This window comes from Canis aureus, chromosome 24 (genome assembly GCF_053574225.1).
Source record: "Canis aureus isolate CA01 chromosome 24, VMU_Caureus_v.1.0, whole genome shotgun sequence".
In the NCBI taxonomy this organism is placed as follows: domain Eukaryota; kingdom Metazoa; phylum Chordata; class Mammalia; order Carnivora; family Canidae; genus Canis; species Canis aureus.
Window position 1 is genome coordinate 48222379 of NC_135634.1, and position 278754 is coordinate 48501132.

Here is a 278754-nt window from a genome sequence, read left to right on the forward strand (position 1 = left end):
TTAGTAGGTCTGGGGTGGAGCCCAAGATGATGTATTTATAGTAATGTTTTCGGGGACCAGCTGCATCAGTATCGTCTGAGAGCTTGTCATAAATGCAGAATCTTAGGCCTCAGTCCTGACCTGCTGATAAAGAATCTGCATATTAACAAGATTCTTAGGAGATTCAAGTGCACATCTGGCATGAAGAGGCACTGCTCAAGGACACAGCAGTGCAGGCCACTGCAGGGGGCTCAGGTTGCAGGTGACCATATCACACAGCAACTGCACTGGGTTCTGCTGGGAGCCCTCTCATGCACCTGTGCTGTGCAAGTCCCTTAAGACCAAGCTGGATCATTCATCCTTTACCTTTCAGGTGACTTTAATGAGCCACCACCTCTTCCTTCCCCTTCCCTCCCTGGCAGTCTGTTTCCTATTGATAAACACTTTCCAATCTGCTATGGTTCACTATGAACTCTTCTTACTTAATAGCCATCTGTTTTGTGCAGTGGGCCTTCTCTGCCACTTACGTCTGTGTTCCTTAAGTCCCAGGGACCCCAGGCAGAGATGGGGTCTGGTGGGCAGGGTCTGAGGACATTTTGTTAACCTCTAGCAATATTTTGTTGACCCTTAGACACCCTGGGGGGGGCACATGACACTGGCATCTAATTTCACCTGCCAGCACCTCCAGGTCACCCTCACAGAAGTCTTAGGAGAGTTTATTGACCTAACAATGCCAGCAAGATACCTAGATGAAATCACTATGAGGTCCCCTACGTGTCTCCAGGTAGCCAGCTTTCAAGATTTTATTGGCCCCAATATACTAATAACTCCTCCACCCTCCTGATTTGGCTTCCTTTTTATCACCAAGACAACCTCCATTTCATAGGGATTCATCAAGGCAACCAAGAGGATGGCTTTGAAAAAATGCATCCTATTGCAGGGGCTTTAGCTCTTCCATCCACACTTGATGGAAGTCATTAGGATTCAGCACTTCCAAATCATGTATGTCAGCTGAGATGTGTGAGAGTGCACACACTTGTGCACATGCATCTGTATATGGCAGTGATGGTGGTGTGATAAGGTAAATGCAGCGGTCATAGTCCAATATAATGGCCAAGACAAAAAGAAAATCATGGACAAATACACTTAATTTGGCTCTGGAGAAGTCCCAGCCAAGCCAATCCTAGTTCTGATAAGGACAGAAGGAGAAGGAACAGTTTTCTGTTCTGCATCTCTGCTAAATCTGTTTGATCTTAAGCCTGTCTGGTTAATATTCATCTCTTAAAAAATCCGGTCTTTGCAACCTTAACTTGCTACTATTACTCTGTGTGTAAATTTTCATAGATGTTAAAATAGGTAACACCCCTTTCCTTACTGCATAACCCCCTTCTCTCCTACACCCCTTCTCTCCACCATTACGACACATGCCCCTGTAATAAAGTGGAGCATCTTAATGAGGATGGGAGGACTGAGCTTGCAATGGAATCTTCACGTGAAGTGTTTGTTTTCAGAGATAGTCTTGTCCTCCTCCCGCCTTGTGCACGCAGTACTGCCTACACGAAACGTCTGGTCCCTTAGGGTGTTCAGGACTCAAGAGGAGATGTTAAGATGGATTCATCTATTCCTGGGTTCTTGGTGCTAAGGATTTGCCTCTTCAGCATCTCGCACAAGAAGAGCCCTATGGAGCACCCATCTCCAGCAGCCCCTCTTTGTCCTATGCTGCAGCAGTCATAACCACACGTGGGAAGATAGATCGCAATCCACGGAAGGGGGAGGGGTAAAGGCTGAAGTTGGTTAGTGCCGGCCCCTGCCCCTTGAGCTAGAGCAGTGCTTACAAATCTCCACTTGAGGGCACTGTGATCCCAGTATTATTTTGGCGTCCCCTTCAACTGGCCCTTGGGCTGGTGACCAAATGGTACACCTCTTGATCAAACTCTCCAAGTCCTGGTTGAGAAATGAGAGAATTTTCCATTTTCTTCAAGGACGGAGGCCTTGCGGCAGGTGACTGGCATGCCTGCTGTCTCTGCAGAGAGACAACATTGGATGTCTTTGGCCACTGAGGAGCCATGTGAGTGAGAAGAATTTGTCTAATCTCTGCAGGGGTCGTCGGCTCTCTGGTACTGCTGGTGAGGGGTGGCTACCCCAGGTTGATCTGTGATTGGCTGGGTCAGACAGGCTGGGTCTGCCTGAGGGCCTGGGTGGAGTGTCCAACCTAGGAAGCCAGGCCCGAAGTAGCAGCAGAATCCTGTCATTCTGGGGTCATCTCAGTATCAGTTGAGCTCAGGAAGACCTATCATTCCTTCCTTTCCTGGAAAGAGGAGAAAAACTAGAAATAGGCCTCACCAAGCCCAAATGTACTCTTAAATCCAGATTTTGAGCTTTTGGGAGATGGCACAGGCCAGCCTCTGTAGGAGCAAAGTGCGCCTCGGCAGTCCTGAAATTCCCCGCCCACTGGACGTGGCACCACCACGCTCCAGGGACAAACACAAAACCTCAGTCATTCCACTTTCCATCAGCTCATTACCATAAGCATTATTTAATCCGATGGCACAATAATCCTTCCCTGGTGTATGTTATTATGCAAGATCCAAAGTCGCTTGATGCCATGAGGAAAATAAAAACTCTGCATAGGGCAGAAATAATTTGCAAGGCCAACTTGGGTAAGAGTGTTCTCAAATGAACTCCAGTGGATCTATAGCTTTCAGAGGTCCATGCAGGCCCCCCCTTTGAAGAGCTGCGTAACAAAAGGCCCTGGCTGGGTGCATTATAATTTGTTCCAACTAGTTCCAAAGTACTCATATTTTCAATGATGCGAAGAGAAATACTAATGTCACAGGACGTGGGCATTGTGCTTAGAATAAATACACACACAAAAGCCAAACGTGGGTATTTTGGATGTCTTGTTGGGGAAGATGTAATTGCATTTACCTTAGAGAACCCTTTGAAGTGGCAGGCTAACTATTTTGTATAAAGGTAACGTTCCCCGTCAGCTGATCTGCCAGTTGCAGAATTCATGCAGGATCAATTAATTTCCATGTGGAGTAAAATCTTTCAAGAGGGAGGATGCCATCCTTTCTCTGGCTGTTTGATCAAGCACCAACTCACCTGTGGGGATGACGTACTGTGTTCAGAGGGCCCTAGGAGCTCCCAGGACTCCTGTGGGTCTGGGCAGATGAGCACAGCCCTCCACCCTCCATGTGTACCATAGGGAGACCTAGGTGTTGGGCTGGTATCAGTTTCCGTGCAGGCCTACTGCTACTGGGGTGCAGCATAAGGAGAGCTCCCCACCCTCAGAGCCTCATAAACATTGGAGCCTGGCTGGTGGGGTGAAGTACCACATCCCACGGCAGATGGGTTGGAAGTGGGCCATGCTACTCCATACCTAGGGTGAAGTGTTACTGTTTGTCCTTGTCCCAGATCAGAAGGTTCAGGGTGGGTGCCTTGCACCTGCCTCCCGGCTGGTCCTCCCTCCCAGCCTTCTTGTCAAGGACGAGATTGTCCTCCATCTTCCCCACATCATTCACATTTCTCCAGACCAGAGCCGAACTGGCTCTGTTTTGATCCAACAGTCCCACTCTCCTAGGGGGTCCCTGAGGCCCCAGGGTTGCCGTGGCAGGTGACAGTGGTCACAGGTTAGCAGATATGAGACTACTAGGCTCAGAGTCAAGATAGCACAGAGAACAAAAGGAATGGGAAGGGCCAGCTGGACTGTGGGGTTGGCAGGTGAGTAGGGATGTGTGTGTCTAGAGGGGCTACTGGGGCTTCATGTTGGCTCCTGGGTCTCTTTTTGGAGGCCAGCTCACGCTTGGATGCCCAACCACAGGTCTTGGAGAACGACATAGTGCCAAGCCAGGCCTGGAGGGGACAGTGGCTGTTACCTGGGGATGCAGGTGGGGGTTACCAGGAAACTGTGTAGCCCTCCCATGTCTATTACCTTCTCCTCTAGAATTTCTACTCTGCAGAGACTGTAAGGTGCTTCTGCCCCCTTACTTCCTGGGCCTCTATTAGCATGCTTGTTTCCCATGAAATTTTTCATCATCAATCGATTCCTTAAAACTCACATTTTTCATTGTTCAATATAATCTGACTTTTATTTATTTTAAAATATTTATTTGGTTGAGAGAGAGAGAGAAAGAATCCCCCAACAGACTCTCCACTGAGCATGGAGCCCTATGTGGGGCTTGATCCCAACACTCTGAGATTAGACCTGAGCAGAAACCAAGAGTCCAACACCAAACCTACTATGCCACCCAGACACCCCTGTTATCTGCTTTTTTATTTTTTTTTTAATTTTTTGTATATTTTTTTATTGGAGTTCGATTTGCCAACATATAGTATAATACCCAGTGCTCATCCCATCAAGTGCCCTCAGTGCTTTTTAAAAACATACCTTCAACTCAGGGTGTGATCCTGGGGTCCTGAGATCAAGTCCTACATCAGGCTCCCTATGGGAGCCTGCTTAGTGCTCTACCTTAGCCCTTAGCCCTCTTAGAGACTACCTTAGTCTCTGCCTCTCTCTGTGTATCTCTCATGAATAAATAAATAAAATCTTTTTAAAAAATAAAATAAAAAGAAGAGAATAGGACACAGATACACACAAGGGAAAGTCCACGTGAAGACACAGGGAGAAGAGGGTCATCTAGAAGTCAAGGAGAGACCCCTCACCAGAAACCAACTACTTTGACACTTTAATCTCTGACGTCAGCCTCCAGAACCATGAGATAATAAATTTCTCTCACTTAGCCAGTCTATGGTGCTTTATTATGGCACCCCCAGCAAACTAACACAGTGAACACAGTTCACACACTGAACTGACATTTTGAGTTCTAACACTGCAAGAGCTAATAGCCCAAGAAGGTCCACTCAGAAGTAAAATGAATTACTTCATCAAAGATCTTTACAAACCACAAACAGCCTAAAGGCACATGCAGGTAGATAGCTCCGCTACTGTCCTGAGAATCTGACCACACATTAAGTCTTGCTTTTCACGCCGGGACACCTGCACCCCGATGTTTCTAGCAGCAATGTCCACAATAGCCAAACTGTGGAAGGAGCCTCGGTGTCCATCAAAAGATGAAAGGATAAAGAAGCTGCGGTCTATGTATACAATGGAATATTCCTCAGCCATTAGAAACAACAAATACCCACCATTTGCTTTGATGTGGATGGAACTGGAGTGTATGATGCTGAGTGAAATAAGTCAATCGAAGAAGGACAAACATTATATGGTCTCATTCATTTGGGGAATATAAAAAATAGTGAAAGGGAATAAAGGGGAAAGGAGAAAAAATGAGTGGGAAATATCAGAAAGAGAGACAGAACATGAGAGACTCCTAACTCGGAAACGAACTAGGGGTGGTGGAAGGGGAGGTGGGCAGGGGGTGGGGGTGACTGGGTGATGGGCACTGAGGGGGGCATTTGATGGGAGGAGCAGTGGGTGTTATTCTATATGTTGGCAAATTGAACACCAATAAAAAATAAATTTATTAAAAAAAATAAAAACATATCATATGATTCCAGATGAACTCCCTGAGGACATATACAGAGATAAGGTTTTTAGCACAAAAATTGTAATTAAAATTGACAACAGGGCAAAGAGTTATAGAATCTGCTTTAGTAAATCTTTTAAATTTATGGCATTTTATTTTATTTTATTTTATTTTTTGATATTGACATTTTAATTTTTTTTTTAATTTATTTTTTTATTGGTGTTCAATTTACTAACATACAGAATAACACCCAGTGCCCGTCACCCATTCACTCCCACCCCCCGCCCTCCTCCCCTTCTACCACCCCTAGTTCGTTTCCCAGAGTTAGCAGTCTTTACGTTCTGTCTCCCTTTCTGATATTTCCCACACATTTCTTCTCCCTTCCCTTATTTTCCCTTTCACTATTATTTATATTCCCCATATGAATGAGAACATATAATGTTTGTCCTTCTCCGACTGACTTACTTCACTCAGCATAATACCCTCCAGTTCCATCCACGTTGAAGCAAATGGTGGGTATTTGTCATTTCTAATAGCTGAGTAATATTCCATTGTATACATAAACCACATCTTCTTTATCCATTCATCTTTCGTTGGACACCGAGGCTCCTTCCACAGTTTGGCTATCGTGGCCATTGCTGCTAGAAACATCGGGGTGCAGGTGTCCCGGCGTTTCATTGCATTTGTATCTTTGGGGTAAATCCCCAACAGTGCAATTGCTGGGTCGTAGGGGTCGTAGGGCAGGTCTATTTTTAACTGTTTGAGGAACCTCCACACAGTTTTCCAGAGTGGCTGCACCAGTTCACATTCCCACCAACAGTGTAAGAGGGTTCCCTTTTCTCCGCATCCTCTCCAACATTTGTTGTTTCCTGCCTTGTTAATTTTCCCCATTCTCACTGGTGTGAGGTGGTATCTCATTGTAGTTTTGATTTGTATTTCCCTGATGGCAAGTGATGCAGAGCATTTTCTCATATGCATGTTGGCCATGTCTATGTCTTCCTCTGTGAGATTTCTGTTCATGTCTTTTGCCCATTTCATGATTGGATTGTTTGTTTCTTTGGTGTTGAGTTTAATAAGTTCTTTATAGATCTTGGAAACTAGCCCTTTATCTGATACGTCATTTGCAAATATCTTCTCCCATTCTGTAGGTTGTCTTTGAGTTTTGTTGACTGCATCCTTTGCTGTGCAAAAGCTTCTTATCTTGATGAAGTCCCAATAGTTCATTTTTGCTTTTGTTTCTTTTGCCTTCGTGGATGTATCTTGCAAGAAGTTACTATGGCCGAGTTCAAAAAGGGTGTTGCCTGTGTTCTTCTCTAGGATTTTGATGGAATCTTGTCTCACATTTAGATCTTTCATCCATTTTGAGTTTATCTTTGTGTATGGTGCAAGAGAGTGGTCTAGTTTCATTCTTCTGCATGTGGATGTCCAATTTTCCCAGCACCATTTATTGAAGAGACTGTCTTTCTTCCAATAGATAGTCTTTCCTCCTTTATCGAATATTAGTTGCCCATAAAGTTCAGGGTCCACTTCTGGATTCTCTATTCTGTTCCACTGATCTATGTGTCTGTTTTTGTGCCAGTACCACACTGTCTTGATGACCACAGCTTTGTAGTACAACCTGAAATCTGGCATTGTGATGCCCCCAGATATGGTTTTCTTTTTTAAAATTCCCCTGGCTATTCGGGGTCTCTTCTGATTCCACACAAATCTTAAAATAATTTGTTCTAACTCTCTGAAGAAAGTCCATGGTATTTTGATAGGGATTGCATTAAACGTGTATATTGCCCTGGGTAACATTGACATTTTCACAATATTAATTCTGCCAATCCATGAGCATGGAATATTTTTCCATCTCTTTGTGTCTTCCTCAATTTCTTTCAGAAGTGTTCTATAGTTTTGAGGGTATAGATCCTTTACATCTTTGGTGAGGTTTATTCCTAGGTATCTTATGCTTTTGGGTGCAATTGTAAATGGGATTGACTCCTTAATTTCTCTTTCTTCAGTCTCATTGTTAGTGTATAGAAATGCCACTGACTTCTGGGCATTGATTTTGTATCCTGCCACGCTACCGAATTGCTGTATGAGTTCTAGCAATCTTGGGGTGGAGACTTTTGGGTTTTCTATGTAGAGTATCATGTCATCGGCGAAGAGGGAGAGTTTGACTTCTTCTTTGCCAATTTGAATGCCTTTAATGTCTTTTTGTTGTCTGATTGCTGAGGCTAGGACTTCCAGTACTATGTTGAATAGCAGTGGTGAGAGTGGACATCCCTGTCTTGTTCCTGATCTTAGGGGAAAGGCTCCCAGTGCTTCCCCATTGAGAATGATATTTGCTGTGGGCTTTTCATAGATGGCTTTTAAGATGTCGAGGAATGTTCCCTCTATCCCTACACTCTGAAGAGTTTTGATCAGGAATGGATGCTGTATTTTGTCAAATGCTTTCTCTGCATCCAATGAGAGGATCATATGGTTCTTGGTTTTTCTCTTGCTGATATGATGAATCACATTGATTGTTTTACGGGTGTTGAACCAGCCTTGTGTCCCAGGGATAAATCCTACTTGGTCATGGTGAATAATTTTCTTAATGTACTGTTGGATCCTATTGGCCAGTATCTTGTTGAGAATTTTTGCATCCATGTTCATCAGGGATATTGGTCTGTAATTCTCCTTTTTGGCGGGGTCTTTGTCTGGCTTTGGAATTAAGGTGATGCTGGCTTCATAGAACGAATTTGGAAGTACTCCATCTCTTTCTATCTTTCCAAACAGCTTTAGGAGAATAGGTATGATTTCTTCTTTAAACGTTTGATAAAATTCTCCTGGGAAGCCATCTGGCCCTGGACTCTTGTGTCTTGGGAGGTTTTTGATGACTGCTTCAATTTCCTCCCTGGTTATTGGCCTGTTCAGGTTTTCTATTTCTTCCTGTTCCAGTTTTGGTAGTTTGTGGCTTTCCAGGAATGCGTCCATTTCTTCTAGATTGCCTAATTTATTGGCGTATAGCTGTTCATAATATGTTTTTAAAATCGTTTATTTCCTTGGTGTTGGTAGTGATCTCTCCTTTCTCATTCATGATTTTATTAATTTGAGTCTTCTCTCTCTTCTTTTTAATAAGGCTGGCTAATGGTTTATCTATCTTATTAATTCTTTCAAAGAACCAACTCCTGGTTCTGTTGATCTGTTCCACAGTTCTTCTGGTCTCGATTTCGTTGAGTTCTGCTCGAATCTTTATTAACTCCCTTCTTCTCTTGGGTGTAGGATCTATTTGCTGTTTTTTCTCTAGCTCCTTTATGTGTAAGGTTAGCTTTTGTATTTGAGTTCTTTCCAGTTTTTGAATGGATGCTTGTATTGCGATGTATTTCCCCCTTAGGACTGCTTTTGCTGCATCCCAAAGATTTTGAACGGTTGTATCTTCATTCTCATTAGTTTCCATGAATCTTTTTAATTCTTCCTTAATTTCCTGGTTGACCCTTTTATCTTTTAGCAGGATGGTCCTTAACCTCCATGTGTTTGAGGTCCTTCCAAACTTCTTGTTGTGATTTAGTTCTAATTTCAAGGCATTATGGTCCGAGAATATGCAGGGGACAATCCCAATCTTTTGGTATCGGTTCAGACCCGATTTGTGACCCAATATGTGGTCTATTCTGGAGAAAGTTCCATGTGCGCTTGAGAAGAATGTGTATTCGGTTGAGTTTGGATGTAAAGTTCTGTAGATATCTGTGAAATCCATCTGGTCCAGTGTATCATTTAAAGCTCTCGTTTCTTTGGAGATGTTTTGCTTAGAAGACCTATCGAGTATAGAAAGAGCTAGATTGAAGTCACCAAGTATAAGTGTATTATTATCTAAGTATTTCTTCACTTTGGTTAATAATTGATTTATATATTTGGCAGCTCCCACATTCGGAGCATATATATTGAGGATTGTTAAGTCCTCTTGTTGAATAGATCCTTTAAGTATGATATAGGTCCCTCTTCATCTCTCACTACAGTCTTTGGGGTAAATTTTAGTTTATCTGATATAAGGATGGCTACCCCTGCTTTCTTTTGAGGACCATTCGAATGGTAAATGGTTCTCCAACCTTTTATTTTCAGGCTGTAGGTGTCCTTCTGTCTAAAATGAGTCTCTTGTAGACAGCAAATAGATGGGTCCTGCTTTTTTATCCAGTCTGAAACCCTGCGCCTTTTGATGGGGTCATTAAGCCCGTTCACATTCAGAGTTACTATTGAGAGATATGAGTTTAGTGTCATCATGATATCTATTCAGTCTTTGTTTTTGTGGACTGTTCCACTGAACTTCTTCTTAAAGGGGAATTTTAAGAGGCCCCCTTAAAATTTCTTGCAGAGCTGGTTTGGAGGTCACATATTCTTTTAATTGCTGCCTGTCTTGGAAGCTCTTTATCTCTCCTTCCATTTTGAATGAGAGCCTTGCTGGATAAAGTATTCTTGGTTGCATGTTCTTCTCATTTAGGACCCTGAATATATCCTGCCAGCCCTTTCTGGCCTGCCAGGTCTCTGTGGAGAGGTCTGCTGTTACCCTAATACTCCTCCCCATAAAAGTCAGGGATTTCTTGTCTCTTGCTGCTTTAAGGATCTTCTCTTTATCTTTGGAATTTGCAAGCTTCACAATTAAATGTCGAGGTGTTGAACGGTTTTTATTGATTTTAGGGGGGGATCTCTCTATTTCCTGGATCTGAATGCCTGTTTCCCTTCCCAGATTAGGAAAGTTTTCAGCTAGAATTTGTTCAAATACATATTCTGGCCCTCTGTCCCTTTCGGCGCCCTCGGGAACCCCAATTAAACGTAGGTTTTTCTTCCTCAGGCTGTCGTTTATTTCCCTTAATCTATCTTCATGGTCTTTTAATTGTTTGTCTCTTTTTTCCTCAGTTTCCCTCTTTGCTATCAACTTGTCTTCTAGGTCACTCACTCGTTCTTCCACCTCGTTAACCCTCGTCGTTAGGACTTCTAGTTTGGATTGCATCTCATTCAATTGATTTTTAATTTCTGCCTGATTAGCTCTAAATTCTGCAGTCATGAAGTCTCTTGAGTCCTTTATACTTTTTTCTAGAGCCACCAGTAGCTGTATAATAGTGCTTCTGAATTGGCTTTCTGACATTGAATTGTAATCCAGATTTTGTAACTCTGTGGGAGAGAGGACTGTTTCTGATTCTTTCTTTTGAGGTGAGGTTTTCCTTCTAGTCATTTTGCTCAGTGCAGAGTGGCCAAAAGCAAGTTGTATTGGGAAAAAGAGAAAAAGAGAGGAGAGAAAGAAGGAAAGAAAAGAGAAAGAGAAAAAAAAAAGGGAAGAAAAAGAAAAAAAAAACGAAAAAAAAAAAAAAGAAGAAAAAGAAAGAAAAAGAAAGGAGAAAAAAAGGGGGTGAGGGAAGGAAACAAATCAAAAAGCAAAACAAAACAAAAACAAAAACAAAAACAAAAACAAACAAACAAAAAAAGAACCACCGGGGAGTATCTTCTGATTCTGTGTTAAGTCCCTTGGCTTCTCCTGGAAGTTGTCAGTCTAGCTGATCTTCTGGGGGAGGGGCCTGTTGTGCTGATTTTCAGGTGTTAGCAGTTGGGGGAGCTGCTGTGCCCCTGCCTGGTGCAGGGCTCAGTGGGGGTTGTTTACCCCGTGAGGCCGCAGGAGGAACAGCCCCAGTGGCGGGGCAGCTCTGGAAACCTGGATTCAGCTCCGGCAGGAACTCCGTCTGCAGGGCCTGGAGGCTCCGGGGCGGGGCCGCTGATCTGCTCAGCTGGGGCAGGAGCGTCCTCGCTGTCCTGGGCCCTCCCGGCCTCTGCCTGTCCCGGGGGAGGCGGGATCCTGGGCTGTGTCCCGGCGCCCTGTGCTCCGGGGCCTGCGCTGTTGGATTCGCGCTCCCGGGCCGCGCAGCCCCCTCCGCGGAGCTGCCGCCCAAGCCCCTCCGAGCTGCTCCTGGAACCGCGCAGGCCCCTCCGCACGGAGCCTCTTCCTCTGCTCGAGCCCCTCCGAGCTGCTCCTGGAACCGCGCAGCCCCCTCTGCACGGAGCCTCTTCCTCTGCCCGAGACCCTCCGAGCTGCTCCCGGGGCCGCGCAGCCCCCTCCGCGGAGCCGCCCCCGAGCCCCTTCAGCTGCTCCGGGTCCCGCCGGGTCCCGCCGTGCGCGCTGCAGCCCTTAGGGAGCTCGGCGCACTCCCCGGGGCGCAGGTGCCTGTTAGTGTCCCCGGGAGCCCGAGGGCATCCCCGCCCTCCTGGGTCCTGCTCTAACTCCCCGCGAGCCCCTTTCCGCCCGGGAAGGTCGGTGCAGCTCCTGCTCCTCCGGGACGGGGCTCTCCTGTCCTGGGGACACTCGCCCCGGCCTCAGCCCGGCTCCCCGCGGCCCCTCCCCCTTGGAGGCCTTTGTTCCTTTATTTCTTTTTCCCCCCGTCTTCCTACCTTGATAGATGCGTGAACTCTTCTCACTGTAGCATTCCAGCTGGTCTCTCTTTAAATCTCAGGCCGAATTCATAGATTTTCAGGATAATTTGAAGGTTTTCTAGGTAGTTTGGTGGAGACAGGTGATTTGGAGACCCTACTCTTCCGCCGTCTTGCTCCTCCCCCCTCTAACTTGCTTTCACATAGAGCAGTATAGATGCTCGAGCCTCCATTTTTAGATTTTGATCTCATTTATTTTAATTTACACTTGCTCATCCTAGTTTTTCAAAAAATATTTTATTCTAATTGCAAATGCATTAGTTAATTAACTGCAAATGCATTAGGTAATTAATTGTGGTATGCAGTAAATGAGAAAAGTCTGGGAAAAACTGCAAATGACAAGGAAAATAAACATTCTTATACCCTGCTTCCTGGGGGTGCGTACCCTTCTCATTCTACATGTACGTGCGTGTGCCCTAAAACGCATCACCTTGATCATACTTCATCCTTGGAGCTCTTTCTTTTAAACATGGTGCGTACCAAGGGAGATTTTCAGAGAGAAATTTTTAGCTCCAAAGAAAAAGGAAAAAAAAAAAAGAAAAGAAAGAAAAAGAAAAGAAAAAAGGCTAAACATCAATGAGATAGTGGTCCTCAAAAAGTTAGAAAAGAATAGCAAATTAACCCCTATGAAGTGTGCAAAGGAAGAAGTGGTGAAGATAAGCTCAGAAATGAATACAATAAAAATTTTACAAAAGCTGACTCTGAAAATGATGAAGTCCTGAAGAGACGAGCCAGGGAAAAGGAGAAAAGGCATAAATAACCAACATCAGGGAATCTATGTCAGGTCCTACAGATATTAAAGATTTTAAGAGGGTACTGGAAACAACTTTATGTCAATAAATGTGAAATTAAATGCACTCCTTAAAACATACAACTTACCAAAACTGACACAGGAAGAAATAGATTGTGAATTGCATTACAATACTTTAAGAGGTTAAATGGAAACTGAAATTGTTTCCACAAAGAAAACTCACTTTGCCTGTAATGCTACCAAAACTTTAAAGAAGTTGTAATGCTCATCTTGCACAAATTCTTGCTGACATAAAAAGAAAGAATTCTTTTCCTACTGATCGAATGAGCTCCTGAAACGAAAAGCCAAGAACACTGTGAGGGAAGAAAATTATAGAGCAGTTTTATTTAAGAACATAGCTGGAAATATTGCAAGCAAAATATTAACAAAGACAATACAATTATTATAAAAACCCACTTCAAATGCAACCTTTTTATTTGAAAATGCAAGGCTGGTTTGACACTCAAAACATCGATTACTAGACATGTCAGAACAAGTGAATTAGAACGTGGTGGCAATAGGACACAAATGGGACAGAGAGACTGTAGCAAAGGATGCAAAGACCCAACCAGCTATGACACAGGACATGAAAAGTTGTAACCACAAAGAAAAAATTGATAAGCTTAGTTACATTCACATCAAGAGCTGTTCATCCAGATGCCGTGAAGGCAGTGAAAGGGGAAGCTGGAGAGCGGGTGACAGTATTCGCAGCCCACACACCTGCAAACAGTGTGTCTCTAGAGCATAGAAGCTCTAAAGCTGGTGAAGGAAAAGATAGACAAAGATAGGGCATGAGACTTACCAGGTTTTCTACAAGAATCGATCCAAATGGTCCCTGAGCATATAAAAAAGCGAGCACCCTCGGCACTCAGCAGGGAGAGGGAAGTTAAAGTCACTGTTTGGTGCCACAACACCCACTCCGGAGTGGTGACCACCCAAAGGACTGGCTACATCATGTGTGGGAAGGTTGTGAGGTGGCATGGGGAAATTGGGACTGCCTCCTACACATGAGGATGCCCTGGGGTGAGCAGCTCTGAGCTCCAGCTGTTTGCCTTTTTCTTGCATCTTCTTAGGTTAAAAATCTTGGCACTCTGGTGCCATTTGCTGCGTATACGCTGACCACTTGGTGGCACACCAATGACATAGAGCTGTGATATTTTGGGTGCCTTCTCAAGGATGCATCTGGAGCCCAGTTGTTTGGAAGACGTGGTGAAGCTGGCCATGGTCCTTTTATCATAAGTGACCCCGATGACTGTCACAGGTCAAGGGTTTACAAATCCCTATCTCTGGGCAGTAGGAACTTAGAGCTAGAAGGATCTTTATTTTTATGGAGTTCCCCCGAGGTCTTCTATGCATGAGGAAACACACGTGGCTTCCCGGGGCCCCACAGGATGGGCCCCAGATCACCCCGTGTTCAGTCTCCATCCTACTTCTCTAAGTCACACGCGTGATCTTGTGGTGTTGGGGAGCAGCTCTGTGGCTTTGGGAAGTCCTATAACCTCTCCGAGCCCTGCGTCTAAGGTGGGGATAATGGTTTTGGTTTTCAGCGGAGATGCACTTCCGGCAGGTGACCATCCACGGTGTCCTCCTGGCCCTTCCTGCGCTACGCACCCCCAGCAGGTGCAGCTGAACGGGAGCCATAGGGGGTTCTGCTCAGCCTTTCCTGTTGTGAGGAGCAGGAAGCGGATGTTTTCATGGCAGACTCACTGGTGTAAGCTCCCCGCCCCCGCCCTCTGGGGCCAGGAGCACCTGCCTGGGGATCTCATTTGCTGCTTCCGGTCCCTGCTGTAGCCTTGGGTGCCATCAGCGGGCTTGTGGGAGGTGTGTGTGCTGTATGTACGTGCATGAGTGTGTGTTCGTGTGGGGTAAGTGTGTGTGTGTGTGTGTGTGTATGTCTATGTGTTGACATGTGTGGGACGTATGTATACGTGTGTTTCTAAGTCTCTCTGTGTGTTTATGTTTATATGCCCACTGTGTGTCATGTGCATGGTGAGCTGTGTGTGTGTACACATGCTGTGTGCGTGTGTGTGTGCGTGTGTGTGTGTGTGTGGCCGGACTGGCCCAGAGTCACTCAGCTGCTTTGTGAATTAGGATGCGCCCCAAGGCCTGGCCTGCACTGCTTCTCAGAAGCCATGTCCCTCCCAGTGGGCTGGAGACTCTTCCAGCCTGGGGTGGGGGGCGGGCTGGAGATGGAGCCAGGGTATCCAAGGGGCAGGGCACGGAGGTCCACCGGCCCCCCAAACCGGCCCCAGCAAGGGAAACAGAGTTGAGTGAGGGCTGGAGATGGAGGGTGGGGGGGCGCTGCAGAGAGCCCCAGGCTTCTGGAGGGACCCTTTGTTTCACTGGCCCCCTGAGGTAGAGCTTCCCACCCCCCCTCCCCTAACTCACGCTGGGGGCCTCCCCTGCAGCACCTGCTCTGCTGGGCAGGGCCTACCTGGGGCCTCAGAAGCAATGGAACCTGGAGCGCGCAGGTGGTGCCGGCCCCGGCAGGTGCTCTGGCCACGGCCGGCCTTCCTCCTCTGGGCGGCCCAGCGGGCAGAGGCCAGAGCCTGCCATCGGGGCCAGAGCTGGGGAAACACTCGCCCCGGGTGCCCAGGGCTTTGCTCTAGGCCACGGGGGTTGACGGCAGGGATTTGGTGCCTAAGATCTGAGTCCCTGGGCCGGAAGGAAGAGTGAGGCGCGGGGGTGCCCCGTGCAGGGATGGGGCTCGTGGCCGCGGGCGAGAAGGCAGAGCCCCGCTACAGGTCGGAGTGTGGGGGAGAACCACCCAGGGCCTCCCTCCTCCTGGCACAAAGAGGGGGTCCCTGCGGGGACAAGGCCAGGTAGCGGCCAGCCTCACCCCGAGACTGGCTCGGGTTCTTGGCCAGGCACACCCATTGCACCCTCATTGCGCACCCATCATATTCATGCCGCAAAGCAGCTGCACCCTGTACCCTGGGGCCACATAGACGCGGCGCTCGGCTCAAGACTCAGAAAATGAGCAAAGAAACGCTGTTTTGTTGCGGCTGTGGATTCTAATGAGACGGCTTTGTTGCAGGACCGTGCATGCCTGGGTGGTGCCATGGTGCCAACCAAGGGGTTTCGGGGGCTGGAGACACTGCTCTGGGCCAAGGTCCTTCCAGTTTTCCGAATGTCACTTAGCTTAGATGTCAGCTTAGATGGCTCCTCGCTTGGTGCCAAGCCCACTGTCTTTTACTGTCCTTTGCTGTCGTCGGCATCACCCCATGCATCTCCTCAAGTGTGGACTTTCAAAGACATCGGAAGCCACTTCTCTCGGAGATTTGGGTCCCCTAGTGTCATTAGTGGCCGAAAATAGTGTCGCTCTTGTGTAAGAGCCCTGTGACGCCTACCACAATCACTGCCTTTGTGTTACGTGGGGATGTGGGCCTGGGAAGAGCCTCCAAGTAGCATTAGGGTGTTCTAAACTTGCTAGTTCTAGCCTGGGGTGTTCGTGTCAGCCCCGGTGGTCTCGGGGACACCTTTAAGGAAATGCCATGTTATCAGGCTTCTGACCCTGAAACCTGCTCCTTCCTCAGGGCAGGCTGAGTGCAGAGCCACCAAGAGCTTTAATTCCACTTTAATCAGATTCCATTCCATAGAAGCCTCCCTTAATGAGGGTTAATGACATTAATTACTGTCCCCTTCACTTAAGAACATGCTCAAGAGGAGCTAAATGTCACATAATGGCCCAGGAATAGCTCAGGCCCCAGCAGAACTCCCCAGAAGAGCCTATCGCTCTTCTTTCTGCCAGCCCCGCCACCCTCCACCCCACACACCTCGTATTTCTCCGTCCTCACATCATTTCCCCCATGTCTCTATCAGTTAGAAATGGGAGATTGCACGTTGCTGCATCATCTTTCCCAAGGACTTGGGATTTTATGCACCGACCGCTGAAAGGATCATAGTTTGGTAGCATGCCTGGTGCGTGACAACATAATGGGCACTCCCCTGCAGGACAGGTGTGCTGCACGCCACTTTCTTTTTTTTTTTTTTTTAAGATTTAATTAATTTATTTATTTGAGAGAGAGAGAGAGAGAGACAGAGAGAGAGAGAGAGAAAGAAAGCATGAGCAGGGTGGGGAGTGGAGGGAGGGACACGGAGGGGTGGGGGCAGAAGCAGACTCCCCGCTGGGCAGGGAGCCCCATGCGGGACTCGATCTCAGGACTCCAGGATCATGGCCTGAGCCAAAGGCAGAAACTTAACCAGCTGAGCCATCCAGATGCCCCTGGGCATCTCTTTCAAGGGCAACCTGGTGAGAGATACTCATTTAAGTGCACAGGTAATTTGATCCAGTAATGTCTCTTCTAAAAATTTATCCCACAGATTTTCCCCCCATAAATATTGAGAAAGAAGAGTATATAAATGTGGTCATTGTGGCACTGATGGAACAGTAAAAGGGTGGACATAATCTAAATGTCTATTGGAGACTGGTTATGCTGTATAAATAATTATGCTATATTCTATCTATCTATCTATCTATCTATCTATCTATCTATCTATCTCTCATCTATCCATCCATGTAAATTATGCTAGATCCATAAAGTGGGTCATTATGTAGCTGACATAAAATGAGGCTGATTTATATGTGTTAATATAAAATAATACCTAAGGTATATTATTAAGTCAAAAAAGAAAGGGGGTAAACCTATATATAATCATTTGTGTAAAAAAAAAAAAGTGGAGTAAATGTATATGTGAGCAAATATGCACGTATCTTCACATCTCCTGCCACCCATCCAAAGCAGGAGCTGTGGGGTGAATACCACCTGTGCTGGGTTACAGCATGTCAGGCTCCCGTGGAATTGGTCATGGTGTATGGGGGGAGTGGGCTGTCTGTGCAGAGCAGAGAGCATCTGTGAGCTCGCTGGGGTGGGAGGCAGCACCGTTGTTCTTGGGAACCAGGAGACGGAGCTGGCTGAGTCAAGCCATGGGGAACTCAAGAGAAAATCTAGTGCTGTGAGCGAGCACCGGGAGGAGATGGTGTGACCAGGGGAGGCCATGTCTCAATGTGAGGGCGCCATGAGGCAGGGGACATCGGGACCATAGGCAGGCTCTCCTTACCAATTACTCTGAAGCTGGACTATTCGATGTATTAGTCGCCCAAGCCACATGGAGCTATTTAAATTAGCATTATATAAAAATTCCAGTTCCCGTTTGGACCAGCCACATTTCAAGTGCTTAGCAGCCCATGTAGACTGTTGGCTACTGCCGTGGGCGAGCACCAACACGGACCATCATTTTGATCATTCTGGGAAATCCTCCTGGACGGCGGCTGCCGGAATGCACACGTATCTGTTACACTTTTATTTATTGTTTGGTAAGCTTCAGCAGCACAGGTTTGTATGAGTTCTTGACCAAGTGCGCTTGTCATTAAACCAAGACCAAGTTCCATGGTCCTCTCTGCTTGTAACATGTTAATACTGGTTATTTCTTTATGATTCTCATGATTTTCATTTTATTTATTTATTTATTATTTAAAAATATTTTATTTATCTATTCATGAGAGAGAGAGAGAAGCAGAGACATAGGCAGAGGGAGAAGCAGGCTCCATTCAGGGAGCCCGATGTGAGACTCAATCCCAGGACTCCAGGATTATGCCCTGAGCCGAAGGCAGATGCTTAACCACTGAGCCACCCGGGCGTCCCATGATTTTCATTTCTTTTTTTTTTTTTTTAAGATTTTATTTATTTATTCATGATAGACAGAGAGAGAGAGAGAGAGAGAGGCAGAGACACAGGCAGAGGGAGAAGCAGGCTCCATGCACCGGGAGCCCGATGTGGGATTCGATCCCGGGTCTCCAGGATCGTGCCCTGGGCCAAAGGCAGGCACCAAACCGCTGCACCACCCAGGGATCCCCATGATTTTCATTTCTTGACAATACAGGCCCTACTCTTTTGTAATGAGCATCAAATGCTAGAGCCTTCAAGTCTCTTCTTGGGCCATAACCAGTCTGGTTCCCTTGCTATGTGATAGGAAGGGTCTCGGTCCCACTGACCAGGACACACGGGGCAGGAAGTCTGCCCATCTCTCAAGCTACTTTGGGCCTTGATCAGATGCAGTCTGAAGTGAGTAAGTGGGCCGGGGTGCAGGCCCGCCGTCTGTAAAATCCTGGGTCCTTAGGGGAAGGGAGGCAAGTCTGAGGCAGGAAAGTCTGAAAACTGAGGTCATATACAAAGGCAGACTCAGGAGATTGCCTTCGGGTGTGTGCAGAGCACATCCCCATCATGTGGGCCTGAGTTTGTCTCTCTCCATCCTAATCTGTACCTGTCCCCCATGCAGACACAGGCTGAGGGGGATGTGCTGGCGGCCAGAAGACACCTGGAAAGCACACACGGTCTGGGGTACTGAAGAGCTAACCTACTGAAAATCCAAGAAAACCCGGAGAGCTAGCTCAGTCTACAGGAGATTCTACAACCTTCGGTGGTGTGACCCAAACTGTCAGTTAGGATATTCTTAAATTTCAGATGAAATTCAGTGTAAGTCTGGGGGCACCTGGGTGGTGTAGTTAGTTGAGCCTCTGACTCTTGGTTTCGGCTCAGGTCGTGATCTCAGGGTTGTGAGATCAAGCCCCGCATGGGGCTCTATGCTCAGTGGAGAGTCTGCTGGAGATAATCTCTTCCCCTCCCTCCCTCTGTTCGTGCTCTCTCTCTAAAATAAATAAGTAATCTTTAGAAAAATAAATATATTTAGTTTAAGTCTGCTTCCTCTGATGGCGTTCTCACCACAACGTGGACACAGGTTACTTATCATCTTCCACCAAACTTTCATATTCATACCAAATGTAAATTTATCTTTTTGACTCTTATTTTTCTATTCCTTAGTCTTGTTTTCATTTAGCATTTCTTCTTCATTCAGGCTTCCTCTTCTCCACATTGACCCTATGTTTATGTGATACTTTTCATCTGGCCATTAGCATGTCCATGTTCCCATGCTTCTCAAGAGCACCAAGCTGGGAGGGAGGATGACTTCAGTCCTGCTGTCCCAGGTGTCCACTGTGTGACCCTGGACCTATGTTCCCCCATCTTCAAAGTCAGAAGATTAATAAACTAGCTAATTTTTTAAAAATAGGCTGCACACCCAGTGTGGAGCCCAACATAGGGCTTGAACTCACAACCCTGAGATCAAGACCTGAGCTGAGATCAAGAGTCAAGTGCTCAATTGACAGAGCCCCTCAGGAGCCCCAAACTCATTAATTTTAAACATCTTTTTTTAGCTCCACAACCGAATTACTGAGTCAGTTCAAAGATAACAGTTTTTATTCCATTATATAAAATATATTAATAGAGCAAAGAATTAATGTATTAAAATATGTGCAAGAGAATATACAGTATATATGGATTAATGAAAAGCTGGAGTGCTGGTGACAGACTCGTTACTTACTAGTTGTCAAATTAGAGTAGTTTTTATCGCATCTGAAATTTGGCGACTAGCACTGATGAGATGGAAAGATTGTGTGTGGCGTGGATTTTGGTTACACACAAACTTTACACAATTTGAGCAACAATTACAAACTCTACAAACAATGGTGAGGGTCATCGAACTTGGTGTACAGCCCAGTAAAGGGCTGAGTGAATGCAGGGGCTGACGAGCTCCGGGCGTCGGCCTGAGTCTTCTTCAGACAGGCAATGGTGAGCCTTCTCCCCGGCGAGTCAGGACCACCTCCATCCCTGAGACACTCAAGGATGGTTCCTCAGAAAGGCATTACTTTTTCTTCTTCTCCTTTTTTCCTTTCTTTTCCTTCTTTTTCCCTTTTTCCTTTTCCTTTTCAATGTTCCCTTCTGTTAGCGCCAAGGCTCGCTTTTTACCCATAGGGGTTTTGGCATACCAGTCCTGAAATAAAACATATGTTTAGGAAAATATCAAAATGGCACAAATTCACTGGAATATTCTTTAAAACAAAGAAAAGCTTGATAAGAAGGAAGTGGCAAACAGCCATTAAACTTTGGGCGTTTAATGTATATTTAGTACACATTCTTTCTCAAGGCGTTTTCCAACCTGTATTTTGACACAACTTGAAATTTCCACCCCAAGAAGTGTACATCAGAGAATCACAGGCCAAATCTGATCAGCTCAACTAAGTCACCTATCTTTTTAGAGAATCTTCCTGAGGGCATGGGCTTTCTTGTGAATAACACTCCGTGGTTCACACATGGCCACCAGAAGCTGGACGGGTGGCCATGTGGGAGCCATGGAAGGCCACACAAACACTGAGAGGGGGACTGTCGAAAACATGCAGCCAATATACCAATAAAGCACTTTGTGGTTACAACTGGTCCTGTGAATGCATTTTTTTTCAACCTTCACTTTTCATTTGAAAGCTGAAAAACATTTTAGTGTACAAACTTCATAGTAGTAATCATATCTCACTGAATGACTACACTACAAGTTGTTTGTTGTTTGTCAATTCTCCTATTAATGGGCATATAGACCATTGCCAACTTTTCATTGGGAACAATGGTGAAATTCATAATTCGTACATATCTCTTTGCATACTTATGAGAAAACTTCTCTAGGGCATATATGTAGAATTCCTGGTAGGTAGGGCATGAGCATCTTCAATTTTACTGGATATTTCTGAATTGATCTGAGTGGGAGGCTAGCTTAGTCTTCATAAGTCTTAAAATGTCTTTATTGTCTCCTGTCTCTTGGGTGCTAGTTTAGTTGGGCATAAATGTTAGGTACACAGTTACTGTTCTTCAGCATTTTGCAGAAAAGATCCCACTGTCTTCTGGAAATAGATTGCAGTCAAAGAGCTGCCTGGCCTCCCACTGGTGTTTGGAAGTTGGCAACCCCCAAACAACATCCTTGTTTGTTGGCAATCTGGCATCTTTGAAGACTGGCTTGTTATCTTATTCTTAGGTTCACAATAATGCATGTGCATGTGGATTTATTTTTATTTGTTCTGCTGGCCACTTGGAGTTCATTTTTACTCTAAGAATTCATGTCTTTAATTCAAGAAAAGTTTCAGCAAATATTTCTTCAAATAATTGTTCCTCTGACATTTCTTTTTTTCTCTTCTAGAACTTCTTGTTTAAAAATTTTTTTATTTATGATAGTCAGAGAGAGAGAGAGAGAGGCAGAGACACAGGCAGAGGGAGAAGCAGGCTCCATGCACTGGGAGCCCGACGTGGGATTCAATCCTGGGTCTCCAGGATCGCGCCCTGGGCCAAAGGCAGGCGCCAAACCGCTGCGCCACCCAGGGATCCCTCTTCTAGAACTTCTAAAAGTTAGATGTCAATGTCTTCAAAGCTTCTTAATTGCAGTTTATAGATTTTGTCTTTTTGTTTTTCTGTGCTGCCTTGGGAGGGAGCATCCTCCAGTCCATGAATTTGCTCTTTGACCATGCTTGTCTAGTCTAGATATCTTACCTCTTTTATTTTTTGCCATTTTAAATTAACTACTGTATATTTAGTTTCTAAGCTTTCTTTTTGTGATTTTTTCCCCAGTAATTATGTCTTCTTATTCCATTTCTGCCTGTCTTTGTTTCAAAACTTTGTACATCTCTATTGGAAATGATGCCTTCTGACAATCATCATATGGTTTCACTCAGACGTGGACTATAAGAAAAAGTGAAAGGGATTATAAGGGAAAGGAGGGGAACTGAGTGGGGAAAATTAGAGAAGGAGACAAAACACGAGACTCTAACTCTGGGAAACACACAAAGGGTTGTGGAAGGGGAGGTGGGCAGGGGGATGGGGTCACTGGGTGACGGGCACTGAGGAGGGCATGTGATGGGATGAGCACTGGTGTTAGATTATATGTTGGCAAATTGAATTTAAATAAAAAAATTTTAAAAAGGAAATGATGCCTTCATTTATTTTTTTTGAACATCTGAATTATATTAATTTCAACAACTTTGCCAGGCTGTACTTAGCACTAGGTTTCCTAAAATGTCTTGGGATTTTTATTTTCAGGTTCCTTTTGAGTAGGAAGCTCTGTTGTGGTCTCGATCTCTCTCATTATTTCTCCCTCCCTCACAGTACTGCAGCTGCTTCTACACAATCCTCTAAAGCCAAATCCAGAAGCACCTCTTGTAATGATGTTTTGAAGTGAATGCTCCTTGGTGATGTCGACATACCACAGATCCGGTCACAGAAGCAGCAGGTATTGCCACTTTATCTTCCCTGGCCCCTAGTCTCTTTTTGTTTCCTAGCCCTGACTTTTCTCTGTGCTGCATGCCAGGCACATGGTTGTCCCTGTGTTTGAGATTTACCTTTGGTTCTGGTACTTGGGGATTTTTCTCATCTTTCCTTTCACTTTGGCTCTGTTTTCAATGTAAGGTGAGGTGGCCAAGGACTTAGGTGATGAACTTCTAATTTATTGAGACACAGTATAGAATACGGGTAATAAAATTGTCTTTGGACTATGGTTTGAATTTCAGTTCTGCTCCTTTTAGCTGTATGACTAGAAGCAAGTCACTTTGCCTCCCCCCACCTTTTTTTTTCTGCTGTAGCAAATTACCACGAACTTAGTGATATAAAAGAAAACATTTATTATCTCACAGTTCTGAAGATCAGAAGTCCAAAATGGATCTCACTGGCCTAAAATCTAGGTGTCTGCGGGCTGTCTTCCTTTCTGGAACTCCAGGGGAGATGCATTCCCTCATCCTTTGCACTTTCCTGAGGCCACCTGTTCTCTGGGCTTGTGGCCCCTTCTTCATCTTCAAGCTAGCAACATGGGGTTACTTGGAATACCAATGCATCCTTCCCATGCTGCTAACTTTCTGGTTCTCTCTCCTGAGTCCCTCTTTCACTTTTTATGATTATGTTAGACTCACCAGTATAAGTAAGGGTAATCTGTTTTAGGTTCAGTGGATTAACAACCCTACTCTATTTGCAACCTTAACTCCCCTTTGCCATGTAATGTAACATATTTACAGGTTCTAGGGACTGGGATGTAGACCCCGTTGGGAGGCCATTATTCTGCCTACCATATCTTTTTATGTCTCGATTTCCTCAACTGTAAAATAGGGGGATTATGAGGTTTAAATGAATTATAGCAGAGTGCCTGGCACATAAATAGTCAATAAGTATTAGCTAACATTATTATGATTATTACCATCATTACCCTTAAATATTTTCTCCATCATGTCTACGGAATAGGGTACAATGTGTTCAGAGAATCTCTAAGATCCCAGTGTGATACATTGTCAGAAGCACAGGTAGGTCAAATTTCTCAGGGCAGAAATGATTGGCCTGATCACAAGCAACTAGAGCCACAGAGTCACATTATTTCCTGGTGTGACAGTGCCAGTCCATCTCTCCATCTGCTCAATAAATTTGCCACTAAAAAAGGTTGTCGAACATCGAGTTGGGGCCAGGTGCTGTGCCAAGCTCTGGAGCTACAATAAGCAGAAATTGATGAGGGGAGAGGGCTAGTAGTGATGGTGGAAAAATGATTTAGTTTCCTTAAAAAAAAGAAAAATGATCAAATATGCCAAGAATGGAAGAGAGAAGCATATATGTTCTCATCTCAGGTTATCCAGGGTAGCATTTCCTTTGCTTGAATAGCGTGATCAGCTATAGTTACTGGACCACAAAGTACCCATGACAGAAAAACTTCTACAAATCACTTTGGAAAGTTAAAAATCCAGCTAAGAGAAAGCACAGGTTTTAAAACTCTAAACCTAGCTCCTCAGAATAGGGAGGAAAATGATAATTTTCCAAAGAAAAAAATTGGGAATTTCGGATAAGAATAGGATATGTTGCATGAAGAGGATAAATATTTGCAATGAATTTTAACAAGATTTCAACAGTTAACAAGAACGTTAATTCAAATCCTTGGCAGAAACTCCATCTAGATTTGGGAAATTTCTTTGCAGTTTTGCTAGAGCTCGGGTCAACAAAACTATAGCTGATGGGTCAAATCTGGCCCGCTGCCTATTTTTGCAAATAAAGTTTTATTAGGATGCAGCCACGTCCATTCATTGACATACTGTGCGTGAATGCTTTTGTGCTGTGATACAGGATTGAATAGTTGTGACAGAGACTGTGGAGCTCTCAAAGCCTAAAATATTTGGTATTTGGCTCTTTATGGAAAAGATCGCAAACCCCATGCTAGGTTATTATTTCAGGGATCAGCATGACTCTTTTCCACCTTGTACTGAAAAATTAGTGGCAAAGCAGGAGGGAAACATGGTTTTTAGAGTTGATGGAAAAGTAATACATTGCAGAGGGAAATTTTCCTAATCTCAAGCAGACTTCCAGGCACACGAGGTTTAGACAAGAATGTTGATTCTTTTTCTGATGATTGCATGGCCAATGTTGTGGTGGGTATAATTGCACGGATAGAATTTTCCTCCCTTGTTTTCCCAGTTGGCCAAGGAAACTGCCTCCAGGTCCAGAAAGTGAACACAACCATATTCATTTTGATTAGAAGGAGTGTGAGGCGTGCCCGCTGGCCTGGGCATCTAGGGCTCTAATGTAGATTTGCTTGGATAAGGCACATAGCTCTCTGCAACTTATTTTCCTCCTGTAAAAGAGGGATTTGGAAAAGCTGGTTCTTGATTTCCTCTAGATCTAAAAAATTCTACAAACGTTACAAAAATGTATTAAAAAATTAGAAAAACTTAAACTTTGATGAGTTCTCTTGTGATTTCCTACTGTAAGTACGCTGAAAAAAATGAAGCATGCCACAGCAAATATGGGACAAAACCAGCACGGGCTTGAAATACACTACTTAGGGAATGGTTTTCTTTTAAAGATATTATTTATTTATTCATGAGAGACACACAGGGATATTCAGAGACACAGGCAGAGGGAGAAGCAGGCTCCCTGCGGGGAGCCTGATGTGTGAGTCGATCCCAGGACCCTGGGAACATGACCTGAGCCAAAGGCAGATGCCCAACCACTGAGCCTTCCAGGCGTCCCTAGGGAATGGTTTTCTTTATGCAAAACTGGTTCTATTACATGAAATATGAGGTTAAAACCAGTGAGAACCAGGAAAAGGTGTACATACATGTATGTATGGCATCTGTGTGTGTATGCATGTGCACGCATGTGTGTGGATGTGTGTGTGTTTGAAGCCAGTGGTTTCAAACCTGCTATTTAAAATTCTGCAGTTTTTAGGGGTGGTAGAAGGGGAGGAGGGCGGGGGGTGGGAGTGAATGGGTGACGGGCACTGGGTGTTATTCTGTATGTTAGTAAATTGAACACCAATAAAAAAATAAATTAAAAAAAAAAAAACAAATGATGTTGGGAGGGGGTTGGGGGAGGGGGAAATAGGTGAAGGGGGTTAAGAGGACATTGATTAGGATGAGCACTGACTCAAGTGTAGAATTGTTAAATCACTGTATTGCACACCTGAAACTAATATGCTGCATGTTAATTATGCTGGAATTAAAAAAATTTTTAAAGAGTGCTTTATATTTTATAATTTGTAAATTACGTGCTATATATCCTTTATATCAGTAAAAACTTAAAAAAAATAAAATAAAATTCTGCAGTTTGGCTGTTAATGTATAAAGTCACAGACCACAGTTGTTCCTAAGTTTTGGAAGGCACATGTTTTACTGGCAAGGCTGGAAAGAATGTTTGATCAAAAATTTCAAGTTTCCACATTTCAATATATATGACAAATTCATGAAACTCAGGAACCAGAGGGAGGAGGTCATGTGACAAGTGGCCACCCAGGCCCTCCATTTACCTTAAAGCTCTCTTCTTCCTCCTGGTACACCGGACTCATGCTGGCTAGCATCGCAATAAACTCCACTGCCGTGAGCGGTTTATACGTTTGCTGCCGGATTCTGCGGTCTGTGAGCACACCTTTAACCACCTGGACTATGTGTCCTTGGGTGAAGCCATCGGTGACCTTTGCCAGGCAACTGATATTCAGGGCATTGGTAATGATGCCTCCATTGCGTTGGATGATCTGTTTCCACAAAACTGTTGTATCCAAGATGGTGAAAAAGACACAAAAAACAAGGGTCACCACAGGGAAAACCGTATGATCTAGTTCTTGGTACAAGGTTGCATCTCATCAAGAAAGGAACACACAGGAGGAACACTCCGTTTTATTTGTAATTCAAATGAGCAGGAAGCCACATAGCTAAATACTTTTTTTCCCCCCTTGGAGTGATTTTCAACCATGAGACAAACATATCAATGGTCCTGAGGTCCTAGGCCCACAAAAGCAGGAAAAATGAAAGCAGGTTCAGTACAGGTTTCATGTGATATCTTCAAAGTCGTTCAAAATCTTTCAAAATTGGAAATTCAGATAGGGTATACACGGGAGGGTATATACTCTGTGCATCAGAATATTGTATTTTTCCGAGTGTTTGTATGAGTAAGAGTTTGACTTTCTTTTTTAGTTACAAAGTTTTGGTGCATTATTTTTGCATGCGGAATAGGAATGCAGATTCCAATTTCCATTCATCACCAGGGGGCTCAGGTCCCTGTGGGTACAAATTGACCCTTATTCCCCCAACAACTGTAAACAGCAGTTCACTGAGCCCCCCCTGGGTGGGTACACCCGTTGTCCTCTGGGTGAATGGGACCTGGGGTAACAGAGTGATTTCTCCTTAGAACACTGGGATGTCGTGAAAGTGAATTATGGAATTATTGAACTTGAGAGAGAGAGTGGACTCCCACCCAGCATCTGAAATGATATGACACTCAGGCAGTTACCTCCATTCCAGAAAGGAGGGGAAGTACATGAGATTCACCGTGGCTTGTTTTGTCATACCCAGTGAGAAAGGTGAGGCATTGCCAAGGCCGCCTGTCTCAGAGCCATTCTGAGTGCTGGGAGGGTCTGGTCAAATGTCTCCTAAGCATTTTGACCTCCTTTGAGGAATATTTGAAATTTTTTTTAAAAAAAATGACCATTATTATATAATCTGAACACTGTCAGGTCTGTTAAATGCCTAGCTCACTCAAATACGTTGATCCAAAAAATATTTGATAAAACGAAACGGTCTGATTACGGTCCAGGGATAGCATGAGCTGCCATGTATCAATGAACCACACTGTCGAGTGGGATTTTTAGTCATGAGTCATTTTAACAATCCACCTCCACCATCCACTTTGGTGGTGATGGGAGGGGTGGTGGCCTTTGGCTTCATGGGGAGCTGAGCTGCTGGAAGGCGTGCACGTTCTCTGGGGGCCTCCTGTGTCTCCCAGCTGTGTGATGCTAGGTATCAAGGGCCACGTGGGCCACCCAACTGACCAAAGCACATATAACCCCCTGGATCTACTTTGCTGCTTTCTTGGTGAGTCTGTTTGAGCTTGAATCCATCTTAGGCTCACCTATAAAATGGGAATAGACAGATTCACTTCTCAGGCTGCGGTGAGAAATAAAGACGAGGGTGCACACGCAGGGCTTGGGACAGCCCTGTTCTAGCATATGGTGGGTGCGTTGTTTTCTGTAGCCGTGTTACTGTTGTTACTGTAATCATAATCAGTCATTCCACCTTGTACCAAGGTCTCCTAATGCTCATTAATACCTAAACACAGAATATGTCAAAGGATCGTTGTGTAAAACAGATTGTAGCAGGTGAGGAGCACCCCTACCCGGCTATAACTGAGGAAGGGTTAGGAACTACAATGTATGGGAAAAATAAGAACAACGACCAGGTGGCATCATTCCTTGGGGCTAGAGTGTCCCTGTCCAGATTTATAAGGTTGAAAAAAACTGTGCTAACAGTCTGAAAGGTGACTCTGGAAGTGGAGAAGGGAGCGTGCTTTATGCTGAAGCACAGGGCACTGCCCCTACAGCCGAGGACCCGGTCGATGTCCCCAGCTGGAGACTCGGACAGCGGCAGCCTTGTGTACCCCAGGCCAGCTTCTCACTGGTGACGTGGAGGGGACCCATCAGTAAGCAAATGGGGAAGGCAAGGCTCTCAGAGACCAACCCTCAGCTCCCATCCCTGCCTCCCTGCTAAACTACGGGAGCCCAGCCCTCCAGCTTCCCAGCACGAGGAGTGTCTCTACAAGTAAGGATTCTTTCAAAACAGAGCAAAAAACTACAGTTACTCTGGTCTAGCAAGTACACGTCAACACACTATTGACTCTTAAAATGTATGATATGATACTGATGAAGAGTTTTCGCCAAGGGTCCTCAAAATACACAAATCATTGATTCCCCCCCCAAAGTTCCCCATTTGTTAATGGAGGGAAGCTGTGGAGACAGTCAGGGCTATGGTGGGACTTGGCCTCTTGCCCACAGCTTTCTCAAGACCCAGAGAAGGGGAAAGAGAATCATTTTGACTTCTCGTATTTGATGAACTAGACTTGCCTTTTAAAGAATAGCTTTGGCTGCTTCTACAAAGCCACCAGCTGAGGGGCTGGGAGGGGAGTCAGGTGCTGAGTGAGTCACAGCCTGGGGGGCTCATTGAGCTCCGGAGCCACGGCTGCTGAGAGTCTTTGGCCCAGTGGTGCAGGTGGAGAGGACGAAAGCACCACCGACGAAGGGGTGGGGTGGGGAGGGCCGGATCAGCCAATGGAGCGTGCTGAAGGCAGCGGAGCGGCTCTCCTGATTGTGTTTTACCTTCCTTCTCTTGGATGCGAAGGCTCCTCACTTCTTCAGACGAATCTACATTCTCTTTTCCTTCTTTAGACTGAAGGGAATCTGGTCTTTGGATCCCCTTCTCTGCTTTTGACGTTCCAAACTGATTCTGTCCTGGCTCCCAGCTGTGTTTTTGAGATGACGTAGTATCTCAAAAGTCATTTTTTTTAATTCGTGATTTTATAAAAGCACAGGAAGTGATAATATGATTTAGATGAGCTTGTGGTCTCTGAGGACTAGAATTCCAGAAAAATCGGAAGACGTGGACTGGGCTCATCCGACCAGACACTGGGTCTGGGGTGGGGGCCTATGATGAATTGGGTTATTAGTGAAACAGACCCCTGGGAAGAAAGGCGAGAGCAGGAAGCATTAGGAATATGGCGAGAGGAGGCCCAGAGGGATTTCTGGGGACCAGAAGAGGCATTAATCAACTTTGCGGGTGGATTTTCTGAAGGAAACAGCTTGATTTGGGGAAAGAAGGTAGCTATGGCATTCTACTCGGTAAACCTTAAGGACTGTGCTTCCTCAGGCTGACCCATCCTTCCCTTCTTGGTGCTGGTACTCCCCCCGCTGCCTGCCTGGAGGGATTTGAGAAGCGGGATCGTGAATGTTCCCCGACACCTTCGGCACCCTGCTGCTGGTAGATAGATGGCCAAGCAGAGGCCCAAGTTATGGATTTGCAGCCCATGCTTTATGGGCTGGAAGAGACCATTTTTGATCACTGCGAAGACAGGAACAGTCTTTCTTTAAGATGGATGTCCCAGCCACTGTGGCTATGAAAACTTCAAGGTCACTGGAGGAAACGCTGGACAGCATTTATGATGTCAGCAAGAATGGCCACCTAAACAAATCACCCACCATGGAAGAAATATGTGAGAAGCGTGTGGTTTAGTGGACAGAGCCCCGGGCCCAAGAGAACTCCTGTGTGCAGGTTTATCATCTGCCCACAGGTGAGAGGCTGCTTTCTCCTTCCTCCCCTGTGATGCCGCCACGGGGAGATTCAGGTTGGAATTTGTAATGTGATCTGTGTCCTCACAGATGCCTCGCATTTTATAAAAAAAAAAACAAAAAAACAAAAAAACCCAAAACCCAACTGTCCTTGTTATATATATCAACAGCTTCATTTTTAAAAGGCCTATGGTTTTGTCAAACAATAGAAACTATTCAATCCAAAGTCAAGAATAATGATCTGGTCCCTTAAAACGAATAACACCCTATCTTATTCCATTAAGGTAGCTTAAAGTACAGATCGGCAATAAATCCAACCCAACCCAAACCAAACCCTGGGATCGAGAGAGGAAATCTGACCAACAGGAATGAGAGCGGGAAAGCCAAGAGTGTGGGATGCTCTGTGCAGACTCAGTGGGCAGAGACTGCTGGCGCCCACCTAGCAACATGTCGGACCCTTCCTTGGTGGGGCTGCACATCCCTGCTCCGTTGAACTTCAGTGAGGCTGTGGGAGTCCTTCTGGCTGATGCAACATGAATGAAACAACAGCTGGCCCTTCTGGGTCTTGTCCCTAAAATCTCCTGTGAGAGACTCTCTACTGTCTTCTCTCTTTTCCTTTAATGCTGGTTGAATGCAAAGGACCCAGCAGAGGGCCTGGAGGCTCTGGGAGATGGAGAAGCTGCTAGAATGATGGAAAAATAATGGAGATCAAAGTCCTCCTGTTCTTTGTGTATAGCATTGATTTGTGAAGCCAGGATCACGGTTTATCAAGACAGAAATGAGCTCCCACTGCACATGGAGTGGTTGGTAAGCTGGGAGCTTATGCCATGTGGGGGGTAGAGGGTTGTTCTTTAGCAGATAACATGGGACAGAAGCTTAAGACCAACCAGAAAGCGTCACAGAGTCTCTCTGTTTTGGGGGTGCTATTGTGACTAGAGAAGGATGAATAGAAACCAAGTCTGACCTGGTCATCTTCGCCACTCTTATTAATGTTGACCACCACCGTAGGCTGTCTCACCTCTACCACTACTCCATTCTGTCCACCATCCTGTCCATACCACCACCGAATCACTGCCACCACCACCACCACTGCCTCCCTAGTACCAGGCTGCCATCATCACCACCACTACCACCACCAGCACCACCACCACCCATGTGACCACTTTCCTCTTCCCTAGTACCAGGCTGTCACCATCATCACTGCCATTTGTAACACCGACACCACCATCACCATCTCTATACCAAATCTGCTACTACCACTACCATCATCACCACCCCCATGAGAGGTAAAGACGACCCCTCAATGAGCCACACTATAGTATTCTGATTCTTGTGTACTCCACTGCCCTTGAATCTGGGCTGGCCTGGGACTTGCTCTTGACCAGTAGAGTTTGGTGAAAGGGACTTTGTGTGACTTCTGAGACTGGGTCACAAGAATCTTTCCAGCTTCTGCCAGAACCTCTTGAAAGGTTTGCTCTCAGGATGCTCTCCCGTGGGACCCAGCCACTGTGCTGTGCAAGGCCATATGGAAAGGTCAGGTGTAGGCTATCTGGTTGGCTGAGAGCTGAGGTCTCAGCATCAACTCCAGCCACAGGAGTGAACGACCACATAGGTCCAGCTCCGTCGAGTCTTCAGGTGAAGCCCAAACTGACACCTGACTGCGACATCCTGTGGTACTTCAAGGAGACCTTGTCAGCTGAGCCCATGAACCCTCCAAACCATGAGATGGAATCATTTGTTGTTTCAAGCCACTGGGATGGTTGGTTACACAGCAGCGGATCATAGGAACCAGCACCGCACCACCACGGCCAGCTGCTGCCGGGTCACGTACTCCTTCTCCATCCCCATGGCCGCCATCTTGACTTCCTCCCTGCCCAGCACCACCCGGGCTCTTGTGGGAACCGGTCCGGTGCTGGGTGTTTGTGCTTTCCACTTCAGACAAGGGTCACAACAGCCCTGGGGACTTAACAGTCCTCTTCACAGAAGAAACAGTGCAGGCCAGCAGGTCAACTGAGCTGTCAAGGGCATCCAGTCATCCCGTGGCAGAGCCAGGATTCAGAAGCTCAGAGCTTGCATCTCATGGCTCTTTACGGTTTCACTGCACTGCTTCCAGGGTCATTTTTTTGGTATTATTCTCACTTAAAAATATGTTTCAAAAGAAGGAGATTTTGAATTCGTTCAAGAGGAAAAAAACTGAAAAAGGAGGTCTTATCTTTAATGGTTATTTTAAGTAAGTCAACATGCTCCTAGACTAATACTTCGAGAATGAAAAGCTAAAAAAAAAAAAAAAAAAAAAAAAAAGAGAGAGAAAAGAAGAAAGAAAAAAATCAACCAGTGGAAAGAATGATGCTCTCTGAGAAAGACACCGTCACCGTGGGTTCAAGACACCTCATCCTGATCCCCCTGTCGAAAGAAAAATTAGCACCTACAAAGACTTTTGTCATCTTCTGGGCCCCCAGTAATAATCCCTGTCCAGTCTCCTTTTGTTTTGGGTAAAAAGCAGGATGTTAACAACAGAATGGACAAGCACATTTCGCCCCTACGACCTGGTGGTTTGTGTTTACGGCCCAGGCTCTGCCAATGTCCAGGAGCTCCCTCCGGTGCATGGGCTCTCCACCTCCACCACCTTTGGTGATGGCTGCTTTACCAGGGCCCCCACCCACCTCTGGTGTCACACGCCTGCAAGCCAACGCCACCCGGCCCACCCTGAGTCACCGCGCACAGGAAGGGGCTTAGGGGTACTTGCCGAATCTAGAAGCATAGTCTGGTCTGGGAACCAAAATAATTTTTTGGTAAACTTTGCAAAAAGATTGAAGCTCGGCATCGAAGGGGCGCTGGGTTGTCCCTACAATCAGAATCCTGTCGTCCGGTTTCAGGAGTCTCAGGATTTTTGGAAGCTGTTTTTTGAGGCGTTTCGGGTCCATCTGGGAGAAAGAGAGAAAGGGGGGAAAATGAGCCCATCTCCAAGGAAAAGGATTAAGGATGGAAGGACACTTACTTGTAGAATGCATGGTGGCTGGCGTTTGTTAGCGCAACCTCAAAGCTCTGGGAATCATGATTCTCAGAGTTCATCCTGGTCGGGGTGGCTTGAATTATAGGCTCTTCCTTTCCTCCACCTCTGGCATTCAGATTTGGAAAGGAGGAAGGAAGGAAGGAAGGAAGGAAGGAAGGAAGGAAGGAAGGAAGGAAGGAAGGTAAGACCTGAGTGACCTTTCTAGTACCTCGACCCTAGGAAGGTGGAAGGGAGCTGGCCGGAGCGAGGCCTCTGAACTGTTCCAGGGTGAACCCAAGACAGCCTTTGCTGCTGGCCCTGCCAGTGAGCCTCCAAAGGTCTGGATCTCACGTCTCTGAAAAGCACTTGGTTACAAAAGAGTGTGACACTTCTCTCTGTGAAGCAGTTTGGAAAGAGTTTGAACCTGTATTATTTTAGCCAAGTCTCCGCGCGCTAATGATGGAGAGGAGCAAGATGCGAGGTACCCCAGGGAGGATGACTTCCAGCCCGCGGGGGTCAGATTTGGCCACGTTGCCATGGCAATGCACCAGCTTTCAATTAGCCTGCACTGGCACAGCCTTGTGAGGGGGAGGCGTGGGGAGGAGGAGGACGCTTGGGGTGATGATGGAGAGAGCCTCCGCAGAGGAGCCCCGAGCGCAGCCTTGGCTGCTTTTGCTCTCACTTGGCTCGGGGGCTATTGAGCCAATTAGAATCTGAACGTTGAGCAGGAGGGAAAGAAGCCAGCCCGGCTTTCCTGGAGCAGAGCAGGTCCGAGCTCACCGTGAGTGCCCCGCAGAGACCAGCCCCTGCTGCCCGGCCCGGTGCCTCTGTGTGGCCCTGCACAGCCCAGCTCAGGGATAGCCCTGGAGGCAGGGAGGGCTGGTGACACCAGGGGTCAGGGGTGGGGTGGGGAGCAGGTGTTTGATGAATCCCATGCTCGGGAATAACAGTGAGTGGCAGGGTGTCGGAGCCACCGCTGGCGGGAGGGGTGACGGTGCTGTGGGCGGTTTGCAGAGCCTCTGGGACAAGGATGCCCGTGTGCTACGGAACCGTGTCCCACAGGAGGCCCCTGGTGGACCCAGCAGAGCTGGGAGTCAGGGCTGGGCCCACCAACTGCTCTGCACAGCAGAGGGGGACTTAGATGTGCCCAAGCACCCTGGAGGGCAGGGGTGCCTGGGGGAGCTGCACATGGCTCTGAAGCCCAGGGGGGACCGTTCCGCGTCATGAGGCTGTTGGCCGTGTGTGCCCGCAGCAGTGCTTGGCATCCTTCTTTCTCTTTCCTGTTGACCAGTGAGAAGGCCCAGTTCCACGTCTACATTGACAAGGTGCAGGAGGGAGGCCGGGTGGGAGAGGGCAGGAGCCCCGGGGCCCAGGGGCCGGTAGGAGGAAAGCCCAATGGGAAGTTGCAGAAATGCGGTGACCTCTGGCCCCACCGAGGCAGGAGGCTGGGGGCTTCCGCTGATGTCCAAGGACAAGGCAGGATGTTGACGCTGCATTTCCCACTTCTTATGTCCAGGCTGGTTATGCATCTTCTAGCTGGATGATCCTAGTAGCAGCAGCTGCTGAGGGCTTGCTGTGTTCCAGGTACTTCTGTCTCCACGACAGGGACCTCCCCAGGAGGGGACAGCCCTCCCCTCACTCACAGACGAGAATCTGAGGCCGAGAGAGGCCAAGTGACATCCCGAGTCCCAGAGTTAATAAGCAGGACCCCGACTCCCAGACTCTTGCTCCACTCTGCTCGGCTGGGGTCCCCTCCCTCCCGGAGGATATGTGCAGGGGGCTTTTCCCGTCCTGGGAAAGGGCCTATCCCAGTTGAGAGCTGCAAAGGAGGCTTACAATACATATTGATTATTATGATTTTGTGTTATGTCATATTTTATTATTAGATTTATATGATTGTGATATATCCATATCAGTTTTATTGAAGGGGAGTTCACATACTATACAACTCATCTATTTAGACTGTACAATCGAGTGTTTTTTCTTTTTAAAGATTTTATTTATTTATTCATGAGAGACACACAGAGAGAGGCAGAGACACAGGCAGAGGGGGAAGCAGGCTCCACGCAGGGAGCCCAACATGGAACTCGATCCCGGGACCCCAGGATCAGGCCCTGGGCCGAAGGCAGGCGCTCAACCCCTGAGTCACCCAGGAATTCCAATCAAGTGGTTTTTAATATATTCACAGAATTGTGCAAACATTGCCTCACACTCAATCTTAGAACATTTTCATCACCCCCAGACGACTGTGCCCAGTAGCAGTCCCTGAATGGTACCCCCCAAACTCCTCCTCCAGACTTAGGCAACCAGTTGTCCAGTTTCCATCTCTACGGATTTGTATATTCTGGATATTCCATAGAAATGGGATCACCCAAAATGTGGTACACGTGTGTATGTGCGTGTCTGTGGCTTCTTTCATTTCACATAGTATTTTTGGGGGTTCACCTATGTTCATACTTCACTTTTCTTGCTGAACGATGGCCATTGTCCGGATAGGTCACATTTTATGCATCCAATCATCAGCTGATGGGCAGTTGGGTCGTCTCTACTTTTTGCCTGTTCTGAATAGTGCCACCGAACATTTCTCTTGGGCACATGCAGGGGAAATGAGTTGCTCAATCACATAGTTACTTTATGTTTAACCTTTTGGAGAAAAATGTCAGACTACCTTCCAAAGTGGCTGACGTTCATGTTTCCCTACATCTTGTGAATATTTGTTATTACGTGTGTTTCTTTTCTTTTAAAAAAAGATTTATTTATTTTTTCATGAGAGACAGAGAGAGAGAGAGAGAGGCAGAGACACAGGCAGAGGGAGAAGTAGGATCCTCACAGGGAGCCCGTTGTGGGACTCAATCCTGGATCCCAGGATCACACCCTGAGCCGAAGGCAGATGCTCAACCGCTGAGCCACTCAGGCGTCCCCGTGCTTTTCTTTTCTCTTTCTTAAAAATATTTAGCTTTTGGTGTCATATCTAAGACATATTCTTTTGCCTTAAAAAAATGTAGCTACCCTAGTGGATATGAAGGGGTTTGATTTGTGTCCCTCTGATGACCGATGAGGTTCAGTATCTTTTCACGTCTTTATCGGCCATTTGTGATCTTCTTTGGAAAAATGCATATTCAGATCCTTTGTCTATTTTTTTAACTGGGTCATTTGTCTTTTTATTATTGAGTTGTAGGAGTTCTTTATATGTTCTAGATACAAGTCCCTTATCGATCTATGATTTGCAAGTATTTTCTTCCATTCTATGGGTCATCTTTCCACTGTCTTGATGATGTCCTTTACAGCAAAGAAATTTTTAGTTTTTATATGGTGCAACTTATTTTTTCTTTGTGTCATATCTAAGACATTCTTGCTTTATTTAAGGCCACAAAGATTTATGCTTCTATTTTCTTCTAAGGGTTTTAGAGTTTTAGCTCTTGTAGGTCTTTGGTGCCTTAGGGGTTGATTTTTGAATACTGTGTGACGTAGGGGCCCAAGTTTATTCTTTTGGCTATCCAATTGTCCCAGCATCATTTTTTGAAAATATTATATTGTCAAAAAGTCAATTGACGGTAAACATAAGGGTTTATTTCTGGACTTTAATTCTATTCTGTTGATCTATATGTCTCTTCTTATGCCAGCACCACACTGTCCTGATTGCTGCAGCTTTGTGGTAAGTTTTGGGATTGGGAAGCTTAAGTACCTTGATTCTGTTCTTCTTTTTCAAGATTGTTTTGGCTCTTGAAGTTTCCTTGAATTTCTGTATGAATTTTAAGATGAGCTTGTCAATTTCTGCCAGTTAAGCCAGAGGGTAGTTCGATGAGAATTACACTGAATCTGTAGGTCAGTTTGGGAATTCTTGCCATTTTAACAATATTAAGATACTTTCAAGATACTTGATGTATCTTTCCATTTTTTTAGGTCTTTTTTCAACAATGTTTCTGTATTTTTCAGAGTAGAAATCCTGTACTTCCTTTGTTAAATTTATTCCTAACTATTTTTTTCGGTGTTATTATAAATGGTTGTTTAATTTTAATTTTTGATTTTTCATTGCAACTGTATAGAAATAAATTGCCTTTTGGTTATTGATTTTGTATTTTGCAACATTGCTGAACTTATTTATTAGTTCTAATGCTTTTTTAGTAGATTCCTTAGGATTTTCTGTATCTAAGATCATACCATCTGCAAATACAAATAGTTTTACTTCTTTTTTGCCAACATGGATACCTTTTATTTCATTTTTCCCCCTAATTATACCTCCAGTATAATGCTGGAGAGAAGAGGTGATGTTAAGGGAGAAGCATACTTTATCAATAAGTATGATGTTAGCAGTGGACTTTTTTGTATTTGTCCTTTATCAGGTGGAGGAAGTTCCCTTCTCTTCCTATGTTTTTGAGTCTTTTATTATGAGAGGGTGTTGGATTTTGTCAATGCTTTTTCTGCATGTATTGAGATGATTTGGTTTTTGTCTTTTCTTCCAATGATATAGTAGTATATCACATTAATTGATTTTTGGATGTTAAACCCGGGGTAAATCCACTTGGTCATGGTGTATAATCCTTTTTCTATATTGTTGGATTCGGTTTAGAGAAGACTTATTATAATGTAATTCACAGCAGAGGGAGAGATGGAATTTTTACAGCAAAATAAATCCCGGAGGCTGGGCCCGAGGCCAGACCACCAGGCATCTTCCTATCATTTCCGCCTGCACCCACAGGAATGTGGAGCCTGCTCCAGCTCCACCAGGAGGAAGCAATGGCCCTGCATGATTCCACCCAGGAGAACAGAGGAGCTTAAAAGAGGGGAAAGCACAGGAGAGGGATGATAGAATGAGAGTTCTTGGAATCCTAGAAACAGATAGCTCTGACAATGAGGATGAAGACCTGCTCATGAAAGGGCTGCTCCTTAATCCCCACCCTAAGTCTTTTTAGAAACCTGCCATCTCTCAGATGCAGACACTGGGCTGTCCTGGGACAGGGAGGGGCATTTGCTGGCACTTTATTTTTTATTTTTATTTTATTTAAAAATTATTAATTTATTTGTGAGAGACAGAGAGAGAGAGAGAGAGAGAGAGAAAGAGAGAGAGAGGGAGGTAGAGCCAGAGGAAGAAGCAAGCTTCTTGTGGAGAAAGGAGCCCACTGTGGGACTCGATCCCACGACCTTGGGATCAGGACCTGAGCCAAAGGCAGAGGCTTGACCGTCTGGGCCACCCAGGGGCCTGGGACTTTTCTTTAATACTGAACTTAACCTGGGGGTCAGCCTATGTGCAAACTCCCTCCCCTCCTCATCAAAGAAAAGAAAAGCCCAAGAAAAGAAAAGCCCTCCATAATAACAGGTAGATGATATGGCAAATGTTAAAATGCATAGATTTTGATACAGATATATTTTATCGCAGTCTTGGCTTTGCTCTTAACAGCTGTGTGACTTTGAATAGATTGCTCAATTTCTCTGAACCTGAGTCCCTACATCTGAGAAATGGGGATAATCACGGAGCCTAACTTACAGGGACGCTGTGAGGACTGCACGGCATAATGTGCATAATGTGCTTACTAATGAGCTTAGTAAGGGATAATTGGTGTTTTAGTCTGAAATACAAGTGCTGGTGGGAAACGATGTCAGTTTTGCCCTATTGAGGACACAGGTTTTTAAAAGGAAGAGACAGAAAAACTGGGGGCTTTGCAATTGAGAGGAAACTAGCAATTTGCCAACAGAGCTCAAAATGACTGTGTATAAAGCTCCCATGAGTTTCCATTGTATTAGATGATAGTTCTTCATCTGCTTAGCTCTGAGAAGATGCCTTCTAGGTGCCATGCCCCTTGAAGGAAGCCCTCTGCTGAGATCCTAGGAGAAGAGACCTCATAGGAATGTCTATACCTGTGCCAGGAAATAATCCACCGCACTTAGGTGAGGCTTGGAGAGTTTGGTGATATTTGGGGCTCTTTTTACCAGAGTGAATCCAAAGCCCTCTGATGAAGAGTGGTTATTTCAAATAAAACCAACCTTTTGAAAATGCAGGAGCAGCAGCAGTTTGGGTAGCGGGTAGTGAGGGAGAGGAGTCTGGGCAGGCTTTGCAGCAGGGTGCGGGAGGTTCCCACGGATGCTTGCATCTGAGCCTCTGGGAGAGCATTGGGCTGGGGATGGAGTGAGGCAGTCGTTGGTTTGGGTGTGATTTTTCTTGACATGAGATGGTGCCCAACGAGGGCAAGGAGATAGAAATGGGCCATGGGCCTGGGATGGAAACACAGAAGACACAGAATGAGACACCGAAGAAGACACGGAAGGAGGAGACTCAGAGAAAAGTGTTGGTGGGGGTACGAGGCGGCCAGGGCTACAGAAGCTAAGGGAAGAGGGTTTTACAGAATGGTGGAATGTATCCATCTTGAACACAGCATAAAGGAAGAGCAAGGGAACCAAAATGTTTGTTGGAAAAACGGATGTCAAAGAAAAACTTCTTGAGGGCAGTCTCCATGGCGTTGGAGGGCAGCAAACAGACGGTGGCGGGTTGCGGAGTGAGTGAGGGTGGTGAGAATAGACCGGTCTTTTTAGACGTTTGCTGGAGAACAAGGCAGGTGGTGGGTGACTGGGATGTGCAGGGTGCGCGTGGGAGCTGCCCAAAGGCTGGTGGAAGGAGGACTGATCCCAGGGCCACTCTGCCTGGTGAGAGACAAGCTTGCGCGGTCCGAGCCCATCCCCGCAGCCGAGTTGCCATGGTGACGGCGGCGTGGCCTGCTGGTTCAGAGGCAGATGGTGTTGCTACCTGCATGTCCCGAAGTGGCAGGGACACCTGGACTTAATTAGCCTGTTTGGATAACAAATGTTGATCCTGGGCCGCAGCCAGGGTGCCATCCTTGCTGCTGGTGAGGTGGAGTCCCAGGAGGAGGGGATGAAGAGAAGGCAGGTCCGTTCCATCAGCGCTCCCCTGCACTCGGGCGCCCCCGGCTCCAGCTCAGAGCCCCCCCCTCCCCCCGTTATGCACGAGACCCTGGCGCCCATCCGGCACGCCAGCCACAGTCACTTGGCCACCTCCACGGCCACCGCCCCTGCGGCTGGTCCCGCCAGGCCCCGCACAACAGTGTTATTGCGGGCAGTTTCCAATTAGCACTTAGCATCCACGCGGCCACTTCCAGCTGCCGTTCTGAGGTGGCCCCGCAAAACCCCGCTGCACCAGCACCAACAAAGCAAGAGCTTCCCGCGTGGGGGCCCCCCGCGATGTCGGGAAGGCTCCTGCTGGATGGAGGAACGAAGGGTAATGGTGCAGAAAATGCAGCCGCCGCCTGTCTGGTCTCATTCTTTGCTGTCTGCGCGTCGTCCCCAAACAGCTGACTGGCTGTTGGAGCCGCAGACGGTGGGGAGGGTGGCCCTGCTCCCAGGAGGACGAGAAGGGGAGGGGCCCGGGCCTGGATGGGGCCCGCGGGGGGCTTGGCGGTTCCCCAGAGTCTAGAGGTGAAGGGTTTCTCGGGGTGTTGAGGACGACCGGAGGGGAAGTGGGCAGCGGTGCAGGAATTCTGGAGCAGGGCGCCCGGGCTTTGCGATCGGAGGCCCCACGGGCAGTTCGCAGGACGTGGTTTGGAGCGGCCGGGAGCTGATGAGGTGCGGTGGCTGGAAGCCCGCGGGAGGGTGGACTGGCAATGCCTCCGCACGGGGGGGCTGGGCCTCTGCATTCAGACAAACCTGTTTCTGGGTCCCCGCACTTTCCCCGGCCTGCTGAGGCTCTCTTGCCGCCTTTGTGCTCTTGTGCAAAATGGGGGAAGAACTGGCTCCTTCCACCAGTTGCTGGGAGCTTCCCCGACATAGGAGTCGTGCCCCTGGGAACCTCTTCTTCTGTTCCCAGCCATCCTGGGTGTGGGGCCTGGGGTCCCTGCCCCCGGGAGCTCAGCTCCCCAAGATCCGTAGACATCACAGCCAGTCTGGACTTCTCTCTTGCTTTGCTGCTCAGGACGGGGTGATCCTCGTACATTTTACCACCTTGGGAGCCTTAACCTAAAGGATGAGGCATCGAGGGGGGAGTAAGTCACTGTGAGGGAGGCGTTTGTTTCAGGGGGAGATTCCGAGACCCCTCACATGCGGGGTGCTGCTTGTGTTGTAGCTCTGGGTGGTGGACATGGTAGCAGGTATGGACTTTCTTCTCTGTGCCTCAGTGCCTTTGGGGTCGTGGAGCCTTTGGGACAGAGGCTGGAGCACGGGAGGGGGAAGGCTGTTGGCTTTCCCTGGGGTGGCCAGTGCTCAAGGCAGCTCTGGCCCTGGCAGCTGAGGGACCTGGTAGGGGCATAAGTCAGAGGCTGAGAGTGGGGAGGGAGGGCAGAGCTGGGTCCGCCCTGGCCCCAGATTCCCAGGAAGGCAGGCCCAGGACATGGGGGGCGAGTGGGGACCACGTTCCCATGTACAGCTGGGGGATGTGCACAGCGATCCCCCCTCACCTCGGCACTCTCCTCCTACGGCCCTGTTTGTGCCTGGGATGGCTCGGGCCACCCAGCCGGCCCTGGGGACGTTAGGGGACCCGAGGACCCCTCTGCTTGTTGTCCCTCAGGACTTCTGGGACTCAGCTGAGGGTGTGATTCCTGCGCGTTAGCACAGTTAGGTCCCCCCGCAGACGACGGGCTCTTCGAATGCAGAGCTGGACAGGAGAGAGATCCGATTCGTCCACTGCAAAGTCTCTGCCACCAAAGGCCTTAATTTCTTGCTGGAGGAACATGCATCCGGGGCCCTGCAGGAACCGGAGCGTGGGCTGAGGCTCTTGGAATCAGCAGTAGTGGGGGGGTTCAGGCGGTGTGGGAGGTGGCTGCTGAGCCCGTGTGTCATTCAGGCCATCGGCCCTTCCCCCGGGACTCCTCTGGCTTCTCTTACACACCAGCTTTCCCATTCGCCTTGTTCCGCACGGATTCAGGTGTGCAGAGGACTGCTGAGAGCAAAGCCACAGCCCGCGGGGTGGGGGCGCGGGGTCACGGCCGAGAGCGCTAGGGCGCCCCGTAAACTGGAGGCTGCACTCTCTGGAGCCCTGTAACGACGTAGCCAAGGAAGTGGCTGCTCAGAGAGCTTAGGATACTTGCTCACAGACACACAGGATGAATGAACGAGCCCCAAGTCCCGGCTCCTAGCTCCCCAGGCTGATGCCCAGTGCGGGCGTGCGGAGCCCTTGCCCGTTATCTGATGACGTTGGGTGAGTGACACCTGGCACGACACTCGCCCTGCACGTCTCTGGAGGTCTCTGAGCCGGCTCATTGATAGGAACCCCTGCCTTCTGTGTTCACGGATGTGCGGCAGCGTGGCCAGCAGAGGGAGCGAACTCCCAGATTCCCGGATTTAATAATGAATGAGCCCTCTTAAGAGTTTCTGAAATGACAGGGCAATCAAGGCTCATTTGGGGGAAGAAAAGACGGAGCTTTCATTCTTTATCCAAATCATCTCTACCTGCTAAAAATGATGTATAATACATAAGCATCGAAAGTGATTAAAATCCTTATGAATTTAATCAGAAATTCACAGTTAACCACTATTTGCTTTGGTGCAAATTGATGTGGAATAACAATCATGTGTATCCGCAATTTTTTTTTTAACTTGTGGGAAATTTGCTGGTGATTTGTGGGGGGGGATGTTTGGGGGGAGGAGGGTTCTTCTAAAGGAGAGAAACGGAGGAAGGAAGGAAGGAAGGAGTTGAGAGTGGGCTCCCTGGGGGCCCCAAACGCAGGCACTTAGCAGTTCTGTCAAAGGTCTTTGTTCATAAATTTCAGGCCTTTGCTATTTATTATTATGAACAATAGGAAATCCTAATAATAACTCCTATGTGTGCCATTTGCTTCAACCAAGCCAAATTCTCTGAATTGTTTCTTACCTCTGAGTCACATGCATGGTCCAAAGCTTCTCTTCCCCCCACCGCTTCTTCCATACTTTCCTTCATTTTTTCCCCTAAATTATTCCTCGTAAAATCAGACCACTGACGGGTTTCAAATACAGACGTGTACACAGCACGAGACGGCTGCCCCTTCACTCCCTTCCTCCCTTCAAGAGGACGTTCTTGGAAAGTGGAGACAGTCCCTGGTAAGAGTCCCCACGGGGGAAAGAAAAGGTCGAGTGAAGAAAGATCTAGAAGCCTCACCGTCCTTTCTGCACTGGGGACTTTCTTGTAGAAGGTTTTCTCTGTGTCTCCGATCCAGACCACGGAGGGCTGGAGCTCGCGGGCCACCTGCCGGGAAGAGAGCCTTGGCTGTGAATGCATGTGTATGTGTCTCCGGTCCCCAACCAACAGCAGGGTGTGGTGGCCCCCCGCCCCCGACGCGGCTCCCCGGGGTGGCCGGGGGCTGGGGGGGCTCCGCTGCACCAGCAGGGCCGGGGCGCCACCTGCCTCCCCTCCCACCTCCCACGCGGGACACACGCCAGGGCCGCACATTCTGCTCTAGGACCCGGAGCCTCGAGTCAGGGTGGCTTGAAATAAACCGATGGTTCTCCGCTGCAAACACACGGGCACTGGGGCCTCGAGTTTTAATTACAGTCTACTTGCTGCTCCCAGGTTCATTCAGACTCGCTCATCAGGAGGGAGGCTGTGTCAGCTCAAGGGCCCCCGCGATGCCATTTGTTCACCTCCGTGGGGCTGTGCTTTGTGGCGGAGGTTTTGCCTGGGAGGTGGCTCTGAGCCTCCCCCCGCAGCAGCAGGCAGGGCTTCGCGACGGCGCTGGGACTTACCGTGGGCCCGTGAATAATTGCCACGCGCCGAACAATCTCTTCAAAGTGCCCGCAGGATAGCAAAGTTCGGGTATTTTTGCAACAATTTGTGCTTTGTGCAAAATTGTGATGGATCAAAGCCGTCTCCGGTCACAGCAAATATAGTGTTATGTACTCCTATTTTTATCTTTCTTAAAACATCATTAAGGCAGCAGGTGTGAGTCGTAACCAAGATAGGTGTTTAATAAATGGTGGAAAAATCGCCGGGGGCACTGTGGCCATGGCTGTTTCCCCAGCATCACGTACCAGGGGGAGCAGATTGCACACGCTTAAAGACAGGCGTGCATGGAACTCAATCCGGGTGCCTGGCTGTGTGCCTTCCCCGTCTCACACTCACCAGCATGTCCAGGAAGGAAGCAGGACGAGCCGACCACTGTTTGGTAGGCCTTTAGTTTTCATTTTTTAAAAAAGATTTTTAAAAAATTTTTATTTATTTGAGAGAGACGAAGCATGAGCAGGGGGGAGAGGGAGAGGGAGAAGGAGAGGGAGAGGGAGAGGGAGAGGAGAGGGAGAGGGAGAGGGAGAGGGAGGCTCCCCCCCTGAGCCAGGAGCCTGAGGTGGGACTTGATCCCAGGACCCCAGGATCGTGACCTGAGCCCACGGCAGATGCTTCACCGACTGAGCCCCTCAGGTGCCACAGGCCTCTAGTTTTTAGACACAGAGCCATAGAGTTTAAGAATCTAGAATCGCAAATTGTGATCTCAATTCCCAGGCGGCGTGGCCGGGTGTGAGTTGGGGAGCCGCCATGTGCCTGGCCAGGGCCTCATGGGTCGCACAAGGCCGACAGGGACGTGGCCCATTCTCCCCTTGCTGATGACTCAGTCACGCTACGGCCCCGGCAGCAGGTGCCACTCTGCTCAACCGGGACCACGGACGGCAAAACTTGGCAGAGGGACGCGAAGCGAGCTGTCCACCCGCACGCAGCTGGGGAGGGGCAGGAGCGGGAGGCGCCGTGGGGCTGCAGCTGCAGAGTCTGCGGGAAGCTCGGCCGACACCCGCAGGTGCCCCCTGTCCTGGAGCCACACCCTTGGGCGCCCCCCGGGGCAGCTGTCCCTTCTCTGGGCCCCGGGCTGTGGGCCCCTGACTCCGCTGCCTGGCAGGCCTGCTGCGTGGGGCCGGAGAGCGGGCTCCCGCGGCCACTGTTGAGCTCCTGGAAGCCCAAAGCGTCCCTACTTCCAGCCCCCGAGGAGAATAAGAAAACGAGATGCGGGCTTCTGAGTTCTTAGGAAAGAGACACTTGATCATGACAAAGGCACAGTCTTACTCTCCCCGCTCCCTCTTAAAACAGATCGCAGCTTCAGGGCAGGAGGGCGCCGCAGGACGGTCCTTACAGAGACCAGCGTCGTCTGCAGTCCTGGGCCAGTCGTGCTGCGGCGGGAGCAGCGGGTCTTGGTGTCCGCCCCCCCCCCCCCCCCCCCCCCCCCCCCCCCCCCCCCCCCCGGTCTGTGTCTTGTGTCCGCGCCGCTTGGCTCAATGGAAACGCGCAGGGGAGCATCGGGAGCCTCCCTGCGCCTCGCCTCCTTCGGCCTCTCAGCAACGTGAGCCTCGGTGACTGGCGTCCCCACAGCTCGGGGTGACTTAGCGTCCTTCTTACTTCCAGCACCTGATTTAGGATCATGCTGGTCATCGGCGTTGCATGGGCTGTGCGGGCGGACAGCTGTCCGTGAACTTGGCGGTGCCCCCCCGCCCCGAGGCCCCAGGCCAGTTCCGCATTTCCTGTGCTTGTCACCCGCACCTGTGCCCGCATGGCTCTGACGGGACCGGGCACCTGCGCTGGGGCCACACAGGGCTGTGTGGAGGACCCTGGTGGCGACGTGGTTTGGAAGGGCTCCGTTCTTACCAAAGGAAGCAGCAGAGGTTTCCCCAGTAAGTTCTTGGGCAAGAACAATCCAGGGAATAATCATTTGCCTCCATCTCCCACCGCCGCGCCTCTGCCCTTCCTCACCGCGTGCTGCACATGGTGCCAAGCGTGTCCCAGCGTGTCCCCCTTAACACAGGAGGTCGCTGAGGCAGACAACAGGGTAACACACCCACCAGCGTGAGACAAAGGTTGGACCCCAGGGTGGGACCTGTCTGCACGACACCCCTGGGCCTGGAAGGGCCTGTCGCCGTGGTAGACACGATGCCCATTCCCACCAGAATGTAGGATGAGAGCGGTCCTCGTGACTCTTCCTTCACTAGCGCTTCTAGAGGAGCTCTGATGTGCCCGGTGCTGTGCGTGGTGCTGGGGTCCCTGCCCTCAAGGACCTGCCCGTGGGAAGGGAGGGCGGCCCGAGGCAAATGGGATGTCAGCAAGGCCCACTCATGACAGAAAGAGGGACAAGTGGGTCAGGCAGGTGACCAAGAATGGAGATTGCAGATAAAGGTCCAAGCAGACTGAGCTTCTAGTGGCTTCTAGGAAATCACAGAGCCTGAAGAGGGGAACGCACTGGCCATGCTGGAGACCCGAGCCAGGGAGCAGGGCTAAGTGTGCCCTCGTGGGGCTGCCTGAGGTCACAAAGGCATCATAAAGGCCGTGGCCATCCTATGGAGTTTGCTTCTATCCTGGAGGCTATGGAGAGTCTGAGGGACTTGAATCAAGAACTTTGATCCCAGTTGTGTCATAGAGAAATCCCACCGGTGGGTGTGTGAAGCATGAGGTGCTGGGCAGCTGTTCCCGGGGAACTGGGAAATTGGTTGGTGGGCACGTGGGAACGGAAGGCAGGAGCTCACAGTGGAGGAGGTGGGTGGCTGGGCCCGGCGAGGGCTATGGAGTGGGCCCAGGGGGTGAGGACGCTGATGGAGCCGGAGGGCTCAGGGTAGAGGGGGGCCGCCCCAGAGCCCAGGGAGGTCCGAGGTGCAGGAGGGGAATGGGGAACGCAGCTAGTGCTGGCCCGAGGGGCTGGCAGTCTGGAGGTCACTGGGGGCCTTGGCAGGGCGTGGAGGGGACAGAAGCCAGGTGACGGCGGCTGAGGCGTGCACGGCAGGGACCCTACAGGGAGCGTTCTCACAAAAGGATGGGGAGCACGGAGATGGGAGGTGGCGTGGGATGGGAGGGGAGTCGGGAGAGGATGACCTCCGAGGGAGCGAGAGGGAGGATGGCCGCCGGCGCAGGCTGCACGTCTGTGAGACAAGGGAGGTTGGCAGATACAAAGGGCGGACAGACCAAGCTTTGAGAACATGGAAATTCGTGGAAATTCCGTCCTTTCTTATTGCTGTGCAAAAGCAGTATTCATCAGCAAAATTTTCAGAATGCCTATTGAGGCACACAGACTCTTTGCCTCCTCTGTTCAAGTGAATTGTCAGACGTTTCCTGTCTTTACAGACCGTCTTCGACGTGCATTATTTCCCAAAATCAGATTGTTTCCCAACACTGCTTTACGTTCTGGTTCACCCAACATGAAATTTAGTTCTCCAACATCATTTTAACACAAAGTCCCATAATATATTGATCGAAACTCCTGTTCTTGAACCTTTGGAAGGTTTCTGCCTTCTTACAAAATTAACCAGGGCTTCAAAGAGTTTGGGGGTGCAGGAAGGGTCATTCCCTTAGAATGAGGCCACATCCACAGCTGCTGGGTCTCAGGGCTTGTGTTTTTCACGTTTTCCCCCTTCATCGTCAACCTGCCCTCCTGGAGATTCTCTGCTTACAGTGTCTCCAGCCGTAGATAGGTGTACCTGTTTTTCTACACTTAACGAGTATTAACAATAAAAATAAAACAATAAAAAACTCTTTGCCAATTTGTTAATGAAAAATGGTATCCTTTGCTCTTTTAATTTTCATTTAGCAATGAAAAGCCTTCATTTAAACTATCCACAGATAGTTTGAGGTCATGGGCAATTAGATGTAATTAATTCATAATTGAACTTTCCGGAAGTTACACAGGACAGTTTATTTCAGCTGCCAGTAGAGGGCTCTTCAGTCCTATCAAATATAACCACAGGTTTTCAGTTTCATGTCAATTCTGGGAGGAAGATGAATTTCCACCAACATGTGCTTTTTCATATTCTGGGGAGCTCTATCAAACAATTAAAGACTTCTCCTTTCATGAGAGTTTTATGGCTTTGATTTTTTTTTGGCTTTAATTTTTTTTTTAATCTCTAAAGAAATGCTGTCAAACATTCACCATCAGGATTAGATTCTCTTGGGTTACAATATGATAGCCCCACAATGAAAATTGTTTGTGTGTGGCATGCTTGAATTACTAATATGATTTACCCAAGTGACTCCTGGAAGCTTTGGAAGTTCTCTCTGAAAATGTCCTATTTTGCTTGCCTTAGAGAACTTGACAAAAAAAACCAGCTATTTTTTTTCCCAATGGTTGAGTCTCAGTTTATCAAACTGAAAAGGGCCATTCACTCCACTCATCCACTCAACCATCCATCCCTCCATCCACCCACCCACACAGCCATCTGCCCATTCATCCACCCACCTACCCACCTACCATCTATCCATCCATCTATCCATCCACCCACCATCCATCTATGCACCCACCATCCATCTAACCAGCCACCTACCCCCACCCTTCCTTCTTTTCTTCTATCTATCCTCCCATCCATCCATCTACCCACCCATCCTTCCTTTCTTTCATTCATCCATCCACCCATCTATCCACCCACCCACTGATCCTTCCTTTCATCCATCCATCCATCCATCTATCCATCCACCTACCATCCATCTATGCATCCACCATCCATCTATCCATCCACCTACCATCCATCTATGCATCCACCATCCATCTATCCATCCACTTACACACCCACCCTTCCATCTTTCCTTCTGTCTATCTTCCTATCTATTCATCCATCCATCCACCATCCACCCATCCCTCTACCCACTCATCTTTCCATCTATTTATCCTTCCTTCCTTCCTTTCATCCATCCATCCATCCATCCATCCATCCATCCATCTGTCCACCCACCCACAAATCCTTCCTTTCTTTCATCCATCCATCCATCCATCCATCCATCCATCCATCCATCCAATCACTTGCTGTGGTGTGATCAAGCTGTGATGTATCAAGCTCAGTGGTGGGAGACAGGAGTGTCTGGGGATTGAGAGATATGGTCCCTATCTGCATAGAGTATGAAGTTTCTGTGTCTGAATAGGAATTGCTGGGGACAGGGAGGCAGCCACCAGTGAGCTGCTGCCATGTTGGGGAGGAGTTGGAGAGGTGTGCATTACTAGGGGAGGAGGGAGGCTCATGTTCCCAGACTAGAGTCACTTGGATTGTCTAAACACTTAACATCTAAAGGCATTTTGTTCTGTATTTCCACTATTTAAAAATAATTAAAATTTCAGTTTCCTTGCATTTCTTTTGAGATTGCAGAAATTACTTCAAGTCCTCACTGGATGTTAGCTGGGATAAACCATAAATGATACTCAAAAGAAGGACAGAGGTGTACTCAAGAATCAGAAGCCTGGCTGGGCTGACCCTGTATGGAAAAGAGGGTAAACTGAGGTAGAGGAGAGGACCAGGAAGGAGCAAAGATACAGGTCCAGTGGATAGCCTGTGGCAGGTGCTGTGGGGAGAATCAAGTGAGTGTTAGCCACAGGAACACATTGATGCTATTACTAATCATCAGGCTGTATTCAAGAGGAAGCTGTCTGAATGCTGGTAGGCCTTAGGCTTACAAACCACCTGGACTTCCCTTTGGGACCCCTTCTCCTCCCCAGCTCACTCCAGCCATACTAGGGCTAATGGTTTCACACCAAACTGCACTGACTGAGCCAACTTTGGGCAGCACGGGGTTAAAGCCTATGTGCATGGCCGTCCTCAACTTCCCATGGCACATTCTAGCCACATTCGAGACCTTCCCTGATTTTGGTGTTTCCAAATTGGTTAACAATTCTTTAATACCTGTGGATTGACCCTGGTCCTAGCCCATCCCCATTAGCCTTCCCTGGAACAAGAGCAGATGGACACCATATTTATGGTGATTTACAGCCCACAGAACGCCTGCACATCCCTTACTGACAGATGACGCTTGAGGCATCCACGGTCTGGGGCCCTCCCTCCCTGTGGAGTCCACTGTACTCTCTGTAGCTTCAGCTCACCTTTGCTGTGAACCTAAAACTGCTCTAAAATATAATGTCCATGCTAGGGAAAAAAAGGTTTTAGTGTCCATGTGCACTGCCTTCCTCAACCTGAAATTTCCTCATAATGCAGTGAAAGGTGACCTGGCCCTGTGACAGCAGACTCACTCAGGACTTAGCATCATTGGCCCCTCTCTTTTATTTTCATACCTGGTGCTGCATCAGAGCTCATAAATTCTGTTCTCCCTTCCTCTCACTCCCCCTCTCCTTCCTTCCTTTCTTTCATGGGAGCAGATCTGTGTTTTGCGGTCAGGTGTGATAGGTGTTTGCTTTATCCTTATTGAATTCTACTTTGTGAAGACGACTCCCATAGTTATCACATTTATTACATATGTGTGTTTTTTTTAAAAAAAATCATCCACACACAGCAAAATACCTTTGCTTGGGTTGTTAACCAGGAGTATAAGCTTCCATGAGCTATAGAAACATAATTGGCTGGGCTCTCCATCACCTGACTCCCGGACATCTGGGCAAGAACACTTGGCATGCGGCCATAGGCTGTTGGCTGTGAACCCAACCAGGAGCCCCTGGTGGGTGATGCCAAGGCTCGAACAACATCACGGCTTCCTTTTTGTCCAGATATGCAAGCCAGTATGGGCCTTGCGGCTTAGACCTGACGCCGGGTCTGAGGGGCGGCCTCCCTCTAAGTCTGGCCCACACTGGAAGAGAGGGAGGACTCAAGGACCACAGGGAGGAGAAGACATCTCTCCCAAGATCCAGAGCATGAGACAAGGCGTTCTCTGCCTGGATTGCCTTCCTGGCTCTGCTGGCCTCCCTTCTGCCTTCCCCTTCTCATGGGAAGGACAGAGGGTCAGGAGAAGGGGATGTTGGATGAGGGGGGAGTTGGAAGTCGTCAAAACCTGCCAGGGTGCCAACAGTATGCGGTAGCTTCTAGTTCTTCACCTTCTCATGTTGAAGTGTCCCCATCAGACACTTTGACCCAGGAATGCCATTGCCCTTGGGTTACCATGAGGGTCACAACAGCCACAGCCTGGGAAGGATGGAAGCTTCCCTCCCCTGGAGGCCAGTCGTGAGCCATGGGACAGCTCAGTGGGGTCAGAAGTGGACTTAAATTCAGATGCCAGCCTGAATTTGAATTTTGGGTCATAGCAAGTACTGTCAGCCTCACTTTTCTTGTCTGCAAAATGGAGACTTAAATTCCAGCCTCATCAGAGACTGGTGCAGTTAAAAAGGAAAGTGTGTGTAAAACCCCTTAGCATGTGCCAGACTTCAGGCCAGATGAAAGCCCTTCCTGCTTTTCCATCCTGATGTAATGTCATGAAGACCCGAGGAGGCTGGTGCCTCACCTTCTTGATTTCTTCTCCTCCTCCTCCTCCTCCTCCTCCTCCTCCTCCTTCTTCTTTTTAAAAATTTATTTATTTATTTTAGATTTATTTTAGAGAGGGAGCAAGAGTGCAGGGAGTGGGGCAGAGGGAGAGAGAGAGAGAGAACCTTAAGTAGACTCCACACTGATCATGGAGCCCAATGCGGAGCTCTATCCCACATCCCTGAGATCACGATCTGAGTTGAAACGAAGAGTTGGATGCTTAACCGACTGGACCACCCTGGTGCTCCTCCTTGATAACTTCTTTTGTCCACAAAATATGTATTAAATAGTAATCGTTTATCACATTTCTTGTTAGATATATTTCTAACATTTCCCTGCTAAGTAGGTGTGTATTCTTTTCCACATGTAGCTTTAGTCTGGGAGGGCGTTTTAGCCAATAGTGGTTTACTTGTACAGTAAACGCATTTCTTCAAGAAACTCCTTATTTAAGCTGTTAATCTATTAGAATTATTGTGTGTGAAACAAAGGAACCCACAAGAAATAATGATAAAAATGGATTGGAATTTGAGCCCATGAAAATAAATCGGAGGTGCATTTCTACATTTTCATGCATGTAGAGTTTGCTGGGTGAAGCCCTAAGTGCCACCAGCCAGAAGTGTGCAGTCATGATCGGTTTCCTAAGAATCACATTCTTGACTTCCCAGAGATTAATTCACGGATAAGAATTCTTTATAAGGAGACATGATGAGTAACAGGCCCTTCTGTTGTATTTCACTTCTCCGGCAAATGCTGAAGATCCATAGTCTGCCGCACACAAGCCACAGCCTATTCTCTGGCTCACATAACACAGGAATACACTATGGCTTCTTGCCCTTGATTTTTCAGCACAGGCATAATTTCCTGCTTTTCTTTGGTTAATTAAAAGCAAATATCTCTTTGCAATGCAGATAGCTGCTCTGTCAGTCATGCTAGGACACAGTGGCCTCACTGCACATGATTTTTAATTGAATGACTCCCACTCCTGAGACCTTTGTGTCTTTCATTAATCAGTTATATACATGGTAAAGGTGAGGCTTAATGAGGTATGTGTCAGGCATTCTGACATGGGGTGGCCTGGGTGGATAAACACACTGTTCCACATTTTCATAATTTCACAATTGGCATTTTGCGGCCTGCATGTCAGTATGCAATGATTCTAATAAATGCAAAGATAGCTTACTTGATATCAAGATGACCTCTCAGCAGCAGAAAAAAATTACTCCTTGAGAAGTTATTTTTGAGAAGAGAGAACCTCAGGATCATATCACTGGCTCTGTTTTAGAGTCGAGCCAGGAGCAAGTGAGCCATTTGGTAGGAGGGAGAAGAGGCTTACTTCAGCTCTACTTCAGCTAAAGGCAGAACAATGCAGTTATTACGCTTGGTGGCTCTGGACCCAGATGGTGTGGGCTCACACTGAAGCACTGCTAGCCAGGAAAATTACTTAAATGCTTTACGCCTCAGTTTCCTCATCAGTAAAGCAAGGGTAATGATAGTGCTTACTTCATAAGGTTGTTGTGAGGGTTGAATGAGCTAATACATAGAGAGGAGCTAGAACAGGCTCTGGTATATACGGATGCTTATGAAATGCCAATATTCTAATATTTATGTGCTTCTGTCTGTTATTTGACAATGTCAACAATCAGATGTTTAAGAATGAATGAATTTAGGGTTTTTTTCTCCCCAGGGTTGGGGCAAGAGGATAGGTTTCTTTTACTTTTCCTCTGAAGCACTTAGTGCTTAGAGCTCAGTGGGTAAGCATATGAGGCCACAAGCCAGGCTGCTGGGCTTTAAATTCCAACTTGTGTTCACATCTTTGGCTAGTCTCAGAAACATGCTTGCGTGCTAGAAGATTTTGAGAAGCTCAGTGGAGAGCAACAGTTGGGAAATTAAAAGCACACATCTGAGCCTTTGCCAAGTTAAAGGTGCTTGTTAAACGCTCCAGTCTTCCCACTTAAGGCTCATTAAAATAAAAATGATGTGTTAGGACTAAAAGATTCACTTTAGACTGAGGGCAAAATAAAAATAGACTTACAATAACAAAATGGAAAACAAAACCTTTGCAAGCTCAAGCTCATCAGCCAGTAATTTAGCTGCTTGTCAGGACAAAGCCCAGCATGCTTGGAGTACCAACAACATATCATCCACGATGTCTAATATACAGATAACAATTATTAATGATATGAAGAAACAGGAAAATGTGACACGGTTAAGGAAAAAAGTCAATAGAAACAAACTCCAAGATGACCCAATATTGGAATTTGCAGACAAGAACTATAAAGCACCTCTTAAGTTCAAGAACTTAAAGGAAAAGATAGTCATGTTGAATGAACAGATGGAGTATTGCAATAGAGAAATAAAAATCTATAAAAATAAGCAAAGTTAAATCCCATAACTGAAAAACAAAATGTTAGAATAAAAAAAGGAGCCACAAGATAGGCTTAAGAGCAGATGGGCAACATTAGAAGAAAAGGTAAGTAAACTTGAGGACAGACTAATAATAATTATCCAATGTGGAAGCTAGAGAGAATAAGACGTGAGTGACTCGTGGAACAGTATCAAGCAGTCAGATATACACGTGATTAGAGCATCCAAAGGAGAGAGAATGGGGCAGAAAAGATATTTGAGGATACAGTGGCCAAAATTTCTGAAATTGGGTATAAAACATATATTTATGGATTTAAAGATCACAGTGAGCCACAAGCAGTTTAAGTACAGAGGAAAAACAAGAGCATCCAGCACATCACAGTAAAACTGAGGGAGACCAAAATAAAGAGAAATACTTATAAGCATTCAGGGAATAATAACACATGACACACAGGAGATCAACGGTTTGAATTTCTGATAACTTTTTATCAGAAATAGGAGGTAAGAAGATGATGGAGTTACATCTTTAAAGCTTGGAAAGAAAACTATAACCCAGAATTTTATATCTAGCAAAACATGCCTTCAGAAATGGAGGTGTTATAAAGGCATTGAAAAATCAATCAATCAATCAATCAATCAATCAATCCAGTGAAAGCTAAAAACTACTTGTTGCCACCAGACCTGCACTGAGAAAAATGCTAAGTAAGTCCTTCAGCTAAAAGGGAAATGACACCAGGTGGGAACTTGGATTGGTAGAAAGGAATGGAGAGCATTGAAAAGAGTAAATACAAATGCTAAATCCACCCCCCCTTAATTTCTTTAAGAGACAAATGACTATTTGCATTTGTAATAGTCTTAAAAATAATGCAAAAATAATAGCACTCTATCATGGTGTTTATAACATTACTACATGTAAAATGTATGATAAAAACCTAAAGGTCACAGGATAACAAATGGATTATATTGTTCTCACATTTTTGTGTAAAACAGTACAATATGAACTTGGTGCACACTGTGCTAAGTTAAAAATGACTATTGTAATTTGTAGAGCAATTGCTACAAAATAAGAAAGAGGCTTTGCTAAAAAGACAATAAACGAATCCAAATTAAGTAATAAAAAGTATAGCATTACCCCAAAAGAAACAGGAAAGAACAAGCAGAAGAATAAAAGGAGAGATGGGGCAGTGGAGAACAAAATAGCAAATGGTGGACTCAACACGACCATATGAAGAACTGCATTTAGTGTAAATGGGCAAAGCCTCCAAATAAATGATGTATCTGGTCAGGGTGAATAAGAAAGCAAGACTCACCTATGTGCTGTCCACAGAAAACGCACCATAACCAGAAAGACACTGAAAATAAAAGAGTTATCAAGAAAGTTGATGTAGCTCTAATAGTATGAGGCCAGTAGCCTTCAGGACAAGGAGTATTGCCAGAGACAAAAAAGGGACATTTCATGATGATAAAATAACCAAACAGGAGGTCACCCCCATCCTAAATGTGGACACAGCTCCTAACGTCTGTGAACACAAACCAACAGAATGAAAGGAAGAAATACATGATCACGGTGGGAGCTTTCAACACCCTATGGCAGTAGGTGATAGGACAAATAAACAACAACAACAAAAAATTAGAAAATGAACAAGCAAGTCATAGAACAAGAGACAATATTTGCAATACGTGTGTCTGGCAAAGAACTCACATCCAGAGTATACAAAGAACTTTTGCAAATCACAAGACAAACCACACAGTGAAAAGTAGGTGAATGACCTGATAGATACTTCAAAAAAGAAGTTACATGAGGACCAACAACCCCGTGAAAATGGTGGCTACACGGTTGCGTACATTTTTCAAAGCTTGCACTTGAGATGTACACTTAAGATCTCTGCATTTCCCCATATATAATTTTTACCTTAATAAAAATGGTGCAGGAGGGCAAAGAAGAGCTGCACCTAGGTTTGAACCCCAGCTCAGCCACATGGCCTTGGGCAAGTTACTGGACCTCTTGGAGGCCCAGGGTCTTTATCTGTAAATGGGATGAGGATGGACTCTTCATGGGGCTGCAATGTAACAACACAAAGAGGCGACACGGCTGGTCCATACGAGGCGAGACACTCTCCTAAACAGCTTAGTGGTCTTTAACTCCCGACCCGCCTTCCTCCCCTCCCACCTCCCAGCTCTTCAAAATTCTCTCTCCATGGATTCCTGCAGGACAAGCAGGTGGGGAAAGGGGAGGGGGGCCATGTCAGGACTCGCCGCAGTGGTGGGGATCATGTGGCCAGGAGAACAAAATCCCATCGCCATCACGTCCTCACTGTGGCTGTCAGCATGACGTGGGGAAGGAAGCAGTCCTATGGGCAGCAGGCAAGCGCCCACGTTTATCCGTGCCTCCGGGCCCCCGAGCTGATGCGCAGCTGACACCTCGCCCCAGGTACGGGGCAGTCCTTGCTAGGTGGGCATCTTTGTGCAGTCAAAGCTGGCTTATCTGGCGTTCTAGCAACTACAATGGAATAGAACAGCATAAGGACAACCAACTCAAAGAAATAACAATGAAGTCCTGTGAGGTTTTAATATTAAAGATGAGTGTTCTGTATCCAAGTGCTTGACAACTTGCTAATCCTTATGTGTATATATGCATATTGTGTCCCGATGTGTCTGTCACCTACCTATTTAACACTTACCCATTACCATCATCACCCACATCTAAATAATATCAGAGAATCATTGCTTTTAGAGCTGACAGTATCATTGCTTCATTTTGGTGGTACGAGAGAGGCGCAGGGAGGGGAAGAGCTCGCCTAAGATCACGGGGCTGGGTTGTGCATGGATCTTTTAGGGTATCCTATCCTCCAGCCCCGAAATCATGGAGCATTTACCTCCCCCTGTGGTCAGTTTAGCTTCCTGCAGGCTCCCCCGTCTCACCTGTGTGGGGAGCGGATGTGCCCAATGGACCATACCCTGGCAGCTCACACCATGCGTGTAAGATCACCCCAAAATGCAAGTGGCTGGCGTCATTATGGAAGGAAGGAGGGAGCTGGAGAGAGAAATCGTGGCTTATGATTTCAGTGACAGGTAGGGGCATTTCAGGAAGGATTCCTGTGGCGGGAGGAGGCTGATCTGGACGGCGGAGCAGGGATGGTTAACACAAAGGAAGAAGCTGTTTCTCCCTGTGGGATGCTCGGCCAGACGAGGATGAAGTGACTCACAGCAGGATGCGATGGGGGAGTTCAGGAGAGATGGGTGCGTCAGCCTAAGGCAACCATCTGCCAGGGTCCCTGCTCCTTGGCTTAAGGACATTAACGGCGGGATTTGAACATGTGATTTGAACCAGGGAGGAGGACTGGAAACCAAGAAATGCAACAAGTACCTTGACGACCACATGCAGCATCATCTGCAGGCCGTTCTTGCCAGGGTACTTCCCAGCGATGTTCGCTGCCGACAGGTTGAAGAGGTTGGCGCCCGTTTCCGTGCAGAGGGCGTGGACCAGCATTTTCTTCCCTACCCCGGATGGCCCTGCCAGCAGCAGGGACTTCACCAGAGGAGCTTTCTCGTGCACCGTTGCAGAACCTACAAAATGCAGAGGCACAGGCTCTACAATCCCGCAGAGAAGCCAAGGGGCGCTGAGACCGGGATCCCTCACGGCTGTCCCTGCAGGGTGTGACCCCAGTTTCTGCAACAGTGATGAACGTGTCCAAAGCATTTCTACCCGGAGGCACACCTCACCGTCTTAGTTGGCCCGTGACACCTTTGATTTGTAGGTCAGGGCTCCAGGTGGGACCACAGGATCTCTTTGCTTATTCTGTACGTGGCTTTCCTGCTGCCCCTCACCCTAGAATTTCCTCCAACTCATAATTCTAAAGAACATTCCAGCCATAGCTTACCTCTGGCATTTTTTTGGGGGGGGGGGCCGCAGATTTCTCTGCTTGTCAGCAGTGGTGTGACATTCTCTGAAAGCTTAGGGAAAGGAATGTGGACATGCAGCCGGTCGGGGCGCGGGGCTGAGAATGTTCGTTATGATTCGCAGGAGGGGAAGGAGAGAACCCAGAGCTGGGTGCAGTTCGGCCCCGGGTCCCAGCCCGGCAGTGGGGACAGAGTCCACCTGACTCGGGGCTGCGGGGTGCCTCGAGTCACCACGCAGACACTCAGAGGCCGTCGCACTGTCCACGTCCTCCAGGGCTCGGGCTTGAGTGTCTTCTGTCATCCTGAACACAAGCAGAACGCGGGGCGGCACTAAGCAATTCTAAAATGAGATCCTGGGAAGTGCTGTGGTCACAACGTCTACTATCATGGGACTCGGCTTCGGTCAGCCACTGGGCATCTCTGACCGGCGGCAAATATACTCCTATTACTATTATTATTGTGCCTTTTTCTCCCCCTGGGGTAACTGAAAACGTATAGGGAATTTAGCAAAGGAGTGGAAACAATTTTTATGGTTCCCTAACATAAACTTGAGAACCGGTTTCGAGCGAGTTCTGTTGAAAATGCAATGGCATAGGCACGCTCTACTCGGGGCTGGCGAGGGCTACGATACCATCACACGGTGATGGAGATTCTCTGTCTCATGATGGGAGACAGACACCGTCCGTCGGGAGGCCGTGCAGCCCCTGGTCCCGGGGCCGGAGGGGGTTCCAGCGGGGAGGGGTCCAGACTTGCTGTGCAGGGCTTATGGCCGGGCCGGGAGCTGAACCCGAGCAGACGTGACCAGAAGGGAGGCTAAGAGTGCTGAGATCCAGCGAGCCACGGAAGGTTCAGAGAGGAACCTAACTCCAGGTCAGGTTGGCGGGGGCGGCGGGGTGCAGGGGGCTCAGGCCTGGCTTCCGGGCGAGGGTGGCACCTGAGCTGGCCTCTGAGGGGACAGCAGGGCAACGTGCAGAGACGAGGGCTGGGAAGTCAGGCAGGCAGTGGGGAGTGGCGGACAGTTGTTACCAGCGATGCAGCTGAGGCTGGGGAGGGACACTGATGCCGCCCGTAGGGGTCCCTGGGGGGCGGCTGGGGGTGCAGATCTGCCAAGAGTGCTGGCTGAAAGCAGGGAGCACGGAGAGGACCATGCGAGGACGGAATCCGGGGAGGGGCAGCAGGAGGGAAGCAGCAGGACGTGGTGGGGGGGATCCATTCACTCCCGGGAAGACGAGGTCACCGGGGTCACTCAGAGAGGGGGAGGCGGTGGTCCCGGCAGGCCTCCGCACTAGGGCCTCGCGGGCCCCTGCACAGCCGATCGGATGGGTGGGCACCCTCGCCACGCGGGCCTCGGCTTCTCCTGCTCACCCCACCTTTCAACAGCAGATTTAACAAATACGCAGGACTGCTAGGAGGCAGAGGGAATGTCGGGGCCTCTGCGCATTTACCCTTTCCGGCTCTCGGCTCCTGAGGATTGAAGAGTCACAAGGGGGCTGGTGATCCGCATCCTTCCTAAACCCTGCTCGGCCACCCCTCTGACCCCGGACTCTGAGGAGATTCCTCAGGATCCTGGAAAGGCTCACTCATCTGTAAGCGTGGGGATGTTCACCTCCACTGATTCTGTGGGGAACTGAAACGATGCGTGTAAAACTTGTCCGCACCCTGCTTCTGCTCCGTGAGTGCCCTCCTCCCTCCATGTTCTGTGGGACAGTGACATTTCTGGGAGGGTGACTGGGGGGATGCTGACCAGATGCGTCCTGGGTGCTCCCTCATGTGCCCAGGGGGCTTGGAAAGCTCATACCTCGTCCCGGGAGCCCTGGCTGAGGCTCCTGGGGGTCTGGAGGCCACCAGGTGCTTGCGTTGCCTGGCCCAGGGTGCACAATGGCCTCACGGTGTGTCCTCAGGGCCCTCTGCAGAGGGGCTGGGTGGGCTGGTCCTGGCAGTGGTGACCTGGACACCAGGGCCCACAAACACGTCCCTTGTAGTAACGGTACCCTTCTAGATCTATGAAGTTTAAAGGAAGCACTTGAAAGCAGACCTGTGAACGTACTTGGCCGTCTGGCCTCTTTGGGTCTTGCAAACACACATACAGGTCCTGAGAAGAGAGGCCCGGTGGCTCTGGGGGAGGTGGGCAGCCCATAGCGACTGCAGGATCGGCATTGACAACAGGAGGGCTCAAGTGGGATGCATCTCGACCATCCTTCTTCTGATGCTTTTAAGCCAGTTTGGAAGCCACATCCATCATTTTTTATCCTCAAGCCAAGGATCAAACACACCGCCCCCCTCATGTCCTAGGAGTTCCATGAAAAACACGCTGGGTCTTGGCGCTTTCTGCTCTACTGCTTTCCATCACGCTGTGATGAGGGCTGGTGGCTAATTACTTTATTGGCATGGGCCTCATAAATATTGCATATTTGTTTTGTTGACCCCCAAAGTATCATATACTTATTTATGATATATTTTATATATACCATATATATATATGAAATTTATGTTGACTCCCAATTCCACTTACTACTTCAGCATTAAATTAAAAAGAGGAATGAACTATTTCTTGCCCGTAGGTCTAGGTCAAATAGGAACAGTATTATAAGTGCCCAAACGATTCCCATACTGTTTTAAAGCCAGTCAAACAAATAAAACATGATTTCTATTTCAGAATTGCCATCAGAGCAAAGCCTGGCTGGGGTTCCTGCCCCTGCCCCAAATGACTCAGGTCATGCACATAAAAAAAAGTTATTAAAATGATAAGGGCGAAGGAAAGCAGCAGATAACTCTGTGACAAAGAGCCCCGCCCTTCCTGCACCTGTCGGCGCGCTGCAGAATTCTGGTCCGTTGGCCCGAACAATCACGGTCGAATTGTATTTAGCAGTTAGAGTGGATGTCGTTGAAAACCGGTGGAGCCCTGATCCTTCGGATGCATGAAATACACTTTCACTGATTCATGAAAGGCCGGCCTTGTTAAGGGCCGAGTAACAGAAGCCTGTGTGTAAAAGGCAAGCCTAACATTAGCCCTTTGTCTAATTTGATTAATTTTAATTGCAGGTGCTTGCTTGGGTTATTATCTCTCCGGATGATTGCCGACGGGACCTTCAGTCCAGAATGTTAAGCAGGCACGCCAAAGCGGTGCCGACGTGCCCCGCCCCGGGTAGCACCCTCCTGTGCTCTCGGGATGCAGGGTGGCCAGAGAACTACCCTCCCTCGAAACTGTCAGCACGAAGAGTTCCACCGGGACGAGGCTGCCAAAGGCGGCAAGCAAGGGCACCCCTGCTCCTTGGAAAAGCACGAGTGTGTGGAGTCTTTACCTAGTGGCAAGATCCCGTACAGGGCGATGAGCTGTCTGACATCCAGGAGCGAAGGCATGGGTTCTATGGACACCTGGCGAAGAGTGGTCCCCAAGTAACTGTACTCTCCTAGCGGAACAGAAACAGAGCATAAGTCAGTGGGAGCCTGGGCTGGTCTGAGCTGCATCATTCTGGCACTTGCAAGACTAACACAGAATGCACAGTCAACACTTCTGAGCAAACAGAATGGTGTTCCCAAGAGTCATGAAGAGCACATCTTCTCTCAGACAAAGGCCTGGAGGAAAACCCATCCCGTCACGATAGCACTGCTCTCCTGGCTACGGTCACGGGGAAGTCTGCTGAGGATGACACTAACCTCCCGGGATTTCTAAAAAAATAACCTGTGAAATATCGAACACGTGAAGTGGCACAAAGTTCTAAGATGAAGGACATGCAAAGTAGACTAAAACATGGTAGGCTTTATTTAATTCGCACTCGAAGCGATTATGTCTAACATTTGCACAGACTTTAAAAATAAATTATTTAAGATCCATGTGGAATTTGTACTGGAGCCGTGTAAATCTGAACCTAAAACGCAATCATTTGAAAGGAAGGCTATGAGTCTAATTTAGGATAAATAGAAACATCTCCTTTTGAGGGTAATATTCATTTACATTTTTATCATTTTCGAAGGATTACCAAAGGAATAATACAGAGATAAATCTTTACAGGTTTAATTAGAAGGCATCAAAGGTCTTAATTGTAACTAGTCATAAATCTGAAGTGTTATTTTCTAAGTAATTTAGATAAGGTCACCAAGAAAATTAGTTTGCCTGTCTCCATTTGTCATGAGGAGGGACCTTTATATGCTCATACGGTTCTCTCTTGATTTGTACCTGAATCTGAAGGAAAAATATTCAATGCAGGAGTCACAGTGTCTGGATCATTTTTTCTCTGACTTTTTCTTTCTATAAGAGGTATGGATCTTGCAGAGCTCTTGATGTTCTGTATGTATGTCAAATATAATGCACTACGTGTATGCGAAATAAAAGCTTTTAAAGCATTTTTGAATGCTAAGCCAATTAGAATTAAGGACCAGATAATGCTGGCTGTTTTGTTGTGGAGGGCAGGCTCTTACATGAAAAAAAAAAAAAAAGTCCTTGGCAAGGGACTTTGGAGAGAATGAGTGATAGTGAAAGCTTCCACTGTGGCTTCTGATCCCCGCGCTTTTTAATGAACAGGTAATAAATACGAGAGTGGTTAATTTTGCCTTTACTAGAGCTGGAAGAGATCCTGTAGCCACCATTAAATCCAGGGCTTATTGCTGTAAACATGACATTGGAGGTGATCTGAAAGTGACCCCAATTTTCCTGCTTAAATAAATCCATATTAATATCCAGATGCACCATATTTTCTAGAACCTAACAGATTTTATTTAGACACATCATATTAAGTTGAATTAGTGGGTGTTGGTTCTGATGGCACGAAGGACACGACCAGCCCCGGCCACTTGCCAAGGGCTGACTCTCATCCTGGAAGTGCGTGGCTGCGTTTGGCAGTCGCCGGACGTGGAAGCCATAAGGCTCTTCCCATCCACGCAGGCAGAGCTTAGAAACTTCAGGATTCCCTATATGGATACCAGGTCTTCCGCCAGAGAGGGAAGAGGGAAACGGTGGAGGAAAAGGTATTTTAAGTCCAAGGCATGATCAAAGGCCAGAAAGCCTCCAACAGTGGATGGAAAAGAAACAGGGGACGTGTTGCGGGTCGGACAGTGTTTCCTTACAATTCCTATGTTGAAATCCAGATCCCCGATATCTCAGAATGTGACCTCATTTGGAAATAGGGCCGCTGCAGATACAACCAGTGAAGGTGAGGTCATTAGGGTGGGTTCCAGTGCATGATGACTGGTGTCCTTTACCAAAAGGGGCAACCTGCACACAGGCGTGGGCACGGGGAGGGCGTGTGGAGTGGACGTGAGGACGGGGAGACGCAGCAGAGTGTCACAGGAGCTGGGGGACAGTGGGGCGGCCGGGCAGGAGGGCTGGCAGTCGGAGCAAGAGAGACCGGGGTTAGAGGGAGGGGGTATGGAGGCCTCAGCGAAGCAACAGCTTCTCCCTCAGGCCCTCAGAAGGAACCAGCCCTGCGGACACCCTGATCTTGGGCTTCTGGCCTGCAGGCTGTGACGGAATGTTTGCGACACCTGTTTCAGCAGCCCTAGCAAACTGGTACAGAAGGAGTGAAATAATGGGAGAGAACGGGGACATCAGAGCAGGGAAAAAAATAACGAGAAATCAAAAAGTAATTGAGAAATAAAGGTGCCAATCGGCCTCTAATACTCCATTCTGCGCCACGTAGAATAAAAAGGGTATGAAGAACCGAGCAATTTTAAACAAGTTGTAGCTTCCTAAATACGTTCCTGGCGGATGAGGGGCTGAGGCTCAAGAGTAGACGTGCTGGTGGACATCCAGCCACCTCCACTCCTCCAACGACAGGGACCGGGATGCGTGCTGCATGCTTAGGATTCAGGAACAAATTAACATCACAAAAAGACATGAAAATAATAATGATTTCCCGTTTCTAGACTGTTGGGTTGGACGCAGGCCACCCAGCTTCCAGGACAAGGTCAGCAGAGAGTCGGCTCCAGGCTGACTTCGTGTTGTGACAGCGCTGCTGAGACGGTGCACCTGCCCGGGCATCACCTACTCCGAAGCTTTGGGGGACGGGGTGGGGGGGTTCATGTGTACACGTGTAAGTCATGCCGTCTACGATGTTGAGTTTTCTCCTCTGTAGGGCAGGCTCTGAACACCCAGGAGAGGGTCTCAACACAGTGACTCCAGGTTCGGGAGAATGCTCCCCCAAAAGCCCAGTGGCTGAACCATGAGTGGGGCCAGCTAATCTAGGGGGATATTAATTTATGATTAATACTATCCTCCCTGTATTTTTGCCCTGAGCTCGCCAAAGGCTGGGCGAGAACGCCGCCACCAGCAAGAGCAGGACAATAGCTAGCTCTGCGCCAGGCCAAGCATATCCCGAAGGCCTCATCCCCTAACTCATTATTCACAGCGATTTAATGAGGCCGGAGCTGCTCTTGTTCCCCTAATTGTGGAAACTGAGGCACAGAAGGATTCCATAAAGGGCGAGGAGGTCCGGGAGGGGACATTCTGTCTTTCATTTTTTTTTTTTTTTAAGATTTTATTTATTTATGATAGTCACAGAGAGAGAGAGAGGGGCAGAGACACAGGCAGAGGGAGAAGCAGGCTCCATGCACCGGGAGCCTGACGTGGGATTCGATCCCGGGACTCCAGGATCGCGCCCTGGGCCAAAGGCAGGCGCCAAACCGCTGCGCCACCCAGGGATCCCACATTCTGTCTTTCATATTTTATTTCTCTCGAAGCATTACTTACTCATTCTTGCATGCATGGCAATTTATCTTCTGAAATTATTTTTTTCTCTTTATTTCTAATATTCCTTGAGTTTCGTCAGCTCATTTCTGAGTTTTTCTAATTCCATTTCGTGTATTCTTACATTTCTTCTGTAATTTTCTTATTGTGTTAGCTTGCTTGAAAGAGTGGGCTCCATTTACATGTCTTTTTGTGATGTTAATTTGTTCCTTCTTTCCTTTTGATAGAAACTTTGCATAGGCTTTGATCTTGGATGTTTCCAAGACGTTAATTTTATATGAGACAGCATTTCTATACTTTTAGAAGTAAGTTTGGCTCCGGGTAGCTTTTTAAAAGTCATGGAGCCCCCTCTTCTGTTGTTTCCAGATAAATTAAAAGCACGGTGGTGTGTTTTGAGGTGGCCGGACCCCTCCCGGTCACAGATGCTGTGGCTGCCTTAGCTTCCCGGTGAGTGCTTGCTGGTTGGTTCGGTGTTCCTCTGTTCTGCGTCCCTAGTGGCTTGTACTTTGAGGTTTGAGGGGAGACCTTGTCATTTAGTTTTGGTGTAAATGTTGTCTGCAGGTTTCCGTCTTTGCTGTCTGGATGCATTGTCTATTTTTATGTGGGGATTTGGCACGATCCACTGCTGTCTTTCAAGCTAAGGGATCTTACCAGGGGAAAAAAAAATAAGGAAAACATGGAAAAGCCCCTGTGGCAGAATGACTGATTTTGTTAGACTGGGTCATTTTCTTTTTCTTTCAGATTTTTAATTTAAATTGCAGTTAGTTAACATGCAGTGTGCAATGCCGGTTTCCGGTTCATTGATTCATCACTTACACACAACACCCAGTGCTCATCACAAGTGCCCTCCTTAATGCCCGTCACCCGTTTAGCCCATCTCCCACCATCTCCCCTCCATTGACCCTCAGTTTGTTCTCTAAGAGTCTCTTAGGGTTTGTTTCTCTCTCTCTTTTTTCCCCCCTTCCACTATGTTAGTCTGTTTTGTTTATTAAATTCCACATATGAGTGAAATCCTATAGTATGTGTCTTTCTCTGACTGACTTACTTCTTTTGGCATAATACTCTCTAACTCCATCCATGTCATTGCAAATGGCAAGATTTCATTCTTATTGATGGCTGAATAATATTCCATTGTATATATACCACATCTTTTTTATCCATTCATCTGTCGATGGACATCTGGGCTCTTTCCATAGTTTGGCTATTGTTGATAATGCTGCTATAAACATCAGGGTGCAGGTACCCCTTTGAATCTGTATTTTTGTACCCTTTGGGTAAATACCTAGTAGTGCAATTGCTGGATCATAGGGTAGTTCTATTTTTAACTTTTGGGGAAACTCCATACTGTTTTCCAGAGTGGCTGCACCAGTTGGCATCTCCACCAACAGTACAAGATGGTTCCCCTTTCTCCACATCCCCACTGACATCTGTTGTTTCTCGTGTTGTTAATTTTAGCCATTTTGACAGGTGTGAGGTGGTATCTCATCGCGGTTGTGAGGCTTTTCCCTGATGATGAGAGATGTTGAATATCTTTTCATGTGTCTGTTGGCCATCTGGATGTCCTCTTTGGAAAAATGGCTATCATTAGATTGGGTCATTTTCACTTGAATTCACTGTTAAGTGTCTGATTGTAGTCACTTTGGCCTTTGGTGTCATAAAGATGCTGCCTGGAAACTGACAGATCATTGCAAAGTCCAAGATGGGTAAGAAATCAAACAGAAGATGAGAAATAGGTTCATTATTTTTGGAGACTCCACCTTGTGCCATGTACTGTATAAACACTAGAAATTCAGCGATGAACAAAAAGACACAATGTCAAAAGAGACGGCAGTTGATGAGAAGTCAGAGATCTCAATCACAAGGAAAGGGTCAGGGTTCTGTGAAAGATGTCATTTTTTCACATGAACAGAATTAACAGAACAAAATCAATGGAATCCAGGAGAAAACCCTTTAGTAGTTGAACAAGAAACACATAAAAGAAATAGAAATCCAATATATAACCCAGTATATGTTGTGGCAAAATTCTTTTACTATTAGGAAAAATGAATGCTCCTTCAGACCCTCAAGAAGGAAATGTGGTTTTATTTCAAAGGGATTAATCATTTTTTTGATCAGAGGGAAATGTCAACCTTCTCGTTCCTACAGGCTAAAATTAAGTCAATGTACAATATAATACAATAAAAGATAGAGATTCCATGTTTCTACATGGATGCCACAACAATTTAAAAAGAGGGTGGGAAGGACATATCTTCTAGAAGAATGGCACCTACTAAACATAGTAAGGATGAAAAAAAATAGAAGACCCACATTTTATAACCCCCCTAGCAGTAATCAAAGCAGGCAAAAATCATCAGTGGATGATAAAAACTTTAAGCCAGTTGGGAACAGATTCTCCAGAGCTTTGAAGAATCCCCCCTCCCCCCAGGTTATTCATTAACTACAAAGGTTAAAGTGAAGCTTGACAGTGGAGAAATCTGGGGAACAGATCTTCGGCCAGTGATGGAACTTAATGTCCCCAGTGATGGGACACACATGCTCCCAGCGTGAAACACTGAGGACATAATATCACCTGTGGAGTCTGCCTCTCAGAAATGTTTAATCCAAATCCAGTCACGAGGAAACCATCAAACCACGTCTGTGGAAGGACAGTCTGTGAAACAGCTCGGACTCTGACACTGTCAATGGTGTGAAGGATGTTGGGTTGGAGGTTGTTCTAGATCAAAGGCAGGAAAGGCAACTAACCAGATAGGAGCACCGCAGCCACGGTCCTTGATTGGACTTTGGATTCAGAAAGACAAACATTTATAAAGAACAGTATTAGGACAATTGGGGGAGTAGATCGCTTCCTAGGTATTAAGTAATAGCATCGTAATAATGTCAAGTTGTCTGAGTGTGGTTATTCTTTTGCGGTTATGTGGGAGAATGTTCTGGTTCATATATGAGGGAAAGGGAACATTATACCTGCCTCAGGGTGCTGGGATTAGGAAGAAATTTTTATCTATTTTTTTAAAATTTATTTATTTATTTATTTATTTATTTATTTATTTATTTATTTATTTATTTATTTATGATTACTAAGAATTTTAAGTTTTAAGTGTGCTTTCAGGTCATCATGTTTTTTTTTTTTTTTTTTTTTTTTAATTAAGAGAAAACATTAGTTGGGGATGGTGATAGCAAATGTCCCCCCTCCTTCCTTTCAGCTACTTCTGTGGTGGCCCTTTCTGGTAGGAATTCCTCCTCTAAGAACTGTGCGTTGTGCAAATGCCAGGTGCTGTTCCCTGGGGCATTTTGTTTAAATCTGAAAGTGTGAACAATTCCTTTCCTCAGTTTGGCTTATGCCAGCCAGAATGCCTCAAGGAACTTTGCTAGTAGGCTCAAAGAGAGCCAGGAGCGAGCTGGACCTATGCGTTCACAGCACGGAATGAATTAAAATCAATTCGGGCCAACCAAAATCAACCACAAGCCACCACGGGGGCCAGGTTTTGGTTTGGACAGAAACGCAAAGGAATCCTATTTCCAGCTGTCGGGACCTCGCAACCCAAGGGGCGACATATGTGGTACATACATGTGTTATTCTTGGTGTATCTTACCGATGTAATCAGAGAGGTTAACTTTCAGAGCCTGGATCAGCAGCCCTTCTTCCACCAGTTCCTTATACAGAGACTCAATGGTCCTGGTGATAAAGCAGACCAGCTATTCCATGAGCAGACAATAAAATCAGCATTTCTGTTAATCACATACACAGAGAACTTTCACCAGATCTATTTCTAAGCACATTTGTATCTATGCAAATAAGTTGATTTTTGGAAGCGTTTCTCCAATTTGAGGGACACATTAGGCTTTAAAAACAATACTTTTGCTCATCCGTGTGTACATCTGACGTTTCCCATTAATAAGAATTATATCTGTGGGCATCTGAGACCAGCTATCGCTCCTCCAGTGTGCCCTTTCATTAGTCCTTGTGACGGCACAGATATGAATTAGAAATTGCCCAATAATAGTAGCGCAATGGGCCCACAATTATACATTCAGTTAGCATCTGCAAGCCGTAGTAGATCATTAATCCTTTGTGAAATTGATGTTTCCTTTTTAACCCAATAGCATAATAGTTTAGGAGAAATATCTATAAAGAACAAAGGCTTATAGGGGAACTAATTCTACTCCGAAAGACAAATGTCTAACACAGTGAGTGTGATGATTTTTTTTTTTTTTTGGAGGATGTTATACTTTTCCTTAGTGTTTACAGATGTCAAAACCACTTCCCTAAGAGGTCCTTGGGCATATAGCCAGCACACTGGTAATTTATACTAATTGAGGGAAAAAATCAAGACAGTATCCCACTTAATGATTGAAACTCCCAGTGAAATTAACTGGGGCTTGGTTTGTAGGAATTTAGATAGGTCAAGCTCAAATATTGAGTTTAATCCTTTGAGATGTTTTGTCTATTCCCTTTTCATTTCTAGGGGCCTTATGCTTTAGTTCTACCCGAGTCTTTCTTTAGAATGAAGGATTGTAAATATATTAACTATATTTCACTAGTTCTTTGTTGTATGATCCAGGTTAATGTGAGCAAGAATATCAGTTATATTTAAGCCAAATACCATTGGGATAAATATTAATTCAATGACCCCATTCTTCAATTGACCAGAATTTTATTCTTTCAAATATATTTAAAATAGTATTTAAATTAAAATAACATTTAAAACTCTGTGTTGAATTAAGAAGGTTTTAATTGTAATGGGATTTGGGATAATAATATCTGACCAGTATCAAGAAAGTACCAACTGTCCTTTTTTTTAAACTAGAATATTGATTTAATAATAAACATAGAATATATGCATAAAATGTTAACATAAAATTGAAGAAGATTCTCTAAAACAATCAAAACAAAATACATGAAGAAGGTTGGAACACAAGCCTGTATTTGGATCTTTCCAGTGAAATAAACTTCTGTTATGGAATAAAACATTTTCAACTTTAAAACTACCTTAAATATGATAAAAGTACTGGTTTCAGGTTGATATTAACTCGATGAGAAAAATGGAAGTTGTCTTAGAGTGTCTTGGTGGGATTGGCCTTAGTCCAGAGATGTAGGGTCTCCAAAATTGAAATGAAAAGTCTTCTAGGAATGAGACAGCCAGTTATTTCTATACTTTTGGGCACAAGAGTGAATAAAACAGTCCTGGTCTCTCTTTATTTCACTAGAGAACCACTTTTGGCCCATTTACGGTAGTTCAATTATACAGAAGCAAGTATAAGAACATATTCAATGTCTAATGGATATTGTTCATGAGCTACATATGTGTGATCTGTATTGTTATTTGGTAAACTCATCTTTATATGCATGAGAATGTGAATGAAAAGCTTTAATTTAGTGGTCAGGTCATATTGGTTGATTTGATTTTAGCTCTGGTTTGTGTCTGGATGAGGCACTTAGCATAATCTTCTTCGCCTGAAAGATGTACTTGGTTTTGGGGCTAATGTAAGAGCAAAGGAGAAAGATGGGTTTTAAAAGCTACTAAAAAACAGCTGTGTCCTGTGGCACTGTGTGCATTCATAGGTTGGACCCCTGTCTAGGGAAGGGAGCTCCCTGGGTCCCCAGGAGGCATTAGTGCTGGCACTTGGAGGGATTGGTGCCCTAGGAATAGGCACCTGACTCTCAGGATGCTGACTAGGCCCCTCTTAGGCATCAGTCAGCTCTAGCATCTTGACTTTGAACCTGTCCCCAGATGATGGAGCCTCAAGTGAGGAAACCTGCCTCTATGGGTACCCTGTGCGAGCCTTTTCTCTACAGAGCCAAAGCCCACACACCCTCTGGCTATCTTTCCAGGGGCTACCTGCCAGGCTCCAGGCATGTGCACTAGCTCTGGTGTACTCTGGCCTCCTCTCTCCTTCTGGATGCTTCTAAGCTGGCTTCCTTTCTCATGGATCCACTCTCAAGTAGTTTGGGAATGTATCCCTGGTAGGCAGGGGATGACTAGAAAACACTCCCAAACAAGGGAGCAATATGTGACACCCGTTAATAAAACCCATGGGAGAAAAAGTATTACCTTCAGAATGATTTCTGACATTTTCTTAGGGATTGTATTTTGTTTGACATTTATTTATTTATTTATTTATTTATTTATTTATTTATTTATTTGAAGTATAATCAACACACAGTATCCTATTAGTTTTAGATTATTAGTGATTCAGTATTTTTATACATTACAGAATGATCCCCACGATAAGTCTAGTCTCCATCTATCACCATACAAAGTTATTACTATATCGTTGACTATATTCCCTATGCTGTACATCACATCCTATTGACTTAATTATTTTATAACTGGAAGTTTGTGCCTCTTGATCCCCCTTTTCTACCTGTCCCCCAGCCCTGCCCCAGCTGGTGGCCACTAGCTTATTTCCTGCATCTGTTTTGTTTGTTTTGTTTTGTTTTGTTTTTTTTAGATTCCACTACATTCCTTGAAATTATCCGAAAACCCAGGTTCTATTTATTTCCAGTGTTAAAGCACTGAAGGGTCATTTCAGCATAAAAAATGAGCATTTAAAAATGATTCATGAGTATCAAAGCTCGGACAGCAGAGCTCAAGGAAATGGAAACATCCCTTGACATGGTAAAACTCTGTCCTTCCCTTCAACGAGCATCTGTGAAGTGCCTCAGTGGGCCGGGCCTGGGACAGGGCAGGAAACGGGAACAGTCTCTGCCCTCGTGGAGTGTCAGTGCTCCCTCAAAAGTTGGATCAGGATGCTATTTCTTAAACAATTTCTTAAGAACCCCATGAAATTTGGGATGCCTCTTGGTTGGTTAAGTGTCCGACTCTTGTTTCCAGCTCAGGTCACGATCTCAGGGTCATGGGACCGAGCCCTGCGTCAGGCTCTGCACTGGGTGGGAAGTCTGCTTGAGATTCTCTCTCACCCTCTATCTCTCCCTGTGCTCGTGTTCTCCTTCTCTCAAATAAATAAATAAAATCTTAAAAAAAAAAAGGATCCCCATGAACTTAAAAAATTCACATAATCTCAGAGGTGACCATGGCGTACATCCTTTGCCGTACATCTCTGCAGGCTAGGAGGCTGCATTTTTTTTTTAAGATTTTATTTATTAATTCATGAGATACACAGAGAGAGAGGAAGCAACGTATAGGCAAAGGGATAAGCAGGCTCCCCTCAGGAGCCTGCTTAGCCCCGATGTGGGACTCGATCCCGGTACCAGGATCACGCCCTGAGCCAAAGGCAGATGCTCAACTGCTGAGTCCCCCAGGTGTCCCTAGGAGGCTGCATTTCATGCAGGACTGCAGAGCGGCCCCAGCACTTCGAGGTGGGAGGAGGTGCGGTGGGCAGAGAGGGGTGCCTTTCCTAGGCTGGGGCCGTGGACTTCTGTGGTGACCTGCGCTCTGCTCTGGGGAGCTTTTCACGTGCAGTACAACAGCACTAGGGCACACCTCACCTGTCAGCTGTTAGATCTTTGTCCTTCTTCCCTCTTTTCCCTTTTTTGCCTTTCTTCCCTTTCTTTTTCTGGAAAAAAATGGAAACAGTCAACAATTTAGTAAAAACAAGTGAGCAAATTAGCTCTAGATACTAGGAAAAACAGCTGGTTTTGTTAGTGGTGGCAGGGAATGGGATGGGAACATCCACTGTGGCACACTGGACATGCGGTTGCCACATTTTCCTGGACGGAAGGCTTGGCCTGGGAAACTGCAGGTTGCTTATGTGGGCACATCCCTGGGTGGGTAGATGGTGAGGTCACCACTGCGAAGCCTGCACAAGGCCTGATTCCCAACAGGTTCTGAGCATTCTGGCTCTTCCTGTGGGCTCTCACCTACAAAGGATGAGAGCACCGCGTGCCCAGGCCATCAAGTTGTGCTGGTCTTTGACATCCAATCTCGTGCCCTGTTAGCCTCAGCCCCAGATCTGCATCCCAGGGGGCTCTGCATTCTGATCACTGGGATAGCCGGAGGGAAGTGCTTGGAATATGATTGTTCAAAACAGTGCTGGTTGCTTCACTACTCTGTTTAAAGCACCCATTGGTTCCTGCCCATCGCCCATGGGATGAAGTTAAAGTTCACCACCATGGTGGATGCAGTTCTTCCAGGGGCTCTCTTCCTTTATTGGCTCATATTCTTTCTCAGGCCTCCGCCCAAGCTCCCCCGTCATGCAGACTGACCGTCGGGCACTTTCTTACTATCCTAGCATCTTTCATTCCTCCACGTCCATGTCTACATTCATTCATTATTTTTATTGCAGTATAATTTATGCACCGTGAATATACTCGTGTGCAGGCTGACTGACTTTTGCATTTATTTTTTTACATATAACCATATAAACACTGCCTGAATCAACATCTAGAATGTCTTCTCTCCATCCCTGGAAAGGATCATGAGAGAGAGACTGTGGGTAGACTTCACTGTGGATTCAGACTGCTTGTTGCGGTCCACAGAATTGCACAATATAAACTGCCTATGGCTTCTTTTAGCCAATATCATGTTCTTAAGATTCACTTAATGTGGTTGCACATAGCTATACTTCATGATTTTCAGGTGTTTACACGTTAAATTTTTTATTTTGAGACTATGGTAGGTTCACACGCAGTCGTAAGAAATAATACAGAGATCCTGAGTACCATCTACCAGGTTTCTCTCAAAAGTAACATCTTACAGAACTATCTGAACCAAAAGTCACAACCAAGACACTGGTATTGACAATGTAATAGTCAAGATACAGAACATTTCTATTTCCACCAGGACCCCTCAAGGGGCCCTTTCCAGACCCACTCCCTTCCCTCTCATGAGCACCTCATCTTTAACCCCCAGAAACTATGAATCTCTCCTCCGTTTCCATAATTTTGTCTTTTTGAGAATGTTGTATCAACAAAACCAGAGTACATATCTTTTTGCTTTTCACTTGTTATAATTCTCAGGAAATCTGGCCAGGTCATTCTATATATCAACGGTTGTTCTTTTTTATTGCTGTTTTCAGTTTTGAATTATTGTGAATGAAGGGGTGTGTGTGTGTGCGTGTGTGTGTGTGTGTGTGTGTGTCTTTGTTTCTCTGGGATTAATGCCCATGAGTGCAATTGCTTGGTTGTATAGTACTTGCATATCTGGTTTGCAAAGAAAGTGCCAAACTGCTTTTCAGAGTGCCAATACCATTTCACATTCCCACCAGTAATGTATGAGTGATCTCGATTCTTCCCATCTTCTCCAGCAATTGGTGATGCCATCCTAATGGGAGTGTGGTGACCTCTCATTGTGATTTTAATTTGCATTTCCCTCATGGCTAATGGCATCTTTTCCCAAGCTCTCTTGCCCTCTCTACAGCCACACCAGTGCCATACCTCCTTGTGTATTTTGCCCATTTTCTAATCAATTGCATTTTAACTGTTGTGTTGTGAGAGTTCTTCATATGCCCTAGGTACTAGCTCTTCCTCAGATATGTGGTTTGCAAATATTTTCTCCTAGTCTTTAGTTTGTCTTCTCATGTTCTCCTTAGAATCTTACATGGAGGAAAAGTTTCTAATTTTGATCAAGTCTAAATTTGCCTTTTATGAATTCTGCTTTTGCTATTTATTCTAAGAACTCTGTCTAGCCTGAGATCCCAAGGATGTTCTCCTATATTTTAATAATACTTTTATAGTTGTAAATTTTCCATTCAAGTGCATTTGAGTTTGAGCTCATTTTTGTACAATGTATGAGACTTAGGTAAAGGTTCATTTTTTTCTGTCTGTGGTTATCTAATTGTTTCAGCATCATGTATTGTAAAGGTTATTCTTCCTTAAATTTTTGTACCTTTGTCAAAAATAAGTCAGGAATATTCATGTGGACTCACTTCTGGTTGTGCATTCTGTTCTGTCGATCTATGTATCTATCCCTCTACCAGTAATTAAGTTTAATTCTATCATCTTCATATTTATTTATTTTACTTTATTAAAAATTATTTATTTATTCCTGAGAGATGCACACACACACACACACACACACACACACACACACAGAGAGAGAGAGAGAGAGAGAGAGAGAGAACGAGAGAGAGAGAGGCAGAGACATAGGCAGAGAGAGAAGCAGGCTCCATGCAGGGAGCCCGATGTGTGACTTGATCCCGGTTCTCCAGGATTATGCCCTGGGCCAAAGGCAGGTGCTAAACTGTTAAGCCATCCAGGGATCCCTCCAATATTTGTTTTTTAATTGTACAATCTGTTCTTTTTCCTTTTCCTTTTCCTTTCCTGTAGTCTTCCTAATCAATCAGGTATTTTTTATTTTCCCATGTTATCTTCATTATTACTTCTTGTTATACATTTTAGTATCATTTAAAGAATTACAAAATATAACACTAACTTATTATAATTTACCTTGAACTAGCACTTTATGGTGCCTCAACAGCACAATAACCTTACAAGTCCATTTACCCCTACCTACCTTATCAGTTGCTGTTGTCATATATTTTATTTCTACATGTTATATAAATACCTAAGACTTTGTTATTATTCTTCCCTTAAAAAACAGAATATTCTAAAAGTAGTGTTTTATATTTTCAAAAGCTGATCATTCCTTCTTACACTTCATTGTTTCCATTTGGGATCAGTTTCCTTTAGCCTGAAAAATATTCTTTTAGTATTTTCATATTGTGGATCTGCTGCTGATAAGTTCTCTAAGATTTTGTTTATCCAGGAACATCTCTATTTCATTACATTTTTGAAGGATGTTTTCACTGGGTCCGGAGTTCTAGGTTGGCAGTTAATTCTTTCCAATCTCTAAAATGCCATTTGTTGCCTCCTGGCTCCATAGTTCCTGTTGAGAAAGTCAGCAGTCATTCTTATTCTTATTTTTGTTTCCTTGAAGGAAATGTGTCTTAAAAGAAGAAAACAAACCTATTAAGATTTTGCCTTTTATCTTCAACTTTTCAGCATTTTGACCATGATGTGCTGAGATGTAGTTTTCTTTGTGTTTGTTCTACTCAAACCTCATTGACCTCATTGAGGCTCCTGAATTTGTGGCTTCATGTCTTTCATCAGATTGGGAAAATTCATGGACATTTCTTTTTCATATATTGCTTCTTTCCCATTCTCCTGCTTTTTTTGGTGGTGGTGGGGGGATTCCAATTACACATACAGTACAACTACTGACTATGTCCCAAATTTCTTTATTCTCTGTTCTGTTCTTTACATTCTTGTTCTTTCAGCACTTCCATTTAGATTTCCTATTGGCTGGTCTTTAAGCTCAATCTGTCTTCTGCTATGCCCATGCTGTTGTTTAATCAGTTCAAGGAGTTCTTAATTTCTGCTTCTGCAATTTTCAGTTGTAGAATGTTCATTTGTTTCTTTTCAAAGTAGATTTTCAATTTATTTTTAAATAAGGCATTCCTCCCTCTCCCATTTATATATGCTAGCTCTCTGGCAAATGCAAAAAATAGCCAAAGATTTTACCCTCAAGGAGCTTCTTAGCTTCTCCAGGAACTCCTATATTCTTAAAACTTCCATGATTACAACAGGAGGAGAACTCAGGAAAGGAGGGCCTCTGAGAGGCAGGACCTCACCCAGTGATGTCATCATGAGGATGACAGCACATCCAGAGTTATCCAATCTTACAGATCTGGAAACTTGCTCTTGCCAGTACAGATGCTTTGTCTGTCTTGTTCTCTTATCTATTCTGAATGACTTGAAATATACCTGGCATATAGTACTCAATAAATGCTATTGAATGAAAAAAATTAATAAAGATAATCTGTTCCCCAAGCCTAATTTTGGATCTACAAATAACAGGAGAAAGTGGAAAGTGGAATAATCTAAGTTGGTGAATTTAGAATCAGATATACAATTGCCAAGAGAAACAGACCATGTAGACTCGTATCTTATAGAAAAATCATCAGGAAACTATAATAACTTATCAGAACGTTGCTTGGTGAACATGGATTCAGAAAGGAGGTGGCTGGATGCTGTGAACTGCTGGACGATTGATGCTATACTGTGACATCTTGAGGCACATATTTAGCTTACAGGGATCAATCTGCATGGGATCTCAATTTGACTAATTTATTTGATAATATGTACTGAGGACTTGTTTTGTGCCAGAAAGAGTTACAATGGTGAGCAAGCAAAAAAGACAGTAATACAGTTCCTGCAGTCATAGTCCTTCAGTAGATTCAGGAAGGCAGATACCAACAAAATGATCTCACTAATAAATATAACATTAAAACTGTGATAAAGCACCTGGAAGACCTAGTATACAGTGCTATATGTATGCAGAGAAAGCAGACCTACTATGGATGGCCCAGAAGGCTTCCCTGAGGAAGGAAGGCTTGGACTGAGATTTAAGGGATTAATAGGAGTTAGCTAGGTTAGGGACTGGGCGCATGGGAGCAAAGATAGTTCTTGAAAGAGAACAACATGTGCAAAGGCCCTGTGGTGGGAAGGAATACAGTGGGTTTGAGGGACAAAGAGGAAGTTCAGGGTGCTGAAGCACAGGTGAGAAGGGAGAGTGGGTAAAGAGCTTGGGGAAGTGGACATTGGCCAGGTTGGACAGAAAGCCTGGCTGAAGATTGTCATCTCTATTCTTAGAGGATTAAGATGCCATTGAAGGGTTTCAGCATGTAGTGATAAGAATAGGTTTGTATTTTGAAAGGAAGTTTCAGGTTGCGGATAGTCTCTGATCAAGTAATTTTATCTGGGTGCTGACAGATTAATACTGCCTGATTCTATTCCTCTGAATCCCTTTTCTTCTTCTTTCTATGTTCAGGGTTGACTATTTCCTTTATGCTAATGGTCTTCCTGAGGATGAGACTTGGTATAGTTAATTGTTTCAGCCTTGAAATTAAAACCACATCCAACATATGTGTCCAAAGTTTACACCTAAGTCATTGGATTGGAATTTGGGGCACTCCATAGTTACACAGTTACCATCAATTTATTGGGATACTCTGAGCACACCATTGAATGTTAAACCAGCTTAATTCCAAGAGGGAAATTCACAGCAACCCCTCCCTGTGACATATGATGAACCATGACATGGAAAGGGCAGATACCAGACTACAAGGAATGGAGGAGGCAGTCATGCAGGAGGGTGAGGAAGCCAATTCTTATCTTGGGCCTGGACAATGATACGTGTTGGGTAAAAGGAAAAAGCCTATTTTCAGCCAGAGAAAGTACAGCTACTTCCTCTCTGCATTTCCCATTTTGTTTGGCTTGAATTCCATGTTCAATTATCAAAACATCACTTCTTCATGCCGATAAGACCTATTGGTGAGAGAATAACCTACAGATGACCCTCATCAGTCTTCAGTGATGTGTCCTCAAAGAGGACTTTGAAGGACATTCAGGTGTCAAACTGGTAAGTCAGAGTTAAACTGTGAAACTGTAAATTGTAAAGTCAATACAAAACGGATCAGGATGGCGTCATGCTAAAGGGACTGGCTGAACTAGACACTCATGTAGCTGGATGTGTGAAAAACTCTAAGAGATTATGTGAACCACAAGAAGGTTTGATCAGCCATAGGACCTTGAGAAAACCATCAAAGAGGCAAAGGTTGCCTTATGCACCTGCTGACCCTGCCAGGGAAGGAAAGTCTGGCCTCTTCCTGGATGATTCTGGCCCCAATGGCAGGGCTAGCTCTGGAATGAAAGTGGAAGTAGGGGCCTAGGTTAGGAAAAAACCAGTTCTTTCCTCCTATGTGTGTCCTTTGCTCCCACGTGAATACCACATACACAACACTTCTGTCACCAGGTATGTGTGTGTGTGGGGGGTTCCCCCACCAAGAAATACCAGCTGAGAGTCCTACAATTTGACTCAATTCTGACACTATCTACTTAGAAATAGCATCGGATCCCATAGGTTGGGGGCTCAGTCCCACATGACTGCTCCCCTACCCCCACATCAGACACCAAACACAAGTCCCTGGTTAAAAATCTGGTTAAAACTCTTAGGTTCCCACAACCATTTCTTTGAGTTCAATTAGTTTCTTAAAGTGGTTCACAGAACTGAGGGAAACACTTCACACTTACCAGTTTATTAAAGGATGTGATAAAGGGTAACAACTGATGGCCAGACCTTAGGATAAGGTCTGGGAGGGTCCTCTGTTCCTGCGGAGTCAGGCTGTGCCACCTTCTTGAAACATCCAAGTGTTCACCCTCCTGACATTACTGGGATTTCATGGAGGCTTCCTCACACAGGCACGATCAATTATTAGCTGCCTTCCCAGCCCTTCTCCCCTCTCTGGAGGGTTGGGGGTGGGGTTGGAAATTCGAAGCTTTTGGGATCCCTGGGTGGTGCAGCGGTTTAGCGCCTGCCTTTGGCCCAGGGCGCGATCCTGGAGACCCGGGATCGAATCCCACGTCAGGCTCCCGGGATGGAACCTGCTTCTCCCTCTGCCTGTGTCTCTGCTTCTCTCTCTCTCTCTCTATCATAAATAAATTAAAAAAAAAAAAAAAAAAAGGAAATTCGAAGCTTTTAATCATGCCTTGGTCTACCTGGTGACCGGCCCCCAGACAGGAGCCATCTGGGAGCCCACCCAGAGTTGTCTCATTAGAACACATATGCTCCAACTACTCTCATGACTTAGTGATTTAAAAGGGTTTCAGGAGCTCTGTGCCAGGAACCGGAGCCAGGGACCTATATATATCTTCTATTATCTCACAGGGCCTTAGTAAATGAACTTTGAACATCAGGATTTACATGGTTACCCCAAAACACCCTGAGATGGATTGGTGGCAATCTAAAATTCAATTTGTCTGATTCCCCTACTCACAAAGAACTTGCTTATTGCCGCTGGCCTCCTCTACAGATCTACCTACAGGACGAGAGAGGAGGCATTCTGGGTACATTACTGGCTCCCCTCATTGTCCTCATCCTTCATGTGGGGTTTGGGTAATGCAAATCTGCAGTGAGCAGTTTACTCTGAGACTGGTGAATGTATTGCATTTATGAGGTCATGTCCCTGAAGGCTACATGGTGGAACAAGGCAAATCCACCTGGGTGTGCCAGGCAGCACCCAGGACTCAACTCTGGGGCTTGGGCAGCATTCCTGCTCATGATTCAAATCTGCATCTGCCTCATCCCTCCCATGCTGGCTTGCTACTCACCTTTTTACCTTTCTTCTTTCCCACTTTGACCGGATACTCCTTTTCTCTGTTCACAGCCAGTTTTAAGTTTTTGAGCTCCTGTCGCATTAGCTCATCCACCTAGGAGAGTACAAAACACACCACTTATGAGTGACTTTGTGTGCCTTGTGTTTTCTTTGTGAAGTTTAAAAATAGCTTAGAATCTAGGCCGATCATTGATGGGAAATGGTGAAGAAGCCCAATGGCTGCCACTGATGACTTGTCTTCGCGCAAATCTAAGTGCGGTGTTACCTGCACTCTGATCTCGGACTCTAGTTCCTTTCGCTTCTCCTGTTTGATCAGTTCCGGGTCATAGTCCTGCGGGAAATTCCACGACTCGTCTCTATTCTTCCACATGTCTGTGGTCCAGAAGGATTGAGAAAAAGAAAATGAATTTTTTTTTTCAACATGAAGATGAACGAAAATAGTTATTGCAATGTAAAGCATTGCATGGAATACAAGGTTGGATAAAATAATCAAGAGTTTATTGATGGCAGAGTGATGGGACTCATGTGTTCTGTTCCCTCAACTTCCCAAATGGGAAAAATGTGCTTGCATAATAACCTAAAAAATAAAGAAAACTGCTAATGTGAAAACATAAAATAAAAAGTATGACACGAGTAGTATTCTTCTAATGATTATAACCATGTAAAAATAATACATTAATTGTGGGATTATATAATTAGACAAATGTGGGATGACTATTTTTGTAATATGTTTTATATTACTTTCATTATTCAAACGATTCACTAAAATAGGAAAGATTTTACTGCTGGCTGAAGCCGCCAGTGATTAGCCCCAGCCCCTTGTTAAAAGACAGCACTGAACATACAAGTACCCTTGACGTTCCCCTGACAGCTATATTTTTGAATTACTTTTTGGATGGGTTTGAAATCATACATGTTTTCCATTTCCCTTTTTGCCTTGGCCTGGCAGTTAGGAGAATGGTTAGAGAAATGTGACCTTAGAGGAAATAAGGATAATTCTGTGTCGCTGGAATAAACGGAACTAAAGTTCATTTCTCAGAGGGGAATTCCAAATGCGTGCCAAGGTACAGATCAGCTGGATCCTGGCACTGGGACATGGGGTGGTGTCCTGTGCAAAATGAGACTTGTCCATCTGGGAAATGAGACGTTTTCCCAGAATCTGTGTTCACAACGGGAGGAACTTGCCAGAACTCAACGTGCAACCACCACCCGGCTTGGCCACTTCCCTGGGAGCTCATCCTTAGGATAGCAATGCCCTTCAACTAGGGGAGGCAACTGAGGGCCGTGGGGGCCGGGTAGCGGCTCCTCAACCTTCAACACCTGTCTGAGGCAGAGGCTAACACCTGGGAAGAAGGGTGCAGCTGGGGGCAGGTGAACACGTGAATGGGCAGAGCTTTCTCAACCATGGCCTCCCTTATGGGCTCAGCAGGGGGATCCTGAGACCAGCCAGGGATGAGTCCTCCTGATGCAGCTGCCTGAGAAGGGAGGGACAGTCACAGTCACCAACACATGTCTGGGAGCTGTGGAGAGCAAGGAGTGTCAACCGTGAAGACGGAGAGTGGAGAAGGTTCCTGGAGAGACTCCTTGGCAAACAGATGAGAAGGGAGGGCCAAATCAATCCCAGGGTCTGAGGTCAGCAAGAGGGACCAGAGATGAAGAAGGGACAAGATGTGCTGTGACCCAGGAAAAGCTGCAGATCCTGGACAGATGGACAGCACAGCAAGGAGATTCTGATGCACAACTCAAAGCTGGCCAATGGGCAGGTCTTTGGCCATCTGATGCCAGCCCATAGGATGCAGCCCGCGGTGGGGCCAGGGGGAAACCTCAATGTACCGCTTATGACTGTTGGTCTTATGGTCTTCATCCTCCTTACTGACAATCCCCACTTCCTCAGGGGAGAGGGACTCTGCAGGACAGTTGTGCCCAGAGCAGACAGGTGTCTGCTCTGGGCACAGCAAAAGTGGAAGCAAAGTGGAAGCGATGGATGCCTGAGGGCCAGTGGCTGTCGTCTCAAGGTGATCAGTCAGGATCCTGTGGACAGGAAAACTATAGGAAGATGGGATGTGGAAATGCAGCTCCAATTCTCCAAAAGTGTGGGAGCCCCAGGCTGAAGAGCCTACAATGCTCCTGGTGGTTGGCATGGAAATCTCCAGAGTTGGGAATGGTCACCACAAGGTGTTGCCACACAGTCAGGCAGGCCCACCTCACTCCCTATGGGATGGGATGTTGGCCAGAATAGAGTCTGTCTGGAATCCAGGTCCAGCGAGGGCTCTCAGCCTTCCCCGGCTTCACACTGGAGAACTGAGGGGGTGTGGCTGGGCAGGGCTGTGCCAGGGGCTGGCTAGCCAGGGTCTCTGCCATGGTCACAGCCTATGGTGACGCAAGTCTGGGGGAACAGATTTTGGAAAACGAGGATTATCAAAGGACGCCAGTTTCTCTTGGGGTGGCCACTGTAGACTTATAAGAAATAGACAGGAAACAAGTCACAAACATGGTACAATTTTCATAGAGCCAATTCACCCATGTGGCTTTCCCCATTGGGGTGGCCACGTGACAGGTGACCCTGCCCCTGGGGCAGAGATGATGGCGACGGATGATGGGGCTGGGAGTGGATGTGGCACCTCTGGTCTCTCTTGCTGACCTCTCCTGGGTGCCTGCCTGTCGGAGATGACCCTAGAGGTGAGGATGTCATCACCTGGGCGGGGCAGGTGATCAGACCGATGAAGGCCACTCGTGGCAGGAGTGGGCACACAGGTAATTGCCAGAAAGCTAGGACCTGAATTTTTATTATTTTAAACGATCACTCCCATGACTGAGTGCCAGCCAGAGAGGCCTATCCTGTGTTTTAGAGTCAGGGAATGAAAACTAGGCGTTGCACAAATTGTCTACACCAGCCCACTGACATAAAACACGTGTTAAGTCATTATTTGAAAGTTTATCTTGGCCCCGAACCACCCCGCCTTGGCAGGTGGATTTTGCGGTCGCTCTGTAAGGTGCGTGTACACCCAAGGAAGAGCGAATTTGCACTTCACTCATTTGAGGGTAATTGTTCTTTCTCAGTTCATTTGCTGAAAAGCACACGAGCTTAAATTGTGGAAAACTTTAACATGTATAAATAATGCTTTTCCGTATGTGTTTGAAGCTGTAAACTCTCTCCCTTGAAAATACTACGGAGTGTTTAAATGTCTCTAAAAGGTGCCATTTACTGATCACTCTTGTCTAGCAGGCTTCCCCCTTGCAACGATCATTCTATCTCCAACAGCAAAACTCATCTGTTTTTATTAAGATATTTTAAAGCAAAAAATATCCTTTGCTGTTGCAAGGGAGCTCCTTTGCTTTTTCACCAGACAGACTTACTAAAATCTGGAAACAGTGCATTTCCTAAAGAAAGGGACACAGAATATTTAACAGAAAGGAACACGAGGCGATTATTTATGTAAAAGCAATGGCACCTCGTAACACATTCTCATTCTGGAGTTGTAACTGTGTCCCGCGAATAAAGCAGTGCTTGGTGGCCTTTGCTGATTTCCCCACTCCCGCCATTTGAATGGTCTTGGTTTTGCGAGGAAACTTTGCTTTTCTCATGACACTTTTGCACAGGGCACCTCTCAATCCCTTCAAGAATTTCATGGACATTTACAAATGCAGGAAGCTTTTCAGGGCCCTCAAAGCACAACAACTGCCCCACAAGCTTTCATCCCGAGAATGTGAAAAGCAGGCTGGGGCAGTTTCTCACGTGGGGGTGGGGGGCAGTGATTAAAATGCTAATGTTTTATTTGAAAAGGAAAACCTTGGATTTTTGAGGAAAAAAAAAATGCTAAGATGAAGACATTTAATTTCTTTAAATTACCAGAAACCTGGCAAGATAACACAGGAAACGCTACAAATCCAGCTAGGGAAATGGCACTTCACGATTTCTGCTCCCAAATGACCACTGCTTGTTTTTTTTTTTTTTTTTTTTTTTTAGGCTTTATGGAAACAGATATTATACAAACAGCGTAATGGAAACATATTACACAGACGGTGTGGAAAGTCTCAAGAGCTTTCCTGAGTGGATCAGCAGGTTGCAAGACTCGGCTTCCCACGGGAACATTAGATTTCCCCCAAGTTAGTTTTTGTTTTTACCAAAATAATACATGCACATTGTTTTAGACAAAGTTGGAGAATATGGAAAGGATTATAGCATAACTGTCTAACTCTGCCTTGCAGTGAAATTGCCCAATGGCATTCATTCCTGTATTCATTCATTCATTTAAAATTGCATGGAGGGACGCCTGGGTGGCTCAGCGGTTGAGCGTCTGTCTTTGACTCAGGGCGTGATCCTGGGGTCCTGGGATCGAGTCCCGCATCAGGGTCCCTGCATGGAGCCTGCTTCTCCCTCTGCCTGTGTCTCTGCTTCTCTTCGTGTGTCTCTCATAAATAAATAAATAAAACTCTTAAAATAAAATTTCATGGAATGGTTTCAGAGTTATCTGCAAATCTGATTCATTCATAAGTTACTTAGTTCATGACTTGACTGAGCCTGATTATAGGGCAGGTGCTGCTATCAGATTGGGCAGACAGTGCGAGGCGCTGCCTTCTGGGACCTGGCAATCCCTGGCAATCCCTTGGGAACACTCACATCCCCTGCAGACCGAGGTAAGTAAAACAGGGTGGGCACAGAGTGAGGCTGGAGACTGTGAGCCCACAAGGGTCTCAGGGAAGGCCTGCAGGGACCAGTACTCCAGGCAGGGGGAACAGACAGCACCAGGTCCCTGAGGTGAGAGTGCCTGGCTCGCTGGTGGAACAGGACACCCATGGGAGGTGGGTGTGAAGCCGTCTAGCTTCCTGAGCGCTCCTCGAGCTGCTTGTCTCTTGTTCCATGCTCGTCATGCGGCCATACTGCTACTTCTTGATTTATGAGTTTGAGACGTGAGCATCTGACTCCCTGTTATGGCAGAGGAGGGCTTTTCCTGTCTTTCCCCTTATTCTCTCCTGATAGTAATTTCAGAGAAGAGAGCCAGGCCTTCCAAATGCCGAAGGAAACTATGACCTGAGTATAAGCCTGAGACCATATTTAAGTGTGTTGGCGTCTAGAGCTCCCCTGCGGTAGCTCTTTCTCAGGACACCTTGGGGGAGGACGGGCTCCACCAAAATGAAGGACTGACAATCAGGAAGGATGAAGGAAGGCCCAGGGATGACAGGTGATAGGGCTCCAGGAGGGAGGACTTCAGCAGAACATGAGCTGGCAAATGACCTGATGGGTTCGAAGGTGCAAACCTGGGAAGCTGGTGATAGACCAGTAGAATATGAAGCCATGCGGTGGCCGTAAAGACCAAAAGAAATGTGGCAGAAAGCAGGTCTGAATAAGGGGCCCTTCTTGTTGCAGACATACTTGAGTTCTAGTAGCATCCATGGCATGCCCATGACCCTACAGTGTGATGCATGTGGTTCCTAGCTGGACCTTGGATGTTGTTGCTGCCAGCCTACTTTGCAAAAGCACTCAACTTATGCCACTGTCCCCACGCCATCCACCTCCACCACGCCCAGTATGTTGTAAGCATGTTGATGGCACATGCCACCTTGGTATCCCCACAGTAGCCTTACGCCTGGTGTACTGGACACAATGGTGGTTGAATGAATACACCAGTGAGTGAGTGTGTCTGACAGTGATTGCTCCGCACTGTGGTTTGCAGTGATTCGAAGGGGCACCTGCACCCCAGTGTTTATAGCAGCAACGTCCACAAGAGCCAAACTATGGAAAGAGCCCCGATGTCCATCGACAGATGACTGGATAAAGAAGATGTGGTCTATCTATCTATCTATCTGTCTATCTATCTATCTATCATGGAATATAGATACTAGATAGTATTATGCTAAGTGGAATAGTCAGAGAAAGACAAATGCCATATGACTTCACATACGTGGAATTTAAGAAGCAAAACACATGAACACAGGGGAAGGGAAGGAAAAATAAAATAAGATAAAAGCAGAAAAGGAGACAAACTGTAAGAGCCTCTTAACCCTAGGGAACAAAGGGAGGGTCGCTGGAGGGGAGGTGGGTGGGGGGATGGAGTCACTGGGGGAACCGGCACCAAGGAGGGCTCGGGATGGGATGAGCACTGGGGGTCGTAAGCAACTGATGAATCACTGAACTCTACCCCTGAAATTAATAATACACAATATGTTAACTAACTTGGAATTTAAATAAAATGTTTAAAAAAAATACTCTACCAGCACCTGCCATAGGGGTATAGTTTTGTTACTCACCCCTCCCTCCCGCCCCCCGCCCCGCACAGTTGTCCTGAAGATCAAACGAGATGAGCATGAGAAATACAAAGGCTTGCGTGTCTTGGGCATCTAACAACAGGAGGTCACTGCTTTGACCTTTCCCCCAACTACAGCGGTTGCCAAATCCTGCTGGGTCACCTACCCCCTGGGCTTCCACCCGAGCTCAGCACTGCATGCAGGGTGGGACGCTTGCCACTAGTGTTTGGTGGAAGCATTTTCGGTGGCACGTGGACATTTTCATTTTATACAGCGAGCATCTCAAACCTGAAATGACGCTGATACTGCTGCTTAGGGTGAGGCTCAATTCATTAGGGTAAAAACCATGAGTCAATGAAAAAATATGCCTGCTGCCCAGATAAGACCAGAATTAGGAAGGAAGGATACGCAAGGCGGACTCCACGTCCTAATCGCATATTTTAGGGATTACCGAAGAGTACCGATAACCAGGGTCATCGTGGCAGGTCATTCTGTGTTGGGATGACGTGGACAATTGTTCCAGTAAATTGTAATAGAAATGCCCGAAAGACCAATGCCTACACCTGCAGCTCTACTCAGATGATAGCCACGGTGCTAATTATGCTGAACAATGGACAGAAGAATCATGTGTGGGTTTTCAGGCACCTGTCTTGGTCTGACAGGATTAAAACATTTCATTGTCCATAAGGCATTGATTTATTAATTTAAACAATCCGGGACAATCCCTTTCATTCCCAGCAAGAGAATGTTCAGCTGAGGTCCTAGGGGTTCAAAAACAGAATGGAGGTTTAGATCACGTCCTCGTACTATTCATATCTGGCTTTTTTTTTTACTGATTCTGTGCCTTTCGGCGACTCAAAGGAATTTTAAAATAGAGACGGACAGAAGGTGCTGGCGATGAGCTGCACGTTTGCAGCCTCTCCTGGCTGAGCACCTAATTCTTCCCCGCACAGGCCGGGTGCTCGGGCCAGGGGTCACCCTGGGCGGACGGGTAACCCATTGCCTTCCCATATTCTCCTGCACCAACCTTTGTACACGTTGTTTCCTTCCTCCATCATGGGAAGGAACACACTCGGTGACATTTTCCATCCCTCATCTTCTTCCTGTTGAGGAAAAATGATATTTTTGTTGATTACAGGCCTACTTTGACCCGGATGCGACAGTTACGAGGCGCACACATCCTCATGCCTGGGCTGTGCCAAGGCACACGTGCTCTTTCTGGCTTATGAGCAAAGGTCCAGCCCCTGGCCACCCACCCGGGCAGGTTCCCTGCTGGCCAGTCTGAGCAGGGAGCGTTGTGTCCACCATCCAGGGCATGGATGGTTCTAGAAATTCAGCCCTGCCTGCAGGTTCACTGTGGCACCCCCGTTTCAGTTGCCTCTCCGGGGGTACCCCACACGTTGGGCTTGTCTGACAATCGGGTTCCTTCTTAGCTCTGGAAGCTGATCCCAGCCTGAGTCCTTGTAGGGACGTCAAGCTGGCTGGAATGTCAGAAGAGGTTGGAGGAGAGGACGTGTCTACGATGATGGCCTCATTCCTGAGAACAGCCTCTGGAAATCCGCAACGCGTGCTTCTCCCTCTTTGTGAAGTGGTACAAAGTTTAGTTTGCAAACCCCCTAAGATGGTATGAGAACGTGGTTGGCTCAGTGGTCCAGCGTGGAGCAGCACCTCCGTGGGCCAGGCGGCGGGAGGGGAGGCGTGGGGGTCACGGAAAGGCTGGGTGGCGCTGCAGACAAACGGCACCTTTTACAGCTCGTGGTGCTGGATCTGGGTGCCAGGCTCTTGCCAGGATTTAGCACGACATTAGGTGGACGTAGAGAAGACTTTAGGATTCACATGATCACGAGTTCCGGACAGAGACAATCCACCTAAAATAGGCCCAAGTGGTTCAACACATGGCTTGAAAAACAACAAAGAGAAAAGAGGTGCAAGGATGGATCGCATGGGGCTCCTCTTCTGGCTCCTAAAGCGACTGTCAGACAAGGGCTGTGACTTTGATACCGAAAGCACATTTGCAGAGATGGCTCTTGGCTGGCAGAGAATGTCCTCCTGACGCTAGCTTTCTTCTCTAGCATATATATATATTTAAATGATTTTGTTTATTTGTTTGACGGGGAGAGAGAGAGAGAGAACAAACAGGGGGAAGAGGCAGGGAGAGGGAGAAGCAGGCTGATTTGGGGCTTGATCCCAGGACCCTGACTGAGATCATAACCTGAGCTGAAGGCAGACACTTAACTGAGCCACCCAGGCGCCCCTCTATCACATATTCTTTTTTAATTTAAATTCAATTTGCCAACATATAGTATAACACCCAGTGCTCATCCCATCAAGTGCCTTCCTCAGTGCCCGTCACCCAGTCACGCCATCCCCTCACCCACCTCCCCTTCTGCAACCCTTTGTGTGTTTCTCAGAATTAGGAGTCTCCCATGGTTTGTCTCCTTCTCTAATTTTTCCCACTCAGTTTCCTCCTTTCCCTTATGGTCCTTTTCACTATTTCTTATATTCCCTGTATGAGTGAAACCATATAATGTCCTTCTCCGATTGACTTACTTCACTCAGCATAATACCCTCCAGTTCCATCCATGTCGAAGCAAATGTGAGTATGCATCTCTTCTGAGGGCTGAGAAATATCCCTTTGTGTATACAGACCACATCTTCTTTGTCCAGTCATCTGTCGAAGGACATCGTGGCTCCTTCCAGTTTCGCTCTTGTGGACATTGTTGCTGTGAACATTGGGGTGCAGGTGTCCTGGTGTTTCACTACATCGGTATCTTTGGGGTAAATACCCAACAGTGCAATTGCTGGGTTGTAGGGTAACCATCACATATTCTTAACAGAGGATGTCCTTATCTTTTAGAGATGGTTTGCAAACCAAAGATCCAAAAGAAAGATGAATTTTTTTTTACTGTTAAATTTCGAGAATTCTTCATATATTCTAGATGCAAGTCGTTTGTCACATCTATAGCTTGCAAATATTTTCTTTCAGTTTGTATCTGGTCTTTTCATCCTCTTCCCAGAGTATAAGGTTTTTTTTTTTTTTAATTTTTATTGTGATGAAGTCCAATTTATCACTCTTTCCTTTTATGGATGCTTCTGGTGTCAAGTGTAAGAATTGTTTGCTGAGCCCTTGATCCTGAAGATGTTTTTCCCTAAAAGTTTTATAGTTTTACATGTAAGTCCATGATCCATGGTGAGATAATTTTTATATAAGGTACAGGTAGATGTTCATTTTCTTGTCTAGGGGATAAAATGATTAATTTTTGGAAGCTCATCTTTATTTTTTAAAAAAAGATTTTAATTATTTATTCATGAGAGACACAGAGAGAGGCAGAGACACAGGCAGACGGAGAAGCAGGCTCCACGCAGGGAGCCTGATGTGGGACTGAATCCCAAGACCCTGGGATCACAACCTGAGCTGAAGGCAGATGCTCAACCACTGAGCCACCCAGGTGTCCCTGGAAGCTCATCTTTGAAAGTGTTTAGGGTGTTTCTATGTTTTTCCTTTACTAGTTCTGGTGAGGTGAAAACACCTAGACCAATCTCTTTGCTTTTCTCCTTCAGCATCTCAGAATAGAGGTCTCCAGATGGATCCAGATACAAAATTGAAAACTTTCATGCTTTCAATGTTAAATTGTTTGCAAAATTTTTGATGAAATGGTCAAATGAATGTAAGATTACCAGCCACAGTTAATTAATTAGTTAATTAAGAGAGACAGCATGAGTGCATGTGAGTAGGGGTGGGGAGGGAGGGAGGGAAGGAGAGAGAGAGAGAGACAGAGAGACAGAGAGACAGAGAGAGAGAGAGAGAGAATCACCCCACTCAGTGCAGGGCCTGACATGAGGCTTGATCCCAAGACCCTGAGATCATGACCTGAGCTGAAATCAAGAGTCTGACGCTTAACCAACTGAGCCCCCAGGTGCCCCCACAATTATTTTATTTTAAAATGTTGTGCACGATTATGGAGACCCACCATAACAGCCCTTTCTTTTCTCGGGCTGCCAGCCCCACCGAAGATTGGAAATCCAAGCAGGGACTGCAAAACTTACAAGTTCTCACCCCTAAACTTCATCCCAGGCATCTCCAGGTTCAAACGTCTCAAGACACCCAGGGGTACTCACTGATTCTCATAATTCTGAATAACAGCGTGTCTAAGGGGGGCTCGTGCCCGCTGCACTAGAGAGGTGCTTTGGGCAGGTCACTCTGACACACATTTATGCTGATAGAGGTGACCCCAGGCAAGGGTCGAAGTGCGAGGAGAAGCAATCTTAAAAGAGTGACGGTGGGTCTTTGTGAGCCAGGGACGGGTGTTGGTGACTATGAGCCCAGATCTTCGCATCACCAGCTGGATGTACCTTTCCTTCTTCATTACTTTCAGAAAAAATTGAGGGAAACAGAACTCAGTTGCTTCGCTCTCCACCTTGTGAATGATGTTTGGTTTTCAATGCGTCCTCCCATGTGGAAGGATGCAGACTTCTGAGGTGCTCCGACCCCTGGCCCACACTTGTCCTTGTGTGGGCCCTGGGCTTGCACTGAGCCTGCCTCCTGTCTCATGGTGGTCACCACCTGGACCTGTCTCCCTGCCTCGGTCACTTCCTCACCCACGGGCCATCCCAACGTTGGCCACAAACCACAGGCCTTAGACTACAACTCACACAACTCAGGTCTGCTCAAGTCACTACCCCCAGGATGACTCTTGTCTTCTCTGGAAGGTTCTGCACAGCATCCAAAGGCCCCATCCATGGCTGCTCCAAGCTTTCTTTCCCAGCCCCACACCACACACCCTCCCTGGCCTCTGTTATCCCTGCCCTGACATGGCCCTATGGTTCTCTGGCTCACCCATTGCCTGGAATACTGCCTGGAGTCCCCGGTCCCCGTCCAGCCTTCTGATCCCCTCACTGCCTGACCCTTGTCGACGCCCTGTCTTTGGCCACTTATGCTCACTTGTAGCCATCTTGCAGATTGATGAAGCTTGTCCTTGGGTGATAGTTTAACAAGCGTCTATTTTCCATTTATGGAGGTGAGTGGAAATATCCAGAGAATCCTCAGTTTTTTGTTAATATGAGGTCTTTCCCAAGTTTTCTGACTATATATGCACTGGCAATTGAGAAATGACCAAGTTTATAAAAATACCTGAAGGATAACCTCCCAGCTGTGCCACCGTGGGAAACAGGGTTGGGGTTGGGTCAGTATCTATGCAAGCTAAACAAAACTAGTTTTCTGTCTCCCCTGCATTACTCTTTAACCAGGGTGAATAATAGATGACATTTTCTTCTGGTCAAATAGCAATTCTCATACAAGGATTTGAATAGCTCATCTCACGAATGCTTCTGGAGGCTTTGGGATTGCTTCTAGAGTAAGACTTTAAAAAGTCAACAGAAAAGATGATCTGACCTCTAAGTAATGAGTAGGAACATAATGTGATGATATCAATTTTCATTAGAGATTACCATTTATTCTTTCATTGATTATGTTATCACCGTGTAGACTTGTACTTTTCATGAATAAATTCAGTTCTAAGTAACTCTGAAGGATTTAATTCTTCATTTGCAACTACTTCATAAATGCTGATACACTCAAACTTTGCTTTTTGTCCCAAACTGTTCATCATTAAATGACTCTTTAATAGCTAGTTAATAAAATACCTTCACTCAACAAAGACCAGATTGTGTAGCTGATAATTTCAGATTTTTTATGGAACAAGCTTCATTAACAGTGAATTTTTAATTAGCAAGTGTCAAACTCCCTAATGCATATTTAGTGGAAGAGAATGCTTAGAATAAAATTGAAATTCTTCCAATTGTCCTTATTCTTAGGCACTGCTTCAAAATTATCTTGCAAAGTGAGAGGAGGGCTTTAAAAATTAACCGTATCAGGTAAGCTCCCGTCTTATTTTTTTCTGCAACAAGTTAGAAGCATTGGGGCCAGCAGTCGGGCAACAGGTGGCCTCATGGGCTGGATTCCCTGGAAATGCTCAGATGGAGGCTGTGCAGGTGGTTTACTGGGAACACCACCCACAGGGAAGAAGGGAGACAAGCAGCACCGGACAGAGAAGTTGATGCAACTGAGATGTGATGTGACTGGATGTGAGCTGTCAGCTGACCCCACGGGGAGCCCAGGACCTAGAAGAACCATTCAGAGATGTCCCATGAGGGGACTGGGTCTTTGTACCCAAACATGGCTATCCCTGGATGCAGTTCCCTGGGCAGGGTTCTGGGACTTTGCATGGAGCGGCTCCTTTAGACCCGGAACAATTCCTGGGGAGGAATTAGGTGAGGGGTCAGCATGACACACTGGGTAGCTGGGGACTACAGTGGAGTGGGTTGTGTCCAGAGCGAGCAGTAAGAGGTCTCTCTTCTTTTGTTCACAGCAATGGTACATGGTTAAGGAAAGGGACAAAGACAGGTGGGGGAAGTTGGAAGATTTCTGCTTATCATGGTGCAGGAGGTGAGCCTTGCAAAAGGGGCAGTTGCCTCCAGCTGGGTGCCTGCAATAGTGCAAGGGATTTTTTTTTAAAGATTTTATGTATTTATTTTAGAGGGGGTGGGGAGGAGCAGAGGGAGAGGGAGAAGCAGATTCCAGGCTGAGCACGGAGCCCGACTTGGGGCTCCATCCCAGGACCCTGAGATCATGACCTGGCCCATTATCAAGAGTCGGATGTTCAACCAACTGAGCCACCCAGGTGCCCTCATGCAAGAGATTTTTAGCAAAATGTTGGCTTTCATCACAAAATGTTGGCTTTCATAAAAGCAAAATGTTGCATTTCTGTGGAGTTTGGGTGTTGCCATTGTATATCCACCATCCTCCTTTCTCCCCTGCTCACAATTTCTGACTCCTTGGTCCAGTCGCTTGTCTTTGATGACACAGCCTGTCTCGTTTCTCTCCCGGACGCACCTCTTGGAACACGAGGAGTGTGACTGCCACGGCCTGAGCAAGAGATGGATCTCTGCCTCTGGACAGAGTCACACACGGACATACCCCTTAAGGATCCATTCTTCCGAGTCGATTCAGGTCAGAGTTCTGGTCAGCTGTGAAGGAGGATCCGTCTGTGCAGAAATGCCTCTTGAAACATGATCATGCTTTAGGGTGATGCGAGCTTCCAGCCATCTCCCATGGAGGAGTTTCTGCTGAGAGAACGCTGTCCAGGGAGCGCGCACCTGTCCACGAGCTTGGAGGAAGACTCCTCCAGTTCCTGCCCCGTGACAGCAGCACCTGGTAAACCCACCGCCTCATCCTCTCCAGACTGCAGGAGGGGAGGCCTGGCCCAAAGTGACACTCTTTGAAATCTGATATCCTTTTATCCTTTGGGTAGTAAGAAACAAAAACTTCCATTAAAATACATCCAATATGTCAACAAAAAGTGATAAACTTGAACAAACACATTTTGGTTAAAGTAGTTAAGATTATGTTGACTTTGTAGTGGTCACCTGGTTTGCGAGCATTTTTTCTGATCTCTACCCTTGAGGAAAGAAGAGGGGGATCATTTATTTTGAGGAATAAAAATTCAAAGCTATCCCATATGTGAATAAATGCATAAAGTATCGAAGTCACGAAAACCACCTTTATGCTAATAGGTATTTATTATAAGTCACAGAGAAGAGGATGACCAGTTATCGAGGAACATAAAAAAATATTGAATAACAGTTGGTAGAACGGTTTCCTAGGAAACAAATGACTGCAATCTCAGGAGATTTGAGGCGATGGCATTGATTGAAAGCAAGAAATCCACCTAAAAGAAAAAAAAATTTCTTTTAAAATTCCAAATCCCTTACCTTGTTTTTTTCCTTTGTCTCTTTCTTTTCCTTTTCTTTTTTAGGTTTCTTGGGTTTCTTTGCCTTCTTCTTTTTCTTTTTGTTTTTCTCCTCCTCTTCTTGGGTTGCAATAATATCTTCAGTGACCTGGCAAGAAATACAAAATCAACTTCTCACTTTCATGGACCCCTATCAAGATGAGGACCCCTTTTCTGTCTGGAGGATGTATTTGTGCTGACCTGTCCTTGCTCCCTCCCTGCCCTGCTCTGGGTCTGAGGCCGACCCTTCTGGGGACATCACCTCCTGCCACCTGCCTCTGGTTGGATTCAACAGTGAGGCCGCAGTCAGATCTCGGGGTGGGGGCAGATGATGGGGAGGCTGAGGGAGGTTGGACATTTCTGAACCCAGCCCCCTCTGCCCCCCAATTCAGAGCTGCTCTGGTCCCCAGGGCTCCTATGAATATAAACATGAGGGAGGTCATGGCTTCCTTGGTGTCTCTGCCGCAGCCTGTGTGCCAGGCCTGCCCACGCCTCTTCCCCAGAGGAGCTGAGGACACCTTGTGATTCCTGCCTGGACTCTGTGTGACAGTTGATCTTACAGTAACTTTGCTTTCCTGTAAATGATCATGCATCTCTTCTCAGGGTTGCTTCCTTTCACCTGTGATTAAATCTGTATGTCCTGCAGTGACAAAATCCCACTTATGCTCCCCAAATTTTAAATATTTCTTAAGAAGTACCTGGTTCATATCGGATCAGCATCACTGGAGAATTAGTAAAACCATATAATGAAAACCATATAATGAAAAACCATATGATCTGTTCTGTACAAGGATGTTTGCTGAGCTCCCATTTGCTGTGGTGGGGAGCCATGACTTCTGGGAGATATGAGGGTGACGGTGATGGGACCCATTTCTTGTTAGACCCCGGGGCTCTGCCCATCACCGGTCATGTGACCAAGACAAGTAGCATAACTTCTCTGGGTTCTAGTTTCCTAGTTTCATTTCCTAAAATCAAGTCAGTGCTTCCATCCATTGGACTTACGGTAAGCCCAGCACGGTACTAAAGATGAACTCATCTACTGCTAAATGCGGCCTACGGATGGGAGCTGATACCAGCCCGTTTTATCGATAAGAGAAGGGGGCACAGAGACGTCAGCCATGTGGCCCAGGACACACAACTGGCCAATGCTGAACTGGGATTCGAACAGGTGCTAGCCAGGATGACCTTCACAACGGAGAAAGAAAAGATGCAAGATGCGGAATGACACACGTAAATTTATCCTATCGTACAAGATACATACAGTTAAATAGAAAAATTACCCTCTACGGTTTCAGGATACATATGTAATCAAAGAACAAAGAAATATGAAGGAATGACAAACACCAAATTCAGTGGTAATCCCTGGAGAGCAGAGTATGCAATGAAACAAAAGGGCTAGTATCCTTTCACCTTTACTACGTCGAACTAACCACCCTCCTGGGGTCAAGTCTACTTGTTACGGCTTATTAGTGATTTACTACCGCGCAGACGTTTATTTTCTAGTATTACATTTTTTTATATTTATACCTATGTTGTTCTTAGGAGCTTAGTTCGCACTTTAAAAAATATAACAGATAGCTTTACTGTGAACAGGAGCAGGATATTCTGGTCCCATCTGGGCTTAAAAACAACACTCTAGTCATTAGTCATGTGTCTCCTTTCCACTGTCCAGAGGCCAACCCATCCCAAGGCTCCAGTGAAGCTCTCGGTGGGGTGAGGCACAGAGAGGGTGCTGGCGAGGGGAAGAGGTGACGTATGTGTTGCGCACATTATTTGGTAATAAAAAGCGTGTCTTTAGATGGAATTAAAAGTCCCTTGTTCAAGTGGCAGTGTTTTCCTTGGGGATCAAGCTCACTTCAACTCAGAACCAAACTGGGGCTACTCAGGACTTTTATGTTTGGAGCATGTAGGGAGCATGAACATTTTTTTTTTTTTTTTGGCCCTTCGGATGTTTGGAAGCTTTCAGAAAAATATACAGACAATTTTTAAAAAATGACCTGATGCATAAAATGTGAGCAGCTACACACAAAAAAAAGGAATCCTCATTTGTGGCACAATTCAGCATATCTTTTAAAGCCTTCTCCATTGTATTACTTATTTCCTCTATATCCTGACTTAGTTTACTAAGACTTTGATAAATATATTCACCTGATCCACAAATTCAAAACTTACAAAAGAGCGTGTCGTGAAATGTTCTGCTCCCATGCTGTGAGCCCACCAGCAAGATCTGCTTTCTAAAGGAGCTTCAATACCTTGGAGGTGCTTCCAGAGATATTTAATATAGTTATATGCAAATATACGTGTATGCACACGCACACACACACACTCTCCGATGTGTTATGCTTGCTATTCACACACTTGAAAATAGTGTGTGGAGTTTGTCTCTTTTTTTTTTAGGCCAGTGTTGAATTTGTTTTGCTCTTGATTTTCAACTCTAGCAAAATCTTCCAAAGCACACAAATATGTGCACATGCATGCATACAAATACATGATGTAACCATCGATTGGTCATTTTATACCCATGTCAGTGTATCGTACACATTGCCCTTATTGTGTATTTTCCTCTTAATAATGTCCCTGGCCACTTGTCATAGCAGTACCTAAAGGGCTTCCTTGTTCTGTTTTTACGGGTGTCCCGTAGATTATCTGGCCATTCTCCTACCGGTGGAATTAGGTTGTTTCCAATCGTCTGCTGTTACTAATCATGCTGCACAAAGAAATGCATGCAAAAATCACTTTGCAGGTATGTGAGCATATCTGCAGGATAAATTCCTAAGAGGAGAACTGCTGGACCGAGGGTATGTGCAGCTGTAATACTGTCAAACTGCCTCCACTGGGCTGTGCCAGTTTACACTTTCACCAGCCATGCGGGCGAGTGCTTGTTTCCCCATATGCTCTGACACAGGGTGACACAGTGTGTGATGTTTGCCAACGGAACGGCTGAAGAAATGGTATGTCACTGTGGTTGTTTTAGTTCTTTTTCTTTTTTTAGATGCCAGTGCTGAATTAACTTTGCTCATGCTCTTCAGCTATAGCAAAACCTCCCAAAGTGAGAAGTGCACTATATTGCCCTATTAAACCAGCCACCATATTTTCAATAAACTGTGGGGGCTGAAGGCCAAATCTGGCCCACCACCTCTCTTCTTTCATAATGATTTATTATAATTTTATTGTGGCATATTTTACATTTTATACATTCACCCATTCCAAGAGTACGATTCAATCATTTTTAGTACATTTTCTGCGTTGCGCAGCCATCACCATATATCAGTTTTAGAACATTCCCATCACCCCAGTGTGATCCCTCGTGTCCACTATCAGTCCCTTTCCTCGTCCTTCACGCCTGGCCAGGCCATGGCTAATCTCCTCCCTGCCTCTATTTGCTTTGTCTGGACGTTTCCTGTAAATGGAATCATATAATGTGTGGTCTCTCATGTTTGATTCCTTTCCCTTTGCATCATGGTTTTGAGTCTACCCACGTTGTAGCGTATCTCAATTGGTGTTTCCTTTTTTATTGCCAAATAATATTCCATTGTCTAGATGCACCATATCTGCCTATCTAGTGACTGGTTGATGGATGGATATTTATTCTGTTCCAATTTTTTGGCTATTACGAGTAATGCTCCTATATTCGTGTACAAACTCCTTTGGGTGGACATGTTCTCACTTCTCTTGGATAGAGTACTGACAGCAGGCTGCTGCCTCATTTGGTATGTTTATATTTAACTTTAAAGAAATGGACAAGCCTTTCCCAAAGTGGCTGCGCCATTTTGCATTCCTACCAGCACCACAGGAGAGTTCCCCTTCCTCTACACCCACAATATTTTTTACTGCCTATCTTCTTGATTATGGCCATCCTAGTGGGAATGAAATGGTCTCACAGTAGTTTTATCTCCCGAAAGACTAATGATGCCAAGCATCTTTTCATGTGCTAATTAGCTCTCCTTTGTGAATTGTCTATTTAAGTCTTTTGCCCATTTTTTGATTGAATTGACTTTTTATTCAGATGCAAGAGTTCTTTGTTTATCCTGGATACAAATCTCTTATCAGGTATTACCCCAGTCTGTTTTTGTCTTTGCATTTTCTGGATGGTATCTTTTGAAGTGCAAGTTTTGAATTTTGATGAGGTTCAATTTATCAATTTTGTCTGTCAGTATAGTTTTAATTTGCATTTCTATGTGTGGGGTTGATCATCTTTTTATATGTCGAACATCTCTTATTATGTTTCAAACCCATTTACATTTTCTTTTTTGAGAGATGTCTGTTCATATCCTTTGGCTTTTTAAAAATATTGGGTTATTGATCTTTTTTTTAATAGAGCTGTAGGAGCTCTTTATATATGAGAAAAATGATCTCATGTCTGTGGTGCTTATTACAAGTAATTATCCTACTGTGTCATCTGTCATTTGACTTCACTTGGGGTCGATTTGCCATGCAGGTTAGAAAATTTTTGTGTGTGCCATTTAAAATTTCATTTTGCGCCTCTTATGAGCCCTGGGTTGTGCAACAGACATAGAAATGTCTTCCCACTCTAAGGGTATAGCATTTCTTCCTTGGCTTCTTCTAGGTTTTTTTGTTTGTTTGTTTGTTTGTTTTGTTTTGTTTGGCATTTAAATCTTTGATCTATCCAGAATCATCCTGGGGTGAGGTATAAAGAAATAGAGATTTACTTTTCTTTTTTTTTCAGATGACAATGTGGTTATTCTACACATTCCCTTTACCAAGAAAGGTAAGATGCCATCTTTACTATGTACTAAATTGACATATGTATTTGGGTACATTTCTTGATTTTCTTTTCTTTTCCACTGATCTGTCTTTATAGTGATTTGTCTGTGCCAATGGGTTCTTAATAGCATGGTTCAATACTTGGCAGGGCTAGTTCTTCTTCATTACATGTGTTTTCAGAGTTTTACTGGTTGTTCTTGTGTATTTGCTTTCACCTGAAGTTTAGAATCAGGTTGGTCACCTTCCATGTGGCCTGCCTCCACCCCCAACATAATGCCTTTGGTATTTTTGTTTGGATCATATCACACGTGCATTTGATGTTTGGGAGATGTGATGTATTTATGAGATGTGTGTGGAGTATTCCTACCCAAGAATACAGTATGCTTTTCCTTCTTTCCATTTGCATCCCTCACATTTTTTAAAGCTTTTCCTCACAGAGAAGACACATTTATTATTATGTTTGTTCCTAGATGCTTTATCTTTGTATTGTTGTTGCTGTTTGTAAATGGACCATTTTGTTGTATTTTCTATCTAGCTGTTGTTTGCACACATAAAAGCTTTTGCTCTCTGTAACTTACTCCCCATCTTCCTTCTCACACTCTTTAGTTTTCAGTTTATTCTCTTTGCTTTTCTAGGTGTAGAGCGTACCTATAAAGAGTGATCATTTTGCTTCCTCTGTTCCAATTTCTGTATCTCTATGTTCTTGCTCGTGTCCAATAGTGTTCAGTGGATCCTAGGGGAGAGCAGTAACAATGGCCATCTTTGTATCTTTCATGACCTTGGTGGAATGGTTTCTAGCAAATTTCATTAAGCATAATATTGGACCTTGAACTAAGAAATACTTTGTCATGTTAAACAACTATCCCTATCTTCTAATTTTTTCGTTTTAGTTTTTAAAATCAAGAATGGATGCTGAATTCGTGAAATGCCCCACCAGCATCCACAGGGATGAACTTATGTTTTTCTTTTTTTGGATCATTTTACAGGAAGCAGTGTATTCACAGACATCCTCAACCCTAGACATTCTTGCATTCTGGAATAAATGCCATGTGACTGCAGTGTTTTGCTTATTTAGTGTGCTGCTGGTTTTGGTCTGCTAATATTTCAGTTTGAATTTTTGCATTAATACTTGTAAGGAAGACTAATCTGTGATTTTATTTGTATTTGGTCTTCTTTTGGAGCATTGATATCGACGTGATTATGCTCACTTTGTAAAAGGTGTTTGTATTGCTTGCTTTTTACAAACATAAAGTTGAGTATTTATGTACATGCCATAATGGTCATGCTTGGTCTGTCTCTTCATCCTCCTGCTCCCACTAGTAACAATTATCATGACTTCCTTTGGGATTTCCATGCCTATTGCTGCAGGTACAGTACACGAGTCAGCTCATCTAAATCACAGACCCAGCGTGTGGGGGGACTGGTTCATCCTGCTATGCTGTTCGTACTCTTCAATCACCTGTCTTTACAAGTCATGCTGCTTTGTGGCCTTCTTTGTTTTATTTTAAGTATTAGCCAGACATCTTCATCTTCTTTTGTTTTTAGTAGACTAACCTTACCTTTGAATGTTTCTTGTGCACAATTCAGAAATTGCACCAACACTCTCAATTCTGTAATCATTACCTTTTCTAAACTAACACGGAATGCATTCGGTTTCTGGTCCTGGGCTTTCAAGACACAACTTGTGTCTGACAATTTAGCTGCAGGGACAAGACCTAACCATGTAAAAAAGAGAAATAACATCGAGTTGAAATGACAGTCACTCAGGAGAGGGCTTGATGAACTACCAAATGGTAGGGTGGACAGTACATGGTCACTGAGTTCTGAGGAGGACAGCAGTCTGCCAGAGGGTGGAGTGGGGGCTGAGGAGCTGACATCAGCTTCTGACAGGGGGCTGGGGAAAGAGCACGTCCCTCTAATCCTGATGGCTCACTCAGGGGTGCATGGGGTTGTGGGGGGTCAGGAGGCTGACCGTGGGGTCAGCAGTGCTGAGATGGAAAGACCCTGACTTGCAGCAGAGCTTTTACTGCTGTGTAGTGCTTCATGCTCCTTAACTAGTTCCCTCCTCGTGAACAGTAGCCTGCTTTCTTTGTCAATGCGATGAACGGGGCAGCCACCAACAGCTGTTTCAATCATCTACGGCAGGGGGTCGGTGAGCAAGTCATATTGCATGGGCCAAATCTGGCCTGCTGCCCAGTTTGTACATAAAGTTTTATTGGAACACAGCCATGCTCATTCATTACCTACTGTCTGTGTCTACACTCATGCTAGAATGAGTAGTTCATGCAGAGCTGATAGTTATGGCAGAGAACGTATGTTTCACAGCCTCACAAATTTACTATTTGGCCCTTTATGGAAAAAGTTTGTCGTCTCTAGTCTATGGCCACATGTCTTATTTTCTTAGTATAAATTCCTTAAATAGCATTTATGGATAAAGTAATATACACATTTGATATTTACTTGGTTTATGTCCCTCAAAAAGGTCACACTAATTTATATATTTATGTATCCAGCCACAATGTAGGAGAATGACTTCTCTCCCCACGCTCAGCAACTCTAGTGATTACCAGGATTTAAAATTTTTACCAATCCTATAGATGAAAAGAGCTATAGGAACATTATTTTATATTTAAATTTTTTAAAAAGATTTATTTATTTATTTATTCAGAGAGAGAGAGAGAGAGAGAGAGAGACAGGCAGAGGGAGAAGCAGGCTCCATGCAGGAAGCCCAATGTGGGACTCAATCCCAGGACTCCAGGATCATACCGCGGGCTGCAGGCGGCACTAAACCGCTGCACACCAGGGCTGCCCTTTTTTTTTTTTTTAAAGATTTATTTATTTATTTATTTATTTATTTATTTATTTATTGAGAGAGAGAGAGATATTTAAGTTTTTTGCTAGTGAGTTTAAAGGTTTTAAAAATCAAGGTAACATTTTTTTTTTTGCCTCCTTTTCTACTGAGGTGTTCAGATTTTTCTTAATATTTCCTAAGAACCGGGGATCCCTGGGTGGCGCAGTGGTTTGGCGCCTGCCTTTGGCCCAGGGCGCGATCCTGGAGACCTGGGATCGAATCCCACGTCGGACTCCCGGTGCATGGAGCCTGCTTCTCCCTCTGCCTGTGTCTCTGCCTCTCTCTCTCTCTGTGTGACTATTATAAATAAAAAATAAATAAATAAATAAAAAACAAAAAATAAAAAATAAAAAATATTTCCTAAGAACCCTTTATATATGAAAGATAGCTATTATCCCATATGTTGCAAATATTTTCTCCAGTTCTCACATGATTTTAATTCCAATTATGATATTTTTTGTTTTTTGAGTTTTATGTAGTCCAGTATATCAGCTGGAGTATATTAGCATGAATTTCATGATAATTTTAATAGCAATGCTTCTAGTGCTCTGCTGTTGAGCACGATGCAAGTTTTCTCTTGGTTTCTGTGATAAATACTCTGTTGTCACATCTCTCTCAAAGGTAAGACAGGAGAAAGCATGAATTCATTTTGAAGTAAATTTAAAAATACATAATTGATGAGACATCAAAATATCTCCATGCAAATATTTGCAGGAGAATCACCCAAACCTACCAACACTAGGAGCCCATCAGGTGTACAGTTACAGAAACGGGATTACAGTATATTCGTGTTTTATGTCTCCAGCATCTCCGTACCTGTTGCGGAGTCTTGTTGGAAAAGATAATTGCTGACCCTCCTTCTTCCACGTTAGGGTACTCAGGAAACATGCCAGTTAAGTTCCTGAGGAAGAAAAAGAGGGAAATTAAGTAGGAATGGACTCTGTCCTCAGAGTCCCACTGGCTGGCTCTGCGCATGGTCACTGAGATGGGCGAGGGCGGTGACGGGGGAGGCTCCCTGCCCCATGCGGCCGGACACCCTGCCTCGAAGGAGTAGCAGGACCCGGTCACGTTCCTAGAGGTTTGCTTCCTCCAGGTCATTGTGACTCGGAGACAGACACCCCTCTCTCTAGAACAGATTGTTCCCTTTCCTCCCACCCCCTTTTCTTTTTAAATTATTGAGGTACTCTGTGCCTGAGTTAGGAATGAAGACAGAAGCACAAATCATTTCTTCCTGTTTAAAACTTAAGATAAACACAGGGTTTTGAAACTAAACAGAAGGATGGAGTTGTTGGTGAAGACAAATTTAGTAACAGTGTGTGAGACGCACGGGCCCGCTTGAGGTTTCCATAGGGCTGAGGCTCCATCGCCTGTGGGGTCCAGGTAGTAATTTGTGCGTGTGTGCCACCGTCTAATTTCTACATTTTAAAAAGCAGACTTTGCAATTTAATATTGAGGAATTTCAGGAGGGATGGGTAGTTAACGATTTCTAAATTCCACGAATCCACCGAAGCAGAGAATCTAAGGATTAAGATGAGACCACAGTAGTGGTTCTCAAACTTTCAGCCTTTGGAGCCCTTTATGCTCTTGAAAATTTCCAAATATCTCAAAGAGCTTTTGTTTATGTGATTTATAGCTATTGATGTTTACTGTAACAGATATTAAAACCAAGAAATTTCTAACGTACACATTTTAACTTCGCTTAAAGATAACAATAATAAGCTCATTATATGTTCACATAAATAGCATTTTTAGCATATTTTCCAAAACCAAAAAAAAAAAAGTAGTGAAAGAGCGTTCCTGTTCTGCATCTTTGAAGTCTTTTTAACGTCTGGCTTGATGGAAGTTAGCTGCATGCTCATATGTGCTTCTGTATTCATTCTGCTGCAATATGCTGTTTTGGTTGAAGTTTGGGAAGAAAATCTGTCCTCACATTTGGCACATTTCATCATATCAAAATCACATTCATTAATAACTCCCCTGCTCTCAAAACCGAAAGTCTAAGTGATGAGAAGCTCTCAGGCTCACAGAGGTGATTACAAGATTTCTAAAATTTTAATTTTTGCAATGTCGGAGCTTTTCTTTCAGGCTCATTTGGTTCATTCTTGCAAAAACATTTCTCAAAAACATTATTTTTTTTGTCAGTTATTTTCCCCACGGAAAGTGGCTAGGTCAGCCGAAAGCAGACGACCTCACAGGAGCGCTTCCTCACGGCCATCGGACTTCGGGGTGCAGCCCGAGGCTTTCAGGTGCACTTCCAGTTATGTCACATAGAATACTACAAAGCTGTGTGGTCAAGGGTCAAGTGTTAATACAATTATATTTCACAGTGTCCTCAAGGATATTGTTAAATGAAACTTTTTGCTAAAGGCAGATGATGGTGAAGACCACAAGGATTCTGAATTGGGGCCACTGCTTCGTGCCGAGGAGCCAGCAGGCCCCGTCTGTGGGGTTTCCTGTGGCTCGTTCGGTAGGAACATGACATAGGTCCCCAGTTTTGTCTTGAAGGGAACTGAACACAATGGGGCATGTGTGGACAAATGCAGGGACAAGGACGCTGGAGGCGACCTCACACTAAGTGTGCCCTTCTGTCGGTGAAGCGACCATCATTGTAGCTACTTTGGTGGCCACATGCACTCATTTACCTGTCCGTCTGTCCATCCATCCATCCATCCGTCCATCTGTCCGTCCATCTATCCATCCATCCATCCATCCATCCAATCAACAAACACCTGATTAGTACCAACTAGAGTCTGGATGCAGTGATGTGAGAGAGTGATCTGAAGACTAAAACGTCAGCCCTTGGCCCGATGCCTCACCTTCCACAGTCACACGGCTGGTACATATAGCTCACCTCAGACACTGCTTGTCCACAAGACTCAAATCTCAACTCTTATTAAATTGCCTGACCATAGTCAGTCTGGTTTTGTGCCTCACTTGGCCTTGACAGGTCTTGGATAAAAACTATGAACACATTGGGACTAAAAGCGCGAGCATTCTCTCTTCTGTGCACCCACCCATTCCCCTGACGGCCCCCTTTACAGGCAGCTCCACTGTCTAATTTTATTTCCACGCTTTGAAGCTTGAGTGTTTTTGAGGATGCAGAACAAACCTAGAAACTTACATAAACTAAAAACTGAAAGGATTTCCCTGTGCCATTTCTAAAGTAGAATTCTTAATTATATTACACATCAATCGTTATAGTAAGATTTAATATTACATGATTCGTAGTACTTTTTTTTTGCGAAAATAGCATTAACTATATTTATTTTTAACAGATAAAAGAACATGTTTAGTTTTTTTGGTCACATTAGGTTAAGTAATTCATGATAATCTGAAATTGGATGTCTTGACCCTGAAGAATGCAACAACTGTTGCATGTAAAAGATTAACTTTAAAATTTACATCTAGAAATGATAGTGTAGCCTGATAGGCTTGTCTCACCTTCATGTGCACATTGTATGTGTGTGTGCATATGTGTGTTTGCACGTCTCTGCATTGTGTGTGCATGTGTGTGCATGCGCATTGCACGTGTGCATTGCATGTACACACATAACCACATAATGCACATACATGCACACACGCAATATACTTGCACACACAAGTATACAATGCACACACATGCAAGTACACACACATATATGCACACACATGCACCATGCACGCGCGCGCACACACACACACACACACACACACTTCCTTGTGCTCACACCACCACATGTTCTCCCTCCCTTGGCAAGGAGTCCTCTGTCCCCATAGCGGTGGGTTCCCTGCTTTGGGATATTCCGGATGCGCCCTGGGTTTGCACTGATTGGGGTTCTCCTCTTATTCCTGTCCGTGACTTAGTCACCTAGCGTACACTGAGACAAAACACGTTTTGAATTTTATGTTATGTTTCCGTGGCTGCTGGGTTTCAGCCTCACATTTTCAGTTGTGTGCTATGGCACAGATGGGGCCAGGGCCTCCTTCTCCCAAGTCAGGGTGCCAGAGCCGGGACACAGCTGATCTCTCCTGCTGCACATCATAAGGAAGCTGTGAGGTGATGAGGGCTTTGGCGCTCTGAGCTCAGCACCCCGTGAGCTGTAAAACCTCAGACTTGGGGAGAGGGGAGAGGATGTTTTTTGGCCCCCATCGTGTTCCTGGCAGAAATAGCTGGGCGCTGACAGCATCGGCTGCAGGTGACAGTCCATCTGGGGACTTCCGAGGGAGTGACTGAGGACCTCCAATGACATGGTGTCAGGAAAGACTACAAGTGGAAACAACGTATCTGGTTTCTGTTGGATGCCGCTCCCCACATGGGCACTTCATTCCTATCTTTGCCTTCTCCGCAGTCCCCGGATCACCAGGGGCGGAGGCTGTCCTTTCACCTGGGCAGACGTGTATGTTCACCACCCACGGTATCTGAACACCAGTGGGGCCCATAGAGAAAACCCACTGCTGTGCTTAGGGCTGACTTGTGGTGTGAACATTGACATTATTCAAACAACTGGAATTGCAAAATGATGGGCTCTTGGCCTGGAAAGTTCTCCTACCCACCTCTCTCCAGGATCTGCAACCGGTTGTCTGAATGTGTCCTAGGGGAGGGGAGTGGGGCACTGCCATCAGGTAGAGATGGCTGGTCTCCTCTGTCACTGGTGGAAGGGACTCCCTGCTCTCCATGATGGGCTAGCTTGGTCCTAACTCTCTGGACCTTAGAATGTGGCCTTACTTGGAAACAGGGCCATTGCAGATAGCATTAGTTGAGAAGAGGTCATACTGGATGGAGAGAGTTGGCGTGAATCCAATATGACTGGTGTCCTTATAAAAGGGGGTAATTAGGACCCCAGGGTAGACATGCACAGAGAGAGGACTGTGTGAGGACAGAGGGAGGACCATGTGAGGAGAGAAGGAGGACTGTGTGAAGACACAGGGAGAAGACGGTCAACCACACCCAAGGAGAGAGGCCTGGAACAGCCTACCTCACAGTCGGCGCATGGAAGCAACTGGATCAACATCACAGCAGTGGTCTTGAACTTGGAGCCCCAGACTGTGAGGGAGTGAATTCTCGCTGTTTCTGCTGCCCCGGTCATGGTACTTGTTACAGTTGCCCTAGGAAGCTAATCCATGAGTTTGGCGATGAATTCGCTGCTGCTAACTTCCCCTGATGCTCTACCACTCCATTCTGCTCTCCGTGGATCTTTCAGATGGCCGAGTCCTCTTTTCTGGAAGGTTCTCTTCCTTGGCTTCCTTTCCTCTTGCCTCTCTCACTGACCTTCCATTTTTTAGGGCCCCTTCCTCTGCCTCACACAGAAGGAGCTCAGACTGCATGGTCTGTAATCGGTATTTGAGCTCTCCACTGTCCCTTCCTTCTGAAATGAAGGGCTAATTGGATTCCCTCTGTGCTCTCCTGTCCCTGCTGACCACCTGCTTAGCCTTCTGGGCCAGGTCCTCCTCGTCTCCCCTACCTGAAGGTGCCGGGGGACCCAGGCCTCCATTCTTAGGCTCTTTTCTGTGCACGGCCATCAGGGTCTCATCCAGTTTCATGATTTCAAACCTCACCGCATGCTTCACCTCTCCCAACACCTCGTCTCCTGCTCATCTGTCCCCTGGGACTGCAGGCCTCCATTCAACTGCCTGCCCAGGATCCCCCTGCAAAGTGCAGTGAGTTCTTCATGCTCAGAGGGCCCAAACTCAGCCCTCATTCTCACCTTGCCCCCCAAACCTCTTCCTGTTCTTGTATTTCCCCATTTCAGAAAATGTGAACTGTTCTTCTAGTGGTTCCAAGGGTGAAAACCTAGAATCCCGCTCTTGAACTCTCCTCTTTCATACCTCGTCCACCCGCCAACCCTGCTGGCTCTACCTTCTGACCACACCTGTGGTCTGACTGCCTGTCATTGCCTGTGCTGGTCTCAGCCACCACCATTTCCACTTGCCTTACTATGAGGAACTGGTCTCCCTGCAGCCCACTGCTCCTGTTCTGACTACGCTCCTCACAGCAGCCAGGGCGATCCTTTCAAAACTGAAGCCATAACATGCCAGTCTCCACTCAAAGTCAGCCATCTCCCTCAAAGTGAAATCAATGTCTATATGGTGTCTGGACAGGTTAACTTTATGTCCCTGCTTACAGGCTTGGTTCATAGGCAATTAATAACAGCACCCCCTTTCATTCTTAAGAGGCCTGGTTTGGACATTAAATTACATGCTTCTTCCACTTGCAGTGGCCTTAGAAACGCCCCTCTGCACCTCCCTGGCTCAGCCCCACCACCTTCCTTCTGCTCTCCTACTCCCAGCTGCTCCTTGGTCTGCCTGGATTGTCCTTCCTCAGAGACATGCTCATCCGAGGAGATAACACACACGCTCAAATGTCATTGTATCAGAGAGTTCTTCCCTGACTATCTTGTATAAAAGAGAATTTTTGGCTAAACAAAACCTGTTTCCTCCTATCTGACAGCCAAAGGCCTAGCTGAGGTAGGTGTATCTGGGGTGGAGAAGAACAAGGATGTTTTTGGATAATTACTTTAGTTTCTCTTTGCAGTTTGGAAAACCCTTAAATAGATGCCAGGATCTTCTCTACTTAAGTTTTAACACAACAATCTCTGCAAAATTGTTGTGTTAAATATGTGGTCTCTGTGCATAATTATTGAAGTCACAGCTTTCCCTCAATTACACTTCGAATCTTGAGTCCAGAGGCATCGGGTTATCTTTGCACTTTCATCATTTTGCTGATTGGCCAGGTGAATGCACAGCTTGTGCTACGATGCCTATTCTTGGATGCCCCCCCCCAACTGCTGCCACCCCAACTTCCATTTGTCCTCCAATCACTGCAACAGGCAAGGCCAGAGGAGGTGTTTCAGTGTGGCACCTAACGGAGCACAGGATGCAGATAATGGAACTCGTCACATGGCTGCATGAAAGATCACCTGAACCATGCAGGCGAGGCCTCTCTCCTCTCACCCAAGTCCACAGAACAAAACGGAAAAGTAGAGGCAAGAAAGGGGAAAACTGTCCGAGAACACAAAGCTTGAGAAGCAGGTAGGAGCTTGGGATGAATGGATTTGTCAGATATTTCTGAGTCTTAGCATTTAGTCACCCGCAAACAAATGCGGGCACATCCCATCGCGGTCACGTTTGCTTTAAAGCAAGAATTCAGCTTTGTGGAACAAAATTTCACTTGTCTTAAGTCCAAGTTCCAAAAGATAGGCTTTATTTGAGGTTATTCATGTAACCCTTTCTCTAAAAATATTTAGAAAGATGTAGGAACGCTGTGCGATATATATCAAACTCTAGAGGCTGTTCAATAGTTCTCAAAAATAAACGACACTTCCGTATCACTGAGACTGATCATTCCTGGAATATTACCAAAGAAGGAAGCCGAGGGCCACTGAGTCTGCATCCCTGCCAGAGAACTAATCTTCTAGGTGATGATATGTTCTAGCCGTGCCAGGGTTGGATAGCTGTGGTGGTCTGACATTCCTTCCAGTCTCTTCTAACAATCCTGTTGCACCATCAGTTATTTAGGGTGACAGTCTACAACCTTTTGGCCCCTAAGCGAGGTCTGCACCCATAACACCTGCTCTCCTCTAATTGAGCTTCCATTATGGGCTTCACATGAGTAAAGCGATCCCACTGGTCCTAATCCATGCTCACTTGATTGGCCCCCACCCGCATCCAAATCCTTGGTCCATGATCCCACTTCCAATCCCTGTCCCCGGCTGTCCAGGTACGGCAGGTGCTCTGAGCTTCTCTTAGCCTAAGAGAGGAGCTCCTGTCTGAAGCACAGGGGACCCGAGGCCCCATTCTGCCCCGAGGCCAGTGGCCACTCCTGCCCACTCTCCAGCTTCATGGGGCAAGTGGGAAGTATCCCAGCCCTGTATCCGGCAGGGTGACAAGGCCATTTCTTTATTGTGCCTAAGATTTGCTTCCACCAGGGCTCCATGGTCAGGAGGTGGAGGCCGGAACTGGGGGAGAGAAATTGCCTCCGCACTCAGGACCCTGTGGAGCCCACCTGGCCTGTCTGGAGCTGCCACGCACCCCGAGCCAGCCCAGGTCACACATCCCGGGTGTCTCCTGCTACCTGCAGCAGCGCGTTCTGGGAGGTCAGCTGCCCCACGCGGGCTGCCCATGTCGCCTTAGCTTCAGTGGGAGAGATTACAATTGGGCATACCCACCACCCGCCGCGGGCCACCGCCTCTGCTCTGGGGGACGCGGGGTGGTGGCAGCCCTGGTCCCTTTCCGAAAGAAGAGAATTCACACTCAAACATGCCACGCTGTTCCGATCTCCTTGTGCAGTCCGCTTCCTCCGCACCAGGAAGAGAAAAAGGATCTCTTGTCAGGCTGGAGCCCGGTTTGTTGAGAAAATATGATCACTGAGCCCTTGTCTCAGCTCCCGTTGCAGGACATTTGGGTGCTTTTTCCAGACGTGGAATAGCCGCAGGACGTGCACTGACAGATCTCACAAATACTCTTTTAGGTATTTCCTCATGCTAAATTTTATCAGAGAGGTTAGTCCAGGGCATGGGTGGTGCGGCCTTCCTGGACGCCTGCCGGGTCTCCGGAAGATCTCCCGGGGCTGCTGACGGGAGGCCCTGGCCGAGGGGCCGGGAAGGGAGATCCCAGCCCGACTCCGTGGGGCCCGGCGTCCCCGGTGAGCCGCTCACCTCATGCCCCGATGTGTTAGCTCTCTTCCTTCCTTGATGCTTTCACCATATTGCCTTTTGGGGTTTTGACCCGTTTGAGTATAAAAATGGAAGCCAGATGTGAGTTTGTATTTCTTGGGCCGCTAATGGGGTGGACACTCTGCGATGTGCCACGTGCATCTGTGTCTCCTCGTTTCTTGGATCCACTCGTGTCGCAGAAATTCTCATCGCTCACACGCCTGCTGCGTGAGTGCTTACAGAGCACCTTCACGCATGCCTTTCACAAAGTAATTTCTCATTTCATCCTTACAGACATGGTTCGAGATAAGCATTTCTTTCCATTTGGCAAAGAAGGGAATTTGGAAACGTGGGAGTTCAAGCGACTTATTCCCAAGACAAATGGTTCCTTAAGGGAAGAGCCCAGATCCTGACTTGGACTTGTGCCTGGATGCCCCGGGTGCCCCTGTTCACCACAACCGCTTACCGCGCTTGCACCAACCCTTACACAAAGGATTCCTAACACTTTCGCTGTCACGTGTGCCCTGAACACTTTCCACAATCACACACTGCCTGCCTCAGTGGTTCCACTGTTGGGACGCCTCCCAGAAATGAAAGCAGACGTACTCTGTGGTGCAGTTTGTACTGGCAAAAACTGTAAATAATAATAAAAAAAAAACTGCAATAAAACCCTGCAAATAATCACCCTCTGGGGAATGGTTATATAATCATGGTAAAGCCTCATGGTGGAACTCCGCTCCTGGACCTGACTCCATCTGTTCTTTGCTGCGGGCACTGCGTAGACGCGCGTATGCATGAGTAAATTCAGCAGTCACAGAGACTAATCTGCTCATAGGACATCAAGGGGAAAGACCAGGCTGGGAAGTGACATGCATTTTGGAGACAAGAGGGGATAGGAGAGCCTCCCGGGTGTGTTTCTGTCTGCAGGTGCGTGGAGACCGGGCAGCTGAGACCCAGCGAGGTGCAGCTGGGTTCGCTCACGGCGGTGGGAATGGACGGAGGAAGGCCATGAAGCTCTTCTCTGCACGTGTTAGTAGAGCTTTCTTGCCATGACATATGGGAATTACGTTGGCAGTTCAACAAAACAATCAAGTAAAATAAATTACAATAAAAACAAATGTCATATTTGGTTGATTTCCTTTTTTCTTTTTTCTTTGTTCTTTTGGTTTCCTTTTATGTCTTATTTCAGGGTTTGATTTTTATACAGACTTCGTAAATTCTACAACAGAATTAGTCCAATGTTCTTTGACAGTATTTTTGTTTCTTTAAGTTAGAACATTGTGACCTGTCTCTAGGAGGATTAAATTCTCCATTCTGTTTTCTACTCCTTGTTGGTCTTAATGATTAAATCAATCTAGTTATCGTAACTATGTTGTTTGTATTCCCATGACTTCTCTTTACTTAATTTATCATACGCTATGAATTTCCATCTGCTCGTCCAGGCCTGGGCCCTCTACTTGGCTCCACTGATCTTATGTTTATGCTTTCATTTGAGTATATTATATTTGCCTTCTTTTTTTTTTTTTAAGATTTCATTTATTTATTCATGAGAAACACAGAAAAAGAGAGGCAGAGACACAAGCAGAGGGAGAAGCAGGGTCCTCGCAGGAAGCCCAATGTGTGACTCGATTCAGAGACCCCGGGATCACACCCTGAGCTGAAGGCAGACACTCAACCACTGAGCCACCCAGGCGTCCCTATTTTTCTTTATAACATACTTGAAAACACACTGCCATTTGCCCTTCTCTGTCGTTTTTCTCTTGTTTTAATCCTAATGGCTTTAATAATTATGTTTTCAAGTTCAATAAATAAGCCTATTCGGATTCTAATTGGAATAAACCTCTCTCTATAAATTACCTAGAGCAGATGTGTCCTCTTTCCATTTAACCAGGAACGTGGCATATCTGGCCATTTATTCACGTCTCTTTTTATTCCATCCTGTTAACATTTATAGACTTCTTAAATTTTTGCATATTTTTCTTCCATCTTTAGTCTAACATTGATTTTTAAAACCTACATCTTGCCACTTTCTTTAAAATATTTATTCTTATTTCTTTCTCATGTCATCTTACTGAAAACAATTTTTATTAGGGCACAGATGACTATTAGGGGCGAAGGCCATCCATACCGCCCTTTCATTTCATGGGAACACCTTCAGTGTTTCTTCATTTTTTAAAAAATTTATTCATGACAGAGGCAGAAGCAGGCTCCCTGCGGGGAGCCCGATGCAGGACTTGATCCCAGGACCCATGATCACGCTCTGAGCCGACGGCAGACACTTAACTGCTGAGCCACCCAGGGGCCCCCAGTGTTTCTTCATTAAGTGCAGGGCTTTCTTTTGTTTTTTTAAAAAATACTGGATGTTATCACTCATTTGTTTACTCATTCATTCACTGATTTAGAGCTTATTTATTGAGTATCTACTATGTGCCAGACACTGTTCGAGGCACTTGGAAAAAAAGCAGTAAGTAGAAGCTGTAAAGGTTTTATTTCTATTCAGCTTGCACTATGTTATGCCAAGAATTAATCCTTGCCTTTCTGTTTTTAAGTTTTAAAATATGAAGTGGGTGATTTTATGAAATGATTTTCCTGCATGAGTTGAGATGATCATATCGCTTTTATTGGTACACATAACATTGAATTTTCCTACCACTTAACTATTTATGTTTCTGGGAATAAACATTTGTGGTCTGATTTCGAGCCAGTTGGAAATCTAAACATGCTCCCTGAAATAATGACTGAGCCAGAGACAAGAGTCCAAATGCAAACAGGTTAGAGATGGACAAGAAGAAAATCATGACATGTAATTTTATTTACACTTATTTATTTTTAAAGATTTTATTTATTTGTTTGAGGGACAGAAAGAGCATGCACAAGGCGGGAGAGGGAGAGGGAGAAGCAGACTCCCCACTGATCAGGGAGCCTGATACAGGGCTCAGTCCCAGGACCCTGAGTTCATGACCTGAGCTGAAGGCAGACACTTCACTGACTGAGCCATCCAGGTGCCCCACGATATGTAATTAAAAAAAAAAAATCGTCCAGAATAAAGATCCAGCTCCATAATCACATGCTTCTGACTTCCCTTTTCCCAGACCCTGGGGAAGCAGCAAGCAAGTAAGCACACACCTGGGACCGGTCTGGGAGCTAGAGTTCCTGGGCAGGGGGCTCCTGCAGTCCCTACAGCACCTGCTGTGAGGAGGGAGGGGTCCCTGGGCTGATCTGGGCCTCTGGGAGCGACAGGTCACAATCAATGCTGCAGGACTGTGAGGCCAGGAGTGAAAAGGAAGCCACTGCAAGGTCATGACCTGCCTTAGGGTTTTAAAGGCTGGTTCTTCTTCCTTGTGGTGGACAGATTGTCCGCAGTCCCTGTGTTCATGCCATTGTGTGTTTCCTTCCCCTTGAGTGTGGGTGGGACTGGTGGCTGGCTGGTAACCAACAGAATACAGCAAGCATGACGGCCGGATGTCACCTCTCTGATTGTTCTGTGTGGTTGTAATTCCCACCTTGCTCTCAGACTCTCTCCCTTGGTGGCTCTGATGCGGCACACTGCCAGACTGGGAGGCCCACGTGGCAAGGATCTGGGGTGACTCCGGCTAGCTCCGAGGTCCCACTAGTAACCGTGTGCTGCTGGCAGCCACAGAGCTTGAAAACCGACGAGCCTTGGGGGACCCTGAACAGAGGATACAGCTAAGCCCAGACTCCTGATCCACTGCAATGGTGAGACCTTCTATGGAGGTGGTTTGAGGCCTCTAAGTTTGTAAGCTGGAGTGATACTGTCAGCAGCCATAGATCGTGAATACGCTGAAACAGGTCTGGGGGGCAAGGGTGACTGCAAGAATGAGTGAGGAGGCCACGCAGTCTAGGTGGGGGCTGATGTAGCTCAGACCAGACCCAGTGGCAGCAAAGACGGAGGACTAAGCAGTGGGTGGGTTTGTGGCATATTCTGAAGGTAAAGCCAATGGTATTTTCTGACGAAATAGAAGTCGGGCTGAGAGGACAGAGTCAGGGTTGTGGCTAGGACACGGGCAGGGTGGGGTCTCCATCTGCTGGGATGGGAAAAGCTGTGTGGGGCAGCTCTGAGGGAACAAGGGTCTGGACGTGCAGAGCCTATGAGGTCCCCTGGACATCCGAGTGATACCGAGGGGACTGCCAATCTCCAGGTCTCTCGGGGCTGGGGACTCATATTTGGGAGTCAATGAAGCCTGGATGAGACAGAGAAGGCCCAGGAATGCAGGCCTGGGCCCTGGGCCTCTGGCTGTCAGGAGGTGGGATAGAATAGGAGGGACCAACAGCACATTTGGGGAGCTTCTATCAGCACTTCCCAGCCAGGATTTTCCCCCCACCCCTTTTCAGATGATTGCACTGCCTTCTATACAATGTAACCCAAGTCAGCCTCAAGATAGGGCATTTGTTGGACAAACTTGATGATTCCACAGAACCAGGGGAGACTACTACAAGTCAGATGGCCTTTCCAGCTGGAAAGGGCGATGTCCTTGGGTCCCAGGGACAGGTCCATTCCCTACATCGGCTGCTGCTTCTTGCCTGTATCCTGAACATCTTCGGTGTGATGACTCATGGTCATTGAAAATGCAGTGTAATCTTTCAATAACCTCATCTAGTACATGTATTGAAATGAGTTGCAAAGAACCTTCCATAATAGTATACTCATTATTAACACTTTTGTGCTCAGAACTTGATACCATCTTCCCGTGTAATGCTTCCAACAGTCCTACAAGGTAGGTACTAGTATTGTTGTCAGTGGATTTTGGAGAAAACTGAGGCTCGGCAAGTTTCAGTGACTTGCCCACGCAGAGCCTGGGCTGGAGCAGCTCCAGAACCTTCGGGACTCATGTGCAACTGAGCCGATAGTTGTCGGAAGCAACTGTCGGTTGAGGTTCCAGTGATAAAAATGTAAAATAAAGCTCAAGACGCAATAGAGAAGCATTGGGTGGCTAGATGTATCATGAGCATCGTATTTTCCTGGAAATGAAGAAAGCCAGGTCTCTGCCGCTGGTTAGCTGTGTGGTGCAAGCGAAGTGCTTGGTCACTGTGGGGACCTAGCTCACTTTCTTCTGCCAAACGGTGTATTCGAACTAGGTTTATTCCTTCAGTTGTTAAAAAATAAGTATGGCGTGGCTATTAGACCATTTCCAAAGTTCCTTTCAGCTCTAGACACTCTAAGATTTATATGTGGCGGAAGTTGGTGGGGAAAGGCAATGTTAGTTTCTTACAGAATCTACTCAGTGATTAATGTTACTTTCTTATAAAAATATATTTGACGTAGCCATCTGACTTTATAACGCTTTTATTGAGGAAGCTTGTGGAGAAAAACACCCGTGCCTTATTATATCGTTTGGTTAGCAAATGTGAGGTACCGAGCGTTTGGTAACGTTAGGGCCTATTAAAAATTTATGCGTATTGTCAAAAATTCTTGCATAAACGTGAAAATGACCAGCTCTAGAGTCTGAAGTGATTTAGAAAGCAGAACTATAAAATGATAAATATTTCCCTTGAGGTCTGACACTGTGCTTCAATGGGTCCCACCATTTCAGACTCCCAGGACAGAGATTTATCTGTGTTTCATCAAGTATGAAAAATATATGGGTGGAGGGGTTTCCGGCTGGTCCCCCCACCAAGTCATCCAGCTACCTCCATTAATGTCAGCAGACTCATAAATTTCTCCTGTGTTCTAAAGAAAGCAGCTTGTGCCACTGCACAGAAGCCCCCCAAAAGTGTCACTTGCTGCCTATAAATTCACTTACACTCCATAAAGGCAATTGGCTGCACATGGACTTAATTACCAAGGCCCTCCTTGGGAGACGGAGGGGCTCACCGTTTCTCAAAGGAGAGGAGGAAAAAGTAGTGTGCAAAAAGCAGGGCAGTTTCATGGTGGCACGTTACAAAATCTGATTTATTCACTGATGTTTCTACTTATTAGTGGGATATTATAAGCAGTTATCACTCAAGACGGAAGCTTCCTTCTTGATTGGAAAGCACTACCTTTGCTCATGCCTGAATCCTATGGGGACCTCCCCGCCCTACCTTCTGCCCATTCTTATTTTATTAAAAGAAGCAATATGCGAGTGATTGCACAATTTACTCTTTTGATTCTGGTTTACTCTTCAGTTGAGAAAATGACACATATAGCCTATATATGTCATATATTTCACCTTTCTGTCTTAAATAATTATTTCTGAAGAAAAATGTATACCTAGGCAAGAGCTGGTCACTCTAGGAAGGAATGTGGAGATTTCCCGTTCAAACAGACTGCCATCAGGTTCTGTTCACACACTCATACTTCAAAACCCCAGCGTCTTCCTCCACCAACCCTTCCTCACTTAAAGGAGTAAAGCGTTCCCTTGTCTATCTCAAGATTCTGGAAAGCCTAGGAGGGTAGGCCATAGGAGGAAAAGTGTAAGTTAGCCAAAACAGATGTGTATGTTTTAAACTCATTTCTTAGGTGCCATTTTAAAAAATCACTTATAAACAGCAACAGAAGAAATCACAGAAAAGGGCAGCTTTAGGGCATAAAGGTTAATTCTGAAGATTCTCTGAACTTCTTTGGTCAAGTAGCAAATACAGATTTTTAAAAAATGATCTTATTTATTTATTTATGAGAGACAGAGAGAGAGAGAGAGAAAGAGAGAGAGGGAGAGAGAGGCAGAGACACAGGCAGAGGGAGAAGCAGGCTCCCTGCAGGGAGCCCCATGCAGGACTCGATCTCAGGACCCTGGGATCATGAGCTGAGCCGAAGGCAGACACTCAATCACTGAGCCCCCCAGGTGCCCCCAGGCAAATGCAGATTTGTGAAGCACAAAGGCAGGATGATTTCTGTCCGAAGCAACACACACGTTGACATATGTCACCATATGACACGGAAGTTAAGAGCTAGCTAGAACAGAGAGGCTCTCGATCCAAAGAACACTCAGCTTGTCCTCTGTCACTGTGTATGAAAGCACTAGAAAGCATATGGTCCAATGTCATCTGCCTTTCTCAGTTAGTGACCTCAGTTAGTAGATTTGGGGGCTTTCACATTCCCAGGATAATACTGGTTTTTGTTTTACTGGTGCTCTGCTACTCCTTCACGTGATTCCCTACACGTTCCCCTTCTCTAGACGGTGTGCAAAGGGTGGCAGTAACTTTGGCCCAGGGCCACTCAAAGTACAGCCCTGGGAGTGGAGGCATCAGCATCACCCTGGGGCTTGCTAGAAACTCAAAGTCTACACCAAAAATGCAGGCAACAAGAGCAAAAATAGACAAGGGGGAGGATATTAAGCCAAAAAAAAAAAAAAAGCTTTTGTATGGCAAAGGGAAACAATCAACAAAATGAAAGCCAACCTATAAAATGGGAGAAAGTATCTGCAAGCCATGTATCTGACAAAGGGTTAACATCTAAAATATACGAGGAACTCCTGTACCTCAATATCAAAAAGAAAATCACCTGTTTAAGAAATGGGCCAAGGAGCCGAATAGACATTTCTCCAAGAAAGACACACAAAGGGCCAACAGGTATTATGAAAAGATGCCCAACATCACTCATCATCAGGGAAATGCAAATCAAAACCGCAGTGAGCTATCCCCTCACACCTGTCAGCATGCCTGGCACCGGAGGTGAAAAATAATGAGAAGAGGGAACCCTTGTGCACTGTTGGTGGGAGCGTAAATTGGTGCGGCCATTATAAAAACACGTTCTCACTTTTCGGTATATACCCAAAGGAGATGAAATGAGGACCTCAGAGTTGTATGCACGCTGAAATAATAGAACAAATATATATACACAGATTCCTAAAGCCCTTGTCATTTCCTAAGTGATCAGAGCGCTAGGAGCATCCTTTGTTCTAGTGTTTGTTCTTTGACCCCATTTCCTCACACAGGGGCTCGTAAATCCCTGGGTGAGAGGAGCGCCTTTTGTTCTACTGAAATGATGTCGGGTGGGCTGCTGACTGGGGCTCACCCCGAGGGAGACGGAGGCATGAGAAGCTTGGAATTTTCAATCCCACTCTGAAGGGATGGGAATTGAGTTAATGATCAATCAGGCCTATGCGATGAAGCCTCGGGAAAAATCCCCAAAGTACGGGGTCTGCAGGCAGTCGGGGTTGGTGAAGGAGCGCAGGTGCTGGGAGGGTGGCGCGCCTTCCCCCATACCTTGCCCCGCGCAGCTCTTCCATCTGGATGATCCTCTGTCTTCCTTTTGCTACAGACTGGTGAGCATGTTTCCTGAGTTCTGTGAGCTGTCTTAGCAAATTACTGAACCGAAGGGGGGAGTCCTGGGAACCCCAGTTGATAGCTGATGGGTCGGAAGTACAGGTGACACCCCGAGACTCGCGAATGGCATCTGCGGTGGGGGAAGCAGGCTTGTGTGACCCGGCCCTCAGTCTGCGGGGTCTGGTGCATCTCCGGGTCGTGTCAGAACCACGCTGAATTATGGGGCACCCAGCTGGTGGCGAGGATGACTGCGTGACGTGCGGAAAATGCACACACCTGGTGGCACAGGTGATGTGAACTTGTGAACTACTGTGAGTGTGGCAGGCAAGTGTGAGTCCAGGGAAGAAACATGGGAGGAAGTTTCTCGTAGCGCGCCCGTGCTCACTGCATTTCTCGCAGTAGGCAAGATCCGTAAACAGCCTAAACACCCGCTACTGGGTATGTGGATAAAGAAGAGCTGGTGTAAACACACAAGAGAGTATTATTCAGCCGTAAAGAAGAAGGAAATCGTGCCGTTTGCAATAACATGGATGAACCTAGGGGACATGATGCTAAGTGAAATGAGCCAGACACAGATGGAGAAATGCTACAAAATTCTACCTGCACAAGGAATCTCACATGGTCAAGGTCCTAGGAGCAGAGGGTAGCATGGTGCTTGTCAAGGATCGGGGGGCCGTGGGGAGAAACCAGGTGGTTTTCAGTCCAAGGATAGAAAGTTCGGTTGTATGGATGAGCAAGTCCTAGAGATCTACCGCGCGGCACTCGGCCTGCAGTTAACAACACTGCGCCGTATACTTAGACATTTGCGAAGACGGCAGATCCTATCTTAAGTGTCTTTATCACACACACAATAAATAAAAGTAAAAAGAGTGAGAGGTGTTGAAAATTGAAAAAAAAAAATGCAGACTCTCAGTTCCCATCCAAGACCTTCTGACGGGTGGGGCCCAGCAACCCATGTTTTAAGAAGCTTTCTCGCTGATTCGGATGCAGGCTCCAGTTTGAGAGGCACTACAGTCTGGCCCAATATTTTTTTTTTTTAAGATTTTATTTATTTATTCATGAGAGACACAGAGAGAGCGAGAGAGGCAGAGACACAGGCAGAGGGAGAAGCAGGCTCCACGCAGGGAGCCCAACGCGGGACTCGATCCCGGGACTCCAGGGTCACACCCGGAGCCCAAGGCAGGCGCTCAACTGCTGAGCCCCCCAGGGATCCCCAGTCTGGCCCAATATTAATTACGACCTTCAGCTGGACCTTCAGCCATTCCCTGCCCACTAGCTCAGCTCTGACTCGCGTATTCCCTCTGCTGAATCCCAGGCCTCGTGCTTGGTCGGGAAAGGACCAGATGAAGACATCACTGCCCTGTGCCCCAGAAAGCCTGTGGTCCCCCCGAAAAGCCTGTGGTCTAGTCGGACAGACAGAGCAGCACACAGAGCGGAGGGCCTGGGGGGCTGGGGGTCTAAGCTGGAGGGGTCCCCGGCCCACGGAAAGGGCGTCTCTTCACCGCACTCACCGGAGAGCCTCAAGGCCTGCATTTCAACCTGGCTGGGCACCAGATGGGCCACCAGATGGGCACTGGATGGGCCACCGGATAGGCCACCGGATAGCACCCTTGGATGCTGAGTGCTCTGAATCTGCTGTAGCGGGACGGCTGGTGCAACCCGTGTGACTTCACGCGGCGGGGCGGACGGTGCACCTGTCCGCGGGGCCTCAGTGGGTAACGCCGGGCCCTTATTTTCCCATCCCACCTCTTCTTACGTCCTGGGCTCCACCTGATGTGTTTCGCACCCAAAACAGATGCAGAAAAGTCACGCACCTCCCGGTATGAGTCACCTGCCCGTGTTCCCATCCCCTCTCCAGACCACAGCTGCTCTTGAGGATTTCCTCGAGGATGCAAACTCCCCTCCCTGCGTGACTGAGCCTCTCCCCGTCCCCCGGAGCCTTCTTTGTCCATTCTGAAAGTCATTCATGCTCCGTGTAGGAAACTTGGAGTATAAAGGAAAGAACAAGCCGAGATCCGCTGTTGCACCTTCTAGTGATTTCTGTTCTCTGTCTTTAAAAGTCCTCAGAGGCACCAGTTCTGAACCCTGCCCTGAAACCAGTTCTGGTTTTACAAGACATTCATGTTTCTGCAAGTCTTCATGCAGCCGGGTTTCAGTTCTGCCAGTAAATACCGAGGTTTTAGCCAACTTCTCGCTTCTCTGAGCCCACTCTGGAATCTATAAAATAACCGGGGCACCCCAGGTCTCTAGAATCCCACGGTTCCTCTCCCTCCTTCTCCCAGCACAGAACCATCAGCGTGCTCACTGTGCAGATGTGTAGGAGGAGGGGAGAGAGAAGGAACCAGAAATAAGGAAAGCCCTGGGTTTCCAGGTGGTGTCTGACGAGCCAGGCGGCCTTGGACAACCGTCATCCTTTCCTACAAAATGACGCTGCACAAAGGAGTCAAGACACATGGGACAAGCTTCCTGCTTCTGGAATGCTCGGAACCAGGAGACACGCTTGGTGTTGTGGGAGCATCATGGCCTTTGGAATCCGGAGACCTGAGTAGGAATTCCAGCCCTGCCTCTCTTGAGCCATGCGACAGAGCCACTGTTGCAGACTTTCTAAGCCCTGGGATCCCCGAAGGGCACCCATGGGGAGATCCTGGAGCAGTTTCTTGTGTGGGAGCAGTGGTGAGGGCACGTGGGCGGGGACCAATGGACCTGCTTCTGAAGGAGAGGGTCGTGGTGGAGGCTAGTATGGGCCCGAGACCGCTGGAGGCCAGAGTGGGGAGGGACCCGGACAGCTCTCCGCGTGTGGACAGGACATTGATTTTCCCACGCCAACAGGGAACCAGTGTTCTACCTCCATCCAAACCACTCACCCTCAGCGAATTTCTGCTCATGGCCCAGGGCTCTGCTGGGCAGTGGGTATGGCCACACAGGTTCTAGAGTCCCCTCCAATGTGAGCTCCCGGAGCCCAGATTGGCATTAACCGGGGGAGCGAGAGAAGGGTCCCTCTGGATCCCGATACCTTAAAGCGACAAAGCTTAACTTGCAGAATTGTGCCCCAAAGGGCGAATTTTACTGCATTTCAATTATATCTTAATTTTAAAAATGAAATGAGCAAAGAAACAACACCCCCACCCCACCCCCAGCCCCAAAACAAAGCATTCCAAGACCTCTTCCAGAGAGAATGCACATTTGCTGGTGATCTGTAGACGTGTCACTGCTCCGCCTGGGGATCTGAAGCACATTCCATGCTGTCTAATTTCTGTTTGCCTGCCCTGTTATTAACCCCTCGGCTCTGCCCTCACCCCCACCCCCGGCAGCCCCGCCTCTCCCCGCTCCCCCGCCAGCCAGTCTCTCTTTCTGGAGATCTGCAATGCAGCGTTTTGAAAAGATGCTTACAGCTGGGAATATGACGGCCCCGCTCCCCAGGAAGGAAAACTGCAAATTTTGTGTCTAGAAAATAAAGGCCTCCCTCTGTGCTTGAAATAATCACGGAGGGTGTGACATGCACCACACAAGGCTCCGAGGATTTTATATGAATTAGTCTCTGTCGTCCTACCTGTGAGTTAGGCGCTATTAATAATCCTCATTTTAAGGTGAGGAAATGGGAGGCCCAGAGAGGTTAAGTAACTGGCTCAAGCAAGGTCACGCAGCCTGTAAGTCCTAGAGCTGGGGTTTCAACCCATGTTGCCTGGCTGTACAACCTCTACCCCCATGTGTGTGATTTATAATGTGTATGTTCATCATTGGTAAGATCACATAATAACATTAAGACAGTGACTGTGTCTACTACATTCCCAGCCAGGCCCACCCTGCTGAGGACCAAGATCATCCCAAGCCCCCAGAGCCTTCCCTCTTAACCCTCCCTTCCAACTGACCGTGTGCTGGCCTGGAAAAGGGACTAAGGCTACCTAATTTACATCTCTTCCAGATCCCTTAGGAGTATGTGGACTGAAAGGAGTCTGCTTTAATCCGAGAAGTGGCACTGGGCTGATCCCAGAGCCATCGCTCTGTCTGGGGTGTTACTCTCTGTACTGAAGGATGAGCTGGACGTCAGGCATAGTTTCCTCACGCTGCGTAACAAAATTTAGGTGGAGAGGAAGTGGCAATGCTCCTTAACAGGACAATTTGCAAAGACCGGAAGGCTTGGGGTCAGCCCTAGTTTTCAGGTGTCCTGATGCCCCTGAGGCCGATGACACAGAGAGCTGCATCTCGGGTGATGGGAGCCCGTGGGCCCAAGGGCTCCATTCTCACTTGCAATCCTGAGGGGTTGCAGGAGGGCACTTCCAAGATCCCTTGATGATACTGTCAAATCAAGCTTATTGATGGATTTTGAAATGTAATGACAGCTTATGACAGGTCCCACGCCAAGAGAAATGCCAACAATAGCAAGGTATTTTCTGAAGGCCAGTGTCCCTATGATTGCACTGTCCAATGTGGTACCACTCATGACGTGTGGCTATCGAAACTTAAATCTGAATTAATTAGAATAAAATAAAATACAAAATGCAGATCCCCAGTCATCCTAATTACCTTGCATGTGCTCAATAGACATACGTGGCTTAGGGCTACTACCTGGACTATGAGGAGCCAGGCCGATTCCAGCACCGCAGAAAGACCGATGGGCCAGGACTGGTCTAGAGCAAACTTGTGTAGCTCCCTCCTTCATCACGAATGCTACCACAGTTGGTGAAAAGGACACTGCTTCTCTCATAGCTGTTGAGGGTTATGGTCAACTGAGTAACGGTTCCCAAAGATATGGGGTCGTCATCCCTGGGACCTGTAAAGGTACCTTACATGGAAAAACGGTCTTTGTAGATGTGGTTAAATTAAGGCTCATGAGACAGGGAGATTATCCTGGATTATCTGGGTGGGCCCTAAATGCAATCATCCCTCAGGGGACAGGAACACAGGACACTCAGAAGAGGAGGAGGCAGGGTGACCACACAGCAGAGCCTGGAGAGATGAAGCCACAAGCTTCATCTTGTGATGAACATTGGCCGCCTCCAGAAGCTATGAGAAGCAAGACACAGATTCTCCCTTAGAGCCTCTGGGGGGCAGGGTGGGGTGGGGAGTCCCAGCCCAGCCCACACCTTTGATTTCACATTTCCGACTTCCAGAAATGGGAGAAAATAAGTTTCTTTTGGTCTAAGCTACCAAGGTTGTGGTAATTTGTTACAGCAGCAACAGCAAATTCATGCAGGGGTTCAATTACCATGTGAAGCACCGGGAGCTCCTGGCACCGAATGCTCAATAAATGTTATCATTATTATTTGAGATTAATACACACTGAATGTATCCAGTCTGCAAATGGTTCTAGTTAAAAGGGAGGCCAGTGGTGAGCTAGGGCAGTGGGTGGCCACATCTGAGCAGGGGCTTGGAGGCTATGAAGAGGGATGGAAAGTTAGGTAGAAGGAGCTGGTGCTTCCTTGACAAGCAACTGAAGCACCCACCTACCGAAACCGTGTTCCCAAGATGGCAATATTTGACAAAAACAGCTATTTTGATTAGTTCAACCTGGACCAAAGGACCCAATAAACAAAACCTTCTGACTATCCGGAAGGTTCTCAGCTCCTGGAGCCTAAGTGTTGAACGAAGGGAAAAAGAGCACAGGAAGGAGCATCAAGGTGAATGCAGCAGGGAGCCTGGAGCCTCCCCGCCCCTTGTCCTCCACTCCCCTGGGTGGGAAGGAGCCAGAAGAGTAACTAGGGCGACAGGGAGAGAGAATCAGCCACATCTTTACCATGACTACATATCCAAGGAAATCCAAGAGAATCATGTAAAAAACTAACTAGAAATAACCTGAGAGTTCATGTAGCTGATGGTGCAAATTCTATACAACGTACAACTGACAACTTGGGGAGTACAGTGAAGAATATTGTAGTAACTCTGAGGGGCGGGGGATGAGGGGGATTGCACCTGTGGCGAGCGCCGCATGATGGACAGGTTTGTCCAGTCACTATGTTGCACACCTAGCATGATATTTTATGTCAACTACATTCCAGTAATAAAAAAATATGTATGTAAGTAAAATACATAATAACAGAATATAATAACAGAAAATGGTATCTGGAGAAAATCTCATTGAAAATAGGAATATACCTACAATATCATAACGTCAACAAGGAATTTCTGGGGCCCAGGTGTTCCATCTGCACTGCCTCATTAGCCACCCTCAGCCACCGCAGGTGGCAGGTGTGGTGACCGCCCGGTGCACGTGGCCAGGGTGGGGCTCGGAGGCACCCAGGGCACGCAAAGTGGGCGATGGCTTCTCAACTGCCGTGTGATTTCTCTCTTTCTGTGTCTCTCTTCCTCTTTTTTTCTGGCTTTCTTTCAGGCCGGTGAAAAAATCAAAGGCACACGATAACTGAGAAGTCAGTATCGTAATAATGTAACCGAAACAGCTTTAGTATCAGTAACACAGGTGACTTCCTTTTAGAAATTGCTTAAAAGGGTGACGTCACAGAGCGAACCATACAGGACAAGACGGTTCACAGAAGAGATGCTACGGACAAAACCCAAAAGAGTCCGTCCCCCTCCCCCCCATTAATAAGATGGATTCAAATGGAAAGATTACCAAGAGGATTTTTCTTTTATCAATTTGGCAAAAGATGAAAAAGACCGTCATCGATTCATCCACTAGTACACCTGTGCTCTAGAAGGCTAAGCAATCATTAAAAACATCTTCTGGAAAATATTTTAAGGGCATGAGAAGACCCAATGTTAATTTTCAAAAAATTAAAAAAAAGATTCATAGAAGTGAAATTAAGTACCTACGTGACACAAAAATGCGGAAGGAGATTCACCGAGAACTTTTACAGTAGCGACCTCGGCCTGCCGAGATCAGGAATGGTTTTAATTTTCCTCTCTAAACCCTTTCCTGTCTCATGCATTTTCTACTCAAGCATGTGCTGCTTTTAACATTGGCAAAACACGATTCCTTTAAAGTATTTCAAAAAATGACTTAAAAACCAAGTCCACTTTGGCAGCTCTAAGTATTGATTAAAGGAGCCCAGAATACGTATTCTAAATGGTGGGAGCCTAGATTAATTGTAACTTCTGGTAACCTTTCAAGCGGTCATTGTGTCCTCTCAGAATTTAGCCTGAGGACTGAGTTTTATGTTTCAAAAGATGGTTTTGGCTTTTTATTTGTCTTTGATTTGAAAAAGCAAGGAAAAGGATTTTATCAAAGTCCATCAGATGAATGTAATCCAATTACGAACATAAATTTGCAAAAAATAAAAATAAAAAATAAGAAAAAGAAAATAAATTTGCCTTTGACCCGATGTTACTTTATTTTTTAATTTTTAATTTTTTTTGTATTTTTTTATTGGAGTTCAATTTGCCAACATAGAGCATAACACCCAGTGCTCATGGGGTGACTGGGTGACGGGCACTGAGGGGGGCACTTGATGGGATGAGCACTGAGCGAAGTTACTTTAAAAAAGAGGAATCTTTATGTCTTTGCGAATGATACCCAGCACACCTGTGGAGCTGCTCTAACTTGGCCTCCAAACCCTCAGGTCAGTGACGTTGGGATGAAGTGTTCTCGAGGGACTGGCCAGCGAGGCCTGGGTCTCCAGGGGAGCCTGCAGCCCCTGGCACGATGGAAGGGGCCCCCCCAGCATACACCAGGGCCTGCCTGGGTCTCCCGTGAGCTTTCCAAAGACACCTCACATTTACTGTGAGCCTCATGTCTCCCTATTCTTTTATCAAGGATGATCTCCAAGAGTATAATGCAGGCATCGCATTAGCCTACTTTTTTGAAAATTAGGGTTTTAAAATTTTAAATATTTATTTTGGATTATCTCAAATGGATTGCTTTCTTTCTTTGCTTTCTAATATATTTGTAATGAGGCTTTTTTTATTATAAAAAAATACTTTTTTAAAGAAAAGACTCCCAATAGCACAGAATATAAAATAAAAAGTAATATCACCACACCAGTCCCCAGACGTAGCCATGCTAACAGTTTCCAGTGTATCCTTTCAGAAATTTCTCCATGCACATACAAACATGTTTAATAAGTTAAACATGTGTATGAATATGTGGGTGTGTGTGGGTATATTTTATAGATTTCAGCTTATTCGGGGTTATAACTTTACACGGTGCTTTCGACTTGGTTTTGTCACCTACCAGTAAATTGGACTTTAAAACGTAAAGCATCGTTTCGTTTACAGGAAATGTATTTGTGGAAACCTATTCTCTGCAGCCCTCAGAGAAGGGGAGGGACGTTCCTGATGACTGGGGTTCGTGAACACACGGTGTATCATTCTCACTATGTGATTTCATCAGAAGATTCATTTCTTTCGAAACTATGCCTTTCCGCCTAAATTTCCACGATCGCCCCCAAATCACCCCAAGTATATTTCCTCTGGACACAATTATGTAATTGGATAAGAGTGGAACGCTGCGAGACCGTGGCTTGGCGGTTCACTGCTTACACGTGGAGTTCATACACCACTCCCTTCTCGGCTCCAGGCTTGTCCTCACCGGGCTTGCCACTGACTGGGGGAGGGGCATGTGAGTGAGCACGTGGCTACAGCACCATAGAAACAGTAAAGGCCTAGTGTAGAGGTCTAAGCAACCTGTGTTTCTTCACAGCCCCTTGGGGGGTAGGTGTGAGTCTTGTCCTCAGGGTACAGATGGGAAACCGACCCACGGGGAAACTACATGACCTGCCCAAGGCTACCCACTGGTCTCCAGTCTGTGTTCTTAATCATTATGCAAACGTTCAGGGGCAGGAATGGTGGGTGCAGGGCTAGTCGGAACTCAAGCAGGAGACAGGGAGGAATTCTGGAGACTCTTCAGGGACGGTTTTCATAAAGAGTCTCAACTTGAAAATGAAGGTAGTGAGGCAGAAGAGGGGTAGGAGGAAGCAAGAGGAGATGGATGAGTGAGGACACTGCCTGAGTCCTTGAGCCTCAGCCTCTAGGGCTCTTGATGAGGGAGGAGGTGAATGCTGAGACCCTAGCAGAACTCCCAGAGTGGCTGAGTAGAATCTAGGAACATCTGGGCTGTGCTTCTCTTCCTGCTGTGGGCAGCATGGTGGATGGGGTTGGAGCTGGTCGGATGGCAGTGAGGAGGAGGGGACTCAGTCAGTGAGGGTCTGAAGGAGCCTGCCCATGCCCCAAGGCTTGGGCATGACACCACCTGTGCTCCTGGGGGACGTGGGGTTCCCAAAAGAACCAGCATCCCCGCAAAGGTGCACTCAGAAACAAGAGGCCAGGATTGCGGGTGCTCAGTACTGGGGGCCTGTGGCAGAAATCACAGAAGGAAGCCCTCAAGGACCAGGTGGGATGGCCACCCTGTGTTGGGCCAGATAACTCCACCGCAATCCTGTGGGACCTGGCCAGGGCATGGACAACAGCACGTGCCCAGACATTGTTCACTCATTATCCAGCCCCCAGTGGTTGGCGTGAGGGCTTAATTTCCCTTTGTCGTCAGATGCCATAAGGAGAAGAGTGGTACAGTACTCTTGAGAGGCATTTGCATTGACTCCAAATATACTCAAAACAGACAGTTAACCTGAAAGGGACTATTTCAAACCAGAAGACACTGAGTACCTATGATGGGCAAAGCTAAGTTTTTCTTAGTCTGTGAGCAGAAGAGGGGACAGTTCAAGGATGGGAAGTTAGTGATGGGAATACTGGGTTTTGATATTTGAATAACAGAAAAACAAGCTATTTAAGAACTAGAAAACACTGATATCTTTGCTGATATAACACCATTACATTTTAATGGGATTATATATAATTAATATATATATATATAGACACATAAAGTGTACAGTTTGATAAGTTCTGACTATACCCATGAAACTGTGACCAGAATGGAGGGCAGACAGAACAAGATGGAGAAAGGAGAGCCAATGTGCACATATATGCCTCCCTCTCTGTTAAGAGCTTTATTTACCTCGTTATGATCATTCTTGGCACAGAAATAATACGAGCATTTTAAATATCTTTTCATTGAAAATGTCCCATTTTGCTATAACATATCCTTGACAACAAAGATATAAAAAGAAAAGCTCACCAGTTTAATCAATTTTGAAGGTTTAAAAATCATCAGGATTTTAAAATTGTATTTGTATAATAAAGGACAGAACTCCCCAGCTGAAAGTGATTAATTGCTATATCAAACATTCATAAAGTTTGTGATAAAACTTAAGTGTGATTGAGGGAACAGGACATTTGAATCCCATACAAAGTTACCGCAAGAGGGTATATGATGGCTGAGATGTTTCTAAATTGTTCTAAAAGTAACTGATAGATAGTTGATATCTATTGCTGCATAACATGTTATATCAGAACACATTAGTGACAGAAACAATGCACGTTTATGTGGTCATTGTTTCTGTGGGGAGGGACCAGATGTGGATGCACTGGGTTCCCCTGCCTCTATGTCTCTCACCAGGCTGCAGACCAAGTGTCAGCTGGGGCTGTGGTCTCATCTGAAGGCTCACCTGGGGGGGGGGGCGGAATCCACAACCAAGGTCATCACGTGGCTGTGAACAAAAGTTAGTACTTCCCAGGCTGCTGGAGTGAGGCCCTTGGTTCCTTCCTTCATGGGTCTCTCTCCTGGCCAGCTCAATGCAGGGCAGCCGAATTTCTCAGAGTGGGAGGTGGGGGTGGGGCAAGAGAGGCAGGCCAGAAGGCAGTGACACTCCATTACTTTTGCCCCTGTTTTTCCTTCAGAAGGATGTTTTGGGTCTAGATCACACTCAAGGGGAGGACATTACAAGGAGCAAAAGGTGAGGTCACTGGAGGTCATCTCAGAGGCTGTTCACCATGGTTATGAATATTTTTAATGTAATATTTTGAGAAGAAGTTTCATTTTTTGTTGCAGATAGTTACATTCTCCAGTTCTGATAAGCTAACCAAAGTTGGTATCTGAGCATCTCTGAGCCCAACGGGATGTGGCACATTACCTGTTAAATGGAACAGATGGCCAGGTCTGGCCCCCACGGCTCCCGGGATTGATCACTACAATCCACCCTCTTGTCTCCCCCTCTTGAAATAAAATAGATTTAAAAAATTTCTCTAATTAAATTTTCTACAAAATGTTTGTCCCACTGTGTAGAAATTTCTGTGTTCCCTGAGTGTTTGTTCTACTATGTGTGCTTCTCTAAAAATGAATACTTTCCAAAAATGCTCTTTTGTAAGCAAGCTTTAAATCACTTAACATTTCACTTAGGAGCATTAAAAAAGATGCTTCATACAGGAAGGCTTGGGGGCCTTGTCCCCAGAACTACTATCCACCCAACATTTCAAGGAGGCTCAGGGCCTCTGTGACAGGTCACAGATTAAGCAGCTGTCTCAGAGAATTCTGACAGAGCAGAGCTGTGATTGAGAATCTCAAGGCTCATGCAAGTGGAGAGGCTGACCAGACCCCAGAGGGGAAGGCCACAGGACCAGCTTGTGCCTGGACCCCTTGGCTCCAGACAGACCCTGACCCATGAAATCCATCCATGACATTCAATTCCATGCAATAATAGGAGCATCCTATGGCCCTTATTTTTAAAAATACCAATACCAAACACCAGCCCAAAAAGCAATCTCATTAAAAAAAAATTAGTTCCTGAATGCTTAGCCTTGACATTTCACTCTATTAACACAAAGCCCAAAGCTCCATGAATCTATATGGACACGCTGCGGTGCTTGAAAATATATAAGAGCCTCAACCTCTATAGAGGAGACGGTCAGGATACAGCTCTGTGCTGCTGGCATTTACCTGCATTCGATGAACCAATGCCGGATCTGGTCTTGAAGGTTCTCCTTGATATCTGGACCTTCTAGTAATTTCAGGTCATCCTTGATTGTAACCAAGGCTTCTTTGTAGTTCGTCTCGTGCTTTATCTGCATCTCATTCCTCAGAGAGGCCACCTTTTCAGCCTGGATGACTGTAGCACTGACTTCATTAAACAGAGGAGGTGGATTCTGAAAACACAAGCAAAAAAGGTTTGAGATCATAAAGGTTATTGTGCTGGTAAAGGGCATCGGACACCAATGAAGTATGTCAACATCTTTGATGCTGCCTTATCAAGGCCTATGAGAAATACATACAAAACAAGAGAATCAGATCTAAATCCGAGGAAGCGATTCACCACCATGGGGAGGAAAGATGGAGATCCCTTATTACTGTTTCCCAGAACCTGGGGGGCGGAAGCTAGCTTGAAAAATGTATGGTCAATACATGATGAAAAAATACTGTTCAAATTCCAGAAAGTAAAGCTTTTGCAGATCTTCGAGGCTGATGGGAGAGCAAAGAATATAGAGGAAGAAAGTATTTGAAGTGAGACTGGTGAAAAGTTTGGGTGCTCTGATTTCAAGAAAAGCTACCTCCAACCCAACTCTGCAAACATCCTTTCTATTGTTAAAGTTCTCCCAAGTAGGAAATTCTCAGATGACCCCACACATTCAGCACATTCGGTGCTAACATCTTTTTGTTAGAATGTTTTCCTTCAAAATCTGTTGGTTAGCAAGTCAACAGAAGCTGGCTATTAAGCACCAATCAAATGCACAGCACTGGTCTATCACCAAACGTCTCTAGGCGTGTAGCAGGAGAAAACACAAAATCACTTTGAGGGGCGCCTGGCTGGCTCAGTCAGTCTAGCATGGGACTCCTGATCTGATCTCAGGGTCGTGAGTTCAAGCCCCACGTTGGGTATTTTCTACTTAAAAATAACAACAACAAAACAAAAACAACAAAAATACAATCCAAGTCATTTTGAGACATAATTCTCATTCTCTAGAATCTCCAAAGAAATGGAGTTGGCAAGAGAAGAGGAATGTACCACATAGTAGGGAACAAGGTCAGATAACCTAGACAACCACAACATGGGTTTGGATGGACATTGTGAACTGGAAGGGACTTGGAGAAGGCAAACAAGTATGAGGTGGTGGTGCCTCTGCAAGCTTAAGGACTGTTTCCTTCACAGATAAAGGATCTGGGCTCTAAGAAGAACAGAGTCAGCCCCGGCCCTTTAGCAAATGAAGGGCATATTGAGTGGTGTGCTGGAGCCAGCCCACGACAGCTCATGAGAGCCAACTGACACATTTTCTAGAATTTTGCAAGCCGGTAGTTAAATACAGCCATTTTAAAAATGCTAAGTTGCATAAACTTACAATCAAGCAAATTATATTACAAAGTTCTCCATACTCCAAACTCATTACTTCCTAATTAGTTTGCTGGGTCTTAGTATATCGTCAATGTTCTTGATGTTCTTTATGTTTGTTGTATCTCTACGGCGAAAATACTATATGATGGTGTGCCAGGATGCCTATCTTCCCAAAGGGGTTATTCCCGCTACTAGCTTGAATGGGCCATCATGGGAATATCTACACCATGGAAATTAGCAGATGCTATTTAAATTTAACCCTAAGTCATTCTGATTTCTCAGTTTACTCTTCATCTTTCTTGTTTTCATTTTGCTGAAATGTGCCCATGAGTGTAAGAGTCACAGTGGATGCACACTGCCGTGAACCTTCTCAGTGCTTGCCTTTCTGACGTGCTCCTTGGGCCCTTCCCACCTGAATGGCACCGTGGCAGCTTCCTTGGAGTGGACATCTAGCATGCAGAGCCCCCAGTGACTTGCTCCTGCTTTGTCCTCAGAGCTCTGAACGTTTATTGAAATGCGTCTAGGTGTGGGCAGGTCCTCACTCACCATATTCTCCCTTTGGTGGGTCCGTTCAACGTAAAAAATTATGTTTCCATCTGTGAAGATTTCCCTTCTGTTACTTCCTTTCCCCCTACTTCTCTCTCTGCAACAAATATTAGATAAAATGCCAGGCCACCAGAATAATCTCCTGCAACTCTGAACTTTTGTCTTATATGTCCCATCTCCCCTTTACCTACTTGCACTGTTATAGGTGGGTTCTTGAGCTTTATCTTCCAGAACTAATTTGGTTTTCAGGGATGTCTGGGAGGCTCAGTGGTTGAGCATCTGCTTTTGGCTCAGGGCCTGATCCCAGGGTCACCAGATAGAGTCCCTATCCTGGCTCCCCACAGGGGCCCTGCTTCTACCTCTGCTTATGTCCCTGCCTCTCTCTGTCTCTCATGAATAAATAAATAAAATTAAAAAAAATCGTTTTCAGTTATGTCCATTTATTATTTGGGATTAATATTTAATATTTTTTGGGGGAGGGGTTATTGTTTTGCCTTTGCGAGCCTTCTTTTCATTTCCTTGGAATTCTATCTTATTTATAATATATTTGCTCCTTTCTTGTTTTTAGTAGTCATTTTGTTTGGGGACTTTTTTTTTAGATGCAACATATCCTCAAATACACTGGTGAGTCATTTTTTCCAAATTTTCTTTTTTTTTTTCTTAAAATTTGGGAGAGCTTAAAAATAAAATAGATTCCCAGTTTTATCCTGGGAGCGAGGAAGGATGAAGAAACTAGTAGTTTTGGAAAATCTTCAGATGATTCTGATAATTATCCAGGTTAGGGTTCAGTAACCTGTTGCCCACAGGTCGAACTGGACCCAAATGCATGTTTTTGTAAATAAAGCTATACTGGATCCCAGCCAAGCCCAGTCATTTACATACTGTCTGTGGCTGCTTTCACAGTCGAAGGACAGTGTTGAATGGTTGTGGCAGAGATTGTCTGGCCTGCAAAGCCTAAGTGATGACAAAGAAGGAGAAGGGGGCAGAGGAGGAGGAGGAGGAGGAAGAAAGGGAGGAGTTGTTTAATAGAAGAATCACAGAAGATGTAGATATTGTTTGCTGAGGAAGTACAGACTCACACTACAGAAGTGAACCCTCAATCCCTAAATAATCCTGTCAGGCAGGTATTTGTATAATACAAAGAAATGAACCAGAGAGGCTAATTAGCTTTCCCAAATTCATATGGCAGAGGCAGGAAACAACTCCTGGTTTATCTGACCCAAAGCCATGCTCTGGGGTTTGGGACAGAAGCCTGGGTGCAAGATGAGGCTCAGCCAACTGCTACCTCTGTGACCTTGTAAAAGTCAGTGACATGGTCGTGGCTCAGTTTCCTCGTCTTTGACGAGTACAGCATCAGATTGTGAAGACTCAGTGGAACACTGTACATGAGGCTCTGCTACAGAGCCTGGCCCAGAGGGACCCCTCAGTGCATTTACTGCCGTTGTTATGGTGACTGTCACCATAAGGTCAGGTGTGCTAACGTCTAAGCGCGTGAACCCAGGGATGCTCGGGGCTACTGTACAAAGAAAACTGCAAGGATAAGAGAAAAACAGTAAAGTTCATCTCAAAAGCTTTGAAACAAATATAGGACAAAATTCAAGTATAGGACAAAATTTTGCCTTAGTTACAAAGGACACTAACAAAATTATAAATTGAAATCAATTAGTTAGAAAAAAGATATTCTTAAAGACTCAATTGATGCCCTATATCAAAATGAATTCCACATGAATGCAATACATAATTGTAACAAGTATGCATGTACGCACACACACTCACACACCACACAATTTCCAAGAGATACTTACGAATCTCTGGGAATAATTTCTCGACTAGAAACCACACTTGAGATGCCATTAGAATACAGCACCCACTTAACAACACAAAGTCGGTGAAAAAGATGAAAAAAATTATACATATAATATTTTAAAAATATGCCTTAGAAAGTCTAAGGAACTAATCCAATGATCTGAGTTCAGAATAATGAAAACGTACAACATTCATGGTAGGAAAAAAAATGCTAAAACCACTTTAAAAGTGAATCTAGAATGAAAATTATAGGATCACTTGAAAGAACAATGTTAAGAACAAATGAAGTAAATTCCCTCCCTATGCAGGTGTTCAGGGCATGGCTATATTATGTATCTTGTGCCAAAACACACAGAGAGAAATTTTCTTTATCTAATCATTTAAAAAAATACCCAACTCTTATATCTTCCAGGTGATAGCGTTTGCATTTAAATGTATGAAGTGGGAGTTTATAATGCACAGAGCAATTTTTATCGGATCTCTCCAATGATTATTTTAAAGTTCATGGTTTTCATGAAGATGTTAAAATAGATCTCTACTATGAATGACCCAAATTTCTTCTTTGTCTGTGATGAATGTGCAAAAGTGTTTTGAGGTCTTGCATCCATTTTCTGATCCTCTACTCTGTCAACCAATCGCATGCTATTGCTTTATTCCCAATAACGTTGCTCTTATGGTAATTCAGAGCGGATTTCTTTGGCAGATGTACATGGATAAACTATAGTGTAGCTGGTCTTTCCCCCTTTCATGCCCTAAAAAATGAAGCAATGAGTAAGTGGCTCTGATTTGGGTTTTGGCAATAGCTCTATGACACTATGAAGCATTCCTCCCACTTCCTAGCACTTCCATGATCTCCGAGTGGGCAGAGAAATCTCTCAGCTCTTGCTGGATTTTTCTAATGCGATGCTAGTGGCGTGGTGCTCTGTCCTCTGCATTCTCTTTCTACATTTCCTTGCTGATGTTCACATCCATTTTGGAGGCAGAAATGAGGACGTGACCATCCCATTGAACAGATGAGGACACTGAGGATCGTAACTAAGTGGCCCTCCCAAGTCATTCTACCTTAATGAAGAAGCTGGCAGGAAGGTTTCCAGATTCTTTCCGTTCTATGTTTCTCCTATTACACCATGCTGTGCCGTTAATATGTGTGTATTCATGCATGGTTCTTGGTATATAGACTTTCTCCCACAAAAAAAATACATTTGGGGTCATTTGTAGCTTCTTTCTCTAGTCGCTTTTGAATTTAAAGGTTATAATATATTTAGGTCCTATGTTAATGAGCAGCTTTTCCTTTGGGCTAAAACATCTTTTCCTCGTTAGCAACTTTGGTCATATGGAATTCAAATTTGTTAACTCACCGCGTAAACAGCAACTCATTTAAAAATAAATTACGAATATTAGAGGGAAATAGAGAACATGATAATACACTATATATTGAAATACATCAGCTGTAGAATAATGCATCTTAATGAAGGCTTCCCATGTGAATAAACCATTATATTTACAAGCTTTCCACAGTTAATGACCCGGAACGGGATAGCGAAACCTACGTTGATAGCAAGGTCCTCTGTCAGCAAAAATATACATATTAATAATTGATGTTGCTGTTAAAATAGGACATCTGATGATGCTTCCCGGGTTTGTGGGGAAATAGGACGCCACGGTCCATTAACTTAAAATGCTTATCTAATGTTTGATGGGCTTTGTCTTTAAAAATCCTTGTTCAAATTAAGTCAGATAAAATGGACATTTGTCCACATGAAGATCTGTTCAATTTATCAGTCACAAATATATGGGCAGATGACTGATTTAACGCCGGCAACTTTCTCCAGAAGCCCATCGTCTTGGGCGTGGGGGTCGGTGTGGCTTCCTCGTAGGGCTTTGTTGTCACTGAGGGCAAAGCGAGGTGGGGAAGGGGAAGCATCTCCTCCAAGCAAATGGCCATCCTGTGAAATCTCTTGCTGTCGTCCACGCAGAGATTAATTAGCGCCAGGCCTACTGAACGCAGCGTGGGTTGGGGTTCATTAGGAAGCATTTAGAGGCAGCTCGGTGGGCTCCCCACTCCCACCACGCGTTTCCTGCTCTAATTTTGCACACGGAATGAATGCCTCACGCTGTGAAGGGAGCTGCTCTGCGGTTGGGCCATTTCAAGACGGTGTGTGGGGTGCTCCTTAGTTTATGAAAATAAGCCATTGTGTCCCATCATTTCATTTAGAGCAACGCATCTCTATTTGCACGTCTGTGTTTATACAAATATACCTGCTTGTAAAGACGAACCCAGCAGCACAAGTGGGGAAAAGACTGTACGCAGAGCCACAGCCAATGGTTTTCTTGGGTCCTCTGCTCAGAGTGGTGATGGTAGGTCCTGGTTTTAGGATGCTGCAAGTTTAGTGAGTGCAAAACTATGAAATAATAATTTTTTTCCTTTTTTTTTTTCCAGCCCGCGAACCTAACTTCTAAACATGGTTTAGCAATTTTAAGATGTGCTAAATTAGGAGCGGAGCCGGAATGGTCAAGTTGAGTTTCCAACTGATTAGTGATGGAAGCTTCAGCTGCTACTTTTGTGTCTTACTTTTTAAAAAAATATTTTTTAAAATCAACACTTTGATGATGGCACTTCTGGGAATGAGGCATGATTTTAAGTGATTTACAAATATTAACTAATTCATTCCTCCTAATAAATTTATGAGTAGGTGGCACTATGATCTTCATTTTATTATTTTATTTCTTAAAAATATTTTATTTATTTATTCATGAAAGACACAGAGAGAGAGATAGAGAGGCAGAGACACAGGCAGAGGGAGAAGCAGGCTCTATGCAGGGAGCCCGATGGGGGACTCGATCCCAGGACCCCAGGATCATGCCCTGAGCCGAACGCAGATGCTCAACCGCTGAGCCACCCAGATGTCCCTGATCTTCATTTTATATGAGAGGAAGCTGAAGTTTCTGGAGGGTCAAGGAGCTTGTCCAGCATCACATAGCCATTCGGTGGGAGACTGGGGCTTTGGCCCGAGGGCTGTTTCCGGCATCTCTGCTCTTACCCTCTATGCATGGCTTTGTCTTCTGGCTTAATGCATCTTGTCTGAAAATGGTTTTTTTATGGGTATTATAGATCATGCTTTTTAAGAAAATGTGCATTTGTAATTTTGATAGATATTGCCAGTCTGCCTCGCAAACATGTTACTAGATTTATTATCCCAACAGTGTAGGACAGAGTCTGTCTTTCGACACTTTGCCAATATGGTGACATTAACCCTTTTAGTCTTTGCTGACTTAAATAGATTAAAAAAAGGCAATTAGTAAGTATTTTTGGATCATGAATGATGTGAACAAATAAACCCATGATATTAAACCATTTGAGGAAAAGCAACAGCTAACACTCACCTAGTGTTCCCCATGTGCAATGTGAAAGCCACTGTTTTAAAAGCTTTACAGATAGCAATTTCTTGAGGAATCAACACAAATCTACAAGCAAGGTGCTAAGACCATCTCCATCTTGCAGATGTGGAAATCGCGGCACAAACAAGTCAAGTCGCCACCCCAGTTCCCAACAGCTAGGATCCCACAGATCCTAGAACCAGGATCTGAACACAGGCAGGCTGGCTCCAGAGTTCTCAGCCTTAACAACTCTACTGGCTGCATTAACAGACTATGTAATGGGCCCTAATCCAAGATAGATACAGACAAACATCCTGTCCTAGGATGGAGGTATAGGAATCCTGGGATCAGGTAACAAAGGGAGGGTAAGGAAAAGAACTCTTTTCATCATGTAATTTCTGATGATCTGGGGATCCGGGACAAGAGTAAAGCAGAATCACAACAGTAACAACTTAAAATCCAACTAAAAGTTCTCAAGTAACTAGACTGGAAGATCCCATTTAACAGAAAACGATGTCCTGCCTCCAGTTCTGACCTCCATGCTCTGCCTAAGAGCCTTTCATGCACACCTGTAGTGGGGGCACTGCCTTTCTTGGTTTGTGAAATTTTTTTCTGGTGCAACACACATAGCGTGGGTGGTGTGTGGGCAGCACCCACTGCCTCGGGGGTCTTCAGAATTCTCCTCTCACAGTTATCTGATGTGGGGAGGTGGCTGCGGATTAGACCCGGACCCCACAGGCTGCTCCAACTCCACTGTTTTTGAGATCCTACTTTTAACACACTAATTTCAAGTTCATAAATCTGAGCAGCAAATAACAAAGGCCAAGAGAGTTTGTATTGGGAAATCGGCGGCGTGTGTATTTTATCCAACAACTTATTTTGGAATATATTCTGTTTGTTCCATGGAAAAGTTATCACGTTTCTTCACGATTCAGTTGTTGTGACGATGTACTGTAATCTTCCACGATGATTGGTGTTGGCCACGATTCCTTGAAGGCATATCCCATCCCAAGCTCCAGGACAGGCCCTCTACCTATAATTTCTCTTGAAGCTTTTCTAACAGCTCTGTGAAATAGGTAGCATCATCCTGCTCTTACAGAAGAAGAAACTGAGGCTTGGGAGAGGGTAATAAGCATGTTGCTCTATGACTTCCACCAGCCCCCGTGGTAGAGCTGGGTGCACATTCCCAGCTGGCCACCCCTGATGCCTGGCTCCTTATTAACATGGCAGAGCAAACCCTCCAAAGCTGGTGCCTGAAGACATGCATTCATTTCTAAGATGTTGCCTCCCCTAGGGACACTTAAGGAACAGCTCATTTGCCTTTAAAAAGCAAAATAAAACTAAAACAAGGCAAAACAGAACCCCACATATGATGACAAATCCTATTTGGGGGGAATAAATTCATTTCTAGAAAAAAACGTCATCTGAAGACAATTGTAATGAGTTATGTACATGACCGCGTTGGATGACGTGGGTTTTTTTTTTAATTTTATTTATTCATGAGAGACACAGACATAGGCAGAGAGTGAAGCAGACTCCCTGCAAGGAGTCTGACATGGGACTTGATCCCAGGACCCCGGGACCACACCCTGAGCCAAAGGCAGACACTCAACCACTGAGCCACCCAGGTGCCCCTAAAGAAAATCCATATTTTCAACAAATGTGCTGGAACAATTTGCCATCCATTTGTTTAAATAATGAACTTCAGTTCATACCACATATTTTTTTTAAAGATCGCAAAATGGAGTAAAGACCTAAATGTAAGAACTATAACCCTTCTAAAAGAAAACATATGAGGAAATCTTAGTAACAGGGGGTTCTTAATGATAACATAAAGGATGACGTGGGTTTTGGTTGGAACTAAAGTGTGACCATGGGATCCCTGCGTGGCGCAGCGGTTTGGCGCCTGCCTTTGGCCCAGGGCGCGATCCTGGAGACCAGGGATCGAATCCCACGTCGGGCTCCCGGTGCATGGAGCCTGCTTCTCCCTCTGCCTGTGTCTCTGCTTCTCTCTCTCTCTCTCTCTCTGTGACTATCATAAATAAATTAAAAAAAAATAAAGTGTGACCATAAGGAGCACTTCATTTTGATTCTTCACTCATTTTGGCTTTGACAACAGTTCCCAAAGAAGAGCCCATGACCACTGAGGGCACCAGAAGCATCGCCTTCCCAAGGGGAGCCTTTGAGGGACCTGCCTTTTGGGAGCTTACTGGGTGCCCAAGCTCCAGCTTTGGGATATTTGTTAAAAAAAAAGACCAGATTGACCAACAAATAATCTATAATATAGTTTGTTGGATGTTAGAATCTGAAGGTGAGCTGGGTTTTATGGTGCTTTGAGGACTTAGTTGACTCATTTCAAAGTGACAGTTCTTCCCCTTTAATAAGTGTCCCCCAGTGTTCTTTATTATAATGAAAACATTGCTAGCTCCAGGGTAACATAAAATATATGATGGGCATGACCGTAGGACAAATTATTTCAAAGAGATCCACAGAAGGAAATGTATTACATTCATTAAGTTTCCTTCCACTCGATCCACTCCATTGGCTCTGCCAATTAAAATAACTGCACAGGAATTTTTAGAGTGCTATTTATTTTCTTTTTTGTAGATTTTAGAATATAAATATTTAAAATGGCAATATCAAAAAATAATTTATATGACAATGGTAAAAGAAACATTTGGTCAGGAATGGAAGGCGTAATATTGTCTCTTGCTCTAATTCTGGTTTTAGTTACTAAATACCTGGAAACATGCCAAGATTCCCCAAACATACCAAATACTGTTTTGATCAGATAAGACAATGGTTTATTCATTGGCATGATGTCACGAAGTGAAATAATGGAAAAATGAAATTTTAAAGTGAGTGGACAATATCTTCATTAGTGATATGGTGGAAAATATATTCAATTGAAAACATTTCTTGGATTTGGGATAATGGATTTTTATGGTTATCAGCCAGAGAACAGAAGATATCATTCTTTTATAAATTGAATCCATATATTTCTCAATGATGCAAAATCTCAATAGAATGCACACTACCAGGAGGAGACATACTTGATAAAAAAGGCAAACTGAAGAAAGTCACATTTAACACAAAACAGACAACGTGGTCTTTTTATACTAGCCAAACCCTGTACTGCTGAAAAAATTAATACAGGCTTCTTATATTTCAGCTGAGTAAATATAAACTCCAAAATAAAACAGAAAAATTACAGTAATAAACATGTAATTCTATCTCTGTGTGCTATCAGTGTAAGCAATTAAGACTTCAGGTTGAAAAAGGGTGCTGGGCCATTCCTGGGTTTCTGGCATGCTACACATAGATGTTCAGTAAATGGCTGCTGAATTAAATTAAAAGGAAATTGTTGAATCAAACTACTAATGTAAAATTTCATGTCAAACTTAGATGATCTCAGATGGAATCTTTTGACTGCTAGTTTGGTTTTGAAAGTACAAAGTTGGAGTTAACCACCGTTTTTTATCATGACATCTTGCATCTGTGTGCCTCTGAAGGGTGGGACAGAGAAACAAATTTATATCAATGTCTGTCTCCCCATCCATATGCACCAAATGGTGTGGAGATCTCAGGAGAAAAAAAAAAGATATGATTCTACAGCCATTTGCTTTCATTTTAAATGTGTGCTTGCTTCCAGTTATTGACGTAAAATTTAAGCATATTGGAAAATACAAATACAGACAGACAAAATCTTCTGAAGGTCCCATGTGGAAAAAAAGGGCGCTATTTGAACTTGGTATCTTTTCTTCCCTTTGCATGTGCATAGATGTGTGACTATACTTAGTTGAAATTGTATTATATGTGTAATTCTACACCTTGAATTTTCACTTTGAGCACTTTAATGTCATCAAAAATTAGCTATGAACATATTTTTCCATGGTGACATACTACTGTGTTAATGTAGGTCCACCAGAAGTTATTTAACTACTTCCCTACTCTGAATTGATTTTATTCCCAATTTTTCATTATTAAAAAGAACGCTGTAGGAGATTTCCATGTACATAATCTCTATTTCTGACGATTTCCTTAAGACAGAAATAGAATGCGGGGGCAACGGATTTAAATATGTTAGAGATTGTTTCTATGGTGTTGAGTTTAATAAGTTCTTTATAGATCTTGGAAACTAGCCCTTGATCTGATACGTCATTTGCAAATATCTTCTCCCATTCTGTAGGTTGTCTTTTAGTTCTGTTGACTGTATCCTTTGCCGTGCAAAAGCTTCTTATCTTGATGAAGTCCCAAGAGTTCATTTTTGCTTTTGTTTCTTTTGCCTTCGTGGATGTATCTTGCAAGAAGTTACTGTGGCCGAGTTCAAAAAGGGTGTTGCCTGTGTTCTCCTCTAGGATTTTGATGGACTCTTGTCTCACATTTAGATCTTTCATCCATTTTGAGTTTATCTTTGTTTATGGTGCAAGAGAGTGGTCTAGTTTCATTCTTCTGCATGTGGATGTCCAATTTTCCCAGCACCATTTATTGAAGAGACTGTCTTTCTTCCAGTGGATAGTCTTTCTTCCTTTATCGAATATTAGTTGACCATAAACTTGAGGGTCCAATCATGAAATGGGCAAAAGACATGAAGAGAAATCTCACAGAGGAAGACATAGACATGGCCAACACGCACATGAGAAAATGCTCCGCATCACTTGCCATCAGGGAAATACAAATCAAAACCACAATGAGATACCACCTCACACCAGTGAGAATGGGGAAAATTAACAAGGCAGGAAACCACAAATGTTGGAGAGGTTGCGGAGAAAAGGGAACCCTCTTACACTGTTGATGGGAATGTGAACTGGTGCAGCCACTCTGGAAAACTGTGTGGAGGTTCCTCAAAGAGTTAAAAATAGATCTCCCCTATGACCCAGCAATTGCACTGCTGGGGATTTACCCCAAAGATACAGATGCAATGAAACGCCGGGACACCTGCACCCCGATGTTTCTAGCAGCAATGTCCACAGTAGTCAAACTGTGGAAGGAGCCTCGGTGTCCATCGAAAGATGAATGGATAAAGAAGATGTGGTCTATGTATACAATGGAATATTCCTCAGCCATTAGAAACGACAAATACCCACCATTTGCTTCAACGTGGATGGAACTGGAGGGTATTATGCTGAGTGAAATGAGTCAATCAGAGAAGGACAAACATTATATTGTCTCATTCATTTGGGGAATATAAATAATAGTGAAAGGGAAGAGAAGGGAGAAGAAATGGGTAGGAAATATCAGAAAGGGAGACAGAACATAAAGACTCCTAACTCTGGGAAACGAATAGGGGTGGTGGAAGGGGAGGAGGGCGGGGGGTGGGGGTGAAAGGGTGACAGTCACTGAGGGGGACACTTGACGGGATGAGCACTGGGTGTTATTCTGTATGTTGGCAAATTGAACACCAATGAAAAATAAATTTATTATTAAAAAAATAAATATGTTAAAGATCTTGTGGCACCTGGCTCATGGTCCTTTAGAAAGGCTGAGTTGATGTAACTCATGGTGCAGGAGAATGAGTGTCTCCTCTCACTCTCAATTATTTCAAGTTGGCAATAATCACAACCTGAAAAAACTTTTTTTTTGTTTTCTTATAGATAGGAAGACCTTACCCTATTCCATCAATTCTAAGATGCATAGTTTTCATAGTTGAATATATCCGAAATTAGGGATGGATGTACCTTACAATCAAGGTCATGTTTTGGTTTATTTGACAGTATTTTCTTTCTTTAAAGGCACATAAAAATAATGATGCATCTTACAATCGATGACACCAGGATTTAAGGAAATGCAGTATGTCAGTTAATTTTTAATTTGTATTTTTAAAAAAGATTTTATTTATTTATTCATGAGAGGCACAGAGAGAGAGAGGTAGAGATACAGGCAGAGGGAGAAGCAGGCTTCCTGCAGGGAGCCCAGTGTGGGACTCTATCCTGGATCCTAGGGTCATGCCCTGGGCCAAAGGCAGGAGCTAAACTGCTGAGCCACCCAGGGATCCCTTTAATTTGTATTTTTGACCACTAGCGAATATTTCAGTACATTTCAGTGTACATTTCAATGTCCCGGTGAATTAAAAGATTTTTTAAAAAATCATGGTAAAAAAGACCACAACAAAATTTATCTCCTTAGCCATTTTAAAAGATCCAGTTCAGCAGTGTTAAGTGTATTCACATTGTTGTGAAACAGATCTGTAGAACTTCTTAATTTTGCAAAACTGAAACTCCATACCCACTGGGCAACATCTGCCCCCCACCCCTCCCTCAGCCCCTGGCAGCCACCATTCTGTTTCTCTTAGTTTCTGGGTGTCTTAGATAAGTGGAATCACACAGTATTTATCTTTCTGTGACTACTTAATTTTCTTAACGTAATGGCCTCAAAATCTGCCCATGCTATATAGCGTGAGACAGGATTTCCTTCTTTTTATGACTAAATAATATGCCACCCAGCAAATGTGTTCAATCATAAAAATCCATGGGGCACCTGGGTACTCAGTGGGTTAACTGTCTGACTCTTGATTTCAGCTCAGGTCTTGATCTCAGGGTCATGAGTTCAAGTCCTGTGTTGGGTTCCCCACAGGGCTTGGAGCCTACTTAAAAAAACAAGCAAACAAACAAAAAAACCGATCTGCGACAGCTGGAAGAGAGACCACCATGTGGCTCTCAGAGCATGCCCAAACAACTGCCGGTCCAAGATGGGCTGCAGTCCCCAGGGGTCACAATTCCAAAAATAAATGTTGACTTATTTTTTAAATTCAAAGACCAAAGGGAAATCAAGAATGCAGATGATCAAGACCAAGGCGTTTCTTAAATCATGTATGCATACTCAGGGGTGATTTACCACATTTTTTTTTTCAGATAATAAAGGCTGGATGTCACGATTGAGACTTTATAAACATGTGCAGGGATGCCAGGCCGCTTCACCCAGAGACCATGCCCTTCCAAACATCTAGAACACAGAGTTGAATTCCTTCCTCAAGCAAAATAATTCATATTTTCTATTCTGTGCTGACAAGGGAGGAGATGCACAGAGGCCACAGCTGTAGGTGTAGTGGTCCAGGATGTGGGGCCGAAGGGAGGTAGAAGACATTCCTAAAAGAAGTGTATTTACCATGTCGCTTGTTACTTAGGACGCGCTGTCATAAAATTGATGAAAGCTGCACAGCAATATCATGAATATGGGACTAAATTATATATATTTTTTCTATATTTAATAATATCACCAATACTATCTTTTAACTGAATTAAATCCTAAAATCTCCGCAAAGAAAATCTAACATTTTCATACTAGGAGCCCTGATGGAAACGTGGCCTAAATGGACAAGTTCGTGGTCAATCACAGAAACGGGATCTGACGTGTCTCCCTACTCTTGGATCCACCACACACTGGTGACCCCTTGATTTCTCTTCTCTAAAAGCGAGAAGATGGAGTGCAGTATTAGCGACTATAACTTACACATAGAAAGAAAAGAGTAATACGATGAAACCCACATCCCGACGCTGGTTAAAAAAGTACAAATTACAGTATTTTTTTTTCATTTCTTCTATTATTCTCTGAGCACATTAACTGTTGTAAATAGAAAGAAAGGAAAAATCTTCAATCCTGATTTTTTTCTCCTCTTGAGATACACATTTGATAACAGGTACACAGAATTGGGAAAAGGTAGTGTGAATTGATACTGTTTAGTTTTCAAGTTTCTTTTTCTTTTATTAGTTTCAGAGGTAGAGTTCAGGGATTCATCAGTTGCATATAACACCCAGTGCTCATCACATCACGTGCCCTCCTTAGTGCCCGTCACCCAGTGATCCCATCCCCCCACCCACCTCCCCTCCAGCGACCCTCAGTTTGTTTCCTAGAGCTCAGCGTCTTTTAGATAAAGTTTCAGTTAAAAGAGCTACAAATTGTTAAAACTGTGATTCCTATCTGCCCCCCCATAACATTCTGAACATGTGTTTTATCTATAAATTTGTATTTTATTTATTTTTTAAAAAGATTTTATTGATTCATGAGAAACACAGAGGGGGGGGGCAGAGACACAGGCGGAGGGAGAAGCAGGCTCCATGCAGGGAGCCCGACGTGGGACTCGATTTCTGGACCCCACCATTCTGTTTCTCTTAGTTTCTGGGTGTCTTAGATAAGTGGAATCACACAGTATTTATCTTTTTGTGACTGCTTAATTTTCTTAACATAATGGCCTCAAAATCTGCCCATGCTATATAGCGTGAGACAGGATTTCCTTCTTTTTATGACTAAATAATATGCCACCCAGCAAATGTGTTCAATCATAAAAATCCATGGGGCACCTGGGTAGCTCAGTGGGTTAACTGTCTGACTATTGATCAGATCATGCCCTGGGCTGAAGGTGGCGCTAAACAGCTGAGCCACCCAGGGATCCCCTATCTGTAAGTTTTTAGACATAAAATACATTTTATGTATTTATGTAGTTTATGTTAGAAAGATATAAGAATATGTCAAAGTGTAAAAAGTAGGATCACGTGTTCACAATTTGCACGACACAGAGAAACTCTGAACATCAGTTTGAAAGATGCACAGTGGGATGTTTTAACTGTATGAACTATTTCTGGGCACCAATCTACAATTATAAAACTACTCTGATAGGAATATTGACATAATGTAAACTTTGCTCACTTTCTTCTTCTTCTTCTTTTTTTTTTTTTCAGCAAAGAAGTTTGCAAAGGGTCAGGATTTCTGAGCAAACAGGAATAAGGGTTTTAATGTTTGTGATGAGACAGATGGTCCTCAGGCAGGTGGGTGCCCACTTAAATCCCCGTTAGTGGTCTCTGAGCTGCCCTCGGCCCTGGGTCCTTGCCCAGACATCCCCATTCCTGATTCTCTCTTCTCTTTCTTTTTAAAAGGGTTTTATTTATTTATTCATGAGAGATACAGAGAGAGAAGCAGAGACACAGGCAGAGGGAGAAGCAGGCTCTATGCGGGGAGCCCAATGCCGGACTCGATCTCAGGACCCCGCGGTCATGCCCTGAGCTGAAGGCAGCCGCTCTACTGCTGAGCCCCCAGGTGCCCCTCTCTTCTCTTTTATTAGCATAGATTTTTTAAAAATTTTTATTTATTTATGATAGTCACAGAGAGAGAGAGAGAGAGAGAGAGGCAGAGACATAGGCAGAGGGAGAAGCAGGCTCCATGCAGGGAGCCCGATGTGGGATTCGATCCTGGGTCTCCAGGATCGCGCCCTGGGCCAAAGGCAGGCGCTAAACCGCTGCGCCACCCAGGGATCTACAGCATAGATTTTTAAAGATGGTGCTGGCCTCTGTTTTGGAAGTGGCTCCTCCACCACACCCCTCTCCTTCACCCCTGCCTCCTGGTGGAGCTCCCCTGGCCCCTCTGCTCCTCCCTCTCTTCCTCCCAGTAAATATCCTGCGTGTCTTTTTTTTTTTTTTAAGATTTTATTTTTTTATTCATGAGAGACAGAGAGAGAGAGAGAGAGATAGAGAGAGAGGCAGAGACACAGGCAGAGGGAGAAGCAGGCTCCATGCAGGAAGCCCGATGTGAGGCTTGATCCTGGGACTCCAGGAGGCAGGTGCCAAACCGCTGAGCCACCCAGGGACCCCATATTCTGCGTGTCTAAGTCCAGCCTGGCACCTGCCCCTCATAGCACCCAAACGAACGTGGGCGCTCGGAAAAAATCTCTGGCACTCGCTGTAGTGATTGGTTTTTGGAGTATTTTATCTCTTTGGTCTGCTTTGATATTTAGACTTCCCTAGATAATCTTCTCTGTTCAGTATTTTCTAATTTGTTACCTTAGTCACTCATGATACTGTCTAATCATTTTTTTTTTAACATATCGGTATCTGTGATTACACTCAGTGTATTCACATTTGCTTTTCTTCTTTTAGCCTCAGCAGAGCTTGGTATGGGATCAGCATTTGCAAAGATTTGGTCACAGTGTCTATCAACGTCACTAGTGCAGTGTTTTTATCCCTGGCATTAAACATGGGGCGCTAAATAATGTAGATCATGCCAGTGCACCAACTCAGTGCTAGAACAGGCCTTCTTTTAAATCGTGATGTCCCTTAAGGCAGCGAGGAGACCAGGCCCGCCAGAACGGTGGCCATCTGTGGCAGGAATGAGCTCTGAGAAGCGCTGGCGCGTGGGCCCGAGAGCTGCCTGCACGTCCCTGAGGCTCGTGGGTGGAAGGGGAAGGGGAAGGGGAAGCAGACACACTCTGAGTTGCCCCGGGGGACAGAGCCACAGCCCGGCTGTGGGGCCTGCAGGTGGGCGGGCTTCGGTGGAATGAAAGGCAGAAGCTTCTAAAAGGGATGACAATGGGCTGGCCTGGGGAGCTGGGGCTGGTGTTCAGGAGGGACTGGGGGTGGGGGGGTGGGGACAGGGCCTCTCGCATGGGGCAGGGAATGCAAAACACTCCTTTGCACAGAAAGAGGTGCTAAGACGGTCCCCAATTATCCCCCTGCTAGTGCGCACCCCTGCGTGAGGGTGCACCCCGTGGCTTGCCTCTAAGGGACCCAAAGAGGGAAAGGCGAAGCACGCAGCTGGTGACTGCAGGTGTCTCTGTCTCCTGTGCTAGCTCGGACCGATCAGGCTGCCACACGGAACGGCCCACGGGGAGCGGGGCTGGGGGCTGCCTCCAGCTGACAGCTCGCGAAAAGCAGGCCTGTGGCCTGTAGCACATGAGGGACCAAATCCTGCCAACAACCACACCAGCCTGCACGGGGACTGCACCTGGGAGGGCCTTGGGGGTCACCCTGCACTCGGCCTTGCGAGATCCCGAGTGGACGACGGAGCGAAGCCCGGACCCTGGGCCACAGAAGCTGAGGTGTGAGCGTGTGTTTGAGCTGCTAAACTGTGGTAACGTTGTTCCACGGCGACAGATAACGAACACACACGCTTCCAGTTGTGGCGGAGCAGTCACCGTGGAGGTCACCCGAGAAAAGCCAGCTGTCTCGGTGCAAGCCCATTCTGTTGATCACGAATGCTAACAGAGGGCAGTGCAGACATGACGCGGGGGCGGCGTCCTATTCGTTTCCACATTCAGAGCAGTCCACATATTCTAAGAGACGTGTAAACGGACGCAGGCCTGCTCCGCCCGTACATTACAGGTGATCCCGTTCTCTTAAGTCATTGGTCACTTATTTTTCTTTCCTCTCTTCCCACAAAAACTCTCTAAGGAAGACACAAGACTTAACCATACGCATATCCAGCCTGTAAGGGAACTTACCATACCCAGGAATATCATCTCCTCCTCTCTCTGTTTTTTGGTTTTCTTACACTGATGGAAACCTCGCCAAACCTAAAAACAAATAAAAGGTTACTTGACTAATGTATTAAAAAAAATAAAAAAGGAAAACATTGTCCTATGATTTCTCCCATTTCAAACAGTGCGATGACTACACAGTCAAGGCCGTTCATGTATGTGCGCATTGATGGAATATTTTTTCTTCTGTGATCATGGGCAAAGATTTTAAAGAAAGAACAAGGGGTGCCAGAGGCTGTCCCATCCACCTGGGGACCAGACAGGATCCACACTCGTCCAAGACCCTGGAAGCACATCTGCCAACCGCGCAACCCACTGCTGGGCCAGCGACAGCCTCACAGCTGTCAGAGTGGCTCTGACCCACAAGACAAGAGACAATGGGTGTTGCGGAGGATGTGGAGAAAGGGGAACCCTCGTGCACTGCTGCTGGGAATGCAAACTGGAGCAGCCACTGTGGAAACACTGTGGTGGTTTCTCCAGAAGTTAAAAATGGAGCTACCCTATGACGGAGGGATCGTACGCTGGATACCTATCTGAGGGAAATGAAATCACCGTCTTGAAGAGATATCTGTACCCTCATGTTCACTGCAGCATTATTTACAACATATCACATGGAAACAAACCATCCGTGAATGGATAAAAAATGTGATATACATATGTGTGTGTGTGTGTGTGTGTGTGTGTGTATAATGGAATATTATTCAGTCAAAAGAGGAAGGAAATCCTGACATTTGTGAAACATGCATGAACTGTAGGGCAGCACGCTAAGTGAAAAAAGTCATAGAAAGACGACTACTGTATGATCTCACTCACACGTGGACTCTAAAATACTGAACCTTCAGAAACAGAGCAGATTCGGGATTGCCAGGGGCTGCGGGGGGCGGGTTGAGGAAACAGGTGAAAGTGGCCCAAGGGTACAAACTTCCAGCTACCAGATGAATGAGTTCTGGGGATTTCCGTACACAGCATGGTGATGGTAGCCAACACCGTGTTGTGTGTTCGAAAGTTGCTAAGAGAGTGGATCGTAAGCATCCTCATTACAACAACTGGTAATTATGCGATGTGATGGATGCTTTAGTCACCCTTATGGTGATAATTCCTTCGCAGTAGACACGTATATCAAATCACGACAACGTACATCTTAAATATGCACCATGTCATATGTCAGGAAGGTGGGTGGGGCGGGGAAAGAAGAAGTGACTTTATAATTCTCATTAGCCAGAGTTCCCTACTTGGGTTTCTTTAGGAGAAACTTCCAAAAAAAAAAAAAAAAAAAAAAAAAAGGAGAAACTTCCAGATTTCAGGACCATGGGGCTAGATCTAAGGGCAGCACTTCATAGCTCTCAAAGAAAAGTTTCCACTGTAATGTGGGGAAAGGTTAACACGGTCACATCCAGGACGGGTACAACTCAAGCTCTGAACTCAAGACGCTGGTTTAGAACTTCCCATATTCACAGAAATTTGAAAGGAAATGGTTTGTTATTGGCCTCTCTGCCCCCACGGCCCCCCGTCCCCATTCAGACCCCAGAGGGGATGGGGTGGTCGCGACTCTCTGGCTGGGGTCTGCGTCCTGGTGCCTTCCTTCCCTCTCATCTCATTCTAATTTCCCCCACACGGCCAGCTTCCTCATTTTCCTGTAAGCAACCTTAGCCTCCGTTTGGGAAAAGACGGGGTGCAAACCCTCAGGGGTGCAAACCCATGGTGCTCATCTGGGGAGGACCCGTGAGGCCCACGTCTAAAGGGAACACCAACGTCCTGGCGCTCGGTGATGGCCACGGGCATTGTGAACAGTACGCAAGCCAGCAGGTGTTGGTCCTGTGCCCCTTCTGTGATTGCGTCTGTGTGTGAATACACTTGTAAAGATTCATGAGGGTTTATATTTCTTTCCAACAATTATCAGTGATCTTTAAAAATATTTGAACCAAATGCCCAGAATTTTATACCTACTTATAATAAATTCTAAAAACAAACAAGCAAACAAACAAACAAAAAAACCCCAAAACCCCCAAACGACCACAAGCCAAAACCAAAACCGGACCAAGCTTAGGTAACAGCTTCCCCAGGGTAAGATAATAAATCTCCCTGGAATTCAAAATCCTGTTCTAGTAAAGGTAGGGTTTTGGAGATTGGGGTTTCAGAGCTCACCCCCGACCCTGGGGTGCATCTCTGGCCGAGTCAACACACTTGTGCCCCAGCTCCATGAGCACCACACTCGCACCTTCTGAATCTGCAGCGCGGCGGCTCCCACGTCGGCGACTTTCTCGCCAAGTATCTTGGCTTGCTTTGATCTGTGTTCTCGAAGGAAGATTTGCTTCATGAACATCGCTCTTAGGCGACCTTGCCGTGCTCTCTCGGAGATCTGGATTAGCTTAACAGCCTCTTCTAGGGGGATACTCTTCACGCTGTATTTCTGCGGAAACATTCATGTTAAATCAGTGTTGAAACACGTTAACTACATCGGTTGATCCCAGAAGCATCACATGCTTACTTCTAAGGCAACCTTGCTAAGAGTTCCCAAACCGTTGATAAAGAGTCTGACGGTGCTTTAATACTAACCACACTCCTCATTAATTATGTGAATTTTGATAACGTGCCATGCTCATGCTCTGGTTCCATATTTAAGGACCCCATAAGCTTTCCTCTACCATTTCAAACAAAATACTAATTAGTTCCACAATATTTTAGGTTGGCAGCACATTATACTGGGAATGCCAATAAAATGGATTCAATAAAGCTCAAAATTGCTACCCATGTTTTATTAACTTAATAGTAGCAACATATAAATTAAAAGCATATCTTTAATATGAGAATTTAAAAAGTAAAACACACATGAAGTAAAATGCTGACTTCAAAATCAATTGCGGGATGATCTAGTAAATATGAGTAATGTTAACATCATTTTAGGCATATTCAATTTATACATGAAATGTCCTCTGCTAATTACAAATCTGCATTTCAAAACATCCAGATGGGATGGGAAGATTACGACTGGACAAAAACCAGGGCTGGTGCAGTAAAATGCTGCCTTTGGAGATGTCAGATGGGCCATGGGGAGGCAGGGCCAGGTGTGAGGCTGTGCCATTTCCTGAGGAGGGTCAGGAGCAAGGCTGCTGGGCCACTCAGAGCCCTGCGAGAGCTCTGAGTGGGCGCAGCAGTGGGCCTGTCTGTTGTCCCCAGGGCGAGGGAGAAGCTGGGCACAGGGCCTGGCTCAGTGGAGCCTCATGCAGGGACAGAGACAGAAGTGAGAGGCCTCTGGAATCAGAAAGTCATGGGCTGATGTCCTTATCAGGACATGATGTCCGACACTGAGATCCCGAGTGCGGGGTGCTCCAGTTCATCACCAGGGTCCCTGATTCTCAGGATGATGTCTCCTCTGTAATGGCCCCGGGGTGCTGGTGGGGGGGACAGTGCACAGGAAGGACCAGGGAAAGGCAAGGGACATTTACCGAGACCCTACAGAAGCCAGATGCTTTTCGTAGACAATCTTGGCAAATTCACAAAGCAACCTCCAAGGCAGGTATTCCTGTGACCAGTCAAGAGTTCAGAAGAAGACTGTGGCTGACACAAGAGACAGAGTCGCCACGAGTTCCCCCGGTCAGTAAGGGGTGGAGCCAGCTTGAAGCAAGACTGACCCTCTTCCCCATGGTGCATCTACCATCACTAGGAGCTCCCTCTTTCATGCAACGATTCCTCAGACGTTGGCTTTCCGTGGGATCTTGTCACCTTGGATATGCTGTGAGCGCACATCTCCAAGAATGCCCTCGGCGTGTTAGAGTGCAATGGGTATCATGTTGGCCTTGGATCAGACAAGGTACGTACAAGCGCTTAAGCGCATGGCCAGTGTCCTGCAAACACTAGTTATTATCGTACTTACTTCCTTCTAGATTTTATGTTGTCGCTCTGAAAATCATTACAGCCCTTACCGAGCACTTTGGAGGGTTTGAGAGGTCTACTCAAAAAGACAAAGATTTTTGAAATTTATGGAAGGCCTTAGAGTAAATATTAAGCATTAAAGATGTAGGACTGGATGGTAATAATCGCATCTCAAAATTCTTTTGGGCGGTATATGCTGCATATATCATCAAGAAATAAGCAGCTTAAGGTGAAAGTGGAGTCTCATGAGGCACTGAAGGGCATGGGAAGGTCACCCAGAAGTCGAAGGTGGTTGTCCAGAGCCCAGCATTTTGCTGACGTTAGGCCTATCAGAAGTAGAGGCTGAGATAGGGGTGGGAGGCTCTCTACCTAGCGGAGCCGGCTAGGGCTGGCTGCTGAGAAAGCAAGCTTCCTGCTGCTAACTCTGCACAAGCGGAGAGGGACACCAGAAAGGAGAAGCAGCAAAGAGGAATTTTGGGGGTTTGACTGTAGTGTGTACAATGTCACCTCCCTCCTCCATTTCCCCCATAAAATCCGCCATGAATTCTCTACTGCTCATCAATGCTTTGCTCCAGGGGATTCCTTTGGGGGAGCTGGATCAAGTGCTGAGTGCTTCCTTCTGCGTGATGCATGAACTGAGGACACCAAGAGGTGCCAGGATGGCTAGATGACCCCCCCTCCCCGAAATAGCCCCAGACAACTTCCAGGAATGCAATGCAGAGGGAGGGCTGGTCAGTGAGGGGAGAGGCGGAGGAGGGAGAGGCCCTCTTGAGTTACTGGGTCAGGACAGGTTTCCTAAGGGATGCTGCATCAAGTCGGGCTCTGCTAAGTGAGTACCATTTTGACAGGCTGGGTTGTAGGGAAAAGAGCAAGCCCTCCCTGCAGCATGGAGTGTGCCTGTGCACAAGAGATAGCACAGAGCCACCTCATACAGTCGTGCACCCTACCTGCTTCCTGCGGCAGGCAGACAGGGCACATCCTCTCCCTCCCCACTGCCCTTCTGGTGGCTCCCAGAATCTTCTTGGCATGAGGACCCAGGCTGCCAATACCCTATCTGTAGGAAGCCCATACGTGCTGGCTTCCCCAGGCACCGGGCTGCACCTGTGGCCTCAGCAGAGTCACTGATGGATAATTACTCTGAATCGTCCCAGCCTGGACGGCCAGCTGCCGCCTCCCTGCTTGGGCAATGACCAGCCGGGGATGTGAGGCACAGATGCGGGAGGCAGTGAGGGCCACCGAAATGCATAAGCAGACTCGCCAGAAGCTGGGTGTGGAGGTGCCACATGGAAAAATCTGGAAGGAAAAGACTGACCAGTACGTTATCTTAACAATTATTTCACAGGAAAACATTCTGCTTCTGACTTTCAAGGTGTCTGAGATGAAAAATGAATCTGAGCTGATAAATCTGCTCAGTCTCGGAGATACCGACTCAACCAACAAAGCATTATGTTTTGATGTCTAAGTTCTTGAAAAATAATGGTCACGAAGCATCAAAAATACATCCAGAAGGTAAGCAACTTCTTACATGCCGACTAGCAGGAGGCGTGGGTGCTGGTTTCCACCTGCTGAAAATAATGTCTCTCGCACAATTAGGAGCCACAGAGAAAGGTTTTATAGATTATGGAATGATGTTTATTAAAATGATATACAAACCTTTTTGGGTATATCTAATCCAGTGCTGGTTAATATTTGAGCAAGAATTTTCTCCCTTCCTTTGATTACTTCCAATTTCTCCTTCAAAAAATACTTGGGGATGGGAATATCTAATTGTTGCTAGAGAGGAGAAAAAATAAGCAAAAAGGCACAATTTTGTCACAATTGTTATTTTTGTCACAACTCCAGGACTCAAATCTATTTATAATATACAGTAAGGATTGCACATCAAAGAGATGTGCTTCATCTCCCATCTTTATTTAAGAGGCGATGAGGCCAGTGGTATGAAGAGGATTCATTACTGCTAAGGAGACACAAAATCACGGGGAAAAACCATCACCTTGGCCTGTTTTAATCATTTCAGTAAAACTTGAGAATTCACATCAGTTAATCCTCAATCGACTAATAACCTAATGAATGTCTTTAAATAAATATAATACCATCTCAGCCTACCTAAAATAATAATGCAAGATAGCAAAGTATTGTGACATAGAGATCTTTGAATTAAGCCTGATAATTTATCATCAGCATCGTTAATTATTTGCATGTAAATGATCACATTTTTTTTTCCTAATGATTTGTTTTTATTTTTACCTAAATTACCCGAAATTACAAAAATTACTGGCAAAGTTCATTTGCTTTATTAGGAAGCTTGCTTTTTATGCCATAAATAGAAACTTCTATGTTTCATTTATGCATATGACCAATATTTCACTTAGCAGAGGTCATACAACTATTTATCAGCCCGAGGTCAACTATCGGGGGTGTAGAAGTGTTATTCAAGCGTGTGGGATGGGCCCTTGGCCACCCTCATTGAGGAACACTGTCCTAGACTCTCAGACACTCCTGGCTGCCTTCTGGTAGACCAGTTGGCCCAGCAAAGCAAAGGTTCTGGTCTTCAGGGTCAACTCCCCTTCTTCCCATTTTCGCATGACTCTCCACACCCTCTCTCCCAACCAGGGGAGTTTGAACAGGCCTTCCCTTAAACAAGCATTATAACCATAAAGGAGTGTCTTTTTTTAGGACTTGGTGAGACAGTATCAGTACTAGGTGGCAATTGTTTTTAAAAACCAAACCTTCTTAAACTAATGGGAGTTTTCAGGTGAGTTTCCAGGGTCCACGGAGTGAGTGTGGCCTGCGAATGGAGGGCAGTCAGAAGAGAATGATTCTACTTTTATTTAATGTTGAGATTTTATTTATTAATAAGTGTGTTAAAATGATGTGCTCTTCTAACATTTAAGACATTTTATTGACATGGCTCCATCTGGTCCATTAGCTAAGAGTTTGGGGGGAGGAAATATAGCAGTTGAGAATGGAAGAGAGAGGAAGACCTGTATCGGCTGCTAGGCCTCCATCCACGTGACACTCTGTGTCCATCTCAGATACCTGGTGGTTTCCCATCCTCTGCAGGGTGAGATCAAGGAAACTTGTTCCAGCAGAGGAACTCCCTCTCTCTCCCTTACACGTTTCTCGACATTAGGAAGGCTCCTTACATGGCAGGTGGCAGAAACGCTCTTCTGATTAGTGTAGCTGAGGGGACACGATGGACAGACTTATGGCTTTGTGGATCTGGGACAGGAACACAGCAGAGAGTCTGTCATCAGCAAGGATGTGTCCAGGGATGAAGATGCCTTCAGGACGCTGCCATTTACTCCTCCTCTTGGTGAATCTGTTTTGTCCTCTCTCTTCTGTGCCTCTCTCTTTCTCTCTCCCTCTCATTCTCTCCCTCTTTCACTCTGAAGAGCAGCTTTCTTCATTCTTCTGAGCATCTGAGAGCTAAGGCTCCAACTACTTACAAATTTGGGAGACTGTAGTTGAGACTTCAAGACAGACACTCGCCTCTCTGTCTTGGTTTCAGAATCTCTTGGGAAAGGATCGCCTGGTGCAGCATCAGGACCCATCCTTGGACTGACGAGCTGTGGTCAGACTGCGGGTCATACTGTACAGATAGCTGGGGGCCAGCCCAACAAAACAGAAGGGAGCTGTGCGCTGTGTGGGTGGTGGCCACAGAGGCCCAGACCCAGGGGTGCTGGTTGGTCAGGCTTCCACCCTCAAGCGCAGAACTGAGCCCTGCAGGAGCTCCCAGGGCTGGTACATGTGTGTCTCCCTGGCCCGGCACCGCCCAGGAGTCCACGCTGCTGCTGTTGGACACATTCCCTTAACCACCTGGACCCAGGTGTCATCACGTGGCTCAGGGTGCATGCTCCAGAACTGGTGGAAAATACAGTTGAGAGTCTCCCAGCAGGAAGGCTTCTTGGACACTGTCACTCATTTGTCACCCGTTTCAGTACTCATGGGCTCTGAAAAAATGATCTAGGTGAATCAGAAAATCTGAAGGAGGGGATCTCTGGGTGGCTCAGTGGTTTGGCGCCTGCCTTTGGCCCAGGGTGTGATCCTGGAGTCTCGGGATCGAGTCCCACGTCAGGCTCCTGGCATGGCTTTTCCCTCCTCCTGTGTCTCTACCTCTCTCTCTCTCTTGCTCTCTATGTCTATCATAAATAAATAAATAAAATCTTTAAAAAGAAAAAAAGAAAAAAAAGAAAATCTGAAGGAGCCCATGACACAAATTTCATAAATGTCTTCTTCAACTTCAAGAATCTTATTTAATATTTTCTGAATTAAATTAACACACTTAATATTGCTTTATTAATTCAACTTAGGGATATGATTTAATGACTGTTTATTTCATGTTTATCCTCAGTTGTTCTCAATCTACTCACATGGGTGAGTAAAGTACACCTGACCGAAAAAAATCTGGTGCTTTAATCCACGCTCTTATAACTGAATGCAATAAACATAAAAGTTCCAGAGTGATTGTCAACATTTGCAATCATTTTAGCTATTCTTTATAGTCCATTCTAACAAAGTGCAATAATAACGCTAGGAAAGTCTATTCCAGAAAGAAACATAACCTTTATAGAATCTTGAGTATGTTCAAAAGAAGAAGCATTAAAATGCCAGGTAGAAAATTGAACACTGTCTCCTTTTAATCTTATTTTAGGGAAATGTTCTTTTCAGAATGAAGACGGGGCTCATAGGACTGTGACACTGAAGTGAGCTGTCCACTGGCCGCTGGCAGACTCGGCCAGACAGAGCATCAGAAGAGACTCTGGGTGTCCGGCAGTGAAGGTCGGGGGGCACAGTGCTCACAGCTCCAGGGCATCAGGGAGAGGCAGGATGTCCTTCTTTCTTGTCTGAGTCTCAAAGGCCTATTGCCAAAAATGCCTGAGTCACCAGAGACCCAAAGCAGAGGAGCAGATGCATCCACCTGGGAGTAAGGAACTGGCAACCAATAGACTGCTCATCCTGAAGAAGATGATGGGCAACAAAGTCCAGAGGGAGATCTCATTTGGAAGCAGAGGAGTGGGCACTGGGACTGGGACTCGGGAGGGACTGTGTCACAGGGTATTTATCAAAGAGTTGGCCTGCTCCAGCCAACATCCCTGGGCAGATACCATGGTGACAAGGAAGACAACATCTTCAGTGTCCGATGGACCCAAGGTCTGTGTGAAGGTGTGTCTATGCCCAAAACTACAGGAACCCAATGCTTGTCCATGGCCACATGGTCCAACTAAGGGCAATGCTTCAACTTTTCATCCAACAACTGGCAACTACTTCTAGAGAGTCACTAGGAAATTGGCCCCAGGCCTCCATAGCTTATTTAAAACAATAAGAAACTGAGAAGAGAAGAAGTTGAGTACTTACAGGAGCCAACTTTAGATCCTGTAGGATGTCATCAAAGTAGTGAAACTCGGTTAATTCCAATTCAACCATTTCATTCTTCAGTTCCAGGACGCGACCCATCACTCCATCCAGGATTTTTCGGATCAGTATTCGCTTCTGCGGGTGGACGATCTGGTCATAGACATCCTCCAGGTTTCTGAAGATCTGCACATATTTTATGTAGAAGGTGGCCAGCATTTGGAAGATGAAAACTTGATTTCTTTGTGATTCCATCATGTTCTGGGACTCTTTATCAAGCAAAGAATTGAGGGCTTCTTGGGTCTGATGCCACATCTTATTATACATTCTGGGGAAGGGGGGGAGACAGAAAATAAGCATAAATTCCTTCATGAGCCATACAAAACGGGCAGCTGGAATAGCTGCCATGACACAGCATCAAGCGTGAACCGAGAACACGGCATGTAGTTCCCTTTAGACCATTTACGTCTTGTTTTGAGCTGCGTGTGCTTTTTGCACAAGACTACCGCTCTTGCTATCAAATATGTAGCTTGAAAAATACCTTTCACCTAAATGACAAAAGTGAGTCCTCACCGTACCCGTAAGACCAGCCTGATCGTACCCATTTCAGAGATGAATAAGCTGTGAGCCAGAATATTCCACTGACCTGTCCATACACACAGCTGGTGGGGCATGAGATAGAGCAACACCACGTTGGAACGTGATTCTGCGCTTACCTTGTAAAGTCAGACACGGGCCGACCCTGTGAACGAACAACCATACCCCAGAGAAACTCTTAGAAATCTCTATCAAGAATCAACATAAGAGCGTTTTCTTTATAATAGCCCAAACAGGGAAACAGCGCAACTGTTTAGGAGTAAAAGAACAAACAACCGCACCGCGGTGTATTCGCAGTGGACTAGCCCCAGAGTGGGGAGGGTGAAGGGCTCACAGCTCTACGCAGCGACGACGAACCCGAGAACCATGGCGCAGGGCAGGAGAGGCGAGGCACGGCTGGCCCTGGAGACGGGCCCCCGGGTCCGCATGAGCGGGGTCCGCGCCCTCGGTCGAGTCGGAGGAGAGTGAGATGCAGGGTGTCCTCTCCCACGGCCTCCCTGGTGAGCACCCGGCTGGGAGTGCTCAGGGTGGTGGCTGCTCTGCTTTGCCAGCCCCGGGACGCCAGGCCACCCCTCGTTGGTTCCTCGATGGAACCCTGTCCACGTCCCTTCGGCCGGTCCCTCTATTAACTGTCCTGCTGAGCCTGCCATCCTTTTCCTGCCCGGACCCTGAGCAATATATCCAAGGCAGACTTCTTTGGTGGTGTTGACATTTTGGGTGACAGTTTGGCTCTCTTTATATCCAACAACCAGATGAAAAGCTACTGGAAAGTTCAGTGTGTCTGGGAAGAGGCTTATTAACTCTCCCGGGGGGAGGGACGTGGGTGGGTAGGATCCTGGCTGCTTCCCTGGAATGAGGGGGGAGCCCACAGCCCATTAGGTCTATCCTGTGCTGGTCAGGGGGGCTCAGTCTCTGCCTGGATGCAGCCAGTGGGTCAAGGGGAGGGAGGGCTCTCGTGTCCTCTTCACTGTCAGCCTGGCCTCCCAACCCCATCCTCACCTGTGTGTGGCATCCCTGGACCCGGGCTGCCTGCTGGCATGGGGGCAGCTGGGCACCTGCTCTCTGGGGTCGAAATGCCCCTTAGGCAGACCTACCACCTTCAACCCCACCTCAAAAGGACCGGACCTTACCCCCCTCTCCCAGGGTTCTGCTGGAAGGTGGGCTTTATCCTCGCTGCCCCTCTGCTGGCCCACGGGTCCCACGTCTTCTGGCCTGCCTCGTCCCCCTCATCTTATCTGCTTTCCTTCTTTCCGTTTTCATGGCATCTCCTGTCAAAGGCTCTCATGTCCCTTTGGCCCTTGTGTGTTTATAGCCTTTGACATCCTCTGTTGCCTCTATTTTGGAGGTGATTCAGGAAGAGCGGGAAATAACGATGCTCATTCAACGCACCCTGTTTCACTGGAAGTCCCTCACTGACCTTCCCAAGGTCATTACCGGGCGTCCCCTCTAGGTCCTCTGCTCTGGTCCCACGACCTGTCCTTCCTCACTCATGCTCCACGCTTCCCTCTGAGAAACTGTAAGCACCACGTACTGGAATCGACCCCACGCTGCGGCCTGTGCTAAGTGTGCTAGGTCCTCGCCACGCTCCACGAACCGGGCTCCTGTTACTCCCACTGAGGTGGGGGGAGGTAGCCTGCTCCTCAGGGGCGGGGTCAGTGTCTGAACCCAGTCCATGTGATTCCAAGCTCAGAACCATCATTCAGCACTGTGCCACCATCTCAACCTTGACCAAAAATGAAAGAACCGCCACCACCACCACCAGAAAATACATCATCATAACTCCTACCCGGATGATGGGTGAGGAATTTGATCTCAACGTTTTCATGTCCGTTCGTCTGGTTGCAAGTGGGACTGAATACCCACCTGCATGTTGGTTGTTTGCAAGTTCTCTTCCTCAGACTATTTATCCATTTGTTTTCCTTGTTTTTAAATTGGATTGCCTTTCTATTAATTTACGGGAGTTCTTTATTTATTATCTTCAAAACATCTTTTTTGAAAAATTTTCTTTATTGCCAACATATAGCATAACACCCAATGCTCATCCCGCCAAGTGTCCCCCTCAGTGCCCGTCACCCAGTCACCCCAATCCCCTCCCACCTCTCCTTCCACTACCTCTTGTTCATTTCCCAGAGTTAGGTGTCTCTCTCTCTCTCTCTCTCTCTCTCTCTCTCTTTTTTAGATTTTTTTAAATTTTTTTATTTTGGTTTTTTTTTAATTTTTTATTATTTAAAAATTTTTTTTTTGAGTTAGGAGTCTCTCATGTTTTGTCACCCTCGCTGATATTTTCACTAATTTTCTCTCCTTTCCTTTTATTCCCTTTCACTAATTTTTATATTCCCCAAATGAATGAGACCATATAATGTTTGTCCTTCTCTGATTGACTTACTTCACTCAGCATAATACCCTCCAGGTCCATCCACGTTGAAGCAAATGGTGGGTATTTGTCGTTTCTCATGGTTGAGGAATATTCCATTGTATACATAGACTATGTCTTCCTTATCCATTCATCTTTTGATGGACACTGAGGCCCCTTCCACAGTTCGGCTATTGTGGACATTGCTGCTAAGAACATCGGGGTGCAGGCATCTCGGCGTTTCACTGCATCTGTATCTGTGGGGTAAATCTATGGGGGTTCTTTATATAAACTGGGTGCCTATGGGCTCCTCAGCTTGCCTTCCATCTGAGAAGCTGGTATCTTACCATGGCCCAGGGCAGGCTGTGGGCAGGCTGTGGGCACCTGTGCTCCACCTCCATCCTGCTGGGAAGGGTGATCTCACTGGGATTCGTGGGGGTCCAGCTGCAGTCCTCTGGGCTAGTCAGGAGCCAGGTCCCCCAGGGGCAGCAATCCCAGAGCACAGTGTCCATGCCTGTGCATGGGCCTGCTCACTGCTGTGTGCTCCCACTCTGTTCCTGGTGCAGAGATTTTCAATTTGCGTTAAAAAAATTCCTTAGTTTTTCGATTTAAAATATTTTCATTTTATTTTAAAATAGGATATTACACTATTAAATATAATAAATGCATTATTAGTGTGTGGTCAATTAATATAAACTTAAAAGAACTATTAAAAACTTTTTAAAAAGATTTATTAATTATTTCAGAGAGAGAGGAAGCATGTGCGTGCATGAGCACGGGGAGGAGCGGAGGGAGAGGGGCACAAGCCGACTCTCCACCGAGCTCAGAGCCCCACCCGGGGCTCCATACCAGGACCCTGAGATCACGACCTGAGCCCAAATCCAGAGTCTGATGCTTTACCGGCTGAGCCACCTGGGTGCCGCTAAAAAATAAAATTTTTAAATAAGACATTAAAAAAAATTTTTTTTCTCATCTCTTATTTTTATGTTCCTGGAACAGAGACGAGAGACTTTCATGTCCTTGGCCAAGGGTTAGAAGCTTCTCTTGGTGCATGAAGAGCCTTTTGGGTTCGGATGATGGTGGTGGCAGCGGCTGCGAGTAGGTAAGGCCGGTCACCGTCCTAAGTACTTGACAGCTGTTGGCTCATGTGGCCCCAACCCCTGGCGAGGCAGGTGCTGCCCTCACTGCCGTTCACACACAGCAACGCTGCCCTGCGTCCCAGAAGTCTGGTGGCTCCAGGGCTCACGCTCCGAGCCACTTGGGGGCCTGCTGTTGTCAGGGTGGAGCAAATGGGGTGACGAATCACGTGGCACAGTCACGATGGGCAAAGATCTGCGGTTGAAGACATACTTCCCCTCCCCACTGAGGCCGCTGGGTTCGGATCCTGAGCATTGCCCCGGGTGGCCCCCGGGCTGCGAGCATCACGGGTCTCCAAGCTTGGGACATATTTTAAAAACTACTGCCAATGAAAGAGCGTGCTGCCAGATGACTCTGGGCAGAGGGAACGTTTGTAGGGGGGATGTTAGAGGCCATCTGGCGCAGACGAAGCGGCTCTCAGAGACGACCCCATCACAGGACCTTCTGGCTCATGCCAGCATCAGGTGGCATCACGGTGGCGACTCGGCCGGCTGCGCCTTCAGAAAGCAGGTGAACGGGACAGGATTGGGAAAGGCTGAAACCAAGATATCTGCCCAGCGGCGGAGGTGAAGCCGGGAAGGGTGCCCAGAGCTGAGTGTGGGGGGACGGCAGGGTGGCTCAGTGGTCGGGCACCTGCCTTTAACTCAAGAGGTGACCCCGGAGTCCTGGGATTGAGTCCCACATCAGGCTCCCCGCAGGGAGCCTGCTTCTCCCTCTGCCTGTGTCTCGGCCTCTCTCCGTGTGTGTCTCATGAATAAGTAAATAAAATCTTAAAAAAAAAAAAAAAAAAGAAACTGAGTGTGTGCCTGGTTCACTGAAGCACAGACTTGGGGGACGGGGCACACCCAGGTGTCCCCTGACCTGGCGAATGACACCAGCTGTGAAACCAATGTTCACATAAAACAGAAAACCATGTGGTTTGTTTTCTGGCCTAAGCCTGTCAGGACAGCATTACAGAAGAAAATTACAGGCTAATTTTGTTTAGAGCTCAGATCTGAAAATTCCACTTGGCAAACAGGACACTGAGCCGGATCAAAAGAGTGGTTCCCTCTGACCGGGGAAGAGGTCGCCCCAGGAATCTGTGAGCATTCAGCAGAAAGACAAGCTGAGCTAAATACAGCAACAGAACGGCACAAACTGAAGGTTATTTCCACAGATGCCAAGAAAATGCTCAATGAATTTAATTTATGGCATAGGCCTGATTAAGAATACCGTCCACATACCCCCAAAGGACGGACGCTGTCAGCCCTTCAAAATGCTGAACACCATGGACCAAAAATACTTTCCGGAGGCACACCAGAAACCTAAAAGACGGCAATGAGAAAGGAGGAAGCAGACAGAAAAGGGATTAATACAAAAGAATTCAGAAAATGCTTGTCAATGACACAGTTGCAAAATCCAAGGAAATCAGCAACAAGATATAAGAAGTCAACTGTACAGCAAAGTTGCAAGACATTGATAAAGGCCACACAAAAAAAAAAAAGTCACAGAGAAAAATACGAAAAACGAAACCCTCTTTCTCGTACTGATTAAATATCTAAGAATGGATACGGTGGGAGCCACACAAGATGTAACTGAAGAAAATTCTAGAGTGCTAGCTGCAAGGAGGATCACAACAGGCAGAGGCCGGAGAGACAGGACAAAAAGCAGACTCTTGAGACTGGCATGCAGATGTAATACTACCGAGAATTTGGGACTAATGTCAATCATAGCCATGATTTCTACAAGTGGGGGTGGGATCCGTAGTGATAAATCAGGGGCATTTATCAGACTTCAAAGCCAGGAAGCACTAAGATTGTGCAAGACCCCAGGGAGGCTGCCTCGTGGGGTGCAGACGGGGCGGCCTGAATCCCACAAAGACCCACACCAATCATGATGAGGGATGTCGGGTACAGGATGCTTCCACCAGCGGCCACAACACCCAAACCGATGGACGGAACATGCCCAGAATTTAGGAATGTGTGGACGCGGCCTGGGGGCAGGCTCAGCACGGGGAAGCCTTGCTGCCCCAGCTCAGCGCGATCTCGGCCTCCACCCGGGGTCAAGGCAGGAAGCCCTCCAGGGCCGTGGCTCCGCGGAGCCCTGGCTGGAACTCTGAGCCACGATTCTCCCGGAGGCCCGAGCCTTCCAAGTCTCACATTTGGGTGGTGGCCTCTTCCTCCCGCACCTGCCGCTGTCCCAGAGGGCCCTGCTGGGGGCACCAGGGGCTGGTGGCTGGTTGACGGAAATATCAGGCAGCCGTGTGAGCCAGCCAAGCCCGCATCATCACGCATCAGCTAGTAACCACCAGCTGTCACCCCGTCCCCCGCCCCCTCCTCCCAGCCCCTGGCAACCATTAACCTCATTTCTACTCTGTTTGCCTACCTCGGGCATTTCACATACATGGACCCACTTAGTAGGTGACCCTTGCGCTCTGGCTCCTTGCACTCAGCACACCCTTCCAAAGTGCACACGTGCCTCTCCTTGCTGCCAAGTATGTTCCCGACATGTACACACCACAGCCTGCTGTCCACGCTCCAGCTGATGGACGTGGGGCTGTTTCTGCGGCTGTTGGGAATGAGGCCACGGTGAACATCCCTGTGTGCGTATTTTTATTTTTCTTGGGCATAGCAAGGAGGGTTTTATTTTGTAAATAAAATTTTTATTTTTAAAAAAATAAAGAGATTTTTAATTTTGTAAAAAGATTTTATTCATTTATTCATGAGAGACACAGAGAAAGAGAGGCAGAGACACAGGCAGAGGGAGAAGCGGGCTTCCTGCAGGGAGCCCGATGCCGGACTTGATCCCAGGACCCCGGGGTCACGCCCTGAGCCAAAGGCAGACGCTCAAACGCTGAGCCACCCAGGGGTCCCACGCTGAGCCACCCAGGGGTCCCACGCTGAGTCACCCAGGGGTCCCACAAGGAGGGTTTTAAAGGCAGGATGCTGTAAGTTTCGCATCAGCATCGTCTCCTGGGGTGGGTGGTCTCAGGCCACAACGTCCTGTGCCTTCACTTCCTCAAGGGGCAAATCTGGCTAACGGCACCTCTCTGACACCCCGAGGATGACTGCGGGCTGGGATCACAGATGTGCAAGTGTTCTGGGGATCGCAAGTGCACCTTGCAAAGAGAAGGTGGTATTTTATCCATGAGGTTACTTATAATTTTTTTTTTTGAAGTGCGTGATTGGTTTCAGACTTGGGCGTACGACCAAGAAATGTTTCAGAGTTTGAAGTCAGGAGGACCGTGGGTGGAGAACACTGAACGTGACAGTTGAACACGGCCAGCCTGCGATTTCCATAGCTTGGCAGATTTTCTGTGGCTGGGTGGGTGAGGGAGCGGAAGACCGGACTGTTCAGACATCATGGGCTACGATGAAAAATATCTAAATCTCGCAAAGTGGGAATTCTTCCCAAGATATTTTATACAGGATAAATCTCCAGATTCTCCCAATACTATGCAGCTGTTTGTCCTCTTTCTAGAATATTCCCTTGGCCTTCTTGCCTAAGGGAGGCCCGGCTGCCCTCCCGTGCAGCCCTCACAGGAGAGGCTCCCTTTCCACCAGACTCTTCCGACGACTGCGGAGCTGGAGGGTCAAGGTCCCTGCTCCTCACTGCCACTTCCAGATCATTCTCCCCACCCCACCCCCTAGCTCTGAACCCCATTTCACCGGGTGGCATCACCACCGCCCCTCAGCGTCACCACCGTCTCCTCCTACAGCATCTTTCCAGGCCCCCACGGGGTGTCTACCCCATGAAGAGCATTTACGACAGACTCTACCCTCCTCACTCCCCTGTGATAAACAACCCAGTTCCTCCCTAGAAGCCAAGACCTGGAGCCGCCGGCTGGGGCTCATGCCCCCACCAGCAACATCACCCCAGTCCCCCCTCCTCCTCCACACTATCCCATTTCTTTGACCCCCGGTCCATTCCAAGTCCTGCCCTTTAGCAAAGTTACATGTCACTGCTTCCTATCTGTCTCCTGGCCCCGCTTCCCCACACCAGCTATAGCAAAACCCCTTTAAAAAGCTGGCCATGCTCCCGGGTCTACAGGGTCTCTCCAAATGTCCCCTCCCACTCTCAGCACTCTTCCCACCCCATCCCCCACAAGGGTCAAGGGCACGCTGGGGCCCCATGTTGCTCAATGCATGGCCCAGTTCGGTTCTCCTCTGACTCGTCTGGGCAGCGTTTGAATCCTTCACTCCCCCCCTCCCAGAAACACTACTTCCTGTTCACCTGGCTTCCAGGACACGGCGCTTTTGCTTCCTCCTCACTGGTCACACCTTCATCCCCTTGCTGGTGCCTGCGCCCCAGTCTCTTACCACCGGATGACACCAGCCTTCATCCGTGGACCCTTTTTCTGTCTACGCTCACTCCGTGTCCATAAAGCCAATCTGCATACCAACACCTGTCGAGTCTATACTTCATACCTAGTAGACCTCTCTCCTGAACTCAATGCTTGAATATTCAAGTGCCTACTTGATCTCCGACGGGCACTTCAAACTCAACACGTCTAAAACCGAGCTCCCGAGGGATCGTCCCCACCCGCAAAATCTCAGTAAGGCCTTGACTTCTCTGCCTTTTTTTTTTTTTTTCAATTTATTCATGAGAGACACAGAAAGAGAGAGAAGCAGGCTCCCTGCAGGGAGCCCGACGTGGGACTTGATCTCAGGACCCCGGGGTCATGCCCTGGGCGGAAGGCTCAATGGCTGAGCCCCCCAGGTGCCCCGGCCTCTCTGCTCTTACTTTGTCGCCTAAACCTGCGGTTAGTTAATAGCGCGGCTGCAGGCTGGAGCTGCGGCGCCTGGTTGGCCCGTCTGCTGGCTGGGTGTGAGCTACTTAGCCTCTCTGTGTCGTTTCCCAGCTGTGAAATGGGAATAACAATGTTACCAGGCCCTGTGTAGAGGGGTGCTGTGAAGCTCAGGTGTCCTGCCCTATTTCAAACCCTCAGCGCCCACAGATCAGCCCCACCACACGTGTGCAATGGGCACGATGAGGACAGCACAGCACCCGGGGAACTCTCCTTCCTGTACCCCGGCCACCCGATGGGGGTTCCCTGGTGGAAAGCCACGTGGTGCAAGGGGGCGTCCTGCAGCTCCTTCGCGACCTCACAGGGCACCTGGGAGTTCCCACAGGGCAGCCCCTGTGCCGCTGCGCAAGAGGGACTAAAGGGCAGGCGAGGACTGAGCGTCCTGGAGATGCTGCTTTTCCAAAAAGACGGCAGCGAGGGCACCGCCAGGGGCCTGCGGGAGCTCACCCCCGGGGTGGGGTGGGGGGAGGCAGTGACGGGGCGTTGGGAGGCCTGGGCGAACGCCCTCCCGGTCCCCAGGAGGCTGATACTCTATCCCGAGCCCCAGCTTTCTTTGCTGCAATGTAAAAAGAGGGAGGGGAGGGGGGAGGAGAGCAGGACAAGAAGCGGGCCAGGCCGCCCTTCCGTCCGCCGAAGCCCGCCCAGCCATAAGCCGGCCGCCCATCACTTACGCGTTCGACATGGCTGCTATTTCCCTCTTTCCCTCGCCCGCCTGGAAGCTCCCCCGTCTCCCGCTGACGGGCGGCCGGCTGCAGGCGTCGGGACGCCACCAGGGGCGTCCAGAAGGAGGAAGGGGACGGGGCTAGCCTGTCACTCCGGGCAGGACAAGGCGAGAGCCGGCAGGCGCGCGCAGGCTCGGCCAGGTGGGCTCGAACGTTCCCTCCCCACCCGAGGCCGGGCTCAGCGGGCCGCGTCGCGGAACCTAGCAACCGGGACGCCGCGCCTGCGCAGTGCCGGCCGCCCCCGCCCCCCCCCGAGCTCCACGCGCCTGCGCGGCGGCCTGGTTCCCATGGCAACCACCGCGCGGCGCCTGCGGGATGCTGGTCCAGCGCCAGCGAGGGACCAGGATGCGGAGGAGCCCACCTGCGCGCGGACCAGCACGGGGCCCAGCCCCGGTCCCTTCCGCCGGCGCCTCGTCCCCCCGCGCCGTCCTCCCGAGTCCCCGTTTGCCCCCTTTTCATCCGCCTTCCCATGTGCGGCCTTGATGCTTGTAGCCTCAGTGTTCCCATCTGTAAAATGACACAACAGTCGTTCCTTTGTTCGGGACTTGCCAGGACTTCTCCCGCCCAAGCGCAGACTTAGGTTCTGGGGATGCAGGGCGCCTTCTGGGGCGAAATGGAAGTGAGATGAGCTAGTGTGCTGTAAATGGAAGACGCTATGTGGAAGTTCCTTATTAGCAAGCTGCTGTGAGTGTCTGCTTTCACTGCCGTCCTTTCTTCATCTTTAGTAATGATTGAGATGCATTTGCAATTTTATTGTTTTTGCACACACACACACAACAATTTTTAACGTGCGATTCCTACAGGAATATATTCAGAGCCCATGCAGTCGAAAGAGCACGGAGAAGAGACATCCGCATGAAAATGACGGCGTGATGGATCACAGAGCCTCTCTCCCACAATTACTAATGAAATGGACAAAAGAACAGCAAAAATCAGCAGCCACAACAATAACAAGAGAAAGGAGCAAGGAAACAAACAAAAAAATCGAGTAGGACCTTGTGACCGTAAACTTCAAAAAATGGCACTCGGTGAAATAGAAGCGGAGAATGGCATCCGAATCCCACCCCTGTTCCTCCAAAATCTCCACTAGGGAAGGAAACCAAGGAGAGAAAATACCAAGATTTCTCACGAATGCTTTTTGATACAAAGAAGACATGAATCTGCAAAGTGAGGTGGGAAGGTGGGCACAGAAGGAAGCCACCTGGGGAAATCCAGGGGAGATGAAACTATTGGGAGTAGAGAACAGCCCCTACCGCCCACAGGACCTGCCCAGAGCTGAGAACAGATCACTAGGGCTTGCCATTTTTTTAGGACTTTGCACCGTATAAGAGGCAAAGATTCAAAATCCAAGGACAGTTTGCCACAGAAACAGGATGGGCTTCTAACAAGGGTCGGGGGTGGTGGTAGAAGTTTCCCAGAATCTTAGGAGCAAACAGAGCCCAGGGCTTGCACACATCCACTGGATCAATCCTAATCCACACTGTGGATACGGGTCATTGGAAAGTAGATCAAAGTGCAAGCTTCCAGCTCTCAAGCTCCTTTGAATATACCGAGAGAGCAGCTAAGGAGAATTTGCTCACGTTGTATTTGAACAGAAAATTTACAAAAAGCAAATCCCTGTTAGATATTAATAAGATGGAAGCAACAAATCCAGCATCCAAATCTAAGACTTTGATAACCAGAGAAGGGAAAAAAAAGAAAACAAAAGAGGAGCGCCTGCGTAGCTCAGTGGTTGAGCATCTGCCTTTGGCTCAGGTCATGTTCTCTGGGTCCTGGGATCGAGCCCTACATCAGGGCTCCCCGCTCAGGGAGGAACCAGCTTCTCTTCCTCCTCTGCCTCTCCCCACCCCCACTTTGGACTCGAGTGCTCTCTCTCTCTCTCAAATAAATAAATAAATAAATAAATAAATAAATAAATAAAATCTTTAAAAAAAGAATTACATGATGGTTGAGGGAGATGAAGAATCTAGTGTGGAAGAAAATGTAACCCAATAGAAGAAAACTCTTCACATGTGTCCTGTGTTATAGAATAAATTAATCGAGGACACTAACTTAATAGAATAAGGGCTGGGAGAAAAGATAAAAACAGCACAATGGGAAGAGAGAGATTATACAGCTGAGGCAACCAAATGAAAATCAGAAATGTCCAGTAGAGAAACCAAATTGGAAAGACCAAAGACCATTACAGGAAACGCTTGGATCAGCTACAGTGAATGTACAGGAAGAAAACTGTGTCATTTGAGCAATTAGGAAGAGGTTAGTTGATATTCCTTCAAAAAAAGAGTCCTCCAATATTAATGTCCTTTTTTCCCAAAGATGTAAGGAAACATCTCTGAAAGAAGAGGACTAAATCTGCAGATCAAACGTGCTCACTGTGTTCCAGGAAAAGCTGGTATAGAACAACCAACACCAAAGATCTCCTGGATGTGTGATTGAACTTCAGGGAGGAGTGGCAGGGGGACCTGGTGGCCTCAGATGTCTCCACGGTAGCTTTCAACGTCAGATGAAAAGGTTGCAACATTTACAAAGGTTTTTTGGGGAAAAATGTGACCCAAGATATTCCTACTCCCTGAAGTTAATATTCCCAGATATGAAAGCCCTCAGGGGATGCAGCACTCATGTATGAACTGGCATGTTTTCAAACGCAAGTAATAGAAAACCCAATGTCTGACGGCTTAAACAATGAGGAGGTATAGTCTCCTTTAACGAGAATAGGGGCGAGACAGTTTGGGAGCCGGTTATTTCAGTGGCTCGGTGGCCTCACCCGTCTTTGATGGTATTTTCATGTTTTGGAGTTGTCATCCTTAAGATGTGGGGTGACTGCCCTCATGGTCATAAAAAGCCTGCTGCGACTCCAGACATTACAACCTCACTCTGTGACATCTCGAGGAGATAGCAAAAGGGCCAGCTGGGAAATGTGACCGCTGTTGTCGTTTTAGAGAAATCAGGATTTACCTGCATTCTGAGAAGGAGAGAGAGAGAGAGAGAGAGAGAGCGAGCAGTGGAGCAAGGAACCGAGTCAGGCCCCTGCCAGCCTGGAAGCAGGCTGCTATGTAGGCAACATTCAGCAAGAGGCATGACTCACGCTCTTCTAGAAAATAGCACGACTCGAGGGTGAAATCCAGCAACCAAAAGATGGAAGTCGGTGAACAAGTCCTCGGTGTGGGAAGACAGTGGAACGAGGTGTCCCAAAGTCTGCAAAGCAGGAGAACTAATCTAGTTTTCTCTGATTATGTCCCAAGAGCTTTGCAGCTGCTACACTTATGGACCATTTACCCTACGCCGGGGACTCTGTAGCACCTGACATACACGTTCATTCACGACACCTTCCTGTTAACATTACGAGACGGATTTCATCCCCATTTTGGACACGTTGAGGCCGAGGCCGAGGGAGGCTCAGCACGTCCAACGCCACACTCCAGCAGATGGTGGAATTGGCCTTCGAACCACCCAGTAATCTCACTTGCAAGACTCTACCCCGGTCTGTCATCGTTTTGTTGGCAGCAACAACTGTCTTAATTAATACCTGCTAAAAAATTGTTTTCTGGGCCGGAGGGGGCGAACGTTATTAAAATCAGTGGTTCTGAAATCATTTATCTTTTAAGGAAAAAAAAAATCAATGCTGCCTTCTTAGGTAGACGGAGTGGAGGAGGTGACCCGGTCCTCAGTAGGTGATAATTCCGGCCGCTTCGGAAGCAGACTGCCAGGTGTCTGGGAAGATGTAGCTTCTCACACATGCAAGTCATTGGGGCGAATATTTGCTGATGGTCGTGCTGAGCAAAGAAAGCTCGAGTCCCCGCACGGTGCCGCCGGAGAAGACGACAGAGCCGGCTGCACTGGGCCTTCAAGAGTCGCGGCGGTGGCCATCCCCGGAGCTCAGGCTTCCTCACCACGGGCTCACGTCCCGGAGGAATGGCCTCAGACATTGTCCACCCGGCCGTGTCAGAGGCTGCAGGCCCAGGACCTTCCTTTCTCTCGAGCGCCTCTTCTCAGCCGACACTGCCGGGGACGGGGCACCGCCCGGTCCCTCTAGAAAGTTCATTGTGGTTCTGTAGGGCTCACCATTCCCCTTCTACATCCAGGCCCCGGGCAGAGCAGAACAGCCGTCCTTCAGGGGAGGGCCTTGTGAACACGTCAGTCCCCCGGCCCCCGACCCCGTCCCCCGACACAGGGCAGGCACCCTCAGGTCCTCGGCCGCGAGAGATGTCCTGCTCCCCTGTGACTGCTGTCTCTGCCTCGCAGCTCTCGGTCAGCTCCTGCAGACGGAAGCCAGGGACACGGGACCCCCAGGTGGTGGCTGCCCGGCCAGGTGGTCAGCATCACGCTGTCCATCGGGAGGGATGTTCGTGGTCCCCCGGCGTCCCCTCCCCCCCGCAACATGTCTCCCTCCCGCTGAGCCACCTGTGTCGCCCAGTGTGTTCGCCTCCCCAACCAGTTCCAAGGTGGAATGTTCACTACGAGGAAGCCAGGGAGCCCGCGCACAGCACCCGAGACGTGCCTGAACTTCCGTCAGCTGGCAAGTTATAAACCTGCCCCGCCACCCCAGCATCTGGCTCGGGTCTCTCGATGATTCCGTGAGCCGAGGATCTGCCAACACGCAGCTCCGCTGTACCGACGGCACCGCCCTCGAGGGCGAGGAGCAACGGCGGGAGTTTAGGATCAGGCTCGGCTGCTGTGCCCTGTGTTTTAGGGAACTCAGGAAGGTGACGCTCGGCTCTGGTGCCTTCCCTAAGGACTCACACGTCATTTTGCTGATCCACGTGAAGTCCCCTGGCCCAGCGCCTGGCCTTCTTCTCTTCTGCGAGTCACCGGCCGCTCGGAGCCCGTCGGCAGAACTCGCTGGCCGGGTCTCTCAGCGCTCGGGGACTACCCAGCTAGATTTACGCCGGTGGGGGTGGGCTCCTCACTCCCACCCGAGTCTCCCTGAAGGCCAGCATCTGACATGCAGCACCCCACAGCAGCTCCTGGCGACCCAGCGTCAAAATGGGGCACCGCTCACCACGTCCAGAAGCGCCTTCTCAAGCACCCGGCCTTCTCGCCCTCCTCCTTCGCTGACGCCCCCCCATCCCACATCCTTCCCAGGGACGGCCAGACTGAAACAGAGCAAGATAGGCGTGCGCTGCACCCGAAGATCAAGCTGTCCCCGGCAAGCCCAGCTGGACCGAGCGTCCAGCCCAGGAACACTGGCGACACCGCCCCCCGGGAGTTAGCTCCCTGAGTGTCCCAGAGCAAGCCCGGGCTCTGGCCTGCCCAGTCCCATCCCACAGTCCCATCCTGCCACGCCTCGATGGTCTTAGGTTCTCTCCCCCGTGAAAATGCTTGAGTCCATTTTATTTAGTGACCATACTCTGTGCTTTGCTAGACATCCAACGCCCAAATCGTGATTCCAACTCGCCTTTCCAGTAATTTCCTCTAACCTGATCAATGTCTTTCTGACACTTGCTGTGTTTTGTCCTAGCAATTGATGTTTTCTTCCATATGAAATGTAAATGTCTTTTTACCCAGCCTCATAATCCGACTGCTGGGTATCTGGGGACATCTATCTTCATACCCGTCTTGATATGTATGAAATCAATTGGGCAGATGCTCTTTTTTTTTTAAGAGTTTTATTTATTTGAGAGAAGGAGAGAACGCACTTGAGTGAGCATGGTGGGGGGAGCAGCAGAGTGAGAGGGAGAAGCAGGCGCCCCGCTGAGCAGGGAGGCCGAGTCAGTGCTCCATGCCAGGACTCTGCAATCATGACCTGAGCCAGAGGCAGATGCTTAACCGTCCGAGCCACCCAGACGCCCCTGGGCAAATGCTTATTGGTGCTGGTTCTCTACAAAGCCCCGCACTCGACGCTGTGCAATGGAAAAAGCTGACCCTGATATGAATTATGCCTTCGAAGAGTAGAGCAGAGGAGAAGTAAGGTCAGAGGGGGCCCTATGCCACGGCGTCAAGGCGTCTGTGAGTCTAGGTGCCCTTGGGAAAGTGGAACGTGTTCCCCCAGCAGGTGGGGCCTGAGCTGGCCATGCCGAGGATGAGCAGGGCTGTGGCCTACGGAAACAGAAGAACATTCCAGGCAAAGGAAACGCCATGGGGAGAGCAGAAGTGTGGGGGTACAACCATTGGAGAGTCGATGTTTCTGTCTGGCCTGGGAACAGGTTTGGTGTCACAGACTGGGGCCGGGGAGTGTGTGCGCTCACCGGCGGGCAGAGCAGGTTGGCCCGAGGTGTGTGGCTGCCCCAGAGCTGCTGAGGTTCAGCTGAGCAGGAGACAGGACGTGATCATGGAGCCCTAAAGGTCAGGGAGCACCGGAGAGTGCATACTCGAAATGTGGAGTGAACGTGCTGTGCAACGCCACTTGGCCACACGAAGGAATGATGACGTGCTCACACCCGCTACGGCGTGGACGAGACTTGAGGACCGCAGGCTGAGTGAAATAGGGCAGACACCAAGGGACAAATACTGTGTGGTGTCACTTAATATGGCATCTCTTCAGGCACATTTATAGAGACGGAAGCAGATTGGAGGTCACCAGGGGCTGGGGGAAGGAGGGCATGGGTATTACTGCCTAGTGGGTATGGAGTTTCTGGTCGGCATATGAAAAACTTTGGAAATAGTGCCGATGGTCGCATAGCATCCAGAATATAGTTAATGCCCCCAAACTGCACACTTGGAATAGCATATATATATGACATCAAACTTGCTGTGTATATATTTAGCACTGTGTACACATATATACACGTATAAATGTGTATATATGTTTGTATATGCGTGTGTGTACATATATTTATAATATATATAGTTGGACTTTTTATTTTTTATTTATTTTTTTTAATTTTCCTCTTCTACTCTCTATTCTAGCAATAGCAGCTCCATCTTTGCTTAATTTTTTTAAATTTATTTATGACAGTCACAGAGAGAGAGAGAGAGGCAGAGACACAGGCAGAGGGAGAAGCAGGCTCCATGCACCGGGAGCCCGATGTGGGATTCGATCCCGGGTCTCCAGGATCGCGCCCTGGGCCAAAGGCAGGTGCCAAACCGCTGCGTCACCCAGGGATCCCTAGTTGGACTTTTTAAGCAGGAGGCTGAGAATGGAGGAGAAGGTGTAAAGACGTGAGAAAGTATGATTCCCAGGCTGCATGGTGTGGCTCTGAGAGGGAAAATCAAGGGTGATGCTGCAGGCTCGGTGCCGGGGGCGGGAAGGAGGCCCGGGCCACCAGCAGAACCGGAGGTGGCGCTGGGTGCATCACGCAGGAAGCGCTTCTGCAAGAAGAGGGCTGAGGGCGCTGAGGCCCGCTGAGCTGGAGCAGCCACTAGCCAGCTAGCCGAGCTCAGCGAGGGAGAGAAGACAGGGGAGCAGCCCGAAAGGGATAACCGGACATGGAAGCTGTTGCACAGTAGGGAGGCGTGAGCTCGTTTTTAGGATAAATGGAAAGAAAGCCCAGGGCGTGATCCTGGAGACCCGGGATCGAGTCCCACGTTGGGTTCCCTGTATGGAGCCCGCTTCCCCCTGTGTCTCTGTCTCTCTCTCTCTCTCTCTCTCTTTCTCTCTGTGTGTCTCTAATGAATAAATAAGATCTCTAAAAAAAAAAAAAAAAAAAGGCCAAATGCATGCACTTGACATTTAAACCCTGGTCTAGAAGGCTCTCCTCCCCTGGCCCCCGACACGATGTGCCTGGACGGCTCTTCAAACCCCCCACCCTGCTTTCTCTCCCGGGTGCCAGTCCTTTCCCTTTGTTCTCGCAGCACACTGGGCCTTGCCTGGGACTCGGGCTGGTGGCATTTGGCACTTCCTGGGCCAGGTGGCATCAGCACAGAGCACAGTCTTGGCAAGTCTTGGCATGTTCTCCGTAACATCCCACGGAAGACAGCACATCCTTCGTTCCTCCAGCCGGAGCCAGCCAGTGGCACTGGTGTCTCTTCCCGCCCTCACCCATTTAGGGATTTCCCCAAAAGCTCCCCCCGACCCCCGAGTGAGGATTGTGCTTATCACCCACAACCCCCCCGCCCCCCATCACTCAGAGCATAGAGCGTGGCTGCTGGGATGGTTTTAAGTTGCCATGTGCTAGGGAGCTGGGTGGTGTGTCGCTGTGTACTTAGCGTTTGGGAGATGTAGCTCATGAAACGTTTTCCCGAAAACTCAGCACTTGAGCACTGTCGGCGCTTCTCTCTTCTGAGATGAGTGTAGGTGGCTTGTGAAGAGGCTGTCGCGGCGTGAGTGCTGGACTCGGGGCAGTGCTGGCAGCGGGCCGCCGTTCAATGGGACAGGAAGCCTTGGGCTCTGGCCGCTGCCCCCACAGGAGTCTGGGTAAGCCCGGGGGTCTCCAGGACGTGCAGGCCGGACGGATAAACGCGGAAAGGTGTCAGGTTCAAATCCAATCCGAAGGCTTTCTCCTCTCACCTTAGATGTGAGAAACATTTTCTATGCTTCTAAGTGTAGAATGTCATTGGGCCCAAGAGTTGCATTTTAAAATGTCAGATATCAGACCCTCTGCTGCGACACATCACCTTTCATGTCTGGTGTTACGTCGGTACAAAAGCACATCCGTGACGTGCCAAGCTTGTTACATTTGCAGGCGTAACCGGAAATGAATAGAGCATTCGTTTCATTGGTTCCCAGTTAGGAAAGTGCACGTCGGCAGACCCTCAGTGTCCCAAGACCCGGCATTCGCACTCTTGACTCCTCCTCGCCAACCTCCCGTGCTAGTGACGTGTTAGAACTGATGACAGGGACAGTCCTACTTCCCTCAAAGGATTATTATAAGAATTAAATGAATAATGGATGCAGGGCACTTGGCACAAATTAGAACCCACCTGCTGTTCTGTGGCAGCTAATCCCTTAAGCTCCTAGGGTTGCTGAGATGTCTGCTCAAAATCCACATCTCAATTAGTGGTACTCTTAATTTGGGGGTTTGCAGTGATCTCGGGAGAAATCCCAGATGTCAAGGATCTGTTCCATACAGGTTGTTCAGCGGAGCGCTCATAGCATAGATACTGGCTTAATAACAGTATTAGTTATAAACTCGGCTCCGACGCCCAAACAGTACGACGTTGGGGTTGTGAAACTTGGCTTCTCTCCAGCCCATTATAATAACATATCAAAGGATATTGGACTGGAAATGAGTCTTGTTTGATGGATTGTGTTGAGCCTATGCTAGTAAACAGATTTAAAGTGGATATTAGTAATCCGAACATTATATTCTGGATGAAATTCCAAAGACAACAGCTGATACAAACAGCAAAGCTATTTTACGTCAAATAAACATCACTTCCACGGGGAAATGAGTGTGTGTGTGTGTATGTGTTTCTTATAAGCTGCTTTATTATCTATAAATAAAACTGTCCAGTGTGAGAAAAAAGTAAAAAGGAACTAGCCAAAGGCAGGATGTTTTTTAGAAATTATTATTATTATCCTGTTTTTTTTTTTTTTTTTCACAAACACTTGAGGCAGCTTTTGTAACCCAGGTGCAAAGGAGGTCACTTCTCATTGTTTGAACACCTGCTGTCTTTCAAAACGAACATGATTTCCACAAGCCATTGACAAATTCAGCCTTAAAACCGCCTCAGAAATGACTGTCTCCCCGTATTTTGAAAATCCTTCTGAATAACCAGCACGTGTCTGTCCAATTTGTTTTGTTTTGTTTCTGTTGGACTCTCAAACCATTTCCCTCCCCTTGTGCGGATTTTTCACAATGCTTATAATAAAACAATAGTCCTTGATACCCAGGGTAGAAAGCTAATTGCAAATAACAGCTGCATTGTTCGTAAAACAAAGTGATACATTAACGGGAGGTAGTTAGAGACTGGAATTGCCGGTGGCCCTGGCTGCAGTTTCGCAGCAGAGGACATAGTGATTTAATCTCTTCATTTATCGCAGCTCACTGCTAGACTTAATAGAAATATAATCTCCATTAAAAAAAGAAATCAGGCAAAGGGCTAATAAGATTTTCACATGCACATTTCGTCCTCCATCTGTCTTCCGGTCATCTCTTGGCTTGTCCCTTCACCCTAGAAGTGCAGCAGTAGTCCTGAGAAGGGGGATTGGCCTGTCCCAGGGCAGGGCCCCGGGATGGTGTCTGGTTCAGATCCCCAGGGCAGCCTGTTGAGGCCGTGCTGAGCTTAAGCCTTAAGAGCCATCCAGGGAGCTGTTGGCTTCTGCTTTTCTATGCCAAGGACATTGTTTCAGACTTTTTAGTTGTCCTAACGTGTGATATGTGGATAGAAACAGTAAGAGCTACAGCCTTTACAATACTTAAAAAAATTTTCTTTAAAGATTTTATTTATTCATGAGAGATAAAGAGAGAGGCAGACACACAGGCAGAGGGAGAAGCAGGCTCCATGCAAGGAGCTCGATATGGGACTCGATCCCCAGGACCCCAGGATCACGCCCTGAACCAAAGGCTGAGCCACCGTGGCGTCCCTAAAATACTTTTTATTATAGCAAGTGCAGAAGAGGGTGCAACTCTTAAGTAATGAATTTTCTCAATCTGCAAATAGTCATATAATAAGTACATAGATAAGACCCAAAGGAGCAGACTCCCAGAAGTTCCTCTGTGTCCTTCCAAAGCTCACCCTATGTCTTTCCCCCAGCCACTGCCCGATTGATGCCAAAGATTCCTTTTTCCCTTATAAAGGAAGCCTTCCTGTATACATTTTATGTGAATGGAGTTAGCCCACGTGTGCTCTTTTGGGTCAGGCTTGGACCCACTCGTGAGTGTGAGATGCATCCCCGTCTCTACACGTAGATGCAACGTGTCTTTGCTGCTGTGTAGTATCCCACTGTACGATCAGACTATAGTTTATCCATTCTAGTGCCGATGGACAGTTGGGGTGCTCCCGGGCTGAGATTATCATCAATAATTCTTTTTTTTCTTTGTTAAAGATTTTATTTATTTATTTACTTGAGAAAGAGAGAGAGAGAGAGAGAGAGAGAGAGAGGGAGAGAGAGACCAGGGGGAGGAACAGAGGGAAAGGGACAAGCAGAATCTCCACTGAGCCCAGAGCCAGATGCGGGGCACGATCCCACCACCCTGAGATCATAACCTGAGCCGAAAGCAAGACTCGGATGCTTAACTGACTGAACTACCCAGGAGCCGCGTGAATAATTCTTGCACGCATGTTCTAGTACACAAGCACGCCCCTCGCCAGATGGCAGGGTACGGGTATGGTCAACTTCAGCAGATGCTGCCCCAATAGCTCCCAATGTGGTCGCACCAACATTTTCTTCAGCTTTTCTTGCTGCCCCCATGTGCTTACCAATACTTGGAATTTTCTATCTTTTTCTTTTTCTTTGAAATTGTGGTATTATCATCTCATTGTGGTTTTAATTTGGCATTTCCCTGGTGAGTAACGGTACTGAGAACCTTTTCATGTGCCTCTCTTTGGCCACTTGGATATCCTTTTTATTTATCATTATTATTATTTTTTTTTGTGAAACGCCAGTGGAAACCATTGCCTGATTTTTATTAGAATTTCTCTTTTCCTTGTTGATTTTTAGAAGACATTTATGTATTCTGACACAATCCATGTTTAATATATTTATTGAGGATAACTCCTCCCTCCCCATGCTTTGCCTTTCTCTCTCTTAATGGTATCTTCTGATGAATAGAATTTCTTAGTTTTAATAAAGCCTAATATATTCATGTATTACTTTATAGCTGGTGCTTTTTTGGGTCCTATTTAAGAATTTTTTTGCCTGCTTCAAGGTGATGAAATATTCTTCTACGTTGTCTTCCAGAAACTGCATTGTTTTATTTTTCCACATTTGGGTCTATAATTTATCCAGAATTAGTTTTTCTGTGAAGGCTGATGTAGAGATTAAATCTTGTTTTTATCTGCATGATATTCAAATCTACCAGCACTGTTCATGAGAAGACTATTTTCTTCCTGCCCTGCTGTGACACCTTTCTCAGGAATCCAGTGTCTGTACAAGCGTGGGTGTCTTTCCGAGTGGGTGTCGAACTTCATTGGGTGTCTTTTGAATCTTTGGGGCGATCATACGATTTTACCATTTATTCTGTTAATATAGGGAAATTCATTGTTTGATTTCTGAATGGATATCTGAGATAAGCCCCACTGGATGGATTATCCTTATTATACACTGCAACATTACGTATATAAGACATTGTTGAGGGTTTTTGCATCTGCGGTCATGAAGGTTGTCAGTCTTTAATTTTCTCTCTCTCTCTCTCTCTCTTTTTTTTTTTTTTTTTTTGGATTTTGTTTATTTATTCATGAGAGACATGGAGAGAGAGAGGCAGAGACACAGGCAGAGGGAGAAGCAGGCTCCCTGCACGGAGCCCGAGGTGGGACTCAGTCCCAGGACTCCAGGATCACGCCCTGAGCCGAAGGCAGACGCTCCACTGTTGAGCCACCCAGGCATCCCTAATTTTCTCTTGATTTCCGTGTGAGGTTTTTACTATCATGGTTATATTAGCCTCATAAAATAAGTTAGAGAATATTTCTTTTTTCCGTATTTTTAAAAAGAGTTTGTGTAAGACGGTTATTATTTCTTTCTGAAATATTTACTAGAATTTTTCTGGACCTAATTTTCCTTGTGGGAAGTTTGTTTTAAAGAATTCGATGTCTCTAATACATAGAGGGCTATTTGGATTTTCCATTTCTTCTTAGTCAATTTTGGCAAGCTGTATGTTTCAGGACCCTTGATCATGTCATACAACTTGTGGAATTTATGATGTTAAATTGGTTGTAATATTCCCATTCCGTCCTTTTAATATCTGTGTGATCACTGATGATATTCCTTTTGTCATTCCTAATGTTTGTGATTCGTGTTTTCTCTCTTTTTTTCCCCTTGATTAGTCTTGCTAGGGGTTATCGTTTTTATTAATATAGTCAAAGAGGCAACCTTGGGTTTTATTAATTATCTTTATTTTCTGTCTTCTATATTAGCTATCTATTGCTACGCAACAAATCATCCCAGAACTCGGTGGCTTACAACAATACACATTTATTGTCTCAGCATCTCTGTGGGTCTGAAATCTGCACACAGCACAGTGGTATCTCTGCCCATAGGCTCCTCACAGGCTGCACTCATGGGGTCAGCTGTGCCATGGCCTCATCCGATGGCTCAGTTGTGGGGTTGGGGGTGGGCTTGACGTCCCTCCCTTACTTGGGAGGCTGTTGGCAGGACTAAGTTCATTGTGAGCTGTTGGACTGGGGAATCTGCCCTGGGTTGCTGTTGTCTGGAGGCTTTCCTCAGTACTTTCCCATATGGCCCTCTCCACTGGGCAGCTCACAGAACTGAAGCTGGACTCTGCCAGAGTGAGCAAGCGAGAGAGTGTGGGCAGGACAGCAGCCCGAGTCTTTCCTCAACCTCCTCCTGCAGATGATTGCATCACTTCTGCCTTTGTCTTCTCTTGGGTTCTGTACCACCTATTGTTTGGAAACACCTGAAAAACGGTTAGAACACAACTTGTTTCCAATTTGTTGTGTACAGCAGGAGGGCTGGCACAGTACTAGTTAATTCATCAGGGCTGGACAGAACTATGATTATTTTTTTTTAATAAATAATTGCCTTTAACTTTCAGGCTCCCTCTTCCATAGCACCGATAGATCACTTCTTTGACAGATACTCTTCCTTTATATTGTTTGCTTCAGGACCATTTTCTTAACATCTGTTCTTTTCTTGCCTTACCTACATCTAGATTTAATGACACAGGCAATAATAGTAACATAAAATTAATAAGAAACAGCAGCATCCACGTTTGAAGTACTGATAACCTTTCTGTGACTGTAACAGATTGGATTAGAAAATCATTTCTGAAAAGTGGTGGGTCATGCATGAGATACCGTGCTATGAAATCATTCTAATCTAGGACTTAAATGAATGATGTATGCTCAAATTCATTTTCAGTTATTTCATTAAACTTTTTTTTTCACGTTTTCTCCATTTACTGGTGTTATTGTTCACAAGTACTCCTTGCAATTCTCCACTTCCCATCAAGAAGTCATTGGAAACATGTGTCCATCTCTAATTCTCTTGTGCAGAAAGGTTCAGCATCAAATGTCCAAACCTTTCACCTATGGCTCGAGTGTAGAGTCATTATCCATATTCCTCTATGCCTGAGACCTTGGGACGGATGAGAAGGGATGTCCCAGAAGCCTGAAGACACAGCACAGAGGACAGGAGATGAGCCAGGAGAGGCCTTGCTCTACTGCTCTTTTCTCCATGCTGCTGATATGAATTGAGACACCTGCTTTCCCTGGCTGGAGGTTGGATGCCAGATGTCCTCAGACTCTGAAAGAAGCCCTGGCTTGCTCCGGGCCAGAGTGTAGCACAAAGGCCTTGCCCCTCTGCTCTTTCAGACTGGCCAGTGTGTGAGTTTGGGACAATCACTTGCCAGATCAAATCCTATATGTTCACCTGTTGAGAAATGAGTGGGATTGCCTTTATTTCTGCTTGTTTCAAGGCCTGGATGAATTAGCAAGAAGCAGAACTAAGGTCCTCTTTCCCTTTTCTTGTAACTTGGGGACTGTATTACCATTAAATAATGTAATGGGTGCAGGATTCAGGCAGAGGTAAGTGGAGAAAATAAGAGGTCAGAGGTGAAGACGACAAAAAAAGGGAGAACTAGATAAAAATCATAGGAAATGAATCTGTATTAATTTCCTATTGTTGTATAACTCATTGTCATAAACCTGGGCCTAGAACAGGACCCCTTCAGTGTCTCCCAGTTTCTGTTGATCAGAAATCCCAGCACAGGCAACTGGGCTCTTTGGTCAGGGTCCCACAAAGCTGAAATTGAGTGCCGGCTAGGCTGCATTCCCTTCTGGAAGTCGGCCTCCTCTTGCAAGCTCATTCTGTCGCTGCACATCGCAGCTCCCCTCTGCACAGCCACCAGGGAACCACAGTGGACGATAATGGATGAGCTTCTAGGTTGTACCCTGATCCAGGGAGCCATTAAGCCATCGCAAGTGTGCATCCATCCACCAAGGGGAGGGGATGATGCACCCATTTCAACCAAGGTTGTGGGCATCTCTGGGTCCTTATTATAGAACTCAACCTGCCCCAGGTTATTAAATTGGGTAGTTAGGAAAAAAACCACTTTGGCTAATAGAAAAAATAATTAGTAGTCATTACTTGAGAGATAGACCTCTTCATGTCCAGCTTGAAAATATGGAGATACTATACAAAATCTGGGTCCTCCTTGGGGTTGTTGCAACACTGCTTATGTGAGTCATGCATATGGAAAGCTTCTGCAGAACGGACACTGCTCTGGGGGTGTAAGAGTCTTAGTATGTGACTGTGTGCATGTGTGCAGATACACATGCGTGTGTGCAGGAAAACGTCCCACATCAGATATCTCCCTCTTCCTCATTCAGAAGTGAGCCCATCACCTGCCCAGCCCACACTGCACCTTTGCTTCTTGTAGGAAGTTAACCGGTTCCAGCTTATCTTATAATCTTTTGGGCTTTACTTCGCTGGCCCACCAATTTAGAAACTTTCTAACTAGAGTTTGCCTTTTTTGCAAATTCACTTTTTTTTCACCAAAAAATAAAGTGAAGATGATCCACCATAAGTGCCACCTATTACAAGGCTGAGTGCCATCCTCATGCAGCAGCGCGGGCTGCTGGTGCCCGGGAGGCCCTCCTAAGCAGGTTGGGCCAAATTCCTTTATGAAACATTTATTGAGCGCCTGAGATCAACCAGAAATGGTGTCAGCAGAGTGGGGGGCTCTCCAGGCTTTCTGCCTTCTCAGAGACACTTCTGTAGACTGTGTTTGCTTTGCAGTAAGAGAGGAAAAAAAGACACAGACATCAGACATAATCTTGAAGTCCACAGTAGTGACCAGTGGCCTTTAGGGTGACCTGTGGGAATCCTTAGCTGCTGACCTCACTGCTGGAGGTAACCTTTGGGGTGCAGATAGATCTAGGAGTGCAATGGTCTTTTGACCAAAGCAAGTGGCGTGGGGTTCAGGTACCATCAGCAGAGCAAAGGCTGCTTCCCGGGCTCGGGGAGATGGCAGGAAGGCTCTTGCTCCCGGCCTCCAATAAACACTGGTGATGGAGCAGCATAAATCAAGGGATGATGGAATTATTAGTTGCACATTGACCTGCTTTGAACTTGTAACAAGTTAAGAGGCCTTATTGATAGCTTTTCTCATTCTCCGGGTTCAGAGAGGGGTACCTTTTACTTAAATGTAAACACACTAGGAACGCTTTTAATAACAACCTCAGCCCTGTCTCAGCTTAGGCTAAAAATTCCCGCTTGGTTAGGTTTTTCTTTTTTGATGCTATAATTAAGACTAAATTTGTACCATGAATTCCTATAGGATTGAGTACTTGGAATTTCAGGCTGTTTATCAGACGAGGGATTTTTCTAATCTCCTCAATGAAAGATTAACCAAAACATGCACGGAACTACCACGTTTTCTTTCTCAATGCTGAAGCCTTCTTCTTAGAAAACAAAAGAAAAACAATTCGTTTTAAGGAACCTTCACGCCCAGCATGGAGCCCAGGGCGGGGTTTCAAGCCCACGATCCTGAGATCAAGAAAGACCTGAGCTGGGCAGCCCGGGTGGCTCAGCGGTTGAGCGCCGCGTTCAGCCCAGGGCCTGATCCTGGAGACCCGGGATCGAGTCCCACGTCGGGCTCCCTGCATGGAGCCTGCTTCTCCCTCTGCTTCTCCCTCTGCTTGTGTCCCTGCCTCTCTCTCTCTCCTCTCTGTGTACTCTAATGAATAAATAAATAAAAAATCTTAAAAAAAAAAAAAAAGGAAGACCTGAGCTGAGACCAAGAGTCGGTGACGGGCACTGAGGGGGGCAGTTGATGGGATGAGCACTGGGTGTTATACTATATGTTGGCAAATCGAACTCCAATAAAAGATATACAAAAAAAATAGTCGGAGGCTTAACCAATGGAGCCACCCAGACCCCCCTAGAAAACGAAATTTTAATTCTATTTTTGCTCCACCAAAGTACCTTCTCCTGAGTGATACGTGCCTGACTAAGGTCATAAATGACTCCTTGTGGGGTTTTTTTGTTTGTTTGTTTTTAAAATCTTGTACTAGAAGCATCATAGACATATAATATTGTATTAGTTTCAGGTGCAGGACAGGGTGTGATCTGACAGTTCTATGCACCCGCCACCGTGAGCGTCCTCCCATCTGTCCCCAGATGTCCTTATGACAACGTTCTTGACTATCTTCCCTCTGCCCTACTTTTCATCCTCGTGACTTGTTTTATAACCGAGTGTCTGGCTCTCTCGTGGCTTGGCAGTTGAACCCCACTGCCCCTCTCCGCCTCCCCCTTCTTCACCCCATTCCTAGGGGACCTGGTGAACCCCACGGTCGCCACAAGCCCCTCCGACTGGCTCCCTCACACAATCGCCCCCTCACTGGAACTCCTGCAGGGCTGTTGTTCATTTATTATTTATTTATTTATTTATTTATTTATTTATTTATTTATTTATTTAGGTTGTAAATGGCAGAAAGCCAGCTCACATTGGCTTAGCAAGAAGGGATGCTCACTGGCTCGCAAACCTGAGGCCGTCGGGGGCAGCCGTGCCTTCACCCCAAGCCAGCCTGGGTTTGTCCTCTTGTTCCCACGCGCTGGTGTCTCCGGCCCTGCATGGTGGCACGGGGCAGGACTCTCCCTCAGTCTGTCTCGTCAGCGTGGTTCTGTCCGAATCAAATTATTTATTTTTTATTAATTATTTATTTATTTTTATTTATTCATGAGACAGAGAGAGGCAGAGACACAGGCAGAGGGAGAACCAGGCTCCCTGCGGGGAGCCCAATGCGGGACTCAATCCCGGAACCCCAGGGTCACCCCCTGAGCTGAAGGCAGGCGCTCAACCGCTGAGCCACCCAGGTGCCCCCCGAGTCAAATACTTTAGAAGGTTCTAGGGCCCAGAATCTTTCCCTCTGGATCGCTTTCCCCTTACTATTGACCTGTGTCTGCGTGTGACTGAACATGCCTTGCTCTACGTGTGGCCAGAGGGTCTGAGGCCTAGGGTCCCTTTCCTGTTTCTCCAGCCCTGGGAAGCGCACTAATGATTTATGTATTTATGTTACTACCAAAGCCACACTGACTTATCGTAGTGCTTAGGACAGACAGAAAACACCTTAATTGGACGTTGTTGCATTTCTTTGAGAGCCTCCCATCTCTTACTGAGCTGACTTAACTCAACAGGACTGTGCCTCCTGCATCTTGTCCCTGAATCATCCTGGACTGGCATTGCCCTTTCACATGCACCGAGTTGTTTGTTATGTGTCGGTCACAAATGTGCGTGTTGATGACTGCACGGCAAGAAAAAGGGACAAAGCACCACCACTCCGAAACATAAGCCGGGCTGGAGTCTTAAAACCTCTGGTGTTGGGCAGCCCTGGTGGCACAGTGGTTTGGCGCAGCTTGCAGCCTGGGGTGTGATCCTGGAGATCCCGGATCGAGTCCCACGTCGGGCTCCCTGCATGGAGCCTGCTTCTCCCTCTGCCTGTGTCTCTGCCTCTCTCTCTGTGTCTATGAATAAATAAATAAAATATTTAAAAAAAAAACCTCTGGTGTTGGGTTCTTTCCAAACCTGAGCGGTGTGGTATCTTCATGTATTTGCATTATAGCACCTGATCTGTGGCGGTGATTGCCTTTTTTCCCATTTTTCAAGGAAGAAATAATTCACACTGTTGAATTTTTAGGAATATTTAGTTTGATGAAAAGAGTTTGGAGCCTTTGCCAAAATAACATTTTTTTCCCCATGCAACCAGAAAAATAGAGCTGACACCCACAGTTTGAATAATTAAAACCATTCTTTTTACTAAAGTGAAAAATATCTCTTTTAGCTTTGTAAAATAGACATAGTCCAGGTGGCAAAGGGCTAAATATTGGTCTTGTGTCCTGAAAATCTGAGAGGTGCATCAACTCTTCCTGGTCTTCCCTTCCTGAGATGGTGCCTCTTCACAGGGTATCTCTCTATGGGATTCCATTCTGCTGCTGGTCTGTAGACCTCTCCAAGAAGAGAAGGGGGAAAGACACAATGTGGAAAAAAATAGAAAACCAAGAACAAAATGGCAAACTCCAACCCGACCATATCGGTAATTGCACTAAACACAAATTGTCTAAACACCCTGGCCAAGAAGAGGCTAGAAGTGCCTTGAAATGCTTTGGGTCTCCTCCCGGATGGGTCTGATGAGGGAATCTGAGGCCCTGCCTACAACCTACTGCTTTACCTGTGTTTTCTCCAGAAAGGAAAGCCCTCAATTCCTTCAGACATGCTCATGGTATGCATTGCCTTTCTAATTCCACCAGTGAGGACTTGCCCACACTTCCATGAGCCAAGCTCTGAGCCAGGACTGGTCTGTGACCCCGGCACCACACCACTCAGGTCCTCATCCAGAGAACAGCTGAGATGGTAGTTTCCTTAAAAAAAAAAAAAAATTCAGAGTTGTTTTGAGGACAAAATAATATCAAATGGCTATTTGTAGTGTTTTATAGTTGATAAGCATTATATATATATATATGTATGTATGTATGTATGTATATGTGTATATATGCACGCACACACATATATCTCATTTGGTCCTCATAATGAAGCAAGCTTTATCATTGTTACCATGTAAATATGAAAATGAAGGTCGTATGACTTTGTAAAATCACGCAGCTAGTGAGTAGCAGAGCCAGCCCATACTCTGACTTCTATACAGAGCCTCACGTGATAGAAGATTGAATTTGAGAAAGCCTTGTAGAGTTCCCACTGGAACCACACCGTAAAAGTAAAAGAATCTCACCCAAATTAACTTACACCAAAAGAGGAATTTGTTATTAAGAAGATCCAAGGACATACCCAGGATCCAAAGTTAGCGAGATCTTACAAGGGCCAGAGTTCCAGAAAAGCTGCCAGGAGCAAGGGACAGCTGGCTTCCCCATCAGCTCAGTTTCTCCAAGGAGATGCTTCCCTCCGCAGATCCGTTCTGTCCTTCACTCTGGTCTCTTTTGTCACACTTGAAGTCTTGTCACCAGTAAGTACACGCAAGATAAAATACAGTATACGTTCTAATACACTGTGCGCTGAAGAAAAACACAAGGCTACGTTACAAAAGGGGAACTGTTATGTTTTATGTTAAAACAGCTCGTCATTTTTCAACTAGGCAAAATTACTTCTCACCCAGTGTTTCCTACCAAATATCGTGTGTGTGTATTTATGTATATATATATATATATATATATATATATATATATATATAGCCATCTGCATTACTTAAAATTTTTCTAATAAAATCTTCTCAACATAGGATTTCTAGTACATGGAATGATGACTGATCCTCAACATTGAATGTTAAACGTAACCCACACATCAAAAATGGGTGGGCCATGTCTTTTTTATAAGAGGAAATGTAATGGTTACACAAAAACTAGACTAGAACACGGTAATGGTATTGTTGGGGGTTACAAAATGAAGACAGACCGCAGGACCAAGGGCTTCCATGTCCCAAAGTTCTCTGTCCTGTGGGTAAGAACACTTGAACCCAACCAGGAGATGATGGAGTTAACTTGCTTAAGGCTTCACAGGACGCGCGTGTGCAACGCACACCGTAGACATGGACCCACCAATGGCTCTCACACTCGATAGGTGGGCAGAGGTTGCAGCGACCCACACAGATTGATAGGAAGCATCAAGCAGTTGGTGAATAAATGGGCAAGACGGTGAGTGCACATTCTCACAAGGATAAGTACCGTTTGTAAATAAAATGGAGAAATGGTCACCCCCATGAGTGGTCAAGGGACGTGAGTACATCCCTCATCCCCCACAGGAAGGGACCTAGAATACTGAATCTGTTTGTTTGCTTACTCCTGGGAATTTCTCTTGAAAAGGGAAAATCTAACCATACAAAATTTTTTTTTAAAGATTTTATTATTTGAGAGAGAGAGAGAGAGAGCATGAGCAGGGGCAGAGGCAGGCAGAGGGAGAGGGAGAAGCAGACTCCCCACTGAGCAGGGAGCCCGATGCGAGATTTGATCCCAGGATCCTGGGATCATGATTTGAGGTCAAGGCAGAGGCTTCAGCGACCGAGTCACTCAGGTGCCCCTATCCAAACAAATTTATTTTCTGTAGAGAAGCAATATCCAATATTAAGAAAACAGATGCATTGCACTGACAGCCCTGATGCAGCCATTACCCTGTGACTTTTGAAGATTAGGGACAACATGGAAGTATTTTCATCGGATTTCCTTCCGAGAGAAGGACCTTCTCTCCCTGCTGGGCAGGGGAAGGACGTGGGCACAGTGCAGCGGGGACGGCAGCGCGGGGACATGGGGCTGACGTGGGACAAGTAGACAAGGTTACAGAAGGTACTTCCCCGCGCTGGCCCCCACCGCAGTGTGGGCCGTGGGGTCCGTTCACGGGGATCCTCTTGGTAGCCGCGTGGACTCTGCCTCGGAGGATGGTCTCCCCGTGGACAGAAGAGGGAGGAGTTACCGGGGGCCCCTGCTCCGTACTGTCAGGGGCCACCGCACGGGTGTCGCTGCCCCGGTCCTTCCAGGCTTTGTACATGGGCGACAGGCAGGTGTCGTAGGCCTGGGGAAGCCAAGTGCTGAAAGCTGGCACCCACGGGAAGCCGGTAGCTGCCACAGGGCTGCAGAGGCGGGGTCCCAGGAGGGGACGTTGGTGCGGCTCTGGGGCCCGATCCCAAGCCAGGCCTCTGGTGTCAGGACCGAGCAGCCTCCGGGCCGTTGGGAAGTCCACGGGTAGCACCTGGGTGGCCTGTGCCTGTCACGTGGGGTCGCCGGGGTGCCGTCGTCGTCGGTCCTGGGCTTCGGCTCGGGGTCTGGACCCAGGGCAAGGCACCAGGCGAGGGAGCGAAGAAAATCGGAGACTCCAGCCTCCTCATCTTCACAGCGGGGGCAATGTTTTTGACTTTCCCACCTCCTGGGTATTGCGAGGTAGTAATGAAGGAGCAAGAGTGGGTTTCCCAGGGGGATGCTTTGCATTTTGCAAATCACGCCGTCCGAATGTGCCCTGGTCGTCCCGGGCGAATGTCAGCGGATCTGAACTGCCTGGCAGCAGGACAGATGGCTTCTTGCGCGTTCTGGGGCGCCCGCCGCCCACCAGGCTCTTCCCTGAGTGCCCAGTGCTCACCCAGTGCTCACCCAGTGCTTGCCCAGTGCTCGCCCAGTGCTCGCCCAGTGCTCATTCAGTGCTCACCAGTGCTCATCAGTGCTGACCCAGTGCTTGCCCAGTGCTCACCAGTGCTTCCCCAGTGCTCATCCAGTGCTCGCCCAGTGCTCACTCACCCAGTGCTCACCCAGTGCTTGTCAGTGCTCAGCACAGGCGTTGCCACCATCACCCCCGTTTGCAGACAAGGCTGCAGAAACTCAGAGACCAGGGCCTTGCCCAGGGCCGCCTGCTGAATGCACAGTGGGGCTCTTCTCACTCCCGTCTCTATTTCCAGCCCCAAATTTCTCACCATGTGGTGTCACCGGGTGGTGTGACACTGCAGCAAACGTCCTAGGATTCCCGTTCACACTAGAAACAGCAAGGGGGCTGCCCAGGCTGCTGACTGCGGCTGCAAGGGGGGGCAGTGGTCAGGCGCCAGGGGCACCCCCTCAGCCCTAAGAGCCAGATGCCAGGGAGGCCAGTGGGAGGGGGCAGGCAGTGGGAGAGACATGGGTCATGCCTTGTGCCAGGGCTCCAGACCTGGGCTCCGTGAGGAAATATGGGGCTAGGGTCTGCATCTCTTGCATTGGTCTGGGAGGTGTGTGCAGTTTCAAGAAGCAGGTTCATGATTTTTATGAGCATCTTAATGATCCATGACCCACTTTGGTTGGGCCATCCCAATGTCACTTCCAAAGGTGCCAGGGCGGGGGTTGGAGCCCAGAACACCCCTGGAGACGGTGAGGCCCGTCCCACTCGGCCTTTGCAATAGCTTGAATTCCTCCTTTTGCTTTTTTAATGCATCCTACTTTCAAATTTTATGTTTTTTATCTTTTTGCAACTATTATTTATGAGCCAGGGTTAGAGATTTTTTTCACAGAGAAGAGCAGGGGGAGGGAAAATGCATATTAATTTTATGTTCAAAGGGTTCCCTTCCACCACCTTATTATTTTTTTGTGCTTTCCCCAAAAGGTATAATTTTCTTGTCAAATTTCCTTTCTCTCACTGATATATATTCATGTTCTTTCAAGCAAGTGAATGTGCTTCTTTCAGGGAATCAACTCTTGCAAATTATGCCCTCTTTTAGTTGCCAGGAGAGGGGAAAGGAAAAAAAAAAAAGTATTAAGAAAGTGTTTATGTTCAAAGCATGTATTCTAAAAAAAAAAGGTACTTTAAAAAATAATTCCCCAAACAACTCTTAACAGGTTTTCCTTCAAAGGGTTCCTTTTGTTACTAGTGTGAAAGGGAGCATAAACAGATCAGACTTCCCCTGCTTGTGAGGCGCAGTTAATATCAGGGCTGTCACACCTGGTATTTGACTTCTTGGAAACCGGCTAAAAACCTTGTGTGCCGTAGTCCTCTAGTTGATTAACTGTGTTTGAGTGTGTTCTGTAAGGTAACGGGGAGCTTTAGACGTCTCCGGAAAAGAAAAGCAGAACAGACCCAAATAACCCACAGAAAATGGGGACACAGTAATGACACATTGTCACAATTTGAAATAACGACAAAGTGGTCCAAAGGATCCATTTAGGCCAGAGATTGGGCTCGGCCCCGTGTAGGAGAAGCTCTGTGCCCTCCCGGGGTGGGGTAGGGGTGGGGTCGGAGGGCAGGCCCCCCACCTGAGGCTTGCAGGGACAGGAAGGAAGGCTTGCCACCCTTGTAGCTTTTGAGAAATCCAGGGCAAAACCGACACAGCCTGGGCAGGGGCCTGGGCGCCGAAAGGGGTCTGGGGCACGCTCGTTTTCTGGCCCCTTCTCTGAGAAGTGGCTGCGGTTAGGCCGGAGCCTCGTGGACCTCTGGGTCCGTGGATGCCCTGCCCTTGGAAAGGCCACAGGAAACCACAGTGTGGAGCTGCCAGATAAAACAGGATGTCTAGTTAATTTGGATTTGCACATGAACAATGAGTAATGTTTTAGTCTAAGTATATCCGATGTGTGTGTGTGTGTGTGTGTGTGTGTGTGTGTGTGTGGTGTATATCCCAAATATTGCACGGGACATACTTACACTAAAAAATTATCTGTGGTTTATCTGAAGTCGAAAGACGACATTACAAGCATCCCGTGATTTTATTTGCTAAACTGGGCAACCCTATAGGGCGCAGGGCAAAGGAGCCCAGGCAGGCGGTGCTGGCTTTCCTCGCTGATCAAGTCTGCAGGAATCTTTAGTAAGCTCTCAGGTTCCAGAACTTTACCTAGATGGGATCAAGCCATACGGCAACTTTCGTGTCTTCTCTCTGAGAGAAGGACCTTGGAGTTATTTCCAATTCTCATCGATAATGACTAAAGCTGCTGCTGTGTGTTTTGACGTGCATCACTTCCTGGCGGACACATATATTTTCACTTCTTTTGGGTAAAACCCTAAGAGTGGATTGGCTGGATCTGATGTTAAGGGGGGAGTTTAACTTTGTAAGAAAATGCCAAATTGTTTTTCCAAAACGGTGGTGGCACGTTGCACTCCTACCAGCCGCCTTGGTCCGTTCCAGCTGCTGCAACCAACGACCACGGACTGGGTGGCTTAGCAAGAGCAGAATTTTTTTTCCTCCTCACAGTTCAGGAGGCTGGAAGGCCAAGATCAAGGCTCCAGCGTGGTTGTACTCGGGCGAGCGTTCTCTTAGTGGTTTGTAGGCAGGTCCTACTCCTGTGGCCTCCACTAATGGGAAGGGCTGGGGAACCCCGTGGAGCCTCTTTCATATGAGCGTGACTCAGGAGGGCTGCGTCCTCAGGACCTGCTGGCCTCCCGGGGCCCCACCTCCTCTAACACCATCACACCGGGGCGAGGACTCACGCATGCACGTCCCGGGGTGGGGACACGCAGACCGCAGCACCAGCGGCGCGTGAGGCCGGCACCTGTTCCACACCCTGGCCACCACTTGGAACTGTCCTTTTAAGACTTCAGCTACCCTAGCAGTTGCCAAATGGTATTTTATCGTGTATCTGATTTGCAATTCTCCGATGCTAATCTGGTTGTGCTTCATGGTCCTTCTTGTCTCCAAAAAGAACGGCCCAATTCTTTTGCCCATTTCTGTTAGATTGTTTGTCCTCTTACTGAGTCATTAATTATTTGTACGTTCCGGATACTAGTCCTTTTCCGATGCTAGCTCCTGGTCCATGGCTTGCCTTTTCACTTCCTTAATGATGGGAACGCAGCAGGCTCTACTTTTTCGATTACGTCCAGTTTGTCAAGTATCTTCCTGCATGGTGCTTTTTATGTTCTAAGAAATCTTTGCCTACTTCAGAGTCACGTAATTTTCCTCCTATTTTCTTATAAAAGTTGTATAGGCTGATCTTGCATATTTAGGCCTATGCTCCATTTCGAATTCCTTTTTGTGTTTGGTGTAAAGTAAGGGAGTGGGGAGCTTCCTTCTCTCCCCAGTGCTTTTCTGAAAAGGCCTTCTTTTCTGCAGTCTGGGGTGAAAATCTATGGAGCATGTGTGTGTTTCTGGCATGTTCTGTTCCTTTGCTTCATGCATCTCTTTACAGCCATGCCCCCTGCCCTGATTCCTGGAGCCTTACGGTAAGTCCTGAGGTCCCTGGTGCCTGAGTAGGGATCCCAGATGACTCTGCCTTCCGGGAGAAGCCAAGCAGGACAATGGGAGGAAACCTCTCAGCACAGTTCCTCATGGGTGCCTACCTATGGCTTCATCTACACTTTTATTGAAACCCACCTCTTTTCCTGCGTGCATCTCGGGCTTCTGCATAACCAGCGTAGACTCTGGCCTTCTTGAGGACGGTCGCTCCAGAATGCTGCTTCTTTATCCTCCCTCCCTGCAGTCAATGTTGTTCTCTTTATGTGCTAGAAAAATAAAAAGCTGTTGGAAGCTCTTACAAGTAAAATGCACTTGGCATTTTTAACTTCCTACCTCCCAGTCTTCTCTCTCGTCTGCTGCAAAAACATCGCCACGGCAGACAAATGCCAGGTGGTCCGTGTCAGTCCCCCCAGTTGTCAGCCTTGGTTTGCTGTCACAGAGCACGTGGCCAGCGGGGCCGGTGGTGTCCCGCGTCTGACATGCTTCCATAGTCCTGTTGGCCTTCCGAGCCACTCCCCTGCAGCTGTGAGGGGTCCACCCTGCTTTCCCTTGCTCGGAAATGTGCATCTGAATGAAAACCACAGACTTTCCTTATGATCGGGAAAATCTCTATTTTTCTATAGTCAATACTTGAAAACCTGATACTTTATTGTAAGAGATTACTTGTATCTCAGCCCCCAGGGAAGATCTGCTGCTCTGACTTCCGTGAGACTCAGTACAGTACCGCGTACACACCGAGGGCCCAAGGCTCATAGACGACACAGATGAGTGACAGGCCAGCCCTTGGCACCTGTTGGTGATGAAGACTTAGGGCCCAACGAGGATTGTGCAGTCAATTCACAGTCACCTTTCCTCCTCTCTTTCCAGCTCTACAGACCATGACATCATGCAGGCAGCTTGCAATCAGCAGTGACGCGAGCATCTACACCATGGAAACTGGCAAGAGCTACAGACTAGGCCTTTTTTCCCCCCCAAAGTTGGCCAACGTTTACCAGCACATCACTGGGTTCCACCTTCCTGCTGGGGGGTGACAAGGCAGTGGCTGAGTTTTCACATGGGCCATTGAGTGTGGTGCAGAAAGGCTCACACTGCCTCAGGGGGTTGTCTTAGGAATGGACATCTACTGCTTGAGACAGAGTTGCCGGAGCACGCTGTATTAATAGGATGTACCATATCAATTTGCACTATTCGCACTCTCAGAGCGCTGTGATGGGGTCTAGCCCCAGAGCAACCTTGGAGCTGGTCTGTAAAGGGGGATCCTCCAGAGATGGCATCTAATTGGTGGCCGTGGCCAGCGCTGCCTCCCTTGGGCTGTAGATATCCACCTCCGCCTTCACACCGCTCATCTACTCCAGCAATCACAAAAGATAAGGACCCTCTGCTTTCAAAATTGCTATGCCTGTTTATGCTGAGGTACACTATAAAAAAAGGTATTAGAGGGACGCCTGGGTGGCTCAGTGGTTGAGCGTCTGCCTTTGGCTCAGGTCATGATCCCAGGGTCCCAGGATCGAGTCCCGCATTGGGCTTCGTGCAGGGAGCCTGCTTCTCCCTCTGCCTGTGTCTCTGCTTCTCTGTGTGTGTCTCTCATGAATAAACACATAAAAAAAAATCTTAAAAAAAGTGTTGGAGATCCCCCCACCAGCTGTAGTTCAATAATTATCTTCTTATAGAGTTTGGGCTACTTCCTAGGTCTTCTATACCATCGAAGCAAATAAATGGTAAGAAACTTAAAATCCTCTTTACAGGAGTTTTGGGCTTGGAAGGAGTGGCGAGCGGCATTGTGGTGTTTCAAGAGAAGTCCCACTGCAGTCGGAGTTAAGCTTCCAGATAAATGAGAAAATACATGACGTTTCTTATACACGGTGCAAACTTGAAAGGACAGCGGTACCGACCTGGGATGGCGCTGGTGCATGAGCATCGGAGTGGGGTTCTTCCCCCAACCTCCCAGGAGAGTCCTGTAAAAACCCAGAGCAGGCCTTGCCTCTTTGCACTCTTGGCCAAGGTTTCTGTTGCCTCGTTAACTACTTGTCTAACACCGCGTGGTGACTGCGGAAGCTGCAAGGAAGATGCTTGTGGGTCTCCAGGAATATGAGTCTTCTGCGGGAGAGAGAGAAATAAAACAATCACAGTCCAGTGTGATAAATGCTTTATCAAAGCAACAAAGAAATCAGGAAATCTTTCCAGATGAAGTGCTGCTTGGGTAGAAAACGAGGAGGGGGGTTATCCTAGTGGACAGGAAAGGGGGTTGCTTGGGTGGAGGGGAGAGAAAGTGCATGAAAGGAGCCTTGTGCCTTAAGGGATCTATCTCACCAGGGCTCGGCATGTGGAGCAGTGGCAGGTGCCCATCTGGAAGGACAGGGCTCATGTGGTGTGGACTCTGTGAGATGGATGGAACCACTTTTTTTTTTTTTTAAGATTTTATTTATTTATACATGAAACACAGAGACAGAGGCAGAGACACAGGCAGAGGGAGAAGCAGGCTCCCTGCGGGGAGCCCAATTCGGGACTTGATCCCAGGACCCTGGGATCACTCCCTGAGCCAAAGTCAACCCTCAACCGTTGAGCCACCCAGGTGTCCCAGATGGGACCACTTTGTTTCAGTTTCAACTATGACCCAAAAATGGGTGCCCGATTTCTTAAGGGGGTTCTGAAGCCACCATGCAGGAGGCAGTGAAGACAAAAGCTGTCTTACTTCTCTTAACTCTTCAGCCACACTGAGGCTACAGAAAAGGGGTTGGAGATGAAGAGAAGATGTCGGGGTTATTCATGTGCTGTGTGTCCGGACCCCGCCGCCAGGGGGTGGATGGGTAAACACACACTGTGTGGGAAGAGAGTGAAGCCCCCAACCTCCCAAGTAGGTGCCCAGCCATGAGTAGGCGTAGCCTGGTGAGGAGGAGTAACTTGAGATGAAATCCCACATTTTGATTAAATCACCACACCAGACATTTTAATTCCTGACCGGTATGGGCACTTTTATTGGTTGGATGTGACCAGAATCGTGATGGCCCTAAATTTTTATGACCTAAAGTCCATCCAAGGGCAGGGAAAGAATCAGCCTCCCAAAGTCAGTTTGAAGGGACAGTGGTACCCGAAATAAAATTGCCGTATTATTCCATCCATGAATTGTGCTTGTTCATGTAAGGGGTACAGATGGGCATGAGTTTTTCATCCCCTGGGAGCGGGGTCCATAGCTTCATATAGACACTGAGGGGCCCAGGCTGTGGGGAGGTGTTCACTGCTGCCGTAGTCACTGGAGGCCACTCAGTTGTGTTGTGGCTCATCACAGGAGAGCTCTGTCACTTGATGGCTTCCTTTGTTGGCAGGGTGGCAGGTTGGCAGTCCACTGGGAGCATAGAGCTGAGGCCAGAGAAGAGAGACCCAGGGAAGGCCAGATGGATGGGAAGAGGGCCTGCATAGACAGTGGACATGGAGGGGACAGGGCGAAGGTGACCCCAGCGTGTGTAGCTGGATGAATGATGGGCTTATGACTGAGCTGGGGGAGCAGAAGAGGCGGAGCAGATTTTAGGGGGAAGACTTTTGGCTCAACCACAGATTAGAAGTACATCAAGAGAGACCCCTTTCCTGTGGGTTTGATGCTCAGGAAAGAGACCTGGGCCAGATTTGGAAGAAAGTAGAGACGCGGTGTGTAGGCAATTATTTTAAGGAACTTAGAAATTATGGCAGAAATCTACAAGACACAATGTGGATTTTGTTTTATTTTAATTGGAGACATTTGGACATATTTATAGGGGAACGGGGCCACTGGTTTTCACCCCAAAGAAGAGGAATCTGGTCTACAGATGGTTGCAAGCCACCAGAGCAGAGCGGAGGGGAGACATAGGCCCTCTAGGAGGCCCAGCACCTCAGGGCTGGCATTCCTTGCCCACTGCAGTCCCTAAGGAGGCTAGTGCTGGCTTCCTTTGAATTCCAGGGGCTTCTCTGGGTCTTTTCTATACATTCTTCATTGACGGAAGCGTAAAGAGGCTGAGAGCACCTCTGTTTCTTGCAACTGAAGGATGTGAGAGAGACACCCCAGTCTTCAGGGACTCCACCACCCCCACAAACCAGGGAGCTCGTGTGTAGTATCCTTCAGCTCCGGAATGCCCACACTGCTGGGTGTTCGCAGCCTGCCCCTCTGTCACCCTGTCTGGAAATACAACGGCCACGTCTTCCGGTTTATGTACTATCTCAAGGTTGTACCCATACTCAGTGTTTCGATGTGATGTGTCTTTATCGTTTTGTGCGTGTCTGCAGGTCCTTGGAAACCAACCCCCACTGTTGTTAAAGAGGAGGATGCTGCTTCATTCATTCGACACCCCGCAGTCATGAAACCAGGGTGCTGGAGCCATATGATGAATACTTTGATAATGATGTTCAAGATGTGGTAGGCAGGATGGACAAAATATTCGGAATGCATGCAAATCGGGGCCAGCTGAAACAAAAAATTTCTCTTCTGAGTGTGAGTCAAACCATTAAAGGCCAGGAAGTTCAGTGGGGCCTGAGATTCCACTTCCCCTTCCCCCATTGACACTTGTCTCCTTCAGTGAGCAGGGGACGGATGGGGGGGTGGGTGGCTCCGGGGAGACTGGGGCCTCAGGACAGCCCACCTTTAAGGCTCCACTTTATAGCTCGGTTCTCCAACAGGAAGATTTCATGGCATGTGATATGGGCTCTCTTGTCTCTGGGGATGGAAACTAAGACCCCTGGGAATAGATTTTACAGCTCTCCCGGGGCAAGTTGGTGGCGTTGTCCAAGCCAAATACTTGTATGTTACTAGAAAGAGAAGCCATGTTTATGTATGAAGTGATTTGCATGGCAGAGTCGATCACTGCTGAATTTCATATGCCTGAAGCTCGCGGCGTGATGAGAACTGCACAGCCTCGGGTTTACAGCATGTGAGAAAGGAAATGAAGCTCTGGAGCAGCTGTTCTCTGGGTTATTTTTCAGCACGACTACAAAGGAGGGAGCTGTACTTTGACCACAAGAGTTTTGCTTCCTTTTCGGAGATGCGTTGCATGTGTCGCTGGAGAAAACGCGTGGCGGCCCCTTGTGACCTGTGAAGCGCCACCCGGCAGGCACATTTCAGGGTCACACCCGAATCTGCGTGGGTCTCACGAGAAACTAGGTACCTGGTCAACTGTGCTGAACTTGCCACACGAAGGCTATTTCTTACTGAGTCGTGGGTAACACGGGTCCTTTGATGACTGGCACGCCCACAGGGGCACTCGGCCTGGGTCAGAGCTCATTCTGGAAGGATGGCTCCTTGGGCCCCATCTGCTGGGGGCCTTGACTCCAGGGGCCAGTCATCTCCTCTCCGTCTCTTAGTCTCTGTGTGCCCGGGTGGGGCTATTCCACGTGTTGTTTTAACACACAGCTAACTTTTCCACTACAAATTTAATAAGACACGTCAGACCTGGGTGGTCATAGTGAGAACCTAGATTTAAGGGAGTAAAGGTGTACTCTGAGATCTAAGCTGTGAAGTGCAAGGCTGGGCAACGCCGTTGGCCCTCCTGGTGAAGGTGCCCAGGCCTGCCAGGGTGGCCACCCTCCTGAGTGAGGGTTACACACTCACCGAAGAGAGGATATTGGTCAGCCCCGGGGTAGGTGGAGTTCGCTGGGGGTGGGGGAAACGTGCAGATGCTGTGCATGGGACAGGGAGCTGGTGATGGGACCCTTTGGGTCACCTGGTGCCGTGTTGAGAAGGACACATAGTTATGTTCATCTATAGCTAGAATGCAGTGGGGTCTCTTAACCTCCTCCCTTTGTTTTGAATGCACCCCAATAAGGAGAACTTCTTATTGTATTTTGGCTTCTTTCCATTAGTTGTTCACAGGGAGAGAAAGTGCTTTGACCCTGAAGGTGGTTATTCTCACTGTAAATTAACACTGCATCGGTTCCCTGACTTTTCACACAGGAGCCTGCTCCCCAAAAGGTAGACCCACCCATGCAGTGGTTCTGGAGGTGCAGATTCTGGGGCCTGGAAGTTGGGTGTTGGTGGGATGTGTTGCCCTACCTCTTCCCTGGCCACAGACACACACTTACATGGACGGCACAGGATGTCTCCTTTCATCGTTTCAGACCTCAGCAATGATGATTCTAGAAAATACAGAAAAACTATTAGAGTGTAAATAAAGAAATAAAAATTGCCCAGAATATCTCCATGCTAAGATAGTGACACTTCTAAAATATTATATATTTTTTTCATTTTACTATATTTCAAATCATACCATAAATATATAAATATAGTTACTAAAGTCTGGCTGTAAATGGGAGATGCTCCGAAAGGAGGCAGTTTGTTTCTGTGTTTATCTAGAAAAGAATACATATTACTTATCCATAAAGAATAAGCTCCACAAACACATGATCAGAATTTGAATACACAGTCTTTTATTTTCTTTGCTCATCCTTTCTTCTTACATATCAGATACTTTATTGGGGGGTGGGGATAATTTTATTTCTTCCTTTAAAGGAGGTTTGTTGGTAGAAATCTCAGTTTTTGACAGCCCCAAAGACATTTTTTGACATTAGATGTGTGTGTGTGTGTGTGTGTGTGATATGCTATTGTCAAAATATTCTTGGGAAAAGGAGTACTTGGAACTAACCTTTAAAATTAAATGCATCTTTTGGGATGGTGAGAATGTTCTGAAACTGGATTTTGGTGATGGTTTCAAAGCTTTATGAATATATTAGAGAACACTCAACTGTGCACTTAAACACATGAGTCAAATGCAATTACAGCAAGTTTTATTTCGTACTCATTCTTAATAGAAAATTGTCCTGGGTTGACAATTCCAGATTAACAGTTACAGTCTTTCATCATGTTAAAGATATGATTCCCCTGACTTCTGGCTTCTGTTCTTCCGGCATCTGAAAAGTCATATTTCAGCCCGATTGCCATTTCTTTGTGCTAGTCTGTCTTTTCTCTGGGGCTGCCCTGATGATCTTCACTTTTGACTTTCATGTTCTGAAATTTCTTCATAACGTATCTGGGTGTTGAGCGTTTTGTGTGTGTTCTCCTTGCGATCCGTCGTGCTTCCCGACCCTGTGGATTTGTGTCTTTCATAAGTTCTGGAAAATTCAGATCTGTTGCCCCCAATTAGTGCGTCATCGCTTTTCTTCTATCTGTCCTGGATTTTCCATTAGACATGTAGTGGCCGCTTCCACTGGCCCCCCCCATATCTTTTCATCTGCCATTCCCATTTTCCACATCTTTGGTTTTCCTCATTCCTATTTTCCAGTCTGTATCCAGTAAGACCAGTATCTGTGTCTTTGCAGGTTTGGGTCTGCCATTTGTTGTTTCTGCTGACTCAGTGTTCATGGTATGTTGTTTCCTCATGAGCTTTGTGATTTTTCTAAGTTTATTTTTATTTTTTAAATTTTATTATTTATTTATTTGAGAGAGACAGAGACAGAAAGCACAAATGGGGGGAGGGGCAGAGGGAGAAGCAGACTCCCTGCTGAGCAGGGACCCCCCCCCCCACACCAACTTGGGGCTTGATCCCAAGACCCTGAGATCATGACCTGAACCAAAGGCAGATGCTTAACCAGCTGAGCCACCGAGATGCCCCTCTAAGTTTATTTTGCTTGTGAGCTCTAGACCAGTGCTCTTCTTCTCAGGGAGCTCTGAGGCCTGGCTTATATTCTTCTGGGGAGCATTTGTGTTTGCTTCACTCTGCCTGCTGCAGGAAGGTCTACTTCATACCACCTTCTCAACCAAGATGTTTTTGGGCCACAAGGGTGGGAGAAATTAGGTCACAAACCTGCATAAAGTCTGAGCTGTTATGATGAATTGTCAGGGAATATATTTTTATCCCTTTCTAACCAGGCCTGAGATTCATTGTCTTCTTTTCTTCTTTCTTTCTTTCTTTCTTTCTTTCTTTCTTTCTTTCTTTCTTTCTTTCTTTCTTTCTTCTTTCTTTCTTTCTTTCTTCTTTCTTTCTTTCTTTCTTCTTTCTTCTTGTGAGAGTGTGCTCGTGCATTCCAGCATGGATGGGAGAGGCAAAGGGAAAGGGGAGAGAGCATCTTAAGCAGGCTCCACACCCAGTGTGAAGCCCAACATGGGGCTCCATCTCATGACCTTGAGATCACGACCTGAGCTGAAATTGAGAGTTGGATGCTTAACTAACTGAGCCACCCACGCACCCCTCTTCACCATCTTTCTTAATCATTCCACAGAGCATGTGGCATTGTGTGTGGAGGACTCTGGTCTAACCTCCCAGCATTGTCCCTTGTCCCATCTTTTTTGGACAAATCATCCAGCTAGAGGACAGAGAGTGGACATTGCAAACCTCTGGACAGGAGGAACTGCTCACCTGGAGAAGGGGGCCCCGTGTGATTCATGAACGGGAAGATCAGAGAGTACTGTTGAGAATTGCAGACTTCAGCTTTTTCTGACATAACAGCCAATAAAAACTCACATCAGCCCAGTTCAGTATTTATTTAATTGTAATTTATACTTACTGGATGAGTTTCTTGCCAAGGAGCTTATTAAAAGCTCATTTACATGTATCTAAAGCAGACATATCCTCATTCTGGAATATATTTCCTAAACAAACAACAAGGGCACACACATTTATGCTATTCTTAGAACTTTAACTTGATCATCTTTTGGTTAAAAATTAGGATTGTTTAATTAAATCTAGAACCTTAGTTATCATAGTTCAACTTTGGGGGAATTTGAGACTGCTTCAGTGAGTTACTAAGAACCCAACACAGACTGATAAATTTTGTTTATCTAAAATGAGAAACACTCTTCTCTTTTCCATTTAGTTGAGATGTTTCCAAAGGTTGAGGTGTTTCTGCCCCCGCTCTCTTCCTGTCTGACAGGGCTTTGTCTGAGCCCACAGCTTCTATGGAGCAAGCCTCTCCTGTGGGTCTAGCTCTGCTGGGCTCAGGTTCTTTTCTCATCCCTGCCTTTACTCTTCAGGCCTGGGGGGCTGTGCCAAGGGGGTGTTTCCACCTTTGCTGGCCCCAGACTGTTTTGCAGTCCCTGGCTGGTTTCTGCAAGGCTGCTCATAATTCTTCATGGGTCCCCGCTCAGCCACCCTTCTGAGTGTCCCATCTGTCCCCTGCACCTGCCAGGAGGGGGACTGCAGGTACCCTCTGTTCCTCTGCAATGAGAAGGCTCTCATCCTTGGAGGCACACTGACATGTCCATGCCTCCCAAGGACTTTTCTCCTTGGGGTGTCTTGACCAACGGTTGGATCTGGATCACTGGGAGGCATGTTGCCAGCAGGTTTTTCAGGTGACTTAATGTTTCACTAAGTTATAATGGGGTGAAGATGTTCATCATGGCAGCCTCCTCCCCCTTGGTTGCCTTTCTGGATGTCAGAATAGGAACAGAGTGAAAGCGAGGGCTGGGGGGAATTGGTGCAAGGTTCATGACCCCCCGTGCACGCTGCAAGGGCAAGGGAATGAGCCACCTCTGATGTGCCCTTGTGTAATGGCAGCTACAAATTATTGTAGTGACCAGTACTTCCCTGGAGGGTGCTTTTTTTTTTTTTTTTTGAGGGTGCTTTTTGAATGTGGACATTATGTCTTACATTTGGTAGAAGAAAATTGGCTACAGACCATGTCTCAATCCACTTATTTCTAAGGATCCATGGGCAGATCATGTTTGCCAATCACTGATTTCTCTAATGTGCCTGAGGGGCTTCCACCTCTCTGGCCTTCCTGATGAAATCTTGCACAGTGTGACTTTGCTGGCAGGGACCATCTGTTGCCGATCCAGCGCCGTCTATCAGGGATGCCCACTGGCCCTTTGACAAGTGCTCCTCAAAAGTGGCTAATCAGGGGCTCCGGCTCTGCAGCTGCCAGCCAGACCACAGCAGTGTGGATTCCTTCTTCATACCTCATTTTTTTCCCATACCCATGGTCACAGGAGGGTCTAGCTTTCCCAGGCCAGTCTGTGTGGTGTTGGGGGCGTTGTGTGAGGAGAAACCAATGACACCATCCTCATGCCTCCATGTGGGGAGGAGTGGGCCTGGAATGCCAGAGTGTATCTTTGCCAGATGAGGCCCTAGCAGGAGACCTGGGGGTGGGATGGGCACCCTGCTGCTTCCGCACCTGTTTTCTGGCTGGACCAGGTTAAAGACAGTGTGTCGGTGTCCAGCCGAGTCAACATTCTCCGCATCACGGGGCAGTGAAATCTGTGCTGATTGATGGCATTACCTCTGAGGGAATCCACATCAGTATGACTGTTTTGCTAGGGGGAAGCAAGTGTGGCTTGCTAAGAGTGAGGCTGAGGGTGAGCCCGAAGCCCAGACCAGCTCCAGGCAAGATCAGTCCTCCCGTAGCAAAGGGCCGAGTCTCCCTAACCAGGCTGGGGGCTGAATGACTCCTAACAGCTGTGCACAGCTCTGGGCAAGACAAGGCCCCTCTCTGAGCCTAGGTTCCTCGTTTGTAAAATGAGGGTATTGATACCCTCTGCAGGGCGGTTACCAGGTTCAAAGATAAATGCAGTCTCTGTCCAAGAGTAAATACTCGATATTTACTTATTGTTATGGTCGTTAACGTTTATTGCTAAAAAAAAAAAACAAAAACAAACAAACAAACCAATTTGACATGTCGTGTAGTCCCTACCTGGCTGTCCCAGCAGGTGGCTGCAGTCATCAGCCCCTGCCCCCTCCTGTGGCTTCTGAGGTCTCATTGCTAAGCCTTACCTGGTGCTTGAGTCCTGGTTCGGGAGCAATGTCTCCTCCGCCACGGGAGTTCCCACCCTGGTCCCCCGCTGCCCCCCGCACAGGAGGATGCACCTGCCCCCCAGGTCTCTTGCCACCCGAGAGCTGGTCTCAGAGGCGCCTGGGCTCACGGAGCCCCGCACACTGTTGTGAGCTGACGTTCGGGGGCGGGCCCGCGAGCTTACCCTCCAAGTGCACCGTGTCTGCGGCGGGAGGGCACCCAGGCACCTGCCGGTTCACGTACCACTGACCCCACGTCAAAACAGCTTGTGTGGGGACCTGCTTCCCCTGCCCCACTAATCCCCGGAATGACGGCTTCTAAGAGGCAAAACGGAAGGTCTGCAACAGGAAAACGTGCCTTGGGCTGCTTGCCTTCATTTTCAGGGTCCACCAGCACCGACTCACACCTGAGCACGACCTCCAAGACCCCGTCTCCCTGGAGCCTGTGCCCCGGGTCCTCTGACTCCGGCAGCTGAGGCCCGAGGGAGGCTGGTCCCCACCTGCCCTGTCCCGGCCCCTCTGGGCGCCCAGGGTCAGGGTTCGGGGGCCCCCAGTCCCACCTGCTTTGGGACTCGGAGAACCAGTATTTGGACCCGGGCTTTGATTCTTATTATCAAACTCTTCTTTCTATCCTCCTGTTAGTAATGGAAATGGGTCTCTTCCCCTGCGGGGACTTTCTGCTGGGTTTCCTGTCCGATACCCTGATTCGGAGCATTCACGTTTTTGTGGGGGAGTCCGGGGGATTTCCCAGAACAAGCAGCAATTATCTTCTAAGGGTAAAGGTGCTCAGCGAAACCCCAAGGGGAGGAGTGAGGAGGGAGGGAGGCCTTCCTGGTAAGAGACTCTGTCCTCTGGTGTGTGCGGTGGCCGCAGGGTCAGAGGCAGGCAGAGGAAGGAGCCCTTTCCACCTGCCCCACGGCCATCTAGCTCATTCAGTTTGTTTCTATTTCACAGGGTGAACAGTTGCAGAAATCAGCAAACCCAGAAGTGACTGAATGTCCACCTCGTCCCCCGCCCCCAGGAAAACCACCTCGAGAGTTTTGGTGTGTTTTCCCAGGCTTTTCCTCCTCTATTTTGTTCTTTGACCCCGGTGATGCTACGAGCTGCAGTCTCCCAAAGCAACTTCTGTGTCGGTGCTGGAGAGGTTATTTTATTTGGAGGAAATTATAAATGTCTGCTCTGGTCAAAAATTTAGATGAGGGCAGCCCGGGTGGCTCAGCGGTTTGGTGTCGCCTTCAGCCCAGGGCCTGATCCTGGAGACCCGGGATCCAGTCCCGCATCGGGCTCCCTGCATGGAGCCTGCTTCTCCCTCTGCCTGTGTCTCTGCCTCTCTCTGTGTGTCTCTCATGAATAAATATATAAAATCTTAAAAAAAATTAGATAAGAGACTCTTAACTCTAGGAGACAAAGGAAGGGTTGCTGGAGGGGAAGGGGTGGGGGATAGCGTCACTGGGGGATGGGCATGAAGGAGGGCACATGATGTGATGAGCACTGGGTGTTGCATGAATCGCTGGATTCTACACCCGAAACTACTAATTTGTTAACTAAATTGAATTTATGTTAATTAAATTGAATTTAAATAAAAAACTAAAGAAATGCTAATAAAAAAATTAGAACGTATAAACGATGATGACATCATCACAATAGGGTAATCCCAAGTGCATTATCTACAAAGGGCATACGTAGCAAGACAGCGGGTTATGTTAATTAAATTGAATTTAAATAAAAAATTAAGAAAAAATATCCTAATGAAAAAAAAATTAGAGAACAGAAACGATGGGGGCACCTGGGTGGCTCAGTGGTTGAGGGCGTGACCCCTGGGCCCTGGGATCCAGTCCCGCATCCGGCTCCATGCAGGGAGCCTGCTTCTCCCCCTGCCTGTGTCTCTGCCTCTGTCTCTGTCTCTCTCATGAATAAATAAATAAAATCTTAAAAAAAAAAAAAAAAGAAAACAGAAACAATGATGACATCATCAGAACAGGGTAATCTGAAGCGCATGGGTTTACAAAGGGCTTACATAGCAAGACGGTGGGTGACACAGAGCTTGCCACACCGAGTGGTCCCCGGAGCCAGAAGCAGGGGTCATGGCAAAGTCAGGGAGCCTTAATGGGGGCCTATTCCCAGGCCTCTTCCTGGGCACCAGGAGAGGCCAGGCCCTTGTGGCTGCTCAGAGCATCCTATCACTTGGAACATTTGTAGAAGTAACACATTTTATTTTATTTTGTTTTATTTTATTTTATTTTATTATTTTATTTTATTATTTAAGTTTTTATTTATTTATTCACGAGAGACCCAGAGAGAGACAGAGACACAGGCAGAGGGAGAAGCAGGCTCCCTGCAGGGAGCCCAATGTAGGACTCGATCCCGGGACCCGAGGATTGCACTCTGGGCAGAAGGCAGATGCTCAACTGAGGAGCCACCCAGGGATCCCCCAAGGTAACACATTCCAATGGCCATCAGGTAAACACATTTCTCTTCCCATTCTGACTTCAAGTCCTCTCTGGTGCCGCCCCCGCCCCCCCACCTTTGGGGGTTTACAGTGGCCCAGGTGTTTTCTATTCACAACCGTGGATTCTTTTTCTGAAAGAGGGCGGCCTGAGCTGGGTCCAGCTGCGTGGAGCTGGGGCTCTGTGAGGCGCCCTGGGGAGAGGGTGGCAGCAGGGTGACATTCCCCTCCTGCCCGCTGCCTCATCCCCCCAGAAGCTGGAGCACCCTGAGCCCGTGGGCCCCACGCCAGCTCAGCCTCCCAGCAGGACGGGGGCAGGGCGTGGATCCAAAGGGCAAAGGGAGCCCTGGACACCCACCCGCCTCCCCGTGCAGATAGCCACCGGTGACCTTTGGGCATATTCATTCTCGCGACCCTTTAAAGAGAGCCTAGAGGTGGATGAGCCCAAGATGCGGAGGAGCCAGTAGAGAAGAGCGAGAGGGGAGCTCCCAGGGTCCCCAGGGTCTCAGTCACGGGGAACCCCGCCCGGCTGTAGTCTGGCCCAGTGGTGGCTCCCAACAGAATCCCCAGTTCAGTAAACTGAGGCACGGATAGAGAAGCTCCTGCTTAACATCTGAGATGGATGAGGAAGGCCCTCGCCCATGGATGTGCTTGAGGATGCTCATGTGGGGGCCTGGGCCCGTGCTCAGGGCGGTTCTGAAAGAGCAGGGGCTGGGCCTGTGCAGCCAGGCGGTTTGGTTTGTAAGCATCTGTAGCAGCAAAGGGAGTGGAAAGAGTCTCAAAAAAAAAAAAAAAATGACCTTCAGAAAATGAAAGTGTTCTCTTTCATTTTCATGATTTCATCTCAACAGGTAGCAGCCGCCGTGGGAGGTTCGTCCCGCCTTGCTGTGCCAAGCGTGTCGGTCTCTGACGCCTGCCCTCGGCAGCGTTGCTAGACAGGGCCCAGGATGGGGCTTGCACGTTTCTGCTTCCCAGGGGTGGGACACAGTGTCCCACGGAGCAACCCCGGGGCACGGCTGGGGATCTGAGCTGCACTGAATCTTGGGTGGGACTTACTTCCACAGCGGGAAAGTAGAGTTTGGACAAGCTTCCGGGGACCTGTCCCTTCTCCCCTGCTGGGAAGATAAGTGATTATGACACCTTCCCTTACCTTTGAGGGGTTGTTAACCCTTTGTAACATTTTACATAAATAATATGAGTTATGATTAAGGCCTTTGCCCTCAGATCTGTATGACGGGCCCCTGGATCCAGGAGCGGGTGATACACTCTGAAAGGGAGGGAGAGATGAGGCACGAAGAACCAAGGAGGGGTGCATCCATCAGGGTCTAAACAGGAGAGACACCACACAGAGACCTCAACAGGGCAGGTGTCATGTAAAGCATTATTAATGGGGTGCCTGGGAGACTCAGGGGTTGAGCGTCTGCCTTCGGCCCAGGGAATGATCCTGGGGTCCTGGGATTGAGTCCCACATCAGGCTCCCTGCATGGAGCCTGCTTCTCCCTCTGCCTGTGTCTCTGCCCCCCTCTCTCTGTGTCTCTCATGAATAAATAAAATCTTTAAAAAGAAAAGCATTATTAACAACAACAGAGGATTAGAGTAGGGAGAGAGGGGCCGGCAAGCAGTAAAGAGAGCCCTAAGGAAGACAGGATTGGCGGATGTAAGAGCAACCATCCCCCCAGCACCTCGCAGCAGAGGGCGGCTGGCCCGGGCTTCCTGGACGCCAGAGATGTTGCTATGGTGACTCAGTCTCAGGACTTAACCAGAACTCTTTTCCTCTGGGGCAGTTCTGGAGGAAATGTCTCATTACAGGCAGCCCAGTTTTTATACCAAAAAACCCACCAAGTTTCTGCGACAAAACCACGTAGGGTGCTGGGGGAGGCCGCTGGCTGCTGCTGGTTGCCCTGGCCCTAGGGAACCCCGTAACTGGCACACCCAAACTAGGAAGCCACACCCCTCTGGCCTCCTCCATTGACAGAACTACACATCATGCCAACTGACACAGTAAAAATATTTAAGGGGCTCAGACCCATTACAGAAGAGCAAAAAAAAAAAAAAAAAAAAGGGTGAATTTGCAGCCGAGAGACCGTGAGTCGGTAAGCCTGCAGCAGGGTTTCACCGAGTGTCAGGTTCGGAAGGGACTTTCTAAGCCCTACTGCATCCCAATCCTTGCATCCCCATTGAGTGGTTGTAAAGCTTGTGAGACACCCAGGGCAAGGCGCCTACCACCTGGGCTGGTCAGACGGCCCTTCCTCGCCCTGAGCCCCCTTCCAGCTCCAGTTCTGGCTCTGCTTCACCTTATGTCTGTCACCCAACAGAAGACAAGCTCTTCAAGTACAGGAAGCCAGTCTTTCTGCTTTGCTTCTTCCCCAAAGCTTCTGTCTCCTGTAAATGACACATCTTATGACTTCTCTGACAGTTCAGAGCCTTTTCACTCTACCAAGCATGGGGATGAATGCACTATCACAGATCTGGGTCTCTTTTCAAGACTTGGTCATCTCTCCCCCGAAACCTGTTCCAAATGTGTTCTGATAGTACAGAATGGAACACTTGTCTTGTTGGCCACAGTGAGTGATCTAAGGAGTGACTTCGGATCTATGTCAGAAATGGGACTTTTCAAAATGGTGGTGGGAAAGAGAAATCTCTTTTCACACTGGATGATGAAGCTAAGATCTAATGAGTCCAGAAAGCTGCCTCCATCCAGCCCTGACTCCAGCCAAAGAGAATGCCTCCAAGTTGAGAGGGACTCAGAGATGGCAGACACAGAGAAAGCACCTGGTGCTACTGGGGTCCCTGGTGACCACCATCCCTGAGGCCAGCCCCAGTGCCTCTTTGCCTTGGCTTGGTTATAGGAGTCAACTAGTTCAAGTTGGGTTTCTGGCAACCACCAACAAAGAGTACCAACTCCACATTTCCTGACACTAAAAAAGAAAAAAAGAAAAAAAAAAGGCAGCCCAGTTGGCTCAGTGGTTTAGTGCCGCCTTCAGCCCAGGGCGTGATCCTGGAGACCCGAGATCAAGTCCCACGTCGGGGTCCCTGCATGGAGCCTGCTTCTCCCTCTGCCTGTGCCTGTGCCTCTCTCTCTCTCTCTCTCTCTCTCTCTCTCTCTGTGTGTGTGTGTGTCTCTCATGAATAAATAAATAAAATCTTAAAAAAAAAGAAAAAAGGCAAGGGTGTCATTGTCTCATTTCTTTGATACAGGGTTTCTGTAGAAGCTAAATAATTTTATTTTATTTTATTTATTTTTTTAATTTTTATTTATTTATGATAGTCACACAGAGAGAGAGAGAGAGAGAGAGAGAGAGAGAGAGAGAGAGAGGCAGAGACACAGGCAGAGGGAGAAGCAGAGGGAGAAGCAGGCTCCATGCACCAGGAGCCTGACGTGGGATTTGATCCCAGGTCTCCAGGATCGCGCCCTGGCCAAAGGCAGGCACTAAACTGCTGCACCACCCAGGGATCCCAAGCTAATATAATTTTAAATAGTAACTCTGAGAATTTGTTGTTAATAATGTTTTTTAGAAAAAGTGTATAAGAAAATAAGATCTTGTTCCTCCTCATCTCTTCCGTTTTCTTCCTGAGTAATTCAATCCTAAAGCAATTAAGTCCTTCCCACAGTGGGAAGCCGTGGAGACTCAGGATGGGATGAGCAGGGCATTCTCACAGGTCAGTCCTGTAGTGAGTGTTGAGGTCCAGAAAGAGTGAGGAGGATGTCCACATAAGGGGAAGGGGGATGACAAGGCCTCCCAAAGATGTCCACATCTTTTGTTCCTTCAAGCCTATGAATGTTACCTCTATGGCAAGATGTGATTGAGCTAAGGATCTTTTTTTTTAAAGATTTATTTATTTATTTATTATTTATGATAGACAGAGAGAGAGAGAGAAGCATAGACAGAGGAGGAGGGAGAAGCAGGCTCCTTTCTGGGAGCCCGACATGGGACTCGATCTCCAGACTCTAGGATCACACCCTGGGCCAAAGGCAGGTGCCCGACATGGGACTCGATCTCCGGACTCTAGGATCACACCCTGGGCCAAAGGCAGGTGCCAAACTGCTGAGCCACCCAGGGATCCCCCTGAGCTAAGGATCTTAAAATAGGGAGATTATCTGGATTATCCAGGTAGGTCCAATATCATCACGGGGTCCTTATATAAGGGAGACAGGAGATGAGAGTCAGGAGTAGGAGTAGATGGGAGGACAGAACACAAGGTTGGAACAACATGGGAAAGGGGCCAAATTAAGGCCTGTGAGTGGCCTCTAGAGGCTGGAAAAAGCAGGAAGGTGTCTCCCCTGAAGCCTTCAAAAGGGAAGAATCCCCACTGGAACAATGCTTTCAGGCTGGTGATGTCCAAAAATGTAAGAAAACGTGATTTGTTACAGCAGCAACAGGGGGAATGATCAAATAAATTACCATAATAAGGGCAATGGAAGCCAGGATTGTCCCTGAGGAGAAGGGAGTTGCAGTGCACATTAGCTGTAAGCACGTTTTGCACCCAGTTCTTGGCTTCTAAATACCACTACTAAGGCTCCTTGGAAGGCTGGTTCCCAGCTGGGTTAGAGAAAGTGCAGGTTGAGCCTGGATCATCTTCTTGTGCCAGTAAACAATGGAAGTTTCAAAAAATGATGGAGGTATAGTAAAAGGACACAGATGCAGCTCCCAGTAGCTAAGTCAGGGAAAATCTGAGCTGCAAAATAAACACTGAGAGTAATGGAGTATAACTCACTGAGACAGGAAACCACAAGCTTGTACAAATATGAGTAAATAAATGAATGAATAAATGGAAAGTTTGAGGAAGAATGAAGTGTTTGCATAGATTCAAATGATCTACCCTCAAAATTACATAGGAGAAAAGAGTAACTCTAGTGGAAAAGCCTGACAGTTCTGAATCAAGAGATCGGAGTGAACACCATCAGTAATGGAACAAATTGACACTGTTCACTGTTTGGGTGAACACACCCTCACTTCTGTGAAGCTCTCACCAAAAACATATAACCTGAACCTAATCAAAAGGAACCATCAGAGAAACTCAGATGGAAGGACAATCTATAAAATAATCAGCCTGTTATTTTCAGACAGTTCCAGGTTATAATTATCAAGGAAAGTCTAAGAAAGTGTGCTGGACTGATTGAAATGGAAGAGACATAGCAGCTCAAAGCAACACGATTCAGAGGATCCTTTCTCTGCAAAAGGGATTATTGGGATAATTGGCAAAACTGGAATGGGACTTGGAGGTGGGAATGCATCAGTGTTAACTTCCTGATTTTGATGGTTGCATTTGGATAAAGAAAGAGGATATCCCTGTTTGTGAGACATGCACACTTAAGTATTTAGGGGGTGATGGGGCACCGTGTCAACAACTTAGGCTCAACTGGTTCATGGAGAAAGAGTTTTTGCCCCTCACTTGAATAGTTTCTGCAAGTTTTCAAGTATTTAAAAATAAAAATAGGGACGCATGGGTGGTTCAGTTGGTTAAGTGTCTGACTTTTGATTTCGGCTCAGGTCATGATTTCAGGGTTGTGAGATTGAGGCCCACGTGGGACTCCGTGCTCAGTGGGGAGTCTGCTTGAGATTGTCTCTCCTTCTCCCTCTGCCCCTCCCCCCATTCTCTCTCTCTTTCTCTCAAGTAAATAAATACTTGAAATACACGAAAAAAATAAAAACAGGAAGGAAGGAAAGAAAGAAAGAAGATAGGAACAATAGTCTCTTTTGCTAATTTGACACCACATGGTGTTTTAAGGTTTTTAGGGGTATTTTCAAACATAAGTGGAAATGAAAACATGTGACTTTATTAGCATATATGAAATTTGTAATCTCAAAACTCGAATCAGCTAAAATAATTTTTATTAGCTATATTCAGATATTTCTTTATCTTCAGGTTAGATATTTTTGGGCTGAATCATTTTTAGGCTTTGAAGCTAAAAATCTATATATTGAAGTTGAGGAGTGTGAAATCACAGTACTTTAGAATGTTGCCAAAGTTTCAGAAAAATGAGACTTAGTTTTGACCTGAGATGCTTGGTATCTCATTAGGCCCTCCATACTTTGATATACTCTCATGGCAGAAGTTTCCTGTACTCACTCAGAGATCAGAAAACATTCTTCTCTGTGTCAAACTTCACAACGAAGTGGAGAGAAAGCAATGCTTCACTCAGAACTTTCAATTCAATTTTTTCCCCTTTTCTTAAAATTTAAAAGCTAAAATGAAAAATTTCAAACAGAGAACAGCAAGTAATATAAAGTATACCCATGTTCTCAACCAATAAGAGCTAACAAATGTGAATATTTTGCCTAAAGAAATAAAAAATACTGTAGAGACTGTAGGTACTCCTATGTATTACACCCCATCCCCTTTCTCTCTCCTTCTTCAGAGCAACCACTGTCTTCAAGTTGGTGTGCAGCCTTTCTTACCTCTAGTTAGGCTTTTTGCATAGTCCCATAAATAATATGTACTTTATGTCAGCGCCTTAAAACTTTAAATAAATGGTGTTACTCTATGCTTACATTGTGTAACTTTTTAAAAATTGAGGTAAAATTTAATGAAAAGCACAGCTCTTCAGTGAACAGGTGATATGATAAATATATACACCCAATGTAACCACTGACCCAATCAATAGATAGGACATTGCCATCACCCCATTAAATTCCCTTCCAGTTAATCTCTACCCCTCTAACAACAATTATTTGATTCTACTATGATATAGTAATATAATCATTCTTAACTTTTGCTGATTGCTATGGTGCCTTTGATGAATATCAATAAACTGCACGTGAGTTCATTTTTAGAGTTTCTATTTTGCTCCCTTGCTCTATTTGCCTAGCATGCCAATACCACGCCAGATTGTTTGCCATGGCTTTATAGTTAGTCATGAAATCACAAAGTGAATCGTCCAACATTCTTCCATTTTGGGACAGTTTTAGCTATTTTGTTTTTTTTTTTATTTTTTTTTAATTTTTTTATTTATTTATGATAGTCATACAGAGAGAGAGAGAGAGGCAGAGACATAGGCAGAGGGAGAAGCAGGCTCCATGCACCGGGAGCCCGACGTGGGATTCGATCCCGGGTATCCAGGATCGCGCCCTGGGCCAAAGGCAGGCGCTAAACCGCTGCGCCACCCAGGGATCCCAGTTTTAGCTATTTTGAACTCTTTTGAACTTCCATAAAAATGTAGAGATCAACTTGCCGATTTCTACAAAAGAATCTTCTGGGATTTTGATTAGAATGACATTGACTCGATAGACCAATTTGGGGAAAATTGGCAAATGAAGAGTATTGAATCCCCCTATCCATGAACATGGTATATCTCTCCATTTATTTTACTCTTCTTTCTCTGAGGACTGTGGTGATAGAGGTCTCATGTGTTTTTTGTTAAATTTATCCCTAGATATTTTTTGGATTTTGGTGCTATTATAAAAGAATTTTACAATTTTATTTTCTAATTGTTTGCTGCTGATACATAGAAATGCAATTGGCTTTTGTATGCTGACTTTGTATTCTGAGTCTTATCTAAATTTACCATTTAGTTCTTAAAGTTCTTTTGCAGATTCATCAGGATTTTCCCTGTAAATAATCACATCAACACTAATAAAGGCGATTTTACAACTTTCTAACCCATATGTCTTCATTTTTTTTAATCTTCCTTATTGGCAATGGCTAGACCCACCAGTATAATGCTGAAAGGAAGTGGTGAAAATGAATATCTTCTCCTTCTTCTCACCATTAAGTATGATGTTAGTTTTAAATATTCACAATGCCCTATTTCAAATTCATACATGTCCTTATACCAAAGTGAAGAATTAAATCAAATAAAAATCTACTTTTAGATTGCTGAAGGTTGTTATCACAAATTGATTTTGAAGTTTTCAAATGCTTTATTTTGTGAGCTAAGTGAATTATATTGATTTTAAAATGTTAAAACAGTCTTGCATTTCCAAGACGAGCCCCATTTAGTCATGGTATATATTATATTTGATTTGCTATTTTTTGAAGGATTTTTATCCTTATGTTCATGAGGGATATTGATTTATTATAGTCTTTTCTGCTAATGTTGGGTATTTATGGTCTAGAGTCATTATAAATAATCCTACTATAAACATTCTTGTGTCTTTCATTTGGTGCAATGTATATACCTTGAAGTGACACCTTGCAGTGAAATTGCTAGGTCATAGGTATGTGTATGTTCAACTTTAGTAAATACTGTCAAAATGGTTGTGCCAATTTATGCTTCCACCATTGGCGTATATCCCTTGAACTGTGGGCTGTGAGCTATTTGCTGCTAGTCTTCAGAGAAGTAGGATTTGAAATTGAGAGTGAGAAACCATTTAGAAAAGTTTAAAGAAATGTGATATCCCTGTGATATGCAAAAACATGGTCAGCAACCTTGTGTGACAGGCTGCAGTATAGACATTTCACGTGTTGCACTTACTTGATGACACACAGTGGCAGGAGCTCCTCCCTAGTCATGCTCAGTTGGACAATGTTTTGGTGTGCATTGCATTGGAAATCTAAAAAAAAAAAAAAAAAAAGAGAGAGAGAGAGAGAGAGAGAAAAGAAAAAAAAAAAAACAACGCTGGTCCTTCACCAAATAGTCTGAGAAGCACTAGTGTGGGAGAATTTGGTGGCTCTACAGCCTTGCTAACATTCACTAATTTTCATCTTAGCCATTCTGGGGGTGTCTAGTTGTAATGGCACCATGTTTTAATTTGTATTCTTCCCATGACTAAGGAAATGGCACACTTTTCATATGTTTAGGGGTCATAACCTTGTGTAAGCACCTGTTCACATTTTTTGCCTATTTCAATGTATATATTTTAGGTTTTTCTAAAACATGTTTTGGGGTCCTTTCCTAACTGCTCTTCTCAACCATTTCTATGAGGCAGAAAGTGAGTGAAATATGGGGGTGGTGGTGGATAAGAACCTGATTCAAAAGTGAGATTCTTTTAAGTTTATTCATTCAGTTGATATTTATGAGCTCCAACTGTGTGCCAAGCACCCTGTTTGATGACAATGGGGGTATAGCAGTGAGCAGAGTAGCAACATTCTTGCCCTCAAGGAATGCTGGTGGGGAGAAGACAAATAATAAACTGGAAACTTTGGGTGGCAATATGTTCTATGAAGTATATAGGATAATGACAGAGTAACTGTCATGGGCCAGAGCAGTAAAGGAAGGTTTTTCTAAAAAAATTATATTTAAGTCAGCATTAGAATTACAAGGAAATAACCATACAGCAATCATTGGGAAGAGCATTCTAGGTAGAGAAAATGTCAAGTACTTGTTCCTGAGGCAGAAACAAGATAATCTGAGTATTAATTAGGGAGTATTCTCTTATTTGGGTCAAAATTGACGTAAGAGGTGCCGTTGATGATTAGCACAGTGGACACTAGTGGCATTGCTCTTGGATCCATTGGACCTCCCTGTGTGTCTGTGTGTCCATTTAATGTGGGTTTACTGCCCAGGCTTGTGAGTGGAATGTATCTTTGAGAGACTGACCTCAGGTTCCCACAGGGTGGGAACAGGAAGATAGAGAGGCTACGTTCTCACCCAGAGGCCCCGATCCAGGGTTTGGAGGGTGTAGGAGTATGAAAGCCGGCACCCTGGCCTGCAGTGGGGGTGAAGTCAGGGTGTCCTGCAGGCTTCGAAGGCTCAGCTGCAGCTGAGACCTGGCCAGAATTGAACCTTTGGTTGTGTTTTTCCTTCCCTTGCTAGTTTCTTCTGGAGAACTTCTTTAATAAATGGGTTGCCCCGAATTCTCATCTGCGGTGCTGCTTTTAGGAAGCCCCACTTAAGACAGCCTGATCTATATTTTGCGATGGCTTTTCTTTTTTTCTCTTTAAGAGTTTGTCCTCCTGTGGCACCAGATGATTGCACGTGCTGTGAAGTCAGACAAACGTGGGTTTGAATCCCGTCCATTCACTAGCTTTGGGCAGGTTATCCACTCTGGGCCGTAGCTTCCTCACTTACAAAAGTGGGACAAAAATAGTGCCACTTTTATGGTCACCGTAGAGGTTAAATGAAAGAGTATAGGCAAAACACTTAGATCAGCAAAGAGCAAACACTCAGATTTAGCTATTATTATGAAACCTGTCTGGACTCTACCAAAGAGTTCATAAAATGTTACAAGCCTTGGGTTATATATCTTTTATTCCTTTAAAAAAAAAAACAAAAACGAATGCGCTGTGTCACTGGAATTTGCTTTCCTGCTGGGCCTGGGAGGAGAAAGAGAAGTAGAGGCTCTGGGACCTGTGAGGTGTCTCTAATGTGCATTCTTTCATTTAATCCTGAGAAGCACTTGGCAAGAATAGAAGGCTTTATTAGAATTCTTATTTTTTAAAAGATTGTATTTATTTATTTGAGGACAAAGAGAGGATAGGGAGGGGCTGAGGGAGAAGGAGAGAGAATTTTAAGCTGACTTTGCACTGAGCCTGAAGCCCAATGCCAGGCTCCATCCCACCACCCTGAGATCATGACCTAAGCAGAAATCAAGAATCGGAGGTTTCACCAGTTGAGCCACCCAGACACCCCTATTATAATTATTTTAAAGGTGGGAACTTCATATTCAAAAAGGCCAAGCTGCCTAAGGAGGCGTGGTGTCTAAGTTGGAGCCCAAGTCAGGAGGGAGCCCAGGCTGGGGGAGCCTACCTCCTTGGGGGCGGCTTCCGTCTCACTTCTAACTTCTAGGTTCTTCCCTCCCCCCCACCCCCAGAAGGGGCTTTGGGCTGTTGTTCAGGAGGGGATGTCTAGGGCTAGCTGAGACGACTGTCACCAGGTGGGGGCCTGGATGATGCAGCTTCTTCCAGGGGCGTGACTCCAGGCCTCAGTCATGCCTCCTGTGATACTCTTGAGGTGCGAGTGAAGACCCAAGGTTGTGCAAAGTGAGCCTTCTGTCCTCAGGCCGATGGTGCCTTTGGGCACCTCAGCCACGGTTGCAGCCTCCAGAATCCACGCTGACCCCCTTCGGAGTGGGCTCCCTTAGGAGCCCAGACGCAGCCTAGCAGGGCCCTGGCTGGCTCTCCAGGGTGCATGCGCTTCTAAAGGGCAGGGGGTGTCTCAGGCTGCAGGCCCATTGGGCGGCCCCAAACCAGGCAAGAATAGAGGCTTCTATTATAAGGATTTTTTAAAATAATAATAAATTTATTTTTTATTGGTGTGGATTTTATCTGCAGGAAATCAGGTCAGAGGCCGAGAGTCCGCTGGGCCCAGTCCAAACTCCCAGGTGCAGGTTTACAGGGGGAAGGAGGGGCGAGCTTGGCTGAAAATCCCGTTGCCCTGGGTCGCAGCCAGTCCTCAGGGCTAGAGAACCGGGTCCTGAGGCAGCTGGGACAATGCTAGGGACAGCTGCCCGGTCCTGGCTAAGCCTTTCCTGGAGGGGGGGATGGGGGATGGAGTAACCAGACTCATTCCTACCGAGCTCCCGAGCTCCCCGTGCTGTGCAATGCCTCCGTTCCAGAAGCCTCCTTCCCCAAAGCTGGGGGAACTCCACCCACAGAAGCTTCCAAGAGATATTTTAGGGGCTGGGACCCTGGGATCTGGTCCCCTTACAAAGCGGGGCTTCCAGACCCTGGAGGGGGGGGACTCTTTTCCGGCCCGGGGCAGGGGCGGGGCTGGGGCGCACGCAGCGAGCTGGGGCGGGGTCCGGGGTGCTCTCAACCCGGCGAGTTTTTTTTTTTTTCTTCCTTAACAACGACTTTGGGTTTCCCTTCCTCCGGACTCGGGCAGGTTGGGTGCTGGCTCCCGCGCCCCGAGGGTGCCCAAGGAGACGCGCGCTCTCCAGAGGAGGGACCGTCAAGTTCATGGAAACCAGAAAGCGAAGCGCGTGCATCAGGGTCACAGAGGAGACCCCTGCTCGCGGGCCGGGGCGCACGTTTCCATCAGGCTCAGACACAGGGTCACGCACCAGAAGAAACCGGGACGGGAAAGTCATGGAAAAGCCTCTTGCAGTCGGTCCGCCCTAGGTCCTGGGCGTGCGCACCCGCTGCCCGCAGCGCACGCCCCGCGCGCCCGGAGGTGGGGTTTGGGTGCCCGGGGACCGGGGCGCAGGGCAGGGCAGGGCAGGGCGCGGGGCCCCCTCCCTCCGCGAGCCCCGGGGCAGCAGGTGCGCGCCCCGAGCTCGCCTTTGGTGTCCCGCCGCAGGAGAAAAATGGGAAGCTTTGATCTCAGCAGAGTATTTCTTTTGTTAAGGGCTTTCTCCACACCCGGGCCTTGCAGCCTGCAGGGGAGTTTGACCTCCGCAGTCCTCCAGGCTTGGCATTTGGCTGTCTGCTGTTATTTTTAGCAAGAAGTATAAAAAGAATCTCAAAAAGTTTGAGCTGGGGAGAAAGTGGGCCCATGCGGGTGCCTCCAGGCATATGCGCCCCATCCAAACCCCACTAGAGGCAGAAAACAGCCCAGAGCCCAAACGGTGCACTCAGGTCACCCTAGGGGAGAAAGCTCAGGGAGCACGGTTTTAAAAGTGAAAGTTCACATCCGTTGTTTTATGGGTCGATTTTTTTCTAAATAGGGTGTTCGAGGTGAAAACACATTCTTAGGTTGAATTGCACAGTGGGCAGAACTTTTAGGTACATACTTCTTGATAAGAATGTAGATCTCAGTAATAATAATAATAATAGTAATTATAATAATAATAAAAATAAAAACATTTGCTAAACTCATCTCAAAGAAAAAAAAAGGACCGTATCAAAAGGCATTTATGATACCTCTCAAGTGCACCTAGCACTGGGCAGGCACTTGAGAACACTGCATCATTTAGATTTTCAAGGACTTTGGACCTGAAATCCTTTACAAAAAAAGTATTCAAATAAAATCTTAAGATCCGTTTCCAAAAAATAAAAGAAAATATAATAATAATAATAATAATAATAATAATAATAATAAAAATATGTTTCCAAAGGTGTTCCCCCACCCCCGTCGGAGTACATAACATGGTGCCGATCCATCACTCATACCAAAAAAAAAAAAAAAAAAAAAAAAAAACCCACAAAAAAACAAAAAACAAAAAAAAACAAAACAGTTACTTCTGTTTTGGAGGAATTGACAAAGAAAAACCCAGGCCAAATAAATCAACACCGAAGTTCAGAAGGTCAGAGCAATTTGTCTTGGGAACAAAGTCTTCCCTGGAGCTAAGAGGCATTCAAAGGGACTCTGGGTGGTAATGGGATTATTAAAGATATACCTGGGACCAGATAAATATTTGATGATTTTGCAAAGCGCTAGGGTTTCTCTGCAGATTTTCTTCTGCTGACACATGTTCCCCCGTGGGGGCCGGACCTTGGGGCTTCATCAGACCTTTGCTGAGCCAAGGGCGGCTGGGGTTTCCCCCAAGGGCGCTTTGTGAGGGTGCAGAGCTGGGGGGGGGGGAGGACAGATCGGGGTTTACAGAGAGGTGCGTGGGTGTGTGCGCGCGTGCATGCATGCTTGTGTGTGTGTGTGTATGCACGTGTGCAAGGGGGGAGGGCGGGGAGGGAGGGAGCAGATGCGGGTTACAAAGCTGCCACCTAGAGGCGCCTGCCTGCGGTGTATATAACGCGGGGCGGCCGCCGGGAGCTCAGTGCTGCAAACCGCTCAGCCCCGAGGCGGGGAGCCGAGGCCGCCGCCAGCGCGCAGGGAGCCCCGAGCCCGAGCCCCGCCGCGAGGTAAGGCGACTGCTCCCCGCAGCCCGGCCTGCACCGAGGGGGGGTGCACGGAGGTCAGGGCTTCCAGCCTGGAGCTAAGTGGTCCCCCCCCCCCCATCCCCCCAGCCCGGACTCCTGAGTCGCTGCGCTGGTGGCTGCAGGTCTGCTTCCCCAGAGCACGGCGCTGCGCGCTGCAAAGCGCCTTGCAAAGCCGGGGCCACCGCGCTCTGCTGCGGAAAGCAAGAGGCCCGGTGGCCTTAAGTCACGCGTGGAACCAGCGCTCGTGCAGTGTGTTGGCTTTAGGCACCCAGAGCCGTGCGCCTTTCAGCTCGGGTAAGTGCAGGACTCAGCAGGAATGCGCACCGTCCATCCTGCTGGCCCGGAGCTGGCATCAGGCACGCCTGGCACCACTCACTGCTTGCCTCTTCCACGCGTGGGTCCTTGGGGTGAGGGGAAACAGATGGACTGGCCAGTACAAGTGTCATTGAAGGACGGGCTACGCTTGCTTGAGGGGGCATCCTTAAGGGAAGCCCCCCCTAAAGGGTGCTGTGAATCTTTGTGATTCCAGAATGTATTTGAATCCAGGGCTCTGGGGCGGGAGGGAGCACCAGCTCCTGGGAGCCTGGAAGCTCTAAGGGTGAGTGTTAAAGGCAGCTCGGTCTTGGGTCTTGGATGGCTTCCTGGCTAATCTGATTTGAATATTTATTGTGCTCTCGGAAGGTAAGTGCAACTGGCAGTTAGGGGGGGAAAAAGGCACAGGCACAAGTCTAGGATTTTTGTAATTTAAATATACCCTTCAGGTAAAACCTGACTTTTGTTGGATTTCGTTAGCATGCAGAAAGACTGGAGGGGTGACTGACAGCGAGAACTTTGGAGTGAGGTCAGGGGTGGGTGGTTAGCCAAGACTTGTAACTTCCAGAGAGAATGAGAAGTTGTAAAAGTCAGACTGGCTGGCTCCCTCTGGGGCTCCCTCCTCCTTTTCTGTCTCTCTTCCTCTTTTTCTTTCTTTCTTTCTTCCTTTCTTTCTTTCTTTCTTTCTTTCTTTCTTTCTTTCTTTCTTTCTTTCTTTCTTTCTTTCTTTCTTTCTTTCTTTCTTTCTTTCTTTCTTTCTTTCTTTCTTTCTTTCTTTCCTTCTTTTTTCCTTCCTTCCTTCCTTCCTTCCTTCCTTCCTTCCTTCCTTGCTTGCTTTTCTTTCTTTTTCTTTCTCTCAATTCACTTGCTCACGACGGGATCATTAGGTTTTCCAGAAGTGCAGGAGGGGCCCCTGACATGGTTTACAGCTCTTGGAGGGGTATTTGGTGCGCTGACATCCCCTGAAACTTCATTCTGCAAAGTCTCAATGTGGTAACTTTTTCTTTTCTTTTTAAACGCAGATGCTGCTTTTGTGTCCTTTTATTTATTCCAGCAAAAATGCGGAGATCAAATAGGCTTGCCTAGAAAAGAAAGTGGAGGCTGCTGGGGTCTGTGCTTAACTTTCTATAGATTTTAAATGGATAAACTGCCTGTCCTTCCTCCCATCAGCGCACGAGCTTCCCCAGATGCAAAGCCTTTCTCTAAAGCAAAGTTGCACATGGGAGCTCTAGCTTGGAAACAATTTGCTCTTTTTCCCCCCCAATCTGTGCAATAAACACTTGAATGTGTGCACAATTGCTGAGCTGGATGCCCCAGCCTCTTGGGGATGGGGGTGGTGGTGGGTAAGGGCGGGGGTGATAGAGCAAAAGAAAATTGAGAAATGCCTGCATTTTGCTGCCTGTCCAATTTTAAAAAGTGGCATGCATTGCAATCATAGTTTGAAAAAAGTTCCAGAGAGTATAGCCAAGGCAACATGCTGGTGCTTAACTGAGTCAGGACTTTGGAGGTGAGTTTTCCCCTTATTAACAGCAAGTCCTGGGAGAATTGAGAAGGTATTATGGTTTCTAATCAGACCCAGAACAGGCAAAGTATAGGCTTTCTGGGTGAAAAAAAAAAAAATCCAAACAAAAAAACCTACTTAATCAGGAACAGTGGCTTTTTGTGTGCTCATCTAGGCAGAGGGGCTTCTGTTTTCAGGGAGGCGTGAGGGAGCTGGCTGGAGTTACTCAAACCTGAGACCGGCAGACGGTCACTCTAGAAACCCTAAGAGTAAACTGAGGGGGAGAAAAACCTTCAGGATTTCAGGACTTTAGATTTTTTTCGGTGGTTTTGCAGGGCGCAAACGGATTTTGGAACTAAAATGTACAGGGTTTGAACTTAGCTTTACTTTTAGGAAGAAGAACGGTCTTAGAGCACCTTTCTAGTCTAGTTACACGCACGTAGGTAGAGTTTAGAGAGAAACTCAAGGCCAGGTCACGGAAAGTGCTGTTCAAGTCCAGAAAATTGTAGTCCTGGGACACACAGTTTCTATTAAGAGTAAAAACAAACAAGAAAAAAAAAAAAAAGAAAGAGAGGGAGGGAGGGAGAGAAGAAAAGGAAAAATAGGAGAATTATCTGAGTCTGTATTTGATGGTTTTCTACAGGGAATATTTGATGTTTGTTTGTTTTTTTAACCGAAGAATCTAGTGATTTAGAATTGGAGAAAAAAGTAGATGCTTTCCTGATGAAAGTGAGGAGGGGAGTAAATATTTTTATTGTGAACATTTTGCTGAGCCACAGGTAGGTTTGGAGCCGACTCTGTTTTGTTCCTAGTGCTTGAAGGGTGGAGGGACTGGGAGTCACCCGGGTGGCTAAGGGACAGCTAGAGGAGCAGTGGGCAGCATGGAGGACCCTGGGTGGGGGTGGGGGGGCTGTGTCAGCCAGATAGCCAGCATCTTCACATTTTCTAATTGTAACAAATACCTTTGTGGGGCTCTTCCCCGAGTTTTATTAGAAGAGTCCAAGATTGAGTAGCCTTCTCCTGGGAACTCTATTGTGTCTGGCCGAGAGCCTGGCTGACCTCCCACTGCCTCGTCCAGGTCCTGAGCTGGGTGGGAACTGGGGTTCTGGTTACACCCGGCCAACCCAGACGGCAGCCTTTGTGACGTGGATCTTTGGATCTGCCCTTCTGGGCACAGCACTGCTTCCCTGTGGGCAGCTGAGCACAATAGACCAGATCGGGTTTCTGGATGTGGGGTTCCTTTTCTCCCCCAAATATTTAAAAGCGGGCGAGGATGTCCCACCCCATGTGTTAACAGGAAGTAGGTTGAGGACTCCAGGGATAAGTGACCTATATATGACTCAGGGTAGGGAGTTTTTTTCCCCTCTTTTCCTCTCTTTATTATTATTATTATTTTTTGGAGTTTTCTAATGATTTAGAGCCATTCCTTGCTTGTGTGAAATAATTCGTAGTCTGCAACTGAATGTGCAGTCAAGACACATTCTGTTTGCTTGGCACTGGAGGACAGACCATTCCCCAGTCTGCTGTCAGCCCTAGCAGATGGCTGCAGGGAGCCTGCCAGGGCTGAAGCTTTTCTGGACTTGCCCATAGATTTAATGCAGCATCTGTAAAAACAAAAACAAAAACAACCCCAAAAAACCAAAAAGCAAACAAATAAAACCCTGACCCCAGTGATGGGCAATTGCCTAATGATTTTTTTAGATGTGGTGTGAGTTCTCGTGACCTGAACTGCATGCCAACTAGACTGGCAAAGAGGCCAGAGCATGGCTGCCACTGGGTGAAGTCTGGAAAAGTTGGGGAAGTGAGGAGGGCCGTTGTTAGCCACAAACCGAGATACGCGGCTCTCTTCTCCTGGCCTGGCCTCAGTGTGCAGGTGTGCAGAGGCGGGAGGCTAAGCAAGGTGATCCAGTTTGAACAACAGTGAACTGCTCCGGGAAATTCCATCCCGGGAGGACACAGGTCCCAAACCACAGAAGGCCAATAAGAAAGGTCACCTGTAGGAGAGGTCCTAAGGAGCCCCAAGGCCCAGGAGGCCCCTCACTGTGCGACCTGGTACCCAGTCCTGGTCGCCTGGTCCCATGTAATCTTATCTGCACCAGTGGGGACTGGGAGCAAGCACGTTCCTGAGGCCTGTTTGCACCCTGCCGCCAGAGGCCCCCACTGCATGCCTTCTACCAGGTTTGTGTCCCCCTACACCCTCAAGAGCCTTTTTTTTTGCCATAAGCTGCTCCTTTGCTCAAAACCTTTGCGGCTCTGTGTGGGCAGGCCCAGCCTGACTCCCTCACTCCCTGTACCCCTGCCCCTGACTCTTGTCACCTGCTACCTTTCCTTTGTGGGGAGCTTGGCCTCAGCCTCGTCCGGTGACCCTCTCCATGGTCTCTATCATTGATCATCTCACCCCTGCATTCCTCCCTGATGACCCCCATAAACCACGTGAGTGGGAATTCCTCACCCTCCTGCTCCAGGGGCACCCACCACCGCCCTGCTGCCTTCCTGCCCTTCTCAGTTGGCTGGTGAGTCCTTGAGGATGGTGCATGGCGGTTCTGCTCTTTGGCCTCCAGAGCAGTGCTCCCCTCATGGGAGGCTCCACAGACATTTGGGGCATGAAAAGGGTGATCTTTGTCTCAGTTCGATGAGGGGGAGTTCGGAAGAGTCTCTTCTGGACTCCTGTTCCAGTGATGGCCTCAGACCACTGGGCTTGGTGCAGCCTGATGATCACTATTGACTTCTTGACTGTGGACACCCTGAACCCCTGTATTGTGCTGGCTTCATGCAAAGATGAAGACATCGTAGGGGTGCAGGGCTTGGGCAGGAAGAACATGGAGTGTGGTTTTTTTGTTTGTTTGTTTTGTTTTGTTTTGTTTTTGCACTCCACTGTCCTTTATTAGCGCCCCGCCGAGCACCATGCTGGCTGGGGGTGCAGGACTCAGGGGACCCAGGGAGGCAGGAGGTCGCAGCCCCCAGACCACTGCGGTGGTCCTGTGCAGCAGGACTCAGGCGCTGGTGTTTTGGGTCTCAGCTGTGGGGGAGCAGTGACACATAATAGAGCTGTGTGGCCTGGGTAGGGGACCAGGGGGAGAAACAGGATGCGTTGATTGGTGTAGGAGCAGCTAAGGGGCTGGTGCAGAATAATCTTCCTGTCTGCGATGGGGATTTGCAAACATGCCGAAGGCAGTTACGGTGTGGGCCAGCCAGAGGCCTGACTGCTTGGCAGTCTCTGTCACGGAGGGCCTGTCCCTGGGCCGGGCGGTTTACTGCAGGCCGACTGCCCCCCGTGCAGACTGACCTCGGGGCCTTCTAATTCTGGCTTGACCCCCAGCCCCCGGTGAGCTCAGGCCACCGTTGGGAGGCAGCGAAATCTCACACCACGTGCTGCACTCCAGTCGCTCTCAGGGATCCTTGGCGGATGCACACGCACCTGAGAAATGAGAGGCACATCTCCCGGAAAGGTCCTCCAAGTGACCACAAGGAGCCCCTCTGCCCCCGGGAACGGGAGGGTGGCTGAGGCCCTGTGCGGACCCCAGGCGTAGGCCGTGGTCCTGGCGATGCTCCCAGGGTCCGGGTGCGGGACGGGGAGTCGAGAGACCGGGAGCCCTGGCGAGAGGAGCAGTCGGCGGGGCTCAGGGCATGCAGGGGAGATGGGGGTGCCCAGCGCCCTAGGATGATGGAACTGGATCCGTTACTGTTCTGTGAACCCTCCCTCCAAAATCTAAAATCTCCCTCATTCTTGATGTCAAATAAATAATACAGAAGTTTATAGAGTAGAATCTACAAGCTCTGGCCCCAGGCAGGCGGGGTGGAGTTGGGGCTTTCCTCCAGCAGAGAGGGGACCGGAGCGGCTGGGTTGAGGGGTGTCCCCAGGTCGGGGTGGTCTTCAGCCGGCTTGGACTCCCTGGGAGTGCGGTCCGCCGGCTGTGTCCTGCGTTCGCTGGAGGGCAGCTGGGCCTCCGGTGCTGGGCGCTCTGGGCTGTCGCTCGCCGGCCGCCCCCTCACCCCTCCACCCTCGGGTTTTGTCACCAGCCTGTGGAAACCAGGGGGGCCTGGGTAGACACTCCGTAGCTTGCCCTATCCGTGGCTGTGAGAGGGCCACTTGTTAAGATCTCGGCCAGCAGATTAGGAAGGTCCTTTCTCCGGGGGCGGCCGCACACCATCGGCGGGACTGCACCAAGGGGACGGCCCCAGCCCTCCTGGACCCTGGTTCGAGCCCACGGGCCTTTGCTGCAGACCACATGGGACATAAGATGAGGTTGTCTTTGTCAAACCTTATCTTCTCTGGAAACGGCCTTTGATTGTTTCCAAAACCAAATGCATGAAAAATACTGAAATGACGGGGCAGGGGGCTAAGCTGTTGTGAGTTCGGTTTCCCAAATCCAAATCCTCTGTCTGGATTTGCAGGGCCTCTGAAGACTGTGCTTTGTTTCAGCTCCTCTCTGTCTCCCTCCTCCTCTTGGCCACGAAAGCCGCCCCGCCCTGGGAGGGGTGCCGGGGGTCCTCCCTGGGGGAGGCGGTGGCCAGGGCCCCGGCCTCGGCCCTCAGCCCCCGGGCTGATGGGTGGTGGAAGATCACCCACCGCTGGGCCAGCAGGCTTGCCCGCTCCAGCCGGGAGCCCCGAAGCCTCTGCCCTCCCCTTCGGCCCTGGCTGGAAGAGCCCCACTGTGGCCCCGGGAGGGAGGGGAGCCAGAGGCCCAGTGATCACTATTCAGGTTTCCATCGCCCAGAGGGCAGAGGAGGAAACCAAGGATGGGCCCTGAGCCCTCCCTGCACCATGGTTGGAGCGGTTGGCAGCTCCAGAGGGTCGGTCTGGACAACTTGATTCTACTTTTTTTGGAAGATTTTATTTATTTATTCATGACACACAGAGAGAGAGGCAGAGACACAGGCAGAGGGAGAAGCAGGCTCCATGCAGGGAGCCCGATGGGGGACTCGATCCCGGGACCCCGGGGTCACACCCTGAGCCGAAGGCAGATGCTCAGCCGCTGAGCCCCCCAGGCGCCCCGATCTGGACATCTTGACCTAGTAATTTCCAAAAGGGTGGGGTGTGAGAGGCATGTAACTTCTCATACAATCCTGGCCCTGCAGGGGTCCGGCTGTCCACACTGGACAGTGCCCGGTGCCTTCCGCTGAGCGGCACAGGAGGCCCGAGCTCACTCCCTGTCTCCTCGTGGTGAGCAAAGAGCTGGGGGTGCTTGGACCCCGTCAGGCTAACAGGGCATTCCTTCCTCTCCGGCCCCGTGACGGCTCTGTGGCTGTGTCTGCCCCGGCCTTATGGGGCTGGGGAGGGGCCCTGCCTGGCCCGGGCCCCGCTCTGCCCGGCTGTGCCCTCCAGCACAGCCCCTCTGCTCTACAGGGACTGTGGGGTCAGGTGAGGTCATGAGGCCAAAGTGCTTTATAAAGCAGCCCATGCTGCAGATGTGTTTCATGTTAAGGAAATGGGGGGATTAAGGGAGTCGCCACATTGAGCCATATATAGGAGAGCGGAGCTGAAATCCTTGCTTTGTTCTCTTCTGGGGCTGGGGGCTTCGTGGGATGGAGAGGGGAGGGCCAGCTGCGGGCAGGTTAGTGGCCGGGCAGGAGCGAGGTGGCAGGAGTAGCTTCAGAGCACGGGCCGGGGCTGGCTGCCCACCCTGAGGCCAGTCCAGGGGGTCAGGGAGCCGTGGATCCTCGAGGGTGTCCTCTGCTGCCCCTTGGACCCATGGGCTTTGGGGCTCTTCAAGCTGCCACTTAGGACGAGGCGGTCCGAAGTCTCATAACGTGACAGTTTCCTTTGTCCTAAACGTGGTCATGCTGAGTCTTCCTGGGTGCCCTCCTCTGCTGGTGTGTCTGGTCTTGCACAAGGCAGTGGTCACAGGGCATGGGCTCCTCCTGGTGGGGTGCTCTCTGGGCCCAGCCGCTGCCGGCACCTCCGGGGAGGCCCAGCCTCCTCCCCTCAGCAGCGGGGCCACGGGGACCTGGTGAGGTTCCCCCCGGGAGAGGGACCAGTGGCCACTTTCAACCCCCAGAGGAGAACTGCCCAGAAGAAGCCTGCAGGTGATGTCCGCTACCTGCTACCTGAGATTTAGGATTAGGTCACCTGCTGTGAGTTTCGAGGCTCAGGAGCCGGTCCTGGGAGACCAGGGAGCGTCTCACTCGTCAGGGCTCCTGTGCATTTATCCTGAAGGCCAACGTATCAGACTGCCCGTCTCCGCACACCCCTCCGTCTCCCTCCGGGCGGGGACGTGTATTACTTAGGCAGTGAGACTTGGCTTCAAACGTGGAGCAAGAATTAAGGGGGGCTGTGCTTTTTTGCCAAAGGGATGGGGGTGGGGTGGGAGGGAGCGACAGGGCACCTGCTGTGTGCTAGATTCCAGTTTGGACCCTTCGGTTCTTGGGCGCCTCTGGGAGATGGTGCCGGTGTCTCAAGGATGCAGCCAAAGGCAGGTTAGCGAGTCTCAGGTTCAACGCCGGTGAGGAAAGAGTCAGGATTCCCACCCAGGAAGGTCCGGTCTCGGGGTGGCTGGTTTTCCCGGCTGTGTGTCCTCATACCGTTAGCGTAGCCACCTGGGCGCTGACCCGTGGACCCGTGTGGCCCATCCTCCAGGGAGTTCTGTGTGACCTGGAATCCACGTTAAATGAACTTGGCGCAGAAGCTCGACTTGGGGTCAGTTATTACCTGTGACATGTGAGAAGGAAGGACAACCGCATTCCTCTGCGAGGTCGCTCTCCGCAGGGCGTCCTTGTTCCCGTGGTCGCACAGTGGGCTGCCCACCCAGGGCCGTGTCCTGGAGGGGTTTCGGGGCCCTCCAGTGGCTGGAGTAGCAGTAGAAGACAGCCCCTGGAAGCTCTCCTAGCTGGTGCATTTGGGGAGAAATGATCATTTCTAGGCACAGGGGTACTTCGGAGCTGATTTCTCTGTTAATATCAAAATGGTGACAGTTCAGAGTGTTGGCCTCACGTCAGGTCAGCAGGAAAGACAGTGGAGACAATTGTCTGCCCCTCCAGAACTGCAGCAGGTGGCGATTTTTGTGCCCTGGGTCTTGGCACAAGCTGCTGTTGAAGCAGTTGGGTTAATGAAAGAAGGAGACACGAGGCAGTGGCCCACAGTGCCAGACAGCTGGTTGGTTGCCCTTAGTTGAAAATCCCACGGCAAACCCAGGGTCTCCGGGTTCCGGGGGGCGGGGGGCCGTGCGGCGGCAGCCAGGCTGCAGGGCTGACCGCGTCTCACGTCTCACGTGGTCTTCGTGATGGCGAACTGAAGGTGGCCTGTTCGACCCGGGTTTACATGCACGTTTTGCAGGAAGGTAAAAAAGCACTGAGTCACATTTTGGATGCACCCTTGGAATCTGAAGCCCTCTCGTTAAGACACCAGAGCAGGACACCGGGGCCAGAGCAGTGCCAGGAACAGATGGTCGCTGCTGCCGTTCTCTGGGGTATGGGGAAGGTGGCTCCAGTGTCCCCTGCTGAGAATGAGCGGGGCGTCAGCGTCGCTGTGGCTGTCAGACGTCCCCCCCTGCCCCTGGTCCGGGCTGATCTCACGCTGCGGGCACAGCCGGGCTGGTGAGGTCTTGAGAACACAGCCATAAGAAGATAGAGAGGGCGGTCCCCCTCTCACTCGGGTGCCACAGGGGCTTGGATGCTGGGCGTGTGTCCTGTCATTGTCCTGCTGCTTCCTTTTCTCCTTTGGGTGGAAGACGCCACGAGCGAAGCAGAGCGGCTGAGCCTGTGGAGCGCTGCAAGGGCGCCTGCCGTGTTCCCCGGTGAACCCCCTTTTCCATTCCGTCCTTTCTGTTTCATTTCCGCCTAGGCCGTTCGCCGGCTGCCCGCAGCACCATGGATCTGCACCTCTTCGACTACGCCGAGCCAGGCAACTTCTCCGACATGAGCTGGCCGTGCAACAGCAGCGACTGCATCGTCGTGGACACCGTGCTGTGCCCCAACATGCCCAACAAAAGCGTGCTGCTGTACACGCTGTCCTTCATTTACATCTTCATCTTCGTGATCGGCATGATCGCCAACTCCGTGGTGGTCTGGGTGAACATCCAGGCCAAGACCACCGGCTACGACACGCACTGCTACATCCTCAACCTGGCCATCGCCGACCTGTGGGTGGTCGTCACCATCCCCGTCTGGGTGGTCAGCCTCGTGCAGCATAACCAGTGGCCCATGGGGGAGCTCACGTGCAAGATCACGCACCTCATCTTCTCCATCAACCTGTTCGGCAGCATCTTCTTCCTCACGTGCATGAGCGTGGACCGCTACCTCTCCATCACCTACTTCGCCAGCACGTCAAGCCGCAGGAAGAAGGTGGTTCGCCGCGCCGTCTGCGTCCTGGTGTGGCTGCTGGCCTTCTGCGTGTCCCTGCCCGACACCTACTACCTGAAGACCGTCACGTCGGCGTCCAACAACGAGACCTACTGCCGCTCCTTCTACCCCGAGCACAGCGTCAAGGAGTGGCTCATCAGCATGGAGCTGGTCTCGGTGGTCCTGGGCTTCGCCATCCCCTTCTGCGTCATCGCCGTCTTCTACTGCCTGCTGGCCCGCGCCATCTCCGCGTCCAGCGACCAGGAGAAGCAGAGCAGCCGAAAGATCATCTTCTCCTACGTGGTGGTCTTCCTCGTGTGCTGGCTCCCCTACCACGTGGTGGTGCTCCTGGACATCTTCTCCATCCTTCACTACATCCCCTTCACCTGCCAGCTGGAGAACTTCCTCTTCACGGCTCTGCACGTCACGCAGTGCCTGTCTCTGGTGCACTGCTGCGTCAACCCCGTGCTCTACAGCTTCATCAACCGTAACTACAGATACGAGCTGATGAAGGCCTTCATCTTTAAGTACTCGGCCAAGACGGGTCTCACCAAGCTCATCGATGCCTCCAGGGTGTCGGAGACGGAGTACTCCGCCTTGGAGCAAAACGCCAAGTGACGGGCCCCGCGGGGCCTCGGGGACAAGCGTGCGCGCTTCCTACACGGCGCTGGGTTGCATCGTCTCCAAGAGTTCAAGCAAGGCGCCTTGGGGCTTGAGGCCTGAGTCACGTGAAGTGGGGAAGCAGGTGCCACCGTGGGCCCTTCTCCTCTTTGTCCGGCTGCCGGGGTGGCTGTCACGGGGCCGTGCGTCCTGACGGCGTGGGCCGTGCTGCGTGACCCTACTACTTACTCGTCCAAGCCGGTTGCGCGGCGGGCTCGCCTGCACTTCTGTAAAATAGGACTTTCTGTGTTCCCTGGAGGTTTTACTTGGTGACTTGTATTTAAGTTTTAAGACTTTATTTTCTCATTATCGGCGTACCTTATAAATGTACTTGAAAGTTTAAATATATTTTATAAAAATCGTATGGGCGCTGTCACATACGATACATATACATACGCTGACATATATTCAGAGCGTTGTAGTTTTAAGACTAGTTTGATTTCAGTTTTGACTAAGGATGACATTAATTGTTAGCTGTTTTGAAATTTTATATATATATATATATATATAAATATAAATATATAAATATATAAATATATGCTGGTCTGGGCTGAAATGTTTTATTTACGATAGTTTTATATCTGTGTGGTGCTTTGCTACCTGCATGGGATATGGGACAAGAAGGACGCTGTAAAGCAGTTTGTGATATTAATTGTATCGTAAAGTTACATTAAAAATGCGAAACGAAGCGGAACCTCTCCAGGCTGCAGCGCCGCGCACAAAGTTTTGAACAGTCTTATTTCGGAGAGTTCTCTCAATTTGTAAGTTATTTTTCTTTTTTTTTTTTTAATAAAGATTTGTTTTTCCTAAAAAAGGCATCTGCGTCTCAGTGTTAGAAGCATGTTTGGCATTTAGGTGGCATGTGTGGTAATAACAGTACAAATATATACGGCACGACGGGTTGTCCTAATATGTATAAGAGAAGGGCGCCACCATAACGGCAAAACCCCAGGGGTTCACTTGTGGAAATGACATAAAGGGGAAAACATTCGAATGTATTGAGGGTTTGGGTTATTTATTTATTTATTTTTGAATTTTTTTAAAAAAAATTTTATCTATTTGTGAGAGATGCAGAGAGAGAGAGAGAGAGAGAGGCAGAAACAGGCAGAGGAGAAGCAGGCTCCCTGTGGGGAGCCCGATGTGGGACTCGATCCCAGGACCCTGGGATCACGCCCTGGGCTGAAGGCAGATGCTCAACCACTGAGCCACCCAGGCCTCCTGGATTTGGCTTTTTTAAATTTTTTTTAATTTTTTTTTTTTTTTATGTCATGCAATGTATTTGCAGGGAAGAGGTGGTTGGGAGGTGTGGCTTTCAAGACCACATTGGTGCTGGGAGGTTCTCACCTGCTGTTGGCTCGGAATCCTTCAGGGCTCAGGACTCATGTCGTTGTGTGTGACCCCGTGTCTCCCAGGGCCACATGTCACAGCCCCTTGATGCTCCCCTGCTAAGGTCCTGTGGTATAAGTCCTGCTTTCTCTTTCTGCATACGGGACAAACTCTTCATTTAAAAGATAAAACCAATCAGGGACCCTCTTCTTGAGGCCATGGGGTGAGCGAATCGGCAGCCTGGGCATTACCAAGTAATTCCCCCTTGATGAGTGGCTGGAAAGAGCACTTTGGGAATGGCCCATTCTGCTGTGGCCTCACTCACCCTCTGTGGGACCACAGAGTGGTGGAGACCTTAGCGGGCAGGTGCGTCCGGGCGGGATCTGATGGGGAGGACCCGGCTCCCCAAAGCTGCCCTTAGCATCTCCACCTCCGATGGGACTGATGCGGGTGGAGAGCTATTTGCCAACACAAGGGTGGACCCCGGCCAGGAGCTCCACTCTCCCCTGTGGGTTTGGGGGCTGCTACTGTATAGGAAAGTCCCTGTGCATGTTGGCTCACCCATAGACTCGCGGTGGGCTACCCCCCCCCAGCAGCCCCCCAGAGCCCACGGACCAAGCCTGCTGCGGTGGTGGTGGGAGGGGCTCCTATTTCCTCAAAGGGCTTGTAGCTGACACTTTTGAAACCAGGGTTATAAATTAAATATCTAAATATCTGCTTGATGCACACACGTGTTCTCAGGTGCGTGTGCGCCTTGCCTTGTTCCAAATAGGATTCCGGTTGGATGACAGTAGTGTAGTTAGTGGGACAGCAGCCCAACCACAGGTGAGGATCCCAAGAGCCAGGACGAGCGAGAGCAGGATACCAGTGAGTCATGCCCCCAGACACGTGTTCCTGACCATAGGAAGGGATTGCAGCTTGCTCCCAGCTTCCTGGGGGTCTAAGTTCAGAGGGAAACACACTCACCACATAGTAAATTCGAGCCCTAAGCTCAGCTGTGCAGTAGGTGTGATAGAGAAAGTCATTCAACTCGATTTCTATCTCGAGGCCCTGACTCAATTCAGAGATGCTCCCCACAATTGCCCAATCACCTTGGGGTTTTGGGCAAGCTCTGCAGGGGGTGATGTGGGGAGGAGAGTCGGGGGTGGCCCTCACCGTCTGTCCCTGCCATCATCTTCAGAAATGTGCACGGCCATAGGGCTCCTCTGTGTCACCCTATCGCAGAGTCTCCTTCTATTGTTTTCCAGCCTCACGTTGGGTCGTGGGGTCCTCGGGTCCATGGTGGACTGCCCTGGCCCCTTTCTGGTTTCTGACTCACCCAGCTGCCCCCTCCTGCACTGAGGGGTGGAGGGAGGGAGGGCGTGCAGAGGCTGAACTGATTCTAGACCTACCACGCAGCCACCTTTTGCTTTGTGGGGGTTGCCCATCTGCCCACAGACCCCAGGACGTGGTGCCCTCGACCTCTGTGGGGTCTCTGCGGTGCAAGCTCCATCCCAGGGAAGCTGCGGTGACTAAGCTCTCTCTGCTCCTAGCAACCCCCTTCTTTGTGCTGCCTGGGGCTTGAAGACTTGCCCCAGATCACCCCGGTTAATCCGGACCCCAAAGCCCTCCTTCCTTGGATCTCTGGCTCTCATACCTTTCCCACGAGCAACGGCGCTGGACTGCGGCACTGCAGGTGGAAGGTGAAGGCGCAGGTCAAGGGGCACAAAACTCCGTGGAAGGGGAACGGATGATCCGTTAATATTAAAGAAATCCTGTCCCACCCACGTGGATGTGGGTGTGGAGTTGGGAGGAGTTGTGTGCCAGGTTTGGGGTATGAGGTGGGCTCTAGGGGGAGGAAGGTTGGGGCAGAAGATCCCTGGGTCTCCTCAAATTCAGAGTCCAGAGAGCCTCACGCTGACATTTCTCCCTTTTGAGGTTCATTCGTTTGGCATCGTTTCGGAGGGAGAGATCCCTGAAAATGCCAGCCCCGCGAGACGGTCGTGAAGTTGTTAGTAATTCAGCGCACGACGCGTTTGGACCCAGGAAGGGTGGCTGGGCTGCAGGAGAGGATGGGACGTGGGGTGGAGAGAGAAGCGACCTGGAGCCCCCACCTCCCTGGAGACGGGGGAAGGCTCTTCGGCTCCAGCGTCTCCCTCGGACCGGGCTCCAAAGGCAGCAACAGGCCTGCACCGGGGGCCCGAGCAGACGGCAGCTCGCGTCGCTAGTGAACCCCTTCCACGTGCGCCAGGGTATCAGCAGCCTCCTGGGACCTGCAGCTGAAAACACCACACATAAAATCCTGGGGGCATCAAGGAATAAATCTGTCCCCTGGATAACGGCTTCAGCCCTCCCGGGAGACTCAGGGCAACCTGGCCCGAGAGCCGGCGGACACTTGCGTTCAGATCTCTTACTGGGTAACAAGAAGTTGAAAATCGCCAGGCTGGCTGCTTCTGGAGCGCCCCCCAGGAGGCAGCTGCTTGAGGATGGGGTCTATTTAGGAGGCACGTGGTTCTGTCTCCCTGGGCCTCCCCTCCCTGGGGTCCAGGCGACTCCCCATCCACGCTAAGCCCAGTATCCCCAGTGGACAGACACATGGGGAGCTGTGAATGTTCACCAGATGGGGCTGAGTGCAGGGGCTGATGAGTGCAGGGGGGTCCCCACAGTCTCCTCCTAGGGGTTTGGGCTTTGCTCCTAAACTGTAGGGACGTCTCTGGGTGGATGCATGGCCCTGAGATTTCAGTCCATCTGGGGTGATGGTCCCCCGGGGGTGGGGGTACTAAATGCTTGAGAAGACCTGCCACTGTTATAAAGCACTTCCCACCCCTGTCCTGCTCTGGGAACTGCCAGGGAAAAGCCCCTTACGTCCTGGGTGGTGCACAGATGTGCAGGGCTCGCCGGCAGCCCCGAATCTCGACACCAACAGCCCTTGATACGGAATGACAGCGGCTTGGGTCAGGCGTGATAGGAAACCGACTGACATATTGTAGGCAGTTTGCATTTGCCACGATTTTATAGTTTCTTGGGATGTAACCCCACCCTAAGCCGGGGAGGCCCGTGATCAGATCTCTGGCGCACTCTCGTCTTTCCAGGCTTGTCTGACGGCCACCGGTGACTCTCTGTTCACCTGCGTGTGGCTGCATGTGGCCGTACACACGGCCTCCGTCTGGATTTCCCAGGGCCCTGCTTCCCAAGGACCGAGATAAGTGGCCCCGGGGGAGGACTCTTACTGAAGGAGGGGACGGTCATCTGTATGGGATGAGAAGAGCGATGGGCAATTTTGGTGTTTCTCTTATTTTTTTCAAAAGCTGCCTCTTGGTTGGCTTTTCATATGCTTATTCACTCAGACCTTTCCATGTGGGATTCAGAACGGCTGCCAATCATGTCATTTCTCGGGAAAACGTGGTGACCGTCAGCGGTTGGTCACAATATAATGTTCCGAAGCAACCGAATGGAACAGATAAAAACAACAACAACAACAAAAAATCTGAATTTCCATAGTTATTTCCGGAACTAAACTGATTAAAATCATTTCCTAGGTAGGTCAGAATCTTCCCTTTAACAAGTTTTAGGAGAAACAGCAAAGAGCGAGTCATTGTGGCAATGGCATTAAATCTGCTTGGGTGACTCAGAATGTATGTTGGCACGGCAACATGTCATGGGGCGAGCCGCAAACACGACGTGTCGGTGGCCGCCGCATGTCTGAAAGGGCCCCGGGCTTCGCTATACCATGCTGGATTTGCTTCCTTTTAGCCTTTCACAGGAAAGCGTTTGAAGCTGATCTTTTCATTCCCTTTCGCAGAGCTGTAATCAATAGGAAGAACGCATTAAAGGTTTTCCCGCCGCCGCCGCATTTCTCAGGGTCGTTGTTGGAAGTGCGGATTGTGTTTTATGCGGTACTGTAATGAGAATTTGAATTTCGTGTGGAGCCTGAAGTATAAATGAAAAGTCGTCAGTGGCCCAGCTGTGCAACCGATGGACGGCTTTCTCTGCAATTTATCCCACACTTGTTCCCGTTAATGTATTCATCCATCCATGCGCTTGTTCATTCAGTCGCAGATCGGACGGGCTCTACCGAGGGCCCACTGTGTGCCAGGCACTGTGCTTGTCTTTAAAATGTCAGAGATGGCCAGGGCTTTGTGTTTCCTTTTGATACGCTCCCAGCCTGGAAGGGGAGAGGTGGACAATGAGACGTCGAGGGGGATCGTTAGAGGGCGGCGCGGTGAGAAGGATCCAGTGGTCTTGTTCTGGAAACAGCGCCCACCGGAGAGAGTGATCCTTTTTTTTTTTTTTTTAAAGATTTTATTTATTTATTCATGAGAGACACAGAGGGAGAGGCAGAGACACAGGCAGAGGGAGAAGCAGGCTCCGTGCAGGGAGCCCGATGTGGGACTCGATCCCGGGTCTCCAGGGTCACGCTCTGGGCCGAAGGCAGGTGCCAAACTGCCGAGGCCCCGGGGATCCCCGAGAGTGATGCTTTACAGAAGGAACCGGGGGAGCTTCCGAAGAAGGGGTCCTGCTCTCCCAGCCTGAGGACGGCCAGGCTCCAGCAGGCAGCCCCGGGGGGCTCGGCAGGCCTCGGCATGTCGCTGGGATGCCGTCACGCTTGAGAGGGCATGTGTTACGGGGAGGTGAAGGCATCTGAGGGGCGGCCAGAAGTTCATGAGTGCTGACATCGCCCACGACTGTGTGATAGGAGCGTATTTCCAAGCGGGAATTCGACACCTTAATGGCCACCCCTGTCCCGGGGACAGAAAATGAGGCCTGAGGACAAGCAAGTCAGGGGAGCGGCCAGCGAGGCTTCGGGCAATCTGCACTCCGCCCTCAGCAGCTCCAGAATGTACCTTGGGAGCCCCGTTTCCAAAAGGAACAGGCGGTTCTCTGCGAGCCAGACCCCGCTGGCTGTCCCGCGTGGTGGCCCGACAGGTCCTTGCTGTGGCTGCGGAGGGACGGAGACCACGCCGTAAGTGCCAGCATCCCACCAGCTCCCCCAGCCCGCTCAGAGTCCGCGTCTGCGTGGTCTTCTCTCCCCCCCATCTCACGTACGGTCTTTAGGCCGAGGGTTCGAGCATCTGCTACCTACAAACCGCAATCGGGGCCCTGCCCGGGGTGGCAGGAGGAGCCCCCGTGCAGTGCTCCCAGCCGCCCCTTCCTTTCTTACCTGGGCCGTGCACCGGCCTGCCAAAGACCTGACCTGCGCCCCTGAGCTGGTGTCCTGGGCATGGAGGGCTCCGGGTCGGTGAAGAGGACTGGAAATGTCCTGGAGGTCACAGGGCCGAAGCCAGGGAGCATGGGGACGTGAGGGCGCAGCCCCGATGCCTCAGGCAGGACAGAGACCAGAGCACCTCCATCTGCGTCTTCCCTTCCCCTCCTGCTTCCCGCTCCCTCCCTGGGGCTCGGCACTCAATGGGGAGAACTGACAACCACGGCAACGGCGACAGGGGGCGGGGGCGGGGGAGCTGCTGTGACAAGATACCGAGGGGGCTTAAACAACAACTCATTTTCTCGCAGTTCTGGAGGCTGGAAACCCTAGAGCAGGGAGCTGGCATGGTGAGGCTTCTCTTGGTGTATGGGTAGCGGCTCTCTCGCTGGGTGCTCACGGGACCCCTTCTTTGTATACACTGCGGGGATGGGGCCAAGTGCTTGGCATGTCTTCTTTTTTAAAAAAAAAATATTTTATTTATTCATGAGACACACACACACACACACACACACACACACACACTGCAGGCTCCATGCAGGGAGCCCGATGCAGGACTCGATCTCAGGACCCCGGGGTCACGCCCTAGGCTGAAGGGAGATGCTCAACCGCTGAGCTACCCAGACGCCCTTGGCATCTCTTCTTAACAAGGCCACTGATCCCAGCGGACCAGGGCTCCATCCCTATGACTCCATTTCATCTTCGTCACTTCCTCGGACGTCCTGTCTTCAAATACAGCAAGACTGGGAGTGGGGGTGGGGGTTTAGGGCTTCAGCATATGAATTTTGTCGGGACAGGGGGCAGGAACACTCAGTCCATAGCCCACAGGGTGTAATGAACTTCCTGAGCGCTTGCGGTGCGCCGGCCCCTCGCAGAGACGGGAGGACACCTCCGTGTGCCGCCGCGCCCCACCCCGGCCAGCCAGGTGGGTGCTGGGGAGGATGCTCACGTGTGTGCATTCCCTTCTCAGAGACAGGAAACGGGGCCCGAAGGAGCTTGTGGGGGCCCCCGGCCTGCCCCTCCCGCCGTGATCTGGAATCTGAACGCGGCTCAGCGCGTCTACAGCCCGGGCAAGGCGGCTGGTGCACACGGCTTCCTGCGGGCTGATGGCAAGGCCGTTTTCTAGGGCTGCTGTAACAAAGGGCCACATAGTGGGGGGCTTGCAACCACAGAAACATATTGTCTCACACTCCTGGGGGCCTGAAGTCTGAAATCAAGGCGTTGGCAGGCTCGGTTGCTCCTGACAGATCTGAGGGACGGTCACGCCTTCCACCTCCAGGCCTTCCCTGGCTTGGGGCTGCATGACCCCAGTTGTGGCCTCTGGCTTCACGTGACTTCCTTTCTCCGCATCTCTGGGTCTCCCCCTGTCCTTACAGGCCCTCCCCCTCCCCGTCATTGCCTTTAGGACCCTTAATGATATCTGAGAAGATCCTTCTCAAGGAAGCCCCCGGTCGCGAGCTGAGTGGATGTGTTGTTTAGGGGACACGAGTCGGCCCCCCTGCAGGGATGCTCCTGCCCACGCACCAGGTGGGCAGACAGGTGTACACAGCGCCAGCCCGGCTCCTGGTTCCCAGCCCAGCCCTGCGTGCACAGGGCTTGTGCACTGCTCCTCCGGCCACACCTTTCTCCTCCTATGTCCCTGTTTGCAGGTTTTTGCAGGTTTTGGTTTCTATGTTTCACATCCAGGTTTTTCCCTCAAACAGCTACAGGTCTTTGGCGATCTGTTCCCAGTTCACAGGAGCTGCTGGAGGCCCGACGGGACGCGCTGTGTGGCGAGGAGGGCCCTGGTGGCAGCGACCTCGCAGAAGAACCACGTGGCCGGGAGGACACCTGAATGTCAGAGCCCACGGGGCTCTCCTCCCAGCCTGGCCTCCTCGCCCAGAGCCCCCCCCTCCCCCCCCCCGCCCCATCTGCCTGGGAGGCATAGCCCTGGTCTGTGGCATTCTAGAAGGGGAGCAGAAGAAGGGGGTAGGGAAGCGGGCTGGGGGAGTGTCCCCAACCCCATCATGACTTTTGCTCAATTGCCCCAGCTTCAGCCTTTGTCTCTCACCACCTGCTGCTCCGCCCTGGGGCCCAGACCCCGCTTCAGTGTCTCCCCAGGAGGCACCTAGTTTTCCCTCTTGATGGGAAGGGGTGGTCTCCTGACTTCGAAGTAGGGGTGTCTAAGATCACCATGTTTTCAGCATCACCCAGGGGTGTCTTGGCTAAACGTCGAACAATTGGCTCCTGGGAGGAAAGAAAAAGGTCCTGATGTCTAGAATCTGTTGGTTCCCATGGGGTAAATATTCCCACCGTGGCCGATGTCCCGCTCCCCGTGGGATGTCGCTGAAGGCAGAGTGGAGGAGGGAGGGTCCGTCCGTGGCGCCTCCAGCGGGTGGACGCAGTCCCGTCGGTCACGGAACAGAAGGGTCGGGATGTGGCGCGTCCTGAGTACTTATTACCTCTGCTTCTCGTACGGTGCATTCATTTTGAAGTTCATATGATTTAGTTTTAATAAGGGCTGTGTTTAGTGACTGATGGACAAAAGTTCTGGAAGTGCGACAGTTGGCTCTTGCAGGCCGCACCACTGGGCCGCGCGCGTCCTGCCCTCTTTGCTGGCGCCCGGCAGCTCAAGTTTCTAAGGCTTTCTGGGGTTTGTGGCATAAATAAATTTGTTTCTTATTGGTTTCTCTCTCTCTGCAGGACGTCGGATTTCATTATGGGCTTGGGAGATAGAAAGTAAAAGACGATACGTATGTGTCTATTTACGTTTGGTTGAGTTTTCTCCACGGCCGCCCTAGGGAGGGTTTTGGAAGATATGCCAGTGAAGCCTTGCTATGGTTGGCAACCCTTTGTATTAAACTTCCTCTGTTCAAATTTCTTCTCCTGAGTGGACCCTGACTGAAGGCGGGGGCGTGGGGGGTAAGTCAGGGCCTGCTGCGTCCCACGGGAAGGGCAGGCAAGCGTCTGATGGGTTTGCTTTCCCCGGGTATCGGCCGCCACCCGTCACCCTCCCACGGGGGCCCTCAGCTCGGTTTCATCGGTTGGTTGGTCCCCTACCTGGTCTCTATCCAACCAACTCATCCCTCTTGCAAGCGTCAGACTTGGCCCTGGTGCTCTGCACTCCGGGGACCCCCGGTAGCTGGCTTCCGCCCCCCCCTGGGCCGCTGAGGGGCCCCAGCAGGACAGTGGGGGCAGGAGGGAGAAGCCAGGGCACTCTGTCCTCCCTCCCTGCTCCGGTCAGCGGCTCTGCAGCGGCTCCGTCCTGTGCTCCTCCTTGGCACGCGTGGTGCCGGGCCTCGGAGCTGCCCCTGCCGGGTGGCCTTGACCTGCTGGCTCGGGGAACCCACCTCCTCCACGGCCCCGTGGGCCCAGGTGTGGTGTCCCCTCCCCGATCCTGAGCGCTGGGCTGCCTCATTGTCCTCGAATGGCTTTTCAGTGCTGTCGGCACCTTTCCGAAGGCCGCCGAGCTGTGTACTGTCCCTCGGTGGCTGGCGTGGTCTCCTCCTCATTCCTGAGTCCTTCCTCGAACTGACCAAGTCCCCTGTCGAGGGCAGGGCGGGTGTGGGAGCAGCCCTGATTCTCACTCCCCGTCCCTCCTCTTTGCACTCAAAATTTTTCTTGCCTGCTTTTTTTTTTTTTTTTTCCTGAGTCAATTCCAGTATTTGTCACACCACGGGTCCAACATCACATTATTTCTAATGCTGCCCATGGAGACCCCTGCGACCCCAAACACCTCCTTGTTGGGACTCAGGAGCTCACACCTGCTTGATGGGGACCAAAGGCAGTGGTGCTAACAGAAGGCACCCAGCGGTCTGGGGCGGCGCGTGACACGCGTGCTGCGGAAGGAAGCACGCCCCGGTGGCCTGAGCGGAATCCAGCCAGGGAGGCCCCGAGTGGCCAGTGAGTAATGAGGTGTGGTCACGGGTGGCCTGCCTCGAGGCTGACTTCAACAGTTCATCATCTCTGGGCTGCTCAGTCCGCGCTGCTACGCCTGGTCACCGACCGGCCTCATAACCAGACCTGGATGGATGTCCAGGCGGGACGCTCACAGGTTACAGACTCCCCCTTCTCAGATGCGAGACTGTGGGGTTCAGGCAGCTCTGTTGCACGGGGAAGAAACAGATGCAGCAAGCGCAGGTGTCCTGGTTGAGGTCGGCCGGCAGGATCGTCGGGATTGGTTTCAGGGTAACGCGTCTCAGCCGCGTTCAGCTCCGGGCAGCACGAGCTCCAGGACTAATGCTGAGGATGACGAATGAAGGGGATGTCTGCTTCTTTGTGTCCTGGCGACATTTCTCCAGGGGTGCCCAGCCCCACCAGAGTCCTGGAGCGTTCCTTGAGAAAGAGGTTTCTGGGGTCAGATCAGACAGGTTTAGGATGTGCTGCCTTGCGTTGGTGGGAACTTCACCTGCCCCTGAGAGGGTCCGAGGCTCGGGGAGTCTTGGAGCAAAGAAACCTTCTTAGCTTCGGTGGCTGTGTGGAGCCCATTCTTTACAGAACATGTATTTCTGGCTGGGTTAGCCGGCAGCACTAATATTGAACCTGGCAGGGTTTCCAAGCCTGGCAACAGGGATGCCCACTGGGGAGGGCTGGAAACAGGAGTGACTCCTGGGGTCCGCCCGTGGCTGTTTTGCTTTAGGAGCTCCACGGTGAACCCTACAAAGCACACTCTAAAATTTTCCAGGTGATTCTGATCATCCTTCAGATTAGATTTGGACTCACAGGCCCACAGAGGATTTTTAGGGGCCGCAGAGCCCAAGAGCTGAGTTGTTTCTTTGTTTTGATGTAAGTGTGAGCATCCCGGAGGTGCACGAGAGGGAAGTCAGCCTTGGCACATCCATCGGTCCCCAGACTCACCCCGTGGGTGAGCCTCCTGCAGAATGTCGTCTCGGAGACCTTGATAGAGCTTTCCTGCCTTTCAAGGGCTGGGCACGGCTGTGGGGGAGCTGATTTTACCCGAGGGGCTAGCACTGCTGTTGAGTGGCAGGAAGACGTGTCCTGCAGAGGCTCTGGCCTGGACGGCTAAATCAGCAGCTCTCCCTTTGGGAAGCAACAGGAGGAAATGGTCTCCTCCGTGAACGGCTTGCCCAGCATCCCGGCAAACGCGTGTGGCACGTTTCCACCCAACCTGGGAAACGTATCACGTGCTCAACCTCACATGGAAAAATCAAGTCATCGGAGACATCTGAGAAGTGTGTGGACCCACTCGGAACTACTTTAGGAAGAGCCCAAGGCCATGGATTAGAACTGATCCACAAAGTGCCTCTTAGTCCCCGGGAAGGCAATTAGGCTGCGCAAACCTCTCCACAGAGGGGAGCCTGAGCAGCGGGCCTGGCCGCCAAATCCAACGGCATGGGTGTGACCACCAGGCAGGACAGGGCGACCTGCAAAACTCGGGGCTCTCCGGCTCTCATGGACCAGGGCTCCTGCGAGTGGTGATTCCCGTTGAACTGGAAGCCCCCTGTGCTGGGTGGAGCCCGCAGCGAGCGGGAGCCAGGCTGGGCAGGGCTCCGTGCCACCCTTACTAACCTCGCGCGGTTAAGCTTGGCTGCACAGAAGAATCTGCAAATGAGTTGAATAGGTTATGTTTAATAAGTGACCCTATCTCCTCCTCAGACTGAGTTCCGGGGTTGTTCAGAGCGCCAAATCGTGCTGAGCTCACCAAGCACTTCCTTGTAGAGAAAGCTCAGGAGTTGACTGATAATACTTCACATATAGGTATTTCCCTTTACCTCCCACCCTCTACCATCAAGTGTCTCAGGGGTTATGAACAGCAGACAACCTAGAAGAAGGTGTGGCTGGCAACGCAGAGGTCATAGGTGAAACAGATGGCGTGTAGAAGAACGGTCAAGGGACGCCTGAGTGGCTCAGTGGTTGAGCATCTGCCTTTGGTTCAGGGCATGACCCCGGGGTCCTGGGATCGAGTCCCACATCGGGCTCCCTGCATGGAGCCTGCGTCTCCCTCTGCCTGTGTCTCTGCCTCTCTGTGTGTGTCTCTCATGAAGAAATAAGTGAAATATTTAAAAACAAAGCAAAGAATGGTCAAAACTCCCAACTCTGTTCTACTAGAGCTGGGTTTTAGTCCCCACTTAACCTCTGTGTGACTTCAAGAAAAGTTACATAACCTCTCAGAGCTTCAGTTTCTCTGACTCTACTAGGTAGAGACTGGAGGTTTCTTCTTCATGGGCTTGTGAGGATTACACCAGAGACAGCGTATACACTCATGGCACGATGCCTGATAGACGTGCACCCTCACGATGGGGCAGGTGCCGTCAGCAGACGTTATTTCCCCCTTGGGCTTCCCTTGTGCTTCATCCTGCCCACCTTCACTTCCTGTCTCCCCAGCGAGACGTGAGGGCCCTGGATGGGGAACCGTCCCTGCTCGCCCAGGGCCCGGCTCCGAGCCTGGCTCAGTGCGGAGCTGGTGAACCGACACGTGGACGATGGGCGGCACTCCGAGCTTGCCCTCCGTTACATTGCCTGCAGAGGGGACGCGGCGGTAACAGTCACAGCGGAGGCAGGAGCACCATCGGTTTGGACGGATTAAGGTACGGTCTCATGCACGTGCATCTGTGGCTACTTCGGAGGGGAGAGCAGATAGGGCATCGCAGTCCACAGACGCTCATCTGTGCAGGAGGCGGCCTCGGATGTGGGCTTCCCATGGTGTCAAATGGTTTCCTGCTCAGAGACCTGGACACTAAGATACCAAACTATATATGGATTTTTTTTTCTCCGTGCAAAAGGCACAAGAAGTAACTCCATGTGTTTTGACTTATACGGTAGTATGAGGCCCACATACTTGAAAAAAAAAAAACCAAAAAACTACTGTTTCCTTAGCATTTAAAAGCAGGAGTTCCTGGCAGTTTTGCTCCAGCTTAGGTGTTTTGGTGGCTTCGGCAGTGAATGCCATGGGAGCCACCACTGGAGACGGGGGAGTGGACGCAGCCCAACCACGGTCTGAGGTCTGAGCTCTTGGCAGCAGGTGGGAGGAGGAGAATCCAGTGCAGGTGCTCAGTGCTGGGCTAAGCCTATCACTTGGTCTCCATCTGGATTTTGGAGGGAGATGCTGTTATCACCCTTGTTTCATGCATAAAGGTGCTGGCACGAGGAGGGTAAATGCATGAGGCCTGAATCGGAACCTAAGCCTCATGCATTTACCCTCCCTGGCGGGTTCTGGGGCCGCTCCCCTAGGCTGCCTCCAGAAGGACTCGGTCTCCGCAGACTGTGTCAGGGACCCAGGGGGCGTTCTGAGACAGCCAGGCCAGCACTGCCAGAGACCCAAACCCAATTTACAAAAGAATTCTGTTTCTCCTCCCTTCCCTCTGAGCTGTGGATTTGAAAATAAGTCCTCGATTCTTCGTTTCCAAGAGCAGGCACCCTGATGAAATGCACGTTTATTTTACAGAATTGGCCAAAGTCGGAAGTTATCCAAAGGCCAAACAGGATTGCCATTCAGGAGTAGCGTTTGAAAATAGTTTAATAGGGCCTTTGGGGTTCTGCTCAAAAGGAAGGGCAGATGAAGAAGTAGGTTTAAAACCAGGCCAAGTTCATCAATTTCTACTTGGAGGTTCATTTTTCCCTTCCTTTCTCTCGGATAGCTAGATTCGGTCTTCTAAGGTTACTCAGAGGTTGTTAAGCTGGCAATTCATTCTTTCTCCTGACAACTTATAAAAATAATATTGATCGCCACATGGATGAAAAGCTTATTCTTAGAGGCTGGGTCGCTGCCATAAAGATATGGTAGGCGATGTAGGCGGAAACCCCCAAACCACGTGGCTCGTTTTTGGTATAAAATCCCAAAAGTTCTGAAACTTGATAGCGTTTTTAGGGAAGGCTAATCAGAGGCTGCACGCCGTGGTGAAGATCCTTTATAGAGAAGGGAGGCCAAGCTTTTAGCTGCTTTTCTGATCAGAAAGCTTGGCTTTGCCTCAACAGTCATTTCTATGGTGAGCTATTCACTCACGTGTGGTGTCTACTTTAGATTAATTGATCCAGAAAATACCCATACATTTGAATGGTCAGCAGCCGGAGCGTTTGCCTATTTCTCCGTGGTTAACAGTTTCTCATTCAATCATATTGCAAGAACTGGCCTCTCTTGGGGGGAGCGGCTTCTGCACCTCTGTGGCTCCGGGGTCTCGCACGGTGCCTGGCAACGTCGCTGGCCCCGCAGAGGCTCATTGACTTCCTATACAATTGAATGACTGTTCTCTTTGGCAGCCCTTCCCTCCAGTAGGGAACGTGCAGACTGAGCGGATCCATTGGGATGTTCACGCAGCTCCAAGAAGTTGGCCAAGACTGAGAGGGTCATAATCATGGAGGTCAGGCCTGGCTTTGGGCCACAGGACGTGTGCTCGCCTCCACTTTGGGTTGCCTTTCTCCAAATGTCCCGGGCTTTAGGGTGGGCCAGGTGACACCAGTGGACCAGTCTTCACTGGATTCCTCCACCAGCTCGAGTCTTCGAAGCCAGGAGCTCAATGAGTCAGACTTTGATTTGGGATTTCCCTGGGATGGACCACCGAGCTCACAGTGGGGCTCTGGAAGCAAGTACTGCCCGTCCCCCAAAGCTGGCTTCCTCTGCCTGCCAACTGCTTGTTGCTTTCTCTCCGGCCCGTTCTGGCTTGGAGATGGCATCAGAGCTTAGGAGTCAGACCTATCTAGATTCAAATTCTCTGCTTTGGACAAGCGAGTCAGCCCCTCTGAGCTGGACTCTCTCCTCTAGAATACGGACTCCACTCTGGCCTCCCTCTCCAAGTGAGAGGTGGTCAAGATAGTTCTGGGACAGGCCAGCGCCTCCCACTTGTCCATCAGCGCCAGCTCCCTGTCCTCTCGCCCACCGGCTTCTTCTTTCACTCTTGCTGCCATGTGTGACAGTCCCGTCAAGGGACAGCTGTGGGGGGCAGGGGTGAGGAAGCCTGTGAGGGGCAGGCCTGGACACGGCTGGGAATGCCTGTGCCTGCAGGCGGGCCTCGGAGGTCGTCACACCGCATCCGTGGATTAGCTCGTTCCCCCATCAGCACACTTGGCAGGTGTAACTTCATCCGGACGCGGCGGATTGCCCTGCGCTCTTCTTGGCCCCCTCGAAGAAGAATTCTTTCCGTATCATCACTCTCTTTATACAGATTTACTAGAGGTTGTTTGTTCTTACATTTCAGATGTCAAGTTCTTTTCCATTTTCATAGCCCCTTGTGATTCGTTTCTAAAGCCCCACCCTGTGGTTACATGCATAATATTTGGGGAATTCATGTATTTCCAAATATTGTTAACAGTGGGGGAAATAAAAAACAAATTCTTGACCCCACCTATGATGACTCAACTCACGTAACCCTCGGGTCTTCGCCAGGGCCTGAGGAAGTGATGGTGGGCAGGCAGCATGCCCTGAGGTCCGCTGGTTCGGTTTGGACAAAGGCATGGGGCTCCAGCTTGCCCCCGGCTTCCTGGAAGAGGTGAAATTCCTTGAGGGGTCATAATCCGAATGCACCCCACAGGCTTTCTCGAGGCCGCTGTCCACACTGGTCCTGTTCACACTGTCCACACTGACCACTGGTCCTTGAGCCTCTAGCGCATCTGATGCTCCATCTTGATGCGATCTCAGGTGTGACAGAGAAGGGCGAGGCACCGTGTCCACCTGTGCGGCCGCGACACACAGGAAAATGGTCTGGGTTTTGTTTCACTTGCGTGTCCTCCAGCTTCTGCCGTGTTCCTCACCTAGAAGGCGTTGGGAGGATGGACAGCAAGCAGGAGACCGTCCGGCTCATCTTGACGTCTTCCCATCCTCATAGGTGCCCAAGTCCCAGAGGGGCCACGCGCACCTGCTGGGGTAAGGAATGAACGAAGGAGGCCCGTCCCTTTGAGAGACCGCAGACTTCACTCATTGCCACCCAGCCGCCTGCTTTATGCACCTTCACGAAGCTCTCAGAACGTGGGCCGAGACCTGCCACATCCATCCTCGGGGCGGGCTGCGTTTTTGCAAGCGACTATCTGCAGGTTGTTCCCTAATGAAAACCAAACAACACAAATCATGCCAGGACTCATTGGCGACAGTCCCAGGGGGAAGCAGGCTCCTCTCAAATTATCTGCAGGGTCTGTGTGGAGAGCAGCCTTGGCTGGTGGGGGGCCGCGCCTTGGACAGATCTGCAGACAACACAGTGGTCGCTACGGAACCCGGGCCGTCGGTGCTGTGCCTTCCTGAGCCTGGGGACGCGGTGCGACGGGGCCGTTGCTCCAGACGGGTGATGGGGAAGCCTCCTGACCGACCTCAGGCTGCTTTGCACTCCCACCTCCCCCCAGGCCCTGGCAGGTGACTTGCAGAAGGAGAGGGGCACACCCCACCCAACATCCTCCTGAACGGTCTCGTCTTCCTGCTGAGAACAGAACTCACAAGCCAGAGTGACTGACTTGTGTTTAGCCCTGCAGCTCATGAAAGACGTTAGCTATGCTACCAAACACCCCATCCAGAATGACTCCATTAATCACTAGACCCCGCGGTCTGTGCTGGCGCTAAAATTGATTTTTACCAGCAGGAGCCAAAGGCGAGCTCTGGATGTTGCTTTAGTAAGAGAAACCTCATGGGCTGTTTGGCTAGAGAGAAATATTGCCGTTTTGGTCACCTGTGTACGGTTGACCAGCCCGTTGCCTCTGAAAACATCGCCTGGGGATACTCATTTTACTGAGATAACACTCAGCCTTTCAAGAGGCGAGGCCGACTTCATAGGTTTGGAGGGGGAAAAAAGTTGTTTTTCAAAAGTCCTCAAATGACATCATCACCACTACGTTAGAATAAAAACGACGGTATTTAATGAGGGTTCGCCGAATGATTTTTTTTTTTTTTTTGGTCAATTATGTTTGAATAAAGGGGAAGCAGCAAAAGTAGAGCACTGAGGGGTTAGGTATGAAAAATCCACAGAGCGGAGGAGTAGCTGCTGCCCACAAAGGGTTCTCTTTCCCTGAGCCACAGCGGTTGGGGTGGGGAGCACGGGGTGGGGCACAGGGTCGTGGGGGTCTGGGGGCACGTGGGTCACACAGTCCGGGGCCCTGAGACGCACCCCAGCTCTGGCACTAGCAGAGACCACAGCCGGCCTCAACACAGGGTTACCGGGTATCTTTTGTCAATCCAGGAAAAATATTACACAAGGTGAGTTTTCATTCATCTTGTGAATTTTTTCTTTTCTTTTTTTTTTTTTTAAAGGTTTTATTTATTTATTCATGAGAGACACACAGAAAGAGGCAGAGACACAGGCAGAGGGAGAAGCAGGCTCCCTGTGGGGAACCTGATGTGGGACTCTATTCCAGGACCCTGGGGTCATGACCCAAGCCAAAGGTAGATGCTCAACTGTTGAGCCACCCAGGTGTCCCCATTTTGTGAATTTTTTCATTGGGAACACCTGGCAGCTACTCCCTCTTCCCAGGCTTTTTACACTTGTAGATTTATGTTGGCCAGTGACTGGCATCTGGGGCACAGAGGATCGTCCCCCTGGGTTGTGTGAGCCTGGTGCCTGGCCCTGTGGCCCGTGTCCTCCTCTCTTAATGGGACAGTGTGTCAGCTGTTCTCAAACATATCAGCGGGCACATCTCTCCATTATTGGCACAAGTATCGATTTCCCAACATTTATTTTTCTTCTGTACTTAGAATTCTTTAGTGTGGCTATTTGTAAGACAGCTCTTTTTTCCTCCTTGTGTCCGGGTAAATACCATGGTGGACATTTTAGGGAGCTTTGAGAAGAGGCGTGAATTTTTTTAAAGACTATTTATTCATGAGAGACACAGAGAAAGAGACAGAGACACTGGCAGAGGGAGAAGCAGGCTCCCTGTGAAGAGCCTGATATGGGACTTGATCCCAGGACCCCGGGATCACACCCTAAGCCGAAGGCAGATAGATGCCTACTGAGCCACCCAGGCATCCAGAGGGGTGAATTTTTTGCTTCTTTCTGGGTCAGTGGTGCTCAGGAGATGACATTATGTAGGGGAAGAGACTCTGCATTGAGAGTTTGGAGGTCTGGACTGGGTGCTTTCTGCCTGGAGATCGTGTTCCAGCTTGCTTTTCTGGAATATGCCTAGGGAGCATGGCTCCCCCATTTAAGGATCCAAGAATTTATGGGGAGGGGGGTGAGCAAAGGGAAACTGCCAAGCTTCCAAAAATGCATTTTGTCCTCAAGAAAACCAGTGAGAAACTTAGCAGAGGATTCGGGGTGGTTAAATATTTTTCTCCAGACATTGTAGTTCCTTTAGGAGCTCCTTTATGGAATATCTGTAGCTTTATAAGGCCCAGGAGAGGCCAAATGACTTATTATACAGTTTAATTAATCAACAGGCATCTTATCCCTCTTAAGGGTTTTCTTTAAAACGTTGGGGGAAGGATCCAATGAAACAATGAAGCACCATGAAAATACCTGCCTGCAGCTTCTCTGGGACACATCTCCTTGGCACATCTGGGAAGGCTTTACACATTTCAGAAAGCTGCTCACACGTAAGAGAAGCCCAGGATGCTTGGAGGGCATGGAGGCCTGTGTCAAATGAGGAAAGAACCATGGTGTTAGAGAAATATTATAGTTTCCAGCATTCATGTCTCAACATAGCTGTCACCCCTAAAAATGTCCAAGGCGTTGCCCACCAACTTCTGGGCCCTCACCAATTTCCCCCTTGAGACGTTTAATAAAGAAACAATGTAGTGATTCCAGACTGTCCTTTTGCCCGGATGAGCGTCCAACTTGGCCTCCGACCTTGTCCTACCTCCCTGAGCGCGCTCCTTGGCTCGAACCAGCCTTGCCTTCCCTCTCTGCCCTACGGCATGCCGGATCCAACGTGGCAGCCGAGAGCTACCTGTGGTTATTTCCTTTTATGTCAGTGAAAATAAAGCAAATTCAGTTGTCAGTTGCATCAGCCTGTGTTAAAGCACTCAGTATCCATGTGTGGTTCGTGGCTCTCCCACTGGACCCTGCAGATTTCTCAGCCATCAGGAAAAAAAAAAAAAAAAAGTCTTGCCATTTGCAATGATGTGGATGGAACTAGGGGGGTATTATCCTAAGTGAACTAAGTCAATCAGAGAAAGACAATTACATGATTTCGCTCCGATGTGGAATTTAAGAAACAAAACACAGAATCATAGGGGAGGGAGGCAAAAATAAGATGAAATCAGAGACAAACCATGAGAGACTCTTAACTATAGGAAACAAAATGAGGGTTGCTGGAGAAGGGTGGGTGGGAGGATGGGGTAACTAGGGGACGGGCATGAAGGGGGGCATGGGATGTGATGAGCGCCGGGTGTTCAGTGCCACTGATGAATCCCTGAACTCTATGCCTGAAACTAATAATATGCTCTATGTTAATTCACTGAATTTAAATGGAAGAAAAAAAAATAGAGAACATTTCCTTCATCGAAGAAAATCCTGCTGGGTCGTGCTCCTCCACAGAGTCCACACTGCAGGTTCCCAGCCCGGGGTTGATACACACATCCCCATCCCATCCCATCCCAGTATAGATCCTACTGGAGAAAAATCCCAAGACCATGTAGACTGGTGCCAAGTGTACGGATGCCTTTTAATACAGACCCTCGAAACTGTGTCCTTCTTCAGAACCTTCCTCTCCCTTCCCTGTCAGATGTCCCTGGCTCTCCTCTGGCTCCTCAAACTCCTACTCCAGCCCCCACAGCTACATCCAGGCAGATGACCTTGCAGGGGCGGCAGGAAGGTCATGCCCTTCATCCCCTTTGGAATGTCCACCACTCCCCAACCGCCCTGCCCCTTCCGTCTTCCCAGGAAGCTCACTCACTGCCTCTGCTCCTGACCCTCTGGCCGGGGCTTTGCTCATGGCTGTTGCCCAAATGTGCCAGCTCGCCAGCCCATCTCCCTGCAGCAGTTTCCTGATTTGTGGTTTCAAAGTTCTGGAGAGTGAGAGTCTGAAATCAAGGTGGCCCCAGGGCCGTGCGCTCCCTGGAGACTCCATGGGGAACCTGCCCTGCTTTCCCTCGGCTTCAATCCTTGGCAGCCGTCCTGGGCGTTCCTGGGCTTGAATGCGCATCCTTCAGATCCCCTGTGTTTACACAGCGTTCTCCCTGTGTTTCTGGCCTCACGCAGCTGTCTTGTCCTAAGGACATGGGTCATTCTTGCTGGACCGAGGGCCCACCTACTCCAGTGTGACCTCATCGTAACTGAGAACATCTGCAACAAAGTCATTTCTAGGAAAGGTCACATTTTGAGGGGCTTGGGGATGGAACCTCCACATATCTTTTTTTGGGAAGACGCGGTCCACCCGTGACAGCCTCCAAATTCATGAGTCCCTCTGCTCTGCAGCCCAGGCCATGACCCCTGTGGCCTGGCTCCTTCGAGGCGCATTCTTGCCCTTGGTCTTCAGACCTTCGGATCTCCAGATCAGAGGTGAAAGGAGATAGGCATCAAGCCTTTCTTTCCATCCCTTCCTGCATCGATGTAGTTCTGAGAAAAACATCACGTCCTTTGAAGCACGATTTCTTCTTCTTCTTCTTTTAAATTTTATTTATTTATTCATAAGAGACACAGGCAAGGGGGGAAGCAGGCTCCCTGTGGAGAACCTGATGTGGAACTTGATTCCGGGACCCTGGGGTCACGACCTGAGCCAAAGGCAGATGCTCAACCACTGAGCCACCCAGGTGCCTTTCTTTCTCTTCATCTTCTTCTTTTTCTTCTTTAAAGATTCATTTATTTATTTGAGAAAGAGTGAGCAGAGGGGAGGGGCAGAAAGAGAGAGAGAGAGTCTCAAGCAGACTCTGCACTAAGCATGGAGCCCCACAGGAGCCTCGATTTCATGACCCTGAGATCATACCTAAGCCGACCCCAAGAGTCGGCTGCCTAACAGACTGAGCCACCCTGGGGCCCCTCTGACGCTCGACACCTTCCATCCACATTCCCACGGCTGCCTGATGGGGAGGGCTGGCATCACCGTGTCTGGCTCGCATCCGCTGGGGTCTGAGTGTTTAATGGCTTTGTCCTTGGGGTCTTGGCGTCCTGGCGGAGCAGGCCAGGTGTTTTCTGCGGATGGTGTAGGATGCATCCCATTCCAGCCACGCGCTGCTTCCCCGTCTTCCACAAGAGCAGTCTCGAGTCGCCCACGCCGTATGCATGCTCTTTACCCCAAAGAAAAGAAAGTAAAATTGTAAAATCTTCCCTGGACCCCTGCCCCGCACTGATGCAGCTGCCCGTCACGCCTGCCCTTCACCCCGAAGTCTCGGGAAGAGCACGTCCTCTTGCTGTGTCCAGAGTCGGCCCTCGCCCGACGGCCCCCAGTCCAGGCCCTGGCTTCGCCTCCTGCTCACAGAAACAGCCTTTGCTTTCTGCAGGGAACCGGCCCCACCCGATCCTGCCTCCTCCTGGGCGCCTGTCTACGTGTGCAGGTGCCCGCCCTGGGGCGTGTCTACATGAGCAGGTGCCGCGGAGCTTGCAGGGCGTGGGGGGCTCTGCTCAGTGGCCCTTCTCTGTGGCTTACTGTCTCCAAGTCCGTTGCGTGTTCCCCTGCAGCATCCCCACTGTCCCTGGGCGACGTGTGGCCCTGCCCCGGGGCTGCGGTAAAGGTGCCCCCGACGGGGCTTCCCTGACGAAGCTCACTTCCTCCCAGTTCTGGAGGCTGGAGCTCGGAGGTCAGGGTGCCGCGGGGTTGCTTTCTGCTGGGCTCTCTCCTCGGCGCGCAGATGCCCGTCTTCCCTCGGTGTCCTCACCTGGTGTGTCCCCTGTGCTTGCCCCTCCTGGTGTCCTTCGGGGGTCTGCATTTCTTCCCGCAGGGACACCAGTCGCACTGGAGCAGAGCCTTCTCTAATGGCCTCATTCGTGCGTCTCTGCAAAGGCCCCGTCCCCAGTGTGGCTACGTTCTGAGGTCCGGGGCCAGGGCTTCCACAAACGGATTTGGGTGGGGGTGCAATTCACCGTGACAGCTGGCCTCGTCACATGTTGGTCCCCATCCCTTCTGTGGGCCAGTGCGCTCCTTGCTCTGCATGTCCGGTCCAGACCTGCCGCCTGAGCCCTAGGGCTGGGCTCCTGCCCACTCTCTGGACCCTCCGGTGTCTTCTCAGGAGCTTGCACAAAGCAGCCTGCCCCCACCAACTTTCTTTCCTTCCACCTACCCTGGCCCCAGGGGTCGAGATGGCCCTCTCGGCATCCTCCTGGCACTGGCCGGAGTGGAGGGACACCTACTGGGGCCTGACTGCCTAGGGAGGCTGCTGGGATGCCACTTCTGCCCTTGGCCCTGGCTGCCTTCTGATACTGCCTCCGGCCGGGGGGGGGGGGCTGCTGGCCCGGCTCCCACGGCATCGCTGAGCAGCACCGGGTCTGCAGCTCCGCATTTCCGCCCGCAGGAGTGGGGCCCATCGCCTTGCTGCCCTTCAGCGGACTCTGCCCCCAGCTGGGGAGCGCCGTGGCCCAGGCTTTATGCTTGGCCCTGCTCTCAGGCCCCGAGGCCACCTGCGCAGAGCAGTGACCGCACGCCCCGCCCCTGCAGGCCGCACTCACACCTGCACTCCCACCTGCTCTGCTTCTTCAGGAAGGGCCCCTGCCCTGCTTCCTGGGCTCCTTCCCTTGGCCCTCGAAGGCCTTCAGCTCCTGGTCAGCTTGGGCTGCCACTGCAAAGCTCTCAGACCAGGGGCCTTACACGGTAGTTATTTTTTGCACAGTTCTGGAAGCCAGGAGTCGGAGATCAAGATGCTGGCAAACAGGGATTCCGGTGGGAGCCCACTGCCTGGCTTGCAGACAGCCGCTTTCGCTCTCTGTGTCCGCACATGGCCCTTCTTTTGTGTACGTGGGGTGGGAGGAGGGAGCGAGAGAGGCCTCATTCCTGATGAGGCCTCAGCCCTATCTGCTTAGAGCCCCACTTGTGACCTCGTTTAACTTTAATGACCTCCCTAGAAGCACTGCCTCCAAATACAGCCACATCGGAGGTTAGGTTTACAATGCGTGAATTTTGGGGAACCCGGTTCAGCCGGTAGCAGAAGCATCTGGGGCCCAGGGGTCATGGAGGGGGAACCCAGGGTGGTGCATTCAGCCAGGAGACCGAGGAGCAGTGTTCTAGAACCAACTCTAGGGAACTCACCCACTTCTCACCTGGGTGACCTCAGCCGGGTCCATCCACCCCGTCTGACCTGCCGAGAGGTGCCCTGCTCATCTCTGGGGCTGGGGGCTGGGGTGCCATGAACGGAGGCTGGCTGACCGCGGGGGGAAGGTGCTGCACCCACACAGAGAGTTGTTACATATCCCACATCATTTTTGACGGTGAGGTTTGGTGACAACAATGCGGAAATGGTGAAATCACCAGAAAAACAGACTTGTTGCTGTGGTAACACTTCTCTCAAGAAAACCTTGTCCCTGGAGGTACGGCCTGGTTGCTGACATTCGAATACCTTCGCATTTCCAATGAATACAGCTCTTTTTTCCATTTGACTAGGAGCTTAATAATATTACCATTTAATGAATTCCAGATGAGAGATCTGAAGTACCAGGACTGCGAGCCTGTCCGAGGCGTGTGTCGGGCTGGCTGGCTCTCACGTGGTGCACGTCCTGACATTTCTGCAAGCTAAACAGGAGATAACAATCCAGGTTTTAACCATTTTAAAAAAAAGAAAACAACCCATCGTAGTCTCCAGTAATAGATGTCACTGACATTTTTGGGTCTTGACATTGTTTAGCAAGTCGAGCAGAAATGAAAGGCCTCTGAGGATCCAACAGAACCCAAGGGCCGTGCTTATCCTCAGGCTTGTTTGTTTTGCATTTTATTTTCTGAAATAATCTAAAATGATCTAATTTCTCCTTTTTCCATCCAGTCCTATGAGGAAAATGTCAGGTCTGGCCGCATTGTGTGACTCTGCTGTTCTAATTCCAGCTTATGTTTTGTGATAACAAAAGCACCTGCTGACTCAGAAGTGTGGTGAGGGCCCCACAGTGGACCATGTGACCGACCCCGATTACAGAGATGCGGGGAAGCCCAGGGGTGTGGGGGCCGCCCGATGTTTCAGCAAGGATCCCCGGATAAGGGTACAGAGTTGAGCCCTGGGATCTGCTCGGTGTTCAGGCAGCTCTGGGACTTTAAGCGGGTCCCATGGAGGCCAGCCTCAGTTTCCTTGTCTATAAACAAGGCAGATTGGATTAGCTTCATGGTGTTGAAACATTTTTGAGATACATGACCGTGGTTCAGGTGAAACAAAATACAGAGAAAAAGAGAAAAATCACAGCTACTCTGGTTAAGGTGTAAGTCAGGAGAAGGAGGCTCCCTTCTTCCCCGCCTCTACCCAGCGAGCCCCAGGGCACGGCCATAGAACATGGTGCAAAGACCACAGGACCAGTCTAAGACCCAGTCGAGCTGCCAGCCTCACACTTGTGCGTGTTGCTGCTCACTGGTCGGGGGGCTACCTCCTGTTTATACTTCATAAAAAGTCACCCAGTGGCTCCTCATTAATTTTATTTTGAAATACAGATGGATCCTAAACAATTATCTCCATACCACGTATTCGAACTAGTTCCTTAAATGTTAATACTAGAGGCGATGGTAAGATAGTCAATAGTATGATGACAGATTGGATTTTCCAAAGATATTTGCAGTAACGTCTTCCGGCCCTTGTTCTTTTGCCGCATGACTTTGTCACACTCCTAATGGCAAACGGGGTCCTTGTCCCATCAGTGACATACCTACAGGGAGGGAGTCCTTGTTATTTATTACCCACGGTGACACCAGCATTATTTTCCAGTTCCGCTACAGAATTTCTCTTCTATTTTCAAAGAAAAACCAATGGGGGGTTCTTAAGAGTGGAGGGGGATGAAGCCTACGGCCTCCAACTGCCATCTTCAAATGCAAGACTCAGAGTCAAGTGATAATCGCAGCCGCCTTCTTAGCTCACCTGACTTCTTTCCTTTCTCACTTTTGTTACTTAAAAAAAAAAATCAAGTTATTGTCTATGTTTGTGATTTACTTTGGATTTATTGTGGAAAGAAACAGAAAAGTGAGAAAACAATGAAAAGGGGAGCCATGATGCCCCCCCCCATTTGTTTGCGTAATGCTGATTTTCAAAATAAAATGAAGGATTTAGGTGACAGCTCCTTAACGAGATATCACTAAATGAGAGATGCACCCTGAGTGAGGTGGGAAAGATCTGTGCTCCAGGCATAAAGATATGGGAGAAGGTGCTGTTCCTTTGTGCCACCAGGTCCCTGGGGACAATAGCCTAACTCATGGGGTGCCCATGGTGTGATGAGGACTTGTCATCCATTGTCCCTCAGGCTCTCGGCCACTTTGCAAGATGGCATGCCTCTGATCTCTCCTACCAGCAAGGCCAGGGAAATGCCATTAGCCTTGGAGCTCCAGTCTGCTAAATTCCAAGACCTTCTTTTCTTTATGGTCGAGTAGGATAGATTTTCTCCTTGATGTGACTTGGGATGAATTAGAAAGAGGTGGTTTGTGATTGGCTGGTGAAGGTGAAGACTCACAGGGCACTTACTCACAGCCAGGCACTTGTCTACATGCCTTAGGTATGAACACACACAATGCAAGAGCAGAACCAGCTCCTCCTGGGGTGACACCACTTGTATTAGCCCATGAAGCGAGCAGAACAGAAGTGGGTGTCTTTGACTCTTCACGATGCATGTCCAGGGCTGTTCAGGAACTTGGGAGTTAATCCTGTAGCGTACCCACTTATTTTGGAAATTAGTGCCCAGGGGACAGATGTCATGTTCTTACAAGCAGAACACACCCCAAAGGTACACGAATGGAATGCACGGACCATCTGTGGTCTTAAAGGGGCAGATTTAGGAAGACCAGGTCTTCCTAAAGCCCCAGAAGAAGGGGCTTCTTTCTTCTGGTCACTCTCATAAAAGGTACTGACAACCACAACAGCACATGGGAAGTCAAGCCCCATGGACTCATCAGTCTTGATGGTGAGGAGACAAGGAGGGAAGCCATGCTTTGGGCAGAGGGTAGCAAGGACAGCTGCAACCAGAGACCCTCATAGAGGGACGGTGGGGGAAGCCAGCAGGGGAAAGGGTACTCCCAGATGCAGGTGTTCGCAGTCCTGGGCTCAGCGTTGGGGTTTTTCATTAAAGCGATCCTCATGAGTTGTGGTCCCACCAGGCCTTCGTAGAGCCACGTCAGGGTGGCAGCGAGCCTTTGGTCCTGGACTTGGTTCAAACGCAGGTGAGAGCACGTGGAAGTTCAGCGATAGCTACTAGCGCTTTGAAAGTAATCCTTCCTAATGCTTCGGTCTTGTGATGTAAGCTCAGTGGAATTACGGTTCAGCTGCTCAACGTTATACACTAATTACCTGCTGTGTCAGTAACAATTATGAATCAGCCCAAACCTTCTAGCCTGTTTCTTGGCGGTGGACGGCTTGAGCGAACTAATTATGTCCAAATTTATTTTGCTAACAGTCTCAGGCGAGCTGTACCCCGGGGCCAGGCAGGCCTCCTATTGCACGCTCAGACCCAGCGGTGAGTCGGGAGGGGTGGAGGCCGCCCTGCTCTCGAGGTCGCTGTGGTATCGAGTCAGAGGAGCTCTTTAGGAGTTGGGCCATTTGCTTGGGTCAAGCTAGGGAGGCGAAGCCAGCTGAACAGAAATATCTGTAGGTTTGGGGATGAACGTGGGGCATCGCTAAGGCCTTTGGTGGTGGCGGTGGCAGGCACGGCCTATCCACCCGGCTTCCCTCCGGCACTGAGTCCTGCAGGCTTGGCTTGAAATCCTTCTAACACGGTGTTCACAGACGCTCTGCTGGTCAGCAGAGGGTTGGCTCCGAAGGTGACACTTGTCAGCTGCCTTGACTCTGGGGGTCCAGCACTAAAGAAGCCGGAAATTGAGGGGAGCTCCCATTGGGTCACATAGTCATGGGGAATTGGGGACCAGACAGCTTGGCCATTGCCTGCTGGTCGTGTTGAAGTCTGGTATTAGAAGCCCATAGGGTTGAGCTCACTGCTCCTTAACAGAGTGTCCGACTGTGGTGGGCACCTGCTGTGGTTCTCCCTCTGTGTCAGACGGCGTGTCCCCTGAGGAACCTCCCTCTCCACCAGCCCCAGCACCTGCATGGGGCCTAGGGTTCTCGGACGTGGATGCTGAGTGATTGGGCCAGAGCAGGATGCCCAGGAGAGATGAGGTGACCCATTTACTCAAGGGAAAGCTGCAAATGATCTTTATTTATTAACAGTTCCAGTTTTCTTTTATATCTCTTGGAAGGATGGTTTGAGGGTAACGACTGGTTTCTGCTATGAATGGCCTTATGCACAGAAGCTAAGGGACTGCTCACCTGCCACCTTTCTGAAGCCACCTCTGTGCAAGGGACCTAGTCCGACATGGGGAAGGTCTGTAGCTAAGGTTGGTGTGGGTCCTGGAAACGTCCAGATCTCTGAAAGCAAATCCAGAGGCTTCCAGGCTCTGGGATCAGTTACACAGATCGAAAAAAACCCCTTAGTTCTTGCCTGTACCTCCCTTTCTCCTGAGGAGGGTTTAGTGCTGTGTCCACTCATGGCTCACACAGGAAGCCCTTGGGTGGCCGGAATCCTTGGTGCCACTCACCCTGGGGCTCCCCCTTGACCGCAGACGGGCCTTATTCCGCATGGCAGAAGCAGGTTGCTGCCTTCTGCTCTCCTCCTCCTGGTCTCAGCTCTCTGCGCCCTGTAGCTGGATCAGGAGACCGGGTCCCGTGACCCACAGCTGCTCCATACGCCGAGACTCTGGGCTGAGATGGATCCGCAAAGAGCTTCCTATCTGCCTCGCTGCCTTCTCCCAAGGGTCCAGAGCTCTGTCTGCATCACTGGGTGTGTGCCCGTGAGTGTGCGTGCGGTGGGGGCAAGCCCGGCTGGGTGGGGAGGGAAGGGATGTCCAGCAGGATGTGTTTCCAGCTCCAGGTGGGGGCCTCGATGCTTATCCTCAGGGCCTTCTAACCATTATGGTCTGATCTACACAGGAGGAGGCTGGGCTTGCGTGGGGGGCGCAGCGCTGGCCCGCGGTGGCGGGGAGGGGCCCTGCCCATCTGGCTGCCGCCCCGCCTCTTGCTCAGGCCACCCGGAGCGTTCAAGCCCGCACGGAGGCCACTGGCTCTCCAAACCCAACTGCAGCTGCTCCTTCACTTCTCCACGCTTGACTGCAAGATCCGAGTCCTTCACACCACCTGCTGGGTTGATTTTTTTTCTCCAGCGGTCTGTCCAAGGTTGGCATTGGCCAAGGCCACCAAATGAGCATCTCCCTGCCACGTTTTACCCAGAAAAAAAAAACAAACAAACAAAAGCAATGAAATGATGTCAGCAACATACCCTTATCTCAACTGAAACAAAAACCCACCATCCTTTCAAAGAAGGGAATAATATTTGGAGTATTTTGAAACCATTTGTTGTGCTGAAAATAGATTTTTGCCATCTGGAGGTAGTGGGTGCAGGTGTCTATGCAGGAGCAGCAGAGGGGAGAGGCACCTACGGTCCACCTGTCCATGGGTGTCGTCACCCAGCCCACGATGGCTCGGGCGTCTCCGTCTCCTCTCCGCTGACAGAGAACGTCCAGGGCAGCGAGGCCGTGCTGACTCCCTCCCGAGTCCACCCAGGGGCCCTCCACCCCGGGGTCTCAGGGCTGAGGATGTCAGGGCCGGCCTGGCAGACTGATCCCCCTTGGTCACTGTTCCTCTACTGCACCGTCACCTTGCCGTGGGGCCCTCCGTCTTCACCCAAAGCGTGGTTTTATGAAACAGCTGGACTGGGAGCCTCTGCCTGTTTCTGCAAACTGCCATCCCCCAGTTCTAGAAGTCCATCCTGCTGTTCTGTGCCCCTCCCGTGGAGACGCAGGTGACACGTCCTCTCTGCGGCTCTGCCATAGGAGAAACATTCTCTGTCCTGGTGGGCGGGCGGTCCCAGAACCAAGGCTGTGGGATCGTCATGCCCTCCCCTTGTCACTGCGGCCAGAGAGCCTGGAGCAGAGCTCTGAGCCGCCGCCGAGGTCCCTGCTCTCCGCTCAGGTCTTCTGGTGCGAATATTTGCCTCTCCACCGTATTCTGTGACTCTTTTTATTTATGCTTCAGTGGTTTTTGGATTTGTTGCATCTTTCTTGGTGTAAATTCCCCCAAACCTTCTCTGGAAGGAAGCCACCTTCTTCTCCATCAGCTGCGTGGGCTGGCTGGTGGCTGGGCCGTCACGGGGAGCTGAGCACTTGTGGGAAGACGATGCCAGCGTCCGGGAAGGGCTCGCCTTCCTTGGCTGCTGGGAGCCTCAGTGGGATCATCTGGGAAAATGACTATAGTCACACCAGGGCCTGGAGGAAATGGGAGGCAAGGGTTTTAAATCACAGAGCTGGGCACACGGAAGGCTTCTCAGATGTTCCTGCCCTTCTCCTGAGCGGCCTTGGGTTGGTGTCATCAGGGGTGGGACCCAGTTCGTCACAGGGCCTGCGCTCAGCGGGGCTTGCACTTGGGCTTTTAGTGCTCTGCCCTCGCCATCTGGAACTGGAAATCCTGTTTTACCTTCGGATCTGTGTTTTGTCAGGAAAGTCCCATGGGACGATGGAGCGTGCACCCCCTGAGGTCCCACTTCTCACCCACCCTGCTCCATCCCCGGCGGAGCCTGGGCGGTGGGTCCGACACCTGTGCAGGTCTGCAGGCACCTGGCTCGCATCCCTGCGCCCAAGCGAGAATGACATAAATAGCAAATAAACCCACCTGGACAGGTAGAGGGAGAGGGAGGAGGAGAAGAGATGGCGTTCGCTTCGGGCTGGGCTCCGCAGGTGGCGCGGTTTCCGCTGCTGAGCGGTGCGAGTTTGCGTAACCAGCTTCCCCGCCTTCACTACTAAGGACGGAAGGAGGGAGGGAGGGAGAGAGGAAGGAAGGAAGGAAGGAAGGAAGGAAGGAAGGAAGGAGGGAGGGAGGAAGGAAGGTTCGTCCCCGAGGGCTGCAGTAACAGTGGGCCATGGCCTGGGCAGCTTAACACAATAAAATGTGTTGTCCCACAGTCTGGAGGCCAGATGTCTGAAGCAAGGTGTCTCTGGGCCCGTGGCCTCTGAAACCTGCGGGGGAGAGGCCCCCCCTTGCCTCTCTCCCAGCTTCTGGGGGCTGCTGGTCACCCGGAGAGCTCCTGGGCTTGGAGATGCAGAGGCCTGGGGTGGCCAGGCGGCAGCCCCTCCCGCCCCATCTCCCACCCCCGGGAGCTCTGCGGGCCTCTTCTCCCCGCGAGGATCCCCGTGGTCTTCATCGGGGCTGCTGTGACTGCACCCACAGACCAGCGGGCCTATAAACGTCCCGCATCTATTTCTGACAATTTCGGCCTCGCTCTCTCTGGCCGCCTCTCGCCAGGCGCTGATCCCATCCACGGGGGCTCCACCCTCATGACCTGATCACCTCCCAAGGGCCCCACGTCCACACACCATCTCCTGGGGATTAGGATTTTGGGATCCGAATTTTTTTGCAGGGGGAGGAGCACAAGCATTCGGTCCCTAACACCAATTCTCCCCTATGGGCTTCAGAGCCCACCCTTACCCAGCGTGGCCTCGGCTTAACTGGCCTGCAGCCGCAGACTCCACTTGTAAACCAAGTCACGTCCACAGGTTCTGGGTGGGTATGGGTTTTTGAGGGACACTGTCCAACCCAGTGCAGACCAACTGGGAATTCCTGGACGAGACCGAGGGAGATGATGCCTTGAAAGCTCTACCTCGGTGCCCGGCACACGGCGGCCCTCGAAAAGCTCCCTTTGCTTCCTTATTGCTCCACCAAGGGCTTTGCCGGGACAGAATAGGGGAAGACACATTTGTCGCAGGGCCATGGCATCGAGGGGTGGTTGCTAACAACTCGGAAACGCAGATGTGTGGATCCTTGGCAATGCCCAAGGGTGAGCTGCGTGCCACGTGGGGGACCCGGGGCTGCCGAAGTCCCACATCTGCTGTAGTTCACATGAGTTTCATTTGTTCTCGGATCCATTCAGCAAATACTTACTGAACACCTGCACATCCCAGGCACCGTGGCAGGTGCTGGGGACAAAAGGAGTACGAGGAAGCGGGGCGTGTTCTGAAGACGGGGAGCAACGGACTCTGCCTGGGAGGATGCTCGGTGGCCTCAGCAGAGACCTCCCCGGGGGCTGAGGGCGCAGGCGGGGACGCAGGTGTGGCGGGTGACTTGCAGGGTGTGCGGAGGGCATCCCGCCAGGTCACGGCGGGGCCACGTCCCGCGTGCTCAGGATGGGGCATGAGGCGCCCCGTGCCGCTCATGGGTAGAGCTCCACCAACCTCAGCCAACGACGGTTCGGGGAGGCTCATCTCATTTCTGGGCTGGGACCAGCCCGTGAGCGACGAGTGAGAGCAGACCCGAAGGGCGAGAGGTGCTTTGCTTGGCGGTGGGGGCGACTGGAGGGATCTCAGGGCCCCCTTCTGGATCAACACCCCAGTGATATATTTTGAGTCTCTGTTCAGTCCTCCCACACTTGGCTTCCTAGCGGTACTAGGCGCTGTGTCTAATGAGCAGCAGGCCTCTACTTCCCCAGGTCTGTTTTCTGCTGGTGGGTGAGTGCGTGCTCCCGAGAGCGATAAGGAAGGAAAGCTTCACCGGCCCTGGTGCAGGCCGGCGTCCTGATTAGCAAGCTCTTCGCCTCCATAGTCTCCTGCGGAATCCCTGTGGGAGGGTTTTGCCTGGTACCCTAATGCTCGTGGAATGCACGCACGGGGGGGTTGATATCTGGGCCTCCAGGTGACGAGGCTTGGGATGTGTTAACCGCTTCTTGCTTGGGGAGCCGGCGCTGCTTGAGGCACAGCGAGGAGCGGTGGCAGGCGTGGGCCGCAGGGCGTGGGGATGTGCGTCCAGCGGCCCCCGGCAGGGCAGGCCTGGGAGTAGCAGGTGTCACGTGCAAGGACGTATCCCTGAGGTTTGCAACTTTGCCCCAAAATAGAAGAACTGTTTTTTTTTTTTTTTTTTCTGATGACACGCAGCGGCGGAGTGTATGGATGGGATCGATGCCATAGTTGGAGGAGAATACTTACGACGTGCTAAGAAGATGGGGTTTCGGGACGCCTGGGGGGCTCAGTGGTGGAGCATCTGCCTTTGGCTCAGGGTGTGCTCCTGGAGTCCCGGGATCGAGTCCCATGTCACGCTCCCTGCATGGAGCCTGCTTCTCCCTCTGCCTGTGTCTCTGCCTTTCTGTGTTTCTCATGAATAAATAAATATAATATTAATTTTTTTTAAAATAAAAAGATGGCTTTTCATAAGCAAAACTGACTTGGCTTCAAAAAAAACAAAACAAAAAACCCAATGACATAGGAACAAGGAGGACGTGTTTGATGACGGCTGGCGTGTGAGGGGCCGGGGTTCCTTCCAGGAGGGTAATGGGATGGATTCAGGGGTGAGTGATTCCGCGGCAGCCGCATTTCACACAAGTGAGGAGTGAGGCATGAAGACCCAGTGTGGCGTTCATCCCTGGGCGGCTCACTTCCTCAGGGCTCGTTAGAAGAAGTGATTCCCATGCAGTTATTTTCTGTTCAAGGAAGGAACTTTCTAGCAGCAAGATCGGACCTAGGATAACATGGGCATCCCTTGGATGGGGCTGAGCTCCCTGTCACCGCACACGTGCAAGCAGCCCCGTGGCAGGGAGACAACCTCACGGGGCAGGCCCCGGGGCAGTTCTTGCCAGCTCTGCTCCCAGCGGCGGCCCCGGGCCTGACGGAGGCTCGCGCCGCGATACTGGCCCATGGAGGGAGCTGACGGACACTAAAGACCTGGGGAAATAGGGGGCGGCCCGCGTGCCCTGAGAGCCCCACCCGAGGGAAGAGGCACGCGTTAGGGCAGTACGGCTGCTGGAACAAATTTCCACGACCTCAGTGGTCAAAACAATATGCTCTTAAAGTTCTGGGGGGTCGGGAACCTGGGGTCAGTCTCCTTAGGCCAGAATCAAGGTGTTTTCAAGGTGGCTTCTTCTGGAGGCTTAACGGGGAGAATCTGTTTCCTTGCCTTTCCTGTTTCTAGAGACCCCTGTTCCCTGGCTCATGGTCCCTCCCATGTCTGCCTGCGATGTCACGGTCGTGACCTCTCCCTTCTGGGGCCTAACCTCCTCTGGCTCCTTCCTGTAGGAGCATTTATGATGAGATTTAGGGCCCTCCCAGACACTCCAGGAGAACCCCTCCATGTCCAGAGACAGAGATTACAGGGATTAGGGCTTGGGTGTTTTCCTGGGTGGGGCGGGGGTGTGCTATATCACCACCTTGCTGCCAGGTGGGAGGGGGTAAGGCTGGGAACCTTGTGTTTGGAGAAGGAGAGCTAGTGGGGGAGGCAGGGGACAGAAGCCGGGAAGTCAGAGGGTCCCTGACCATATGGTGACTGGTCATCCCGAGGGGTGCGGCCGGTGGGTGTCAGAGGGGAAGGAGGTGGCTGGGCCGGAGACAGCTCAGGGGTTGGCCTGACTTCTCGACGGGGGGGTACCCTAGGGGCCTCCTGGATATAGCACCTGGCGCCAAGCGCATCCTCAAGCAATTTCTGAAGGAAGGAAGAAATGAAAAGATTCCCACCTATGACAAGGAGCTGCCCGGGGGCCCTGGGGTCAGCGTCTTTAAATGCCTGTGGGAATCGGGGCCAGAGGCTGGGCATGACCTGTGCCAGGGACGGGAACGGGTTCCCGGGGAGGTGGGCCCCTCCACCTGCTGTTTCGGAGGCCCCGGGGCCGCCGTCGGAGCAGGAGCTTTGTGCAAGGTTGCACTGAGCCCGGAGAAAAGGCGAAGCCCTTGGAGGGGATTCCTGCGGCTGCTGCGGAATCACTCAAGGGCTCCAAGGGCTTCCCCTGAATCCATCCCGTTACCCTCCTGGAAGGAACCCCGGCCCCTCACACTCCAGCCGTCATCAAACACATCCTCCTTGTTCCTATGTCATTGGGGTTTTTTTTTTTTTTTTTGAAGCCAAGCCAGTTTTGCTTATGAAAAGCCCCCTACTCATGGGGGCTTGGCAGGCGGGGGGCAGGACAGCGCGACCGGAGGGCTTGGGCTTCATCCCACTTTCTGGAGGAGAAGACGAGACACGGAGGCCCGCGCCTTCATTCCTGCAAAGACTCCTGCCAAGCAGCGAGCCCTTTATCATTCAGGACCCAGTCTCCGTCCTCCCAGAGTCTTTCCTACCTCGAGCCAACTGGAGGGTCCCCCGGTTGCAGCCGGAGCCTCGGAGGGGCCAGCCTGGGCCTCGGGGGGCCAGCTCGGCTCTGTTGCAGGCTGTTCATTCCCAGGGGCCGCCCGAGCCCTTCACATTTAATCGCATCTGCTTGCAAATAAAGGCCGAGTGGAAGGTCCAGCCCGGGCCCCGCGAGGGGCGGCCCTGTCCCCGCAGCAGGCGGCGGGGCCTTTGGGGGTGCGGGGACTGGGGGCACCTTACAACTCTGCCGCCAGGTCGCTAACCTGCAGGTGTCGGCGCCCCCCTCCCCCGGGAAGGGCTTTGATACCAGATTTCTCAGGCTCCTGAGAAAGTTATTTATTTTTCAGGCCCTGCAAGGTAGTGCAAAATAAGCTCTCTGTACTCTCTGGCAGGAGCGACCCCAAGCTGCAGCTTTGCTCGTTGAACCCATCATTTGTCTGCCGGTCCGGTACCCGGCAGGGGTGTGTGTGAGGGGTGGGGGTTGGGGGTCCACCGTGGGCCCCGAGGCGCTGTGCGTGCAAAGGTGAACCGGGCGGCCTTTTCAGGCCGAGCTGCTGGGTGATGAGCGTGCGCACCGCCTTGCTCGGGGCCGCGGGGGAGACCAGGTAGGCACCAAGCACCCCTGGTGCACCTGGGAAGGAGGGACCCACCGGAACCCCAGCCAGTGCGGGAGGCCCAGGAGGAGGGGCATTTGCTGGGATCCGGAAAGAAGAGCTGCGATTTGGTTTCTCCAGGCGTCAGGGGCGAGTGGGGACTGGGGCCCAGGGCCAAGGCCAGAGCAGCAGCCCCTGCCTCGGCCCCAGAGTTTGTTCACCTTTTTAGGGCCCCTGGTGGGCAGGAGGAGGGGAGAAGGAGCTGGGGCGGATGGGGAAGAGCTTTAAGTGTTTGCTTCCTGCAGGAACCGGGTGGGAGCAGGACAATTACACAGAGAGGAGCCTGACCCACGTGCTGGGGGCATGAGAGGCCCGCGAAGGTGCTCCCGCCGCCCCCCCCACCCCCCCCACCCCCACCCCCCCCCCCGGCGGTGCTGGGAAGACGCTGCTCAGCGAGGGGAGGAGGGGAGGACGGCCTCTGCAGGTGCTTGTTCAGGGGCTGTGTTCGGGGCTGCACTGTCTCCCCCTTAATTTGTGTGTTGAAGGTAGGATCTCGGAACGTGACTGTGTTTGGTGATCCTCAAGGGGTCATCGAGGCACAACGGGGTCTTGGGAGCGGGTCCTGATCCGATCGGTGGGGTGTCCTGGTAAGAGGAGGAGATTCGGGTGCAGACGGCCCCCTGCTAGCCGCGGAGCCTCAGGGGAGCTTAACTCGGGACACTCAGCCTCCCGGGTGCCCCGGGTCGTGGACACTGCCGTGGGCTGGGCCTCTGTCGTGGCAGGAGGGGTGCAGGGTTTAGGGCGAGCATGGGGGGCTGGTGTAAGGTCCCAGAAATGGACCAAGGAGGAGCACTCCAAGAGCCTGGGGTGGGGGGCGGTGGTCCAGGGGCAGGGGCTCAGAGGACGAGGAATCGTGCAGGAAGATGGGGCGACACCAGTGATGTCACTGCTGAGAGGGGGTGAGGGGGAGCCAGCCACTGAGGATGGCACAGCCGCAGGTCTTGTCAGGGGAGTGAGACACTCAGCTCCATGGCCCCCCACCTCCGGCCTGCCAGGGGCTGCTCCCTTGGCCACCGCCCTGTCCTCTCTTTACCCAACAAGGAGGCCACCGTCTATCTTGAGTCCCTTCTCTTCCCTTCCGACCAGTCACGTCTTCATTCTGAAAGTCCTGGGGCCTTTATACTCCAGTCCTGGATCCTGTGATCTTCGTGCTCCCTTATATCCTCATGGCTCCTCCCGGAGACCTGGGGCTTCTTGGCTTCCCGCTGCCGGCGCTCAGAGGGACCTCCGTGAGCTCGAGGCAGAGACCAAGCAGCTCGAGATCGGGGACGGGAAGCACCCCTGGCCTGCGGGACCCTCGCTTTCACGGATCTGAGTCCTGGAGGGTCCAGAAGGGCGTTTCATCTCATGGGGATCCACCACTGGAGGTGCTTGAGACTTTCTCCTGGGAGGAGGGGGACGGAAGGCCGTCCCGGGGCCGAAGGTGGAGACTCTCCTCACCCTGCCTCCCGCTTACCTTATTTGTAAACTAGGCCTGAAACCAATACAAATAAGTAGAAAATAATATTCGGGAAAACAAACGAGAAACATAAACCAGAAAGAAAAGCCGTGATTGAGGCAGCGTGGAGGCCAGGAAGAAAGGATGGAAACAGATGCCGCCCGTCGTCTAGGATCTAATCAATTTTCTGACTTGGTCTGAGGGGCCCTCTGGGGCCTTGAATCCTCCGCCTGGTGGGGTGTGGAGCCAGCCAGGGGCTTGTTCGCTCAGTGGCAGCTGGTCCCGAGGGTGGGACAGGCCTGGCCTCCCCTCCTGGCCCCTCGAGGCGCCTCCCTCTCCCGGGGGCTCTGTGCTTGGCCGCAGAGACGCCGGTCAGTGGGAGGCCGCTCGGGCTGGGGGGCAAAGCCCACATCTTGTGGTCCGCGTCACGCAGCGCAGTGCCCTCTGACCCCATCCTATTCCCGTCCGCTCTGCCCTGCCGCCAGCGTCACCGATGCAAACTCCAGCTGCCCATGGTGTGCACTCCCACCTGACCCGGGCCGTGCCGGGCATTCATTTTGCTGGAAGCAGCTCCAGGTCCAAGCAGCCCCGGGGGGCTGGATCACCCAGTGCTCCGAACGCACCAAACTGTGGTCTGGACGGGGCGGCGGCCTCTGCATCCCAGCGTGAGCGCCCGACGGCTTCTCCTCCCCTCATCTGATTGGGAGAAAGGCCAACCTGTGACCAATTTTCCCCATCATGGTTCTTAAGGGCGCTCACGTAAGCAAATACATGACACATACGTCTCTTTTGAATTCCTGCCACGAAAATGTTGGTCTTGACTCAAGGCTTCTTGTGCCTCCTTCCAGCTGCCCGTGGAAACCTGTCATGCTTCCCCTTTTTGCATTGTCTTCTAGGAGGCTCTGTGCAAAAGCTTGCTCGAGTGTAATAGTCATCTTGTTTCTAGGAATCGGGGCAATGGGCTGTGCGTGTCCTTCATGTGCTGGTAGCTTCTCCATTTCGCCTGTGTGTGTGTTGTCCGTGTGTGTCCTCGATCTACGATACTCAGCTATCTCGAGAGATAGACAACGGTGGTTGTTTCAAAGTCTCACACTAAGGTACAGAAAAGCCCCACTGGCTAAGGACAGTTGAGAGAGCTGGTTTCACAAATGACAGAGGGACAGCAGGCTGTAAATATAGAGCGAGTCAGGACAGTGGGGTGGCTGCCCAAATGTCCCTGGGCCTTGCGACGGAAATAGCCCATCACGTCAGCGTGCAGGCTCCCAGAGCCGTGCCCTGCTCAGATCACATTTGCAGTGTGGCCCTGGATCCCCAGGGCCGGAGGTGAAGAGGGGAGGGGACAGGTCGGGTGTGTCGGGCTGATGGGCAGGACTGGTCAGGGAACGGGAGGGCTGCCTGGAGGTGGTACCCATGGGCATGGGTTTAACTCATTCTGTGCCCTCCCAGATGAGGGGGTCCAGGGCGAGGAGCCAGAGACTGACCCAGTGTAGAGGTGTCTCGGGTCCTCGGTGCCTAACGTGAATTGGTGGTGGTGAGGTCCCAGTCACCCGTCACCGGCGAGGAGGCATCCGAGAGGAGGCGTTCACCCACTTAGCTTGGACCGTGCAGACGATGTGCATGAAGTGGGGCTGAGTTTCCAGCTCTGAGAGGTCCCAGGGTCTAGCACATCCCCGTGTTCTCCGTTTTTTTTGGGGGGCGGAATAGACCTTTGCCCTGCAGCCTGCTGCTAACCTACTTGGTGTGGGTTGGGGAGCAGGTTCTGGAGGAGGAGCAGGAGGCTGAGGACTTGGAAACCATCCCAGGATACGCTGCGGGCAGGAGGAGGTGTGCCGGCTCCCCGTTTCTGAAGTTGAGCCTTCTTGACCTATGGCGATGCCGTCTGCTGGCACGGGGGACCACGGACGTGCTCTCCAGCTTTGTCCCAGGCTTCTCCTGGTTGGCTTTGGCCTCCGACACAGCTTCCTGGTTTAACAATATTTTGGCCTGTTCCAGTCGGCGACTTCGCCTTGTCAGCTGCCGCATTTAGGGGACGAGGAGGAAGCGTGCTGCGTTCAGGACTGGGAGTCTAGGGCTTGAGACGCAGCCGGGATGTCTCATGGTGACGTTGTGACATGTGCCGTTCCATAGCTCACTGTCGCAGACGCTGATTGAGCTCATAAGGTGCGCAGCTAAGGCAACCACAGCCCCTCGTCCTCGGGGGAGAGGCCGCCTGGGGCTGGCGGACCACAGCGGAAGTGAGGAGGAGCCCCACAGGAGAAATGTCAGGGGCTGGGGGGTCGAGGCGAGCCCTGCTGAGCTCCCCTTGGGTGCCAAGCGCAGATGGGTCCTGGGGTGCAGGATGAATAAGCTGGGACTCCTGTGCTTAAGGGGCCCCAGTGGACAGGTTGGGGCACCATGGATGGGGAGGGGGGCAGATGCATTCCCAGATAACTGCAAGGTGCCACCTACTTGCCCCATGGAGCTGTGCCGTGTGGAAGGCCCAGGGGCCGGGATTGGGGGGGAGGTGTGGCATGAAGAGGTAGGGACAGAATGAGGGCCCTGAGCCTGTGTGTGTTGGGGTCACAGATAGGAGGCGACACCTGGTTCCGTCAGGGCCATCCAGGCAGCTGGGGGCCTGGGCACGAGCATCCACCGTGCCGGCAGAGGGACGGATGCTCGGCCTCCCTAACCCCGGGGGCCTGCCGCCTCAGCCTCCCCATTTGTTCGCAACTGGAAACCGGTGCAAACGGGACCGGGCTTCCTGATGCCCATTTGCCTTTAACAGTTTCCAGCTTTTTAATCCAGTTTGTCAGGCGTTCGCAAGCGAGCCCCTCGTGCAAGCCCAGAAAGGGGCTCGGCCCGGGGAAGGGGGGCGGAGGAGGCGAGGGGCCGGCCTGAGCTGGAGGGAGGTGTGCACAAGCCGGGACGGGCAGACGCGGGTGGGGCACGCCCTCGGGTGGGGGTGGGCTTCCTCCGGGTGGTGCACCCGCGTCGGAAGACAGGGGGGCTCTCGGGTGCCTCCCCCAGCTCCAGCCCCGCATTTCAGGGTCCCGGTCCATGGCTTGGCCTCCTGCGAATGCAGAATCAGAGGCGTCCCGTGAATCCGGAGGGTCCCCGCGGCCCGCTGCTCGGAAGCCCGCCTCGCCTACCTCCGGAGGGTCCCCTCTGTCTCCGCTGCAGAGAGACGATGGGTGTGTGCATGGGGTGGCGGGAGGCCGTCTGGGCTGCCCCCTTTCTCAGGACCCTTGCTAATGTGGCACATGGCCTGGGCCATTTGTCACCGTCATCGGTTTCCAGGAAAGCACCCTGGAGAGGCCCCCTTCTCTCACGGGGTGCCAGGGTCTCAGGGCCTCTCTCTTAATAGGGAGGCGCCTCGGAGTGGTGGGGAAGGTGGGAGGGGGGCAGCCCCTGTGGGGTCTCTTTAGGGAGTCTGGCCAGCTCTGGAGGCGGCTCTGCATGGTGGTGGATCTCGGGCGCCGTCCGCCTCCCCGTTGCGCCTGGCCAGGCTCTCAGTGGGCAGCTGGCGGTGGGGGCCCTGTGGAGTGGCCCAAAGTGTCCAAGCTGAGCCCCAGCCACCGCATTGAGTCTTCCTCTGGGATCCACAGATCCTGGTGCTCCCCAGGTGGGCCGACGTTCCCCAGCGGCTGGGGGCGAGGGATGGCCTGGGGTGCAAGGAGGGGGCGCTGACGGGACCATTCCTCTCCCGTTTCAGCTACACAGCCCTCCCGATTAGTTGCACTTCTTGCAATTCTGCATAAGGTTTTTGGTGGGTCAGGGCTAAGTCATCTTTGCTTAAGGAACGTTACAGACCTTCGGGGTAGCAGGCAGGGCATCTCAGCGCCCGCCTGGGCGTCCTTTGTTACCACCGTCCGGCCTGCTCTTTCACGTTCCGTCAGCACCTGCCCTCCCGGCTGGGGTGCGAGCTTCCAGGGGCAGGAGCTTCTGCTCATTTTGCACATTGGTATGTGCGCCACCCCCCCCCCCCCCCCCCCCCCCCCCCGCCGAGGCTGTGCCTGGCTCAGTCTGCCCGTGATGGACATTGTCAAATAACTGAATAAGTTCTGGAACAGGAGTCAGGATGCCCAAGAAGGAAGCTGACCCCACTGTGTGACAAATCTTGACAAAGTGATTTCAGATCTTTGAGTCTCAGCTTTCTTTTTTTTACTTTTTAAAGATTTTATTTATTTATTCATGAGAGACACATACAGAGAGGCAGAGACACAGGCAGAGGGAGAAGCAGGCTCCCTGCGGAGAGCCCGACGTGGGACTTGATCCCGGGACTCCAGGATCACGCCCTGGGCCGAGGGCAGATGCTCAACCACTGAGCCATCCAGGCATTCCTATTTTTTAAATATGTTATTCATCTATTTTGACAGAGAGAGGGAGGCAGAGGGAGGGGGGGAGGCAGAGGCAGAGGGAGAAGCAGACTCCCCACCGATCAGGGAGCCCGATGCGGGGCTCCATCCCAGGACCCTGAGATCATGACCTGAGCGGAACACAGACACTTAACCGCCCGAGCCACCCAGGCGCCCCGAGGATCTGCTTCCTTATTTGCAAAATGGGTGTAATAGTGGAGCGAACGCTCTGCACTTGCAGGGAGTGGTGTCCCCAGTGCTCTGGATGACCCCGAAGGCACAGGGACGAGTTTCTCCCTGAGTTCAGTCTGAGGTCACAGAAAAGGCGACAGTGGACGATGAATGAATCAACACGGGGGACACATCACAGGTCAGGCCGAGAGGCAGTTTCTCCTGTCTCTGTGCTTCCCAGGAGCATCCTCAGGATCCACAGCTGTTTCCCCAGGGCCACTGCCTGTGAGCCGGGAGGGGACTAAGCCTCCCCGGGGCCGCCCGAGGTCAGACCCGTCGCCAGCGGAGCGAGGCCCTTGGCCACCAGCTCCCACTGCCGGGGTCGGAGGGATGCTTTGGCAGATTCCTTGTATAGATGGTTGAAGCCTAGACTTTGGAACCCACAACGCCAAGGATCCCGGGTCATCCTTCAATGGGGTGGCACGCTTGGAAGGAGGGCGACGGGGCCACTTGACGTGAACTTTGCCCATCGGCTTTTGTTCTATTTTCCCGTCTGTCGATCTTGAGCATTTACCTGGATGCACCTGCAGTCCCCATTCTGTCCTCCTCGTTCTTTATGGTGGCCTGGGGGGTCTCAGGGAGGAGGAGGCCCAGGCGCAAGGGCTTCCCCAGCCTATGTGAGATCTTGCTTTTGGTCTCCAAGAGCCGCCTTAGGGCTGGCTAACGGCCCACAAAGCCAAGGGAAAAGTGGCTTCCAGGTAGAGGCTCGCTGACGAGGGGTGAAGATCATGTCTCTGTGGAGGGTCCTGGGAAGCAAACCCCTACCCCGGGGGGCGTGGACAGGGTAAAACAACTGTGCACCCCTCTGTTGAGGAGGGAGCTGGTGTCATACAACGGGGATTGGGGCCAGCCACCTGGGATCAGAGGGGAGGGATGGTTCAGACCTGCCTTGGCCTGTGATCCCTCCTGCTGTGGCTCCGGCCCCCTGACATCTGCACGCCTGTGCCTCCCCACCCTCAGAGCGGGTCCTCCCCGTCCCCGGGAAGGAGGCAGGATTGTGCAAAGTCGGTGCCCGTCTCATCATCCCTGGTGTCGCGTTCTGGGGAGACGGAGCTGGCTTACTACGTGACGGTGGTGGGAAAGGGGTTGGCAGCAACACTGTGTCTGCAGCTGTCCCTGTGCTGACGACCCCGAAGGTACAGGGTCCGTCAAGAGACCGGGGTCAATAGGAAGCTCTGGTGTTGGGGGCCGTGGGGAGGCTCCGGAAGGCAAAAGTCTGCACATTAGTGTGAAGGAAACACTTGCTGGCATTTTCACCCCTTGTCCCCTCGATGCTCGTCCTGGGATGTGGGGGCCTGGGGAGATGATGGAAGGTGGCCCTGGGGAGGGTTTGTGTCAGGTGGGTCAGCGGGGGAGGGGGGTGACCCAGGGCAGGTGACTTTCAGGGCAGACGTTCTCTCAGACTCTGTGGGCCTGGACCCTCCAAGAAGGCTGCAGGGGGCGTGAACAATTTGTCCTGTGTCCTGGTCCCCCCCACCCCCACCCCGTAGCCGTGGGCTGGCCCGGCTGTCGGCCGTCCCCCAGCCTGGAGCAGGTAACTGAGGGCTGACCCAGAGCTTCTGGATGCAGCCGGGGGGCCTTCGTGCGGGGAGCGGGAGCAGGGAACCGTTGCCTGTAGGAACGTGGGCCTGGGAGGGCTGCAAAGATCCCTTTTCCGAATCGGGTCACATTCTGATTCCAGCACGTGGGCATATACTGGGGGGGGGGCACCACTCGACCCCCAACACTCAGCCTCCTGCAGAAGTTGAGGTGTTTCGGACTGGGGCCGAGCCTGCTCCGCTGAGCCTGCCCAAACCAGAAGCTGCTGTAACCACGCCGCGGAGCCGGAGCGCCCATGTCCCCCCGCTGTCCCCTGCTGTCACCCGCTGTCCCCCGCTGTCCTGCCTGCCTTCCCAGAGTCCAGGCTCTGGGCAGGGGACTGGGTTCTTTCTTTGCACGTCTGAGTTCAGAAGTCAGGCAGCGTGGTCCGGCCGATGGCGCGGGCCCAGCGTGGTCACGGACCTGGGGCTTGGACCTGCAGCCCGGGTGTTAGAAGCACGGACCCCAGTGTTCCTGCCGCTCCCACGATCGGTGCCCCGACTCTGCTCGGGAAATACGGGCTCAGGCTTGGCTTGGCCTAGCACCGGGTAGCAGGGCCCGGCCCACCCTCGCGGGGAGGGACGTCGCCAGAAGTCTCTTTATCGCCTGCACAACGGCCCCTCGCACCCTGGCGATCCATCGCGGACTCCCCAGCACCTCGACACGAAGCCGTGACAGGGGTCCCCGGCAGGGCTGCCTTCTCTCCGCTTTTATGCGTCCTCTTCTGGGGCAAATTGCTGTGTGACCCCCTTCCCTCCTGGGCAGGCTGGTGCCAGGCCCCGCGGCCCTATTCAAGGCTTTGCCTCCGCCGCGCGGTGTGTTGGGGGAGTCCAGTCTCTTCGCCTTTCTGCTCATTGTTTCCCCCGACGGACTTTGTCTTCACTGTAATAAATTATGCCTTTTCCCCCATTTTGTGTCGTTTTGGGGGTAAGTGTTATAATTATCACCAGGGAAAGGATTCTGTTCTTTTTATAATCTGACCAGGGTAAGCTTAAAAGCAACGGCGGGATTGCCGGCTGGGCTTCGTGCTTTCATTCTCTCCGCCTTTGTCATCCGCTCAGGCGGGCCTGTCCGCGCCCTCCCGCCCTGCCCTGACCCCTGACCGCAGCCCTGCTCGGGCAACGCCACCGAGGCCGGCGACCGTCACCTTGGGGGCAGCTGTACGACTTGCCTTTTATTTTCAAGCAGCAGAAAAAAGACACATTTGCTTCCCAAGCGTATTGTCAATTCTATCTTTTTGGACCTCAGGATATGTGGGCAAGGCAGAAAGTTGACTTTCTTTTCTTTTTTTTTTTTTTTTTTTTTTTTTTTTTTAAAGAATGTGCTGTTTCTGGTGACTTGGGGTGGAGATAAAACGCGAGGCCCTTTGGTGGGTGTGGAAGAATGAGAGCAATGAAATCAGTTTGGGAAGGGATGGCAACAGCACACACTGTTGGCTCAGCCATATCTTTAAAAAAAATTAGGGGATAATGAGCATCTCGCTCGGTGCCAGACACGGCCCTTGGCTCTTCAAACGCGCCGTCGTATTTAATCCTGACAACCTCACTAAGTGGCGTCTTTATCTGCAGTTTTATGGGGAAGGAGGCTCTGTAGCACATGCACTTTCTCAAAGTCCAGCTTCAGATCCCGTGTATCTGCCCCCGGAGTCTACACGGTCTCCCTGCGACGCTGCGCTCCAGACAGCATCCTGCGTCCGTGGCCTCCCTTAGCCTTAGGGAGCCGCTGGGCCCTGGGTCTGCGTGGGGGGCTGTCGTCGGCGATCCCTGCCTCACAGGGGCCTGAGAGGGGGCGGCGGGCAGCAGGCAGGACACTGTAACTGAGGGCGACAATGGGTGCGGTGACAGAGCCCCCTCCCTGCTGGAGGGATGCTGGTTTCCCGGTGGGCAGGGCGGTTGCTCCAAGGCGGGTTCAAGAGGAGGCCTGGCGGAGGGAGGGCAGGCCTACGGGGCAGAGTCTGGGGTGCTGGGGGCTGCAAGGGGTGTCGCGTGGCTGCCCGCGGTGAGGAGGGTGGGGGAGTCAGGGCCACACCGAGCGGAGTCTTCCAGACCCGAGTGCACACTCCGGGTTTCTCTCCAAGGTCCGCGAGTCACTGTTGAAACAGCCACGCGCCTTCGGGCTGGAGAATGGGGAGGCCGGGGCACGGGGTGGCGGGGTGGCCACACCTTCCTGGGCTCCACCCTGTGCCCGAGAGTCCCCATAGCCAGCTGGCCCCACAGTACAGACACCCCACGTGGCCACGGAACAAGGGTCAAGGCTCGCTGTGGGTGTCATCTCCAGTGGTTCACATCTGCCTGGGGCAGGGGTGTGTGACGAGTGCCGTCCGGCGGCCGTCAGGTGGCTCCTAGAGCGTCAGTCCCTCCGACTGGGTTTGTCTGCTATTCTTGTGGCTTGACGGGGGTTGTGGGGTTCAGAGGGAGCCCAGAGAGCTGCAGGGCGCCTCTTGTCACGCATATCGCTGTCGACACGACATGTTCCCGAGGCTGGGCGGCGGGGACTGTGCCCCACACACCCAGGCCAAGCAGAGCAGTGGGCTCTGGGATTTGGAAAGGCATGAGATGGGTCTCCGTGGAGGGGCTCCCGGCCGAGGTGTGGAAGGGCTGGAGACGTGCGGATAACGGTGGTGGAGGGGCAGGTGACGGCAGGGCTGGTGCCAGGCACAGGGGCCTGAGACGGGGAGGGGCGTGAAAGGGGGAAGGAGCTGACCCCGTGTCTGGAAGCTGGCAGAGAGGGCTTTCCAGACATGACGTCGGAAAGGGTTTTACAGGATGGTCAGGCAGGCGGTGGGGAGGGGTGTGCATGGGGAGCTCGGCAGGTGAGTGGGGCTGGGCCGGAATGGGGGTGGCTTTGGGTTGCTAGGTACCATGCCGATTGGGGTGGGGACGTGGCTTGTGGAGGGCCTGCGGGTCGCACCAGGACTTGGGCCTGCTTGTTGGGCTCAGAGGCTGTGGAGGGGGCTCAGGGAGGCACCTGCCCTCATGGAAGCAGTAGCCAGAAGCGGGGCTGCTACCCCTGCCGGGGACCACAGGGACGGGTTCCAGGGTGACAGGAGGCAGAAGGGGGTCAGCTCCGTCTGCAGAGTGGGATCCATGCGGCTGGAGTGGGATGGGGCTTAGAATCTGCAGGTCATCGCTCTGGGTGGTGGGGGTGGGTGGGGGACCCGGAGGGGGGGTCCTAGGGCGTGAGTGCAGGAGCCGGGCGGGAGCAGGGTCCCTGAGGCCCGAAGGACGGAGAACCGACAAGCTCTGCAAATTTGCAACCGCGCCAGCCATGTGTTGGAGATAAATATAACCACACCTTTACATTTCTGGAACCTTCATTTGGGAGGATCAGAGGCTAACTCCAACGCATTAATCTTTGCTTCCTCATGTTTGGGCCTCTCTGCAGAAGCAGCTGTGCTACTTCCACTGCGCCCCGGGCTCTGCGTGACACCCCTCGGCCCAACCAGCATAGCCTGAGCCCCCTGCTACGACAACCCGTGCCGGCCCACCCGGCGGCCTCCGGCTACCGCTTTCGGAAGGAAGCGGTCCTGGCTGAGCTGCTTACAGTCAGGGGCATCTCGGCAGCTCCCGGAATGGGGGGCCTGTGCTTCTGGCGAGCTGGGGTGAGCTGGGCCGGGGGCCTGGCCTCCCGCTGGCCTCCCAGTCTCTCCGGTCTCGAGTTCGCGCGTCCAGGGGACGGCTCCTAAGCGCTCTCTCTCCTTTGTTCCCCGTCATTCTCTTCTTGGCTCCGAAATGCAGGTGACGGATTATCCACTTGGCAGGTTAATTAACTTTCCGTACTGTCCTCTCTCGCCCGCCGCCCTCTTCCTCTGAGTACGTGGCACGTGCAGGCTGACGAGGGTCCTGCCACTGCCATGTCTCCTGCTGTCATTCCTTCAGTCTTGGACCAGTGGTCTGGAATCTCAGACGTCTCTTCCTGGATTTCTGTGATTTTTCCAGAGGTTGGTTCATGCGCCTCCTCTCCAAGCAGAGGAGGAGGCGAAGCCCCTGGGCGCCTGTGACAGCTGACATATTCCCCACAAGCTGAGGGATGATTTGCATTAAATGAGGATTTATGATCAATCCTCATAAATTAAGGGTGCCTCGGGAGCCCCAGGTGAGACCCGCGCCAGGGAGTCTTTGTTAATTAGCCCGGGAAGCATCCTTGCTCGCTCAGGGAGAAAAGCCGGGGAGTGTGTTCGTTGCAACCGTGTCGTCCCATTTCGCGGCGGTTGTCTCTGGCGTCGCGGGCGCGGTCGGGGTGGGTGGGCCGCACTCTGGTTGGGTGGCCTGTGGTCTAGGGATAGACGGTCTGCCCAAGCACTCTGCTTCTAGAAGGCTCAAAACCCGTGCCATTTCTGGGTGCTCGATTTTGCTTTGGGGATATAATCGGAAGTGGAAGACGTCTTTCTCTGTCTCCAGAACCCACACACGCTCACACCTGCGCACACGGCCGCTCTGGGCTCTGCTTCCTGCCAGTTGTGTGCCTTTATCAGCTCCTGAGCTTTTCCTCTTGCGTCTTCATCTCTAAAATAGGGGTGGCGTGGTAATCCCCCCGCAGTTGGTTGGATAGTGGCTCCTCCGTCCCCCCAGATAGGTTCATACCCCAACCCCTGGTGCCCGGGAATGCGGCCCTATTTGGAGTTAGGTTCTTTGCAGGTGAGATTAGTTCAGGATCTTGAGAAGAGGTTATCCTGGATTAGAGTGGGCCCTAAACCCAAGGACTGGTGTCTTTATGGGAAGAGGAGAGGACAAACAGACGTGCAGAGGGAGACCGTGTGGAGAGATGGGAGTGAGGTGGCCACAAGCTGAGGAACGCCCGGGGCCTCCTGGTGCTGGGAAGACACACGAAGGATTCTCCCCGTGACCCTGCCAACACCTACATTTTAGACTTCTGGCCTCCAGAACTGTGAGAGAGAAAAAAAAAAATCACTATTGTGTGAATCCACCCAGTTTGTGGTGCTTTGTTACAGTGGCTGCTGGAAGCTCATACACATCGTCCCATCCCCCATTGGGATGATGAGAAGCCCAAGGGAGAGAGTCCCTCTGGCTCAGGGCCTTGACCCTCCTGGCTCCTACTATTTTTAATCTTCCCTCCCCTTTGCTCCCAAATAAGTGCTTTGCCCCCTACCTGCAGCTTTATGGAGCCATTGGGGGCCCCCTTCTGGCTTTCGCTTCTGGAGTTGCTCATTCAGAATCTCAGTAATCTCTACCAGGGGGTGGACCTTCTTCGGAGCCAGGGAGGAGAAACTTATTTTCAATCCTTTGCTATTTTACTATTTTATTGTAAAAAATTTGGGGGACTTTGGGCAAGTCCCATCAACTCTTGTGGGATGAACGGGGCGGGTGTGTGTGTGTGTAGATTCATACGGTAATTAGTTCAGCCCCCAAACTAGGAGGCAGTTTGAAACAGTGCACCCCACTGGCACCTTGACATCAGCTTCTGTCTTGCTGATGTGATAGAGGGAGGAGCTGAGGCGCCCAGGGAGGCCGGCGGTCATGGTTGGGGTCACAACGACTTTTCCTGGGCACCTGGCTGGACAAATGGGGCATTTTTAGAACTGTGGCCTCCTGAGTCTCACCAGACCAACTGAGTCAGAATCTTCTGGATTTCAAATGCTTTCTGGGAGTCTTTGAGAACTTAGGTGAGGTTGATCATATGCTCAGGTCACCGGAACTCTCTAGAACCACGTAATGCCCGGACACATCCATGATCTGCTCCACCGGAGGGATCCTCGTTCAGCGGAGGCTCCAGAGGGGGACTGGAGCTGCCTCCCCTTCAGCAGGGCGAGCCCTGACGGGACATCAGAGCAGAGAGAAAGGAGCTGCAGGGCTGCTTGTCATCCCAACCACTCATCACTTCTGAGCCCACAGGGCAGGCAGGAAACCTCCGTTGTGGAAAGTTCTCTGGCAGATTCGGGCCTTGCAGAGACCTTCAAGTAAAGAATGAATTTAAGTGGGGATCTGATCAGAGCTTCAGACCAAAGTCTAACCAATTTGTTCAAATAGTGAATGAGGTTTATTTTTTAAAAAAGATTGTATTTATTAATTTGAGAGAGAGAGAGAGAGAGAGATTGAGGACACGCAGGGGGGAGGGAGAAGCAGCTCCCCGCTGAGCAGGGAGCCCGACGCGGGGCTCCATCCCAGGACCCTGAGATCATGACCTGAGCAGGGGGCAGGTGTTTAATCGCCTGAGCCACCCAGGCGTCCCCAGCAAGTGAGGTTTGAAACCCGGAACGACTCAGGTGGTCTGGGATCCTGGAGCCTGGAGGA

At 48.7% G+C, this 278754-nt stretch overlaps 2 protein-coding genes and 1 long non-coding RNA gene across 7 annotated transcripts; 1 reads left to right on the forward strand and 2 right to left on the reverse strand.

Annotated features, from left to right (window-relative positions):
* Positions 1 to 19927: 19927 nt before the first annotated feature.
* Positions 19928 to 166795, reverse strand: DRC11 (dynein regulatory complex subunit 11). Of its 3 annotated transcripts, XM_077869337.1 has the most exons (19): positions 166551 to 166795; positions 157010 to 157334; positions 153305 to 153424; positions 149997 to 150188; positions 147743 to 147814; positions 129420 to 129625; positions 101679 to 101763; positions 93270 to 93395; positions 86527 to 86602; positions 79519 to 79625; positions 79249 to 79347; positions 71629 to 71696; positions 67772 to 67854; positions 60802 to 60909; positions 56967 to 57166; positions 43209 to 43295; positions 32888 to 33065; positions 26338 to 26576; positions 19928 to 20523 (listed from the first exon to the last, which is right to left on the reverse strand). In XM_077869337.1, the coding sequence occupies exons 1-19, from the start codon at positions 166559 to 166561 to the stop codon at positions 20395 to 20397; spliced, it is 2511 nt and encodes an 836-aa protein (XP_077725463.1). In that variant the 5' UTR covers positions 166562 to 166795; the 3' UTR covers positions 19928 to 20394. The 3 variants fall into 3 exon arrangements, with proteins under 3 accessions (XP_077725463.1, XP_077725464.1, XP_077725465.1); XM_077869338.1 differs by lacking the exon at positions 153305 to 153424; XM_077869339.1 differs by lacking the exons at positions 19928 to 20523; positions 26338 to 26576; positions 32888 to 33065; positions 43209 to 43295 and adding an exon at positions 56200 to 56633.
* Positions 166796 to 218852: 52057 nt separating this feature from the next.
* ACKR3 (atypical chemokine receptor 3) lies at positions 218853 to 230542 on the forward strand. 3 transcript variants are annotated; one of them, XM_077869341.1, is made up of 3 exons: positions 218865 to 218960; positions 219066 to 219272; positions 228572 to 230542. In XM_077869341.1, exon 3 carries the CDS (start codon positions 228598 to 228600, stop codon positions 229684 to 229686), a length of 1089 nt encoding a protein of 362 aa, XP_077725467.1. In that variant the 5' UTR covers positions 218865 to 218960; positions 219066 to 219272; positions 228572 to 228597; the 3' UTR covers positions 229687 to 230542. The 3 variants fall into 3 exon arrangements, with proteins under 3 accessions (XP_077725466.1, XP_077725467.1, XP_077725468.1); XM_077869340.1 differs by lacking the exon at positions 219066 to 219272 and having other exon boundaries at positions 218853 to 218960; XM_077869342.1 differs by lacking the exons at positions 218865 to 218960; positions 219066 to 219272 and adding an exon at positions 219983 to 220283.
* On the reverse strand, positions 220091 to 221895 carry LOC144296276 (uncharacterized). Its single transcript, XR_013363443.1, has 3 exons — positions 221754 to 221895; positions 221208 to 221318; positions 220091 to 220372 (listed from the first exon to the last, which is right to left on the reverse strand). It is a non-coding gene; the product is annotated as an uncharacterized LOC144296276 (long non-coding RNA).
* Positions 230543 to 278754: the final 48212 nt, after the last annotated feature.

Bases quoted from the DNA above. Each gene is read 5' to 3' on its own strand.
- DRC11 (XM_077869337.1), bottom strand. The intron at 153,425-157,009 runs GTAAGTACTCAA...TCTCCTCTCTAG, and splicing joins AGGATCTAAAGTTGGCTCCT to CAACAATTAGATATTCCCAT. The intron at 26,577-32,887 runs GCAAGTACCCCT...TGGATACAACAG, and splicing joins AGACTATGCTTCTAGATTCG to TTTTGTGGAAACAGATCATC.
- ACKR3 (XM_077869340.1), top strand. From the start codon at position 228,598: ATGGATCTGCACCTCTTCGACTACGCCGAGCCAGGCAACTTCTCCGAC.